Source organism: Rana temporaria, chromosome 1 (genome assembly GCF_905171775.1).
Source record: "Rana temporaria chromosome 1, aRanTem1.1, whole genome shotgun sequence".
NCBI classification, from domain to species: Eukaryota; Metazoa; Chordata; class Amphibia; order Anura; family Ranidae; genus Rana; species Rana temporaria.
The window spans coordinates 332,275,947-332,530,894 of record NC_053489.1 but is presented as its reverse complement, the minus strand read 5'-3'; the positions used below and the strand labels follow the sequence as shown (position 1 = coordinate 332,530,894).

The following is a 254,948-nucleotide window of genomic DNA, read 5'->3' as shown; positions in this document are numbered from 1 at the left end:
CCCTGTACAGTCCCCCCGCCCTGAAAATACTCCCTCCCCTGCACAGTCCCCCCCCCTGAAAATACTCCCTCCCCTGCACAGTCTCCCCCCCCTGAAAATACTCCCTCCCCTGCACAGACCCCCCCCCCGTGAAGATCCCCCAGTTGGCCGTGGCCGTCCCCGTGGCCGTCCCCGTGCCCGTGGGCAGCCCAGAAGGAGCACTCGGCAACATCGCTAATTTGCAGGGGTACTTTTTTTTTTTTTTTTACACTGTACTTATGATTTGGTATATGTGTGTGAATGATGTGTGAATGTGGGGGGATGGCATTCCTGAAAACATAAGGGTGTCACCCTCAGTTTTGGTGGAGTAGGGATCCCCAGGACCAGGGAGAAGTCATCCTAGGTTCCTGAATGGTGTATGAATGCACAGTGACATAATTGGAGCCGTGGCGGGGCGTTACTGCTCCCAAGTACCAAAGGGGGGGGGGGGGGGGGTACTTGGATCTAATCCAATTCGATGTGCATGTGATGTGTCTGTGCTAGGGACCACAGTGACGTGCATTCATGCATTCTCATTGTGAGATAATTAATGTGCGTTTTGTAAATAAAAATAAACATTCTCTTTGGCATATAAGTAATGTGCATTTATTTACCAAAATAAAGATTTAAAGGTCACATAATCTCTGTGATTTGGTCTTGGCAAATCAAAAACAAAAATAGTATTAGGATGCATTTACTGGGCAAAGATGCCTTCAGACAGTTGTCTCCTGATTGCCTGGCCCTCAGCAGACCGGGTAGAGGGGTTTGGGGGGGGGGGGTTGCCTGGGTGGGGGGTTAGGTCAGGAGATATCTCCACATGCATGCCCCTTCTTAATGCAAAATTGTGCAGTATGCAACATGCACCAATAATTTTGCATACAAAGTCTGGGGAATACAATAGTGTACCCCCAGTCTTGTCCAGGCATCTGAATCGTGACTTTAGCATGCCAAAAGTCCGCTCTACTATAGCCCGGGTCTGGCTGTGCACCTCATTGTATTTTCGTTCTCCGGGTGTTTGGGGGTTCCTAAAGGGGGTCATCAGGTGGGGTCCCAATGCATATCCTGAGTCACCTGTAAGGGAAAAGACAGGAGGATATTAGTCATGCATGTGCCCCTTGTGATGTCTCCATCATGGGGGGGGCATACCTGACACCAATGTCACTCACCAATCAGCCAGCTGTCTCCATACACGTTCATCTCAAAGTCTCTGTAGATCTTGGTCTGCCTTAGTATGAAACTATCATGGCACGAGCCGGGAAACTTGGCACAAACGTGCCAGATGAGGCCATGTGCATCTACGATCATCTGGACATTGATTGAATGCCAGCCTTTCCTGTTTCTGAACAGGTGTTCAGTATCATGGGGGGGCTGGAGTGCCACATGGGTGCAGTCAATCGCCCCGATGATCTTAGGAAAGCCAGCAATATTGTAAAAGTCTGTCATTGCTTGCACACGCTGGTCCTCCTGGGTGGGCATGACAAACTGGTGGCTCATGCGCCGCAGTATGGCAGGGACCACCTGATGTAGGCATTTACTCATGGTTGACTGCACCATCCCAGCCACACCTCCAGATGCTCGCTGGAATGAGCCACTCGATAGAAAATGGAGGGTTGCCATAACTTTTTCAAGAGGTGTCAGGGCATGGGAACGTAGGGTTGGGGCGATTAGATCCTCATGAAGGAGTTGGGTGATCTCCAGGATGGCCTCCCTATCAAATCGGTAGTTGCCAATGACCTCATAAACTGGCATTTGCCAAATATCACGGCGTGGCCGATAAACACGCGCCTGTGCCCTCATCCTCCTCCTCTGTGCCCTCCTCCTCCTTTGTGCCTGTAAGGCAGCAAGTGCCGTCAAAATCATTGCTGGTCCTGGCATTTTTCAACAACAACCTTCACAACTAGAGCTGTAACCTCTAGTCACTTCCTTCTGCAAACCCTTCCACAGCATGTGTAAAATTAGGGCTGGTTTTATAATGTGGAAATTTAGTCAGAAAAACTAACAGGTGCGCACAGGGCGGAAAATACGGCACACACACTTAATTCTGAGAATCGCCCTAACTCCCTCATTTGCATCTTTGCCTATCAAAAACAGCGGCGAGCCTAGCGTAATTTGCGCCCGGGAATGCGCAGGTGTAACTAATTTAAGTACGGCTGAAAATACGGAAATCTTTGCTTAAGTCGTTTTGACGATCGCGCGCAGATATACGCGCCGTGTAAAATTAGAAAAATGGAGTTAAGTCTGCGTATCTCTTTTGAGAATTTGGCCCGCTTTTTCTAAAGTTAGGCAGAAAATCTGACATGTGTAAGACACTTACACGGTCAGATTTTAGGATGCAGTACCGCATCCGCCACTGTGGGCATTTCTCATTGAAATGCAGCTTTGCGTATGCAAATGAGGACTTAAGCAGATTTTCAAAGCATTTCATCACTGTGATTTCTGCCTAAGTTCCGAATTTGCCTGCGCAAAACTAGGGCTGGTTTTATAATGTGGAAAGTTAGTCACACATTGTAAAGGCCCATTCCAGCGACGGCATTTGGTATGCATTCCCGAGGGAGAACTCCACGGCAATTTTAAAATTCAAAACCGGCATGGGTTCCCCCCCAGGAGCATACCAGGCCCTTAGGTCTGGTATGGGTTGTAAGGAGACCCCCCCACGCCGAAAAATTGACGTAGGGAGTCCCCCTACAATCCATACCAGACCCGTATCCAAAGCACGCTACCCGGCCGGTCAGGAAGGGAGTGGGGACGAGCGAGCACCCCCCCCCTCCTGAGCCGTGCCAGGCCGCATGCCCTCAACATGGGGGGGTTGGGTGCTCTGGGGCAGGGGGGCGCACTGCGGGCCCACCCACCCCAGAGCACCCTGTCCCCATGTTGATGAGGACAGGACCTCTTCCCGACAACCCTTGCCGTTGGTTGTCGGGGTCTGCGGGAGGGGGCTTATCGGAATCTGGGAGTCCCCTTTAATAAGGGGGCCCCCAGATACCGGCCCCCCACCCTAAGTGAATGGATATGGGGTACATCGTACCCCTATCCATTCACCTGGAGGCAAAAAGTAAAAGTTAGTAAACACACAACACAAGGCTTTTTAAAATAATTTATTATTCTGCTCCGGATGCCCCCCCTGTCTTCGTTATTAGCTCAATTACCAGGGGGGGCTTCTTCTTCCACTCTCCGGGGGTCTTCTTCCACTCTCCGGGGGTCTTCTCCGCTCTCCGGGGGGGGTTTCTTCTTCCGCTCTCCGGGGGGGGGGCTTCTCCGGACTCCGGGGGGCTTCTTCCATCTTCTCCCCTCTTCCGCTGTTGACTCGGCGAACCCCGGTTCTTCTGCAGCTGTCCGGTGCCTTCTTCTTCAGCGCTGGCTGCCTGCTATGTTTGTGTGTTAGCTCAATTTCTAACAGGCAGCCGGCGCGGTCTTCTGTGACGTCAGGGTCTTCTGTTCTTCTCCCCTCTTCCGATGTTGACTCGTCGCCTGTTGTCGCTGTAATGATGGAAGCGCGCCTTGCATCCCATTTATATAGGCATCACCGTCCCATCATGCTCCGGCAGGTATCCACATTGCTGTGAAGTGCGGGTACCTACAAGTCCCTGCACATATGTGCAGGTGCCTCCCCAACCCATTGTTGGAGCCAAATGTCAGAAGAGTCAGTGCTTTGCTTTTTAGAACTGGAAAGGACTCTGCCCTGATAGGTTTGTTTGGGAGGCTGATGCAAAAATGTGCAGGCATTTCCTAAGTGCCTGAACTGTATATCTGCAGTAGTTTAATTCAATTATATATATATATATATATATATATATATATATATATATATATATATATATATATATATATATATATATATATAAAAAATCTGTATTTAAAGGTTTTCAGGAGCATACAGATACAGTACATAATTCTCAAGAGAAGCATTCAGCAGTACGCCGATAGTATTAGACAGATTATCTATGAAAAAGTACACTGGCATTGCCATACTCAATGGTGCATAGATCAAATGCCATGTGGAAAAAAATTAAATAATGTTATGAAAATACAATGTGGAAAAAAAACAATGAAGTCACTAAGTTATAATAATTTACAATGTCGTTCCGGGACATTCTCGATTATTATTCATTAAAGAAAATGAAACTCAGTAGTACAAAACAAAGGGAAAAGGGATTACCCCGCAAAAGGTTAGGGAGTGCCAAGGTCAGAAGGGGGCAGAATTACAAATACCAATGAAATATGAGAGAGGGGAAGTCTAATTGCAAGAACACATCATCGTAAGGCGTTACCGACTCAAAGCATTAACAACAGAGAAATACAGTATACAGTAAACAAATCCAAAAATAACAAACTTACAGAACAGGGACCCTTTAGAGGGGAACAGAATGCAGCATGATACAATTCCCCTTCAGGTTGCAAATTTTATAATCCATATAGAGGAAAAACAGATTCTTACAAAGTGGGTTGACAAGTGTCTTCCAACTGCAATGGGGGTCACAGTACCAGATTGGAGTGGCATGGTTAGAGAGGTTGCAATGTAATGAGGCCATGTGGCCCAAACCTTAGTTAAGTTAGTGAGGCTATCCTTACAAATATCTAGCCATTCCTTGAAATCCATGATGTCCACAACCCTTTTGATCCAGTCCCACCGACTAAGAACCCATGGTGTTTTCCAATAAAGTTGTATAAAGCGTTTTGTGTCATTAAGTTGATGTTGTAAAACACAACGCTTGTAATGGCTTATTAAGGTGAGTGAAGACATGGAGCAAAAAGTGCAGCCGAGAAAGAGGCAAATCAACATCAAGAATGGTTTTGATGTGTATCCTAATATCAGCGCAAAAGGCATATATTTCAGGACATTCCTACAAAATGTAAAGGAACATGCTGCTTTTGCCACACCCCTCCCAACCAAGGTTGAGGAAAAGTCTGTGTTAGTTTAGTAGGTACTTGATACCACCTAGTCAATATCTTATATTTATACTCTTGCATTTTAGATTGAATGGAGCTCAAGTGGGTAAAGATGGGTCAATTGTGAGTCTGAAAAAATCATGGCTATTTGTAGGCTGATGTTATTCCAGAAAAAAATAAATAAACAAGCTCTGGAGGTGAGAATTATTGATCCAATTTTGAAATTGGAGATCTGTCTGAACTCTCTCAATCCTACTAGGATATTTGGTAAGGAAATAGGGGGGTCCGTGACATGGAATAGGATATCATCTGCGCAAGCCAAGAGTTTGTGTTTGACAGTAAATGGATAGAAGACAATTCGCAACTTCATACATGCTCTTCAATAAGTTCAAATTTATTGTAACTCGATAAAAGATACTGTAAATATGTACAGCAGAAGTTAACCCGTTTCAGCCATAATGGCCTTGTTCACAACAGCTTTGTACAAAAAGAGCACAACATATATAGTGTAAAAACACCCTTCTCCTCCTTCATGGATCATTATCGCTGAAACGCGTTAACTTCTGCCATACATTTTATCTTTTATGGCGTTACAATAAATTTGGATTTATTGAAGAGCATGTATAAAGTTGCGAATTGTCGTCTATTCATTTACTTTGTTAGCAGCTGAGTGACTGCACATCCTGCACCCGACAGCTTAGGGGGATCGTTACATATTCTGGGGTAGTAGCACCTTTTTCTTCTATTGACTTTGTGCTCAACGGTACCTATGGTAACTCAATGGATGTTAGGGTTCACTCTAATCCTACAAAGTAAGGTTTCGAAGGTGAGCGCAGGTGTGTACCCAATGTACAGGCTGTACTGCTGTAATGAAATTATCCCTCGCGGCCCACTCTTTAATTGTTTTTATTTTATTTAAGTCTTTGTAATTTCAGTAATACATTTTTTTTCTTGCTCTTATCATATGCAAACATCCTTTATGTGCACTTCTTCCCCTTAAAACTAGGAAATGGTACAGCAGGTGAAGGGCAAAATGACTGTTAGTTCTTCCTCTACACCCCAGTCTGGCAGGACAATGAAGGGGCAGCAACAAACTGATAAGGTTATTCTTCTGACCCCCCACGCAGGCATGTGCAGTGCTCATAGCAGTAAAGCCCTGATTGGGTCAAAGTGCTTCACCTTTCTCTCCTATTCTGATGCTGGAAGTTACAGAAAGGCTGTGAGTTTGGGGTGCTCTCATTTGCATTTGCATGTTCCAGCACTTTTTGTTGCAAGCCCTAAAATGTCAAAAAAACTGACAAAGAGAGCTGTAACCCCTTATAACAGTCACATCAGGTGTACAGATCCAGGGCAAACAAGAATGCCATGAAAATGTACAATTCAAATATCCCTAAAAATGCTGAACAGTATGTTTGCGTATGATGAACTCAAAGCATGTAGTGGTAAAAGCTTGCAGCACAATAGATTAAATACTTCTCTCATCAGATGAATCTAGAGCAGCTGTGCCTTTCATGTATGATAAAATTATACCGTTTATAATATCTCTATCGTTTTTGATATTAGAAAGAGAAAACACAATTTAAGAGCAAACTGTAAATAATAAATGGTGCAAAAAGCATAAAACAATGGATTAGTATTGATAGAAAAATAAGTATTTTTCCTGCTTTATGTGTTGGATTTTTTTATAATAACAACTTTGTGCCCGAGGGGCACTTATATAGAATCAAACACAAGTCTGAGACACGCAGAATGAACCAGACAACATATGAAATCCAAGAAAACAGATGAATTCTTTCCAGCTGCTACATCACAGATAAATAATTGATGCTGGGTATTTATTTCCTTTCACAGGGGCTTAAATGATGTCACATATGCGAACAGTCTATATATATATATATATATATATATATATATATATATATATATATATATATATATATATATTTATACACAGCGCCTTGAAAAAGTATTCATACCCCTTGAAATTTTCCACATTTTATCATGTTTCAACCAAAAACATAAATGTATTTTATTGGGATTTTATGTGATAGACCAACACAAAGTGGCACATAATTGTGAAGTGGAAGAAAAATGATAAATGGTTTTCATTTTTTTTACAAATAAATATCTGAAAAGCGTGGTGTGCATTTGTATACAGCCCCCTTTACTCTGATACTCCTAAGGGCCCTTTCACACTCACAGATCCCGTGAGGATCCATTCCTTTATTATCTGCTTGCTCAGCGGGGATTGCTCCGTTGATTCATACTGAGCCGGCAGATGACAGGGTGGTCCCTGCACAGTCAGATCTCTGTTCTCTATGGGGGGATCGGATGAACACAGACCCTCTGTCCGTATTCACCCGATCTTCAGAGGGATGGAAAAATAGGATTTTCCTCCATCTGCAGAATCGGACCATAGCAGGGACCGATGAGATCGGGTGTCAGCGGATGTTCATCCAAAAACGGACGGATGAAATACGGACAAACTGTCTGCATGTGTGAAAGGGGCCTAACTAAAATCTAGTGGAAAATAATTGCCTTTCAGAAGTCACCTAATTAGTAAATAAAGTCCCTTTAAGTCCCTACGACGGCGTATCTCCGGATACGCCGTTGTATCTATGCGACTGATTCATAGAATCAGTTACGCATAGATTTCCCTAAGATCCGACCGGCGTAAGTGTCTTACACCGTCGTATCTTAGGCTGCATATTTACGCTGGACGCTAGGTGGCACTTCCGTATATTTACGCGAGGAATATGCTAATTAGGTAGATACGCCGATTCAGAAACGTACGTCCGGCCGGCGCATTTTTTTTTACGTCGTTTATGTTAGGCTTTTTCCGGCGTAAAGTTACCCCTGTTATATGAGGCATAGCCAATGTTAAAGCGGGAGTTCACCCATGTATTCAAATTTTTTTTTCCTCCCCTTAGATTCCTGCTCGTTCGGTCTAGGGGAATCGGCTATTTGTATTAAAATATGAGCAGTACTTACCCATTTTCGAGCTGCATCTTCTTCCGTCGCTTCCGGGTATGGGTCTTCGGGAGCGGGCGTTCCTTCTTGATTTACAGGCTTCCGAGAGGCTTCCGACGGTCGCATCTATCGCGTCACTCGTAGCCGAAAGAAGCCGAACGTCGGTGCGGCTCTATACTGCGCCTGCGCACTGACCTTCGGCTTCTTTCGGAAAATCGTGACGCGATGGATGCGACCGTCGGAAGCCTCTCGGAAGACTGTCAATCAAGAAGGAACGCCCATTCCCGCAGCCCATACCCGGAAGCAACGGAGAGGATGCATCTCGTAAACGGGTAAGTACTGCACATATTTTAAAACAAATAGCCGATTCCCCTAGAGAAAACGAGCAGGAATCTAAGGGGAAAAAGTGCCCTCTAAGGGTGAACCCCCGCTTTAAGTATGGACGTCGTTCCCGCGTCGAGTTTTGGAAATTTTAGGGGAAAATTTTAGGGCTGTACGTAAGTTACGTTCACGTCTAAAGCATTGATGATTTGCGGCGTAATTTCGAGCATGCGCACTGGGATTTTTTTCACGAACGGCGCTTGCGCCGTTCGTAAAAAACATCAAATACGCGGGGTCACATGTAATTGAAATAAAACACGCCCACATCATCCACATTTGAATTAGGCCGGCTTACGCCGACACAGATATGTTACGCTGCCGTAACTAAGGGCGCAAGTTCTTTCTGAATACGGAACTTGCGCCCTAATTTACGGCGGCGTACCGTATCTGAGATACGTTACGCCACCCGGAAAGATACACCATTGTATCTGAATCCGGCCCCAAGTGTATAATTTAATCTCAGTATAAACACAGCTGTTCTGAGGTTTGTTAGACAATCTTAGTAAACAAAACAGCAGCATGAAGGCCAAGAAACACACCAGACAGGTCAGGGATAAAGTTGTGGAAAAGTTTAAAGCAGGGTTAGCACTGTTTAATACAACATCAAAATTTTTTAAAGCGTATGGCACAACTGCAAACCTGCCAAGACATGGCCGTCCATCAGGGGCGTTGCTAGGTGGCAAAAAGACCAGAGGCTTCAGCCCGAAGCCGGCACCGGGGGGGGGAGGGGTGCAACTTACCTGACACACATACCCTGACCTGCGCTCGCGCGTGTGTGTCAGTACACACACACAGACGTGTAAGTCAGTGTGTATGTATGTCAGTTACACATTCCATGAGATCAGCATGTAAGGAAGCTCTTAGGCACACTAGCATGTATTTCAGGGTTGTTTCTGACACCTGACCTACATACACCACTGACCAGACCTACTGACACTGACCTGTCCTACATACACTGACACTGACCTGTCCTACATACACTGACCTGTCCTACATACACTGACCTGTCCTACATACACTGACACTGACCTGTCCTACATACACTGACACTGACCTGTCCTATATACACTGACCTACATACACTGACCTGACCTACATACACTAACCTGACCTGTCCTACATACACTGACCTGACCTACATACACTGACCTGACCTGTCCTAACCTACATACACTAACCTGACCTGTCCTACATACACTGACCTGACCTGACCTGTCCTACATACACTGACCTGACCCACATACACTGACCTGACCTGTCCTACATACAATGACCTGTCCTAACCTACATACACTGACCTGACCTACATACACTGACCTGTCCTACATAAACTGACCTGACCTGTCCTACATACACTGACCTGACCTGTCCTACATACACTGACCTGACCTACATACACTGACCTGTCCTACATACACATACCTGACCTGTCCTACATACACTGACCTGTCCTACATACACTGACCTGACCTGTCCTACATACACTGACCTGTCCTACATACACTGACCTGTCCTACATACACTGACCTGACCTGTCCTAAATACACTGACCTGTCCTGTCCTACATACACTGACCTGACCTGTCCTACATACACTGACCTGTCCTACATACACTGACCTGTCCTACATACACTGACCTGTCCTACATACACTGACCTGACCTGTCCTACATACACTGTCCTGTCCTACATACACTGACCTGTCCTACATACACTGACCTGTCCTGTCCTACATACACTGACCTGTCCTGACCAACATACACTAACACTGACCTGCCCTACATACACTGTGACTGACCTGCCCTACATACACTGTGACTGACCTGGTAGGCATACACAATCACTGACCTACCTCAGCCGTGGGTGGTGTGCGGCGCCGGCATGCCCAATGTGCCCGTCATAGATGTTGCCAGCCAGGGAGGCTTAGAAGACCGAGGAGAGCCGCCGAGCAGTGAGCGGGGATGCGGCGGGCAGCTGCGGTGTGCGGCGCTGGTGCGCCCAGTGTCCCCGCATACATATGCAGCCAGTCAGCCAGAGGAGGCTCAGGACAGGAGCCGAGTCGTGCCGTGGAGAGCCGCCGAATCAAGCAGGAAGCCGGGATGGCGCGCCGGGCGGCATTGTAATTCCCGCCTTCTGAGCTTGCGGCGCCTATGATGGACGTCACACGTCCCACGGTCCCGGAATGGACGAGTGGGACGTCTATCATAGGCACTGCAGGCTCCAGAAGGCGGGACCTGCTGTGTCACTCGGCTAAAGAATGTTCCCTGCTCGGCGGCACTCGGGGCTCATAATTGAACACTGAATACCTGAGACTCTGGGCTATTCGGCGGCCCATTCGGGGCTCCAGCCTCCTTAGCCCACCCCTAGCGACGCCCCTGCCGTCCATCTAAACTGACAAGCCGGGCAAGAAGATCATTAATCAGAGAAGCAGCCAAGAGGCCCATGGTAACTCTGGAGGAGCTTCAGAGATCAACAGCATAGGTGGGGGAATCTGTCCACAGGACAACTATTAGTCGTGCACTCCACAAATCTGGCCTTTATGGAAGAGTGGCAAGAAGAAAGCCATTGTTGAAAGAAAGCCATAAGAAGTCCTGTTTGTAGTTTGTGAGAAGCCTTGTGGGAGACACAGCAAACATGTGGAAGAAGGTGCTCTGGTCAGATGAGACCACAATTTTAGCTTTAAAGAAAAATGCTATTAGCCAGATTCAGGTAGCGATACGACGGTGTATCAGTAGATACGCTGTCGTAACTCCGAATCTGCGCTGTCGTATATTTAAGCGTATTCTCAAACTGAGATACGCTTAAATGTTGCTAAGATACGAGCGGCGTAAGTCTTCCTACGCCGTCGTATATTAGCTGTCTATTTGCGCTGGCCGCTAGGGGCGTGTAAGCTGATTTACGCCTAGAATATGTAAATTAGCGAGATACGCCTATTCACGAACGTACGCACGGCTGTCGCAGTAAAGATACGCCATTTACGTAAGGCGTTTTCAGGCGTAAAGATAAACCACCAAAAAGATGGCGCAGCCAATGTTAAGTATGGACGTCGGAACCGCGTCCAATTTTTCAATTTTTACGTCGTTTGCGTAAGTTGTCCGTGAATGGGGCTGGGCGTAATTTACGTTCACGTCGAAACCAATGAGTCTTTGTGGCGTAATTTGGAGCATGCGCACTGGGATACGTCCACGGACAGCGCATGCGCCATTCGTCTCAAAACGTAATTTACGTGGGGTCATGCTTTATTTGCATAAAACACGCCCACCTCTTCACAATTTGAATTAGGCGCGCTTACGCCGGCACATTTACGCTACGCCGCCGTAACTTAGGACGCAAGTGCTTTGTGAATACAGCACTTGTCTCTCTAACTTGCGGCGGTGTAACGTAAATTACATACGCTACGCCCGCATAACTTTAAGCCACCGTACATGAATCTGGCTATATGTGTGGAGGAAAATGAACACTGCAAATCACCGTTAACACACCATCGCCATTTTGAAACATGGTGGGGGCAGCATCATGTTGTGGGGATGCTTTTCTTTAGTACAGACAGGGAAGCTGGTCAGAGTTGATGGGAAGATGGATGGAGTCAAATGCAGTGCAATCTTAGAAGAAAATCTGTTATGCCGCGTACACACGATCGGAAATTCCGACAACAAATGTTCGATGTCAGAAAAAAAAAACGGTTTTGTGGTCGGAATTTACGATTGTGTACGCGGCATTAGGGTCTGTAAAAGACTGAGGTGGAGGTTCACTTTCCCGCAGGACACCAACTGTAACATACAGCCAGAGCTACAATGGAGTGGTTTAGATCATAGCATATTCATGTGTTAGAATGACCCAGTCAAAGTCCAGACCTAAATCCAATTGAGAATCTGTGTCAAGACTTGAAAATTGCTGTTCACCTATGCATTTTACAATGTAAAATCTTACAATATATCTGGGGCAAAACAAAACTTTGAATACATAAAAATGCCTGATATGCTCCCAAAATTCAAGGTGGATTGAGTGTTCCAGATTTTACAAAATATTACTATGCAGCCCAATTATCACAACTATCTAAATACCATGCTAAGACAGAAACCCCACTATGGGTGGTTAAAGAATCTGGTGACTGTGACCCTCTTTCCATAGCCAATCTTTTGTGGCTAAATCCAACACAACGTCGGACAGTAACGAATGCCATTACCAAACACAGCTTATCCATTTGGGACAGATTAAAAACACGATTTGGTGTACAATCTAGACATAATCCGCTTCTCTCCTTCCTCCATAATCCCTCATTCTACCCGGCATGGTCCTCCCCAAACTCATTTTCAGCATGGTCAAGAGCCGGATTAACATGTGCTCATTATTTCTATAAATCCTCTACCATAACATAATTTCCAACTCTTCATGAAATTTATGATCTTTTCTCAGTTCCTCAGCAGTCACATGGGGACTTTTCTCCACTCTACGCTTCAGGTAGCGCACAGCAGTCGAAGTCAGCATCTTCTTTCTGCCACGACTAGGTAGCGTTTCAACAGTGCCCTTTGCCTTGAATTTGCGAATAATGCTTCCTATGGTGTCTCTTGGTATGTTTAACATCTTTGCAATCTTCTTATAGCCATTGCCCTTCCTGTGAAGAGTAATCACCATGTTTGTAACCACACCAGAAAATGTCTAGAAGGAGCTGAGTATCACAGTCATTTTAAAGCTGCCTAATTGGTGCTTATTAGGCTTTATTGCTGCTCCCTGACATCCACAGGTGTTTTCAATACCTGATTGAAAACACTTTAATGAACCTCTGTTCTTCAGAGTGGTAGTCTTTAAGGGGTTGAATAATTGTGTAAATAAAGAATTCACAAAATAAACATTTACTACTGTATTACAAAACCAATTGATGTCATTTTAGTTGCATATGGTTCTTTAAGAAGTCCTTGTAGGATTTCATTCTGAATACAATTACAAATGTACACTAAATTCCCTAAAACCCTTTACAGCATTGGGGGGGTTGAATAATTTTGAACAAAACGGTATATATATATAAATATATACACACACATATATATATGTGTGTCTCTTAACAATCCACAAGTCACCTGGCTTTAGTTTCAGATCCTTCCAAACTGTTAGGATCTGGAATTGGGGAGAAAACACAAGTTTGTCAAAAATCTTAAAAGATCAGCAACATTCTCTGTGAGAGCCAAATGGAGGACTTCAGCTGCTGCAAGTGAATAACACACTCCCAAACCAAATCCCATAGGGAGAGAGTCCAACATCCCCTTAAGGGCTTGATATTCATAAGAAAACATTCAGGCAAAGGTTTTCTAGTTTATTGCTCTACTTTTCTGCTACTTTTTACCTTTTTCTGTAGACGGGGGGGAGGGTTTAAAATAAAAAGTAAAACCTCAAAACTTCTAAAAAGGACTCTCCTATAAAAATAATTTCCTCTGTTACTTTCTGTAGATTCTGTCACTCTGTACTTACAAACTACTTCTGATAACACTTTTTACTGTGGCCTTTGCAGTAGCATTTGCCACTGGACATCCAGAAAACATGTCCACACAGACAAAATGCATACTCGTAAGATCCTGACTTGGGCATCTGGATTTAGCTTTTGGTAACACCTTTAGTAACAGGTAAAACAAGAAGTGGCATATTAAAAAAACAACTGTGGTGAACCCTGTTTCTATCCCATGTTCATTTACTAGGGCAGCCATAACTGCTTGTGACTGAAGACACGTTCCATGTGTCAAGCTGGAGGGGAAAGGAGTGGCTGGCAGACATAAAAGATGACATTTTTCCAAAGTCCTGTTTCATAAGAGGTTGCCCCCTGTGGACAACTTGTTCTTCTCGTTCTGGGGTCCTTAAAGTTGAATTATTAATCCCAGCTATACTGGGCCATAAATAGGGTGGAATCTGTGAGTTGCACAGACCCATCAAGTGACCGGAGCTGTAATGCAGCATCCTTAGTCGCCTGGTCTGCTTCCATATGTGAGTTTTAATGTTAGTATGGCTACCTTAGCAAGAACCTGAAGGGCTGAAAACAGCCAATCAATTTAACTTAGCATTCTTTGATTGGTTTACCTGCGAAAGTAAAAAAAAATTCTGGACCTTCCAATGGAACCAAAAGCCCTCTATATCTATACAAATATACTCTTTGTATAGCTTGAGCTGGGGAAGAGGATCCAATGACTCTCAATACAGAGGGGCTGATTTACCAAGCCTTTGCTCCATGACTCATGGAGCAAAGACAGGAGTAACAGCCTTTTTCTCATTCACTAAAGAAATACGCCGGCAGAGCAGTGTATTTCTTTAGTTACTATAATGCCTAGTGTGCCCAGGAGAGGGCGCATGGTGCGCCTCTATAGAGCTGACACGCGGCATTTAGAAATGTAAATAGAACGGTTTTGGGTGGGAGTTTATTAGGGGGGGGGGGTGCTGTGGGGAAGTGTAGTGACATGTGTTTGTTGACGTTTTACGGGCCGAATTGAAAGTGAAAGTGTTTTTGTGAAAACACCGCCGCACGCCGCAAGTACGCCTAAAACCTCGGGAGGATTATTTGCATACTGCGCATGCGTACACAGCAATTTCGTCCTTTCACGCACGCCGTCTCACTACGCCGGGAAAATCTTGGTAAATTCCAAGCGGCGTAGCTGCATTTGCGCGGCTTGAGTCGGTGCACATGAATGGCCGAACTGTTTTCAGCTTGCGCTGACCATGAAGGGGAACTCCGCGACAAATTACAAATAAAAAAACGGTGTGGGTTCCCCTGCATTGGCACATCAGGCCCTTCGGCTTTGTCTGGATCATAAGGGTGAAACCTACGCTGAAAAAAACAGTGTGGGGTTCCCCCAAGATCCAGACCAAACCCTTATCCGAGCACGCAGTCTAGCCAGACAGGAATGGGGGTGGGGACGAGCGAGCGCCCCCCATCCTTAACCGTACCAGACCGCATGCCCTCAACATGGGGGAGTGTGTGCTTTGGCGCAGGGGGGCACTGCCCCCCCACCCCAAAGCACTCTTGTCCCCATGTCGATAGGGACAAGGGCCTCTTCCCGACAACCCTTGCCGTTGGTTGTCGGGGTATGCGGGCGGGGACTTATCGGAATCTGGGAGACCCCTTTTTTTTTTTTTTCAAGTAATCTTTATTCGTTTTCTTCCGTACAAAACAAAAGGTAAACATTAAAAATCATTTTACATATTGTATATCCTTATATATTGCACTTCTATGTTTACAATTTATATTACTCCTTTTACCTTTCCCCCTTCCCATCCCCCTACTTATTTGAATGTTTCTTTGTACCCACCTTGGCCGTTTTAAGTTCTACTTTACTCTTAGCACTTTTTAACATGTAACGCATTTACGTCCCCTGGGAGTTCCTAACCCGCACTCTTTTACCTCTTTATTTTTGACTCCCCCTGGTCTGCCCCGTTGACCTCTCTTATTTCCCCAGCTCTCCTCATGGTGGACATCCCATTCTACTCAGCCAGGGCTCCCACATTGTTTTAAATTTGTTAAAGTTGCCTTGTCTGGTTAGGATTACTTTTTCTTTCCATACTGTGGCGTTTATCACGTTTTCCCATTCAGTTGACGTTGGCGCTTTCTCTGACTGCCACTTTTGTGCAATCAGCTTTCTGGCTTGGAACAGACACCTTATAGCTGCTACCCTTCTGCCTTTTGACTCGAGTCTCTCCTCTTTACATCCCAGCAGACAGACCAATGCCTCCAGTTCCAAGTTTATCCCAAAAGTAGTGTTTATGATCTCTATTACTCTACCCCAATACTTGTGCAATTTTGGGCACCTCCACAGCATATGTATTAAGTCCCCTGTCTTTTGGCATCTGGGGCATTTGTCGTCTTCTTTCCTACCAAACTCATACAGCCTCTTTGGCGTGTAAAAGACTCTCTAAAACAAAAAAAAGATTAGAGACTCTCTGCGATGGTGCAAGAGACACCAAATTCCCTGCCGCAAGGATCTGTTCCCATTGTGCTGTTGTAATTTGGCCTACATCCTCCTCCCACCTCTGCTTGTTTTTTTCCAGTCTTACTCCCTCGAGGAACCCCTCACTGATCTTTGCATAGAGGTCTGAAATGGTTCCCTTGGGGCCCTCATCTTTAACTAGGCGTTGAAGCTGGGGAATTTTTTGCCCCCTTGTCCGGCCCAACTTAAATTGCGCCTGGAGGGCATGTCTAACCTGTAAGTATGTATAGAATAGGGAGTTTGGTATGCCATATTCTTCTTTTAATGCAGCAAATGATTTCAATGTCTCATCTAAATATAGTTGATCAACTCTGGTTATACCCAACCTTTCCCACTCTTTCAATTTTCCCATTTTTACAATCTCCTGCAAGTTTTTATTATCCCAGAGTGGGGAGTACTCTGTTAACCCCTTGTACCCCAGTGCTATCTTACTTGCCTGCCAAGTTTTTTTAATCAGTCTCAGTGTAGGGTTCATAACTGGGAAGGAGTCCCCCTCTAATGTTTCTATCAGTGACCTGTGGGGGGACCCCATTAGCATCATCTTCCCGCTAGCGCTCCCTCCTCCTTCTATTCCACACCCCCCCAGATGTTGTAATTGAGCCGCTAAAAAGTAGCTGTGGGGGCTGTAACGGACACAGGCATTCTGCCGAGACAGTTATAATCTTCGTGCAGGGGGACTACAAGGAACTGCATGGCTTGTCACAAGTGGAGGTACCGCATTGTATTCTGAGCTCAAAGGGTTAATTGGACAAGTTTCTTTTCATTGTTGAATGCTAATGTACTCTTCGCATAGATAATGAACTCTTCTTTTGTGTGCAGGTAAACAGCCCCCTGTGAGGTGTATGCTGATGGGGATTATGTGTGAGTGATAATTGTTTTAAAGGTTAATTGAATTCTATGTGCCTGGCCAGGAAATGTTAAGTGGGGTGAGGTGCCGAAGCATCTAGAAACTGGTCAAGTGATTAATTCAAGGAGATGTCATTGTTTCAGGGGGTCTGTGTTGAAGCCCCCTACTGGGAAAAGGGGAGGGCGGAAACTGTCATTGTTCTTGTAACAGTTGTAACCAGATATAAGCAGGTGAAATATGCCAAATAAAGTCAGTCTACTTGACCCTTCAAACGTAGCACGTCTCGTTTCTTGGAAGGGCGTTCGATGGGATATACCGGCGGTACCTGCATATCGCAGCTTGCCAGGGAAAAGGACGTCTCCAACGGCCGATACCCCTCACTACCAGTGGGTAGCCGTTACATTGGTTGGCAGTAGTGGGATGGTCCTTTTATCCAAAGAGCAAGTTCTGAATGGAGTCGCAGTACGCCAGGCTGAAAAGATCCACACTGAAAGATCTATTGGAGATTCGTGGTAGGAGCGCCAGCAACAGACCACGGAGGGAGCTGATAGCTGAACTGCTGGAGCTGGACGAAATGGATGGATCCATGGAAGGAACGGAGCCCCTTGCACCGGTCAGCAAAGAAGATGTAATTACTGGGATTGTACAGCGGAGATTATCCTTGTATCCAGAAACGTCCGTGGAACTAATCAACCAGCTGTTCCGGGAAGCAAGGGAAGAAATACAAACGAAGAGGGGACAAGAACTGGAACTGGTAAGAGCGAGACAGCCCATTACACCTGCAGTTCCTACCCCCCCACCTGCTGCTACAGGAAAGAAAATACCGTTCACTGCATTTAAAGCTTTTGTAGAAAGTGAGGAGGAAATCGATGGATATTTGGCGGACTTTGAGAGGCAGTGCTCACTACACCAGGTACCACCAGACCAATGGGTCACTATTTTGTCGGGGAAATTGTCGGGCAAAGCCAATGAAGCCTTTCGGGCTCTCGCTCCAGAGGATATTTTACAATACAAAAAGGCGCTGCTAACCCGATACGCCGTAACTCCAGAAGCCTACCGCCGGCGCTTCCGGGAGTCCAAGAAGATGGCTGTGGACTCCCACATGGAATGGGCCAACCAGTTACAAAGGGTGGCATCCCTTTGGGTCCAAGGGTGCAAGGCCAACACCGGGGAGGAAGTATTGCAGCTGTTCCTAATGGAACATTTCTTCCAAGACCTGGCCGCAAACATACAAGACTGGGTACGAGATCGCCGTCCCGCTAACTTAAGCGAGGCGGCTCGGCTAGCAGATGAGTACGCGGAAACAAGGAAAGTAAGCCAGGGTACTACACGGCTGGCTCATAGGGTAGGACCGCGTACTCCAACCGCCACCCCACGCCCAGAGTTTCCGGCTCCAGTTCCACCACATCCTCAGGGGCCTAGCAACTACCCTCGGGATTCGCCTAGGGTGACGTGCCATCACTGCAGCGACACGGGACATATTGCTCGTTATTGCCCTTTGAGAGCTACAAATAACAATTGGAGACGCACAACACCCAACACAGAGGTCACTCCATCACGTCCCTCTGCGGCCCACTGCCTGGAGACCGAGGGGGGCCCTGAGGAATGTCTGGGAATTTGGTATGAGGCAGACCCAATACAAGCTGCCTCTCCGGATAACCGTCAGCATCACCGTCAGGAGGTACGGGTGAATGGACAAGTAGCACAAGGCTTAAGAGATTCCGGGACTACTATCACTCTGATTCAAAAACATCTGGTAAAGCCAGAGAACGTGTCCACTCGCACAGTTGCCGTCCGGGTCGCAGGGGGTGCTGTATTTCGCGTACCCACCACCCGGGTGCACTTAGACTGGGGAGCCGGGTCAGGAAAGACCACAGTTGGTATCATGGACAACCTACCTGCCGAGGTGGTGCTGGGCAACGACATTGGCCCTCTGACTTCGGCTTATTTACCTACACCTGCTGCTGCTTGTCCCGTGACCACCCGCGTTGCTGGAATCAACCCGCTTGCTGCTGAGAACCGGGTAAGACTACCTTCCCCGACATGTACTGTAGATCCGGCACAATATCACAGTCTAAAATGGGAATGTGACAAGTTGGCCAGTGAGAAATCAGAGATGCAACGACACTATGTCATGTATTATGAGATGTCCCGTGGCTTGAACATTGAAATGCACAAACAGGCGGAAATTGTCAAAAGATTAAATGGGATTTGCATCCAGGTGGTGCCGTATCTGTCCCAAGAGCATCAGCAACAGGTTTTGGGAGCCATTGAGAGAGCAAAGCAAGTGACTGTTCCAGAATTGAATTCTATTCTTCATCGTCACCATCAGCTACCGACCTGGTAAGCCAATGAGAAGGCCGACGGACTGTCCAGGCAAACGGAACTTTTACCCTAACAGCAGACCGGACATCCCCAAGTTGATCCGAAAAGGATCAATCCGGGTCTGCCGGAGTGTTCCACAAAGGGGGAGTAGTGTAACGGACACAGGCATGCTGCCGAGACAGTTATAATCTTCGTGCAGGGGGACTACAAGGAACTGCATGGCTTGTCACAAGTGGAGGTACCGCATTGTATTCTGAGCTCAAAGGGTTAATTGGACAAGTTTCTTTTCATTGTTGAATGCTAATGTACTCTTCGCATAGATAATGAACTCTTATTTTGTGTGCAGGTAAACAGCCCCCTGTGAGGTGTATGCTGATGGGGATTATGTGTGAGTGATAATTGTTTTAAAGGTTAATTGAATTCTATGTGCCTGGCCAGGAAATGTTAAGTGGGGTGAGGTGCCGAAGCGTCTAGAAACTGGTCAAGTGATTAATTCAAGGAGATGTCATTGTTTCAGGGGGTCTGTGTTGAAGCCCCCTACTGGGAAAAGGGGAGGGCGGAAACTGTCATTGTTCTTGTAACAGTTGTAACCAGATATAAGCAGGTGAAATATGCCCAATAAAGTCAGTCTACTTGACCCTTCAAACGTAGCACGTCTCGTTTCTTGGAAGGGCGTTCGATGGGATATACCGGCGGTACCTGCATATCGCAGCTTGCCAGGGAAAAGGACGTCTCCAACGGCCGATACCCCTCACTACCAGTGGGTAGCCGTTACAGGGGCTATTGGGGTCTGTAGTGTCTGGAGACTGATCCTGGCTATCCCCCTCTTCCAGATCAGTTCCCTGAAAAGGGTCTCGATTTTTTTAAACCAGGCCTTTCCTATCCACACAGGTGAATTATGGAGTACGTACAGTAGTTGTGGCATCCAAATAATTTTTATAAGATTGCTTCTTCCGGCTATCGAAAGGGGGAGTCTTCCCCAGATCTCCGCTTTCTGCTTGAATTTTTTCAAGAGAGGTTCTAAGTTATTGGCGATATACTGTTCTGGGTCCCGCGTTACAACTACACCTAAGTATTCAATTTTTTCGACTATTTTTAATTGTGGAATTGCTCCACCTGTCCTGTTTCCTGCTGGTTTTATTGGCAAAAGTGCAGACTTTTCCCAATTGATCCCTAGCCCCGAAATTAGCCCAAATGCCTCCACTGTTTCTAATGCCGAGTTTAGGGACTTAGTACAGTCCCCCAGGAAAAGAAGGATGTCGTCGGCGTATAATGCAGTTTTTTCCTCTCCTGAGTTTCTTTGGAAGCCCAGTATATCCTGATTTCTTCTGATCGCGATAGCCAGTGGCTCAATTGCCAACGCGAAGAGGAGAGGAGACAGGGGGCGCTCTCGAGTATTCATTATTGATTTTGATTTTTGCGCTTGGGGCGTTAAATAACATTTTTATCCATCCAGTGAAGGTGGGACCAAATCCAAACTTTCCCAGGACATGCCAGAGGTAGTCCCACTCAAGGCTATCAAACGCCTTGGTGGCATCCAAGGCTAGTATGGCTTCATCTCCCACATTCACAGTTGATGTTTGAAGGTTTAGATAAAGTCTTCTAATATTGACACTGGTTGATCTGTTCGGTATAAAACCGGATTGGTCTGGGTGGATAACTTGCTGTATGTACTTATTTACCCTGGCTGCGAGTACCCTAGCCAGTAACTTAACATCGGAACATAATAAGGATATTTGGGAGACCCCTTTAATAAGGTGGCCCCCAGATGTCGGGCCCCCCACCCAGATGCCAGGCCCCCCACCCTCCGGGCTTCTCCGCTGCCTTCCGCCGGGGCCCCGGGCTTCGCCGTTTTCTGCCGGGGTGTGGGCTTCTCTCCGCTGTGTTCTCTGTTCCCTCTTCTGCCTGGCTCCTCCGTGGGAGCTAGGGCTTCTCTCCGCTGTCTTCTTCCTTCTTCTCTTCCAGCGATGTTGACATGACGAGTTCTCCCACTGCAATGCCGTCTGAGCGGTGTGCATCGACTTATATAGGCATGATGGGAATGTGATGTCACAATGTTTGGGGCTGCAGGGTGGCATCACCCGGTGACCACGCCCTATGCCTATATAAGTCGATGCGCACCGCTCAGACGCCATTACAGCGGGAGAGCTCGTCATGTCAACATCGAATGGAACAGAAGAAGGAAGAAGATAGCGGAGAGAAGGCCTTGCCCCTGCGGAGGAGCCAGGCAGAAGAGGGAACAGAGAAGAAAGCGGAGAGAAGCCCGGAGGGGTGGCGCCCCCCGGCAGAAAACGGTGAAGCCCGGATGCCCCCCCCCGAATCCAAAAGAGCTTAAAGGAGTGGGGGGCCCCGGCAGAAGGCAGCGGAGAGAAGCCCGGGGGGTGGCGCCCCCCCCAGCAGAAACGTCGAAGCCTGGATGCCCCCCCCCCCGAATGTAAAAGAGCTTAAAGGGGGTAAGGGGGTGGGGCCCCGGCGGAAGGCAGTGGAGAAACCCAGGGGGGTGGCGCCCCCCGGCAGAAAACGTTGAAGCCCAGATGCCCCCCCATGTAAAAGAGCTTAAAGGGGGTGGGGGGCCCCGGCGGAAGCCAGCGGAGAAGCCCGGGGGGGTGGCGCCCCCCGGCAGAAAACATCGAAGCCCGAATGCCCCCCCCAAATGTGAAAGAGCCTAAAGGGGGTGGGGGGCCCCGGCGGAAGGCAGCGGAGAAGCCTGAGGGGGTGGCGCCCCCCCCCCCCGGCAGAAAACGACGAAGCCCGGATGCCCCCCCCAATGTAAAAGAGCTTAAAGGGGGTGGGGGGCCCCGGCGGAAGGCAGCGGAGAAGCCCGAGGGGGTGGCGCCCCCCGACAGAAAACTACGAAGCCCGGGTGCCCCCCGAATGTAAAAGAGATTAAAGGGGGTGGGGGGCCCCGGCAGAAGACCCCCCAGCTGACTAATAAATGAATTTAAAAATCTGTGTGGTGTGTTTTTTTTTTCACTTTTCCCCCAGGTGAATGGGTAGGGGTACGATTTACCCCATACTCATTCACATAGGGTGGGGGGCCGGCATCTGGGGGCCCCCTTATTAAATTAATGTTTCATTCCTGTGTCTGTGGCTCTATTGTGTTATTTCCAAGGCATAAACATATGCTGTTTACTGTCTCAACTGAACTATGTTTATTTATTTATTTTATATTTATTTCTTTTTTTTTTGCTTTACTTGTTTTGTTGACCAATAAAACTACTTTCAAATTTTGAAGTTTGTTTTTTGTTACTTTTTCATGCTACAGATTTTGACAGCTGCAGCTGAGTTAGGGCTGATTGATTAGGCTGATTGGTGATTGGTCTCAAAGCTCCTTTCCTGGTGTGTATGCATGAAATGTTTGCTGCCATGTTTAGCCACCATGTGTAAAAAATGTGGTAAAAAAAAACTGCGCTGTCAAGTGGACAAAAAAAGTGAAAGATTGCTGCAGCTTTAAATGTGAGACACACACAAATTGGATCAATAAAATATAAATTAAGCCGCGCAAAAAGCGTGATACTTCAAAACATAAAACCAATGAGCATGCATATTGCTATTCATTGTGCTATGGATATGTTGAAAACACTATAACGAATAGGTTACCCTATCCGCAATGTATTCCAATAAGTCCCAGTGAAATTTTTTTGCTATAAATAAACAAATCAATGTCCTATTTCGAAAGATGGAGGCATCGGATGATGGTTTCGTTGCTGAAAATACACAGCTCTCCTTCACATAAATTGGTGACATCAAACAAAAGGAAACCATAAAACAGTAATAAGATAGAAAGGAAATCCTCCACCTTCCAAAAAGACTGCCTCTTACCGAAAGGGAAGATCCCAACCAGAGATCTTCTGTTGGCGTGTGGCTTTCTACCCAGCCTAGGGGTCTATGCAGCAGGATATCCTTTGACCAGTATCCGATAGATCTCTCACAGATGATCATTAATGATTATAGCCAAGGTGAGGAAGGAAAGAAGGCTGACATAGCTTAATCCAGTAAAAAAAAATTAATAAAAAATTTTTTAAATCGCACTTACAATAAGTAGATAAAAATTTGCATGTGAAAGTATGTAGCCGGCCGGCTAACACAGCCCGTTCACTCCAATTGAGTGCCCCAGGACAAAGTCAATTGTGACGAAACGGCGTAGGGTAGCGGCTTGCTGACGTCATCACTACATACAGTGTCCCGGAGTGAGCGGGCTGTGTTAGCCGGCCGGCTACATACTTTCACATGCAAATTTGTATCTACTTATTGTAAGTGCGATTTTAAATATTTTTTATTAAATTGTTTTTACTGGATTACGCTATGTCAGCCTTCTTTCCTTCCTCACCTTGGCTATAATCATTAATGATCATCTGTGAGCTGTGAGAGATCTATCGGATACTGGTCCAAGGATATTCTGCTGCATAGACCCCTAGGCTGGGTAGAAAGCCACACGCCAAAAGAAGATCTCTGGTTGGGATCTTCCCTTTCGGTAAGAGGCAGTCTGTTTCCTTTTACTGCAGTGATTCTCAGCCTCAGTCCTCAAGTACCCTCGACAGGACATGTTTTGTGGATTTATCTTATCAAGAATTGCTGTCCAAACTGTCTTTTAAAGCACATGTGCAAGATGAAGGAAAACCTGCAAACATGGCCTGTTGTGGGGGGGGGGGGGGGGTTTATTGGCGGACAGGCTTGAAGTGCTGATTTACAGCACAGTGCTTAAATCAAGTGCAAGGCAATCCTATTCTAATTGTGGGTGTTTGAGGGAAGCCAAGTGAGTGTTAGAACCCCTGCTTGTGTTTTTTGGGTTGGGCTTTGTGTCACTTTTCTTAAAATTGGCTTCACTTCCTGTTACACAGCTGAACAGGAAGTGAGGTTAAAACCCTACCAATGTCTTTTCTTGGGGACACAGGTCAATCTAACTGGTGTCCCCATTAAGCAAATTGCACTGCTGTGTACACCCCAAATGATTAGTTAGTTTGGGGTTTAGTAAAGGCAAAGCCACTCTGCAGTATAAGCATAGTCGCTGAAAATCAGAGGGGAAGCACTGATGGTTTTAACATCCAATCCTGTAGAAGAAAAGTTTTTTTTTTTTTGTTCTTTCCTTCCTTGCTTGTCCACTTGTAGTGCAAAGTGGATTTGCCTTTAGTAAATGGACCCCAAAGTCCAAGATCCCTAATAATTTAGGGTGTACACAGCAAAATGCTAGAGTGCAATTTACATAATGGGAAACTATTTAGATTGATCTCTGTGTCCCCAAGAAAAGACATTAGTAAGGTTTTACCCTCACTTCCTGTTTGGCTATGTGACAGGAAGTGAATGAATTTGAAGTAGAAAGTGACAACATTTGTGAGGTGTCTTCACCCTATCAGGGGTGCAGAAATACCCAACAAATTAGCAGATGATACTTATTTGCAAATTAAGAAAATTGTTTATTTAACATTGGGTGGTGTTTGTGGGGGTTCCTAACACACACATTCATACATATTAGCAACGCTGTATCCTGGCCTATTGGCATGGTTATATTTTCTTAGTCCTCTCAATAAAATTATCAGAAATTTGTGCTTAAAATAGAACTATAATCAACACTTTTTTTCTTTCATTTTGGATAGAGTGAGGGAGGGAGGGTTATAGGCCCTGTCAGTTTATTTTGTACCATCCCTGTCCAATTGGGGAGATTTGCCTTCACTTCCTGCCCCATAGCCAAACAGGAAGTGAGAGAAAAACTATGCAAATTAAGGGAATCCAGTGCCCCCCCTCCCCCCCAGAACTAGTGTGTGTGTGTGTGTGTGTACCCCCCCTGAAAATTTCTGGGCGGGTCCTAAAAAAACAGGGTGTGGCCTTGACAGGAAGGGGTGTGTAATGTTTCTATTAGGAGGTGCAGAAGTTTAGTCAGGCCTAGGGCAGCACAAAACCTAAATATACTACTGAATATTAGGGCTTATTTGGACAGGATCCGATTTACAGCATGTTTTTAGATTGTGGATGGAAACCCACGCAGGCACAGGGAAAACATGCAAACTCCAGGCAGATGGTGTCACGGGCGGGATTCAAACCAGTGACCCTTTTTGCTGCTGGGTGAAAGTACTATCCAAAACACCACTGTGCTGAACGAACATGATCGCGGCTGAAAGGATGAGATCAGTGTTTTTTTTTCCAATCTCATGCTTTCCAGCCTGGAGGACAGATGTGGGGTCTTATTGACCCCGCCTCTCTCCATAAAGAGGACCTGTCACACACTAGTCCTATTAAAAGGGATGTTTACATTCCTTGTAATAGGAATAAAAGTGATCCAAAAAAAAGGGACAAAAAAGTGCAAAAAGAAAAATATTACGTTAAAAAAAAAATTAAAACGCCCCTGTCCCTAGTAGCTCGCACTCAGAAGCGAACACGCATGTAAGTCCCGCCCACATATGTAAACACCGTCCAAACCACACATGTGAGGTATTGACGCGTGCGTAAGAGCAATAATTTTAGCACTAGATCTCCTCTGTTACTCTGAACTGGTAACCTGAAAAAAAACTTCAAGCGTCGCCTATGGAGATTTTTAAGTCCCAAAGTTTGGCGCCATTCCATGAGTGTGTGCAATATTAAAGCATGACAAGTTAGGTATCTATTTACTCGGTGTAACATCATCTTTCACATTATCCCTAAAATTTGGGCTAACTTTACTGCTTTGTTATTTTTTATTTCATGAAACCTTTTTTTTTGGGCAAAAAAAAAAAAGGCATTTGAAAAATGATTGCGCAAACACCGTTGGAAATCAAAAAAATATAATGACCGCCACTTTATTCCCTAGGGTGTCTGCTAAAAAAATACATATAATGTTTGGGGGTCCTGAGTAATTTTCCAGGAACAAAATATAATTTTTACATGAAGGAGAGAAGTGCCAGAATAGGTGCGGTATTGAAGTGGTTAAAGTGAAACAATAAAAGTGAAATATTCCTTTAAATTTCATACAGGGGGGGAGGGGGGGTATAACATGCCTGTGAAGTAGTGCATGTTTCCCGTGCTTAGAACTGTCCCTGTACAAGATGTCATTTCTGAAGTGAAAAAAAAAAAATTAAAAGTACTCATGGCTATAAAGAATACAGTCATTGCTCATAAAAAAAAAAAAAAAAAGTGTGGGGTCCCCCCAAATTCTATTACCAGGCCCTTCAGGTCTGGTATGGATATTAAGGGTAACCCCGCCGTAAAAAAAAAAATGACGTGGGGTTCCCCCCAAATATCCATACCAGACCCTTCAGGTCTGGTGTGGATTTTAAGGGGAACTCCACCCCAAATTTAAAAAAAAATGGCGTGGAGTTCCCCCAAAAATCCACACCAGACCCTTATCCGAGCACGTTAACCTGGCCAGCCGCAGAAAAGAGGGGGGACAGAGTGCGGCCCCCCCCTCTCCTGAACCGTACCAGGCCACATGCCCTCAACATGGGGAGGATGTCCCCATGTTGATGGGGACAAGGGCCTCATCCCCACAACCCTTGCCCAGTGGTTGTGGGGGTCTGCGGGCGGGGGGCTTATCAGAATCTGGAAGACCCCTTTAACAAAGGGGACCCCCAGATCCTGCCCCCCTATGTGAATTGGTAATGGGGTACACTGTACCTCTACCATTTCACGAAGGAAGTGTAAATAGTTAAAAAAAACACACAGACACCGTAGAAAAAATTCCTTTATTAATAATAAAAAAAAAATCCAGCGGTGGTAATCCACTCTCGATGCGGCTCCCTGCTCCAACGTTGTCTTCTATCCATCGACGGATGATCTCTCCAGCGACGGGTGATCAGCGGTCCGGTCCAGTGATGAGAAGATCCATCCATCCAGAGCGCAGCAGGCGAGCTCCACTCTCCGCTGGACACAGCCCAGCGGAATGACGCGCTGGAGCTTTGACATTTCTTATATAGGGGAAGCGGTCACCCGTCACGTGACCCCGCCCCCTCTGACGCACCCTCGTACGTCACTGGGAAAGCCCGGTCTTAAATAAAGATGTTTACATTCCTTGTAATAGGAATAAAAGTGACACATTTTTTTTTTAAAGAACAGTGAAAATGTTTTAAATAAAAGGTAAAATAAATAAGAAAAAAAAAATAAAAAAATGTAAATGCGCCCCGTCCCGCTGAGCTCACGTGCAGAAGCGAACGCATACGTGAGTAGCTCCCGCATATGAAAATGGTGTTCAAACCTCACATGTGAGGTATCGCCGCAATCGGTAGAGCGAGAGCAATAATTCTAGCCCTAGACCTCCTCTGTAACTCAAAACATGTAACCTGTAGAATTTTTTAAACGTCGCCTATGGAGATTTTAAAGGGTAAAAGTTTGTCCCCATTCCACGAGTGGGCGCAATTTTGAAGCGTGACTTGTTGGGTATCAATTTACTTGGCGTAACATTATCTTTCATAATATAAAAAAAATTGGGCTAACTTTACTTTTGTTTAATTTTTTTATTAAAAAAAGTGTATTTTTTCCAAACAAAGTGCGCTTTTAAGAGCGCTGTGCAAATACGGTTTGACAGAAAGTATTGCAACAACCACCATTTTATTCTCTAGGGTGTTAGAAAAAAACATATTTATAATGTTTGGGGGTTCTAAGTAATCTTCTAGCCAAAAAAAAAAAAAAAACAGTTCTTAACTTGTAAACACCAAATCTCAGAAATAGGCTCAGTAATAGGGTAACCACATTTCCAAACTACCATTCAGGGATGCCCCCCTTCCCAAAAATCAGCTTGTGCTGTAACGAATCACGGCAAAGTGATTTGACACAAGAGACGGGATTTATGATTTCTCCAATCACAAGCAGGAGGCGGGATTGTGCTTTTCCAGGCCTTTCCGACCAGGACAAGTACTGTCAGTGAGTAACGCGGTAATGTGACGTCCTTTTTTGGGGGAATCAGATTGGCCCGGGGGGGGGGGGGGGTGGCTGTGTCAGTTTCATTCCGGGACACTGTATTGTCCTGGAATGAATGGGCTCGGGATAGACCTGCAAAATGCGGGACTGTCCCGGGCAATCCGGGACACAAGGTCACCCTACTCAGTAATGTAGTGGTTAAATGCCACCAAAAAATAGCTGTCTCAAAGAAAATTATAAAAATTTAAATTGGCGACAGTGTTATATGACTGCACAATTGTCATTCAAAGTGCGTCAGCTCTGAAAGCTGAAAATTGGCTTTGGCAGGAACAGGGTTGCCAACTTTCAGTAAATTTACAAACAGTTGCAACAATTATGGATTTTACAAACTGTTTGTAAATTTACTGAAAGTTGGCAAACCTGGGCAGGAGTGGAAAGTGCCCTGTATTAAAGTGTATAATGTGAGTGCATTTATCACATGTTTGTATATATATATATATAATCCTGCACACAACACAAAGGGGCACCTGAGCCAGAGCTTTATAGACAGCTCTGTACTTCCTCCAGCCCTGTGAGCCCACGTGCTTCCTGTCTCCTGTACACAATGACCCCACGTGATTCCAGTCCTCTCCCAACCACTCTTACCACTTCCGGGTCGTCTCCCCCAGCATGGCTACCTTGGCAGTCAGGGATGCGGTGGGTCAGGTGGTGTTACCCGGAGATGTGCTCGTTCTGCCGGCACAGATAGGGGACGGCTCGCTGTCTCTAACATCTTTGTCTCCTTCCTCCGGTCGGGTGCGGGTGGTGTGCGGCCCGGGGCTCGCTCGGCATGGAGACAACCTACAGGTCACTAAGTGTGGAGTGGTGAAGCAGAGGGATCCGGCGGTGTACTGGGTGGACTCCCAGCAGAAGAGGGTGAGGGCTGCTCTGTGTGCTTATGTCTACTATGAGGAGATGTAATAAGAAGCAGTCAGCGTTTTTCTTTTATTCATGCTGTGTATGACTGGAAAACGAAACCAAGTTTGTGATTGGTCGCTGTACAAAAAGCGGGTCTGTACTTTTTAGTGTTATATTCTGGGCTTGTTTTAGACTTGCAGAAGGGGGGTGGTAAAATCAGGAAGTCCAGCCAAGTTTATACAGCCTCACTCCTTAAGCTGCAAACATTGCTGGATGGGGTTTAACTGGACGTATGCCAGTGCTGGGATGCTTTGCTTCATACCACAGCTAAAATGAACCCCCCCTCCCATATAGTACCACCACCGGACACAACCCTTTCAAGTGACTGGAGCCGCGGTGGCGGGGCATGTACAGGGTTTAAATGGGCGGTGAGGAGGCAATACATCACCTCACTGTCTATCAAAAGTCTTTGAAAAGCAATCTATCTCAAATCACTTTGCTGAGCGGTGACACTAGCAGCTACATGTGTATTCACTTGTCTACCAAGGTAGCAAACATGGTAGACAAGTGGTTGCATCAAGCCCATAGCTGTTGCTGATACCAATGAAAGTGATTGGGCTGCTTTAGAGCCTCCTGACCCCTGTTATGGGGCATCTGTTGTTACACAGAAGCTACTGCATCCATTCCAGCACAATCTGGGTTAGAGTTACATTGGAGACATTAGGGATCTAAGAGACCCTTAATGTTTCTATGAAGAGGACCTGTCATCTGATCAGATTATGACATAGGGGACTAATAAGCCCCCTATGTGATGGCAGTAAAGTAATAAAAAAAAATGTAGAAAAAATAATTGTAAACATTTTTTAAATAGAGGATACATTAATTGTATTTAGGGTGTAACATCTTACAATACAGCACCCCCCAAACCCCTATTGTGACAGCAAGCAGGGGTCTTCTTCCCACAATTTAAATATAACACCCACACGGCCAGTTCTATGAATGAATAAACTACAGTAAAAAAGTATTTGATCCCCTGCTGATTTTGTACGTTTGCTCACCGACAAATGATCAGTCTTTAATTTTAATGGTAGGTTTATTTTAACAGTGAGAGACAGAATAACAAACAAAAACATCCAGAAAAACTCATTTCAAAAAAGTTATAAATTGATTTACATTTTAATGGGAGAAATAAGTATTTGACCCCCTATCAATCGGCAAGATTTCTGGCTCCCAGGTATCTTCTATACAGATAACAAGCTGAGATTAGGAGGACTCTAAGGCTCGGTTCACACTGGTGTGCTGTGTGAGACCTTGCATGTGATTTGCACTGCAGTGCAAATCACATGCGATGTCTGAGCAATGCGATTTCAGCCATACAGATAGTATGGCTGAATTCACATCGCATTTGGACCAAACTCGCACAGGATCCTTTTTTTCTGGTCCGCACCAGAATCGGATACCCATGTAATGTGATTCCTGTCCGACCTGTCGTTTCGCATGGCGAGGTGCGAACTGAAATGGGGGTGTCATAACATTGTATTAACACCCCCAGCAGTTTGCATATGGCAGTCTGTTGCGATGCGGGACCTTGCAGTGGATTCACAGTGTTCCCACATTGTACATATGTACCTATGTACTTAGCCCAGGTTCACACTGGGCCGTGGGAGTGAAGCTGTGTGAGTTGAGCTGAACTCGCACAATTTCACTCCCGCTGGCAGTCCCGATTTCGGCTGCGATTTCAGAGACATCTGTGCAGGTTTCTACACAGATGTCAATGTAAATCGCGTCCCGAAATCGCAAAAAGTAGTACAGGAACTACTTTTTGAAATCGGTGCAGCGCTGCAGATGCGGCGTCGCACCGATTAGGACGGTGCCATTGCCAGCAAATGCCGCTGATTTGAGGTGCGATTTGACATCTCAAATCGTACCAGTGCGAACCAGGCCTTAAAGGGGGTGCTCCTAATCTCAGCTTGTTGCCTGTATCGAAGACACCTGTCCACAGAAGCAATCAATCAGGTTCCAATCTCTCCACCATGGCCAACACCAAAGAGATGTCCAAGGATGTCAGCGACAAGATTGTAGACACAAGGCTGGAATGGGCTACAAGACCATCGCCAAGTAGCTTGGTGAGAGGATGACAACATTTGGTGCGATTATTTGCAAATGGAAGAAACACAAAATTGCTGTTAATCTCCCTTGGTCTGGGGCTCCATGGAAGATCTCCCCTCGTGGAGTTTGAATGATCATGAGAATGGTGAGGAATCGGCTCACTGTACAAGTACTGTATTTCACTACAGCCAATGACTTGTAGTTCTCAAATGAACGAGTGGCGAGTCTGTGACAGCTAGCTTTACAGTTGGGTGCTAAAAAGTGCTTTTGGCCACTACACTTGCTTACCAAACCGCTGCATTGCTTAATTGTAAACACAAGAAGTCAGAACACTTTAATTTTCACAATGAATGCAAAGAGTTCTCTGGACAAGATGGGGTGGTGACATGATCTCCACCTCGTCCAATCGGAGAACTTTTAGCATTTTCTCATGAATACTGAGAAAATGTGAAGTATTCTCTGAATGGCGCCCATGCAGGGCAGACAGCTTCCATGGGGATCCTGGAGATATGGCATGTAAGCGGGACCAATATAAAAATTGCCATACCTAAACTTTAAAGCGTTACTAAACCCACTGCAGTAATGACTGCTGTATATGCAGTAACGTGTGCTTTATACACTCATTGTGGAACCTAAGGGGTTAATCCTTTGCATTGTGTAAAAAGGCTGATTTATCCTGTTTTTTTCTGATTTCCCCCCCCCCCCCCCCTTCTTCCACTGTCTCAAAAAGATATAACCTGATGTTTACAGAGCCAGTGGATGGGCTGCACATGCTCCGTTTGGTGTGTATTGCTAGAGTTTTCTTTTTTTTTTTTTTTTCTTGGGAGGGTGCATGTGATCAGAAGATCAGTGCAGTATGAAAACTCCTCCAAGGTTTACTAGGAACTTGAAGAAGTCAAGACTACTAGTATGCTGCTGATGAGAAAAGGTATTTAGTAGTTTATATTTACTAAAATATTTGCATCAGTTCTGTGTACTGTGGGAGATCAGATATAGTGAATGCAGGGTCCTGGGTTTAGTAACACTTTAAACTTTGATCTCCTTCCTGCCAAGTGTTGTGAAATTCAGAGTCTGTTGGACTGTAGCACCCGAAGCATGTTTTGTCATCTAAAACAATCTTCTCTTTTGTGATCACTTGTTGTTGTTCTTATTCTAGTATGTGCCTGTTAAAGGGGATCATGTGATTGGAATTGTCACCACCAAGGCTGGAGATATTTTTAAGCTTGATGTTGGAGGAAGTGACCAAGCTTCTTTATCATTCTTGGCCTTTGAAGGTGCAACGAAAAAAAACAGACCCAATATAAAGGTAGGTTTTACTTGCTTATTGCGTGTTTTTGCAACAATACCTTTGTGCAGATTAAAAATTCTGCCATAACATACATTTAAAGCAGTTTGCTAGGGTAGATGCTCTTTAGGTAGCCAAAGATCAGTTTTTGGTAGTCTTGACCCTATAAATGTTAACATGATGCATAACTACAGTAGAATGTTTTCATACCTCCAAAATATGAATCTAATCTTGTTTATACTTATTGAAAGGTTGGAGAAATCATTTATGGACAGTTCATCGTGGCAAATAAAGACATGGAACCAGAGTTGGCATGTATTGACAGTTCCGGAAAAGCGAATGGGAAGGGTGTCATTGGAGAAGATGGCCTTATGTTTAAAGTATCCTTGGGACTAGTAAGAAAGTAAGAACTTATTTTAACTATGTCATGAAATATTTGAAGTAATTTATAATATGTAAATAAGTGAATGAATAGAGAACTCTGCGCTATGGTAATAAATATATTTAAAGAAGCTGCTCCCCTAAAGTGGTGTGAAAACAACTTTGGCAATGTGGGGGGTGTATAATAAGGGGGCGCTAATAGTAAGTGATTCAAAATTCTAGCTAGAAACAATATATTTACTATAAGGTCAACAATATAATAGTGATTTAAAGTGCAAGTGCTTATATAATGACAACATCAAAAAATAGGTGCAAACAGGTCCAAAAAATGCAGCAATGGTCACTAAATGATAAGCATTGGTAAGTCCATGCATCAAATGGTTGACTTGAGAGTAGACACCATCACCACGGAACAGATATCAAACTGGAGACACCCGGTGAAAGATAGAGGTAAGTGCCTACTTACCAGACCACCATGACCCTTCGTATGAAAAAAGGATCAGGTGGAGCTTTAGTACAGTTGGTGGCCTAAGGTCTGTACTGGTACCTGGATGGGACTGGCCAAGAATGGACTCCAACAGAAGAAATTATCATGGATAAAATGAAGAAAAAAGGGCCATAGTGAAGTTCTGCGATTTATTGTAAAACAGATTAAAAACAAAAGCCAAATGGCCGCTTACTTGTGCAAGCGCCGAGACCTTGGCAATAAGGAATCAAGCGTACTGCAGCTAGATGTGACGACGTAGCCACGCCACATCTAGCTGCAATACACTTGATTCCTGGGAAATGAGTGATCGAACATCGCCGATGGCTCGTTTCTCACAACTCCCCAAGCAGAGAGCTGCTGACTGTCAATCACTAGGGCAAACTGGTTTTTACCTTAATGTAGGGAATGCATTAACCACTTTCACCCCACCATATAGCAATATGACACGTGGGCAAAGTGGTTTAGTTATCCTGACCCGATGTGATCAGGGTAACGTGCCGGCACGCAGTGGGACGATCAGTGGTGCCGCCCGTCAGTCTGACACACGCAACTCCGATCTAGGCAAAGAGTCTGACAGAGACCCTTTACCACGTGTCCAATCACAGCTGATCATGGTGTAAATGGGAAAAGCTGTGTATCGGCTTTTCTTCACTCGCGTCTGGCTCTCCTCTACTTGTGTCTGACAATCGGGTGCTCCTCTGACGGGGGGGGTCAGCACAACACTGCCCACCCAGGACCACCAGGAGGGATGCCCACCACTTGTGGCCACCAGGTATGCCAATCAGTGCCCATCACTAGTGCCTCCTTATCAGTGATGCCCATCAGTGCCACCTCATTGACACCTTATCAGTGAAGGAGAAAACATACTTATTTACAAAGTTTTGTAACAAACGATGAAGAACTTTTTTTTTTTTTTTTTTTGCAGAAAATAAAAATCCCAGAGGTGATCAAATACCACCAAAAGAAAGCTCTATTTTGCGTGAACAAAATTATAAATAAATTGTTTGGGTACAGCGTAGCATGATCGCGTATTTTGTCATTTTAAAAAGCCACAGCGCTGAAAGCTGAAAATTGTCTTGGGCAGGAAGAGGGGAAAGTGCCCTGTATTGAAGTGGTTAAATTGGAATTTTAGTCAGAAAAATTAAGTCCTGGTCTTTTTAGTCTGACCTTTTTTTTTTTTTTTTTGCAGGTATAACTATGTAAACATGAGAAATAAGTGCCTATACTGTTTAACCACTTACCGCCCGGCCTATAGCAGAATGACAGCCGGACGGTGGTTGCGTTATCCTGACTGGACGTCATATGACCTCCAGCAGGATAACTGCCACTGCGTGCCCGTGGGGGTGTGAATCACGTTGATCAGTGGTGCGGTGTGTCAGTCTGACACACCGATCTCGGTAAAGAGCCTCTGTCGGAGGCTCTTTACCACATGATCAGCCATGTCCAATCACGGCTGATCACGATGTAAACAGGAAGAGCCGTTGATCAACTTTTCCTCACTCGTGTCTGACAGAGTAAAGCCGATCGGCTGCTCTCCTGATGGGGGGGGGGGGGGATGTGCTGATTGTTTATCAGCACAGCTCCCCCTCGGATGCCCACCCAGGACCACCAGAATGCCGAAATAGACCACCAGGGAAATGCCAATCTGTGCCCACCCACAATTCCTGCCAGTGCCACAAGGGATGCCTATCGGTGCCATCTATCAGTGCAGCCTTTTAGTGCCCAGCAGTGCCGCCTATAATTGCTCGTCAGTGCCACCTTATCTGTGTCCATCAGTGAAGCAGAAAAAGTACTTATTTACAAAATTTTATAACGAAAACAAAAGAAAAATATTATTTTTATATTTTTCAAAACTTTTGGGGTGGTCAAATACTACCAAAAGAAAGCTCTTTGTGGGAACAACATTATAACAATTCTGTTTGGGTACAATGTCGCATGACTGCACAATTGTCATTTAAACAGTGCTGAAAATTGGCTTGGGCAGGGGGGTAAGTGTCTGGTATTGAAGTAGTTAAAATCCAGTGATGGACACCTTCGGCCTGCTCTTCACATGCTTAGTTGCTCTTTATTCTCAGCACTGTGTCTAAAATCGGAGCCCCTAGAGGCTGATCAGTTGACAGTTTTAAGATCTACTGTTGCTGAAGGGAGACTAAAGCAACCGGAATGACAGACTGTGTTGAGGAAAAAAGGACAACATTGCAAGAATAGTGTCTTATCTGAATTTCTCCCTCGTTGTTAGCCTGTGAACTGCAGCCCTGTAAAGCTCCCGTCAGCCTCCCTGTCTAAGACAAACAATCAAAGCTGGAAATGTATAGTGTATATATTAGGGATGCACCGATGTATCGGAGACCGATACATATCGGCCGAAAATAGCTTTTGGGGAAATGCCGAAACAACAAAAAATTTGCCGATAATGACACCTCCACTGCCCGCCCACCAGGGGTGGGCTGGTCAGGGGGGAAAAGGTGGAGATTTCCCCCCAGGCCCGGCTACCTTATATTCAAAACGGCCACGCTGCCTTTCTGCTATATTTTTTCCTTTTAGATCGTAAAAGTCGGCCGCGGCAGCCGCCGATTGGCTGGCTGCTGCATTGTGGGAGTTGTAGTCTGCACTGCTGCACCGTTCCTGGTGGCGATGGGTGGAACTGCAGCAAACTACAACTGCCAGGCGTCTCGGAGGCAGGGCATGGCAGGGGACGCATCCTGTGACTGGCTTAGCCTGGGGGCTGGCTGGACTGTGAAATTTTCGGCCGCACCGTGAAAAAGGTCCCGCCCTCCTCCTAGTGCAGCTTGTGTGATAGACGGAAAACACTGCGTCTATCACACAAGCTGGTCTAGGAGGAGGGCGAACACTTCCATCACAACGCGGCCGGACATTTCAGACAGCTCTGTGGGAGATGCGTAGTCCACGCACTGACTGGCAAAGTAAGTGTGATTATGGTGATTTACAATGATGATGGTGAGGCTGCAATGAGGGCACAGTAAGGCCGTGATGGGCACTGGTGAGGCGGCAATGATGGGCACCGGTGAGGCTGCATTGAAAAACCAGGTGGGCATGAATGGTGAGCTGATTCTGTGGTTCAATGGGCCACTTGACTGGACTTGCCCCCCAGGCCTAAGGCTGCCAGCCCTCCCCTGCCGCCCACAGTACAAACTCCAAACACTGCCCAGTGCCCACAAATCTGAAGCCCCTGCCACCTGCTGTGACTCTGCCCAGACCCCACTCAGACTGACCTGTGCGAGCGGCAGAAATTCTCCGGTACAGTGCAGGTATATATCAATAGATGGCCACATTGAAAATGAGGGAGGGAGTGGGGGGGATCAGCACAGCTAAAGTCTAGAGCTGCTGTTTGAGTTTATTACTGGATTTGTTCCCGTTTTGCAACAATAAGTTTTATATATTAATATACTATGTATTTGTGTCCAATTTTTAAATAAACGTTTGGTTATTTTATTATATTGACTTGGAGCTTTTCAATTATGGTTATTTTAAATCAGTGAAGCTAATTAACCACTTGTGATCCGCGCTATGGACGAAAGACGTCCACAGCGCGGCTCTCAAGTGCCGAGTGGACGTCCTTTTGTTGTCATTCCCCGTGCGCACCGCTGGGAGCGCGCAGCCAGGAAACACTGTGCCCGGCGCATCGCTAGGAAGCCGATGCGTGTGCCTGGCGGCCGCGATGTCTGCCAGGTACCCGCGGTCGGCGGTGACAGCAGGGACGTGGAGCTCTGTGTGAAACAGAGCTCCACGTCCTGTCAGGGAGAGAGGAGACCGATCTGTGTCCCTTGTCCCCCAGTCAGTCACCTCCCCCCACACAGAACACACCCAGGATACACATTTAACCCCTTCCTCGCCCCCTAGTGTTGACCCCTACCCTTCCAGTCACATTTATACAGTAATTAGTGCATTTTCATAGCACTGATCGCTATGTTAATGGTCCCAAAATTGTGTCAAAAGTGTTCAATATGTCCGCCGCAATATCGCAGGCTTGACATAAAAATCGCAGATCGCCGCCATTACTAGTAAAAAAAAAAATCAAATCTATACCCTATTTTGTAGGCGCTATAACTTTTGCGCAAACCAATCAATATACACTTATTGAGATTTTTTTTTTTTTTTTTTTTTACCAAAGATAGGTAGAAGAATACGTATCGGCCTAAACCAAGGGAAATTTTTGTGCGACAGGCTGAAAGCTGAAAATTGGTCTGGGCACGAAGGGGGTTTAAGTGCCCAGTAATGAAGTGGTTAAAATGTCTCATGTAATACATACAATTATTTGAGACCACAGAGAGGGTCAGAGTTTCCAATATGTGACTGTTTTGGGCTTCAACAAAATGGCGTCATCCAGCAAGAAAACAGGAGCCATGCTGGAGGCACTTTACAGCACACGCTAATATTGGTAACAATTATTTATGTGAAATGTATCTTTTTTTTTTGGTGAAGAACAAATACCATCAGACTGTTATGGGTGTAGTTCAACTTTAAGGTAAACATTTAACTTTTTTAGAATTCCTTTTAAAATGAAAAGGTACTTACTTTTGTGTTCTGTTTTTTTTTTTTTTTTTTTTTTTTTTTTTTACTTTTAGGCTTTTAACACCCCAGAATGATATTGTCCAGGAATTGAAGAATGTATTTCCGTTTGAAATGGTCATTGGACTGAATGGAAGAATATGGATTAAGGCTAAAACTATCCAACAAACTTTAATTGTAGCCAATTTACTGGAAGCCTGTGAATTTTTGACTGCTGCCCAGAGGAAGCAGGTTTTTGCAAAGTTCTCAGACAGCATGTATTGATCATCCATCCAGATGTAAATGAACCACATAGGATTTGTTTTATGGTATTGAGATACAAATTTTATTTTTTGGTTACATAACGTGTTTGTGTGGATTATTTTTTTTTTTATATATATATAATGGTATTGGCTATATCTTGTACTTCAAAAAAAAAATCCACCTTGGTTCATGTGCAGTTTAAAAAAAAAAAAAGTACCCTTCTTTGTTCTGTACAGGGGTTTATGGATTGCCAGTGGTCAGACTGCTGTAAAATGTGTGCATGGCTTTTGGGGGAAATTAGAAATGGTACCCAGCTATCCATTTAAATTATATCCTACGAAAACCTAAAGAGATAAACCTAAAGAGATAAACATGCAGAGGGCAGCTGGTGAATATATACACTAAATTAGAGAGAAAAAAAAGATGGTGGGGGGAAATATATATAATTTTTTTTCTCACTTAAGGGACCGTCTCCTGCTGCAGATATACATCGGCAGAATGGCACGGCTGGGCACAAGCACGTACCTATATGGCCTCTTTAAGTGCCCAGCTGTGGGTCGCCCGCGACCGGTCCGAAACTCCGTGGACCCGATCGCCGCCGGAAGTCCCGCGATCGGTCCCCGGAGCTGAAGAACGGGGAGAGCTGTGTGTAAACACAGCTTCCCCAGTCTTCACAGTGGCAGCTTCATTGATCGTGTGTTCCCTAATGTAGGGAAACGCATAACCCCTACAGCGCCCCTAGTGGTTAACTCCCAAACTGCAATTGTCATTTTCACAGTAAACAATGCATTTTTATAGCATTTTTTGCTGTGAAAATGACAATTGTCCCAAAAATGTGTCAAAATTGTCCGATGTGTCCGCCATAATGCCGCAGTCACGAAAAAAAAATCGCTGATCGCTGCCATTAGTAGTAAAAAAAAAAAAAAAAATATTAAAAATGCAATAAAACTATCTCCTATTTTGTAAACGCTTTAAATTTTGCGCAAACCAATCGATAAACGCTTATTGAGATTTTATTTTTTAACCAAAGATGGGTAGAAGAATACGTATCGGCCTAAACTGAGGAAGAATTTTTTTTTTTATATATCTTTTTGGGGGATATTTATTACAGCAAAAAGTAAAAAATATTGCATTTTTTTCAAAATTGGCGCTCTGTTTTTCTTTATAGCGCAAAAAATTAAAAACCGCAGAGGTGATCAAATACCACCAAAAGAAAGCTATTTGTGGGGAAAAAAATGGCGCCAATTTTGTTTGGAAACCACATTGCACGACTGCGCAATTGTCAAAGCGACGCAGTGCCGAATCGCAAAAACTGGCCAGGTCCTTTACCTGCATAAAGGTCCGGGTCTTAAGTGGTTAAAAATAAGCATTGTACCCCTGATCAGCAGATCGCAGGTGCCATGCCGGACTTAACTTTCCAGTGTATCTGTCTGCCTGGCCACCATACATGCAGGCAGATACTCTGTGAATGAATGACGCTGGCAGAGCCCCACCCGGCTGGGTGGTGTGTGTGTGTGTGTTTGTTTTTTTGTTTTGTTTTTTAATATGGTGACATTGAGCGGGGGTAGATGATTTCTCTCTTGCTGTCACTAAATGCAGAAGATCAGGGTGAATAATGCAGGAGAGGGAACATGTTCCCAAAGGTGAACTTATCCTTTAAACTACTAAAGGAGTTTTCTAAAGTGTGACACAGCACATAACTGTGGTATAATACAACTACAGCACAGCGATATAGGCTTCCAAAAGGAGCTTGCACGTAATTTTAAACACATTCACTCATAGCCTTGGTGCCCAAATTCTGGGCTGCAGTACTAGCATTTTTACCAGAGCCTGTACATTACTTTTGGATCATTAGTCTGATGGAAACTTTGCTGAGCAATGCAAACAGGGAAGGGCTGGTCCAACACTACCAGAAAGTGACAAAACACAGCTGCAGAAACAATGCCACTGAGGCTCCATTTAGCTAGCCGACACATACTACAGTATGATGCAACTCTTAAAGCTGAATAACCTAGTAATGAATAAGGATGAGCTCCAGTGTGTTCGCATAGTACACGTGCAGAGCCCGCCAGGAAGTCTGCACGGCGCTGTGCTAATCACAGCCAGGGAGACATTGCCGATGCTCGGCTGCAGAGATCGGGAAATGTCTCCCTGGCTGTGATTAGCTCAGTGCCGTGCAGACTTCTGGTGGGCTCTGCACGTGTACTATGCGAACACGCTGGAGCTCATCCTTAGTAATGAACATAGTTTGTTTGGGTCAGGTTTAGCCTAGATCAGGGGTCTTAATTCTTTCTAAACAAGCCAGTTTATTGTGTTTCAAAATTTGGCGAGGCAGGACTGGCCCTTTGGAGTAGAAACTGTCCTAGTGGCAATAAAGAATGCTGCTTTGGTATCAGAGGGAGGAATAGTGCCCATCATTGGTGTAAATGGTACCCTGCCCAAGGGCCGGATAAAGGCAAGCAATATCTCAAGATTGTCACTGCTGAGAGACTTTGGGCGCACTTTGTGTGTATCGAGCAGCGATCAATGCAGGTAATCGATGGCTGTATTGACAGCAGCGAATAGCTGCGGCCACCAGCGACCTGTCATTATAGTGAAGGGGGGGGGTGATGGCCGCAGCAGGGACCTCCTGATTCCTGCCTCTACAATTCACCATGTCCTCAATCGCCAGTGTAAATGTAGCCGAACTATAAGAAAGGCGCTTGGTAATGAAAGCTGGGGTTCCCAGCAATAAAACGATGGGTCACTCAAAGATAAGACCCTTACAATAAAAACCAACATTAACCAACAAAGCCCATACAATAAAATCACAATGAGCTGCTAGGAGAAGGTCCTGATTAGGGATGAGCCGAACATACCCGGGTTTGGTTCGCACCAGAACGTTCGAACAGACGGCGGGTTCGCGCGAACATTTAGAACCCCATTGAAGTCTATGGGACTCGAACGTTCGAATTCAAAAACGCTAATTTTAAAGACCAATATTCAATTTAATGTTGGAAAACGTCGTTCAGAACCCGGGTCTTGCCCCAGGGAACGTGTATCAATTGAAATTTTTTTTTTTTTTTAAACGGCCGTTTTTCCGGAGCAGCGATTTTAATAATGCTTAAAGTGAAAAAATGAAAAATTCCTTCAAATATCACACCTGCTGTGTGTCCATAGTAGTGGCACGTGTTCAGAAATGTCCCTGCACAACATGAAATTATTATAAGAACAACGTAATTTAATACTGCTTGCGCACGTGCTGTGTGGCAACAATATCTCGATTATTTTAGGGGTGGTGGGGGGGGGGCATTATTTTTTTGTGAAAGCAAAATTGTAGAATAAAGGGCACCCCTCAAACATACTGTAATTGGAGCGCAACAAAAAGCCACGTGCAAAATATTGCATCAAAAATTGTTATTAGACGCCCCTGTTACACGGGCACAAAAATTGTGCCTTAGGCCACGTGCAAATTATTGCATCAAACATTTTTATTAGACGCCCCTGTTACACAGGGGAACAAAAGTTTGTCTGTAGGCACAACACAACACTGCAACCCCTCCCAATATCTGTAATTGGAGCGCAACAAGGAGCCACGTGCAAAGTATTGCATCAAAAATTGTTATTAGACGCCCCTATTACACAGGGGCAGAAAAATTAGGCCTTAGGCACTGGTGGCGGAGCACAGAAAAACAACATTTCTTACTAGCTATCAGCAAGAAAAGTGAGGAGGAGAAGGATATTCCATCAGCAGCATAACAGGACAGTCACTCAGCATCAGCAGTCTCAAAGGGATCTGACATTTCAACAAAAAATTATTATTCAGTAACATCAGCATCAGGTGCTTGGTAGCTGGTGTTGATCCAAGCCTGATTCATTTTGATGAAGGTCAGTCGATCAACAGAGTCGGTGGAGAGGCGCACCCTGTGATCGGTCACAAAGCCTCCAGCAGCACTGAATGTGCGTTCTGAAAGAACACTGGATGCAGGGCAAGCCAGTAGCTCAATTGCGTACTGTGCAAGCTCTGGCCAGTGATCCATCCTCAAGACCCAGTAAGCCAGAGGATTTTCGATGGGGAAGGTGTCCAAGTCGGATCTTGCCGCTAGGTATTCCCGGACCATGTAAACCAGACGCTGGCGATGGTTGCTGGAACCGGTCAGACCTTGGGGCTGCGGACTAAAAAATTGTTTGAACGCATCGGTCAGACGGCCACCTTCTCCACCGCTCCTTCTCTGACTCATCAAAGCCTCAGCAAGACGTTGTCCAGGGCCAGGTTTTGGTAATCCCCCTAGTTCTGGGAACGCATTGCACAGACCCTTCTGCAAGGCCTCCAGCAGAAGTTTCATCTTCTGCTCCCTCTGCGATGGCAACAAAAGGTCCGCTACCTTACTCTTGTAACGTGGATCAAGGAGAGTTGCCAGCCAGTAATGATCCCTCTCCTTGATAGCACGTACACAAGGATCCTTACGCAGGCTTTGCAGGATCAGGGAGGCCATGCAGCGTAGGTTTGCAGAGGCATTCGGGGCACAGTCCTCTGGGTCACTGAGGACGACAGGATTCGCAGCCACCTGAACCCAGCCACGTAAAAGTCCACGAGTTCCTTGGGACTGTAAATGATCCCTTGAAGACTGCTGCTGTTGATGCTGAGTGCTAGGCTCCACCTCCATGCTGCTGATACAATCCTCCTCCTGTGTTCTAGGTGGGCAAGCAGGAACAGTGTCTGGATAAAGGGGGCCTTGAGAGGTAAGGAAGTCCTCCTCTTCCTCCCTCTGTTCTGTCTCAAGGGCCCTGTCTATTATTCCACGTAGGGTGTGCTCCAACATGTGAATAAGCGGGACAGTCTCACTGATGCATGCACTGTCACTGCTCACCATCCTCGTGGCCTCCTCAAATGGTGACAGGACAGTGCATGCATCCCTGATCAAGGCCCACTGGCGTGGTGAAAAAAACCCAAGCTCCCCTGAGCCAGTTCTGCTGCCATATTGGCACAGGTACTCATTGATGGCCCTCTGCTGCGTGTGCAGCCGCTGCAGCATGGCCAACGTAGAGTTCCATCTGGTGGGCATGTCACAGATTAGGCGGTTCTTGGGCAGGTTGTATTCCCTCTGGAGGTCTGTCAGCCGAGCAGTGTCATTATATGACCTCCGGAAATGCACACAGACTTTCCTGGCCTGCTTCAGGACATCCTGTAAGCCCGGGTACCTGCCCAAGAACCGCTGCACCACCAAATTGAGAACATGCGCAAAACAGGGCACATGGGTGAGTTTTCCCTGTCGCAGGGCAGAGAGGAGGTTGGTGCCATTATTGCTGACCACCATTCCAGGCTTCAGCTGGCGTGGCGTCAACCACCTCTGAGCCTGCCCCTGCAGAGCTGAAAGAAACTCTTCCCCAGTGTGGCTCCTGTCTCCCAAGCACACCAGCTCTGGCACCGCATGGCATCTCTTGGCCTGCATTCCTGCGTAGCCCTCACATCACCACAGGAAGAGGCCACAGAGGAAGAAGAGGAGGGGGTGGAGGAGAGAGGTGTGTCACAAGCAGTAGTAGTGTTTTGGAGGCGTGATGGCGGAACAACCTCCAAAACGACTGTACCTTGCCCTGCGTCCTTCCCAGCTGCCAGCAGAGTCACCCAATGGGCCGTAAAAGACAGGTAACGTCCCTGTCCATGCCTGCTGGACCATGAGTCAGCGGTAAGATGCACCTTACCACTGACCGTCCTGTCCAGCGAGGCATGGACGTTGTCTTCCACATGCCGGTAGAGAGCCGGAATCGCCTTCCGTGAGAAAAAGTGGCGTTTGGGTACTTGCCACTGAGGTACTGCACATTCCACAAACTCACGGAAGGGGGCAGAATCTACCAACTGAAAAGGTAGCAGTTAAAGTGCTAGCAATTTTGCTAAGCTAGCATTCAACCGCTGGGCATGTGGATGGCTGGGAGCGTACTTCTTTCAGCGCTGCAGCAGCTGGGGCAGGGAAATTTGTCTGGTACTATCGGTAGATTGCCCGCATGTACTACCACTACTAGGTTGTGACACACCTATTTCTACACCTTCGGTGCAGGCTTCAGAGAGGACTGGGGGTCTAGTGGGGTTGGAGGTCACAGAAGGGCAAGGGGAGGTCCGCTTCGGTCTTTGGTGTGGGTCTTTCTGGTATGCTTGCCAACGAGCTGCATGGCAGCTCGACATATGTCTGAACAACATGTGGTGCCCAAGCGGGTGATGTTTTGGCCATGCGAGATACGCTTGAGACATATGTTGCAAACAGCAAAGGTACGATCTGATGGACATGTTTCAAAAAAGGCCCACACCAAAGAACCTTTGCTGTACCGTTAAACCACAGCAGTGCCACGTAATGCAGTTGGTGTGCTGCCCTTAAGCTGACCCCTGGAGGGCATCCTGCCTCTTTGGAGATGTGCCTGTGTCTCGTCCTCCTCCTCCTCCTCTTCCTCCTCTCTCCTATCAGGCACCCAGGTAGAGTCAATGACCTCATCATCCCCTCCCTCCTCATCATCACTGTCGAAAACCTGGCAGTATGCTCCAGCTGGGGGAACATCACTCCCAGATTGTTGTCCCTTTCGGCCACCCCCTCTCCCTGGGCTCACATTAATGCCTTCCTCTATCTGTGTTCCGTCATCGGAGTCTTCAAAACGCTGCGCATCTTCATGTAGCATGTACCCAACACTGTGTTGAAACAGTTCGGGGGACTCCTCAGGAGGACACGGTGGGACTAGGGAAGGATTGTGTGATGCCATTGTGCAGAGGGTAGAGGACGCCTTGGCAGCTGCTTTGCCAGACGAACTATGATCAGTCTGTGTGAGAGAGGATGAGGAGGATGAGGACGGCTTGGTCATCCACTCAACTAATTTCTCTGCATGTTGAGGCTCAACACGGCCAGCTCCCGAAAAGGACGAGCGGCCACGGCCACGTGCTGAAGAGGATGCACCACATCCACCACCAGCGTTACCTCTAGATGCAGAGCCTGGTTGCCCTCGTGACTCTCTGCCTCTCTTTGTCCTTCCAGCCATATTTATGCGTTCAGGTGCTATGTAACAAAACAGACGCAGTCACACCAACTGCGTTCAGGTGTTAGTAAACTGCACACACGCAGTAAGAGCGACTGTATTCAGGTGCTATGTAACAAAACAGGCGCAGTCACACCGACTGCGTTCAGGTGTTAGTAAACTGCACACACGCAGTAAGAGCGACTGCGTTCAGGTGCTATGTAACAAAACAGGCGCAGTCACACCGACTGCGTTCAGGTGTTAGTAAACTGCACACACGCAGTAAGAGCGACTGTGTTCAGGTGCTATGTAACAAAATAGTCGCAGTCACACCAACTGCGTTCAGGTGGTATTAAACAGCACCCGCACAGTAAGAGCGACTGCGCTCAAGTTCTATGTAACAGCACACACGCAGTCACACCAACTGCGTTTAGGTGGTATTAAACAGCACTCGCACAGTAAGAGCGACTGCACTCAAGTGCTATGTAACAGCACACACGCAGTGACACCAACTGCGTTTAGGTGGTATTAAACAGCACCCGCGCAGTAAGAGCGACTGCGTTCAGGTGCTATGTAACAAAATAGTCGCAGTCACACCAACTGCGTTCAGGTGGTATTAAACAGCACCCGCACAGTAAGAGCGACTGCGTTCAGGTGCTATGTAACAAAATAGTCGCAGTCACACCAACTGCGTTCAGGTTGTATTAAACAACACCCGCACAGTAAGAGCGACTGCGCTCAAGTGCTATGTAACAGCACACACGCAGTGACACCAACTGCGTTTAGGTGGTATTAAACAGCACCCGCACAGTAAGAGCGACTGCGTTCAGGTGCTATGTAACAAAATTGTTGCAGTCACACCAACTGCGTTCAGGTGGTATTAAACAGCACCCGCACAGTAAGAGCGACTGCGTTCAGGTGCTATGTAACAAAATAGTCGCAGTCACACCAGCTGCGTTCAGGTGGTATTAAAAAGCACCCGCACAGTAAGAGCGACTGCGTTCAAGTGCTATGTAACAGCACACACGCAGTGACACCAACTGCGTTTAGGTGGTATTAAACAGCACACACACAGTAAGAATGACTGCGTTTCTGTGCAATTCAATAGCCCAGTTGCATTAACAGCGACTGCGTTTCTGTGCAAATAAATTGCACACGTGCAGTAACAGGTAATGCGTGTAGGAAGGCTGCCGCTCCAGGTGAGCACACTAGAACAATCAATGTCCACTCAGAAACCAATGGGTGCAGGCAATGCACGGGATATGCAAAAGAGGAAACATATGGACAGCCGCACTCCAATTTCTTAAAAAGACGTGCTCAATGCTATGACTAAGCATTGATATCCAATGCGAAACGCGTCAGCTGTTTTTCCCACTGTGTGCTGATACCTGTAGTGCATTTTTCCTTTACCCAATAAAGGGCACGTCTTTTTAAGAAATTGGAGTGCGGCTGTCCATATCTTTCCTCTTTTGCATAACAGGTAATGCGTGTATGTGCAATTAACTAGCACACGTTGACTAACACGGAGTACTAAGTTTAAGCTAATCCCTAATGCAGGCAATACAACACGTTAGAGCGCTGCATGTAGAACAATCTCCTGCCTGACAGATACTAATAGTAGATCTAGCTGAGCTATACAGTTTATAAATATATTGACAACTCCTAGGGATGTGAATATATTCTCTACAAACTGTAGATTTAACTATACTGACTAGCGTTCCTGCTCTATCTATCTATCTATCTGGTAGAAAAGACACTGTGTCTCTATCTATCTCTCTCTCTCTAACTGACTGTCTGTCTGACTTGTCTGTAACAAAGCCGGAACACACTACACGAGGCTGCCTTTTATAGTGTGGGGCGTGTACTAAACCCCCTGAGCCATAATTGGCCAAAGCCACCCTGGCTTTGGCAAATTATGGCTCTTCGTTTTTTGAGCGCTGTGATTGGCCAAGCATGCGGGACATACAGCATGCTTGGCCAATCATCAGCGCTCAACGCCGCAGTGATTTATGGGACGTTTAGCGTCACTCGAATTTGGCGCTTTGTTCGAGTTTCGATGAACGATCGAACGCAAAGCTCATCCCTAGTCCTGATCACTATATACACTGTGCATGCTTATTTGGAGTGGACTACCTCTTAGAATCAGTAGTAAGTGCTCCTTCTACACCCCAAATGAAGTGTGTGCTTGCCAGATAAATGTGGCTGGCAAAGCAGCCTAAACGCTGTGAACGGAAATCTTGTATTACTGCCTGTCATAATATTTTTTTATTTAAAAAGCATGCAAATGTTTTAGTTGTATGCAACCCCCCCCAATAAACCAGTGGATTAAAAAAATTTTAACTCTGTTTTAAAAAAAATATATAAGAACAGATCAATGGATTTAAAGTTTATAACAGTTTATTTTATAGTTCATCATTATGAAGTACAAAGCCCTTTCCTTGGGAGACACCAGCTTTTAATGCTTTTGGCCAGCTTCTAGTTTCATGGTATGCGCATAAGACGTCAAACACTAAAGAAAAGCGTAAACAAAGGTCATGGTTATACATTTAAAATAGACAAAATCAAAACAGGAGCTTCATTGACCATAAATGCAGACTATGTATGAAAATGCAAGCTTTGCTTATTAGCTAGTCCACCCTTGACGATACAAAAAATACTAGTTTAAAGCAATAAAAAAGGAAAAACATCCAAATTGGCTATATACATACAGTGTGTGTGTGTACGACTGTATGTTCCAAGCGTGTCGAGATCCTACGGGGTAAATGACCGCACCAGTCAGGAAGACACTGGCTGCAAAAAGTGCCTAGAGGTGATTTCAGTTTGCATGTGTAGCGCTATACGAGTCACTCATTCATTCATCATTAAAGATGGTCAGACATACCTTTTTATAGTTGTTGCCCGTGGGGAGGGTGATGTCACTGGGCCTGCTGCTGGGACCCCAAATCCATCAAGAATGTGCTCCAAGCAGACATTCAATTTAAAATTTACCGTATCGTCTTTCAGAACAGCAACCTATGAGAGACCTCGGCTCCTCCCTTCTTAGGAAACACCGCCCAGCCTAGACTTAAAAGGCCTGCTTCCCCTCCGGATCCTCAGTTTCGGTGTTTCCTCCGGCAATGAGACACTGCAAGGAACCGTGGCTAAAGACAGCCAGGGAGGCTCAAGCCTGTATGCCCAGGAAGGGGACAGAGGTCTCTGGGGACTAGTGGCGGTGCGATGCCTTGGAGAGAGGTTACCTGGCAACCACATTATTTTTCTGTTGCCCCCCCAGCTCTCCGAAAGTGTGTAGTGGGATGCTTAGGGGGCTCGCTTTCAGGTTCTCAGGGGAGATGCCGTTCCCCCACCCCGCAGTTTTGTTTGCGAATCGCATTGGAGCTCACAGCGGGGGCGGGTGACGTCACTTCCGGTGGGGGGTGTGCACCTCTCCTTGATCTGCGGCTTTCGGTTCTAGCCGGGGATGCTGAAAGCGGGCCGGGCTTTGGCTGATGGGGAGCCGGAAAGTCGCACAGGCGGCTGGAGGCTCCAGAGGCAAGACCATGCTTTTTCTCGGCGGGAGCATGTCGGAGGCAGGAGCCATCCTGGCGCGTCCAACATCAGCCACCATAAGGTAAGGAGGACCAGTGGATTACATACTTAACCTGTCTGTCACCTGTAGCTCCACAGGTGGGGGTTCCCTCTTGGTGGTCGGAGGGGGTACATGGGACCCAGGGGCTGGTGGTGCTATGTGCTCTCCTGAGGGTGGTCCCTACGGGTCTGGCTGGTGAAGGGGGGAAGGTCCCAGGATTTAATTTGCCTCATAGATAACAGGGGGCGGGTGGTAAAATCCCACAGCCCCAGACTGTACCTCACCAGCGGTAGTAGGGTACCGTATCCCTTTCTTCTGGTCACCCCCTCCTGGGGGAAAGGGGGACCGGACATTTCCATGTTTAGTTGCCCCATTTAGCACGATCGCATAGGCGACATGGCGGCGTCCGTTTTTTTTCTGACAGCATGGCTGTTATGTCTAGGGAAAAGAAGGAAGCCGCAGCGCGAGTGGGCGGAGCTATTGCGCTCCAAGCTGGCCCACAGGAAGCATCCAGTGGGGTCCGTTCCGGGGCATATGTCATCATCAGCAGGCGGCGGAAAGGCTGGTTAGTCTCCATATGACGCAAACAGGCTCTGATTGGTTGCTGGGACCTGAGTTCAAATCCCAATAAGGAAAGCCGTTAGTAGCCTAGGTACTGCACAGCTCCTACACCTTCTGCGGGGACATGTTAAAGCTCTGTGGCCTAGAGGTGAGAACTTTAGCTTGGCATCACTGCTGGTCTGGTTTTAAAAAAAGGGGAAGACCCAGCACTGACTGCGGACCACCAAAGGGGAAGGATGAACTTTTCTGCGACACCTGCACAGGCAGCGGAAGCAGACCCCAGCACCTCACAGGTAAGCCTGAAGTGTTACTACTTTCCATGCACATCCTTTGAGTGATTTGTTTTCCACTTGTAACCAGTACACAAATAAGGGGCAGCCCTGGGACTTTCAATGAGGTTTAGCCAATGTTCACAACGAACAATGAGACAAAATCTATTTATTAATTCCAAAGCGTTATGTAACGAAGCGGCAACAACAATGATTGAGTTACCCGGCATAATAGCCAATGTACACAGAACAAATGAAAGTAAATATATAAAGATTTATTACAATTGTTATACATCAATGAGCAACAATAAAACTTGAAAGTTGCAGGGCCAGTGGATGCACATATACAATAAACAAATAAAATGTACATACATATAAACAGAAATATGTAGACATAATATGCAGACATCAATAATATCCAGCATGTGCAGGCATAAAACAAGCATCAATAAAGCCCTACTAGTTTCGCGAGACCCTGCTCGCTTCTTCAGGGGCAGATGCATGAATTTTGTATCTGCAAGGTAAGTGATAAAATCAATAGATGTATGTTATTAGATGGGCAGGCGGAATGATTGGCAAGAGAGGTCTGAAGAGGGACCTCATACTTACCAATGGGCTGAAATGAATTTCCAAACGCTGGATATCAGGATGGCGGCCGTGAAGTGCATCCAGCTCGGGAGCTGAGGAGACGGAGCAAGCAAAAGCCACAACAGGGGAACACCAGGAGGATCGGCATGGTCTGGATGGAGGTATTTCTCACTGCAGTCTCCACCAGGCCCCTTGTGATTATGTCTAGAAAATATCTGCAAGGATGCATATGTATCAGAAGGCATCATGGTTGCAAAATGAGCTTAAAGGAGTTGTAAAGGAAAAACATTTTTTGCCTAAAATTAATGTCTGCAAGGTAGACAGACAGAATAGTGTAATGATTCTGTTAAAAAAACGAGTAAATACTTATAAATTCCTTCATCTATATCACCTCCGGCATTCTAGTTTCTGTTCTCTCATTCACTTCCTGGTTTGCATCGTTCATTCATGTAAGAACTACATTTCCCAGTATGAATTGCGGCACGCCCAGTAATTCACACCTCCTTGAGGTCTCTAACACGTAAAGAGCGTCCTGCCGCACAGATGTAGTTCCCAGGAGGGGGTGAGCATATTACTGACCACCGCAGTAAACCCTCCAGTCACGGTGGTCAGTAAAATCAGACAAGCATGAAGTGAACAGAACAGAGAAGAAATATAGCAACTTCTGAGCAAAAACGAACAATGAGGAAGTGAAAAGAGGATTGTCTGCAGGTAAAGGATGCTTATTATTAAAAAAAAAAAAATCCTTTACAACCCCTTTAATGTGTAAGGTTATACTAAATAAGAGTATAATCTATATCAGACCTCAAATTTTCCACTCGCATTTTGCGAGTAGAAAATGAGGTCTGGCGAGGAGCTGGGCTGCCTGAGAGAGGGGGGGGGGGGCGAGCACCGCTGGTGGCCGTTGTTAATCGGGAGCTGTTCTCCCAGCGATTGTCTATGGCAGAGAGCATTGGGGTAAAGGAGGACTGCGGTATCGCCGAGCAGTATAGCCCGATGTAATAGCATAACATTTAACTTTTTTCTGCTTTCCTCGTTCTCTCACACAGCCCCGCCTTCTCCTAACCCTGCACCTGTATGACAGAACACATCCCAGCATTGGACTCGCATTCCGTCTATTACAGGCGCGGGGTTAGGAGGAGGCGGGGCTGTGTGAGAGAATGAGCAAAGCAGAAAAAAGTTAAATGTTATGCTATTACAGTGGCTATACCCTTTCCCACAAACCAAGCTGTAAGTGCCTAAACGGTGTTTCAAGTGGCAATACTATTCCTTTTAAAGGTGAGCAGAGAGTATGACCCGAGGCCGATCACTGACCACTTGTCTCCACCCACTCTCCGTCCGGGGCTCAGCAATGCCAGCTGCTGTGACATCTTCCCTATGATCATGGAATGAAAATTATAGCGACTTTGCCTCCCTGCATCCCGGACACTGCAGCAAATTATCCAATCAGCCTCCTGCAACGTGAGTGTTCTACTGTGTCTTCCCAATGCCTTAAAGTGATACTAAAGTCTCAGTTTTTTTTCAGTTTAAGTTTAATTTTTTTTTCACTTAAAAATAAAAAACATATTATACTTACCTGCTCTGTGCAGGGGTTTTGCACAGTGCAGCTCAAATCCCTCTCTTCTTGGGTCCCTCGCCGGCTCTTCTGGCCCATCCCTCCGGTCAAATGTGCCCCCACAGCAGGCAGCTTGCCCATACACACGATCAAACTTTTTGACAACAATCATGCAATGAAGCGGTGAGGCGCATTTAATATTTAAGGTTGTCAGGTAAAGGGTGGCTAATTACCTGCTCTTCCATTTAAAGGGAAATGTGTATGTGTTATTTGACAGTGGGTTATACCGCTCAGTGAGGTACCGCAGGTCTCCTCTTTCTCCTGTCATGATCTGGCCACCAATGGGGGCACGGTGAGTCCGCAGTGAGGGCACAATGAGTCCGCAGTGAGGCACGATGAGGCTGCAATGTGGGGCACGGTGAGGTTGCAATGGTGGGCACGGTGAGGTTGCAATGGTGGGCACGGTGAGGCTGCAATGGTGGGCACAGGTGAGGCTGCAATGATGGGCACAGGTGATGCTGTACTGAGGGGAACTGATAAAGTTGTTAATATTTATTTTTGTAACTTAATTCTGCATAAAACATTTAAGTGTCATTTCAGGAGATAATATATGAGGGCGTGATTAGCGGTAGAATTAGGGGCGGGGCATGGTAGGGGTTGGGCGGGGAAACTGGTGGCGAGTAACCCTTGAGGCCTGGCTAGTGGCTCAAGACTTGAAATTTTGAGCCCTGTATATATAAGGATGTAAGTAAATGAATTAGTCTTTCATGCTAACATACTCTAGTAAGCTAATCTGAGATTTGGTATATACATGAATGCAAACCAACATGGTTACAAAGTTGGTATGGGCAGGGAGACTATGGGACAATGTAGAAATGATATAGGTATTACATGTGTAAAAGAACAATGTAACAGACCCAATAAAGGTAAAGAAAGTATATAAGTTGTACCTCAGTTTGTTCTTAAAGATCTGACTGCTCTATCCAACCATCAAGTTGTGAAACGAAGTTCCAGCCGTGCTGAACGTCCAAGATATGCCCACAAGGGCCCGAAGGCTCCGCCCCCAGCATCATGTACGGACGGTGACGCATAAGCGTCAGTAAGACGTCCACCGCCAGAGAGGGTGCGCAACTGCAGCAACCACCCAACCGTCCGGGATGACCCACACAGCCCACACCTAAGTGACATCGGAGAGACGTCTGTGTGTGGGCGTGGAAAACATGGCACCGATGTGCAGGTGGCCACCCCTGTCAACAGACAGGGGAGGACAGCAAGAGATCAGGCCTGTGCCTTAAATACTTAGGTCATCAGTTTGAATCCTAACCAAGCTAGCACCCTGCATGTTTCACTAATGTTTTGATGATGCAGGGCTGCCGACTGGATGATGCCTGATGACCACATCTCCTGTATGCACCTTGTATAGAAAAACTAAACAGGGGATTTCTGGTGACCAGGGCCCGATATCAGGGGGTGGCCCCCTGTATGGCATCACAGAGGGTTAAAGGATTTCAGGTGACCAGACCCTAGTAAGATGAATAGCTTTTTAGAACACTTGTTAAGAAGTGGGAGAAGGCCTGGAAGGTGAATCCAGTAGATTCCCTTGTTACAAAATTTCTCTGGAGGAGGTGGTTGCAGGACAAGAAAAACACTCCTGCACCATGACCAGGGATAGAGCAGTGGAAAAGGGGCGTTCCTGTTCATTAGGTCCGATGGAAGCCGGAGAAGTCTAAGGTCCAGATTCTCAAAAGGCTTTGGCTCAGTACCCTCTGCTCCCTCCAGACGCAGTTTTTTTCCACAGATCCAGACTTATCGGCCTAGTCCTGGGAGATGGAGGGGTATTGTTGGATTCCATGCTCAAGTGAATGAACTCTCTTCTGAAGGGGGTGTCGCATCTCAGAATATTGTCTGACACAATTGCAGATACATTGGGCCATATCCTCAAAAGGGATACCCCGGCGTAACTGCTGTTACGCCGTCATATCCCTGTTTCTAACTATGGAACTGATCCACAGAATCAGTTTTCCATAGTTAGGCAGAAGATCCGGCATGTGTAAGGGACTTACACTGCCGGATCTTAGGATGCAGTACCGCATCCGCCGCTGGGGGCATTTCGTGTGAAAATGCCGCCTCGGGTATGCAAATTAGCACTTACGGAGATCCACGAAGCTTTTCAGCTTCGTTTTTTCTCCGTAAGTTTTAGTTTGCAAACGCAAAATTAGGGCTGCTTTTACAAAGTGTAAACTGTTTACACCATGTAAAAACAGACCCTTCTGTCCAGCGACGCAATTTTTTTTTTGTTTTGAATTTTTTTTTCGCGCCGTATCTTTTTTTTTTTCCGACGCAACTTTATTTATTTATTTTTTATAAATTCTTTATTTTCTTAACTGCATTAGTGTTATACAGCATCACACATGTGTACATTAACAATTCTCGACTACCTATACAATAGAATCATCTTTCAGCATTTAACAGACCATGCCTTCTCACCTTAGCATTATTACTTTGTTTTAACATAGCATATTCCTGTTCATCCTACTCTATTTTCTCATATTCTAGTACACTTATGTTAATATTTCTTAACACCAATGCAATATATTTTTCTTACCTAGGGTAATACCCCCTTACCCTCCTCCCCAAATCTACATAAACAGATTAACCAACCAAAATATAACAAACTCAAGAGCAAAAAAAAAAAAAAAACACACACACATCTTGAACATTTGGCTCCCCCCTACCCACCCAGTCCCCAACATATCCGCCTACGCACTTTGTTCCCTATATTTGATATATGGTGCCCATACTTCGCAATATTTTCCTTCTTGCTCTCTCAATATCATCGTTAAACTTTCCATTTGCTGGATCTCCGCTATTCTCCCCATCCATTGTAATTTAGTTGGCGCTATCGCACTTTTCCAAAGGGCCGGGATACATGCTTTTGCTGCCGTAATCAAGTGCCTCACCAAGGAATTTTTATATCTTTCATTAGACAGAGGGATATCGTGAAGCAAAAAAGCTGATGGATTTTCTCCCAGAGATACATCTGTGATTTCTAGGACCGTTTCTGACACCATTGTCCAGAATTCTTTTAATCTGGGACATTCCCAAAAAATATGAAACAAAGTGCCCTCTGCGTTCTGACAGCGCCAGCATTGATTGGATACTTGCGGATATATCTTATTCAGTACTACCGGAGTTCTGTACCACCTGGTCAAAATTTTATACCCTCCTTCCTGATACTTCGTTGCCATAGATGCTTTATGTGCAAATAGCAGTATCTTCTTTTTCTGTGTCTCTGTAAAGATAATGCCCAGATCTCTTTCCCAAGCTTGCAAGAAGGCCAATTCTGGAGGGGCTTCTAAATCTATCAGCAAGGCATACATAACTGAAAGTGCATGTCTAAGTGGTTCTCCTTTTAAGCATATCTGCTCAAACCCAGAAGGGGTACAAATTCCTTCAATGCGTTGCCTAAGTGACTGTAAAAAAGCATTAAGCTGTATTCTCCTAAACGGATCGAGGGTCTCCGAAAAAGCTCTTTCTATCTCTTCCCTAGTCATTACCCGGTTTTCTCTAGAAAAATGCGTCAGCCTACTAGTTCCCTGCCGCCTTAATTCTCTAAAGTTCTGATCTATCAACCCCGGCTCGAAACTTGGATTCCCCAGGATTGGGATCATGGGACTTGGATGTATCGATATCTTTTTTTTCTTAAATATTTTTTTTGTCGTCTGAATAGTAGCCCCAATCGTGGGGTGTCTCTTCACCTCCTGTGGTATCTCAGCTTCTGGGAGCCACACTATACCTTCTAAGGGTATAACAGTTATAGATTGTTCCAACTGTATCCATGGTTTTGCCTCTTTTACTGTACACCAGTCCACTACCCGTGTTAAATGTGATGCTTCATAATAGCTCACCGGATCTGGGAGGCCTACCCCTCCTCGATCTTTGGGTAGAGTCAGAATAGCTCTACGTACCCTCGGGGGTTTTCCTGCCCAGATAAATCTTACAAATCTTGCCCTTAGATCTTTCAAAAAGCCAGCCGATAACTTAACGGGTAGGGTCTGGAACAAATACAATATTCTCGGCATTATGTTCATTTTGATGATATTTATTTTTCCAAACCAAGTAAAAATTTCTTTCTCCCATCTCTGGAAATCCACTTTAATTTGCCTAATCAGTGGTGCATAATTGAGTTCAAATATACGATTAAGGTTATTTGGTATTTTAGTCCCCAAATAACTTAGATGTGATTCAGTCCATTTAAAACTAAAATTGTCTGCCAGTTGTTGCTTTAACATTCCATTCATTTCCACTCCCATTGCTTCGGACTTACTGTAATTTACTTTAAAATTGGACATCTCCCCATACCTCCGTAACTCCGACAACAATGGCGGCAGAGATATCACTGGTGAAGTTATAAAGAACAGTAAGTCGTCGGCATATGCTGCCACCTTGTGTTCCCTCTCTTTTGCTCTAATTCCCCTAATATCTGTATTAGCCCGTATTGTTCTTAGAAAGGGTTCAACTGTGAGAATAAATATGATGGGTGAGAGTGGACATCCCTGACGCGTTCCATTACCTATCGGAAAGGATTCAGACATAACGTCGTTCACTTTCACTCTCGCTCTTGGGCATGAATATAAACTTGTGATCCAATTTAACATTCCTTTTTTTAATCCTATGTGTTGTAAAACTGCTCTCAGGAATGTCCACTCTACCCGATCAAATGCTTTCTCCGCATCCGCAGATACAACCACTAGTGGTTTCTGCTGTGAGTGTGCTAGTTGAATGGCACTAAGGACCCTTTGTGTGTTTTCCCTCCCCTCTCTACCCGGGGTAAATCCCACCTGATCCGGATGTATGAGGTCCGGGATAAATCCCAATAACCTATTTGCAAGTATCTTCGTTAAAATCTTGAGATCCACATTCAACAATGAAATGGGGCGGTAACTGGCACACTGAGTTGGGTCTTTACCTGCTTTCGGAATTAAAGTTACATGAGCCATCAATGTCTCTCCTCTCATCTCCTGTCCTTCTCGTATAGAATTAAAGGCGGCAAGGAATCTCGGTGCCAGCCTTTCTGAAAAAGTTTTATAGTATAGAAGCGTATAGCCATCTGGACCTGGTGATTTTCCTGGTTTTAATACTTTCAATGCTTCTAGGAATTCTTCTAGTTTAATTGGACCGTCCATATTTTGCCTCCTCTTCCGAGAGCCCCGGCATCCCTGATGTTACTATATAATCATTTACCTGTTGTTCCCTGCTTAGAGCCGGATGTTGGCTTTTTATATTGTATAGTTTCAAATAGTACTCCCTAAACGTCCTTGCGATTTCCTGTGACGATTTAACTAGGGTATCTCCCTGCGTTTTTATATGCTCAATATGATTCCTCGCCCTTGTTTCTCTCAGCGCATTAGCCAACATTCTACCCGGTTTATTTCCAAATTCATAGTATGCACGCTTACATCTAGTTCGTTTTGCCCTCGCTCTCTCCGTTAATAAAACATTTAGTTCCTCCCGTAGTCTCATAAGTTTCTCCTCCTTCCCCATAGTTTGAAGTTTCTTATGCGACCGCTCAACTCCTTTGATCTCCTCAATCAGCGCGTCTAGTTCTGCCCCATAAATTCGTTTCCTACGTGCGCCGAGTGAGACAAGGATCCCCCTTATATAACACTTGTGTGCTTCCCATACGCATAGAGGACTTATTTCTTCTGATGTGTTGATTTCAAAATAAGATTCGATTTCCTTTGCTATTTGATTTTCATACTCTGGATCCTTCAGGAGCATCTCATTCATTCTCCAATGCCATTCACGGGGAGTTAACTCTCCCAGTTCCAGGGTACAGTTGGTGGGTGAGTGATCTGATATCGTAAATGAACCTATAGAGGCCCCCACTACGCACGACAGGGCATTCTGTGATACAAAAACATAGTCAATTCTGGTATACGTCTTATGTCTCGCTGAAAAAAAAGTATAATCTCTGTCGTGCGCATGGAGAACCCTCCATGTGTCCATCAACTGCAGATCCTGTAATAGTCCCTTTACTCTTCGTATTTTTCTAAATGATAGATGAGATACTCCCTTCGAAACATCCAGAGCCGGATCCAATACCAGATTCAAGTCGCCCCCCATTATCACCATCCCCTCCTTATTCTGATGGACCATATTAAGATATGTTTCCAGTGCACTAACTTGATTTTCATTTGGCAAATACAAGTTTACCAGTGTAACCTTTTGATCACATAATAGTCCTATCACAATAAGGAGGCGCCCCGTCTCATCTTTCACTGTCTTACACTCTTTCCAGGGCACTTGATTAGACACCAAGATAGATACCCCATTTGTTTTTGTAGACTGAGATGCGCTATGATATACCGTAGGGAATTTACGATTACCCAGTTTCGGGATTTTATCGTTTTTAAAATGTGTCTCCTGTACAAATATTATTTGGGATTTTAATCTGCTTAGTTCCGCTAGGAGTTTTGAGCGTTTCTCTGGGTTGTTTAGCCCCTTTACATTATATGAGGTGACATTAAACTTCGTCATCTTACTATTTTACTTCTGGCTAATCCTGTTGGGGACTAGTAGGTTGTCCAAGGAGAGCCCAATATACAAGACAAAACAGCAAAACACAAAAAAAAAAAAAAAAAATTCAAATTAAATAGAGACAAACCGCACACTCCGGTTCTGGCAATAATTCCAACCCCACGGATATTGTATTTTTTAAATAGTCACAGGTCTTGTGCCACCGCAAATTGACCTGCAACCTGCAGTATCTCAAAGACAAAAAAGAAAAAAAATAAAAAAAAATTTCCACACACAAAAATGTAAACGTCTCTGACTTCCCCCCCACTTGGAGGAGAGACGTTAAGATTAGGAGAAGTGAATAAGCACAGCCTTGATCTGAGCCTTTTTGTCTATACCCCCCGTGCACCCCACAATTAATCCTGTATTTCTTATATATATATCACATCACCTTTCGATACCCCTCTCACAACATTCCTGTATGACACATTGCTTATCCAGTAGTATACTCTTTCTTCTGACCTTTCCTATATTCCCCCCTTTCCCCCCCCCCATCCCTTTACCCCCCCTCCACCCTCGCTCCACCCTCGCTTCCTCGTTCATTATATAGTAGATCTATTATCTATCTACTGCGATAGGTGAGGGAGACCAAACACAAAAAAAAAAAAAAAAGAAAATAAATAAATATGGGAAAAAGACCACTATGGGAAAAAGACCACTTCTTCCACCTACGCTCCGGGGGCCTATCCTCCCTCCCTCCCTGAAAAAAAAAAAAAAAAAAAAAAAAAAAAAACCCTCACCCCCACATGTGACTTCCCAAACTATTATATTAATTCGTGCTCAATTAGTTAGTGATTAAATATATAATTTTAATCACTATTATCAGTGATTGTTGAATAGGTAAATATCTATTCTACCCGTGCATTATTTAGTGTTCATTACTTACAAAACATGTTGTATCTGGGGTGTCATTTCCCTAATGCCTTCCCCCCACTCAAAAAACAAACAAAAAAAAAATAAAAAAAAAGGTGTTATACCTCTATTCCGTGATTCTTGTGAATTCTCGTGAATCCCCTATTTCATCCACCTCCCCCTTTCCCCCCCCCCTCCCCCCCCCCCCCCCCCCCCCTCGTTCCCACATCAATTTCTCTTTCCCTTTTTTCCCTTTCCCCTTTTCCTTAAAGAACACCACTCATACCTGTGACGGTATCGGTATGATATCCCCGTCAAGCATTCCCTCCTCTCCATACAAGAACATCACAGGATTCCCCACACATGAGTCAAGACTGGATGCTGGAACCAAGACACTTTATTGACACAAAAACTCAGCTTATATGTGGTTACAGCCTGTTAGGAACGCCCCCCTCACACAGTGGGGTTTCCCATACAGATTATAGGAGACAAGTCGGAGCCGACCATGCAGACACGTTTCTTTAGATAAAGACATCACTGGAGTTAATTACTACACTGAAGCAATCAGAATAATTAACATACTACTTCTCTAATCATTTAGCCTGATGATACAATACACATCTTTTAAGGGTAAACACAGATCTTCTTTACACAACACAATAGATCAATTAACGTTTAGAATAGTGAGGGGACATTAGCACGTCAATAACCTGTCAGAGGAATGGATCACACATGAAATTCCTTTCTACCTCTACCCATGGCTAGCAGGGAGCAGTACACTGAGACATATAGGCAAATGTATCACAATGGCCCCCCTTTTGCTCCCTGCTCCGGCAAACCCGGTTGGACCTTCCCTGGTCCAGTAGGGTTGACGGGTTCAGAGCTTTTAGTCCGAGGTTAACTCCGTTTGGCATGACTAACCTCCCTTGACAACTGCTTCAGACTCAGGTATGTCACCGGGTCGTCAGATCACACGCCGGTCAGTCCCCAAGTCTTTGTGCGATCTGCAAAGTCACCAGAAGTCAGTGTGAAGACAGCGAATGGGTCTGTGCGCCGCCGTCTAGGTGTCCCGCTATGGGAGGGGGCAGGTTATGGCTCTGAAGTGACAATCACAGGAGATTCATAAAAAGGAAAAGTTATATTTGTTGTAGCACTGGTGCTCAGAGTCCGGGGGGGGGGGAAGAGAGGGGACTCAGAGCCCCATAAGGTCAGCCACCCCCTGCTCCCTCCGCAGCCGCCGGTTCTCCTCTTGGAGCTTCTCCAGCTCCATCTCCAGTTCATGGAGCCTGGGGGGGTCAGCCCGCTGTGACCTCAGGTGGTTGTTCTCCTCCTCCATGCGGCTTATGCACTCCTCCAGCTCCATGTACTCACGGATCAGCTCCTGCTTGCTCATGTCCTGCAGGCTCTCCACGTGGTCCTTCATCATCAGGAACTGGGTGGTGGTGTAAGGGGCCACCGGTGGGCCCTTGGCGAACATCTCGGCCCGCATCTGGGACGCCCGCTGCGACTCCCTCTCCTCCAGTCGCTTCTTCTCCTCCCAGGTCAGCTTGTTATACGGCTTCCAGGACCTCTTCTTCTTGAAGGGTGGCCGGCGGTGCCTCTTTCTGCCCAGCTCCCTCCAGGGCCCCTCCGGCTCAGGGCTGGAGCCCATCACCAGCTGACAATGGTGTTCCCTGTTGTCCGTAATAGCAGATTGTACCATGAGGGCTTCGTAAGGGGTGCCCAATGGTTCTTCCCGACCCCGCTCCTGGGGATCCCAAGCCGAGTCTACACAATGGGCTGCTGCTGGTGGGCGGTACCCAGGTTGAGACCAATTTGACCTGGTGTTGTCATTCATGGGGCAATTCTGCTTGAAGTGACCCAACTGTTTGCACCGGAAGCAGCATTGTTCGTTGCCCTCCTGGCGTGGATAGCGAGGGCTAGATGTCACCGGTCTGTTAGGAGGTTGGTATCTAGCGGCTGGTGGGTGGGAGGGCACCGTTTGTGGTGGAGGTTGTTCCTGTGGTGTGATCTGGTTCGTCTTGCGAGTATCCGCATATTCATCCGCCAACTTAGCGGCCTCTGGTAGAGTCATGGGCCTGCGATCTCTCACCCAATCTTTGACATCCGTCTGGATGTGATTGTAAAATTGCTCCAGGAGCATTAGTTGCAAAATGTCCTCTGCGGTGGTGGCCTGGCTGCTGTTAACCCAGTTAGAGGCCGACAGGGACAGCTGGCATGCCCATTCTGCGTAAGAGTCTTTCGTGGTTTTGCGTGAGTCCCTGAACTTCTGTCGGTGGGACTCTGGGGTTACTGCATAACGAGCCAGGAGCACTTCTTTAACCCGGGCGTAGCTATGGATATCCTGATCTGGCACGGTCCGGAAAGCATCAGAAGCTTTGCCTGACAGTTTGCCTGACAATATTGCAACCCACTCTCTTCTAGCTATTCGGTGCAGGTTACATTGTCGCTCAAAATCCGCCAGGTAGTTATCAATTTCACAGTCCTTTTCATCAAAAGCTTTAAAAGCGCTAAACGGAATCTTCCTTGCGTCTGCTGTGCTGTACTCACTGTTCGGAGAAGGTGCGGCTGCTTGTTGGACTGCTGCCAGTTTTAACTGTAGTTCTGCGTCCCTTATTTGTTTATCCTTCTGTAGTTCTGCGTCCCTTATTTGTTTAGCCTTCTGTAGCTCTGCGTCTCTTATTTGTTTATCCTCCTGTAGCTCTGCGTCTCTTATTTGTTTAGCCTTCTGTAGTTCTGCGTCCCTTATTTGTTTAGCCTCCTCCGCTAACAGGTCCATCACTTTCAGCACCACATCCGGCGTTGGGTTCGGGCCGAACCACGCTAGCTTCTCTCTCATTAGCTTGTTGGCTGGCGATTCCTCCTCCTGAATCACTGGTGTTTCCATCTCTTGTACTGCTGGCGTTGCTGCAATCCCGTCCTCCTGGTCTATCTCCATTGATTCCGCTATGATGACCCGCTTGGTTTTGTTGCTAGCAATCCTTCCAGTAGTTCTTCCAGTGTCTGCTTGGAATCCGGGTGTGAAGGAGAGTAGAAGGGAAGATCCCGCTGCTGCCAACCAATTTGTGACGGTATCGGTATGATATCCCCGTCAAGCATTCCCTCCTCTCCATACAAGAACATCACAGGATTCCCCACACATGAGTCAAGACTGGATGCTGGAACCAAGACACTTTATTGACACAAAAACTCAGCTTATATGTGGTTACAGCCTGTTAGGAACGCCCCCCTCACACAGTGGGGTTTCCCATACAGATTATAGGAGACAAGTCGGAGCCGACCATGCAGACACGTTTCTTTAGATAAAGACATCACTGGAGTTAATTACTACACTGAAGCAATCAGAATAATTAACATACTACTTCTCTAATCATTTAGCCTGATGATACAATACACATCTTTTAAGGGTAAACACAGATCTTCTTTACACAACACAATAGATCAATTAACGTTTAGAATAGTGAGGGGACATTAGCACGTCAATAACCTGTCAGAGGAATGGATCACACATGAAATTCCTTTCTACCTCTACCCATGGCTAGCAGGGAGCAGTACACTGAGACATATAGGCAAATGTATCACAATACCAAAAAAAAAAAAAACACAACACCATAATGTTGATAAGCCCCCTTCTATCTTAACCTACCCTCCCCCTCCTTCTCCTATTCACACTTTATATATATAGATGCTCCAGGAGTCCACACTCAAGCCCCTCTTATTTGGAGAGGGTGTCCACCGATGTATATTTTCCCCAAAAAAAAAAAAAAGAGATAGGGAAGGTACTCCAAAAATAAGTCCTATAACAAAAAAAAAAAAAAAAAAAACCTGGAGAGAAAGTTCATTTTCTGTCCTGCCATCTGTCTCTTGATGCTCCTATTTATTTATTCTAACTGGCATATTCAGTCATTGTTGGTAATTCTATCCAGTTGGGGACCTCTATCGGATCGGATTCCAAAAAATTAAAAAGATCTGGTAATTGAGACGGTTCTTTCAAAATAAGGGTATGTCCCCCCTTTTTAACGATTACCGCGAATGGGTATCCCCATTTGTATGTCGCTCCCCTCGATAGCATGTGTTCCAGCAACGGTTTCAGCATACGTCGCCGGGTTTTAGTTTGCCTGCTGAGATCTGGATATAATTGTATCTCCCCCCCCAAATACTTCACTAATCCTTCTTTCCATGCAGCCCTGAGAATGTCTTCTTTTACTTTAAAAAAATGGACTCTGCACAGAATATCTCTGGGATTACTCTGCCCCGGGATACGTGTAGCCGGGACCCTATGTACCCTATCTAATTCGATGGCAGTATCTGGGGTTTTTTTTAATAATTGATTGAAAATGTCCGTAACTGCTCCTCTAAGTGCTGGACCTTCCATTTCCTCTGTGACCCCCTTAATCCGGATATTGTTTCTCCTAGATTTATTTTCGAACTCTTCAGATTGCAACTGTAGAGCAATTATATGCTGTTGTTGTTTATTTAATCTTTTCTCTGCAGTTTCAAGCCGCTTTTCCATTAAATTTTGCATTTGCTCCATAGACGCTGTTTTTACTTCCACCACGTCTATTTTGTTGTTTACTGCTATAATCTCCTCTCTCATAGGTCCCGTTATACTAAGAATTAACTGCTGGATATCCTCCTTAGTGGGGAGAGCTTGGATGAGATATTTAAGCTGGGTGAACTCCTGTTCTATCCCCTTCTCTGTTGTTTGCAGTCTAGATATATTATCGGAGCTAGCAGATAAATCTTCAGAGATTCCTAAAGGCATTGTGGGGCCCCTTTCCGCTGCCTCCTTAGCCGATCCAATGTCTATTTGTTGTGCTACCACCGTCGGGGTGTTTGCCTGCTGTATGCCCTGTAATACCGCCTCTGGGAATGGTTCCTGTGTCACAGCCATATTTATAGCCGTATCTGCCACCTGTTTCATATCTCTTTTTACCGTCAGGTACCTGGTAATGTATGAGTGTGTTGGTGTGGGTGGCACTCCTGTATTCCTCCCCCGCCTCGACATATATATCTGAGATTTTACATATAGCGTCCCCGCTTCCACAAATATGTAGGGGCACCCAGCTGTGAATTAACTGTACACTCTGTAAGTCTCCTAATCCCGGGAGCGTATGTCTCTGTTTTATGTCCTGTACACAATAATACAATTCTTCACAGTCTTATTAACCACTATCTGTTAACCAGGTTTACGATGATAGCTGTAACTGATACCTTTTTTGCAGCAACAATTGAGGGTGTCCACAGGTTATGCTGCTCACTGACCTTGCAGTCTTCTGCCCAGCCTGTGAATCCGTTCCCACATCTAATCCGGAATAAACTATTCCTGATAGACCTGTAGCTCCAGGCTCCCAGCAATGCTCCACGCTCTCACCAGCTGGTCTGCTTCAGCTGTTGCTCCGTTCTATGAAGCTGCCAACGCCGGACACATTTGTCACGTATCTTGCGAGCCTCTCTTCCCGGTCTCCGGTGCTTTGTTCTGCTCTCCGTTCTCTTGTTGGCCCCTCAGCTGTGGGCTCCTGTTTGAATTCAGCGCCGCCACCAGCTGATCTGCCCCACGTGTCCTGCAAAACCGCCGGTGATCAACCTAGATCTCGTGTGTCTTGTGCTTCTGTTCCCGGGAAGGTAAGCGCTCATAGCACTGCACCGCCGTGCTTCGGAACTAGCAGGGTCCCCGCACACTTGTGTCCACAGGATTTCACGTCCTTCTAGCCAGTCTCCTACGGGGGTGTCCGGGGCTAGCTCTTGGCTCCGATCACCTCGGCTCTCACACCGCCATGCTTAGACCACTCCCCCTACAAACGGAAGTCGAAGATTATCCAGCCACTGCTCTTGTGCAGATTGCTCGACGCAACTTTATTGACCCGTCGCAATCCACAAAGCTTGGCGTAACGTAATTTCGTGCTATGCACGTCGGGAAAATGACGTCACGAGCATGCGCAGTACGGCCGGCGCGGGAGCGCGCCTAATTTAAATGGGAATCGCCCCCATGAAAAGAGGAACGCCTTGCGCCGGCGGAATTGAAGTTACACAGCCAAAAACTTCTAGGTAAGTGCTTTGTGGATCGGGAACTTAGGTAGAAATTTTAAGGCAGTGTAACTTAAATGGGAAAAATTAAGTTACGCCGGATCTTTGTGGATTACCCCCATTGATTCACTGTCAGTAAGAGGACTGGCAGCCCCCCAGGTGGTGGGTGGCAAACGGCATGTCCAAGACTGTGCGATATCGCTCCCACAGGGGATCTGTTCTTTATCCTGGGAGGCGATTTCTTGAATCGCATAGCAGACAGGAGCAAGAGCCCTTCCTGTGAAATTAAAGGGTGACCCAGGTAGGAAGGCTGGGCTATGGCCACAGCACCCTGAATGCACCTGATCTCATCTGGTGATGGAAGTTATGACTAAACTCAGTGGAGTTCTCTTCTTGCAATTGCAGGAACTTCCATAGGAACCAACTATAGGGTGGTTAACTGTGGAATCTCTAGTTTCCTCTGGGAACTCTGGTTTACTCCCCATAAAAACCTCTTTGGGCCTAAACCAGTAAAGGGTTTGCGCTCGTAGGTAGATGCCATCACTCAGAGCTGACATTTTCCCCCGGATGCTAGGCCACCTTGCCCACCAACAGTCTCATTGTACCACACTGGCTTAAAGGTCCACAGTTCTCTGTCCTGAAAGCTCTGGGAACCGGGTGGTCTGGCTACTAAGAGGGATCCCTTAAGATTATATTTTATGCTCCACTTACCTGAGATTTGGAGGCACCACGGCAGCTTGACCAGTGTTAGGTCTGCAGTTTCCCAAGTAGACATGGGCGTAGGAACCGGGGGGGATGGGGGGGACGCATCCCCCCCAGGAAATAATGCGGAGGGGACAGGTATTGTAAAATCCCCCCCAGGTAAAACGGCCGCGGCGCTGTCAGCCTGTTTTTTTTTTTTTTTTGTCTGTGCAGCGCGGAGGCCCAGCCCTCTACATTGCCGCCCCCTCCTACTATTCTCCTCACGAATGCTAATACCGCCCCGCCTTTCCAGCCCTCTGCTTTGCCGATATACTCACAAATGCTGAGGATAGTAGGAGGGAGCAGCAATGTAGAGGGCTGGAGAGGCAGAGTTCAATGTAGAGGGCTGGAGGGCGGGGGATAGTACTGAGCAGCCGATGACTAATGGATTACAAACTTTAATGGTGGAGGGCGGAGCCTAAAGCTCCGCCCACCCCCTCCGTGCGGCTGTTGTTCACTGGGTCCTCTCTTGGAAGGGGGAGGCTGTCTGATGACAGGAGGAGGAGGAGAGAGAGAAGCACGAGGGGAACCCCCTGCAAAGGACAGCAGGTACAATTGAACAAAATACTCTTATCATGATATACAGATCATGATTTTTCAATAAAGTGATCCATGCTGCAAACTCAACAGTCTCCCTTCAGCGACAGTTCAAGTTTTGCAAACTTTGCAGTACATGAACTTTCACTGAAGGTGTAGACTGTTTAATGAGTTTGCAGCATGGATCACTTTATTGCAAAATCATGATCTGTATATTAATCAACTTTCAATGAATGTGGTCTGTTTAACGAGTTTGTATTGATTTCAGCATGTGCAAAGTGTTCCATGCAATGCATGCTGAAATCAATGCAAACTCATTAAGGAGGTTGAGGCTGCACTCATTGCCACTGATTAGGCGGCACTCTAAGGGCCCTTTCACACGGAGCGGATCAGTACTGATCCGCTCCGTGTGTCCGTACAGCTCAGCGGGGATCCTCTGTAAAATCCCTGCTGAGCTGGCAGCTGACAGGGCGGTCCCCGCACACTGTGCAGGGACCGCCCTGTGTTTCCTCCGCTCTCCCCTATGGGGGATCGGACGAACACGGACCGTATGTCCGTGTTCATCCGATCCGGCAGACGGAAGAAAAATAGGATTTTCTTCCGTCTGCAAATGCGGATCTTTGCGGAGGCGGACAAATTACGGGTGTCAGCGGATGTTCATCCGCTGACACCCGTAATCACATAGGGACCCATGTATGTCCCGTTTTCATCTGCAAACGGACGGATGAAAATGCGGACATACGGTCCGATAGTGTGAAAGGGCCCTAAGGCTACTTTCACACTGAGGCATCAGCAGTAAAGTGCTGCTATTTTAAGCGGCACTTTACTGTCGTTTTGCAGCGCTATTCGGCCGCTAGCAACTCCCAGTTTACTGGATAAGAATATACCTGGCGAGTAAAAATGCTGTCCCCCCCAGATTTGTAAGGGTTCCTACACCCATGCAAGTAGAGCCAAACTTTACTCATTGTAGGCCCTCGTAGGATTTTCTTTTGAACTTTGGTTCATGTGTCAATAAGGGGTTTCTTTCCTAAAAAGTAAGGGTTATAATCTCCAGCAGTACCTGGGCAAGATGACATTGGCTAACAATCGGACAAGCCTATATGTAGGGAGATCTGAGAGAAGCTGAGGCTACTCTGCGCCAGATCTGTGCAGCGGCAGCGTGATTCAGCTCTCCTACCTTTTACCTGACACTAGAGGCTGATCTTGTTGTCAGCAAAGGGATCAGGCTCTTTGGACGCAGTCCTATAAGCCGTAGTCCCACCCTAAGTGTAAGTGCTCGCTTATCCTCTCATAGGTTGCTGTCCTGAAAGACGATATGGGAAAATGAGTTGCTTACTGGTAACGTCTTTTCCGGTAGTCTTTCCGGACAGCACCGTGTACCCACCCTTGTTGGTTTTTCCTTTTGGGTTCCTGACTCAGGAACCATAAAAAAAGCAATTTATGTGTATGATGTGTTCTAGTGTCTCCCCAGCTGGCCGTATTTGTAGCTTGTGACTTTATTTTTTATTTTTTACAGACTGGAACTCCTTTTTTAAGATTTCCTGGCTGTCGCTTGGTAACTTGAAGTTTCAGCTCCCTCCATACATTTTGTTTTCTATAGGATTAAGGTCTGGGAATCATTTAGATGTTTTAGGGCAAACATGAGGGAGACCTTGCAGGAGCTGCAGGATTTCAATCCAAGATTGAACACATATTGTGTTACCAGTGATTTGTTTAGTGACTGTGGTCCCAACTGCCTTTGAGATCCTTCACAAGCTCCTCCCGTGTAGTTCTGGGCTGATCCCTTACTTTTCTTGTGATCATCCTTAACTTGTGAGGCTAAATTTTGCATGGAGCTCCAGACTGAGGGCGATTGATTATTTTTGGTAAATCTGAAGACAAAAATCTTTAGAAAATCTAAAGCCTTGTACACGTGATCAGGTTATTGGAAGAATTTTCATCAGTTTTTTTGTTGGATGCTAGTCTCAAATCGAAAGTGAAGAGGGTACTCTCCATCAGAAAATTTTCTGACTATATAAGTGATGAAATGTGTTGAATTGTTTTGTATGTGTTATTTCCCCCCTCACCTTCCAGGACAGCTACTTGAGAGATGATTGGCTCTGCCCTCTACAGGAAACACAAATCGGATACAATGTAAAAGGCCCCTCCCTTTCCTCTGACCCTCAGTTGTTTTGTGTTTCCAGACCCTCCAGGAGCACCGACGCGTTTTTTATTTTTTTTCCTGGGTCTGGTAACTGTGGTTGTCAAGTCCTGGGTGTTTTTTAGTCATGAACTCCCAGGAGGAGTTCTGTCCAGAAGGGTTCCCTATTCGGAGGTACTTGCTTACCTGGCTGAGGAAATGGTGGCAACTTCCTTCAGATTTTTTTCTCCCCCAGCTCTGCTATGTGGAAACTTGTCCTCCTCGTGCTTCGCCGAGGTGTACCAAGATGGCGTTGGAGGACTTCTGGTGACGCGGCAAGATGGCGCTGGAACCGAAAGTCACGTAACGCACTTCCGGGCGACGTTTTTTTTAAGGAGCACGGCGCAATACACTGAGGACATGCTGCCTAGGGAACAGTCTGCTGAACGCCAGACAGGTGCATTTCTAGCAGGACAACAGCAGCCTATTTCTCTGGCCGATATCAGCTCGCCCCATGGAGCTTGAGGACAGGTCTAAGGATGGAGCATTTGCTCGGATTGAACCAGCAGCAGCCTCCGGGTCCCATACTGCCCCAAGGTAAGCCCTTGTCTGTAGTTCTACAGCAAGGGATCTTTTTTGTTGTATAGACCGTTTTTTGTTCATGGTTCCTTTTTCTGCTTTTTTTCTAGGCCAAACCAGTGAAGACATGCGGTAACTGTAGGGCCAGGCTCTCTGATAGTTATAAAAAACAATTTTGTGAGGATTGTATTCCATCCAGAGCTAGTTCAGAGACTGCATCTTTAAAAGAGTCAATGTCTTCCTTGAAGGAGGTTGTGGCCTCCTTCCGGTCCTTTAATGATACAGTAGCAGGGCTGGGACCTTCCTCATCTAGTTCCATAGCTCAAAAGCCTTCAGCCTTGGCTAGACCCCTTCCTCTGGTAATGTCCGAGACCATTAGTTCTCACAATGCTTCTGATCTGGAAGAAGGGGAGAACCCAAGCTCTAAGTATCTTTTTCCAGTGGAAGATATTGACAAACTTTTAAAGTCGATATGTATAACTCAGAACAGATTGAGATGCCTGTATAGGGGTCTACAGGGGCAGAAATTGAGAGCTTTTCCCATGCACCAGTCACTTAAGGATATGATTCTTGCAGAGTGGAAGGAACCTGAGAGGAAGTTAGGGCACAAAAGGAGATTTCCTTTTCAGTCTGAATTCGAGGAGACTTTCTTTAAATGTCCTAGACTGGATGCCCCTATGGCCGGGTACTAACGAGCAAACATGTATGATGAAACCGGTCCGTCGGACCGTTTTCACCGTACATGTCTGCCAGAGGGCTTCTGTACGATGGCTGTACTAACCATCGTACAGAAGTCCGCGCGTAAATAATACGCGGGGCGTGTCCGCATCGTCGCCGCGACGAGGCGATGACGCGGCGACGTGGGCGGGCCTGCCATTTAAAGGCTTCCACGCATGCGTCGAAGTCATTTGACTCATGCGAGGGACGGCGGGCGCTCGGACATGTACGGTAGGTCTGTACTGACGACCGTACATGTCCAAGCGGGCAGGATTCCAGCGGACGGTTTTAAAACACGTCCAGGAATATTTGTCTGCTGGGAAAAGGCCCGGCGGGCAAATGTTTGCTGGAATTCGGCCCGCTCGCGCCTACACACGACCAAACATGTATGCTGAAACTGGTCCGCGGACCAGTTTCAGCATACATGTTTGGTCGTGTGTACGGGGCCTATGTCACAGGTGTCCAAAAGGTCAGACCTGTCCTTTGAAGACTCAGGGGTCCTAAAAAATCAAACAAACAGGAAGGCCGGTTCCTTGCTGCGTAAGGCCTGGGATGCTTCAGCGTTCTCCTTGGGTCCAGCTGTAGCATCCACCTGTGTGGCTAGGAATTCGGACGTATGGGTTCAGCGTCTGGATGATCTTCTTTCATCCGACACCCCCAAAGAGGAGATTAGAGAGTCTCTCCCACTTATTGCCAAGTTAGTTGCCTTCTTGGCTAATGCAGCTGCAGATTCTGTAAAGGCTGCAGCCAGATCCTCTGCTCTCATTAATTCAGCCAGACAAGCTATCTGGCTCAAATCTTGGGAGGGTGATCTTACCTCCAAAAACAAACTTTGCGGCATCCCCTTTGAAGGCAAGCTCCTATTCGGTTCCTCCTTGGTTGGAGGTCCTAGCTCGTTCCTCTGAGAAGAGTAAGCGGTTCCTTTCTTCTCAAAGAAATAAGCCACAGAATAAGAAGCCTTATCGTGGTTTCCAGAACAAGGTTAATTTCAAAACCAACAGGCGAAGAAAAATGGGTCTTTTAACACAGAAAAGAAAAAAGGGGGGACTCCTTTTGCTCCTTCAGCCCCTTCCAAAAATCCCCAGTGATGCCAGAAAAGGGGTAGGGGGAAGGTTGTCCCATTTCATCAAGGAATGGGCGGAGATTTCCGACAATTCCTTTATTCTTCAAACATTAGAAAGGGGTCACAGGTTCGAATTCAAGAGTCTTCCTCCCACCCAGAGATTTTTTTCTTACCCATCTGCCGAGAGACCAAGAGAGACAGCAAGCCATGTTGAGTCTGATTTCAGTGTGGGGAAACAGAAGGAGTTATTTCTCCTGTTCCGGAAACTCAAAAATTCCCACGTCTTTTTGGTTCAAAAAGCCTCCGGCGGTTTCCGTATGGTCATAAATTTAAGCGTCCGGAACAAATTTATTCTCTACAGATATTATACACAGAAATCTGTTGTGGCCAGAGGTTTTCATGGTAACCCTGGATCTTCAGGACACTTATCTTCATGTACCAATCTGCCAGAGCCACCAAAGGTTCCTCAGATTTGCGATTCTCATGGAAAATGGGCCAAGTCATTGGCAGTTCAAGGCCCTTCCTTTTGGTCTCTCTGCAGCACCCAAAATTTTTACAAAGATCATGGCCTTTTCACGGATGCAAGGTGTATCGATCGTCCCATATCTAGACGATTTTTTATTCTTTGCTTGAGACAAAGAGTCCCTTTTTCGGGATCTGCAGTTGGTTTTGCGGACTTTTCAGAAGTTGGGGTGGAAAGTCAACCGGCAGAAGTCCTATCTGGTGCCCTCCCAGAGCATATTCTTCCTGGGTTATCTAATAGACTCTGTTGCCCAAAAGATTTTTCTTCCAAGGAAATAATTTATAAACGTCTCTCCGTACAGGCCTTCAAGTTGCACCTGCAGTCCTCCCTTTGGCGTATCATGCAGTTATTGGAGTTAATGACTGCAGCCATCCCAGGGGTGCCGTGGGCCCAGTTACACTCCAGACCCCTTCAGACGTTCCTCTTGCGCCATTGAGATTGCAGGAAGAATTCTCTAGATCAGCTGGTGCAGCTGCCAAGAGAAGATTTTCTCAATCTCTCCTGGTGGAAGCAGTGGGAACACCTGCAGGGAGGAAAGAACTGGGCACAACATGCTCCAGTGAAAGTTACCACAGACACCAGTCTGTGGGGCTGGGGTGCACACACTCGGAGCTGGCAGGCCCAGGGAGCCTGGTTGCCAGAAGAGGCAGGCCGTTACTACTAGCTGTGGGGAAAGCTCTTCTTGCTCTGCAAGAACGGGTCTATTCAAGAGACCTATTATTTTTCTCAGACAATGCCACAACGGTGGCGTACCTGAACAAGCAAGGGGGCACTCGTTCGGAGTCACTTCTAATGCTAACACGACAGATTCTGTCCTGGGCAGAGATCAATGTTACTTCATTTAGGGCAGTCCACATCAGAGGATCAGAGAATGCACTGGCGGACTATCTGAGCAGAGTGAGCATCAGTTCCAGCTGTTGGGAGCTACATCAAGGCACCTTTCCGGGAAATTGTGCTAAGATGGGGTCTTCCCACAGTGGATCTTTTTGCCTTCAGTCTCAACAGAAAACTGCCGGCGTTCTTCTCTCTGGAGGGGATGGATGCTCTCTCCTTCCCGTGTGATTTCACTCTGGCCTACGCTTTCCCTCCGTTTCCCCTCTTGCCTCTGGTAATTCAGAAGATTATTCAAGACCGGGCAGAAGTTGTTCTGATTACCCACTGGTGGCCTAGGAGGAGTTGGTTTTCCTCTCTGAAGACTCTCTCTGTGGATCTTCCCTGGTCCCTTTCAGATCGGAAGGATCTACTCCATCAGGGACCAGTGTTGCATCCAAACCCTCAGACCTTCCATTTGACAGCCTGGAGGCTGAGCGGAGCATCTTACAGTTGAGGGGGTGTTCAGAGAAGGTCATTCAAACTATCCTGAGCAGCCATAAGTTGGTCACAAGAAGAATCTATGGGAAAGTTTGGAAAACTTATTTCCTGTCAAAGGAAATCCGGTTTAGATTCTTTTTCCACTCCCTGTATATTGGACTTTTTGCACAGGGGAGTGGAGAAAGGACTCTCTGTCAGCAACCTTAGGGTTCAGGTTACGGCCCTGTCTTTGTTTTCCGAATTTCAGATAGGAGACTAGTGGAAGATCCCTTTGTCAGGAGCTCCCTTTCAGCCAGATCTGGGCTCCTTTTGAGCCTTTGCATGAGGCTTCCCTGAAATGAATTTCCTTAAAGATTTCCTTCCTTTTGGCCATTACGTCAGAAAGAAGAATTTCTGATCTGCAGTCTCTTTCCTGTAAAGACACCTTCCTGAGGATTCAAGAGGACAGGGTAGTGATTAGGCCTGATCCTTTCTATTTGTCCAAAGTATCTTCAAACTTTCATAGGTCCCAGGAGGTAGTCCTGCCTAGTTTCTGTACCTCTCCCAAGAATGTGGAGGAGGAAAGATTTAGTCTTTTAGACGTGAAGAGATGTCTTCTGCTTTACCTAGAGTAATCCAGTGGTTTTTAGGAGTTCCTCCTAGCTGTTGGTGTTATTCAGTGGCCCCAAGAAGAGGTCCAAAGCATCTAAAAACTCTATTGCTAGGTGGATTAGGGAAGCTATTTGTGAAGCATACAAAGGGTCAGGTCGCATCCCTCCTTCAACGAGATACATGGCCACATCATGGGCAGAAAGAGCGGCGGCATCATGGGAAGAAATTTCTAAAGCTGCCGTCTGGTCCTCCTCTCATGCATTTATAAAACATTATAGAGTTCTGATGCTTTCCAGCCAGGACCTCTCCTTTGGTAGGAAAGTGCTTCAGGCTGTTGTCCCTCCCTAAGGTATAGAATCTTGCTTATCCCCTCAAGTAGCTGTCCTGGAAGGTGAGGGAGGAAAACCCCTGTTAGACTTAACGGTAACGGTATTTCCAGGACAGCGTCTATATTCCCACCCTATTCTACTTTTCACTGGTCGACCTTGTTTACCTGGTGGTGGTGTTTTTTTGTGTATGTTTTTTTTTCCCTCTGCCGAGTGCACATTTGGTGGAGGTTTACTTGATCTTCTAATTGTATCTGATTTGTGTTTCCTTTAAAGGGCAGAGCCAATCATCTCTCAAGTAGCTGTCCTGGAAGGTTCCTGGAAATACCGTAGCCTAAAAGGGTTTTTTATTTCTGATCATGTCTAAAAATTTTGGAGCCTGCACATCCAGTTTTTGTCTGACAAAAATTTGTAAACGGCTGTTAAAAGCAGCATACTAACGATCAGAAAATCATCTGACAAAATTTTACTTCAGATTTTCTGACTGTGTGTATGGGCCTTAACAGTTGTCTCCTCGCCAAGCTTCTTGCTGATGATCTTTGTAGCCCATATCAGCCTTGTGCAGGTCTACAATCTTGTCCCTGATGTCCTTTGACACCTCTATGGTCTTGGCCATGATGGTGAGGTTTGAATGGAAGAAAGATTCTGAGGACAGGCGTATTTTTTTTTTTAATATACATACATACATACATACATACATACATACATATAAAGAGTTGTCGTTAGAAGCACCTTCTTAAATTGACAGGACTAATATGTGTACCAAATGAGAAGATACTGTAGCCAGTCTGTGGGAGCGGGAATTGTTGGTTGGTAGGGGGGGGGGATCAAATATTTATTTTACTCATTGAACTGCAAATCAATTTGTTTTATGTCAGTTTTTTTCTGGATTTTTGGTTGATATTCTGTCCTTATCATTTAAAATACACCTATAATAAAAACTATGCATCCTTAATTTTTTTGTAAGTGGGCAAACTTACAAAATCTGCAGGGGATCAAATAATAAATTTCCCCTCTGTACATCAAGATGGGCATGGCAACCAATCCGCTTCAATGTTTAAATATTAACTGAACAAACTGAGGCCAGAAGTTGATTGGTTACTATGCACAGCTGCTCCAGCATTAGCAAATTCTCCCCATTGTATCAATACTAATAGCATAATAAAAACCCACCTTGATTAATGGCCAGTATCTCAGAGTGAAAATTTTTCTCATTTTCTCTCTTAACCATATACTCTTGAATTGGCAGTCGTGCAGTCTGCAGGCCATTTTCTTTAGCTTTGTGATATGTTACTTTCTAAGCCACAAGAATAGAAAAAATAAATAAAAATCATAGCGTTAATAATGATTAGTATACTATGTTTAGCAGGTTTGCAAATAGTTTCTCAAATTCAGAAATGTGAACAATTTCTATTAGGGTTGCACTAATACTGGTGCCGATACAAGGCATTTGCACAGGTATCTCATGAAAATGTACCGAAACCAATACCTTCTGGCTTAGTTCTTTCAGCAGGATTTCCCCGCTAACAGCTGAAATGTAAAGAAAAGAATGCTAGCAATTATTGGTTAGGGGAGCGGAGCGGCCGCATCTTTAACCAATGTCAGTTCAGCTGTCAACGGGGGCGTGTCTGGCCAGCGAGGAAGAGGCTGCTTAGCTCCTGCCTTCCTGAGGTGTTCAGCGGTGAACACAGCAACTTTAGAGGAGCGTATTCTGGCATTCAAGCTGCCGCCCAGGATCCTCCAAGCCTCCCCAGTGGCTTACCGATTTCTAGCCCTCTGCCGGTCGGCTGGGCAGGCAAGATGGCACCTGCTGCATGTCTTCTTAGGACACTGGTGAGTTCTCTACCCCCACAACAAGAAAGCCAGCCAAATCTAGGCAGAGGACGACGCACAATCAGCTATGCATGCAGCCTCAGGCTGATATTGGAGGAAACCCGCAGAGAACACAGTCTACCTATTGATTCATTCTCTGCTGCTGATAACTCTATCTCAGAGCACACCATGAAAATGGTGCTGCTCCCTCTAAGAAGTTCTCTGTTCACAATTTTGTGTACCAACAATCTAATCCCCCTGCTGTACATCTATTCCCCCCCAACTCCGTCCTCACTTACCCCGTTACTCTTCCTAGGCGATGGGTATCGGCGAGTACTTAAAAATAAAAAGTATTGGTATTCTATGTTAAAAAAAAAAAAATGGTATTGGTGCATCCCTAATTTCTATGTATGATCTAGAAGGCAAATGCAACATTTTTATACAGACCTTTTGAATACTTTCATCAACCAGTCCTCCCAGAACATATACTTTATATGGATCAATATCTTCAAGTACTTAGAATAAAGCAAAGGCAAGTTAAAAAAACAAAAGCAACTTCTTTTTTTGCCTCTATACATTACAAAACAAAAAGTACAACTACTCATCCATGCATTGAAACAAGATGTGTAAATAGTAGACTATCGCAAATGTGTTTTTTTTATTTACTGAAATATTTTTTTATTTTTTTTTATTATATAGGACACCATGCTTTACAAAGTTGTCTTTGTATGACAATGAGGCTTTACATATATTCGCAAACGTATGCAACAAAAACTTCTGTTTTTAACCTAATAGCTACTAACAGCTTTTCATTATGTTTTATGTGTCGGCTATCTGGATCCAGTGCTAGGTAATGTTTGTATTGTTTTATAGTATACTAGCTGAATACCCGGCGTTGCCCGGTCTTCCTATCTTAACCTTTTGGGGAGGAAATTCATAGTAATATAAATATACCCATCTTTTATATAAGGGTGTAGGTAAGGGTTAATTTAACTGTCATATATTTTTATTTGGCATATAAGTAATATGTGTACCAGGTATTATTGAAATATCTCCAGGCGTACAGAAGTTATGTGGGAACATACATTTCCCATTGATTTGCATGGGACTTTAAACAAAAACCCAGACCCTCACAAATGGGGGTAGTTAAGGGATAAATTAACTATCCTATAGTTTAAGTGGACATATAAGTAACATGTGACCAAGTGTTATCGAAATATCTACAGCCGTTTGGAAGTTATGAAGTAACATGTATTTCCCATAGAGTTGAATGGGACTTTAAAGGAAAACCCCGACCATGGCAAATGGGGGTGGGTAAGGGTTAAACCACCTATCCTATGTTTGTTGCTGACATATAAGTAACATGTGTGCCAAGTTTCATGTTAATATCTTTAGCCGTTTGGACGTGATGCTGGAACATGAAGTAACATGTATTTCCCATAGAATTGAATGGGACTTTAAAGAAAAACCCCGACCATGGCAAATGGGGGTGGGTAAGGGTTAAACCACCTATCCTATGTTTGTTGCTGACATATAAGTAACATGTGTGCCAAGTTTCATGTTAATATCTTTAGCCGTTTGGACGTGATGCTGGAACATACATACATACACACACACACACACACGTTGAGTTTTATATATATAGATAGATAAATCCTGCACCCAGTATAGGGATGGTACCAACTTCAGAGAGCGCTAACGAGCTGGTCCTGTAATTCAGTGGCCAGCTTTTACTGAAGTTGGCTGCAATAGCACACTGCGATTTCAAACCCAGACAGAAAGAAAGCAGAGTACAAAAAAAATCTCTACCTACATATACAGTAGATAAGTGGTTATAAAGCTAAAACATTTTTTATCTTAATTTATTCCCTACATTAAGGTAAAAAATTAATGTTTTAGTACTTGCTGTACCCCCCCTCCTCTTCTAAGCACTTACCTGACTCCTAGATCGATCCACCACTGGGACTGATGGAGACAGCAGGGGGAGTCATTGAGCTGGATTCAGGTAGGGGCGCACATAGTTACGGCGGCACAGCATATCGTATTTACGCTACGCCGCCGTAAGTTAGAGAGGCAAGTGCTGTATTCACAAAGCACTTGCCTTCTAAGTTACGGCAGCGTAGCGTAAATGGGGCCGGCGTAAGTGCGCGTAATTCAAATGCGGATGAGGGGGCGTGTTTTATGTAAATTCTTGGTGACCCGACGTGATTGACGTTTTTTACGAACGGCGCATGCGCCGTCCGTGTACATATCCCAGTGTGCATTGCTCCAAAGTATGCCGCAAGGACGTATTGGTTTCGACGTGAACGTAAATTACGTCCAGCCCTATTTGCGAACGACTTAGGCAAACGACGTAAAAAATTAAAATTTCGACGCGGGAACGACGGCCGTACTTAACATTGCGTGCACCACCTAATAGCAGGAGCAACCTTACGCCGAAAAAGCCTAACGTAAACGACGTAAAAAAATAGCGACGGGCGTACGTAAATTTGTAAATCGGCGTATATAGGGCATTTGCATATTCTACGCCGAAAGCGACGGAAACGCCACCTAGCGGCCAGCGTAAATATGCACCCTAAGATACGACGGTGTAAGAGACTTACGCCAGTCGCATCTTAGGCTAATGTCGGCGTATCTTGCTTTCTGAATACAGAAAAAAGATACGCCGGCGCAGCTTTGAATTTACGCGGCGTATCTATAGATACGCCAGCGTAATTCATTGCTGAATCTAGCCCATTGGCTCCTGCTGCTGTCAGTAAAATCCAGTGAAGAGAGAGGGGGCAAGGCCTAGCTGCGCTGTGTGTCAGTAGCCTAGAGAACCGGTGGGGGACTCCAGAAGAGATTTGGGCCAAAAATCATTGCTCAGAGCACTTGTTATTTAAAAAAAGGCTCTCTCATTAAACAAGGGGAGACAAGTGGGTAAAGGCTTATTTATTTAGTTTTAATTAAAATAATGGTAAAGTGGTTATAAAACCTCTCCTACACCCAGAGAAGTGAATAGCCTCAGATTAACACAGAGATGAAACAAATCTCCCTACATAGGTTTTACTTCTATACCTGTCTTTCCCTTTCTACACTCTTTGTAAAGTGCAGATCTTTTCACAGATCTTTGTTCCCCTTTCAGCACTGGGTTTGAAGTCTGGGCTTACACTGTGTGAGAGCTGATTGGAGGAAAGGCACACACCCCCACTCCACATAGGCAGAGGAACAAAGGGCCAGATCCACAAAAACCTGGCGTAACTTAAAAAATCCCATTTAAGTTACACTGCCTTAAAATTTCTACCTAAGTGCCCGATCCACAAAGCACTTATCTAGAAATTTCAGGCCGTGTAACTAAAATTCCGCCGGCGCAAGGCGTTCCTATTCAAATGGGGCGAGTCCCATTTAAATGAGGCGCGCTCCCGCGCCGGCCGTACTGCGCATGCGCGAAGTTACGTTACGCCGAGTTTTGAGGATCGCGCCGGCTTAAAAAAGTTGCGTCGGGAAAAAAAAAAAAATGACAGCGTCGCTCGGCATGCATTCCTGAGGGAGAACTCCATGCCAATTTTCAAAGAAAAAACCGGCATGGGTTCACCCCCCAGGAGCATACCAGGCCCTTAGGTCTGGTATGGGTTGTAAGGAGACCCCCCTACGCCGAAAAATCGACGTAGGGGGTCCCCCTACAATCCATACCAGACCCGTATCCAAAGCACGCTACCCGGCCGGTCAGGAAAGGAGTGGGGATGAGCGAGCGTCCCCCCCCCTCCTGAGCCGTGCCAGGCCGCATGCCCTCAACATGGGGGGGTTGGGTGCTCTGGGGCAGGGGGGCGCACTGCGGGCCCCCCCACCTCAGAGCACCCTGTCCCCATGTTGATGAGGACAGGACCTCTTCCCGACAACCCTTGCCGTTGGTTGTCGGGGTCTGCGGGCGGGGGCTTATAGGAATCTGGGAGTCCCCTCAAATAAGGGGGCCCCCAGATACCGGCCCCCCAACCTAAGTGAATGGATATGGGGTACATCGTACCCCTATCCATTCACCTGTAGGCAAAAAGTTAAAGTTAGTAAACACACAACACAAGGGTTTTTAAAATAATTTATTATTCTGCTCCGGAGGCCCCCCCTGTCTTCTTTATTAGCTCTATTACCAGGGGGGGCTTCTTCTTCCACTCTCCGGGGGTCTTCTTCCACTCTCCGGGGGGGGTTTCTTCTTCCGCTCTCCGGGGGGGGGGCTTCTCCGCTCTCCGGGGGTCTTCTTCTATCTTCTCCCCTCTTCCGCTGTTGACTCGGCGAACCCCGGTTCTTCTCCAGCTGTCCGGTGCCTTCTTCTTCAGCGCTGGCTGCCTGCTATCTTTGTGTGTTAGCTCAATTTCTAACAGGCAGCCGGCGCGGTCTTCTGTGACGTCAGGGTCTTCTCTTCTGTTCTTCTCCCCTCTTCCGATGTTGCCTCGTCGCCTCTTGTCGCTGTAATGATGGAAGCGCGCCTTGCATCCCATTTATATAGGCATCACCGTCCCATCATGCTCCGGTAGGTACCCACGTGGTGGGTGCACGTGGGTAGGCACCCACCACGTGGGTACCTGCCGGAGCATGATGGGACGGTGATGCCTATATAAATGGGATGCAAGGCGCGTTTCCATCATTACAGCGACAAGAGGCGACGAGGCAACATCGGAAGAGGGGAGAAGAACAGAAGAGAAGACACTGACGTCACAGAAGACCGCGCCGGCTGCCTGTTAGAAATTGAGCTAACACACAAAGATAGCAGGCAGCCAGCGCTGAAGAAGAAGGCACCGGACAGCTGGAGAAGAACCGGGGTTCGCCGAGTCAACAGCGGAAGAGGGGAGAAGATAGAAGAAGACCCCCGGAGAGCGGAGAAGCCCCCCCCGGAGAGCGGAAGAAGAAACCCCCCCCGGAGAGTGGAAGAAGACCCCCGGAGAGTGGAAGAAGAAGCCCCCCCTGGTAATAGAGCTAATAAAGAAGACAGGGGGGGCCTCCGGAGCAGAATAATAAATTATTTTAAAAACCCTTGTGTTGTGTGTTTACTAACTTTAACTTTTTGCCTACAGGTGAATGGATAGGGGTACGATGTACCCCATATCCATTCACTTAGGGTGGGGGGCCGGTATCTGGGGGCCCCCTTATTTGAGGGGACTCCCAGATTCCTATAAGCCCCCGCCCGCAGACCCCGACAACCAACGGCAAGGGTTGTCGGGAAGAGGTCCTGTCCTCATCAACATGGGGACAGGGTGCTCTGAGGTGGGGGGGCCCGCAGTGCGCCCCCCTGCCCCAGAGCACCCAACCCCCCCATGTTGAGGGCATGCGGCCTGGCACGGCTCAGGAGGGGGGGGGGGGACGCTCGCTCGTCCCCACTCCTTTCCTGACCGGCCGGGTAGCGTGCTTTGGATACAGGTCTGGTATGGATTGTAGGGGGACCCCCTACGTCGATTTTTCGGCGTAGGGGGGTCTCCTTACAACCCATACCAGACCTAAGGGCCTGGTATGCTCCTGGGGGGGAACCCATGCCGGTTTTGTTTTTAAAAATTGCTGTGGAGTTCTCCCTCGGGAATGCATACCAAATGCCGTCGCTGGAATGGGCTTTTACATGGTGTGACTAGTTTACACTTTGTAACACCAGCCCTAGTTTTACACTTGCAAACTAAAACTTACGGCGAAAAAACGAAGTTGGAAAGCTTTGTGGATCGCCTTAAGTGCTAATTTGCATACTAGAAAAGGCATTTCGACTCGAAATGCCCCCAGCGGCGGATGCGGTACTGCATCCTAAGATTCGGCAGTGTAATTCAATTACACATGCCGGATCTTCTGCCTAACTTTGGAAAACTGCTTCTGTGGATCAGTTCCAAAGTTAGGACAAGGGATACGATGGAGTAACAGCAGTTACTCCGTCGTATCTCTTTTGTGGATCTGGCCCAAAGGAACTTACAGAGCTGTGCTGTGAATAGACAAGTTGTCTGCTTATCTACCTTTAAGCTCCTTCCTGGACACAGCATTTTCAGCTGCTTTTATCTCCTGTGTGAGAGAACTTGTCAGAAGTGACTCTGCTGATAACAGCATCAGAAACACACGGCAATTTGAGCTTTGAAGAGATATAAGTAAATACTATAAATATGCGCTTAGGTAAATATAGAGCAGCTCTTTACTGGCTTGGTCTACTCCTCCTTCCAGTGGAAGAGAGCAGCAGCCCTGCAGATGGGCACAGCGTCAGATTGAGAGAGGGACTTTCAGAGGTTAGGGAGGGAGGTGGAGGGAATAAGTATTGGAAGGTTTTTTACCTTATTGCAGAGATCTCATTAAGATGAAAAACCTTTTGTGTTTATAACTACTTTAATACCAGAGGATTTCCCTCAATCCCTTAGCAACACATCAAGTTCCAAGTAAGGTAGAGAAGAGGTTTTCTAGAGGTGACTGCTGTAACGCATGTCTTAATTTTGAAAGCTTAAGGATCCATTCACATGAACTTTGGACATGAAAAGTTGCAGCGAATAATTTCAATGGCACCTGTGCAGATTGGTGCAACTTAGTCGCAGCAATTTTGAAAAGGTGCCTGCACTACTTTGGTGCGACTTTGATCCACTGAGTGTAAAGTTGGCGCAAAGTCGCATTGGAAATCGCGTGACTTTGGCGTTGCGCTAGTGTGAATGGAGCATAAAACAATCTTAAGTTTTGGAGCAAAGCAACATGCTTTTCATACTTAGAAAAGACAAATTATTTATGTCCCACAAACGTACCATGGTCCGAGTCTGGAGTAAGATATATGATCGATTCTAATGGAAACATGTCAAGAAAGTTGCTTTCTGTTGAGTCAACCTGGAGAAGTATGCAAATACAAGCTTTACCACATTGTATGTATTAAAAGAGATTTGTGCGGCCTCACTTTGGCTACTTTCCAAGGTTTAAATGCAGGCTAGCCATCTGTATGTTATTTATGCAATGTATAGTTCTGGAAAAAGACAAATATATATTAAAGTTTACATAGCCAACATTAATATGTAGCACTCAATGCATGGTACTATAAACAGTCAAAATTGCAGAAATAAACTTACAAGATAATTGACAAATCCGTCATTCATTCGCAAACATTCATCATATAACAGACTGTGTTGTACAAAGCCTGTCAGATACAGCCAGAATGGTTTTGCAGCTTTCTTGTTTGACCCATAAAGCCTCCTGATCTGAGCTGCCAGACGACCCAATTCCTAAAAGACGAAAAATATATTTGGAAATTATGACTTAAAGGGTCACTAAATGATTTTTTTTTTTAGCTAAATAGCTTCCTTTACCTTACTGCCGTCCTGGTTTCATGTCCTCATTGTTCGTTTTTGCTCTGATGTTGCTGTAATTCTGCTCTGTTCTGGACACTTCCTGGTTGCCTGTTTCCTGATCACCACAGTACTGGGAGATTCTAGTTTTGTTTTCCTAACCATCACTCTCTATGGCTCTATACAGCACAGAGGCATTAAAATTACATGCAAAAACTAAGCTAGCTGCAAAAACGAAAGTGAAACTAGAGGCACATTATATGATTGATTTTTATCTATTTTTAATCGTTTTTAAAAGGAATCAGTTAACTATTATGTCTCTATACCCTGTAAACAGTCATTTCAGCAAAATATTTTTTTTCCTTTAGTGACCCTTTAATGAATTCTGTTTTATATGCAGTCTGCCTGTAAGGACATCTGACACTACCACTACACTTTTATTCAAATTTTAAACTCCAGTGGATTGTTTTGTCAGCTTGCAACTCAGGAGATTTCTCATTTCCTGTCCTGGTGATAAGGAGTCAAATTAATTGTAAAGCCTCGTACACACGATCGGATTTCCAATCGGACAAATCTGTGGAATTTTGTGCGAAGGGCGTCGGCCGTGAACTTGGTATGCATACAGACGGCAGAACTTTTTCAGCTACCATACACAAAACGACGTGGTTTTTCAGCTCTTTACCGCCACCCTTTGGGCAACTTCTGCTAATGGTGTGCTATGGTTAGCATTGGTTTGGAGCATGCATGTTTGTACTTAGGATTTTATTCCGACAGACTTGTGTACACACGATTGAATATTCCGACAACACACATTAGTTGTCGGAAAATTTAAGAGCATGCTATCCAACATTTGTTGTCGGAAATTCCGACAATTGTCCGATGGAGCATACAAACGGTCGGATTATCCAACAAAAACACTGCCATCACACAATTGTTGTCAGAAAATCCGGTCGTGTGTGGCCTCATGTGTTGAAACATTTTTACAATCCCTGGCGTCACTGATTGGGTCACAGGCATCAAGAAAACCTGAATGATTTTCAAGTGGCTGGAGTTGTGCTCCAACTTTAATAATTGGGGCACTTACATAGAAAATAATGCAGACTAGTAGCAGCGGTGGCAGTACACATTTCCCAGGCACGGATCCCTGTTGTCACTATCAGGAAATCTGTACTGGAAATGGTGTGCAACTATTACTGGTGCATTCAACAAACAGTATGCAATTAATTAAAAAATATTACCTTTTTGCTCATGTGATCTGTCATGCTTAAGTCAATACAAAGTCTTGGACCAGAATCCTTTGCTTCTAAAAGACGCTCTTTGGTTAAAGCTTTTAAAAATCTTTTACTGTGCAACTGTTGGCTAGTACCTAGAAAGAAAGACCACAAGAAAGTGACATTTTTTTTTAAATAAGTAAGACAACAGTGATTGAAATATGTACTCTTAACAAATTCCAGAACTTTAGGAGTTTTTTCAGGAATTCTACTACAGCATAAGATGTCTGTTCATACTGTGTCCCCACTACCATGTCCTGATCTTCCATTACAATCCCCTACAAAACCCAGTAGACTTCTGGGTATGGGTCTCTCTTTTAATTCAGTGCTTGGTGTACATTCACTAGGACAAAACACTGTCACAAAAAAAAAACTTAAGACCCATCTTTTCTGAAGCTTGGTTGGACGATCGTATTGGCTACAGCGCCTTGAGGCGATTAAGTTCCCATTTGTAGCGCTATACAAGTTTCTCACTCACTCACATACGGGTTACCTGGTTTCAAGCTCCATTTTTTATACAGATTTCTTTATGCACAAATATCACAAATTCTCTATTTCCCCATTTAGAAAAAGGTACATCTGGCATCCCACCTAAACTTCATTTGTTGTCTTTGGTGTGAAAGTAGAAAATGACTGACAAAGGCCTGTCATGGCATGAGAATGCCATTTTATCAGACATCCCCAATTCCTATAGATAAAGGTATAACTGTCAAGACACTAATGTTGACTCACATTTCTTCTACATTACTTCTACAGCAGTACATTTAACTCCTGACACTTTTTGTGGTGGAAAAATAGGATTTTTCTACTCACCGTAAAATCAATTTCTCTGAGTTCATGGACGGACACACCAGCATTGACCTTAGGGTTATATACCTTTCTTTCAGGAGAGACTAGGCAGAAAATACAGCACTTTAAGTGTTAAAAATACGTCTCTCAGTACAGCACCTCCCAGGGGGCGTGTCCCCCAGGTACATCCCACTCTCTGGAACATCCAGCCCCAGTTCGTAGACAAGCAGTACAAACAAAGGAGGGGTGGGTGCTGTGTCCGTCCATGAACTCAGAGAAATGGATTTTATGGTGAGTACAAAAATCCTATTTTCTCTTCCGTTCATGGACGGACACAGCAGCATTGACCTTAGGGACATCCCCAAGCAGTGTCAAAAAATTTCGAGGGGTGGGAAAAACACAGCAAACTAAGCTTCACCCCAAACAAACCAGAGTTCCTCAACGGAGGAACTTCAACCTTAAACTGCCGCCTGTAAAACCTTGCGGCCAAAGGAGGCATCCGAAGATGCACTCACATCCACCTTGTAAAAATTTGAGAAGGTGTGGATTGACGACCAGGTCGCTGCCTTACATACCTGTAAGACAGACGCTTGATGGCGGAGAGCCCAAGAGGCACCAATCGCCCTAGTCGAATGCGCCATAACCTGAAAGGGAGGTGCCCGCCCCTTTAGGGCCTAGGCCTGGAGCACGACCTGTCTGATCCAAGCCCATTTGTGGGTCGCCAACCGCTGCACCGCAGATTGCAGAGTCTGCAGTTTTTCCGTTGGGAGAAAAACTCTCGCCTCTGAGGAATCCAGGACCAACCCCAGATATTCCAGCCGCTGAGACGGTACCAGTACTGACTTCTGGATATTCAGCAGCCAACCGAATTCTGGGAGGGTCTGACAGGTGATAGACACGTCCTCTTCTAACTCTGAGCCTGAGGAAGCTCTCAGAAGAAGGTTGTCTAGGTATCCCACGATAGCGATCCCGCGCTGCCGCAGCAGGGCCAAAATCGGGGCGAGCACCTTGGTGAAAACCCGCGGTGCTGAGGCCAGGCCGGGCCGAATGGGAGGGCCACAAATTGAAAGTGGTCCTCCCCAACCGCAAAGCGCAGAAACCTCTGGTGTTTTGCGCATATAGGGATATGCAGGTACGCGTCCTTGATATCCAAGAATGCTAGGAAATCCCCCTGATGGAGCGCTGCTTTTACTGAGCGAATCGACTCCATCCTGAATTTTTGCACTTTTACAAAGCAATTGAGGGCCTTGAGGTCCAGGATTGGACGGACCCCATCCTTCTTGGGGACTACAAACAGATTGGAGTAAAACTCCCGAAACCGTTCCGTTGAGGGAACCGGCACAATCACTCCCCTGACCAGCAGATCCTGGACAGCCCCTGACAGATCCTTCAGGCGATCCGGAGGAAGCCGGAGGTTGGAGGGAAAAAAATCTGTTTGGTGGACAAGAGAGAAACTCCATCTTGGACCCCGAGGAAACTACTTCGCAAACCAACGATCGGAAAGAAGAGACCTCCACCGAGCCTCGAATTTGCGAAGCCGGCCCCCCACCCAAGATGTGGGCGGGGGCAGACCTTCATGCGGAGGCAGGCTTGTTGGGCTTGCGGTACCAGGGGCGCTTTTGCCCTTCAGTGGACGCCTTAGCACCCTAGAAACGTTTTCCTGCCGCACTTAGCGGGCAAAAAAAACGCTTGGGGGTAGTAAATGAGGGCCCTTGCTTACGGCGAGGCTCCTTACCCTTCCCAGATTGCGGGAGCAGAGTGCTCGTACCGCCTGTGGCATCTTTTATGATGTCATTCAGGGACGCCTCAAAAAGCCGTTCAGGACTGGTCCGCAGACCAACACTTTAGCCTCACAAGGCGGCGTAATACCACCGCATAGGCGGAGGCCCTGGAGAGCAAGGGGAGCGTATCCAGGGCCGACTCGCAGGCAAATTTTAGGCCTTGCACCAACTGGTCGGCCAGGTCCACGCAGGTTTCAGAAGCATTCTTCGCCTCCAGCTCCTGCACCAGGGACTTCGCCTGTTCGGTAAGTGTCTGCGACACCAGAGCCCCGGGCAAAACCGGTCTCACCGCCGACCCCACCACTGTGAATATGGAGCGGGCCACAGCCTCAGCTCTCCTATCTGCTGGGTCCTTAAATGCAGGAGCCCCTTCCACAGGCAACGTGGCCTTGTTCAGCCTGGACACCGGAGGGTCCACTGACGGAGGAGATACCCTTTTGGAGGAGGATTTCCTAAAAAAGTGGGTAACGGACCGCAAAGTATTTTGGTACTGCAAAAACTTTCTGTGGCCGTTCCCATTCCTTGTATAACAGTTTGTTTAGATATGGAACACAAGGAAACACTTTTGCGGTGCGGGGTGGCTTGCGGAAATCAAAAGGGACCGGCATGTCTGATGCCTCCGCCAAATCTTCACGTTTGAGTGTCCCGCCCTGCAGTGATAAGAAATCCAACAAATTCCTTATCATGCTTTGACCCTGAAGCAGAGTCATCCTCACTGTCCATGTGGGCTAAGTCTGCATCATCTGACATGACAGAACCAGAGCCAGAAGCAGTAGCACGGCCTGATTCTGCGTCAGAGACATCCCCAGAAGCAGGCGCAGGGAGGGGGTGCTTTTTACCCCCCTTCTGGCCACTTGCCGCTTCAATCCTGGCAACAAACGCCTCAAGGACTGCCATCATAGCATCCACCGACGTCGCAGGGGCATTAAGGGTTAACTCTGGCATGGTTGGGGTAGAAGCCTCTGGTTCAGACTCCATGCTGACCCACCTATAAATTGCTGCCTTAGTACTGCAGAAACAGGACCCACAGGCCACCCTCCCGGCTGTCACAGAGAGCAGGGGACTCACCACCCAAAAACAGGCTGTACTACTGTGCAGAGCTGAGAGCGCTGTTGTGCTGTGCCTTAGAGAAACTGTCCAATTAATGGACTTAATGCAACTCAAGGCCAAAATGCTTGATCTATGTCTTTGTTATTTCCATACAAAAGGGGACCTTCAAAAGCAGATTCCAGAAGTAAGCCAAGTACTTTCTGGAAGCCAATACTGTCTTAGCTTTATGAGGTAGTGCCTTAATAAAATAAACAAGAATTGCAGTATCTTTTTGCCATGAATTCTGCAGATCCTGTTCATTTATTTTGTCATCCTGCCTGTAACAGTGTTTAACCACTTCAGCCCCGGACCATTTTGTAACTAAAGGAACAGGCCCCTTTTTGCGTTTCGGCACTGCATCGCTTTAACTGACAATTGCACAGTCGTGCGACGTGGCTCCCAAACAAAATGTAAGTCCTATTTCCCACAAATAGAGCTTTCATTTGATGGTATTTGATCACCTCTGCGTTTTTTATTTTTGGCGCTATAAACAAAAGAGAGCGACAATTTTGAAAGAAATTCAATATTTTTTACTTTTTGCTATAATAAATATCCCCAAAAATGTAAAAAAAAAAAAAAAAATACTCAGTTTAGGCCGATACGTATTCTTCTACATATTTTTGGTAAATAAAAAAAAAAAAAATCGCAATAAGCCTTTATTGATTGATTTGTGCAAAATGTATAGCGTCTACAAAATAGGGGATAGTTTTATGGCATTTTTATTCATAATTGTTTTTTTTATTAGTAATGGCGGCGACCAGCGATTTTTATCGTGACTGCGACATTATGGCGGACACATCGGACACTTTTGACACTATTTTAGGGCCATTGTCTTTTTTTACAGCGATCGGTGCTTTAAAAATGCACTGATTATTACTGTGAAAATGACACTGGCGATGAAGGGGGTAACCTGTAGGGGGCACTGAAGGGGTTAAGTGTTTCCTAGGGAGTGATTACTACTGTGTGGGGGCGTGGCTTGGCATGTGACGTCACTGATCGTCGTTCCCTATGACAGGGAACAGACGATCAGTGACACTCACACTAGGAAGAAATGGAAAAAGTTTGTTTACACTTACCGCTCTCTGTTCTTCAGCTCTGTGACCCAATCGCGGGACACCGGCGGCGATCAGGTCCGCGGGTCCCGTGGGCGCGGTCACGGAGCTTAGGACCGGGTGGCGAGCGCGACCCACGCCTGGGCTCTAAAAGAGCAACGTGCTTATGCCCAGCCGTGCCGCTCTGCCGTGCTTATGCCCAGCCGTCCCGCTCTGCCGACATATATCGGCGTGAGGCGGTCCTTAAGTGATTAAAGGAGAAGTGTGGGATATAACAAAAAAAAATCCTCTCCTATGTGACGGTAGCACCATGTGATGCTGTAGCTGTCCCCAGCTGGCTCTAAGACTGAGAACTGAGTGATCACATCATGCTGATCACTGAGCGGAAAGCCAGGCACGGCTCTAAGCTCAGTGATCAGCGTCAGTCACCGGCTCTCTGCTCTGTCCCTCCAGCGCTCACTAGAGCGCTAGTTTGTGGAGGGGGCAGGAGCGGCTGGCTCTCGCACTGGGAGAATGAGCCAGCTAGCGGTCAGGTATCTGGGTGGATCACGACATTATTATCAGGAACTCTGGCTGCATTTGTGGGTTTTTTTTTCTGCTTTCTTCCATTTTCTTCTGATGATCCAACCAGCAAGTATGTTTTTCAAAAGAATATGCTCTTTTGCAGTTGCAGGGATGAGACAAACCCCTTTACCATTGGCAGGGGTTCTCCAGCTTTTATTTATGTAAAACCCTTATCCTAAGAGAAGAAAAACTGTTTGCTATAACTGCTTATACAATTTTACCTAGAGCTTGGCTTCAATTTGTTAGTGTATTTAAACCTGCTAGTACATCCAACACTGAATGAATATTCTCTTTCCTAACACTGAACCGCCTCTCAGCTCGGGTGTGTGGGTCTATTACCCGTCACCTGATAGGCTTCCAATCATAGCACCTATCGTTTCAGCCAATCGGGAGGAGGGGAGGAGACACACAGAGGACACAGGATCCGCTGTCAGACCCGCTGCAAGGTCCCACCGCTTGCCACTATCAAGACAGGGTAAGTGCCGGGCAGACGATGAGCGTGCGGTGGGGGAGGGGTCACAGTGGCACTATTTGATGGGCACAGTGACAGCATTTGATGTGGCACAGTGGCAGCGTTACCTGTAAAATCCTTTTCTTGGAGTAGATCACGGGACACAGAGAAGCATAGTAATTACTATGTGGGTTATAGAGTCTACCTTCAGGTGATGGACCCTGGCACGCCCTTAAGGCAGGAAGTTCCCTCCCCTATATAACCCCTCCCATGCCCGGAGTACCTCAGTTTTGTAGCAAGCAATAAGTGTCCCAATTTCCCCATCAAGAGGGGCGGGAGCTCTGTGTCCCGTGATGTACTCCAAGAAAAGGATTTTACAGGTAAGCCGTTATAAAAATCCTATTTTCTTTCTCGTACATCACGGGACACAGAGAAGCATAGTAATTACTATGTGGGACGTCCCAAAGCAATGCTAATGAGGGGAGGGAGAGCCCAAAAAATAAGTCGGCGCCATCAGATATGAGAAATCAAACTGCAGCCTGCAGCACACAGCGCCCAAAGGCGACTTCCTTGTTTTTCCTTATGTCCAATTGGTAAAATTTAGTGAACGTATGGACTGACGACCAAGTCGCGGCCTTGCAGACCTGAGCCATGGAGGCTTGATGATGCACTGCCCAGGAAGTACCCACTGCTCTAGTGGAATGTGCTTTAACCTTAAACGGAGGAACCTTTCCCTTCAAGCCATAGACTTGAGTAATGATTTGTCGAATCCATTTGGAGTGGACTTAGACGCTGCCTGTCCACATCTGGGACCTTCTGGCAGAATAAACAAAATGTCTGTTTTCCGAACCTGAGCAGTAGCCCTAAGATAGATCTTAACTGCTCTTAGTACGTCCAGAGTATGCAATGACTTCTCTTTTGCAGAACTAGGCTCTGGGAAAAAAGAAGGGAGAACCAGATCCTGGTTCAAATAAAAGTTTGAAACAACCTTAGAAAGGAAGGCCGGATGAGGCCGTAGGACTACTCTATCCTTGTGAAGAATTAGGTATGGCTTCTTACATGATAAGGCCGCCAACTCCGATACCCTCCTAGCAGAGGTTATGGCCACCAAAAAAAACACCTTCCTGGTCAGGAGGACCAATGGAATGTGAGCCATAGGCTCAAAGGGTTGCTTCTGCAAGGCAGAAAGGACCAGATTCAGATCCCACGGACGCAAGGGGGTCTTGATTGGAGGATTAACACGGATCACCCCTTGTAAAAAGGTCCTAACCAGAGAATGTGTAGCCAGTGGCCTTTGAAAAAAATATTGATAAGGCCGAGATCTGGCCTTTAATGGTGCTTAAAGGCCAACTTCATGTCGGCCCCCATCTGCAGAAAATCTAGAATTCTGCCAATGAGATACCTCTGGGGATGCCACCCTTTGGCTTCGCACCAGGCCACATAAGACTTCCAAACTCTGTAATAAATAAGCCTGGACGCTGGCTTTCTAGCATTAATTAAAGTAGATACTACTGAATTAGAGAGACCCCTCCTCTTTAGGATATGGGATTCAACAGCCAGACCGTTAAATTTAGAGACTGTAAGGAAGGGTGGAATATTGGCCCCTGAGAAAGCAGGTCGGGACAAGGCGGAAGGGTCCACAATTTCTGCGTACCAGGCCCTTCTGGGCCAAGCTGGAGCGACCAGAATTACTGGTTTCTCTTCCGACTTTATCCTGCGAAAGAGGCGGGGTAATAATTGCAGTGGAGGAAACGCATAAATTAGGGAAAATTGATCCCATGGAAACACCAGCGCATCCATTCCGCAAGCAAGTGGATCCCTTGTCCGGGACAGAAAGTTGCCCACCTTCGCATTGTACCTCGATGCAAAGAGATCCACATCTGGTATTCCCCACCTCTGACAAATGCCCTGGAAGATGTCAGGGTGAAGTGTCCACTCTCCTGGGAGCAACTGTTGATGACTTAGAAAGTGTGCCTGCCAATTGTCTATCCCCGGAATAAAAACCGCAGCTATGCACGGGACATACTTTTCCGCCCAGATCAGGATTTGATCCACTTCTCTTTGGGCTGCACGACTCCTTGTGCCCCCCTGGTGATTTATGTATGCCACAGCTGTGGCATTGTCGGACTGAATCCTGACTGGGTGACCCCGCAACCTGTCCGTCCAAGCTGATAGGGCTAGACGAGCTGCCCGAATCTCTAGCAGATTGATGGGTAGAGATTTCTCGGCGATCGACCACTTTCCCTGGAGAGACAGCCCCTCCAGAACTGCACCCCAGCCCAGAAGACTGGCATCTGTGGTCACAACCCACCAAGATATGGGAACAAAAGACTTCCCTCTTAGTAAATTCTGGGGAACTAAGGCTTGGGTTTTCTTGTTCCAAGCGGATAAAATGGCGTGTTGAAGTCCCTTGAGTGGAACTGAGCAAATGGGACGGCCTCGAAAGAGGCTACCATTTTCCCCAACAGCCGCATACAAAGGCGAATGGAGGGCTGACGCTTTGACTTGACCAACTGAACTAGCTCCCTTAAAGAATCGATCTTTATCTGGGGCAGAAAGATCTTTCTTTGATCTGTGTCTATGAGTAGACCTAAATACTCGAGTCTTTTCACAGGCACCAAGGCTGACTTGTCCAGGTTAAGAACCCAACCCATGGATTCCAGGTATCTCACGGTTCTGTGTACCACTGAGTTTAGATCGGCAACTGAACGATCTACCAACAACATATCATCCAGATAGGCTACTATAGATATGCCTTGAGATCTTAGATTGGCTAATAGGGGGGCCAGTACCTTCGTGAATACACAGGGTGCGGTGGCCAGACCGAAAGGTAAGGCCACAAACTGAAAATGGCGTTGATTTACTGTGAAGCGTAACAGCCTCTGATGGTTGAGGAAGATAGGAATGTGTAAGTATACGTCCTTTATATCGATGGACGCCAAAAATTCCCCTCCTTGTAAGGAGGCAACAACCAACCGGATCGATCCCATTCGGAAAGATCGGACCTTTAGCAACTGGTTTAAGGCCTACATCTCCGTTTGGTTTGGGGACGGTGAAAAGATTTGAATAAAACCCCAAACCTTGTTCTTCCAGCGGCAGTTTCCTGATCACCCCCTGGGATAATAGATGATCCAAGGCCAATGTTAGAGATTTTCTTTTTCCCGGGTCTTTCGGGACGCTTGAGGCCAAGAAGCGGGGTGGAGGAAATTCGCGCAACTCCAGCCTGTAGCCCTCGGAGACCGTAGAGAGGACCCAATTGTCTTGGATCCTCCCTTGCCAAGCTTCCGCAAACAGCTGAAGTCTTCCCCCCACCCAGCTGAGTGGGGGTGAACCTTCATAATTCCGACTTAGATGCCGGCTTGGCCGGCTTACGGTTCCAAGGTTTTTTGGAGGCTTGAGGCTGGCCTTGCGGTTTTCCACCCGCATTAAACCATCAGGGGGGCCGTCGGAACTGCCTCGCAGTGGAAGTGCTAGGAATAGGAGAGGAAGACTTTTTAAAGGAGGGGGTACCCCTAAACCTTTTCTTCACTGGTAAAAGTGTGCTTTTGCCACTGGAAGTTTTCTGAATATATCTATCCAGATCTTCCCCAAATAAACGCTCCCCGTGGAAAGGAAACCCTGCCAGTAGTTTCTTACAAGGGGTTTCAGCTGACCAGTTCTTCAACCAGAGTAATCTGCGCATATGAACTAAAGAGAGTGTGGGACGGGAGGACTGTTGTATGGAGTCCTTGATAGCATCTACTGCAAAGCATAATGCCTTGGGAAAGTCAGCCAATTCCCGAGCCTGTTGAGTCGGGATATCCTTCAAAACCACTTTTAACTGGTCTTTTAAGGCTTGGCAAATACCAACAGCCGCTACTGCAGGTTGGGTTACTCCTCTGGCTGTAGCGAACAAAGTTTTCAACAGCGTCTTTAATCTCTTGTCTGTCGGGTCTTTGAACATTTGAACGTTGTCCACCGGACAGGTCAAAGTCTTGTTTACGCAGGATATAGCTGCGTCCACCGTGGGGACACCCCTCTTCTAAGTGAACTTCTCCTCCATGGGGTATAAAACCGAAAACTTTTTAGGAGGAAGAAAAGATCTATCCGGATGTTCCCAATTCTTATAGATAAGACCTTCCAGTAGGGGATGAACTGGGAAGGAATAGTTAGCTTGAGGAGCTTTTAAAGAGCCTAAGGAAGAGACTGAACTCGATGCTGGCTCTAAAAGAGGCAACTTGAAGGCCGAACGGACCATCTCAGTGAGGGACTGCACCAACAGTCTCTCGGACTGAGACGCCGAAAATGGTTACCCCAGGGTAGAATCCTCAGAGTCTGAGACCTCTGAGCGACCCTCTGCCTGATCCCCTGAGGGTAAATCAACCTCTTCTGAGGACAGTTATTCCGCCATGAAGAACTCTGCAGAGGGAGAGGGGGACCTTGTGCAGAGAGAGAGAGGACGCAATCAAGGTCGCCAATCTTTGCTCCAGTCCACCCATAGCTGAGGCCAGAGCCTCCTGTGTTACAAAAACTGGAGCAGGCGGGACAAGGGCAGATGAGGCACCTGGCAGCCCTGATGGTTCACCCTGGGCCTCCTCTAATTTATCAGGAGAGGAAATAGCCACAGGAGCATGCCCGTTATCCTCCGAGCCTGATGGCGATCCCTTCGATTTTTTCATACTTCTAGTCCCTGAGCCTTTAGCCATAATAAAGCAGAGGTACTCACAAAAGTTGCATCCACTTGCAGACCTATAGACCTGCACTGACGCTGCTATTTGATGGTCAGCAAGATGCAGAGCCCACTATGCGCCTTAAGCAAATGTCACTGTCCACCATTCAGTAGTATAATACTGAAAACTTGTGCAAAAATACTCTCTGTGTCCACCGTCAGCCAGGATGGGTGAGGTGGACTGAGCTTTTATGGACTAGGTGCAAGTCACCTGACCTGCTCTGTCCTGCAATCTCTAGCCTCAAAGAGAACAGCTGAGATAGACCTCTTGCGTGCATGCGCACGCACGTGGCCGCTGCGTAGGCGCATAAATTATCCACACTTGCACGCGTGCGCACATGACGCGCCCATGCACAAGGTTTGGAGCTACCGCAGCTACCATGTGAGGACCAGGTAAGACAATTTGCAGCCAAAACATTTTGGACAACTTTTCCCTGCTATTACCTGCACAGGAGGGGCTAAATGACTGAGCATAGACCCCCTCCTCCCCACAGCATTACCAGGACAAGTGATAGGAGAGGCACAGACAGACAGCTTAGGCAAAGCATAATGGCTCAAAAAGAAGGAAACTTTCAGAACTAAGTTCTGAAAGCACCTTCACTTACCTGATCCAACGCCGCAGGACTCTGCACACACAGACAGCCCAATCTTGGCCCATCACGGAGAGCAAAGTCTGCAGACCTTCAGGGACCGGGGTCCATGGACAGGAACACCACACCCCTGGACCCATATCGCACCCCGTCAGTAAGCTTTTGGTATTGGGAAATTGACCAAAGCATGCACTGAATACCCAGGATCCAGCCCTCAAAAGAGGAGCGTTACAGGCCAAACCCCGTTCTTCTCAACCGGGGCCCGGTTACCGTCCACTTTGGCTAAGAAGCCAGATCCGGATTTTATGGAGGCTTTTTAAATCCAGCATGGATCCCTCCAGTGGAGCTCCTCAGAGCACATGTTCACTCGTGACCAACACCTTAGACACTGGCGAAAAAACTGAGGTACTCCCGGTATGGGAGGGGTTATATAGGGGAGGGAACTCCCTGCCTTAAGGGCATGCCAGTGTCCATCACCTGAAGGTAGACTCTATAACCTTCTTGATCCCATTCAGTCTGGATTTCGTCCTCAACATTCCACAGAAACTGCTCTCCTAAAACTAACAAACGATATACTAACGGCCAAAACTAAGGGACACTATTCTGTGCTCCTACTCCTGGACGTCTCTGCCGCCTTCGATACGGTTGACCACCCACTGCTCCTTGGTTTTCCGTGACTGTACTCTTCGCTGGTTCTCTACCTAATTATCCAACCGCACCTTCAGCGTTACTTACAACTCTACTTCCTCCTCTCCTCTTCCATTCTCTGTTGGGGTCCCCCAAGGTTCTGTTCTTGGACCTCTCCTATTTTCAATCTACACCTCCTCCCTGGGTCAGCTGATAGCCTCCCACGGCTTCCAATACCACCTCTACGTTGACGACACTCAAATCTATTTCTCTGCCCCTCAACTCACGCCTTAATTTTCCTCACGTATCACTATCAGATATATCACTTTGGATGTCACACCACTTCCTCAAACTCAATCTATCCAAAACGGAACTTATAATTTTCCCTCCCCCACGTGCCTCTTCCCCTGATCTCTCTGTTAAAATTGATGGCACAACTATCAGCCCATCCCCACATGGCAAGGTCCTAGGAGTAGTCCTGGACTCTGAACTGTCCTTTAAGCCTCACGTTCAATCACTGTCCAAATCTTGCCGCCTCAACCTTCGCAACATCTCCAAAATACACCCCTTTCTAACCAATGACACCACAAAGCTCCCAATTCACTCCCTGGTCATCTCTCGCCTTGATTACTGCAACTCCCTCCTCATTGGCTTACCTCTGTATACTCTAACCCCCCTTCAGTCCATCATGAATGCTGCGGCCAGACTCATCCACCTTACCAACCGCTCTGTCTCTGCTACTCCTCTCTGTCAATCCCTCCACTGGCTTCCGCTCACCCAACAAATTAAATTTAAACTACTAACAATTACCTACAAAGCCATCCACAACTCTGCCCCTAGCTACATCACTGACCTAGTCTCTAAATACCAACCTAATCGTTCTCTTCGTTCTTCTCAAGACCTCCTACTCTCTAGCTCTCTCATCACCTGCTCCCATGCTCGTCTCCAGGACTTTTCCAGAGCCTCTCCCAGCCTATTTAACTCCTTACCCCAATCTATCCGCCTATCTCCTTCTCTATTAGCTTTTAGAGGATCCCTGAAAAACCTCCTCTTTAGAGAAGCCTACCCTTCCCACACCTAACAACTGTATTTTCATTTGCGTCCATCTGATCATTTCCCACAGCTACTACCCTTTGTTCCACTTGACCCTCCCTTCTAGATTGTAAGCTCTAACGAGCAGGGCCCTCTGATCCCTCCTGTATTGATTTGTATTGTGACTGTACTGTCTTCCCTGATGTAAAGCGCTGCGCAAACTGTTGGCGCTATATAAATCCTGTATAATAATAATAATAACCCACATAGTAATTACTATGCTTCTCTGTGTCCCGTGATGTACTAGAAAGAAAAGTAATATCCTGCATTCTGATCAAATTCTCTGCCAAACTAACATAAAAAAAAATTGATGTCAAAACAAAATTTAGGAAAAAAAAACATTTGGTAAATGGGGAAGGGTGGCCATGTCCCTGGGAATAATGCAGTAGGGACTGGAATGAATGACCAGTAGAACTTGGAAAGGCATTGGTCAGGTAAGAATAGTTGGTAGAAAGCAGGGGGACCTGTAAAAGCTGAAATTGGTAGATAAGCAGGGGGACCTGGATGAGCTGTACTTGTTGGATAGGAAGCAGTTGGAATAACCTGAATCATTGGTAGTGGAAGACCACTGCATTTAGCAAATCTACAGGCCACAAGATAAGTGTACATATCATCCTTTGCCTGCATTTCAAGCTCCCCACTGAGGTCTTGCAGCATTGGCAGGATACTGCAGCAGAAGGTAACCCCTGTATTGCTGTGCCCTGCAAAGGGATCTCTGGCTGAAAGCATGCTTTGCTGCTGACGGCCTTCATTTGGTAGCTGTGAAGTGCGTATGATGTCACCAATTTCACAACATCCTCTCATGCTTTTCAGAATGTGGTCCATATATTTTGGTTTGGAAAGGTCCCACATTTAAGATGCAGGTAACCTGCTGTTATCTGCTATGGTTACAATCCTTTGCCATGAAGACACTGAAGAGTACACAGCTGGAGGTAAACACTGCAGCTGAAAAGTATGCACCCCATAACAGTCCCCCAAAATATATGTATTGGGGGTTTTGTGAAATCTTCTTCAGGCCTAAAAGTATTTTTTTAAATGCATGCAAAAACAGCTCTGGCAGCAGATGGGTTAATAGGTTCTTAAAGCTGGGTGTCAGAAAGTGGCTTCTTGATCATGTGATCACTGTAATTGACTGTCACAGTAATCATGTGATTCTGAGCCTGCCCCCAGCTCTGAATAGTGAGCATGCTGTGTGAGCGCAGCATTGGCTGTGCACATGGTAGCCCAGCATTAAAGCCCTCCGCCATGGTGCCACATATATGCATACAGACAGTGGAAAGAGGTTAATAATGGCGATAGGACAAAATACCTGTATCAGTGTTTCCCGACAGCTTTATTTTTCTTCTTTCCTTTTCCTGTTTTCTTTTACTCTTTCTAGCCATGATAATGTTTTCCCAGTGCCTCTGCTTTCTTAAAACATTTCTCTATTGATAAAAATAGAAAGCAATTGGAAAGAAAATAAATATTTTGTATATTTTTTAAAGTTGCCTATACAGACTAAAACGATATTTCCATTTTAGGTAGGTTCACGATTGGTAAATAACACACCCTTACATTTTTATAGCTTTACACGATTCCAGCAGCATGATCTCTGCATTTAGGTTCCCAAGTCCTACAAGTTGCCGGGGACTTGCTCAACTGTACTATATTTTATATAGTAGTACATTGAATACCCCTACTGCAGAAGAAGGGAGACTCCATGGTGGAATGGGTAGTCCTGTGGACTCAAAAGCTGAAACCTCCCCTCTGAAACCACAAAGAGAAATAATATGCCAGTAGGTGGTTCAACCCTTAAAGGAGATGTAAACACAGAAGGTTTTTTATCTTGATAAAAAACCTTGTGTGTAGCATCCCCCCCAGCACCCCCTAATTACTTACCTGAGCCCCATCTCTCTCCAATTATGTCCACGAGTGTCTTAGCCGTTCGGGACTCTCTTCTCGATTGGCTGAGACACAGCAGTGGCACCATTGGCTAACTGACTTTGACAACCGTGAGAGCCAATCAGAAGAGAGGGGGACGTGGCTGAATCAGGGCTCTGTGTCTGAATGGACACAGGGAGATGTGACTTGGCTTGGGTGCCCCCATAGCAAGCTGCTTGCTTTGGAAGCACTCAACGGAAAGGAGGGGCCAGGAGCACAGAAGAGGTTCTTGGCTACTCTGCAAAACCAACTGCACAGAGCAGATAAGTATAATATGTTTGTTTTTGTAAAACAAGACAATTACTTTAACTGAAACATCCAGTTTTAGTTTACTGACCCACTAAAAAGACCTGGTATGACAGAAATACAAGTGAGATCATTTCCAACACCTTTTAAAAGCTACAAGTTCCCTTATGATTATGCAGATCTTTTTTCTTCACCACTCAGTAAGGCCTAGTACACACAAGAGGATTATCCACTGGAAATGGTCCTCCGGACCGTTTCCGCGGATAAATCCTCTGGCGGATTTGGATCTGATGGTTGTACTAACCATCAGATCGAAATCTGCGCGGAATACATCCGCGGTGACGTGGCCGCGCCGCGATGATGAATGAATGAATGAAAAACTTATATAGCGCGGCACATGCGAACTGAATCGCCTCTGGGCGCTGGTTGTAGTGTCTCATGCCATCAGAAGAGCAGGGTTTTGATCTGCTTTCTGAAAGACAGGTGGTTTTGCTCCAACCAAATGCTGGTTGGTAAAGCATTCCAAAGCCTGGGGCCCTGGAAAGCAAACCTTCTTTCTCCTTTAGATTTGTATTTGGTTTTAGGAACCATGACCAATTTTTGGTCGGTGGAACGCAGAATGCGGTTGCAATTGTGCGGTTTGATCTTGTCGCATAGATATCTAGGAGCCTTCCCATGGATGCACTTATGTGTCAGGCCGAGTGCTTTGAATGCAATTCTGTCTTTCACTGGCAACCAGTGAAGGGATCTCAGTGAAGGTGAGATTGATTCCCAAGATTTTTTCCCAGTCACAAGTCTTGCGGCCGTATTCTGTACGACTTGAAGACGAGCGATTTGGTACTTGGGGAGCCCGAGGTAAAGGGCATTTGCATAGTCCAGTCTGGAATTCACGATTGTTCCCACCACGACTGCTACGTCTTCTTTGGGGATAAATGGAATAAGTCTGCGTAGTAGGCGCATCAAATGGTGGGCCCCGCTGACTACTGACCCTATTTGTGCGTCCATTGTCATGAAGGTGTCAAACGTGACTCCTAGACTTTTGACTTTGGAGCTAGGGGCGATGATTTGTCCCAGAATGGGCGATGGCGTCCAGTTTGTTACTGGTAGTCTCTTCCGACTGGCATCGAAGATAAACAGTTCTGTTTTAGCGCTATTGAGTTTGAGATAACTCTTAGTCATCCAGTTTTCTATTGAAGAGAGACATTTCTCTAATCTGAGATGATGATCCTTTTTGTGGCAGATGCGAAAATACAATTGCGTGTCGTCTGCATAAGAGTGATAAAGTAGTTCTTGGCTACTGATAATATCAAAGAGAGGACGAAGATAGATATTAAACAGCACCGGTGATAGGGGGGATCCTTGGGGGACCCCACATGGCACCGTGCGTTTTTCTGACGTGAAAGATCCCAGTTTCACTGTTTGTGATCGGTTTCCGAGAAAAGAGGAGAACCATGGTAAGGCGTCTTCTGTGACTCCGGCGACTTCTGTGAGTCGTCTCAGTAGCAATTTATGGTCTACTGTGTCGAAGGCTGCGCTTAGGTCCAGCAGAACCAGGAGACACGATTCTCCTTCGTCTGCGGCCTCGAGCGCATCGTCCCATATTTTCAGTAAGGCCGTTTCTGTCCCGTGTCCGGGGCGGAACCCGGACTGAAATGGATCAAGTAGGTTGTGGGTATCCAGATGCTGTTGCAGCTGATTTACCACCACTTTCTCCATTATCTTGGACAGAGCATTTAGACCTGTTATGGGACGGCGGTGAGTTGGGTCCATAGGATCCAAATTAGGTTTTTTCAAGATCGGCAGGATTGTGCCCTCTTTCAGCAGGGAAGGCACTATGCCTTCCTTGAATGACTGATTTATAAGCTGTGTGATTGGAGGCGCCAGGATGTCGGCACATTCCTTTAGTAGCTTGGTGGGAATGATGTCGTTGGGTGCAGTGCTGTTCCGCAATGCACCAATGAATTTTTTGGTGGTATCGATGGAGATGGGTTCCAAAGTGAACTTAGTTGATTGTAGAGGCTTTCTGTCGGTGTTTTGATTGAAGAGGGGACTGAGTGGAGTATTGTTTTGCCGAATACTTACCCGAATTTTTTCAATTTTGTTGATGAAGAAATCCGATAGTTCATTGCAGAACTCTTGGGAGTCTGAAGTGGGGACTTCAAGACATCCCGGATTCATGGTCTGGGTGACCATCCTGAAGAGTTCGCGTGGGCGATTCATTGCGCTGTTAATCACCATGGAAAAGTAAAGTTTTTTGGCTTTAAAAATTTCCTTGTGATATCGTGTTGTTACTGCTTTGTAGAAGTTGAGGCGGTCATCTGAAGGACTTCTTTTCCAGGCGGCTTCCGCCCTTCTGCGCTCTTGCTTCAGTAGCGACAGCTGGTTATTGAACCAGCTGGACTTTTTTGCCCGGCCGCGGACTTTGCGCTTTGGTGCTGCTAAGTCGGCTGACTGTAGCAGAGCTGTATTTATGGCATCCAGTGTATCTGAGGCTGCTAGCTGAGGAGGAATACCCTCAATTCGGTTTCCCAGGGTGGATCTGAAAAGTTCCGAGTGGAGCCTTTTCTGAGATCTAGCCCAGTGTATTGTGACCGGCTTGGGAACCTTCATAGCTAGTGGAATTCTGGGAATTATGAAGCTAATTGCATGGTGGTCTGTCCATGGCAAAGGTTCATTGCCCACAATGTTTATTTTCAGATTTTGTCTGAAAATTAGGTCGAGTGTGTGACCTGAAGCATGCGTGGGTCCGCATATGAGTTGCTGAAGTCCTATCCCTTCCAGGTGGTCGATGCAGGCCTCCGCGATGGGATCCTGTGAGGAGTTGGCCCACAGATTGAAATCCCCGAGCAGCAAAAGATGATTGCTGTTAAGGGCGTAAGTGGATAAGAACTCAGTTAATGCTGGAAGCAACTGCGATTTGGGCCCAGGGGGCCTATAGCAGAGGAGAATGTGAACGGTCTCCTGAGAGTGAGCTTGAAGTTGAAGCGTAAGGGTTTCCATAAAAGGTAGAGGATTTTGAAGGACCGGTTTAGTGATTGCAATATGAGACTTATGAATCACCGCCAGGCCTCCTCCTCTTTGCCCTATTCTATTTTCCGTTAAGATGCGGTAGTTTGCTGGTACCAGTTCTCCGAGAATGGTGTTGCAATCGTCCGACAGCCAACTTTCTGTAATAAAGAGGCAGTCTAGATCGTTTTGTAGTAAGAAATCATGGATTTCTGATCGGTGTTTAACTGCCGATCTAGTGTTAAGCAACGCACATGATATGTGCTTGAGCTGTGTTGAATGGTTGAAATTTTTGATGATCGATCGATGATCGAATCTCAAAAGTTGATCTGATTTTAAGGCTATTGTGGTGACGGCAGGTAATATAGTTGCGAATTGTCTCAGACCCCAAATGGTTTCTGCAGAGTATCGCAATTTAACCATTGTTGCCAGTCACCGTGGGCGGGAGTGCGGGTGTTGGGTGAGAGAGGATTCGCAGAATCCTTGCTCAAGGGGAATAATGTTTGGTCCAGAGGAAGGCAAAAAAACCCTGGGCAAGCTGGCCAATGTGCTGCGGTAGGGAAAAAAATTCCTTCCTGATCCCTGAAGGCGATCGGATCAAAACCCTGGATCAAAAGACTGACGGCTATGGAGGGGAAAAGGGGGGGGGATGCTGGGTGTCACTGCTGCTGGGGTGTACCAAAAAATGGCCGCCAGGCAAAGCACAGGACCCAGGCTGGGGGGGGGCTGTCAGCTTGGTAAAAACAATAATTTACCGATGAGGTTGCTGAACAGGGGACCTCTGGGGGTGTGGGGGTGAAAATCCAGAGCAATCTGTGCTTTTGGAAGTTAGTGCAGGGAGAAACGAACGGCGCGCCGGTAGGCCGCGGCTGAAGCCGCGGACTTTCCTAAGGTGCGGCGGCCGCGAAAAGGAGCAGGCTGGCGCGGGCGTGAAGGAACGCCAAAAAACGCCGAAAATACACCCAGGGGGGGTGACTTGGGACCACCACAAACGAGGGTGGCCGTGCGGGCGGTGATGCCGGCGAAAGATAGTGCAGAGAGCCGCAGTGTGGGGTCTGTGTGACGGCTGCCCTGATAAGGACGGCCGTCAGTGGTTCCCCAGGATGTCAGGCCCTGAGAGGCAGGGTCTTACCTGCGGAAGAAAGAGGAGTCCTCGAGGAGAGAGAGGTGCTGGTTCCTGGTTCCAGGGAGCTGTTTCTGTGTAGCGCCGGTATGGAGAGTCTGCCTAGCGTCTGCCTAGCATCTGACTGCCAGGTCTGGGTGAGAGCAGGCTCGTAAGCGGAAGGTCCGAAGCGCCCTACTCCACCGCTGACACTGACTGACTGACTGACTGACTGGTTGGATTGAGATACTGACACACCAAGGTTCCATATAGAAGGACAACGACAGTGACGCGGCGACGTGCGCGACGCTGTAAGATAAAGACTTCCACGCATGCGTCGAATCATTACGACGCATGCGAGGGAGGTAATCGGACGGATTGATCCGGTGAGTCTGTACAGACCACCGGATCAATCCGATGGACAGGATTCCAGCGGATGGATTTCTTAGCATGCTAAGAAATTTTTATCCGCTGGAAATCCATCGTCCCGAAAAAAATCCGCGGATAAATATCCGCTGGGCCGTACACACCACAGGATCTATCCGCTGGAACTGATCTGCGGATAAATACCAGCGGATAGATCCTCTCGTGTGTACGGGGCCTAAGACTCCATTCACACTTGTGTGTCTTGTCATGCAAAATTGGACAAAGTCGCATGACAAGTTGCAGCCCATTCTTTTTAATGGTACCCGTTCAAATTGGTGAGACTTAAAGTCGCAGTGACTTTGCAAAGGTGCCTGCACTACTTTGGTGCAACTTTTGATGTGACTTTGGCCCAGAGAATGCAAAGTCGGATCAGTCGCACCAAAAGTCGCACTGAGACTTTGGAGACGCACTAATGTAAACAGAGCCTAAAGCCTCGTACACACGATCAGATTATCCGATGGGAATTGTGTGATGATAGGCTGTTTGTATGCTCCATCAGACAATTGTTGTTGGATTTTCCGCGGACAAATGTGGGATAGCATGCTTAAAAATTGTCCAACAAATGTGTGTTGTCCGATTATCCGAGCACGTGTACACAAGCCCATCAGACAATACTCCAAAGTACAAACACGCATGCTCGGAACCAATGCTAACCATAACACTATTAGCAGAAGTTGCCCAACGGGTGGTGCTAAAGAGCTGAAAAAACATGTTCTTTGCCGTTTGTAAGCAATACCAGTTCCTGGCCAACACCCTTCGGACAGAAGTCCTACGCTTTGTCCGATGAAAATCCGATCGTGTGTACAAGGCTTAAGTCACTGACCCAGAACAAGTATGCAGCTGGTGATCTTTGATCTCTTGCATGTAAGGGGTGAGCTAACCACTAACTGGTGCAGCCTAAGTTTAAGCATAAAAAATGTTATTGAGAATGTTGGCAAAGGTGTTTAACATTTCATCTTTCATATCTAAAAAACACTTACCGAACAGGACACAATTTCAGACGGTGAACCAGTTGAGGCAGTTTCCAGATCAATTTGAATTAGTGTAAGATGTTCCATTAAGGAGTCCACACCATCGAGTTTTGTATCCCTTTCTTCTAGTTCCAATGTATTGTTATAATCTAAATCATCCATTAGTCTTTCCCAGTAAGTTTTATCAGATCTTTTTCACCTGACTCCTATGCAAACAAAAAACAAACGACCATTATCTGAACCATAATAAAGCTGTGCTATCTGAAACATGGCTGGATAAAACGATATAGTTAATAAACTAGAGAGAAGGCAGTTCCATAGTAGCAGTCCAACCGAGTCACCTTTCTTTTGCCATGCTCCCTCTACCAGCTCTTTTTGGAAATGTCTTGCCTTATAACAGTCTATGAAAACTTTGGCTTGTGTGCCATTGTCTGCATCTAGGAAGAAATTTATCTTTAAACTCTTGAAATGTCCAAAAATTTGGGATGGCAGCCTCTAAAATCGAAATAGCTGTTACGGTTGATGTTGACCTTCTTAAAATAATTTTTAGGGACCACTTTGCCATCTTTATTCTCTATTCATCTTTATTCACAGTGCCACATCTAAGTACTGAATAGTAGTTGCCTTTCTAATAAAGCAAACCCTATAAAGAAAACTAAACTGTTTAGGGGCTAAAAGAGCCTTGGCATAATGTGGCTCCATAAAGGCATTTATAAACCTTCCTACCTGCATAAATGTCGGTTGATCACGTGCTTTTATGGAGTCATTTGTTGGCCTGTATGCCAAGTCTAGAGTTGAGTAAATCTTATTCCGGTATCAGAAGTTTCTGTTTAAACATGAAGCATGCTGCAGCAATGCATGACCTCTGTCTGTAGTATAAGAACTGACACTTTCTGTGAAGAAACTCAATATCCCACAATCCCTGGGTCTCTTAATCCAATGTACTGCAGGTGAAAGCAAGTAACTAGATCTAACACAAATAAAGCAATTGACAGAGAGATTACTATTTCATCACTAGAGATGGGCTTGGACGTGTTCAGGATCTTAGTCCCAACCCACCTGCCCGATCCCACCAGGAAGCTGACACTGCACACGGCTAATCACTGGCAGTGGGACATTTCCCGATCTGTGCAGCTGCGAACCAGGAAATGTCTCACTGCTTGTGATTAGCCGTGTGCAGTGTTGGCTTGCTGGCGGGATCGGGCACGTGGGATCCCAAACACACCTGAGCCCATTCCTATTCATCACATTAACACTTGTGATGCAACACAGGAAATGGCAAGGCATGTACTGGACACTAATAGCCGGATTCAGGTAGAGCGGTGTATCTTAGATCGGCGTAGCGCATCTCATTTGCGCTACGCTGACGTAACATAGAGAGGCAAGTACAGTATTCTCAAAGCACTTGCTCCGTAAGTTACGTCGGCGTAGCGTAAATGGGCCGGCGTATACCCGCCTAATTCAAATTAGGAAGGTAGTGGGCGTGTTGTATTAAAATTAGCCGTGACCCCATGTAAATGAATTCCCGAACGAACGGCGCATGCGCGCGCATGCTCAGAATCACGTCGAATTTCCGCCCTAAGATACGACGGCTCAATGGCAACGACGTGAACGTAACCTACGCCCAGCCTCATTCACGTACGACTTACGTAAACGACGTAAAATACGACTGCAGTTCCGATGTCCATACCCTAACATGACTTAGACCAGCTATTTGGTGGTTTATCTTTACGCCGGACGTACGCCTTACGTAAACGGCGTAGCTTACTGCGACAGGCGCAAGTATGTTCGTGAATCGGCGTATCTCGCTCATTTACATATTCAACACGTAAATCAATGGAAGCGCCCCTAGCGGCCAGCGTAAATATGCACCCAAGATACAACGGCGTAGGAGACTTACGTCGGCCGTAGGAAGCCAGAATTCAGGCGTATCTAGTATTGAGAATAAAGCGCATAGATTCGACGGCGCATCTGTACACTTACGCTGCGTATCTGTAGATACGCCAGCGTAAGTCTTTCTGAATCTGGCCCTAAGTAACCCAGAACAAGTTGCCTGTCCCTTTGACCACTAGGGACAGATTAGCTGTAGCAAACCATGGAGACAGAGGGATAAGTCAGCCATGAAACTACAAACTGCAGCCACAACATGTGAGCCAATCATTATAACAGGGAACAAACTACACTAATACCTAGTTAAAATAACAAAAACATTTGAAAGTGTGCAATGTCTTTAACATCACAGACTTGCCTCCTACAGAGCTGACAGGTCCGCGCTCTCAACTATGTCTTCCACACCCAACATCTTTAATCCATTAATCATTAACTAATAATGTAACTAGTAGCATTCATCCTGGAGTTAAATTATTCTAACTCTCTACCCCTACTCCAGGCATCATACAGGTACCAAGAATATACACTGCACGTCACAGGCAATGATTACAAAAAAAAATCTAGGAGTAATAGAAAGGAGGGTTTTACTTTTAAGCACATTTAAATTCATATATGTTGTTTTAAATAAACAAATGGGCCTCCAGGTTTATACCATATTGTGCCAGTATGCACAGCATATTAGCAATTTTTTGCAGACATACCTGTCAAACAAAGCCCTCCAGCTGGTCACAGGTGCCTCTATCTTCTCCTGCTCTTCCTTCCGGGTTCGTTCTGTGTGCCCGCTTGAATGGCTGGACTGTGATTGTCACTTCATCACACGGAGAGGTGCTGTTAGCATAAAACGAGCATCTGTGGGATGAAGGCCCCACCCCGCAATTTACAGGACTAATGCTGGCCATACACTATATGAAAAATCGGCCAAACCCATTTTTCGAAAAACGAAAATTCGGACGTTTTTTACATATACCTAGTGCAGACAGTTTGGACAGGAAACACATTAACCTTTCAATTTATCATTCGTTTCGGCAGAACATTTCCAAACTTGTCCTTCGTTTTTTGGCTCAAAAACATCCCCACCTTTATCGATTTTGTGCCCAATAACTGTCCGAAAAACAAACAAACTGTCTAAATGACTGAATTTCGTCCGATTTTTCGTATAGTGTATGGCCAGCGTTGCCCTAGATTGACATCTATGCGGTTGTGGTTTTCCGGCACGTTTTGCTTTTTAGAACACACAATTTTTATGTGTTTTTGCATGCAGTTTTTATACATTTTGCATGCACCACCCATGTTGAGGGCATGTGTCCCGTTATGGTTTAGGAGGGGGCGCTCGCTCGTCCCCAGCCTTTCCTGACCTGCCGGGCTGCATGCTCAGGTAAAGGTCTGGTATGGATTTTGGGGTAATTTGGGCGTGGGGCTCCCCTCCAAATCCATACCAGACCCGAAGGGCCTGGTATTGATTGGGGTGGTTGGATTTCCCAGATTTTTTAACAATTTTTGTTTTTAACTTCAGCTGTCAGCAGGGAACACCGCTGACAGCTGATGACTTATTGGTTGTTAAGGACACAGCGGCCGGTATGTTTTCACATTCTGCTCCCTATCGCAGATTGCTCCGGAAGTCACGTTCCGTCGCCGCCATCTTGCTACACCCCAGACTCCTGCACAGTAATGATAGAGTGAGGAGGGGGCAAGCGGACATCTTGTTACACCCATCTGAGTTTTAGATTTCACACTTATTTTCAACACAAAACTGAGCTTATATGCTTAAATACAGTGGGGCAGATCCACGTACATCGGCGCATATATAGGCCGGTGTAGCGCATCTCATTTCCGCTACACCAGCTCAACTTAGAGAGGAAAGTACTGTGTTCCATTGAAATGAGCCGTGACCCCATGCAAATGAAGGGCCGAACGAACGGCACATGCGCCGCGACGCTGACTATGTTCAGCGCCTCTCTGCGCATGCTCAGAACTAGGCCCGGCGTAATCAGTGAAATACGAACTAGGCCCGGCGTAATCAGTGAGATACGCCCAGGGCATAAATACGCCCAGACATGTGCCCGTCAGTGGCGGCTGGTGCTCAAAATTTTTGGGGGGGCGCAAAGGAAAAAAAAATTGCAGTCTCACTGTGCCCAAACGCAGCCACTGTTACATGCCATCAAACGCAGCCACTGTTACATGCCATCAAACGCAGCCACTGTGCCATCAATTTGCACCACTGTGCCATGCCATCAAATGCAGTCACTGTGCCATCAATTTGCACCACTGTGCCATGCCATCAATTCGCACCACTGTGCCATGCCATTAAACGCAGTCACTGTGCCATGCCATCAAATGCAGTCACTGTGCCATCAATTCGCACCACTGTGCCATGCCATTAAACGCAGTCACTGTGCCATGCCATCAAATGCAGTCACTGTGCCATCAATTTGCACCACTGTGCCATGCCATTAAACGCAGTCACTGTGCCATCCATTGTCACCACTGTGCCATGCCATTAAACGCAGCCACTGTGCCATACATTGTCACCACTGTGCCATGCCATTAAACGCAGTCACTGTGCCATCCATTGTCACCACTGTGCCATGCCATTAAACGCAGCCACTGTACCATACATTGTCACCACTGTGTCATGCCATTAAACGCAGCCACTGTGCCATCCATTGTCACCACTGTGCCATCCATTGTCACCACTGTGCCATGCCATTAAACACAGCCACTGTGCCATCCATTGTCACCACTGTGCCATGCATTGTCACCACTGTGCCATGCCATTAAACGCAGCCACTGTGCCATACATTGTCACCACTGTGCCATACATTGTCACCACTGTGCCATGCCATTAAACGCAGCCACTGTGCCATACATTGTCACCACTGTGCCATACATTGTCACCACTGTGCCATGCCATTAAACGCAGCCACTGTGCCCTTTAATGGTCGCCGCTGTGCCAATTGTCCCCACTGTGCCCTGTAAATTGCTTTCTTCCCCCCCGCCCGGCACTTACCTTTACTGGTTTTAGGCATCCACGTCCCACGATGTCTTCTCCCGCCCTCGATGACTGACAGGCGTCTCAGCCAATCAGGTTACTGGTAGCCAGAACCGGCCAACCTGATTGGCTGAGACGCCTGTCATCTTATTCAAGGGGCGTACAGTCTGTGCGCTCCGAGAATAAGCTTCCGGGACCCGAGGGCTGTATTGGGAAAGCCTATCAGAGCTGTTGGCTTTGATAGACATTTCCGTACAGCCAACCAGCTGGCGTTATTCAGATGGCCGGACATTGAGCGTCGACCATCTGAATAACAGCGGCAGCGGCAAAAATAACATAAATTCGTGCAATGCATGAATCTATGTTATTTGACTCAGTGGCAGTGAGAGCCAGAGGGGGCGGCGCTCCAGCGCCCTCTATGGACGAACCGCCACTGGTGCCCGTCCAGTGCAAAAGTACATCCGCTTGTTTCCCCCCCTGAAGCAAGGTACTTTTGTTGTTTTCTTTGCAGCTGTTTGATTTTGAGCCATGTCTGCTCCAGCAGCTTAGAAGAAGAGGAAGCTAAATTATTCCCCACAGGAGAAGGTGATCATTATCAGAGCCATGGCCCAGTATGATACGTTTCTTCATGGGGCAGAGAGTGCCAATACCACCCAGGCCAGGAGGAAGGAGATCCTGACGCTGATTGTCACAGATGTCAATGCTTTGGGGAGTGAGGTCAGGACCCCCAATGACATTTTAAAAAAAATCAATTACCTGCGTCGCCTGGTGAAAGGTAAGCTGGCCAGGATGAGCACTCATGCCAGGGGCACTGGAGGGGGACCAGCAACTACCCTGTCGTTGACTCCTGAGGAGCAGGTTATTGCCCAGTGCCTCCACAGGCATCAAGTGGAGGGAGTTGAGGGCTTTGACTCCATTGCGGATGCCTTGAGGACAGGTAAGTGTGTTTTATCTCCTATCTGGTGTGTAGCATGTGTGTGGGTGGAAGGGAACATGTGACAAGTGTGTGGATCCTCCAACATGTGAATGTTTTGTGTCATCCACAGATGTGCAGGAGGGTGCTGGGCCATCTGGCCAGTCCACAACATCCCCCGGACATCATTCTGAGGCAGACCCCCTGGCAAGCCAGGAGTCCTCTGTGGAAGGGAGTGGCCACACCTCTCCTCTGGAGGTGGTTGAGGAGGAGGAGGTGACCAGTGGGAATGAGGTCAGGCTCCATTTGGAGGAGTCTTCCCCTGTGGCTGGGACCAGTCAACCCACCATCAGGGGTAGCCCCTCCCGCTCCTCCCCCAACAGGGCTTCCCCCACAAGGGTCTCCCCTTCTCCACTGCCCACTTCTGGACACAGGAAGGTGTCTAGGAAGACAAGGGGGGTGTCTGATGTTTTCCCGGAACACCTCAGGAGGGACCAGGCCCGCCATCTGGGTGAGGTTGCCATGAACATTGACCACATGGCACACAGCATGGCCACCCTGAAGGAAGCTGTGCAGGATGTGGGCTCCAATTTGGCAGCTGGGGTCACCTGCCTGGTTGAACTGCAGGCCACCACAGCAGGCCTTAATGATGAGGTCCACGCCCTGACAGAGGCTGTCAGGGACAACACAGCAGCCATCCAGGCGGGGGTGAGGCTGCAGGAGGACACAAATTCGGTCCTCACCCGCATCGCCCTGGCGTTGGAGGGCAGGCCGCCAGCCGTGGAGAGACCAGGGGATGCTCCTCCTCCTGATCCCCCCCCATGAGTCTCCCATGAGGAGCCGGGGCCGTGGGGCACATCAGCGCCGTTGATTTTTTTTCGTATATACTCAGGTTATGAGTTTTTTATGTTTATTTTTTGTATATACTCAGGTTATGAGTTTTTTATGTTTATTTTTTGTATATACTCAGGTTATGAGTTTTTTGATTTTTGTTTGCCCAAGCACACGGTCAGTAGTGCAGGCTACAGTGTGACTGGTGTTTGAATGTGGGGGTGACATTCCTGCCAGAAAAGGGGTGTCACCCTTGGTCGTCGGGGAGAAGTGATCCCCAGGACCAGGGAGAAGTGATCCCCAGGTCTGTGTGAATGTGGTATGAATGTACAGCAACATAATTGGAGCCTTGACGGGGCATTGCTGCTCCCAAGTCCTGCATTGTGGACTTGGGCTAATCCAATTTGATGAGGATGTGGGGTGTCTGTGCTAGGGACCACAGTGGTGTGCATGCGTGCATTCTCCTTGTGCCATGAAGAATGTGTGGGTTTAACGTGCAAAGATGCCTACTGTGGGGCATCTCCTGACTGGTCTTCCCTCAGCAGACGGGGTACCCTCGGTTAGGGGGGGAATGTGTGGTTCGGGGGTCAGGTCATCACGTATGTCTATCTCCAGGCCCTTTCTCACGGTGAAGTTGTGCAGCATGCAACATGCACCGATGATCTGGCACACAAAGTTTGGGGAATACAACAGGGCCCCCCCCGGACGTGTCCAGGCATCGGAAACGGGACTTCAGGAGGCCAAATGTGCGTTCCACCACTGCACGGGTACGTGTGTGTGCATCATTGTATCTTCTCTCTCCTGGGGTTTGGGGATCCCGGAATGGAGTCATGAGATGGGGCCCAAGTGCATATGCAGAGTCACCTGGAAGGGAAAAGTCAGGAGGATGTTAGTCGTGCATGTGCCCCTCGTGATGTCTGCATCATGGGGGCGGACAGTCATGCCTGACACCCATGTCACTGAGCAACCAGCCAGTTGTCCCCGTACACGTTCTGTTCAAATTCTGTTGGGATGGAGCTTTGACGGAATATGTAGCTGTCGTGGCTGGATCCAGGGTGTTTGGCACGGACGTGCCATATGAGGCATTGGGCATCGGCTATCACCTGTACGTTGATGGAATGCCAGTGCTTCCGATTGCGGTATATGTGCTCTGTGTGCACATGGGTGCAATCAATGGCCCCCACGGTGCGTGGGAATCAGGCAATTCTGTAGAAATCACGCATTGCCTTCACGCGCAGATGCTCCTGGGTGGGTCTGATGATTTGGTGGGCCATGCGTCTGAGGATTGCGGGGACAACCTGGTGCACACATCTGCTAATGGAGGATTGTGCCATCCCAGCCACAACTCCACTTGTACGCTGGAACGAGCCACTGGCAATGAAATGGAGTGTTGCCAGTACCTTGACCAGTGGCTCCACTGCATGTGAGCGGTGTGTCTGGCTGGTGATGTCATCTTTCAGGGTTGTGGCTAATTCCAGGATGGCAGAATCTGAAGATGCGATACACCTCCGATTCCCCCATGCCAAAGACGTTTAGGCGCGGTCGGTATATCCGCTCCCGTGCCCTCCTCCTTCTACGCGCATGTAAAGCCAGTAGTATAGCTATGACCATGGATGCCCCTGGCATGTTGGCATACAGATTGATGTCCTGCAAGTGTGGATGCTCAGCTCGTCCCTAACGGTGCTGCTGAAGCTGCTCTCCAGATGACCTGCACACGTCTGGTGCAAAGTTACCCCTGCTTTTATGAGGGGTAACTTTAAGCCGGACGTATACCTTATGTGCGGCGCGCGTAGCCCGCGTCGGGCGCCCGTACGTTCGTGGATCGCCGTATCTCCCTCATTTGCATATTTGAATAGCAAAACAATGGTGCATCCAGCGTATATATGCGCCCACGATGCGCCGGCGCAGAAAAATTACGTCGGTCGGAAAAATTCTATTTTCAGGCGTATCTCAATCTGTGGATACGGCGCATAGTTACACTGGCGTGTATATACACTTACGCCGCGCATCTCGAGATACGCCGGCGTAAGTGCTTTGTGGATCTGGCCCATTGTTTTTAAATCCGACGGACTGTTTAGATGTTAAATGTGAAAATCAGAGATGTTTTGTCACATGAGCAAACATGTAGGCTGCATTCACACCTGAGCGTAGCGTTTTGCGTCATTTTTTAACCGCGACAAAACGCAGAGTTTTTTACAGCGATTTGCCGCGACAAAACGCGGCGTTTTTTACCGTTTATGTAAAACGCCCAAACGCCCAAATTCGAGCGACAAAAAAGGGTCCAAAACTTGTTTGGGCTTCAGGCGTTCTGCGTCAGGCGTTTTGTAGTGGAGATGTAAACCATCTCCATAGAGAATAATGTATTTTTTCCTCTCTAGCGTTTTGGGGCGTCGCGCTTCAGGCGACAAAACGCTTAGGTGTGAATGCAGCCGTAAGGTCATCAGGTTTGCTGCTGCTTTCAACATTTAACATTTAAACAGTCGTCGGATTTCCAAATACTGGGGTAGATTCAGGAACAATTTCCGCCGGTGTAGACTGAGATGCGCGGCGTAAATGCCAATTTGCGCCGGCGTATCTCCGCGCCGTATTCAGCAAACAATATTACGCCGTAACGTAGATTTTTTTTTTTCGTTTGGACCTTTCCACGCCGGTGCGGCGTGGGCGCCCATTTACGCTGGTCTGAACTAGCGCGGCCCTGGTTTTTCTATTTTAAATATGCAAATGAGGGAGTTGGTCCGATTCAGCAAATTACGAATTGCCGGCGCAGGCTACTCCCGGTGCGTGTAACTCTGGTTTGCAGCGGAAAGTTACCCTTTATAAAGCAGGGGTAACTTTACACCACACTTGCACAGGTCATTTGGAGAGCAGATAAAACCACATCGCTACAGACGAACTGAGCTGCAAGTACACTTGCTGGACAACACCTGTGTGCCATCATGCCAGGGGCAGCCGTGGTCCTTGCACTTCTGCGTCGACGGGCACGTAGGAGGGAACAGGAGATAATCTTCCGCACACGCATTAATGTTTTTGGCATGGGGGACGCAGAGGTGTATCGCACCTACAGGTTCAGCCGTGAAGCCATACTGGAAATCACCAGATTCCTGCAGGATGACCTCACAAGCCCCACACTCCGCACACATGCAGTGCAGCCACTGGTGAAGGTATTAGCCACACTTCATTTCTTGGCCACTGGTTCTTTTCAAAGGACAAGTGCACTGTCGGCTGGGATGTCACAACCCACCGTGAGCAGGTGTGTTCACCAGGTGATACCAGCAATATTGAGACACATGTCCCACCTCTTCATAAAACCCTCCCAGGAGGTCCAGCGGATGAAGACAATGCAAGATTTTTATGCAATTGATAGATTTCCTGGCACAGTGGGTGCAATTGATTGTACACATGTGGCACTTCAGCCCCCCCGTGACATCGAGCACATTTATTGTAATCGAAAGCACTGGCATTCGATTAATGTGCAGATTATAGTAGATGCCCAAGGACTAATATGGTACGTCCGTGCCAAACACCCCGGCTCGTGCCATGATAGCTTTATTTATCGTCATAGCAACATCCCAGATGAATTTGACCAGAACGTCTACGGGGACAGCTGGCTGGTTGGTGAGTGACATGGGTGTCAGGTATGACTGTCCCCCCCCATGATATAGACATCACGAGGGGCACATGCATGAGTAACATCCTCCTGTCTTTTCCCTTACAGGTGATGCAGCATATGCACTTGGACCACATATGATGACCCCATTCCGGAACCCCCAAACCCCAGGAGAGAAGAGATACAACCTAGCCCATGCACGGACCCGTGGAGCGAACATTTGGTCTGCTGAAATCTCGTTTTCGCTGCCTGGATAAGTCTGGGGGGACCCTGTTATATTCCCCTGAATTTGTTTGCAAAATTATCGGGGCTTGTTGCATTCTCCATAACTTTGCAGTGAGAAGGGGCCTGGAGATTGAGCTACGTGAGGACCTGACCCCCCAACCACATAATCCCCCCCTGCCAGAGGCTAACCCGTCTGCTGAAGGAAGAGCAGTCAGGAGTCGCCTCGTCGAACGTTATTTTTCACGATTAAATTAATGTTAATGGATGCATGCACATCACTGTGGTCCCTAACACATACACCCCACATTCACACAGAATTGGATTAGACCGAAGTACCACCCATGGTACTAGGGAGCAGCAACGCCGCGCCAAGGCTCCAATTATGTTGCTGTCCATTCATACATCTTTATGAATAAATCATGCACTAACTCCCGTGTGCATATAAAATAATAAATAATTCTCATAACTTGAGAAAATAAAAATAAATTTTTGCAATACATGAGTAAAATGGAAAAAATATTCTCATAACCTGAGTAGAAAAATAAAAAATTTAAAATAACATGACTATAAAAAAAAAAAAAAACCTGAGTATAATTAAATTTAACCAAAATCAACGGCCCTGTCGTGGGCTCTTTCTTGGCCCTCGGCTCCTGGGGCGCAGTTGCCTGCGGCGAGCCGGGGCTGGTGGGGCCGGGGCTGGTGGAGCCGGGGCTGGTGGAGCCGGGGCTGGTGGGGCCGGGGCTGGTGGGGCCGGGGCTGGTGGAGCCGGGGCTGGTGGGGCCGGGGCTGGTGGGGCAGGGGCTGGTGGAGCCGGGGCTGGTGGGGCAGGGGGTGGTGGGGCCGGGGCTGGTGGGGCAGGGGGTGGTGGTACCTCCCCCAGTCTCTCCCTAGCTGCATCCCTGCCCTCCATTGCCACGGCTAACCTATTAAGGTAGATATTAGTTGCAGCCTGCATCCGCAGCCGGCGGGTCACATTGCTGCGCGGCTGGCGCCGTGTCAGCCTCCCCTCCTCTCTTACTGCACCTGCCAGGCTGCGGACCTCTGCCACCAGCTCGCTTGTGGTGGCCTGAAGCTCACCCAGAGACGTGAGAAGGGCTGCCCCGTTACCCACCACGTCCTGGAGGCTGTCGTTTATTAGTAAACTCTGGCCAGCCTGCTGAGTAATGGCCTCCTTCATTGCCAGAGTGCAGGCAGCCTGGCTCTCTGCAGAGGACTCCAGGCTAGCAGCCACCCGTGAGAGATCCCCCGCAAGAGACCCCATATAGCGGGTCTGTTTAGTTTGGTCCCTTGCCAGAGACACCTCCAGCTCGTCATGGACTCTCCTCCTTTTTTGACGAGCCATCCTTGGGGCAGGAGTAGATTGAGGACGGCTGGAGGGGCTTGGGTCCTGTGAGGGCCCGGCCTGGGAGGGGCTTGGGTCCTGTGAGGGCCCGGCCTGGGAGGGGCTTGGGTCCTGTGAGGGCCCGGCCTGGGAGGGGCTTGGGTCCTGTGAGGGCCCGGCCTGGGAGGGGCTTGGGTCCCTAGGTGGGGAATCCCTGATAGGGCTAGAGAGCCCTGAGGGGGTAAATGTCATGAGGGGGGAGGTGGGGGAGGGGTCAGGAATGGGGGTCTCCAAAAATAAAATAAACGTTTCCTCCTCCTCTTCTACGGGCTGCTCCTCCACCACTTCCTCCACCACAGAGGTAGGGGCAGTCTCCACCCTGGATGTGGTGGGTCGGTCGGCAGCCGATGATGGCCCAGCTCCATCCTGCACATCTGTGGAGGACACAAAACATTCAGATGTTGGTGGACCCACACAATTGTCACTTGTTCCCTCCCCCCCACACACACATGCAACACACCAGAAAGAAGAGAAAACACACTTACCTGTCCTCAAGGGCTGCTCTCCAGAATCAAACCCATCCAGGCCCTCCACCACCGAACGATCTAGGAACCTGGCCACCACAAGGTCCTCTGATGTCAATGTAATTTTTTTTGCTGGCCCACCACCTGTTCCCCTGGCATGTTTACGCATTGCCACCAACTTGTCTTTAACCAGTTTGCGCAAATCATTAATTTTTTTTCTGATATGTTTGGGCTGCCTCTCCGCAACCCCCAAAGCATTGACCTGGTTAGTAATGATGGCAAAAATTCGCTCTTTATCAGATTTGCCAGTGTGCCCACTCTGTGGCCCATAGAGGCGGTCCCCATGTTGGGAGAGCCCCTCAATAATTACTGCCCTCTCCTCAGGGCTAAAGTTGGTCATCCGGCCACCTGTTGCTTCTTCAGCAGACATAATAATGCACAGACAATAGCAAGAGCAATAGCAAATTACCTAGCAGTTGATAAAATTGCTTGGGAACATTTGCACCTGTAGGGCGGAACTCTGGTCTGATTTATGGCCTGGGCGTAGGCAGTGGGCCGGCGTAGCGCAGGTGTCACGCCGGGGGGCAGTTCTGAGCATGGGCAGATTGGGGCATTTGCCCCAGGGAGCACACTGCGCATGCGCGGCCGACTCTGCGCCCCGCCGTGACCCCTGCGCCACGCTCCCCGCTTCATTAGCATAGGGAGCCACCCATTTTATTCTACCCCGCCTTACGCCGCGCTACGCCGCCTTACGCCGTGTAAAATCCGCCACGCCGGGGCAAGAGACAGGAAAAAAGTTTCCTGAATCACTAGATGCACTGTGCCGGACCAAAGATCCGCTGATGTTCCTGAATCTGGCCCACTGTCTTTAAGCATAAAAGCTCTGTTTTGTGTTGAAAATAAGTCTCAAATCTAAAACTCCGGTGGATGTCCGCTTGCCCCCTTCTCACTCTATCTTTACTGTCCAGGGGCTAGATTCAGATAGATCAGCGGATCTTTAGATCCGCGTAATCTATTTTATTTACGATCCGCCAGCGCAATTTTTTGAGGCAAGTGCAATATTCAGAAAGCACTTACCTCGAAATTTGCGCCGGCGGATCGGAACTCCCCCGGCGGAATTCAAATTCCGCGGCTAGGGGGAGTGTATTATTTAAATCAGGCGCGTCCCCGTGCCGATCGTACTGCGCCTGCGACGGCCGCGATTTTTCCCAGTGCGCATGCTCCAAATGATGTCGCTAGAACGTCATTGGTTTCGGGGTGAACGTAAATTACGTCCATCCGTATTCGCGACCAACTTACGCAAACGACGTAAAAATTCAAAACTCGGCGCGGGAACGACGGCCATAATTAACATTGGATACGCCGCATATAGCAGGGGTAAGTATACGCCGGAAAAAGCCGAACGCAAACAACGTAAAAAAAAAGCGACGGGCGGGCATTCGTTTCTGAATCGGCGGAAATCGGAATTTGCATATTCGTCGCGTAAAAAACCGAAGTGTCACCTAGCGGCCGGCGGGAGATTACAGCCTAAGATCCGACGGTGTAAGTCACTTACACCTGTCGGATCTAAGGGAGATCTATCCATAACCGACCGTCGGATCTCAGAGATACGAGGGCGTATCAGGAGATACGCCGTCGTATCTCTTTCTGAATCTCCCCCCAGGAGTGTGGGGTGTAGCAAGATGGCGGCGAAAAAACTTCACTTCCGCAGCATTCTGTGATAGGGAGCGGAATTTGACACTGCACCGGCATCCCAGCCCACTACTTAACAAGCAGCTATTCACAGTTTGTTATTGGAAAAAAAAAAAACACATCAAAAACGCAACACTTGCATTTTTTGGTGCGTGTCCATTAAGCCTGGGTTCATAGTAGTGCAATCTCAGAAATTGCATGTGATTTACACCCGCACCGCAGGTGACGATCAAATGCGATCTCTGAGCAATGCCAGTTCAGCCATACAGTTGTATGGCTGAACTGGCATTGGATTCGCAAAGAAAATAGTGCAGGGACGTAATTTTTCTCTGCACTAGAATCAGATCGCATGGGTGTTCTCACCAATGCGATCCGATTCCTGCGCGAGTTCGCACTGTGATCTGTTAACAAATCTGGGGGTGTCATTAAGGCCGTGTTCACACTAGTGTGATGTGAGAACCCTGCAAATCCACTGCGGGTTCCCGCATCGCACAGCAGTTCACACTGCTACAGTATATGGGAAGTGTCATACAACAATAATGACACCCCCTTTTCAGCTCGCACTGCGAACTGACAGTTCAGACATGAATTGGATAGCATAGGTGTGAACACCCATGCGATCCGATTCTGGTGCAGACCAAAAAAAAGGGTCCTGTGCGTGTTTGGTCCGTATGCGGTGCGATATCAGCCATACTATCTGTATGGCTGAAATCACATTGCACAAACAGGTAGTGTGGTGCGAATCACATGCGATATCACACAGTGCACAAGTGTGATCCGTTTCCTTTATAATGCAATGACACCCGCATCGGTTCGCAGAGGGCAGTGTGAACTGCCTGCGGGAGAGGAGCGTTACGGGAATCGGTGCTGGTTTCCGCATCGCATCAGTGTGAACCTAGGCTGAAGTCTATTACATAAAAAAACGCAATCTACTGTGGGGGAAAAAAAGTCCCTGACCCTTTCCAAAAACGCATTGATGTCAACGTGTATTATAGGAAACCATGTTAAATGCAATGTAGTGCATTTCTGCGAAATGCAAAACACCAAAAAAAATGCAAATAGGTGTGAACCAAGTGTTAAAGGATCTGCTACTGACAGCGTGGTGCCAGAAGTCTGAAGTCTAGTGGAGTGCATGTCTCAACAGGTTGGCGAGTGGTCATAATGTTATGGCTGATCAGTGTAAGGTCAACACCTCCCAACTTTCTGAAGGATACCTTTTAATTAGGGTTGTCCCGATACCGATACCAAGCATTTCCCCGAGTACTTGTACTCGGGAAAATGCTCCGATACTTTACCCGATACCTGACTTTCCCTGTTTCCATCTCCAGTTCCCCCATCCGTTCTGCTCTCTTCCTCCATGCTCCTGTGTCCCCCCCCTCCATGCCGCTGCCATTCTGCTTACTCCCTCCATGCTCCGTGTCCCCCCTCCGTGCCGCTGCCCGTCTGCTCTCTTCCTCCATGCTCCTGTGTCCCCCCCTCCATGCCGCTGCCATTCTGCTTACTCCCTCCATGCTCCGTGTCCCCCCTCCGTGCCGCTGCCCGTCTGCTCTCTTCCTCCATGCTCCTGTGTCCCCCCCCTCCATGCCGCTGCCATTCTGCTTACTCCCTCCATGCTCCGTGTCCCCCCTCCGTGCCGCTGCCTGTCTGCTCTCTTCCTCCATGCTCCTGTGTCCCCCCCTCCGTGCCGCTGCCATTCTGCTTACTCCCTCCATGCTCCGTGTCCCCCCTCCGTGCCGCTGCCAGTCTGCTCTCTTCCTCCATGCTCCTGTGTCCCCCCCTCCGTGCTGCTGCCATTCTGCTTACTCCCTCCATGCTCCGTGTCCCCCCTCCGTGCCGCTGCCTGTCTGCTCTCTTCCTCCATGCTCCTGTGTCCCCCCCTCCGTGCCGCTGCCATTCTGCTAACTCCCTCCATGCTCCGTGTCCCCCCTCCGTGCCGCTGCCCGTCTGCTCTTTTCCTCCATGCTCCTGTGTCCCCCCCTGCGTGCCGCTGCTATTCTGCTTACCCCCTCCGTGCCGTGCCGCAGCTGTCCTCCGTTCTGTTCTCCCCCTCTGTGCCGTGCCGCAGCTGTCCTCCGTTCTGTTCTCCCCCTCCATGCCGTGTTCCGTGTCCCCCCTCCGTGCTGCTGCTTCCCCCTCCGTGCTCTGTGTCCCCCTTCATGTCCTCCTCTGCCCCCTCTGTCAGGATGGAGAGCGGCGGTAGGAGCCGCTAAACCTGGCTCCTACCTTTTCTGAATGAACTGAGTCAGTGATCACTGACTCTGTCCATTCATATAACTGAGCATCGCAAACTGTGTTTACAATGCTTCAGTTTATGAATGGATAGGAGCCTCTGTCTCCTGTCCATTCATTTCCAGTGCAGCTGAGAAAGGGACTGGGGAATCTGTGTCCTTAGTCCCTTTCTCTGTCTTAAAGGGGAGATGTCAGAGGCCTGTTAAGACCCCTGATATCTCACCAAAGACCCCCAACAGGGCTGATTAAAAAAAAAAAAAAAATTGCAATAAATATTTAAAAAATAAACATAAAATGTAAATAATAATAATAAAAAAAACACACGGACAATCCACCCTCCCCCCTAAAAAAAAAAAAAAAAAACTGTCACATGACATAAAAAAAAGAGTATCGGTATCGGCGAGTACTTGAAAAAAAGTATCGGTATCGGCGAGTACTTGAAAAAAAGTATCGGTACTTGTACTCGGTCTCAAAAAAGTGGTATCGGGACAACCCTACTTTTAATACATAATAATAGATCAATGACCACATTTCTTCAAACTAGAAAGGCTGCATATGATCTATTACATTGTGTCTGAAATGAAATAAGTCCATGATTCTGAAGGTGTGATTAAATACTGAGAGCAGCAATGGCATTCTTTAGCTGTTGTGGGTTGTAATGTAGTGTACACATAATGCCCGCAGTTCCACTAACGTCCAGTGACCCATAAGGGTGCCCTCTCCCTATTACCACTGTGTATTACGAGGTCAGGATAAGGATCCCCACCTGATCTCTATTACTCACAGCTTTATCCTCCGAGTACATTGCACACAGACACACAAAGCAACCCGGAAATAGAAACACCGGCATGGGTACAGAAGGAACCGGAAGTGGTGGGAGGAGCAAACACACAGTAAAGAGACAGTTCAGAGAAGCTCGGATTTCACTGTCTCTTTTCTATAAGAGCGTGCTGGATGTGAGAGAGGACAACGTGTCACATAGGGGATCAATGTGCAGTGACAATATAGGGGTGCCGGTTGGATATATGTTGTTGAGGAGTGGGTGCTCTGTGATTTATAAAGAGACGCAGAGTTGTTAGATAGTGGGAGCAGTGTCGGTGCTGCAGGGTTATATGGTACAATGGCATGCAGGGGGAGAGGGATGGAGTGAAAGGCAACCCGGATGTTTTTTTTTTTCTTTCATTCAAGCACAGGGTTGAATGAAAAGAATGACTTGGCTCCCCATACACACACCTGATGTGGATGGGGGAATCCTCCCCGCTGAGCCTTTGCATTCTGACAGTTGGGAGACTTCCCTGCCATCAGAATACACTGATCAGGTTTGCCAGATATAGCATTGCAGTGCTGATTGAGCTGGTAGATCGGCTTCTGTACAACACCCCTGGCCATACAAGGATCAAAATTTGTCCGCACCCTGTTGAGCGAATGCTGGACGAATTCCGATCCATGGATGGCCAGCAGAGTGACATGAGGTTGTTGGGTGAAGATGCAGGTTTGGGAGTTGGGTGACATGCCAATGCTGGGTGACATGCCCATGCTGGGACAGTGTTACTGGGTGACTTGAATATGCTGGGACAGTGTTACAGGGTGACATGCCCATGCCATGCTATACATATATTGTTGCATTTTTTAGCACGGTAATATTTCCTTGTTTATATTACAGGGTGACATGCCCATGCTGGGACAGTGTTACAGGGTGACATGCCCATGCTGGGACAGTGTTACAGGGTGACATGCCCATGCTGGGACAGTGTTACAGGATGACATGCCCGTGCTGGGACAGTGTTACAGGGTGACATGACGATGCTGGGACAGTGTTACAGGGTGACATGTCCATGCTGGGACAGTGTTACAGGGTGACATGTCCATGCTGGGACAGTGTTACTGGGTGACATGCCCATGCTGGGACAGTGTTACAGGGTGACATGCCCATGCTGGGACAGTGTTACAGGATGACATGCCCGTGCTGGGACAGTGTTAGAGGGTGACATGACGATGCTGGGACAGTGTTACAGGGTGACATGACGATGCTGGGACAGTGTTACAGGGTGACATGACGATGCTGGGACAGTGTTACAGGGTGACATGTCCATGCTGGGACAGTGTTACAGGGTGACATGTCCATGCTGGGACAGTGTTACTGGGTGACATGTCCATGCTGGGACAGTGTTACTGGGTGACATGCCCATGCTGGGACAGTGTTACAGGGTGACATGCCCATGCAGGGACAGTGTTACAGGGTGACATGCCCATGCAGGGACAGTGTTACAGGGTGACATGCCCATGCTGGGACCGTGTTACAGGGTGACATGCCCATGCCATGCTATACATATATTGTTGCATTTTTTAGCACGGTAATATTTCCTTGTTTATATTACAGGGTGACATGCCCATGCTGGGACAGTGTTACAGGGTGACATGCCCATGCTGGGACAGTGTTACAGGGTGACATGCCCATGCAGGGACAGTGTTACAGGGTGACATGCCCATGCAGGGACCGTGTTACAGGGTGACATGCCCATGCTGGGACCGTGTTACAGGGTGACATGCCCATGCTGGGACTGTGTTACAGGGTGACATGCCCATGCTGGGACAGGGTGACATGACAATGCTGGGAAAGTGTTACAGGATGACATGCCAATGCTGGGACAGTGTTACAGGGTGACATGCCCATGCTGGGACAGTGTTACAGGGTGACATGCCCATGCTGGGACAGTGTTACAGGGTGACATGCCCATGCTGGGACAGTGTTACAGGGTGACATGCCCATGCTGGGACAGTGTTACAGGGTGACATGCCCATGCTGGGACAGGGTGACATGCCAATGCTGAAACAGTGTTACAGGGTGACATGCCCATGCTGGGACAGTGTTACAGGGTGACATGCCCATGCTGGGACAGTGTTACAGGGTGACATGCCCATGCTGGGACAGTGTTACAGGGTGACATGCCCATGCAGGGACAGGGTGACATGACAATACTGGGACAGTGTTACAGGGTGACATGCCCATGCAGGGACAATGTTACAGGGTGACATGCCCATGCTGGGACAGGGTGGACATGTCCATGCTGGGACAGGGTGGACATGTCCATGCTGGGACAGTGTTACAGGGTGACATGCCCATGCTGGGACAGGGTGATATGCCCATGCTGGGACAGTGTTACAGGGTGACCTGCCCATGCTGGGACAGTGTTACAGGGTGACATGCCCATGCAGGGACAGGGTGGACATGTCCATGCTGGGACAGTGTTACAGGGTGACATGCCCATGCTGGGACAGGGTGATATGCCCATGCTGGGACAGGGTGGACATGTCCATGCTGGGACAGTGTTACAGGGTGACCTGCCCATGCTGGGACAGTGTTACAGGGTGACCTGCCCATGCTGGGACAGTGTTACAGGGTGACCTGCCCATGCTGGGACAGGGTGACATGCCAATGCTGGGACAGTGTTACAGGATGACATGTCCATGCTGGGACAGTGTTACAGGGTGACATGCCCATGCTGGGACAGTGTTACAGGGTGACATGCCCATGCTGGGACAGTGTTACAGGGTGACATGCCCATGCTGGGACAGTGTTACAGGGTGACATGCCCATGCTGGGACAGTGTTTCAGGGGGACATGCCTATGCAGGGACAGTGTTTCAGGGTGACCTGCCCATGCTGGGACAGTGTTACAGGGTGACCTGCCCATGCTGGGACAGTGTTACAGGGTGACCTGCCCATGCTGGGACAGTGTTACAGGGTGACCTGCCCATGCTGGGACAGTGTTACAGGGTGACCTGCCCATGCAGGGACAGGGTGACATGCCAATGCTGGGACAGTGTTACAGGGTGACATGCCCATGCTGGGACAGGGTGACATGTCCATGCTGGGACAGTGTTACAGGGTGACATGCCCATGCAGGGACAGGGTGACATGCCAATGCTGGGACAGTGTTACAGGGTGACATGCCCATGCTGGGACAGGGTGACATGTCCATGCTGGGACAGCGTTACAGGGTGACATGTCCATGCTGGGACAGCGTTACAGGGTGACATGCCCATGCTGGGACAGCGTTACAGGGTGACATGCCCATGCTGGGACAGCGTTACAGGGTGACATGCCCATGCTGGGACAGTGTTACAGGGTGACATGCCCATGCTGGGACAGTGTTACAGGGTGACATGCCCATGCTGGGACAGTGTTACAGGGTGACATGCCCATGCTGGGACAGTGTTACAGGGTGACATGCCCATGCTGGGACAGTGTAACAGGGTGACATGCCCATGCTGGGACAGTGTTACAGGGTGACATGCCCATGCTGGGACAGTGTTACAGGGTGACATGCCCATGCTGGGACAGTGTTACAGGGTGACATGCCCATGCTGGGACAGGGTGACATGCCAATGCTGGGACAGTGTTACAGGGTGACATGCCCATGCTGGGACAGTGTTACAGGGTGACTTACCCATGCTGGACAGGGTGACCTGCCCATGCTGGGACAGTGTTACAGGGTGACATGCCCATGCAGGGACAGGGTGACATGACAATGCTGGGACAGTGTTACAGGGTGACATGCCCATGCAGGGACAATGTTACAGGGTGACATGCCCATGCTGGGACAGGGTGGACATGTCCATGCTGGGACAGTGTTACAGGGTGATATGCCCATGCTGGGACAGGGTGATATGCCCATGCTGGGACAGGGTGATATGCCCATGCTGGGACAGGGTGACATGCCCATGCTGGGACAGTGTTACAGGGTGACATGCCCATGCTGGGACAGTGTTACAGGGTGACATGCCCATGCTGGGACAGTGTTACAGGGTGACATGCCCATGCTGGGACAGTGTTACAGGGTGACATGCCCATGCTGGGACAGGGTGACATGCCCATGCTGGGACAGGGTGACATGCCCATGCTGGGACAGGGTGACATGCCCATGCTGGGACAGGGTGACATGCCCATGCTGGGACAGGGTGACATGCCCATGCTGGGACAGTGTTACAGGGTGACATGCCCATGCTGGGACAGTGTGACATGCCCATGCTGGGACAGGGTGACATGCCCATGCTGGGACAGGGTGACATGCCCATGCTGGGACAGGGTGACATGCCCATGCTGGGACAGGGTGACATGCCCATGCCGGGACAGTGTTACAGGGTGACATGCCCATGCCTGGACAGTGTTACAGGGTGACATGCCCATGCCTGGACAGTGTTACAGGGTGACATGCCCATGCCGGGACAGTGTTACAGGGTGACATGCCCATGCCGGGACAGTGTTACAGGGTGACATGCCCATGCCGGGACAGTGTTACAGGGTGACATGCCCATGCCTGGACAGTGTTACAGGGTGACATGCCCATGCCTGGACATTGTTACAGGGTGACATGCCCATGCCTGGACAGTGTTACAGGGTGACATGCCCATGCCTGGACAGTGTTACAGGGTGACATGCCCATGCCGGGACAGTGTTACAGGGTGACATGCCCATGCCGGGACAGTGTTACAGGGTGACATGCCCATGCCGGGACAGTGTTACAGGGTGACATGCCCATGCCTGGACAGTGTTACAAGCCTTAGCCCTAATCATGTCTGGTATTGGGAGAAAAATACAGTAGTCTAGAACCCCAGACAGCTTTTTTTTTTTTCCTGTTTATGTGTACCTGTAAGGCTGGGTTCACACTACGGTTTTCCCGTCCGTCAGCCGCATACGATTTATATGAAAAAACGTATGCGGCTGAAACGGACGGGAACGTATGGCACCGCACATATGTGCGTTTTCCATTAACATTAATGTTAAAGGAAAACGTATGCGGTTGCCATACTGTTTTAAAAACGACCGCAAAACCGTGGTTGAACACGGTTTTGCGTACGTTTAAAAAACGTTTTGCCAGCAAATCGTACGCACCCGGATGCATCTGAGTGCATACGATTTGCAATGCATTCTCTATCTATACGTTTTCCCGTCCGGGCCCGTACGTTTTCGATACTGAAATCGTATGCGGCTGACGGACGGGAAAACCGTAGTGTGAACCCAGCCTAACATATTTTCCTTACTTTTGTCTCTTAAAAAAAAAAAAAAAAGCTGATGCTTGAGAGATGCATCGGAACACCTTTGGATACTGCTGAACTCTGAAAAGATAAATATAGTATTAGTTATACAATAGAACATTACACTTTTTTTTCTAAATTGATTTGGGGTCTGAGAAAACCTAAAGAGGGCATCTGTGTAGGGTGCTTTGAAGGGGTAGACCCTTCCAATCTTTAGGGGGAACCCTTCTCAAAGCAACGCCCATGCTTAAGGGCATGCGGGAAGTGTGTTCAAATAGAAAGGAAGCGGCATGCTTGCCGCCTCTTTTTCTTTGGGGATGTAAGTCAGCATGCCTGGTGTGTTGCTTATCTCTGGGAGAGAGGGGGACACAAATTTATGTGCTTTCAGCATTCACTATACATGGTTTAGACACTGTTTCAGCACCATGGATAGCAATCGTCGGCATGTGAATAATTGGGCTCGAGTTCATTTTTTAAAGAAGTCCAGCCTGAGCTTTTTAGGCTGGGATTCTCCTATGGGTCACAGGAGTGCAATTAGTTTTGCACTCCTGTGACCCATTTTCAGCGGAGAGCGGTCTAAAGTCTGCTCTCCGCTGACATCACAGGAATCAGTCCAGGCAGCGTGTCATTCTGACTCTGGAAGTCCGCCTCCGCCAGCTGCCTGGACTGATGGCCGTCTCAGCCTCTCAGTGAGCCACTCCCCGCCCCTCCACAGCTCGGTGCTCCAGTGAGCATGGAGGAGCAGAGCAGGAGAGCTGCTGATTGACTGACACTCGGGGAGGGGAGAGAACCGAGCCATTAGCGATGTTCGGTGGCTCAGTTCTCAGTGAAGAGGCAGCAGGGGACAGATGCAGCATTGGTCTGATGCTGCATCCACCTAGGTAAGTATAAATAGGCAAAAATACAACCCATACTTCTCTCAACAAAATTCCACCAAAAGATTCACCCAATAGTTAAATATGGCCGCTGCTATGCTATCAAGAATTGTCCTGGCAAGATTCAAGAGGAGGACGTCCCCCTCCCGCCACCCTCTGGTCTTGCCGGAGAATGAATCAGTTGCCGCCGGAAGTTAGTCATAGAGATTTCTGTTGACTGGATGGTCCCCAGACATCTCTATGACCCTTGGAGACCGGAAGCTTCCAGAAGCACATCTCAAATGTGCTTCTGGAAGAACGGTCAAACATAGACACACTCCTAAACCTTGTGGACAGACTTCCCAGAAGAGTTGAAGCTGTTATAGCTGCAAAGGGTGGGCCAACTCAATATTGAACCCTACGGACTAAGGCTGGGATGCCATTAACCACTTCAATACCAGGCACTTACGCACCTTCCTGCCCAAGCCAATTTTCAGCTTTCAGCGCTGTCGCACTTTGAATGACAATTGCACGGTCATGCTACACTTTACCCAATCAATTTTTTTATAATTTTGTTTCCACAAATAGAGCTTTCTTTTGGTGGTATTTGATCACCTCTGTGTTTTTTTTTTTTTTTTTTTGCGCAACAACTAAAAAAAGACCTAAAATGTTGAAAAAAATAACGTTTTTATTTTTTGCTGTTAATTTTTTTGTAAATAAGTAAGTTTTCTTTTTCAATTATGGGCACTGATGAGGTGCCACTGATGGGCACTGATGATGGCCACTCATAGGCGGCACTGATGGCCACTCATAGGCGGCACTGATGGCCACTCATAGGCGGCAATGATGGGTACTTATAGGTGGGCACTGAGGGGTGGCACTGATGCTGGCATTGCTGGGCATCACTTGTTTATTTACTCATTTTTGCCAGTCAGTGCCCATGTTGCCAGTCAGTGCCCATTTGTGGGCACTGATTGGCATCCATTGTGCTTATTTTTTTTACATGTGGATGGCCATGGGGTATGTATATGGCCATCCACATGTTGCCCCCTTCCCTGGGGGTCCTGGCGGCTTCCCTGGTGGTCCAGTGTGGGAATGCGAGGGGGGGCTGCGCTGATAAACCCCTGTCAGGAGAGCCGCCGATCGGCTCTCCTCTACTCGCATCTGTCAGAGAATCAACGGCTCATCCTGTTTACATCGTGATTGGACACGGCTGATCACATGGTAAAGAGCCTCCGCCGGAGGCTCTTTACCGAGATCGGAAATGCAGGGTGTCAGAGTGACACCCCGCACCACCGATCGCTGCGCGCCCCCACGGGCACGCGCCGGCATGTTATCCTGCTGGACGTCAATAGACATCCAGTCAGGATAACAGAACCACTTCCCGGATGTCAATTGTCTATTTACAGGGCGGGAAGTGGTTAAAGTTCATGTGTGTAAAGGTAGGTGTCCCAATACTTTTGGTCATATAGTGTGTATACATATACAGTATCTCACAAAAGTGAGTACACCCCTCAAATTTTTGTAAATATTTTATTATATTTTTTCATGTGACAACACTGAAGAGATGTCATTTTGCTACAATGTAAAGTAGTGCATGTACAGCTTGTATAACTGTAACTGTTTAATGTCCCCTAAAAATAACTCAACACACATGCATTAATGTCTAAACTGCTGGCAACAAACGTGAGTACACCCCAATGTGAAAATTTCCAAATTGGGCCCAATTATACATTTCCCCTCCCCAGTGTCATGTGACTCATTAGTGTTACAAGGTCTCAGGTGTGAATGGGGGAGCAGGTGTGTTACATTTGGTGTTATCGCTCTCATATTGGTCACTGAAAGTTTAACATGGCACCTCATGGTAAAGAACACTCAGAAAATCTGAAAAAGCAAAAACAAATGTTTGCTACATAAAGATAGCATAGGCCAGTGATGGCAAATTTGGCACTCCAGGTGTTTTGGAACTACATTTCCCATGATGCTACACTACAGTGCATGAGCATCATGGGAAATATAGTTCCAAAACATTTGGGGTGCCAAGGTTTGCCATCACTGGCCTAGGCTATAAGAAGAATGCCAAGACCCTGAAACTGAGCTGCAGCATGGTGGCCAAGACCATACAGCAGTTTAACAGGACAGGTTCCACTCAGAACAGGCCTCGCCATGGTCGACCAAAAAAGTTGAGTGCATGTGCTTAGCGTCATATCCAGATGTTGCCTTTGGATTACTGGAACAATGTCCTGTGATAAGACCAAGATAAACTTATTTGGTTCAGGTGGTGGCAACCAGGTAAGGAATACAAAGACAAGTGTGTCTTGCCTACAGCCAAGCATGGTGGTGGGAGTGTCATGGTCTGGGGCTGCATGAGTGCTGCTGGCACTGGGGAGCTACAGTTCATTGAGGGAACCATGAATAACAACATGTACTGTGACATACTGAATCAGAGCATGATCCCCTTCCCTTCAGAGATTCGGTCACAGGGCAGTATTCCAACATAACGACCCTAAACACACCTCCAAGATGACCACTTCCTTGGTAAAGGTGATGGACTGGCCAAGCATGTCTCCAGACCTAAACCCTATTGAGCATCTGCGGGGCATCCTCAAATGGAAGGTGGAGAAGCGCAAGGTCTCTAACATTCACCAGCTCCGTGATGTTGTCATGGAGGCGTGAAAGGTGACTCCAGTGGCAACCTTTGAAGCTCTGGTGAACTCCATGCCCAAAAGGGTTAAGGCAGTGCTGGAAAATAATGGTGGCCACACAAACTATTGACACTTTAGGCCCAACTTGGACATTTTCACTAAGGGCTAGTTTACACTTGCTTCAAAATATAGCTTAGGACACAATTTGTTAAAGCTCTCTGAATGCCAGTCAAAGCACCACTCACTAAATAAAATGGTTAGCTCACAGTCCTGTTTACACATTACTTTTGCTTGAGGCTTCAGTGGGGCTTCAAGTGAGCTTTGCCCATAGACCTCTATGGAGGCTTTGAAGGGCCCCTAAGGGCTCATTTACACTTGCTTCGGGTTCAACACACGTTAAAGGGCCTACTGCTTCAACACGCTTTTATTATGTGTTTTTGATGCTTCGATGAAGCTTTGGTGATGCTTCGGTGAAGGTTTAGTGAGGCTTCAGTGATGCTTTTTTGAAGCTTTGTTGAACCTTGGGCGATGCCCTGTGTGTGTGTGGATATCTCTTGCCTGCAATTTCTCCAAAGCTAAGCTAAAGCTGAATTAAGGCCTCATTTACACTTGACGGACTCTGTCGCTACGGAGTCCGCCTGCTCCCGTCGGCTCAGCGGGAGATCGGTCCGCAGATCTCCGCTGAGCCGACGGATGACAAGCTTCTCTCTGCTCACTGAGCGGGGAGGGGCTTGTCGGGCACCGCTGTCTCCTATGGAGCGATCTGATGAAAACGGACAGCATGTCCGTTTTCATCAGATCTTACCCGATCCGATCCGCATGGACGGATGGGGACATGGCCCCCATACGTCTGTTTTTAGCGGGTCGGATGTCAGCGGACATGTCTCCGCTGACATCCGACGCTCCATAGCGATGCATGGAGCGGCCGTTCAGGTCCGTGACAGACGGACCCGAACGGCCAAGTGTGAATGAGGCCTTAAGCCTCTCAAAAGCTGCAGGTGCTTCAAGGGAGCTTTGCCATAGAGTACTTTGGAGGCTTTGAAGATGCTTTCAAGCACCACGGGGTATAATTTTTGAAGCAAAGCTAAAGCAAGGTGTAAACAGGACTGTAAGCTAACAATTTTATTTAGTGACAGAAGCTTTGACTGGCGATCAGAGAGCTTTAACAAATCCTGTCCGTAGCCTTGTGTTGAAGCCAAATCAAGTGTGAATGAGCCCTTAGCGGTGTACTCATTTTTGTTGCCAGCGGTTTAGACATTAATAGCTGTGTGTTGCATTATTTTGAGGGGACAGCAAATTTACACTGTTATACAAGCTGTACACTCGCTACATCACATTGTAGCAAAGTGAAATTTTTGTCAGTGTTGTCACATGGAAAGATATATCAAAATATTTACAAAAATGTAAGGGGTGTACTCACTTTTGTGAGATACTGTATACACACACACACACACGCATCCATGTGTGTTTGAGCACACCTATGGTTCTGCCATCCTATGAACAGCACGATGTGCTTTTGACCACGAAACGCGTCGGGAGGACTCCACTGTCGCCCCATTTACATGCAAGAGCTCTTTTACTTCCAGCCAAATGTAAGTTTGTTAGCTGTGAATAAACACGTATTTTTTCTTTTATACGGAGTTACGCTATGTGGCCACTTCTCTTTATTTTTCTCTATGCACCACTAACACACTGAGCCAATTGGTTTTGGGATACCAACATCAGTATAGCTTCCGGCTTACTCCTGGGGACCTATTCCATATAAGGACCTACCCACCAGTTGGACCTACGCTTCCTGCCAAGGATTGCTGTTTGACAACCGTCATATAAAGCCTTGACTGACCTCTTTTGGCATATGCCACCAGTGGTCAACAAGTTCCGGTAAGCCTGCACTTTTTCCGGTGATGGGATTGTCACGTTAAAGGAGTCACGCTTTTTCTATTTATTCACCTTTTCACTTGAATGACTTGTGGATGTTGATGAACTTTGCTACATACCTCGGATCATCACACTTAGGAGTTTTTGTTGGACTTTGTTTTTATGTTTGATACCACCTTAGGTGCATCAGTTCACGTGCCAGTTGGCACTGTTGTCACCCCTCGCTACAGAGGAATCTCACATGTTTCACAATTTGTGTCTAACATTTATTAATGTTATATGTGTTTTTATTTTTTACTATACACATTTTTTTTGGTATTTTGATATTCATTTATTAATTTTAGCGCTACACATACGTATTTTTTTGGTTGTTTTGCTTTTTTGAATAAGCCGTGTCAGCAGCTACCATTTATGCACACCTGGCAGCGCAGGGTATCCACTCTCTTTATGAACAGCAATCCACCGCAGATTGCTTTTCAGAGGGGCAACAAGGGCTGACGCAGGTGTGAGCCCTAAGATGTGCATACTGTTCCATTCTTGGCACTGTGGTGTATATTCCTAACTGCACTCTGCTTCACATGCTAAAATATGCTGTATGCTTAGATGCTACACAGCTCAATATTCTATTTTCTGCTGTATACTGTATACCCCATATTTCTACTTTATAGACTGTTTATATCCTACCACTGTGTGTTGTCACTCATCAGGCTCACCAGTTTCCATTCCTGGTTATGGACCCTTCTCTGCTCAAATGGACACACTTTTGCTATTTAGTTAGAATTTGACCAAATGAGAGAACTTTTGCTAAATACTAAGGGCCAGATTCACATACATTTAGATAGGCGCAGCGTATCGGAGATACGCTACGCCGCTGTAACTTACTTTTTAATTCTTTGAATCCACAAAGAATTTGCGCCGTAAGTTACGGCTGCGTAGTGTATCTCTCGGCGCGTAATTCAAATCGGCGGGTAGGGGGCGTGATTCATTTAAATGAAGCGCGTCCCCGCGCTGAATGAACTGCGCATGCTCTGTTTCTAAATTTCCCGCCGTGCATTGCGCTAAATGATGTTGTAACAACGGAATTTTTTTAACTTAGACGTGAATTACGTCCATCCCTATTCACGAACGACTTACGCAAAAAAAAATTCAAATTTCGACGCGGGAACGACGGCCATACTTAACATGGCAAGTCTATCTATACGCCGCAAAATATCAGCTTTAACTATACGCCGGAAAAAGCCGACTAGAGACGACGTAAGAGAATGCAACGGCCGCGCGTACGTTCGTGGATCGCCGGAAATAGCTAATTGGCATACCCGAGGCGGAAAACTTCGCGAACTCCACCCAACGGACGCCGAAGTATTGCATCTACGATCCGAAGGCGTACAAAGCCGTACGCCTGTCGGATCAAACCCAGATGCCGTCGTATCTTGGTTTGAGGATTCAAACTAAAGATACGACGCGGGAAATTTGAAAGTACACCGGCGTATCAGTAGATACGCCGGCGTACTCTCACTGTGGATCTGGCCCTTAGAATCAAAATTAGATAACATGTATTAAAATAAAACAAAAAATATGTGCTGAGGTACTTGCAAACACCAAATTAAAGCTGCCGCCTAGCAATTGTGGTACCAAAAGCTAATAAACATAAACTAAAAGTATTATTTCCAATGCAAAGGTTCATTTGAAAGATTTACATACAGTGTCTGAATAACATAATCTGTGACATGTTAAAACATTTGTTTTCGCTTGTGCCTTTCCAATTTAATGAAACGCTGCAAACAAGAAAATCTTCCATTGTTGCCACTGGATGGCAGTAGAGATTGCAGTTTCTTAGAAATTCTTGTCTACTCAGGTTGCATTGTGAACCCAAAAAATGTAATAAACAATAAGCCGTTGTATAAGGGTGATAACAGCAAAACATATCGTTACATATTTGAGGCGAAAGGCAAGCAGAGGACAGTTTTACATGCAGTGCTGCAAAATGTATCCTGTTTTCCCAGAGTCAGAATTCAGCTAGTATCATTTATCACAAATGTGTTTTTTTAGGCCTCATGCACATGGGTATATGAGGCTGTAAGTATAAATTGCAGGCATATTTCTATGCCTGAGAGCCACAGCTGCAGTGTAAAGCTGCCCATATCAATAAATGGCTGTACGCAGGTATACAGTGGGGACAATTAATATTTGATCTCCTGCAGATTTTGTAAGTTTGCCCACTTACAAAGAAATGAAGGGTCCATCGTTTTTATTATAGGTGTATTTTAAATGATAGAGACAGAATATCAACCAAAAAAAACACATAATACAAATGCTATAAATTGAGATGCAGTTCAGTGAGTAAAATAAGTATTTGATCCCCAAGCAAAACATGACTGACATTACTTACTTGTTGGAGAAACCCTTGTTGGCAAGCACGGAGGTCAGACATTTCTTGTAGTTGGTTACCAGGTTTAAACACATCTCAGGAGGGATTTTGGTTCACTCTTCTTTACAGATCTTCTCTAAACCCTTAGGCTGGGTTCACACTACTACACTACTTTCATCCTACTTTGCTCTGCTACATTGGTCCTACATTTATCCTACATTGGTCCTACATCCATCCTACTTTCATGAACAGGATACTACTTTGGTCCGACTTCAATGATATTCAATGGGCCTGAAGTAGGATCAATGTAGGACCAAAAGTAGTACAGGGAGCATTTTCAAAGTCGGACCGACTTGTGTAGGACGCTACAAGACGCTCTCATAGGGAAACATTGAACACAGAGCAAAGTAGGATGAAAGTAGTGTAGTAGTGTGAACCCAGCCTCAAAGAGAAGCTCCAGGCAGAAAAAAATAAGTCAGCAGCTACAAATACTGCAGCTGCTAACTGTTAAAATTACAGCACTTACCTGTCCAGGGATCCAGCGATGTCCGCTTCCAAGCTGATTTTTTTTAATCGGCTCTCAGGTGCGGCCACCATCATCTCCACTAAGGGAAAACACCAATGAAACCTTGCGGGTTCTGTACTGGGAATACACATAGAGCGCTGCACTCTGCAGGGGAAGGAGGAGGTGAGCTGAACTTTCAGCCTAATTCGCCGTGGTCAAAACCAGGTACCCGCTCCCCCCCCCAAAAGGTACTATCAGAAGGTAACAGAAGTACACTTACCAAGGCCAAGATGCTGAGGGCGGCTCCCTTTGCGACCTGGCGCGATCCGCCCCCTGGAGTGAGGACAGGGGGAAAGATGCACCAGGAGGCACCGGTACCGACAGGAAGGTGAAGGCCAGGTGCGTGAGACAGGGCCAATCAGGAAGCAGTCCACTGGAGGTAGCCGAGCAGCACACCGGGATGATCCTGGAGGTCCGGGAACTAGGAACGGAAGAAGCAGAAGGTAATCTGGGAGACAAGCTGTGGTCAAAGGAGCACGGATAGCAGGATAGTTCAGAGTTCAAGCCAAGAGGTCTGGGGCAGGTAAGATCAACAGTCCAGTAAACAAGCCGAGGTCCAAGGTGAGGAGAAAGCAGTAATCCGGGAAACAAAGCCAAGGTCAGGTAATCAGGAATCAAACAGGTAGATTTTCACAATCAGGAAGTACACTACAATTGCTGTGACAAGCCAGCAACCAGCCAGGAGAAAGGAGGTGGTTTAAATAGCCCGCTTCAGGGCTCTGATTGGTCGGACGGACCACGGGTCCGTGCGCGCCCGTGTATGCGCGCGCCAATGCCACGCACGCGTGCGCCAACAGTTTGCACGCGCGCGGCGCTAACAGCCGCAATTGCGCTGTTCTGAAGACCTGAGCAGAATTGGTGCCCTGATAGGTACCAACTGTGGCAGCAGAGGGGTGGAGTTCCGCTTTAAGGTTTCTTGGCAACTTGAAGTTTCAGCTCCCTCCATAAATTGTCTATAGGATTAAGATCTGGAGACTGGCTAGGCCACTCCATGACCTTAATGTGCTGTTTCTTGAGCCACTCCTTTGGCATTGCCTTGGGGGTATGTTTTGGGTCATTGTCATGCCAGAAGACTTATCCACGACCCATGTTCAGTGTTCTGGTTGAGGGAAGAAGGTTCTCATGCAAGATTTTACAATACGTGGTCTTGTCCATTGTCCCCTCAATGTAACAAATTCGGCCTGTACCTTTAGCAGAGAAACAGCCTCAAATGTTTCCACCCCCGTCCTTGACTGTAGGGATGATCTTAGGGTCATAGTCCGCACGACGAGTCGAGTTAATGCTAAAGAGCAAAGTTTGGACCCTTAGAACCGCCGATGGCTCGGTTCTCTCACCTTCCCAAGCAGAGAGCTGCTGCCTGTAAATCAGCAGCTCTCCTGTTCTGCTCCTCCACGGAGCGCTGAGAGGCTGAGATGGCCTTCAGTTCGGGCACCTGGCGGATCCAGACTCAGAGTCCTGTGATGGAGCGGTCATAGAACGTCCACCCAGAATGAGAGCCGCACCGCCCAGCCGTCATTTGACGGTGGGCGGGTGGCAAGTGGTTAATCTATTCTACTGCTGCTACATGTGCTCTTGGAAATGTATAGAGTTACGAACAAAATTAGTGGAAGTTTCCCATAAGGGTGACGTACACTACATCACTTTCGCTGCCAAGGGACGTCACATCCTGCTAGTAAGGCACATGCCGCAGTGGTGCTTCCGGCATATATTTATATATTACTATTTATAAAGAGATTGTCCCCTGCAACAGCAGCCGTCCCAGAGGAAAATTTGATGTTCTTTATTATTTAACACATTTATGATATTTACTAGAGTGACCACAGAACAGGCATATAATACAGTGGACCCTCAGATTGCGAGTAACGCGGTTAACGAGCGTTTCGCAATACAAGCAATTTTTTTTAAATCCTGACTGTTTGCGCGTGTTCTCTCACAAAACGAGCAGGATTCAAGCATCCACAGTGTGCAGTACTGCATTTGGCCAGAGATGCGGGGGCGCCGGAACCGTTTGGAAATACTCGCACACATTCGGAAATACTCAGTTCCCGAGGGTTTCCCAATGCAGCCAAATGGTTTACGAGTCTCTCCGGCGCCCCCCCCCCCACCTCTGGCCACATGCGGTATTGCATGCCATAAAAGTCAATGTGGAAAAATAGTTTTAGTTTCCATTGACTTCTATGGGGAAGCTCGCTTTGATATGCAAGTGCTTTGAATTACGAGCATTCTCCTGCAACAGATTATGCTCTTAATCCAAGGTTCCACTGTAATAATTAAACATATTTCATACCTCACTAACTAAAGATGCCACAGATCAGTGAAATCTGGAGTTTCACAACAGTTAGTGAATATGGAGACATTTTCAATCGTATGCTAGGAAAAAAAATGCATTTTTGCTTGCACATGATTGGAAGTTGGAAGTTAGCAGAGCTTTACCTCATTCACTAAGCTCTGGGAAAAAATGCCCTTGCAAAGTGAACAGGCTTCCGCAAATCAACTCCTTTACTTGCATCAAAGAAATCAAGCTTGTGTTCGGTTAGGGTTACCTTCATTGCAACAGTGTTTTTTTTTTTTTTTTTTTTTACTTTCTCTTCCTTTTTACTAATTCTGTTTTTTTTTTTTTTTGTTTTTTGTTTTTTTATCAGTATGGGATGGAACTTCCTTGGGTGCCCTTATCACTGGCTGGTTTAAGCTAACACTTTCTATTACCTGTCCAGCAGTCAGGTTCTTTTAGGTCCAGAAGACCTCAGGGTCACAGCAAGGTCCCAGTGAGGGTATAGATCAGTGATGGCAAACCTATGGCACGAGTGCCACAGCTGGCACGCCAAGCCCTCTCTGTTGGCACGCAAGGGAAATCCCCCAGCCAGGCAGTCACTTGCACTGATGGTGCAGGCACGGAGGAGCCGGCTTCCTTCCTTGTATCAGTGCCAGTGACGTTGGTAGTCAGTCATCTTGTTCCATGTGCGCTGTTTAGAGGGGGGGGGGGGGGGTTAAAATTCTTCCTCCACTGTCCGGACTCTGTTCTGCCCCCTGGACCCCTACGCCTATGGTAAGGCATTCGGGCACTCCTTTCTGCAGGCGCCCTATTCCAGCTCCCCCTGCTCCAGGACGACTTTGGTTCAGTCTGTTCTCCTAGTAAAGCCTGTGAAAAAGTGGAGTAGGAGGGGCAGTGCTCGGAGCATATCATCCATGGGGAGAGGTGCAGTGGCTGCTAGCTGACCTCCCGGTGGCTGGGATATCGAGGAGTGGCTGAATGGCGGGGATTCCTTCAATACTGCCCGGGGAGAGCTGGACGATGAGGCCATGGAAAGGTAGGGAGGATGGATCCTCCGATCTACATTGTACTGTGTGTGGGGGGATGGGGGTGTGAGTAGTGCAGAAAGAATGTGTCAGGTAGGTGAGTGCAATGGTCAGGTAGGTGAGTGCATGCATCAGGTAGGTCAGTGTATGTTGCACAGTGCATTCTGAGCACAACACATTCCTAATCCCTGCATTCTGAGCAAATCTGGCAGAATCGTACGTTTTTGGTCTCTTAGGGCTCATTCAGAGGAATGATCAGTCGCGTCATCTGTGCAGAGCCGCTGGTAGGTTTAATTCTGTGTTGGCACTTTAAAAGTAATAAGTTAGTTTTGCGTCGCAGTTTGGGCACTCGGGCTCATAAAGGTTCACCATCACTGGTATAGATCGTATAGTGCTGAATCTCTGTTCCTGGAAGAGGCCCAGCAACAGACACTGACCCAAAACAAACAAAAATACTCAAATTCAGAGTGAAGTAAAATTCAGATCTGCATCCTTGTTCTAGGCCAGTGGATTTAATTGAAATTGAAACCTTTGGTAAACTTATTATTATGAACTTCATAAAATCTTTTGACAAGAAATTGAAACTGTTGGAAAAGCATGACAACTGGATGACTAGCATTTATAAAAGAGGAGGTTAACGGGGCAAATTTTCAGTCTTAACCACTAGCCACCCGGCGGCCGACTATTTACGGCCGCAAGGTGGCTCTAATCTGCCGGGAGGCTGTCTATATACAGCCTCCGGCCGCGTGCCACTGGGGGGGGGCCACACAGGTGCCGATGCGCGTGCCTGGCGGCGGTGATGTCTGCCAAGCACCCATGATCGGCAGTCACAGAGCCAGGGACGTGGATCTCTGTGTGTAAACACAGAGATCCACGTCCTGTTAGGGAGAGTAGACCGATGCTGTGTCCCTTGTACATAGGGAAAACCATCGGTCTGCTCCCCCCACAGTAAGAATCACTCCCAGGGTACACGTTTAACCCCTTCCTCACCCCCTAGTGTTAACCCCTTCCCTGCCAGTCACATTTATACAGTAATCAGTGCATATTTATAGCGCTGTTCGCTGTATAAATGTGAATGGTCCCAAAAATGTGTCCGCAGTAATATCGCAGTCGTGACAAAAATCACAGATCACCGCCATTACTAGTAAAAAATAATTTAAAAAAGTAATAATTCTATCCCCTATTTTGTAGGCGTTATAACGCTTGCGCAAACCAATTACTATACGCTTATTGCGATTTTTTTATTTTTTACCAAAAATATGTAGAAGAATACTTATCGGACTAAACTGAAAAAAAAAAAAAAAATGTTTAAATGGGATATTTATTATAGCAAAAAGTTAAAAATAGTGTTTTTTTTTTTTAATTGTTGCTCTATTTTTGTTTATAGCGCAAAAAATAAAAACCGCACAGGTGATCAACTACCACCAAAAGAAAGCTCTATTTGTGGGAAAAAAAGGTTTTCAAATTTGGTTGGGAGCCACGTCGCACGACCACGCAATTGTCATTTAAAGCGTGACAGTGCCGAAAGCTAAAATTTCGCCTGGGCAGGAAGGGGGTATATGTGCCCAGTAAGCAAGTGGTTAAATAACAAACATGTTATACTTGATCAATACAATAGTTTTGCACAGAGCAGCCCAGATCCCTTTCTTCTCTGGTCCCCTGCTGGCGTTTCTTGCCCCACCCCACTTTTGAGTGCCACATAGCAGGCCGCTTGCTATGGAGGCACTGGAGCAGGCTCGATCCCCAGTTGTGTTTAGTTTATCCATTGAAACACAGTGCTTCTTGCCCCCTGCCATCTCCTCACTGGCTGTGATTGACAGCAGTAGCAGCCAATAGCCCCCACTGCTGCCTTTGAGCTAATGCGAAGGGAGAGAGAAGAGAGCCACTGCTCTTGTGCACAACGCTGGATTGAGATCAGGCTCAAGTAAGTATTAGGTGTGGGGGGGGGGGGTAGCTGCATGCATACGTTTTTTTTTGAGGCATCATATTAGGCCAAATTATCTTTTACATTTTGTTACACTGTTTTTTTGTTTTCATTAATAACGTTTTCAAACCAGCGCCTGGATAAAAAAAATTACTTTTGGAGACAGATATGCAACTGAAAGATTTTTTCCTTAATGTGAAAAGAAGATCCAAATGACAGGAGTTGCCTACATTGATTATTTTTTCAGCTGCACATCACCTACACAGCACTATGTGACAGCAGCTGACAAATCAAGAGCGCTTTGTAATCCAACGATTTGCTGGCATCAACTCCCATTATCTTCTAGGAAGCTAAGTATATGGTAGAGCCAAGGCTCTACGTGAAAAGTACTGTAACACTGTAGGTAATTGTTCTTTGAAACACATGAAGCAGAATAACACAAGTATTTTTAACAGCTCGCTTTACTTTGCTCATTGGATCAACTTGTTAAAGAAAGAATGAATGAATAATGTTGGAGAAGGATAATAAATATTTGGTATCAATTAAAGTGGTACTAAACACAAAAACAAAAAATGTAATATATTGCAGCTTAGCAATGCTTAGATATGGTGGCTGCATTCGTTTTAATTTTAAGGCTGTTTTCCTTTATTTTCCCCAGGTGATCTTGCAAGTAACACACCTCTTGTATTAGAGTTCCCCCACCCTGGAGAAAGAAGCAAAGGGGCACCATTTGACTGCAGCATTGTCAATCTGGGAAATGTTCTTCCAACAGATGGAATTGACTAAGGCCTAGTACACACGAGAGGATTTATCCGCGGATACGGTCCAACGGACTCACCATCGGATCGAAATCCGCGCCGAAATCCCATCGCGATGACGTGTCGCGCCGTCGCTGCGATGATGACGCGGCGACGTGCGCGACGCTGTCATATAAGGAATTCCACACATGCGTCGAATCATTACGACGCATGCGGGGGATCCATTCGGACGGATTGATCCGGTGAGTCTGTACAGACCAGCGGATCTATCCGTTGGGATGGATTCAAGCGGATAGATTTTAAAGCATGTCTTCAAATTTTTATCCGCTTGAAATCCATCCCAGGGGATAAAAATCCCCGGAAACAGATCCGCTGGATTGTACACACCAGGGGATCTATCCGCTGGAGCCGGTCCGCGGATCAATTCCAGCGGATGGATCCTCTCGTGTGTACGGGGCCTAAGGCCCCTTTCTCACAGACGTGTCCGTTTACGACCTCTGCTTTGCTCAACAGGGATCGCTCTGTTGATCCCCGCTGAGCTGGCAGATGACAGCTCCATCTCTGCACACTGTGCAGGGATGGACCTGTGAGAGCTCCGCTCTCCCCTGTCCGTTTTCATCCGATCGCCAGACGGCTGGAAAATAGGGTTTCCATTCATCTGAATTTAGCGTATTGGAGCGGATGTCAGCGGACACGTCACCGCTGACATCTGTCGCTCCATAGACCTGCATGGAGTGTCCGTTCAGGTCCGCCTAAAAAACTGACAGGCTTAACGGTCCACCCGTATGAAAGGGGCCAAACAAATTGAAGCCAAACTCCAGCTAACACTTTATAATCAGTTACAGCAGTTTTTTTGTTTGGGATAAAAGTTTTATATAAATAAAAGCTGACCATTCTTTATAAATTGCATATGTGCTTAAACCACTTCAAATTGCAGTAACTGTACTTTGGTACTTTGACGCTAAAATCCGTTGTTAAGGCAGCAGCTATCTGCCATAACCCTAGTATTTTTAGCAACGGCGTGCGGTTCTTTTTCAGATAAAAGTGGTCCCTGCGGTGGATTCGCTGCAAGATCACTTTTATCGGGGGCCCGCCGGACCATTATGCAGGTTAAGGACCTTGCCCCTTCTTGCGATTCGGCACTGCGTCGCTTTAACTGACGCGTGGTCGTATGACGTGGCTCCCAAACAAAATTGGCATCCTTTTTTTCCCACAAATAGAGCTTTCTTTTGGTGGTATTTGATCACCTCTGCAGGGTTTTTTTTTTTTTTGCGCTATAAACAAAAATATAGCGACAATTTTGAAAAAAATGCAATATTTTTTACTTTTTGCTATAATAAATATCCCCCAAAAATATATAAAAAAAACGTTTTTTTCCCTCAGTTTAGGCCGATACGTATTCTTCTACATATTTTTGGTAAAAAAAAAACAAAAAAAAAACGCAATAAGCGTTTATCGATTGGTTTGCGCAAAATTTATAGCGTTTACAAAATAGGGGATAGTTTTATTTATTTTATTTTTTTTACTACTAATGGCGGTGAGCAGCGATTATTTTCGTGACTGCAACATTATGGCGGACACATCGGACAATTTTGACACATTTTTGGGACCATTGTCATTTTCACGGTGTGAGGGGTTAGCTCGGTAGCGGGGTGTGTGACCCCTTGGATGGGTTCACCACACACTGAATTTACACCAACTGGCAGTCAAAGACGGTTGAAAACAAAGTTTCTGGTTTATTTTTCCATCTTGCTGGAAAACAATTGCAAGCATCCAAACAGCATAAACAAAATCAAAACATAAAATAAACTCTAGCCACTCTGGGCGTCTACCTTCCACACAGGAACCTATCTATGAAGTCTAACACAGCCTACTGCTGGGTAGACAGTGCTGGTCAAGTCATACAGCACAAAACAATAGTCTTTTGATTTTTATCACACAGAAAAATCAATCCTCTTCTCACCTTCACACAAGGCTTTGTTGTTGGCACTGCTCTCCTGTTCACACAGCCTTAGGAGTGATGCAGCCCATTAGTGGTAACCCTCTGGCCTTCTTATAGAGGCTTAATTGCCTCATTCTGAACAGCTGGAGTCTTCCAACTCCCTTAGACCTTGTCTGGCTATTTCTGGCAGCCGACGCCTAATAATGATTGGTGTATTGTCTAACCAGGCAGAAATGTATGTTTTGTCTGTGACAACACCCACAGATTTACCTGACTTCCTGTCACAACGGCAAAAAATGCTATAAAAATGCATTGTTTACTGTGAAAATGACAATTGCAGTTTGGGAGTTAACCACTAGGGGGCGCTGAAGGGGTTAAGTGTGACCTCATATGTGTTTCCAACTGTAGGGGGTGGGGCTAGACCTGTGACGTCATTGATCGCCTTTCCCTATATCAGGGAACAGAGGATCAATGACAGCGCCAGAGTGAAGAACGGGGAAGCTGTGTTTACACACAGCTCTCCCCGTTCTTCAGCTCCGGGGATCAATCGCGGGACTCCGGTGGCGATCGGGGCCGCGGTCACGGAGCTTCAGACCGGGTCGCGACCCACGGCTGGGCACTTAAAGAGGACGTACAGGTAAGTGCTTTTGCCCAGCCGTGCCATTCTTCCGACGTATATGTGCAGGAGGCGGTCCTTAAGTGGTTAATGTCTAAACTACTGGCAACAAAAGTAAGTACACCCCTAAGGGCTCATTCACACTTGATTTGGCTTCAACACAAGGCTACGGACAGGATTTGTTAAAGCTCTCTGATCGCCAGTCAAAGCTTCTGTCACTAAATACAATTTTGACACATTTTTGGGACCATTGTCATTTTCACAGCAAAAAGTGCTATAAAAAAGCACTGTTTACTGTGAAAATGACAATTGCAGTTTAGGAGTTAACCACTAGGGGGCACTGTAGGGGTTAAGTGTGACCTCATATGTGTTTTATTACTGTTAGGGGGGCGGGGCTGGATGTCTGACGTCAGTGTTCGTCTTTCCCTATATGAGGGAACAGACGATTACTGACACTGCCACAATGAAGAACAGGGAAGGTGTGTTTACACACCTCTCCCAGTTCTTCAGCTGCGGTGACCGATCACGGGACACCAGCGGCGATCAGGGGCACGGTCACGGAGCTTCGAACTGGGTCGCGAGCGCGCCCTGCTGGCGCCGCGCTCACGACCCTACGGCTGGACCTTAAAGAGACAGGTACGTGATTGTGCCCAGCTGTGCCATTCTGCCGACGTATATCGTCGGTAGGGGGTCCTTAAGTGGTTAAAAAGTAAAATACATAAGAAAAAAAATTAATAAAAATATAAAGCGTCCCGTCCTGCCCAGCTCGCACGCAGAAGTGAATGCATACGTAAGTCTTGCCCGCATATGAAAACGGTGTTCAAACCACACATGTGAGGTATTGCCACGATTGTTAGAGCAAGAGAAATAATTCTAGCACTAGACCTCCTCTGTAACTCAAAACTGGTAACCTGTAGACATTTTTAAACAATGAAGATTTTTAAGTGCCAAAGTTTGTCGCCATTCCACAAGCGTGACACGTTGGGTATTAATTTACTCGGCGTAACATTATTTCACAATATATAAAAAAATTGGCTAACTTTACTGTTGTCTTATTTTTTAATACATTTTCCCCCCCCCCCAAAAAAATGTGCTTCTAAGACCGCTGCGGAAATACGGTGTGACATAAAGTATTGCGACTGCCATTTTATTCTCTAGGGTGTCTGAAAAAAAAAAGATATAATGTTTGGGGGTTCTAATTAATTTTCTAGCAAAAAAAAGTATTTTAACTTGTAAACAACAAGTCTCATAAAGAGGCTCGGTCCTTAAGTGGCTAATAAAATACTAACTAAATACAAACAACAATTCTATAAAAAAAAAAAAAAATCATCCAGTTGCTATCAAGTTGAGCCCTGGTTCACACTGGGTACGATTTGGAACGATTTGAGATGCGATTTGACATGTCAAATCGCATCTCAAATCGGCGGCAATTGTCGGCAATGGCACTGTCCTAATCAGTGCGACGCCGCATCTGCGATTTCAAAAAGTAGTTCCTGTACTACTTTTTGCGATTTCGGGCCGCGATTTACATTAAATTGCGGCCCAAATCGCGGCAAAATCGCGGCAAAATTGCGGCCGCGAAATCGCGGTAAAATCGCGCATTTTACCGCGATTTGGAATTCGCAGCAGTGTGAACCTAGGCTGAAACAAAAAAAGTGCAAAATCCAAAGGGAAGAGAATAATTAAAAGTTCCACATATGATTATTTGAAAGTGGTGCTCAACACATGCACATTCCTATTTCTGTCAGGTTTGTATTTCTGTTCATCTCCTCATTGGGGAAAGATTTTATCTTATGCTGGCCATACACTAGACGAAAAATTGTCTGAAAATCGCTCATGGAGACACTTCGTTCGTTTTTCGTCAAGTTAATGGGGCCAAATCGTTAATCGTTTGTGACGCTTTCGCGGAAAAAAACGATCGGCTAGTTTGGAAATCTTTTGACGGGCGAACGATAAATCGTAAGGTTAATGCGTTTTTCGTCCGAAAAAAATTTAATGCTTGCTACTGCGCATGTATGAAAACACAAACCCAGAAGGTAAATATTCGTGTCAAAGAACGTTCATGGCAGAAGGTCATGATACAGTTCACCAACTACCTGCAATCTCATCAAATGTGATATACCTTCATGTTTATTTAAAGAATGCACTAAGAACACAAAATATGCAATATTACAACTTTATTGCAAAATATATTTAGAAACAAAAATAAAGTAATCCTGTTCAATACTTGTCCGTAATTGTTTTTCTTTTATTCTTTTTTTCTTTATTCTTTTTATTCTTTTTTCTAAATTCTTTTATTGTATACAAGATATAATAGTAATAAACATTATTGCAGGATTTGTATTACGCAACAGAGCATAATATTTTTATTACACATAGAAGAGCATAATTTTGGATATTACACTTTTTCTCATAAATACACAGGGGAGGATATTTTTTTTTTTAAAGAGAAGTATAATTTTTGAGATTACACAGGGGAACATACCGTAATTGTTATTTCTTAACAAGGAGAACATAATTATTTTGGTAAAACTATTTTTTAAATTACCTCTCTTTTTTTTTAGAAAATTCAAGTGTTTGCTAGCAAAAATATGTCTAGTTTTTGGCCTGCAGAATAAACATGGTTTGAGATTCTATTTGAGATGTCAGTCACCAATACTATAATGTATGTCGACAGATAAAGTGACTGTCCTATAGTAAAAGTGATTGTCAGCTCAAATCTCAGTGATAGATTTGCTCTAACCATGTTTTTTCATGCCAGGCTTGACCTTTAAATGTGCAACGGACTCACAATGTAAAGAAAGTGCTTGTTTTACCAAGTAAAATATTAGAAATGTAGTGCAAACTTCAGCAAACAAATAACTAAATAACTAAAAAACAAAAAGGAAATAGACATAGGTCAAAAAAACACCTCCTAAATTTCAGTTAGGGTGTCAATAACAATCGTGAATTGCTTCTGGACAGAGGTTACAAGATCTTTAATTTTTTCCAATTCGGATGAGCATTTCTCCAACTGTGAGGAGCACTTCAAAAGATCAGATATCAATCTTTGGCCAGTGACGGTATTTAATTCCTGTTCCACAGGCAGATGATGTGCTGTTGAAGATAGCAAAAAAAAATCAGGGGAATGTGTTTCCAATTCAGTTCAAGTTACAGTGTATATTGTATATTGTATACTGGCTAACCTGTGGTGCTTGTGATGCTTCCACAGGAATCCTGTGCCTGGTCTGCTTCAACATCTATCATACTTTGGCCCGGTTCAGCATCATCCTCATCAGTTGCTTTTTCAGTGACTGGAGAGGTGTCATCAACCGTGATAATATTCAGTTCTGTTGTCACAGTGCTGGTTTTTACTGTTTTTTTGTTTTTTCCTGTGTTTAAAAGAAAACAAAGTAAAATGCCAGAAATTAGTATCCATGCTGAAAGAATTTTTTCCATACATGAACACATTGCAGGCAGACTAAAGGGATTACATAGCTAGTTAAGAGAACAAAAAGGACAATTCTTTTAATTTACCTTTTTTGATAAGCTGGTGTATGTTACACAACTGTGCTTCTTCTCTGTGTTTTAAGTCGGACCATCTCTTCCTCAGCTGGTCTTTTGATCTTACCACACCATACTTCTTTCCAAGCACATGGATAACCTTCTCCATGATGTCCTCTTTTGTCCTATTAGGCCTAGGGTAGTTTTTGTGTCTCCCATCGTAATCATTTCTCTCCAAAATCTTCACCATAGTTGTCATTTCTTCCAGGGACATAGGTGTTGCCTTTTTATTTTAATTTTCCTGCTTAATCCCTTTGGAAAGGGCATGCTCCTTCTCTTCAGACATCGTTCTGAGGGGTAAAGATGGCACTGAAAGAAGAAGGGTGGAGCATGTAAACTCACATAATAACTCCCATAGTGCAATGCGTTGCACTCTGACCCAACACAGAACATTGGCAAGATTCTTCTGCGGAGAGAACGAATCAACGAACAATCACACGGACTAAAATCATAATTTTTTTTACTTTTGAAGGTAAGCAAGACCAGTTAAATATTATATATCAGTAATAAGATATAACTGTAGAATGTCCATTAACCCATGATGTATTGTTTTTTATTACAGAAGCAATGGTGGACAAATTTACATCCCCACATTTCCTCCCCCAATTCATTGATATGTACAGGGAACTGTCTTGTTTGTGGAAGGTGCACTCTAAAGAGTACTCTGACAGGCAGAAGCGCAATGAGGCGTACACTAAATTGGCTGAACTGTGCACTGTGGTTTATTCCAAAGCAGATATGGCCTATGTGAAGCAAAAAATCTCAAACTTGAGAACCATTTTTAAAAAGGAATTGAATAAAATTCACGATTCCAAGAAATCTGGTGCTGGAGCAGACCAAGTTTATGTGCCACGCCTGTGGTATTTTGAGAGTCTGAGATTCCTGACTGAACAAGAGGAACCCAGAGCCTCGGTATCTAGCCTGGACAGTAGTGTGAGTGCTACTAATTCTGGAGATGAGGAAGATGGAAGAATTGAAGAACTTGATAACAGTCAGGTAATTTAACCACAAATTAATTTATTATTCACATTTCTATAAACATAACAATAATCTTTATTCAATAGTTATACAGAACACAATCACACCACCAATGTTTTTAGGGACCAATGCTATTATCTATACTTTTATTGATTTAAAAAAAACGAATTTTCTGAAAAAGTAGTATATCATTCCAGCCACTGATATTATTGTTGGACATTTAGAGATTGTATTGCCAATCTACTGCGCCCGGACCAAGGAAGTAGTGCATGTAGTCCAGCCGATTCTGATGGGCTATTTGAGTAGCAAGACGTGGCGGGGCACGGCCAATATCTGAAAGTCCTTCAGTATCATTTCGCCACTCGCCAGGCATGACATCCCCAGACAGTGTATCTTCCCGATCCATCATATTTTGGGATATGTAGGTGGAGCTGGTACGTCTCAGGAAATGATGGTGCACACAGCAACAATGGACCATGAGGTCAATTTTTGGTGGTGTTACATTGATTGCTGTATGAAAGATCCTAAAGCGGTTGGCCATAATCCCGAAGGCATTTTTGACCACTCGTCGAGCACGAGATAACCGATAGTTAAAGATTTTCTGATCTGGGGTCAGGTTTTTCCAGTGCGAAGGGTTTCAAAACATGTTCGGATAATCCGAATGCGTCATCTGCAACGAAGAAATTGAGGCCTTCCACTGTTTCATGTTTGGGTGGTAAATTGAGTAGTCCATTCTTTAAACGTTGGGAAAAAACTGTCTTGTCAATCACTCCGCCATCAGAATTTCTACCGTTTTTCCCTATGTCAACAAACATGAATTCATATTTAGCATTGACTATTGCCATCAGTACAATGCTAAAGTATCCTTTGTAGTTATAGTAGAATGAGCCTGATTTTGCTGGGGGATTTATGCGCACATTTTCAATAATCTTGAAATTGTTTGGCAGTAGCTTTCCACTCCTGCACAGATGATGGGAGCTGTAAAAGGTACAAAAAAAGATTTTCAGTATGCAATTATTTAAACATTGTTTTATTTACTATTAATCTACAGGATCTGTTTGGGAATGAGACGCAGACCGTGTCATCACCGGCAGTGAATAGACCAAAAAAAAGAAAAACGACACACGAGGCTACAGGGAACTTTCTATTACAAGCAACTGCAGCCCTCAACCAGAAAAAAGATGAGTGCGATGACCTAGGTGGCTTGACGGCTAAAAAGATACGTCGCATGACAGAGGAACAGAAACAATTGGTGGAACCCTTACGTCTGCAGCTTTTGAATAAAGGGTTAAGAGGGGAGCTGACTACCAACACCCATTTAGCAGAGCATAAACCCACCAACAACCAATCATCCCAACAACATCACCCAAATAATCTGTGGCCTGGTCCATATCAAACACAACAGGATCATCCCCAAGGCCACTGGGGCCATGGATTTCACTACACAAACCTGTGAAACGCATACTAGATTTGTTAATTTTTATTGATACTCATTACTTTACAGTTACGTTTGCATGTTTAAATGTTAATGGAAACAGTGTTTGTCAGACTTTCAAATAAAAGCAATCAGTTCTTACCTTTAAATATTCGTCTTGTAACATTCGTATGATGGCTTGGCAGGTCTCTGGTATAATGCGGCCGAGGGACTGGGCAGAGATTCCAGTAGTGAATTTCAAATCTTCAAAACTTCAAGGAAAGTGCAAGGAAACTTAATGTTGCTACCAGTCTCTGCTCTGCTGTGATGCTGGCTCTTAGGACAGTGTCTTTTTTGGTGATTATAGGTGACACAATACTGAGTAGCAGCTGAAAGGCCTCATCAGGCATCCTGAGATAATTACGGTAATCTTCAGGATTGTTCTCCTTTAATTCTCTCACCAATCTCATATGTGAGAATTGGTCCCGGTTCTTCAGCCACTCTTTGCTCCATGCCCTTTGCCTTTTTTGAGGGGGCTGCTCATCTTGCTCAATAGCCATCATTCCCAGCATCACTATGCCAATGGTCCTCTCATCAACATCCATAGTGGTGCTGTAGATGATGCTGTATAGATGCAGGTGATGTAGAGATACAGGTGATGGTGAAGAGATGCTACGCTCAAGGATCGTTCTGACGAACGTCCGTTGCTTCTCTGGGCGTATACGTGAGCACAGGAAGTCAGGGAGCAGAGGTCAAAAATGTTTAGTCACTTCCTTTTTCAATGCAAAGATCGGACGAAAAACGCAGATTAATGTACTCGAATATCGGAATTACATGATGGTGCGATCGCTTGCTCTCACGAACGTATGTTCGTTTTTCGATAGCGCAATCGGACGATTTTTCGTCTAGTGTATGGCCAGCATAACTTTCTTCCCCTGTGAAATCTGTACAATAAAAACAGATGACACAGACAGTAAAAGTTGTAAATAAAAAAAATTCCATCACTCCCTGTCCTGACAAAAAGTTAGATTTCAACAATAAAGGGCAAGGGTTGCAATGCTTTTGGATGGAGTCAGGCTTTAAAGTTAAATGATTAAAGTGGAGGTTCACCCGGAAATGTTAATTTTTAACATTAGATTGAGGCTCATTTTGTGAAGGGGAATCGGGTAGTATTTTTAAAATCGATGCCTACTTACCGTTTTAGAGATAGATCTTCTCCGCCGCTTCCGGGTATGGGCTGCGGGACTGGGCGTTCCTATTTGATTGACAGGCTTCCGACGGTCGCATCTATCGCGTCACGATTTTCAGAAAGTAGCCGAACGTCGGTGCGCAGGCGCCGTATAGAGCCGCGCCGACGTTCGACTTCTTTCGGCTACTCGTGACGCGATAGATGCGACTGTCGGAAGACTGTCAATCAAATAGGAACGCCCAGTCCCGAAGACCATACCCGGAAGCAGGGGAGAAGCGGCTCTCTAAAACGGTAAGTACGGCTTCGATTTTAAAAATACTACCCGATTCCCCTTCACAAAATGAGCATCAATCTAATGTTAAATTTTTTTTTTTAGAGTGAACTCCCGCTTTAACACGCATGCATTCCATTCATGGCAACGTAACAGCTTGGAAAAGTCTATAAATGACGGGCTGCTAAGCAATATATAGCTATTCCTCTTTCTAGAAGAAAACGTAATGAAAACTAAACTTTAGGTAGTTTTTGTTGCATAGTTACATTGGTCCAACTTGGACCAATGTAAGTATGCATATCCCAAACCTGAGTAAGCTGCAAATCACTATAGTGGTCATCTCTTCTACAGTGACAGCAGCAGTCTTCCAGGTCCAGAGTAAACCTTGTATTTATTTTTCAATGAATACAAGGCATTCTCTGATTGGATGGAGTGGAGAGGTGACATTGTGATGTCACAGACTCTACCTTATCCAATCAGAGAATACCCTGTATTCATTGTACGAAATACAAAGCTTTAGATTGGTGGCAGTGCTAAGTGCAGCAACTCCCCTGTGGTTACTATGCAAAATTACAGGCACTCAGCACTGGACTCGGAACCATTCTAATTAGCATAAAAAAAATGTATTACTTTAAGTATTTTGTTTAGCACTTATGTGCAGATCAAAGACTTGTTCTTGCCACAAAAGTGAACTTTGATAATCCTTCAGCAGGTATCCAGGATCATTTGTCCAAGATTGCCTGCAGTGAAATCGCTGTCAAATATTTAAAATCTTCAGAGTACCCGCCCGTTGCCAGAAATCACAGTTTAACGTCAAGTTTCTGTCTGGAAGAAATTGCCTTAAGCATTACTATAGTCTTCTTTTATATGTGAAGTAGCATGGCTGCTAGTAATAATTCAAATCTTTTTTTTTATTAGACATTGTCACAAATTAGTTTTCTTCTTAACTACCGAAGTAACAATCTAAAAGGCGCAAGGGCTGAGTGTAGTGAAAATCATACTCTGCCAACATCCCAAATATCTGACACAACAATTATGCACAATAGTGCAGGAAAAACACCCCTCTGGGACTTTAGAGACAGGACCACACACAGGAGGTTAGTCTGGATGCCTCGTACACATGACCGGGATTCCCGACGGGAAAAGATCTGTCGGAAATCCTGGGGGGAAAACCGAGATAACTCAGTAACTTTTCCCCGTACACACAAGAGGTTTTCCCGTCGGGAAAACTCAGATGAGAGCTTTGGTCGAGAATCCCGACCGTGTGTATGCTCCATCACAGTTTTTCCCATAGGAAAACTGCTAAAAACTGCTAGGAAAAAGTCCGCCGGGAATCCCGGCGGGAAGAAAGAGAGCAGGTTCTCTTTTTTTGTCCGGCGGTTTTAGGGCAGTTTTCCCGTCGGAGAAACTGGGAGGAGCATACACACGCCCGGTATTCCCGGCCAAAAGCTCTCCTCGCAGTTTTCCCGTCGGGAAACCCGACCGTGTGTACGAGGCTTGAGACTCATCAAAGGATTTTACCCAGGCTAACCAAGCGTATTTTGTTGGCAGTTTTTTTTTTTGGGGGGGGACACCTTGATGTAATTGGGTGTTGATAACAATATGTGCATTGCTCTTTATATACAACCATGTCTGTCTAATGTGATGGTATTTTACTATGACCATTGGTCCTTTTTACTTGATGTTTAAAAAAATGAATTGTCATTCTCCTTTTAGACAAACCTCCTGTGTGGTCCTGCCTCTAAAGTCCCAGAGGGGTGTGTTTCCTCCACTGTTGTGCATAATGTTTGTGAAGTAACTATCTATGTATTTTCCTTCTAGTTTAACTGTATGTATTAATGTTTTGAAGAAAATATTACAAAGATCGTCTGTAGAAATGCATCTACATGTGCTCTTCATGGTTAAGTCTCAAAATGCAAGGCACATACAGTGAGGGATTACCAGGTTAAAAAACTGTTTTATGGTTAGAAAAAAAAAAACAACAACAATAAGAGGTTACAAAATGAGAAAAGAACATTTACAACTGTACATTTTATGGTTATATATAGCTTCCCTGCTTTCTTTAACCACTTCAGCCCCGGAAGAATTTACCCCACTTCCTGACCAGAGCACTTTTTGCGATTCGGCATTACGTCGGTTTAACTGACAATTGCGCGGTCATGCGACATTGCATCCAAACAAAATTGACGTCCTTTTTTTCCCACAAATAGAGCTTTCTTTTAGTGGTATTTATTACCTCTGTGGTTTTATTTTTTGTGCTATAAACAAAAAAAAGCGATAATTTTTAAAAAAAGGCAATATTTTTTACTTTTTGCTATAATAAATATCCCCCAAAAATATATATAAAAAACGTTTGTTTCCCCCTCTGTTCAGGCCGATATGTATTCTTCTACATATTTTTGGTAAAAAAAAATCGCAATAAGCGTTTATTGTTTGGTTTGTGCAAAAGTTATAGCATCTACAAAATAGGGGATAGATTTATGGTATTTTGTTAATTGATTTATTTTTTTAGTAGTAATGGTGGTGATCTGCGATTTTTATCGTGACTGTGACATTGTGGCGGACACTTTTGACACTATTTTGGGACTATTGTTATTAATACAGTGATCAGTGCTATAAAAATGCACTGATTACTGTGTAAATGACACTGGCAGGGAAGGGGTTAAACACTGAGGCCCCATACACACGAGAGGATTTATCCGCGAATACGGTCCAGCGGACCATTTCCGCGAAAATAAATCCTCTCGAGGATTTCAGCGGATTTCCATGCGATGGAGTGTACCATCGCATTGAAATCCGCGCCGAAATCCTCTGGCGATGACGTGTCGCGCGGTCGCCGCGATTATGACGCGGCGACGTGCGCGACGCTATCAAATAAGGAATTCCACGCATGCGTCGAATCATTACGACGCATGCGGGGGATCCCTTCGGACGGATGGATCCGGTGAGTCTATACAGACCAGCGGATCCATCCGTTGGGATGGATTCCATCAGATAGATTTGTTTAGCATGTCAGCAAATATTCGATCTGCTGGAATCCATCCCAGGGGAGAAATATCCGCGGAAACAGATCCGCTGGAGTGTACACACCATAGGATCTATCCGCTGAAACCCATTTGCTGGGATTTTTCAGCGGATGGATTCTATCGTGTGTATGGGGCCTAAGGGGCTTTGAAGGGGTTAAGTGTGTCCTAAAGAGTGATTCTAACTGTGTGGGGGCTGGGTTTACCGTGACATGACACTGATCACTGCTCCCGATGACAGGGGCAGTAGATCACTGTACTGTCACTAGGCAGAACAGGGAAATGCCTTGTTTACCCAACATCGAGTCCACGGGACCCACGGTCGCACTCACAGAGCTTTAAAGGGGACGTACAGCTACGTCCCTTTGCGCAGCCGTGCCATTCTGCTGACGTAAATTGTCATTTAGCGGTCGGCAAGCAGTTCATCACATTTAAAAAACACATTGAGGGAACTTGAACTGTGTCTGGTTTGTGACTTGACAATTGACACATTTTCTCTAATCTGCACAGTAAAACAATAGATTTGCTAAAAAAGGTGTCAAATCAATGTGTTTGGACTGCATAAGATATACAGTATATTTTCAAGTGGTTGTAAAGGCTCAAGTTTTTTTATGAGGGATAAAAAAAACTTCAGTGAGCAGCTCGCTCCAATTGTGGTATATGTGTGTGTGTGTGTGTGTGTGTATATATATATATATAGCACCAACGCTACGTGCGTGAGCCAATAGAGGGGAGGCATCCACACCTGAATTAAATGGTCAGCGAAATGTCGCCATGACTGGCATCATGTGCGTGACGTGATGAGTGTGGCGCCGATGCACGATGTGCATTCAAAGTCCCAAAATCCCCCCCTTTAGTGCTTTATGCTCAGGGATGGAAGCAATTGGTAAGTTGGTTTGGCAGTGTTCCCCTGCCATCCACGTGTGAGGTTTGCCCCCAATGTTATCGTGAAGTCTCTATCAGTTTTGCACATCGAGAGACTGAATTTTTTGCCCATTCCTCCTTGCAAAACTGCTTGAGCTCAGTGAGGTTGGATGGAGAGCGTTTGTGAACAGCAGTTTTCAGTTCTTTCCACAGATTCTCGATTGGATTCAGGTCTGGACTTTGACTTGGCCATTCTAACACCTGGATATGTTTATTTGTGAACTATTCCATTGTAGATTTTGCTTTATGTTTTGGATCATTGTCTTGTTGGAAGACAAATCTCTGTCCCAGTCTCAGGTCTTTTGCAGACTCCATTAGGTTTTCTTCCAGTAAGGTCCTGTATTTGGCTCCATCCATCTTCCCATCAATTTTAACCATCTTCCCTGTCCCTGCTGAAGAAAAGCAAGCCCAAACTATGATTCTGCCACCACCATGTTTGACAGTGAGGATGGTGTGTTCAGGGTGATGAGCTGTGTTGCTTTTACGCCAAACATAACGTTTTGCATTGTTGCCAAAAAGTTCGATTTTGGTTTCATCTGACCAGAGCAACTTCTTCCACATGTTTGGTGTGTCTCCCAGGTGGCTTGTGGCAAACTTTAAACAACACTTTTTATGGATATCTTTAAGAAATGGCTTTCTTCTTGCCACTCTTCCATAAAGGCCAGATTTGTGCAGTATACGACTGATTGTTGTCCTATGGACAGAGTCTCCCACCTCAGCTGTAGATCTCTGCAGTTTATCCAGAGTGATCATGGGCCTCTTGGCTGCATCTCTGATCAGTCTTCTCCTTGTATGAGCTGAAAGTTTAGATGGAAGGCCAGGTCTTCGTAGATTTGCAGTGGTCTGATACTCCTTCCATTTCAATATTATTGCTTGCACAGTGCTCCTTGGGATGTTTAAAGCTTGGGAAATCTTTTTGTATCCAAATCCGGCTTTAAACTTCTCCACAACAGTATCTCGGACCTGCCTGGTGTGTTCCTTGTTCTTCATTATGCTCTCTGCACTTTAACCCTCCTCTTTTGTTAGCTTTCTGTTACTATCCATGATGTTAACTGGTCGGTTTTGACCCGTGTCTTAAATCAGCCATAAAATACCCTCTGAACAATTATTTATCATCCAATTTGTTTCTTACCTCTTGGTTACCTTGTTAGGCTTCTTTATCCTTGAAAAGATTGGTTTTAATATTTTTGGTGTGACCCCTTAGACCTTTCTTTTGATAGCATACCTCTCATTTTCAAATAAAAAAAATGGTAAAATAGACCTCAATAGAATATTATAAATTGGTCCTATGTTTCTTTACTTTATTTAGAGAAGCAGACAAGCAGGCAAAGAGATAGGCCCCTTCCTAACTACAGCTCACAGGGTTGAGAGGTGATTGGCTGTCAGTGTTACTAAGCAGAGAGAGTGTTTATGATTTCAGTTTTGGCACTTATTAGTGTCCTAGAATCCTATATTATAACTGGGTCAGAATTGACCCTAACACCATAAACGTCTTAATTTTCACCACAGTATTTTATAATTTAGTGAAAAGGATTATTTTTCTATTACATTGTTTAAATAGAGGTTCCTGACAAAGTAAAAAAATCTTGATGCAATAAACAAATTTATGTGATACTTATAGACATTAAAAACCTGAAAACGGGTCGGTTCTGACCCTAACACAAGAGGAGTGTTAAACGGACCTCTGATGCCGCGTACACACCATCACTTTATGTGATGAAAAAAAACGACATTTTTAAAAACGTCAATTTAAATGACCGTGTGTGGGGGAAAACGTCGTTTTATGTCTTGTGAAAAACGACAACAAAAAATTGAAGCATGCTTCAATTTTATGTGTCGTTTTTAAAAACGTCGTTTTTTGTTTCACAAAAATTGACCATATGTAGCAAAAAACTATGTTTAAACTGACGTTTTTAAACCCGCGCATGCCCAGAAGCTAGTTATGAAGCGAGCTTCAATGGAAAAAAGTGGTGAACGTAACCGCGCTTTGCTAGAGCATTGTGAAAAAACTATGGTGTGTAGGCAACTTCATCTTTGAAAATTGAAGTTTGCAAAAACGTCGTTTTTTACTTCACAGAAAATGTCGTTTTTTTTCATCACATAAAGTGATGGTGTGTATGCGGCATAATACTATTACAGTGCAGGTGCATTTATACGGAGACTTGATTACACACAGGTGGATTCTATTTATCATCATTAGTCATTTAGGTCAACATTGGATCATTCAGAGATCCTCACTGAACTTCTGGAGAGAGTTTGCTGCACTGAAAGTAAAGGGGCTGAATAATTTTGCACGCCCAATTTTTCAGTTTTTTATTTGTTAAAAAAGTTAGAAATATCCAATAAATTGCGTTCCACTTCATGATTGTGTCCCACTTGTTGTTGATTCTTCAAAAAAAATTACAGTTTTATATCTTTATGTTTGAAGCCTGAAATGTGGCAAATGGTCGCAAAGTTCAAGGGGGCCGAATACTTTCGCAAGGCACTGTGTGTGTGTATATATATATATATATATATATATATATATATATATATATATATATACAGTAGGGCAAAAAAGTATTTAGTCAGCCACCAATTGTGCAAGTTCTCCCACTGATGATGAGAGAGGCCTGTAATTGTCATCATAGGTATACCTTAACTATGAGAGACAAAATGTGGAAAAAAATCCAGACAATCGCATTGTCTGATTTGCAAAGAATTTATTTGCAAATTATGGTGGAAAATATGTATTTGGTCAATCTCAAAAGTTCATCTCAATACTTTGTTATATATCCTTTGTTGGCAATGACAGAGGTCAAACATTTTCTGTAAGTCTTTACAAGGTTGCTGGTATGTTGGCCCATTCCTCCATGCAGATCTCCTCTAGAGCAGTGATGTTTTGGGGCTGTCACTGGGCAACACAGACTTTCAACTCCCTTCCTATGCTTCCTATGAAGCCACTCCTTCGTTGCCCTGGCGGTGTTTTTGGGATCATTGTCATGCTGAAAGACCCAGCCACGTTTCATCTTCAATGCCCTTGCTGATGGGAGGAGGTTTGCACTCAAAATCTCACGATACATGGCCCCATTCATTCTTTCATGTACATGGATTAGTTGTCCTGTTCCCTTTTGCAAAGAAACAGCCCCAAAGCATGATGTTGCCACCCCCATGCTTCACAGTATGTATGGTGTTCTTTGGTTGCAACTCGGCATTGTCTCTCCTCCAAACACGATGAGTTGTGTTTCTACTGAACAGTTCTACTTTGGTTTCATCTGACCATATGACATTCTCCCAATCCTCTTCTGGATCATCCAAATGCTCTCTAGCAAACCTCAGACAGGCCCAGACATGTACTGGCTTAAGCAGGGGGACACGTCTGGCACTGCAGGATCTGAGTCCCTGGCGGCGTAGTGTGTTACTGATGGTAGCCTTTGTTACGTTGGTCCCAGCTCTCTGCAGGTCATTCACTAGGTCCCCCCGTGTGGTTCTGGGATTTCTGCTCACCGTTCTTGGGATAAGTTTGACCCCACGAGGTGAGATCTTGCATGGAGCCCCAGATAGAGGGAGATTATCAGTGGTCTTGTATGTCTTCCATTTTCTAATTATTGCTCCCACAGTTGATTTCTTCACACCAAGCTGCTTGCCTATTGCAGGTTCAGTCTTCCCAGCCTGGTGCATGTCTACAATTTTGTTTCTGGTGTCTTTCTACAGCTCTTTGGTCTTCACCATAGTGGAGTTTGGAGTGTGACTGTTTGAGGTTGTGGACAGGTGTCTTTTATACTGATAACAAGTTCAAGCAGGTGCCATTAATACAGGTAATGAGTGGAGGACAGAGGAGCCTCTTAGGCTCCATTCACACCTAGGCGTTTTCACGCCCGCCGCTATTGCAGCCTGCAATACGCTGGAGGGGTGATTTAACATTGTCGGCTATGGAGATGGTTCACATCTCCACACCGAACGCCGAAACGCCTGAAGCTCAAAACAAGTCCCTGACCCTTTTTTTCAGGCGTCTTCGGCGTTCGGCCATATTACACAATGTGTAATCACCCCTCCAGCGAAAATCGCGGTAAAAAACGGCAAATCGCGGTAAAAAACGCCGCAAATCGCCTACGCCTAGGTGTGAATGCAGCCTTAAAGAAGAAGATACAGGTCTGTGAGAGACAGAAATCTTGCCTGTTTGTAGGTCAACAAATACTTATTTTCCACCATAATTTGCAAATAAATTCTTTCCAAATCAGACAAAGTGATTGTCTGGATTTGTTTCCACATTTTGTCTCTCATAGTTGAGGTATACCTATGATGACAATTACAGGCCTCGCTCATATTTTTAAGTGGGAGAACTTGCACAATTGGTGGCTGACTAAATACTTTTTTGTCCCACTGTATATATATGAAATTATATTTTTTACTGGAATTAAATATTTTTAACTATTCTTACCTCCGCATTCTAATTGCTCCATTTAAAGTCCCAAATTCTCTTTCCTTATCTGCACGTACTGGGGAAGGAAAGGACATGAATTTGGCACAAGCATTGGCACTTTTGGTGTTACGGCCCAATGGAATTCTAAAGGGTGACTACGACATCCTTCATAAATTCCCACATGTATGTTTTGCGGGTGTTGCCATAGATGTAAATGGGAAGTGCAACATTCTCTGAAAACAATAGAATGAGCACCTACAGTACCTGCATTAAGTCGTTCAATTTAATACAATGCACAGGCCCCAGAATGCACATTTTTGTCACACCTGTGATTGGCACAGATGAAAAATAAAATATTTAAAATTTACCAGATTACAATATGTATTCATGACATGGAATAAAAAATATTATGCAGGAATGCCGCTTTTGTTGTTGGAATAACAGGTCATGAATAAATCATATCTTGTTTCAAAGGCACCTGCCAGTGTAAAATCCATGACTCACCGCAGCCATGCATTTGCATACAGCATTTAATGACAATAGGTTCACAATGCTTCCAGCCCAGCCAGTATTGGATTTACACATATTATTTGCTTATCTAATACCTATGTGCACTGACAGACAGCATAACTCATGCAGAACACGAGCAGGGAAAACCCCAAACGTTTCTGGTTCAGAAATTGCTTTGTTATGACTTGCTGCAGCCATTTTATATATCACACTGTGATTGGCTAAATATCAATATTATATATACTATATCATTAAAAAATATGTAGAACTGATTGCAGAATTATCTGCACAGATAATTTTTTCCAGGTGTGTGTGTGTATACACACACAAATGTGTATATACATTTTACAGTGCGAATCCATGCATACAAAGAAGTTCAGAAATTAAGTTATGTGTAATAAAATGGAATGACACAGGGAAGAATTATTGAACACGCTAACTGAATTTTTTTTTTAACCTCTTGGTGTTCGCGCTATAGCCGAATAACGGCTACAGCGCAGACCTAAATTGCCGGGAGGATGTCAACAGACATTCTTCCATGCTCGAGAGGCCTGCACACCCCCCCTGCACGCCCGCGGCTCGCTCTGTGAACAGCAAGTCTATGAGACTCACTGGATCACAGATCGGAGTAAGGGGTCGGCCAATGACATCTGATCATGTGATGTAAACAGAGCCGGTAATCGCAATTTTTTCTCCTCGCGCTGATAGCGTGAGGAGAAAAAAAAAGCCGATCACCAGCAGAAGACAGCAGGACATCGGTCCCGATCAGGGAGAGCTGCAGACAGCTCATCTGTGCCAATGTGTGCCACCTGTCAGTGCCACCTACAAGTGCCCACCAGTGCTGCCTATCAGTGCCCATCATTGTCACCTACCAGTGCCCATCATTGTCATCTACCAGTGCCCATCAGTGCCATCTATTTGTGCCCATCAGTAACATCTATCTGTGCCACCCATCAGTGCCGCCTTATCTGTGCCTATCAGTACCGTACCGCCTTATCAGTCCCTGTCAGTGCCACCTTATCTTTGCCTATCAGTGCCAACCAGTGCAGCCTATCAGTGCCCACCAGTGCAGCCTATCAGTGCTGCCTCATCAGCGCATATCAATGAAGGAGAACAATTACCTGTTTGCAATTATTTTTTCAAAATATAAAACATGATTTTTTTCTAAAAAAAAATCCATCTTTTTTTGTTTGTTTAGCAAAAAATAAAAATCCCAGAGGTGATCAAATACCACCAAAAGAAAGCTCTATTTGTGTGAATTTTTTTTAATAAAAATGTCATTTGGGTACAGCGTTGTATGACTGCGCAATTGTCATTCAAAGTGCATCAGTGCTGAAAGCTGAAAATTGGTCTGGGCAGGAGGGGTTTTAAGTGCCCAGTAAGCAAGTGGTTAATACTTGGTACAAAATCCTTTGTTGGCAATGACATCTTCAAGACGCTTCCTGTATGGCGAAACTAGTTGCATGCATTGCTCAGGTGTGATTTTGGCCCATTCTTCCACACAGTCTTCAAATCTTGAAGGTTCCTTGAGAACTCTGAACTTTAGTTCTTTAAATAGATTTTCTATTGGATTGAAGTCAGATGATTGGCTGGGCCATTCTAGCAGCTTTCTTTACTTTGAAACCAATTTAGAGTTTCCTTGGCATCAAATGTCCACCATAACTTTATCTTCATCCTCCTGGTAGATGGCAGCAGATTTTTATCAAGAATGTCTTGGTACATTTTTCCATTAATCATTCCTTCAGTGATATGAAGTTTGCCAGTACCGTATGCTGAGAAACAGACCCACACCATGATGTTCCCACCTCCAAACTTCACTGCTGGTATGGTGTTTTTGGGGTGACCTCCAAACATGGTGTGTAATATGGCATCCAAAAAGTTCAGTTTTGGTCTCATCTGATCAGACTATATTCTCCCAGTAATTCACAGGCTTGTCTAAATGTTGTGCAGCAAACTTTAAACGAGCTTGAACATGCTTTTTCTTCAGCAATGGAGTCTTGCATTGTGAGTGTGCATACAGGCCATGGCAGTTGAGTGCATTACTTATTATTTTCTTTGAAACAATTGTACCTGCTAATTCCAGATCTTTCTGAAGCACTCCACAAGTGGTTCTTGGCTCTTGGACAACTCTTCGGATAATTCTTTTCACTTCCCTGTCAGAAATCTTGCGAGGAGTACCTGGTCGTGGCCGGTTTATGGTGAAATTATGTTTTTTCCACCTCCAGATTATGGCCCCGACAGTGCTCAATGGAACATTCAAAAGTTTAGAAATCCTTCTGTAAACAATGCCATCAGTATGTTTTGTAACAATAAGATTGCAAAGGTCTTGAGAGAGCTCTTTGCTTTTACCCATCATGAGATGTTTCTGTGTGACACCTTGGTAATGATACACCTTTTTATAGGCCATCAGTTAAGACTGAACCAGCTGATTAATTAATACAACACTGTACCCATATGAAATTTTTGTCCTTTTTTTCACACAAATAGAGCTTTCTTTTGGTGGTATTTAATCACCATTGTTTTTTTTTTTTGTTTTTTTTTTTTTTGTGCTATAAAAGAAAAAAGACTGAAAAAAAAATGAAAAATGATTTTTTCTCGTTTCTGTTATAAAATGTAGAAAATTAGTAATTTTTCTTCATACATTTTGGCCAAAATGTATACTGCTACATATCTTTGGTAAAAAATAACCCACATTGGTGTATATTATTTGGTCTTTGTGAAAATTATAGAGTCCACAAGCTATGGTGCCAATATCTGAAAATTGATCACACCTGAAGTACTGACGATAACAACAAAACCTGGGGAATGCCCAAGGAAAAACCAAGCCTCCTTACCGACCAGTCTGCAGAACAACCAAATTAACCTGTCTAACAGTATACGTTAAAAACAGGGGTTTTGTCTGCACGCATTTGCAAACTCATGCGTGAGCCACAGAGCCGCGCCAAGGCACCCTGTAATCTGTGGTCCTAACACTAAACAATGAGCGTCTCCACAGTAGAGGCACATGCATTCTAATGGTAAGTCAGGAGCACACCAAACACCCAGTATATAGCCCAATGGCTGCAAAGGTGTTGGTGGACTGCTGGACCAAAATAAACACCACAGGTGAAACAAAAACGTGTCCACCGCCCCCATCTATTGCTGGCAATCGCAGTAAGTGGCATAGGAAGGCTAACACTGACGGCCTATCTCATTTCTTGAGACCCTAACATGCCAGAAAAGTACAAATATCCCCCAAATGACCCCTTTTTGGAAATAGGACATTCCAAGGTATTTAGAAAAAGGCATGGTGAGTTTTTTGAAGTTGTCATTTTTTTTCCACAATTCTTTGCAAAATCGAGATTTTTTTTTTTCCACAAAATATTCATATTAGCAGGTTATTTCTCAGACACAGCACATGCATACTACAAATTACACCCCAAAACACATTCTGCTATTCCTCCCGAGTATGGCGATGCCACATGTGTAAGACTTTTACACAGCATGGCCACATACAGAGGCCCAACATGCAGGGAGCACATTCAGGCGTTCTGGAGAACCCAGGCCAATTCTGACATTTCTCTCCTACATGTAAAAATCATAATTTATTTGCTAGAAAATTACATAGAACCCCAAAACATTATATATGTTTTTATTTAGCAAAGACCCTAGAGAATACAATGGCGGTCATTACACCTTTTTATCTCGCACGGTATTTGCGCAGCAATTTTCCGAACGCGTTTAAAAAAAAAAGAAAAAAGTTGTGTGCTTAAAAAAACAAACAAACAGTAAAGTTAGCCCAATGTTTTTGCATAATATGAAAGATGAAGTTACGCCGAGTAAATAGATACCTAACATGTCACCCTTCAAAATTGCACATGCTCGTGGAATGGCGCCAAACTTCGCTACTTAAAAATCCTCATAGGCGACGCTTTAAATATTTTTACTGGTTACATGTTTTGAGTTACGGAGGAGGTCTAGGGCCAAAATGATTGCTCTCGCTCTAACGTTCACAGCGATACCTCACATGTGTAGCTTGAACACCGTTTTCATATGTCGGCGCCGGCGGGAATTACGTATGCGTTTGCTTTTGCATGCGAGCACACGGGGACAGGGGTGATTTATAAAAAAAATGTATTGTTCATTTTACTTTATTTATTTTAGTTTGACACTTTTTTCCCCAAAAATACATTTTTTGATCACTTTTATTCCTATTATAAGAAATGTAAACATCCCTTGTAATAGGAATATAGCATGACAGGTCCTCTTTACAGTGAGATCTGGGGTCAATAAAACCCCACATCTCACCTCTAGGCTGGGAAGTCTTAAATAAAAATAAATTAAAAATTATCCTGGCTTTGATCGTAGCGGTGAGTCAGTAGAAGCACCGGAGGGTGGCGGGAAGGGGGGGACGTATTGTGGGGTATTGCAGAGTATTGGCAGGGTATTGCGGAGTATTGCACAGGGTATTGCAGTGTATTGCCCAGGGTATTGCGGAGTATTGCACAAGGTATTGCGGAGTATTACACAATGGGGGTTATTTACGAAAGGCAAATCTACTTTGCACTTGAAATTGCGCTGAAAGTGCACTTGGAAGTCGCTGTAGATCCGAGGGGGACATGCAAGGAAAATTTTAAAACAGCTGCACATGATTGGATAATAAAATCAGCAGAGCTCCCCCTCATTTCAGATCTACTCCTCAGATTTACAGCGACTGCTCTTCTAAGTGCACTTTGCACTTGTAGTTTGCACTGGTAGTGCAAAGTGAATTTGCCTTTCGTAAATAACCCCCAGGGTATTGCCGGGTATTGCACAGAGTATTGCAGAGTATTGCACAGGTATGGCTGAGCATGGAGGGATGGATGGCTGGATCTGTGACTGCAATTGTCACAGATCCAGCCCACAGCACTGCTGCTGCTTCCGCTCTCTCCCCCTCCCCTCTCACACTGTATCGATCGGTACAGAGAGGGGAGGGAGGAACCGGCGTCATCACATGACGCCGGTTTGTTTACAAGTGATCGCTCCGTCATCTGACGGAACGATCACGTGGTAAACGGCTGCTATCAGCGTCAATTTACAGCAATCCGCGATGCGCCGAGTCTTCTAGACCCGGCGGTCACGGATGATGTCCTCCCAGAATAACTTGACCGCGCTGTAGCCATCTTTCGGCTATGGCATGGTCGTCAAGAGGTTAAACCCTGCACTCTGTACATAGAGCACCCCTAAACCCTGCACTCTTGATATAGCGCACCCCTGAACTCTGGACATAGCGCACCCCTGAACTCTGCACTCTGTGCATAAGGCAACCCTGGAAATGCACTCTGTACACAGCACACTCCTGAACCCTGCACTCTGTACATAACAGACTCCTGAACTCTGCACACTGGTAGCGTAAATCTGAACTCTGCGCTCGTACATAGCGCATCCCAAATACATCCGGCCTTTTGAGGGCAACCCTACTGCTAATGCAGTCTGTGATGAAATTGAATTTGACACCCCTGGTTTAAAGAAAAAGAATGTAACTAAACCTCGGAGTCTGCAAGGTGGGATAAGGCAATATGTAAGAAATCCTGTTTTTTTGTGTAGTGGTGTAAGAACCTTTTTGCATAAAACACTTTTACTTTAAATGGTTGGTGGAGTGAAACAGATAAATATAGTTTATAGCTTTGCTTCTCACATACTCTGTCAGGTGAAAATTACACCACCCTTTATTGCTATACTTAGCAACTGAAATCCAATTCAGTAAAAAAATGTTTTTTAATTTTTTTTTAAAATAGCTGCTTAGCAATATAGATATATAATAATAATATATAATGTTGATTACATGTACTTCAGGTATTTACAGCTCAGTCATGCTTTTCATGCACAATTCCCCCTGGACAACCCCTCTGTAGGGACTAATCCCCTGATGGGGGCTGTAAAATACCCAGACCCTAAGAAGCTCATCTCAAACTTCTACACTATGCTGACGCTTCCAACGGCAACTGTGGAGGCGTATGCCCTGAAATCTAGATGGGAAGGAGACATGGGCCCCATAGCAGATGATGAATGGAGTGACACCTTAGAAACATGCAAACTGGTCTCCCCTAAACTATCTGATCGGCTGACTCAGATATTTATAACGCACAGAGCGTATCTTACGCCGTAAAGGTTATCAAAATACAAAAGTGACTCCTCGGATGCATGTCCGATGTGTGGTCGAGAGACGGGTACTTTCTTCCACCTCCTATGGAGCTGCCCTAAGATACAGGTCTTCTGGTCCCAGGTTGTAAAGTTCCTCCACGACACCATGGAACCAAAATCGTGTCTTCTGGGAATCTTCCCTAACCCCGACATTAATAAATTCTCTAAAATATTTCTACACAAAACGCTTTTTTCTGCACGTAAGGTGGTTGCTAGAGTGTGGATAAGGCCTGATCACCCCGCTGTTTCGCACTGGATTGCGGAGGTTAATGTAGCCTTACCATACAAAAAATTAATATACTCTCACAGAGGTTGCCCTTCTAAATACAGGAAAGTATGGGATAAGTGGCTCAAGGCTGCCGACACCTGTGTATAGACAGATGGGCCGTGGCCTAATCTGTTTGTTCCATGGGGGGTATATATGATTGGAGGGGACAGGACCCCGAGCAGCACGTGATGTCTATACTGTAATAAAAAACCTACGAGAAGGGGACAAAGGGGAGGGAAGAAATCCAGGAAGAGAACTGAAGAAGTAGAAAATCACTCTACTATTAAAATATTCAATTTGTCAAAATGTGTCCTCACTGAGGATGAATTGAAACTGTTGAGAAGAGGTCTTAATTTTGCACCAGAGCGTGCCCCAAACCTTTTTGAACTATTTATTGATCTCAACAAATTCATACGAAACCTTACGGTGAAGCGGTTCTTTAGGCTCAAAGAAATCAATGGTATACCCAGTGAGCTTTTGGATGACACTAGTACATCATGTGAGGAAGAGCCACTGGAGGAAGATATATTAGAAATATTGGAAGAACTGTACAATGAAGGAACGGGGGGGGTCTCAAAACGAACCTCTTGTTACAACAGGAGAAGAGCCTATAATTGATACAAACTTTAGGGCCAAGTCAAGCTTCTATCCCTACTGGAACAAGGGCAACTTCATATCCACTTTCTATGAGGTTGTCCTGAAAGAATTAAAAAAAGTCTGTGGAAAAAGTAGCCAGAAAGGCAAAAAGAACTCTACCATAGACCTCGAAGCACCACTAAATAGCCTGAAAAACAACTCAGACATTATAATAAGAAAGGCCGATAAGGGTGGTGGCCTTGTTATACAAGATAGAGAACAATATCTGGAAGAAGCTTATAGATTGATTGAAGATAACACCACCTATGAGAGACTGTTATGGGACCCGACAACACTATACAATAAGGATCTTAAGAAACTTTTAGAAAGAGCTATACTAGATAAGATCCTGACAAAAAGTGAATTCAAATTCCTGTATTCCAAACACCCAGTAGTCCCACATTTTTATCATATACCAAAGATTCATAAGAGCTTAGAGAGACCACCAGGTCGACCGATTGTTGCAGGAATCGATAGTCTATCGAGCAATTTGGGATGTTATCTAGACTTCTTCTTGCAAAGTCTAGTGACCAATCTACCATCCTTCATCAAGGATTCAGGACACGCCTTGGAAATCCTCACCTCATACAAGTGGGAAAGAGGATACAGGTGGTTATCACTGGATGTGGTTTCTCTGTACACATGTATACAACATGAGTTTGGGCTAAGAGCCATAGAATATTACCTGGCAGAAGCACATCAATTCAACCCACGTCAAGCACAATTTATTCGGGACTGCATTGAGTTCACCCTCACCCACAACTATTTTTCTTTCCTAGATTGCTTTTACAGACAGATAAGAGGTACTGCTATGGGGGCTAGGTTTGCTCCCAGTTACGCAAACCTATTTATGGGGTACTGGGAGTCCAAATACATATGGGCCAATAACCCATTTGCAAAGAACCTGATATTATACTCCCGCTACATAGATGACATCCTAATTATATGGAATGGCAGCGACAAAGAGTTGGATGGTTTCCTGACACATTGTGATAACAACCCGTTCGGAATTTCATTCACATATGTAGTGGACCAAGAGTCACTGATATTTCTAGACCTAGAGCTAAGGGCAGAAGAGAACGGTAAGATACTCTCTAAGACCCATTTTAAACCAAGCGCAGGAAATTCATATCTACACGCCTCAAGTCAGCACCATCCAAGATGGATCAAAAATGTACCATTCGGACAGTTCTGTCGTCTTAAACGAACTTGCACTCAAAAGGAAGATTACGAAGCACAAAGCATCATTCTAAGAGAAAAATTCAGGGAAAAAGGGTACGGTGAATCACATATTAAGCAAGCATTCCAAAAATATTTCCAGCTCTATGAGAAAGATGGGACAACAGGTGAAAAAACCGTAAAATACATGGAGAACGAAACCCAGACAGTACGGTTTTGCACTAGATATAATAACAGAGCCCCAACTATTCAAAAAATCTTCAAAAGAAACTGGAAAATCCTGGCAGCTGATCCATTTCTAAAGACCTGTATCCCTCCCCATCCCAATTTGGTATTCAGAAGACCTAAGGATCTAAGAAGTATGGTTGCCCCAAGTAGGGTGAAGAAAAAGAAAAACATCAACATCAACAAAAACAAAGGATTGGAAAGTCCCTGGACCACAATCTTTGATCAAAAAGGAAGCTACAAATGTGGTATAAACTCCTGTGGCAATTGCACACATATGCAACACAGGAAAAAAGATGTCATCGGGGTGGATGGAAGATGCCACATGATTAAACAGTTCATCAATTGCGGAATTGCCTTTGTGATATACGGCATTATATGTCCATGTGGCCTACTATATGTGGGACGTACATCACGTCAATTAAGAACTAGGATGAACGAGCACAGGAGTAGTATTCTAACTGAAAAAGACAAAGGCTCTATACCAAAACACTTTAAAGAAGCCCATGGTAGCGAAGTGAAGGGCCTAAAAGTGTTTGGCATAGAAGCCATCCAAAACGGTTTGGACAGTGGGAAGAAATACCAGATCCTCTGTAAAAGAGAGGCCTACTGGATCTTCACCCTGGGCAGTATGGTCCCGAATGGGTTAAATGAAGAGATCGAACTGCACACTGTGACATGATTATCTGTACACCATTGTGTTAATAACGAAAGAGGTCGACCTGATTCAAGTACACCATTGTGAAAATAACGAAAGAGGTCGACCTGATTCAAGTCCACCTATTATCACACTACATCCTTCCTGCCTTTTTTGTCCCCCTCCCCCATCACTAGGGCTTCTTCCCCCTTTCGTTTCTGATGCATATGATTATACATCGTAAACTTAATTTAACATTAATATATTAGTATGAGTAGATAGATACATTAAGTTATATAACACCATAGTATGTAAAATAATTTCAATTATAGTAGCTATAGATACAAAATAGCAAACACCATGTTGGGCACTAATGTAACATCATTGAGGGATTTTTGTCACTATTTATTTGTATGTTGCATCTTGTTAATATGTAAATGTCTCGATGGTCTGCAGTCCCCCCTATGTTAGCCACTTTGTGAGATGTGGGTGTCTATACATGGGTACAGTTATGCACATCACTATTGATACAGTGCTATAACTGTATTTCCCTTTGCACGCAACCCCATCCAATTTTCTGTGGAGTTAGGCTAAAAGCACTCACCTGGAAAATTAATGTGTTTTTAATGTTACTTTTCCACCCTCCAACCACTAGAGGGTGGACATCGAGGTAATTTCCCTTCAGGATCTCACTATCATGGAGTTTAAGTGTCCTTTGCACCCTCCACCACTAGAGGGCAGACATCGAGGTCCATCTTCCATGGTAAAATGCTACCATAGAGTCGCGGTGACGTCACAGTCCCTGTACTGCAGAGCTTGGAGCAGTCAGTCTCCGCTCTGCTTATAGGGAGACGATTCACCGACACAGTGCGCGGCGCGCGGTACATCGCGATTGCGGCGCGCGCAGTACGGCGCGCGCACGCGCGCCGCGAACAGTACGGCGCGCGCGCGCGCATCAATTGCTGGAACGCACTGCTGTCCTATATGGCTGGCGTGCGTTCCAGCAGACTCACGTGGAGCATGTATATTGATCCAGTGGAGATAAGCACAAAGGGACAGTCAGGTAAGACCCTATCGTTCCTCCACACAGGGGTAAAGCATATGAGCACTCCTTCCTCCACACACTCGGCCTGTAATTTAGTAACTAACTAAACAAATAAATATGCACTGTTAGCTAAAGATGGGAGCCAGTATACATTTGCAATGATAGTTCCAAAAAACACAATATATACTGTATTACTGCTCTGAGACCACCCTCATTTAAGGGACTGGTACTCTGAGGATATAGAGGTGTGGTCCTTGAAAAAACGCCCCCCTCCTACCTGGGAGGATTACACCCTGACATGAACCTATCAACATAGGTCTGCCTGGCCACTTATGTGGGCGTGTATTTCTGTGCATATGAGTGTGTGTGTGTGTGTGTGTATATATAGCCCCATAATCACCACGGCGAGGGAGCACTGCAGACCACGTTAGCTCTGAGGAAAGGGGTACGCCCCCGAAACGCGTCAGCTTTTGCATCTACCGATTGGTTCAAACGATTATTCGTGTTCCACTGACGGTGCTGGACATCTGCTGTACTCACTTTTAAAGCCTGTTTTTAACTCCAATTTTGTGAGTATAACCATTGATTTTATTATTGGAATAAATATATTTTTTATCAGTATCACACGAGGTCGGTGCGCCCTCCGCTCTCTTTCTTCTCTTTTATAGTTTCATGAATACCCACGATTCTGAGGAGGGCTGCAAGACTTTAGATGATAACTTTTAATTGAACCGCACCACCCCATAGCACTCCCTACAAAATATCAGAGCGCAGGAGACTTGTTCTTGTATATATACTGTAATAATGGACTGTTATTGGCACCGATTGTGTGGTTTTGACTTATGTTTCTATCATTATGGAATGAAGTCATATTTAAATGTTAAGAGATACTGTCAGATACACTTGCTGGTTGTTATGACATCCTTTTGTATGTACTGTATCTTTTTCTTTTGCTTAATAAAAGATTTTGATTAAAAAAATAATAATATATAATGTTGTAAAGATTACATTTTTTGCCGAAATTTTAAAAGTCAGTTATATAGAAACGAGGAAAATATTTGATAGTAGGTCATTGGTGATTGGCTTATGACTGTGTACAGTGCACACTGCTTGCCCATCCCTAACATCAGTTTGTTGTACTGGGGAGCTATAACTCAACGCATATGCACAAGATATAGCGCAAGTGATATTAATTGACTGGCTTTGTGGACCTTTTAGAACTCAATAAAAATGTTTGAAAAGTACAACCAGTTACCCAAACCAAGAGTATATGCCAAAACTAGGATTCCAAAATAACTCCATTATCAACAAATAAAGGTTGAAACTGCATGCACAATAACACACAATGGAGAACAAATAATACAGCTGGCTCCAACAGCAATTCACTGCACTATAATAAATGTTATTTATCAGAGTGACCCTTATTTTTAGCAATAGGAGCTCACAATAACAAGTAGAAAAATAAGGATTGCTACAGCAAATAATGTTATAGCATTTAGCATTAAAGGGGTTGTAAACCCTCATGTTTTTTCACCTTACTGCATCCTATGCTGTAAGGTGAAAAAAACTTCTGATGCTAAGCAGCCCCCCAGTCAAACCCCCCCCCCCCTGTTTTACTCCCCTGAGCCCGTTTGTTCCCTCAGCAGAGATGCGGTCTACCTCTCTGCCCGTTGTCTCGGCTCTTGATTGGATAGATTGATAGCAGCACAGCCAGTGTTTTCCGCTGTCAATCAAATCCAATGACGCGGGCACCGGGGTGTTGGGGCTAAGTCCAGCATTCTGTGTCTATGGATGCTTGACTCGGGAGCGCACCCGAACAGTAGCCCCCAGGGAGAGTGCTTCTCCCAGGGGGTTTACTGATGCGGGGAGGAACTGATAGCGCCACGGGGGACCCCGGAAGTCGAGAATCGGGGCCACTCTGTGCAAAACAAACTGCACAGTGCCCAGGCCAGGTTTTGCGATTCGGCACTGCGTCGCTTTAACAGACAATTGCGCGGTCGTGCGACGTGGCTCCCAAACAAAATTGGCGTCCTTTTTTCCCCACAAATAGAGATTTCTTTTGGTGGTATTTGATCACCTCTGCGGTTTTTATTTTTTGAGCTATAAACAAAAATAGAGCAACAATTTTGAAAAAAATTCAATATTTTTTACTTTTTGCTGTAATAAATATCCCCCAAAAACATATATATAAAAAATTGTTTTTTCCTCAGTTTAGGCCGATACGTATTCTTCTACCTATTTTTGGTAAAAAAAAAAAAAATCGCAATAAGCGTTTATCGATTGGTTTGCGCAAAATTTATAACGTTTACAAAATAGGGGATATTTTTATTGCATTTTTATTAATTTTTTTTTTTTTTACTACTAATGGCGGTGAACAGCGATTTTTTTCGTGACTGTGACATTATGGCGGACACTTCATACAATTTTGACACATTTTTGGGACCATTGTCATTTTCACAGCAAAAAATGCATTTAAATGACATTCTTTATTGTGAAAATGACAGTTGCAGTTTGGGAGTTGACCACAGGTGGAGCTGTAGGAGTTAGTGTTCACCTAGTGTGTGTTTACAACAGTAGGGGGGTGTGGCTGTAGGTCTGATGTCATCGATTGTGTCTCCCCTATAAAGGGGATGACACGATCGATGCGCCGCCACAGTGAAGCACGGGGAAGCCGTGTTTACATACGGCTCTCCCCGTTCTTCAGCTCCGGGGAATGATTGCGACGGAGCGGCTATAAACGAATAGCCGCGCCGTCGTCCCGGATCGCTCCCCGAGGGGATCTGCCTGCCGCACGCAGCGGGGGGGGGGGGGCCCGATCGGACGTCTCTGAAATCGCAGCCGAAATCGTGACTGACATGCACAAGTGAAATCATGACAGTTCAGCTGAACTCGCACGGGTTTATTCCTGCAGCTCAGTGTGAACCTGGGCTGAGGGGTTTATTTACTAAAGGCAAATGGACTGTGAGGGAGGGGACTGACTGGGGGAGGTGACCGATCTGCGTCCCTATGTACAAGGGACTAGATGCACCGAAGAAGGACCCAAGAAAAGAAGGATTGGGGCTGACCTGTGCAAAACCATTGCATAGAGCAGGTAAGTATAACATGTTTATTATTTTTATAGAAAAAAAACAGAGGGCCATATTCTCAGAGAAGTTACGATGGAGTATCTCAGGATACTCCATCGTAACTCCCTTTTTTGGCCAGTGTATCTATGCTCCTGATTCTCAGAATCATTTTTGCATAGATACACTTAAGATCCGCCATCTGTAAGTCACTTACACTGGCGGATCTTAAATGCAATGACGCCGGCCGCCGCTAGATGGCATTTACATGAAGGAGTCATTTGCATATGCAAATGATCCTTCTACGCCGATTCACGAACGAGTTCGCGTCGCGTAACCGTCGCTAACGTCGTTTGCGTAAGCGGAAACTTACCCCTGCTATATGAGGGGTAAGTTTCCGCAAGTCTCGCGTAGGCCATGTTACGGATGGCGTCGGGTCCCCTTAGTGTTTTTTCGTCGGATACGTCGTTTACGTAAGTCGTTCTTGAATACGACTTTACGTCAATGACGCACACGTCGGCGTCATTGACGTTTTCCGCCGAGAACTGGAGCATGCGCACTGGGCTTTTTGCAGCCCGGCGCATGCCCAGTTCTTTTGCATCGGGGGCGCGCTTCATTTGAATAGAAGCCACCCCCTTGGAGATCCGCCAGGCTACGCCGGGACACTTACACTCCGCTGTCCCAAGTTATGGAGCAAGTGGTTGGGGAATACAACACCTGCTCCAGTAAGTTGGGACAGCGGAGTGTAAGTGCCCTAAGCGCAGCAGGCGGATATTTAGAGAGAATATGGCCCAGAGACTTTACAATCACTTTAAGGAGTCATATAGGGACATAAGGATTTTAACTGGCCTAATGCTGTAGGAATGTAATTACAAACTGTCCACATGGCCAAGCCCACTGAGTCCTTTCAGGATTGTGAGCTATCCTCCTTAAAAGTTAAAGCAGAGTTCCGGCCACAATTTCACTTTTTAAATATAAATACCCCTGTAATACACAAGCTTAATGTATTCTAGTAAAGTTAGTCTGTAAACTAAGGTCCGTTTTGTTAGGTTGTTACAGCATTTAGACACTTTATAAAATAGAAATTGACTGGGGCCATCTTAAGTGTGTGCATCATAAAGCCAGACTGTATGACTTCCTGGATTTCAGCCTTGCAGATCTCGCACATGCTCAGTGCTGCACAAGCAGTGTAATAGGTTTCAGCACCTGTACTGTCCAAGTCACATGATTCTTTGAGACTGGGGAGTGCACAGACTCCTGGAAAGTTACACCCACTACATTCCCAGGAGTGTGTGCGGTGTTGGTTAGGAAGCTTAAAGGAACACCAAAGGTTCGTTTTTTATTAGATCAATTGAGTGCTGTAAGCTAGAGCATTTAAATATCACTTACCTCGTTTTTCCTTTTGACCTCCAAAATACAGTAATCCAGGTTTGAAAATGCCATTTCCTGTCTCTCCCCTTCTTGCTTTCCACCAGCATCTGAGCCGTTTTGCATGGTGGAAAGCAGAATGTGCTCACCCCCTCCCTAAGACTACAGCCCTGCGTGAAGATGCTCTCTTATCCCTCACAGGCATGGAGGCTAAGCCTAATGGGAACTGTAGTTCCCATTAGGCCGTGATGTAGCAAGAATGAATGCGCACCGCAAACCAGGAAGTCAGTGAGAATAATGATTCAGGAGTGACGGAAGTGAATAAAACAGCTCGATTTCAACAGGTATCAAACTAGTTATAATGCAAAACATTACTTTTTACTTTGTCAGCTACTGTCAGACTTTAATTTAAGAGGAGAAAATTTTTGTCTTTACAACCCCTTTAAGCACCTAGGTGCAGGAAGAGGGAAGATTAACTATTCTGCCTAGCAACAACACTTTGAAGGCATCTAAAAAAAAAAAAAAAAAAATTCTTAAAGGACTAATGACATTTTTTTAAAACTACTGATGTAATGTTATATTTATGGGTGGAACTCCACTTTAATACTACTTTTGCTGAGTTACAATTGGTTATTACTTACCCACTAGTCATGTATAGAAATGCCACAGCCAAAATTGGAATAAACCAGTCCCGACAGAACTGTGATAAGTATGTGTCTGTCCTGATCATCTGCCAAGCCGTGGTAATAATAGGGGCAGGGACTCCTTGAAAGAGCATCTATAATCTGCCTACAGCTACGTTTCTTTATGTATTCATTTGAAGTTATTACATTTGTTACTTCTGTCACTATATGTGTCATTACCCAATTAAATATTATACAATGTATATCTACAAGTGTTTGTGACCTCTGTTTGCACATCTCTCTCTCTCAAAAAAAAAAAACTTAAACTATCACGTAACAAGTATAGAGATACATCAGAAATTAGATACAGTGAAACCTCGGATTGCGAGTAACGCGGTTAAGGAGCATTTTGCAATAAAGGCATTTAAAAAAAAAAAATGATTCGGTTAACGAGTGTTGTCTCGCAAAACTAGCAGGATTCAAGCCACATCGGTGTGCAGTACCGCATTTGGCCAGAGGTGCGGGGGCGCCGGAGCAGATCGGAGCCTTTGCGAGGGTTTACGAGTTCAGCCGAGCTGTCCCCAAGTATTTCCGAGGCTCTCTGGCGCCCCCCCCACCTCTGGCCACATGTGGTATTGCATGCCGTAGAAGTCAATGCAGAACAAATTATTTTCGTTTCCATTGACTTCTATGGGGAAACGCTTTGATATGCGAGTGCTTTGGGTTATGAGAATTCTCCTGGAACGGATTATGCTCGTAATCCAAGGTTCCACTGTACATAATAAATATTCAGAATAGCAATGGAAATAATATCTAAGGTATGAATCAGACACAGAACCACAGTGATAAAACATAAGCGCCGGCAGAACAACTAAATCACTTTCAGTGCCTTGCCATATTTTTTTTTCTCTCTCTTTCGAGTACAAAATATTATTGAAATACATGAAAACAAAGGTGCCTCTCGATGCTTACTGTACTCAATTGCTTTTCAAGTAGCGAAATAGCTAAGAAGCATAAAAAATTCTGGGCTGGAGAGGTAGCACTATCAGTAGAAATTGTTGTCATGGCAACTACAAAGGGAGATGACTAAAGGAATTACTAATACAGCTGTACAAATGCGCCTGACATTGAATAATGCAGCAGGATTCCATTCCAATCCACATGACAGCTGCACAAGTAAAACCAACCACACTGGGAAAACGGCGTGAGCATTTGTAGTTGTAAGCTACATGTACTATAATTTATTTGCTCGAAAATACCTACAAATTAGTGATGTTATAGAATATAGATGAACTCATTAGAGCGCTTTGAAGTTTCAGCACACTGGCAAATCAGCAGCTCTTTACCATTGCTAATAATTGATCTATTTATAGCTGTGAATAATTGTCTTCCTCATTAAGCCTTATGATACTCACCTTCAAAAGATCTGTTCCAGTACAGTTATAATAGAGACAAGCTTTTTTTTTTTTTCTTTTGGAATAACAATAAGACAAGCTATTATTTTAACACTGTCAACATTCTAAACAATATAGGGCCAGATTCACATAGAATTGCGGCCGTGTAACGTAACCCGTTTACGTTACACCGCCGCAAGTTTTCAGTGTAAGTGCCCGATCCACAAAGCACTTACCTGTAAACTTGCGGCGGTGTATCGCAAACACATCCGGCGCAAGCCTGCCCAATTCAAATAGGCCGGGTAACATTTAAGTTAGGCGCGCTCCCGCGCCGGACGTACTGCGCATGCTCCGTTTGCTATTTTCCCGACGTGCTTTGTGCGAAATTACGGCGGCGCGACGTGTTTTGTGAATCGCGACGTGCATAACATACTTACGCCGAAAAAAAAAAATTCAAAAGCGACGCGGAAACGACGGGCATACTTTAACATGGTGGAGTAATTTTACACCATGTTAAAGTACCCCTAACTTTGCAACGGGAAACTAAGACTTGCGCCGACGTAACGACGGGAAAAACCTTCGTGGATCGGCGTAACTGCTAATTTGCATACCCAACGCTGGAATACGACGCAAACTCCACCCAGCGGCGGCCGAGTTACTGCATCCTAAGATCCGACGGTGTAAGACAATTTCACCTGTCGGATCTTAGGGCTATCTATGCGGAACTGATTCTATGAATCAGCCGCATAGATAGAACAAGAGATACGGCGGTGTATCAGGAGATACGCCGTTGTATCTGTTCTGTGAATCTGGCCTGGAGTTCTTATTAAACATGCACTCTAGTGATCCTTGATTTTTTTTTCAATAACGTTTTATTGAAAAAAAAAAGCAAAATGTAACTTACAGCAGTTTTGTAACAGCAGTAAGACAGAAGGATAATAATTGTGATTCAAGAAGACACTTTTACAGAATACGTCTATACAAATGGTGGACTAGTCCAAGTGGTTAATAGGAAAAGTATGTAATTAGTAATGTAGCACTACCCCCGGAGGAGCTGCTGGATTGTTTTGGGCGGCACGTCTAGGGTATCAGATGAGAGTTGAGAAAATAGTTCAATGTCTACACTTTAGACTTCCTTTTCTTTGCCCTATTTGCTGAACTTGGTGAAGGAATAAAATAAGTAGTTGAAGAGGTGGAAGGTTAAAAGGTAATAGGTTCAGGTGCATAACTTCTGTCCGGAAACACTCCTGCTTCCAGCAATGCAGCTTTCGTCGCCACTCTAGCCAGAGTGGGTATTGCGCACCCGGATAGGCCTCTCTCACTAGCCTAACAGCCGAGATGGCGCACAAAAATGTTGGTAAAGTCTCTGCCACAGGTGGAGGTATGTTCGGTCCAAAATCCTCTCAATATAGGATTAAGCACCCGGATCTCTCCCGATTAACTTCTTGTGAACTTAGAACTGACAGGCGACCATCATTCAGCCTCTCAGTAGTAGTGCGTCCTTCGATGAAGTTCAAGGCCTCTCCTGAGATACCAGTCTCGTGCTCGGTGCTCTCCAAGATAGGTTCTTCATCAAGTGGCTTCCTCCCTCAGGACGGACAGCACAGGACCACTCTGCAAACGTAGACCCAGTCTGTCTACCGGGCCTACTTAGTAGATTACAACCCCTGACCAATTTGTTCCCGCAGCCAGGAACTATTGAACACGCACCCCCGGCCAGGAGGGCCACACATGGGGGGTGGTGGGACGACAGACCAGTGCTCGACGACCCCGGTCCAATGGCATCTGTCCCTTAAGTACTCTTTCCCAGCATGCACAGCGGGACAATCAACTCCCACTGATTGGCTGCCGAAGGGGAACACCCAAAACACCTTGACCTAACTGCTGCCACCCTTGGCCTGGGGTGGTAACGGCACCCCAGACAACAATAGTGGTCACTCACAGTACAGCCATGGCTGGAACAGAGACCCAAATTTGGAAAAAAATCATACAGTCTGAGTAAACTAACTCTCAGACTACCCTCTAAATTTAAAGCAGCGCTGGGTAAAAAGTAGCAGGCCTCTACAGTAACAATAATATATAAAGTATCAATAAATATATAAAGTCCCAATAAAGTAATCAAACCTACAAGAGGCTCACTTAAACAGTGTTAGAGACAGTGAGATATCTGGAGCCTCATGTTTAGAAGAAAATAAATAAATGTGTAGTGGGTGTCGCTCAGCCACTCAGCCCGCACCACCACAAAAGAGTGAGGCGGATCAGGACTGCCGCCTGCTCTATTCTTTTTCTCATTGAGAAGCAGAGCCAGAGCAGCAGATGATCTTGGGACATATAGTTCCGAAGGGGAGTGGTCCAATAATAGTTGGCTGGACAGTGGACTACAGCCCCCAGCAAGCCCAGGGAGAGCTGGAACAAGTCCAGAGGGGAAGGAGGAGAGTGGAGAACACCACACATTCGCCAGAGAAGGCTGGGGGAGAGAAGACCACAAGGCAGAAGGATTGGATGCAGGGGAAGGGGACTCTTCCTCCAGAATGGTGCGACTAACTGTTTCCCCGCCAACATCTCCACAGCTGGATGCAGACCCATTGCCTCAGGCACCCTATTAGCAGTGTGGGTGCTCATACAGACGTTGCTGGATGCTCCGGTCGCCAGGTAGCCAGTCGGGCAACCCGCAAGAGCCTGCTCCAGGACATCTTTCATCTTGAGCTTTGGTGTCAGTAGATTGGTTAGCAGGCATTGGTCAATCTTGTGCAAATTCCTTAAAAAGAGGAGACTGCATGCAGACACCATTATTTTTCTCACTTTATCAAACCCTGTGAGGAGGCCCCTTTGCACTAATTGTTTCATCCTGATGAAAGTTTTCTTTTGACACACTTGCCAGGACATATTGGGCTCTTTTCTAATATAAAAGAATATCCTCCATTACAAGGGATAAAAACTTCTGTGTTTGTTCAGACATGCAGTGACTCAGGGACACACACTTATTCTCATTAAAGAAGAACTCCAATCTTTGCAGTAAGTTGATATTGCATATTGTTGCGTGTTGTAGCACACATTTAAAATCCAGGGCCGGGAATTTATTGTTTTAGGGAAAAAGACTGACCTGCAACAAATCTATTTAATTTCCCTTTATGCCTGAGCACAAAGGTCACATTTGAGTCATTTAAAGTGGAGTTCCACCCTGAAAAAAAAATTGCAGGAAAATACTGCTGCAAAAAAATAAAATTGAAAAAAAAAAGAATTGTTATACTCGCCTAAAAATACCTGTTGCAATGTGGATGTTCCTAATCTGCCTCTTCCTTATCCACGGCAGGTCTTCTTCTGCATCCTCCTTGTGAATGGGGCGCACTGCCTTCTGGGAACTGTGTGTATCCCAGAAAGCAGCCGCCCATTCACAAAGCGGTGCGAACCTCGCGCATGCGCAGTAGGAAACGGGCAGTGAAGCCGCAAGTTTCCCCTCCTGAGGATGTTGGCGCAGGACCCGCAATCAGATCAGCATTTAAAGCGGAGTACCACCCAAAATTGGAACTTCTGCTTAAACCACTCCTCGCCCCCTTACATGCCACATTTGGCATGTAATTTTTTTGGGGGGGATTGGGGGCTTTAGTAGGAGTGGGACTTCCTGTCCCACTTCCTCCTTCCGCCCAGGGACCGCTTAGGCGATACGTCATATCGCCTTTTGGCGGCCCCTCCCTGTAGGCAATCACCTGGGACACGTGACATGTCCCAGGCGATCGCCTATCCACTCAGGTAGCGCTGCGCCGCTCACACATGCGCAGTGAGTGCCGGGCCGTGAAGCCGAAAGCTGTCACGGCTGGGTGCTCACAGTTGGAATGGAGGCGCCTGAGGAGAGGGGGGAGAGGAGCGGAGCTCCGGGCGTTGCGTCGCTGGACAGTGGAGCAGGTAAGTATATGTTTATTAAAAGTCAGCAGCTATGCTTTTTGTAGCTGCTGACTTTTAATAAACATAAATAAAGTCTGGAACTCCGCTTTATGTTGTTTGAAACTGTGCTATTTATAGTTTGCATGTGTTTTTGTGCTATACTGCTCAACAACAGAGTTGGCTATATTTACTACTACTTGGTTCTGTTATAACTGTTGCTTTATGATAAAAGTCTTTCAGTTTCAGTAAAAGTACTCATTGGTTCACTACAGCTTGTGTCCATCTACTATTGTGTCTTCAGTAACATTTATTTACCAGGTGTGCCAGAGGAGCCGAGACTGTTCTTGAGGTGGAGAGGCAGAACAATGAACCTAACATTCTCAAACGGCTCCTTCGGCGCTACAATAAATAAATAAATAGGGGGTGACTGGGCTCAAGAGCGTCTCCAGGAAGACATTGTGCTCTAGTAGGGAAGGGCTGACCCTTCCTAGCTGACTGTATTGGTGGTGAAGTAGGGGTGTAGTTGACATGGTCTCAGTTTAGGAGGAGGGAATAGTTAATTAGGGGATTATATTTAATCACTAGCACATAGAATAGGGTCTATTCATTATTTTTTTTCAATAAAATAAAAGTATATTTGGATTGTTTTTAATCCTTTGTTTACATGGAATTATCACATATGTGTTAGCACCTTGCTTTTCATTGGTTTTATAAAATAAACCTACCGGCCTGCTCGCAGTCTTCTTTGGAATATACACTAAACTAACACAGCTCAGTTTACATTCCGGCACAGATCCTGTGTGTCGGGATGACTAAACTACTATGCATGCACAGGAGGATGTCATTCTGTGCCAGCCAAAGAAAATGGCTCCTGGAATACACTGGGTAGAAAATGCTGGTGAGGGACATCAGATCATTGAAGGAAAGGAAAATATTGCAGACTTTACTTTTGCTTTAACTCCCATTAGTCTTAATGTAACTAAAGATTGTGTCCCATAGTAGCAATGAAAAATATACTCCCTCTACTGATGTCTTAATTGTTTTCTTCTCAGGGCTATTGGGGTATGGGGTTGAAATATCCATGTGAAAGACAAAAGACAGGGAGCAATAAGCCTCATAGAGTTTACATGGGGACAAGCCAAATCTCAATTCATGTGTGGCCATTGCGGTCGAACAGAAGTCAGAAGTCAGATAAAAGAAGCTCGATCAGTGCCACATCACACAGTTTGCTCTCAATCTCGACCCTGATGCAACTGGATGGACGATTCGCCTTAGATTTTTGGAAGGCGCTTCAACTTCACCACTTTCTCAGTTCACCAACCCAATTTGAGTTTCATTGCATGGAAAGTGGTACACTTCCTCACACCCTCTCCATGATGTACTCTTAATTGATATCCCCGCCTGAAGACTTAGGTTGCCTTACCTCACAAAATGGGAAACAGTTAGGACGGACATTTACTCCTGATCAAGTTAGACAAATCATCCAGCTTGCACTTAAATCTTCCATGTGCACACACATTCAGGAATACAACTATAAGTTGCTTACCAGATGGTATCATACCCTGTCAGTCTTAAGCCACTTCTTCCTAGAGGCCTCAGACCATTTCTGGAGATGCCGGGGAGAACGGGGGACACTTTTACACATATTTTGGGCGTACCCGGGCTTGGAGACTTTCTGTCCTCAGTAACGTTGAGGACATCAATAAAATGGAGGATCTAGTGCTTTCAGCACTAAACAAGCATGAACGTTATAAGAAAATGTGGCTTCCATGGAATAGCTTTCTATACTCAGATTAAGGTAGATCTTTGCTATATAGCACTCCTCAATCGACCTAAATATTCCATCAAGGCCAGCATGCTTGTTTGCTTGAAGTAATATATATATATTTTCTTTTCTTCCCCTCCTTGCTCAGTCCTTTTCCTTCTTTTCCCTCCTCTTCTTTCCTCCTTCCCAATGTGTTGACAAAACCCAGGTATCCAACCTTGTTTTCATTGCGTAGTCTTACATTAGCTAATATAGGAGTACTATTCACTTTTTGTACACTATGGGGGTCATTTACTACAGGTGCAAACTACAAGTGCAAAGTGCATTTGAAATTGCACTTGGAAGTGCATTCACTGTAAATCTGAGTGGTAGATCTGAAATGAGGGGAGCTCTGCTGATTTTATCATCCAATCATGTGCAAGCAAAAATGCTGTTTTTTATGTTCCTTGCATGTCCCCTTCTGATCTACAGCGACTGCATTTCCAGGTGCACTTTCAGTTCACTTTCAAGTGCACTTGCAGTGCACTTGTTAGGCAAAGTGGATTTGCCTTTCGTAAATAACCCCTCTATGTGATCTGAGGTATTATGTTATTCATGCACTCATTTTGTTGGACTACATTTTCACAGTTCAGATTTTGATACATTCTATTGGTTGCCCTTGTAAAAAATAGACTCCATTTGTGCATCATCAGAAATTGTACAAACAGTTTTATTCCTATGGCCATAGGCGTGCGCACAGGGTGTGCCAGGTGTGCCTGGGCACACGCTAATCAACCCGTGTGGCACAGATTCGCCCTGTTTGGACCCATGGTATTTCACTGAAGTCCTCTAATGATGCTCCTAAAAAAAAATTATGTAAAAAAAATAAAAAATGTAAATGAAAAAATGATACCATCCACTGCTCTACCAACACCAACCTCTACCTTACTGAACCCAATCTCTACCCTACTGACACCGTCCACTGCTCTACTTACACCCTCAATATACATACACATGCACACACACGCATATGTGTTTGAGCTTTGGGGTGCACACCCTAATGCAATAGGCTGTGCACACCTATGCCTATTGACAAATCAGCAGTTCTCTAGGTAAATTGATTAGAATGGTAGTGGGAAAAAAAACAAGAAAAAAACAAGATTTTACAAAAAGCAGATGATTCATATGCATCTCAGTTCTGAGAGTTGTGATGAATGTTTGTGTTTAGTTTATCCTGTATTGGGTTTGGGTTGTCAGAACTACACAATTATAATTTCTTCATTGATAGATCACGTGTTATGTTTTAGTTGCCACAATCAAATGTTTTTTTATAAATAATATCAACTAAGAATTTTCTACTATTAATATTAGGCCCCTTTCACATGGGTATTGGTTTTCTTCATCTGTTCAGTCACTTTTTTTGTTAGAAGATTGGATAAAAAAAGTATCCATACTTCAGTTTTTACATACTGTACGTTGTGTACATTTGATTTTTACATCTGTTTTCTAACAAATTTCAAAAGTTTGGAATGATTAGATTTCAAATTGGTCAAAAATTGATCGATCGATCCAAAGTTTATTTGAAGAATAGCTGGTTGCTAAGGAGTTGGTCGGAAAGCTGGCCGCTGCATCCTTATCAACAGATGACTCATCAGCCATTGACAGCTGAATGTAAAAACAATTGCAATTGAAAATTTGGGGAAAAACAGCATGGGGATCCCTTCCATTCATTCTGTACCAGGTCCTTCAGATCTGGTATGGATTTTAAAGGGAACCCCACGTCAAAATGTAAAAAAGAAAATCAAATGGGGTCCCCCCAAAATCCATACCAGATTATTTTCCGAGCATGCAGCCCGGCAGGCTGAATCATACCAGGCCACATGCCCTCAACATGGGGAGGGTGCTTTGGGGCAGGGGGGCTCACATTGCTGGGGACAAGGGTCTTTTCCCTACAAACTTGGCCGGTCTGTGAGCAGGGGGCTTTTTGGAATCTGGAAGCCCCCTTTAACAAAATTCCAGATCCCCCCGTGAGCACTTAATAAACCTGTTGTTGTTTTATACTACTCATTTACATGGAGAGAGAATGTTTTGGTTGCTTGTTAAAACAAACTTTCAGATTCTGATAAGCAGTCCCGCAAACCCCCACAACTACCACCTACAGTTGTGGGGAGGAGGCCCGTGTCCTCCTGCCCCAAAGCACCCTCACCATGTTGAGGGAATGTGGTCTAGTATGGTTCAGGAGGGGGGGTGCTCGCTCGCTCCCCCCCCCCATTTAGTGGCTTGCCAGGCTGCATGCTAGGATAAGTGTCTGGTATAGATTTTTTTTTTCAAATTTTGACCTGGGGTTCCCCTTTAAATCAAAACCAGATCTGAAGGGCCTGATATGGGTGGGGGGACCCCATGCAGTTTTTTTTTCCGAATTTTCAATTGCCGGTAATTTTTACATTCAGCTGTCAGTGGTAGCAGGTGCCAGCTCCTAACAACGCAAAAACGGATCATTGTCCGTTGACATCCAGTTAGGTTCACTTCAGTTTTTTTTTACGGAAGAAAAATAAGGCTTTCTTCCTCTTCAAAAAACGGATGTTAATGAAGGTGGATGTCAGCGGATGTCAACTGATGATAGAATATGTAGATATAAAATCTTCTGTTGAAATATTGAAACTACATAAGGAATTGCAAACAGTAATATTACACGTGTCTGCTCTCTCAAGGTAGATATTAATAATGTGAATAATATTGCATCACTGAGGAATTTGATGACATTTGCACAAAAGATATCACTGGACACACTGATTTTGTTCTGGAATGGACACTATTATATGAAAAGTCACCAAATTGTATTGTTTTTCTCACTGTATTGATTAATGTTTAACCTATTTTTGCCTATTTGCAAAGTTTTGCACAATGTTGCATTATTTTCAGCACTGATGTTTTTGGTTATAATACCCAATATTATTTTATTGTTGGATTGTAATAAGACATAAGAATATACATTTTATTTGCGTTATTTTGCACATCTTGATGAGAAGTTTGTTGCAGCACTGGCACTTTGGGCCAGATCCACAAAAGGGATAAGACGGCGTATCTGCTGATACGCCGTCGTATCCCTGTTTCTATCTATGCGACTGATCCACAGAATCAGTTACGCATAGATAGGCAGAAGATCCGACAGGTGTAATAGTTTTACACTGTCGGATCTTAGGATGCAGTACCGCGGCCGCCACTGGGGGCATTTCTCGTCATAATCCAGCGTCGGGTATGCAAATTAGCACTTACGGAGATCCACGAAGCTTTTTCCCTTCGTTAAGTCGCCGTAAGTGTTAGTTTGCCGTCGCAAAATTAGGGCTGCTTTTACAAAGTGTAAACTTAGTACACCATGTAAAAGTATACCCTTCTTTCCCGCGTCGCTGTCAAATTTTTTTTTACATTTTTTTTTTCCCGCCGCATCTCTTTTTTACACGTCGCGATTCACGAAAAAAGGCGCAACGTAACGTAACGCAAAGCACGTCGGGAAAATAGCGTCGGGAGCATGCGCAGTACGTCCGGCGCCGGAGCGCGCCTAATTTAAATGGGACTCGCCCCATTTGAATTGGCCCGCCTTGCGCCGGACGGATTTAGGATACACCGCCGCAAATTTCAAGGTAAGTGCTTTGTGGATCGGGCACTTTGCCCGAAAATTTGCGGCGGTGTAACCTAAATAGGTTACGTTCCGCTGCGCCGCCTGGCTGTGGATCTGGCCCTTTGAGTACAAACTCAGTAGATCAAATATTATTTAGTATTATTCACATTATTCAATATCTACATTGAGAGATCAGACACATGTAATATTACTGTTTGCAATTCTTTATATAGTTTCAATATTCTAGGCATAGCACCACTTCATATTTGTAAACAACTGATGATAACAACTGCTTGCCCATAGAAATACATGGGTGTCCATTTTTCATCCGTCAACGGATGGAGGAAAAACAGACACATGAAACTCCTGTGTGAAAGGGGCCTTATAGTTGCAAGCTCCTGACATTTTTTTTTCACATTTTTCGGAATGACACCCCAATGTACCTTTACCAATGCATCTGGGATGCAGCACATTGCAATCCATGGTCATGCACGACCATGCATTGTGGCAATGTGTAAACAAACACTAATAATTCCAGAAGTCTTTTTTATTTTTTAACAGCTCTATTTTCTGCAGCAAGAGTTAAAATAGACAGAAAGTCAGACTGCTGCTCAACAAAGAGCAAAGCAGGCTAACGGGCTAACGCATACACTGTCAAGTGCATCAATCAACAGTGTTCACACTCCTTAAAGAGGGGGAATGTCAGGCCACTAGAGACCAAGACTGCTGCAGAAGTCAAACTCTCTAGCGTGCTACAGCACATGGCATTTTAACCATTGGTACAGCAAATAGGCTTGTGTAAAAATGAATATAAAACCCTCTATCATTACTGTTTTGTCAGACAGGCTGCATTACAGTACTAATTGACCTTAACTAGTTGTTCAGCTTTCAATAAAAGAACACCTGGTGATTCTGCAAAGAAGTTTCTTGTTCAGTAACATTCTGTTATAGTGTGACAACTGTCTTCCAATTATGTCCCTGTGCTGTCATCCTGCCACATGTGTCCCTGGTGTCCATATCATCACACATTGTGCAGGCATCATCACTTTATATCCTCAACCCCCGTCCCAATTATGGGCTTTACCTTCCATCATCACCACACTTTCTCAACATCTAATCTCTTTACACACATAACTTCTCACCCTACCTTAACCCTTGGCTACAATTATGGTAGCATCTTATTCACTTATCATCCTTGCACATGTACTCGGGTCTAGGGCTAAGAGGCGCCCCCAATTGGTGGCCTCCTGATACCCCATCACCCCAGATTGATTTTATGTATTTAATTAATTAATTATCTTACTCTTAATCCCCCCCACGTCACTTCATTGTTTCTATTATCACTCATATATGTTTTCCCATATATTTGCTTTTCTTCTCTGCCCTGCTGAGTAGAAATACCTACTCTTGCCGTTTTTTGTTTTGCCACAATCAGCAAGATGCCAATATTCTAGGACACCATCACTAGCATTCTCCCTTGTGGGAATTATACCCCCACCTCTACTTTTTATCATAATTTATTATACCATTATTATTTAATTTAATTTCCCTTGTATTTAATTACCATCTGAGTCATTTTGATGAGGTTCGGCTGCCTGCACCTCCCAATCGCGGCGGACTTGTGTCTCCCCTGGCGGGGGTGACACTATGTCTCACCCCCTCTTGCTTCCTCTCGGCTCGGGGCTCCCCGCCCCTTTGCTCGAGTTGATCGCACACGCATAGTAGCACTAACCGCGCACTTGCGTTGTGTGGGGAGACTGACCCGGTGACGTCATGAAGCGGCCGTCAGGCGGCACCTACGGCGTCTCCGGGTTGGGATGGCTTACTTAATGGTCGACCGGCCATCAGGTAAGTAATGTGGATCTGTCCATCGGCGGTCCGATGGCATGGCCGTGACTATAGCAGGATGTGTTTGGCAGTATATTGGGGTTCTTCTTCGGCGCAGTTCACTTTACCTCTCAGTCCATGCATTACCATGCAATTGTCATTTACATGGATATATTCCTCTTATGACACAATACTGGTTTCACCAGCAATTTTGGACCTTTTTGTACTCACTGCGCCTCCTTAGTCTCCCCACCTTGCTGCCTTGCCCACACCCCTTGCCCGGCATATCTGGTTGATATCACCAGGCTCTTGTTTCTTTATGGCCTGGCTGTATTCCTCACAAGTTTTTACTGTGGTAAGTTTTATTAATTTCAAACCCCCCCCCTTTTTTATAAATTCGTGGACCCCCTCTTTTCCCATTTCCCCCTCCCCTCTTCTCCTACCCTCCTTTTCCTCCTCCCTCGTTTCCCTGTCCCTCTTTTCCTCTTCCTCATCCCACCCTCATTCTCATGCCCCTCCCCCCTTTCTCGCCCCCCCCCCTTTTCCTCCCTTTCATCCCCCTCTGCCTCCCCTTCTGTTTTTTCTCTCTTTCCCCTCTTCTTCCTTCCACCTTTTCCCCCCTTCCTCCCTTTTCCCATTCCCTTCCCACACACCCTCCCCTGCCCTCATCCTGCCCAGTCCACTAATTCTATGAGGCTCAATACATATATGTATATACATATTACTTTTATCTACACCCAGATCTCCACAACCAACCATCCCCTTGTCCGCCGTGGGGGGAACCCCCTGGGCTGCCTGTTTTCCGCATATTATCAACTGACTCATTTGGTAAGCGATTATCAATGTTTTTTATTATTTGTTTATTGTATAGCTGATGTTTGTTACATATTTTTATTGCATTACTCTATAGATTGGCAGTCCTGACGAAGCGGCAACCCCGCAAAACTAGTCGACGTTTGACCAATCATTGAAGTGTTTTTATCTGTTCTGCAATTTGTATACATCAATAATTTTTTTTTTTACATTATCATGTTTTATGCAATTTCATCAGTACGGAGATAGTCCCTCCCAAACCATTGAATGGGTGGCGCCGGGTCCAACTTCAGCTACTGGTCCCTCGCCCCCACTCGCCCCTTTTTATTCATAATCGGGATGAAAAGGTACTATTTTTAATTTATACTTGAGGCAATACTCCCCGTTTTGTTCATTGTGCAGGCATTGTCTAAAGTCCATAGCAATGATGTGTAGACAAATCTGGAGTGTGCATATAGATGAAAAGTGGCTAATAGTGAATGAGGAAGCTCAGGAGAACTTACATTAGAAAAAAAAAAAGGTGAAAATTGTATTTTATTAGAGCAACATAGCAATCGTTTATGGTACACAGTGCTTTAGTAAACTATGGTAAATATTGTCTAGTTAGGGTTTAGATACATGAGAAGGAAGGATAATAATGAGAGCCCAACATACATCAGCAATAGTAACAAGCCCCTAATACTGTTCCATTGGACGAAACATATAGAACGGAGCTTGCTGCACTGAAGTCACCCACTTCTGTCTCCTGAGCTGAGCAGCGGTGTTTATGTGAGTTTCTCTATGCCAGCTTTTTATTGATTTTGTGTATGCTTTAGTTTTAATAATTATTATACCATGTGGTGAAGTGAGTGCCTACTTGGAGTAATACTGGGTGATCTTTTCCTTGGATTGAAGAAACTAGGGTGACCACATTTCCAAACTACCATTCAGGGACACCCTCCCTTCCCAAAATCCACTTCTGCTGTAACGAATCACAGCACAGTGATTGGACACAAGAGGCAGGATTTATGATTTCTCCAATCACAAGCAGGGGGCGGGATTGTGCTCCTCCAGGCATTCCCGGCCAGGACAAGTACTGTCAGTGAGTAAAGCGGTGCTGTGGTGGCCTTTTTTGGGGGCATCAGATTGGCCCGGGGGGGTTGCTGTGTTAGTTTCATTCCGGCACACGTGGTCACCCTAGAAGCAACCAACTTCCTGTGGTGGAGTGGGTGTCTGAGCAGAGGAGATTAGTCCTGTGGCTGCTTGCAATGGAGACTTCACAATCCTGGATTTATAAAGAACATATATGTCGATTTATAGAGGATTATCTTTTGGTAAGTTTGCATTTTACTTACCTTGGTGTCAGGATCCACATTAGACAATTTTTTTCACTGGATGAATTATCTTCTCATTTGTTAGTTTGGAGATCAATCATATGCATAAGTTTGAATTTAGGACTATTTTTTGGTTTCTGTTGAACTGGTCACAGAATTTCACATAATCTTTACACATGGTATATTTAGTTGTGTCATTAGGTATAGTATTTACTATTTGGCGCTGCAATTTTTGTTTTACAGTGGTAGCAACAATGTTTACCAAGTTTACCTATATCTTGCATGTTCCAGGCCCTCTCCACAACCCCCCAAAGCTGCAGCAGTTCCCCCTCTACAGCTCTTAAATCTCTGCAGTGCCCCCTTAGCTTTTTTTTTTTTTTTTACAATCAGGAGTGCTTTATTGAAGGAAAAAATACAGTACAATACAGTATAGAGTCATCATATGGAACAGATATGGTATATTACAATGAACTCGATACATCATATATTGTATATTCGTTGTCCAATCAACAGTAGGAAAAGTGAGGCAGTACAACAATTGTGCAATGAAAAAGTGCTGTATGTAGGGGTTAGACCCAGGAAAGGGTGGGGGGTGAGGAGAGGGAGGGGTGAAGGGGGGGGGGAGAGGCGGGGAGGGAGAGGGGAGGAGAAGGATCACGTACAACTACATCAAGTCAGGTCACATCTGTCAGGCAGGAAAGGTAAGTATGCAGAGTGGCCGTGACAGCCCTAGAAAGTTGTTCAGGGCAGTCATACCTCATCAAACTTCCAGGGGCAGCCACGACTAATGTATGTTAGCTTGTGTAGCGCTACCCCCTCAGGAGCCGCTGGTTGATTTGGGATCTACTCTCTTTTGTTTGACTCACCCCTATTTAACTGTCTCGAACCCTCCCTTGACACATCAGAAGTCTGGTGGGAATATTATGACCCCTGCTGGGCTGGGGTCACAATAGCAGGCATATATTATTCAATGACAATGTAACAGCAATATTACCTGCTTTACGGATGGTCCCTCCAGACGAGAAAATACACTTTACACAGTAGTATATTTAAACCAAAATAATGAGTTTACTTTATGTGAACTCGAAGAAGACAAGCATAAGTTTAAATCATAAATGAGCAACTGTCACTCATTAACACAATATGATTTCGCAAGGGCCCAGCAAAGGAATCAGCAAATGACATTAATAAAAGGAAAGATCGAGGCTAAAGAATGGTACCATTCGGCTAAACTAAAGTAAACAGTCTGTGCTCGCGAGCTCCCGCTAGCGGGCTATCCTGCAAACAGTTATAACCAGATTCAGTAAGACGGGCGCATCTTTAGTTCGGCGTAGCACATCCCATTTGCACTACGCCGACGTAACATAGTGAGGCAAGTACTGTATTCACAAAGCACTTGCCTCCTAAGTTACGTTGGCGTAGCGCAAATGGCCCGGCGTAACCCCGCCTAATTCAAATTAGGCATGTAGGGGGCGTGCTTCATGTAAATTACCCGTGACCCCATGTAAATGAGGGCCGTTAGTATGGCGCATGCTCAAGCATGCTCAGAATCACGTCGCAAATACTCCTTGCTTTCGATGTGAACGTAACCTACGCCCAGCCCCATTCACGTACGCTTACGCAAACAACGTAAAATACGATGGCTGTTCCGTCGTCTATACGTCTGCGCCATCTTTTTGGTGGTTTACGTAAGGCGTTTTTCCGGCTTAAAGATAAACAGCGTATCTGGCTCAAGTACGTTCGTGAATAGGCGTATCTTGCTCATTTGCATATTCTAGGCGTAAATCCACGTACACGCCCCTAGCGGCCAGCGTAAATATGCAGCTAAGATACGACGGCCTAGGAGACTTACACCGGTCGTATCTTAGCAACATTTAAGCGTATCTCAGTTTGAGAATACGCTTAAAGATACGACGGCGCAGATTCGGACTTACGACGGCGTATCTACTGATAAGCCGTCGTAAGTCTTACTGAATCTGGCTATTAAAGTCCACGTTGCGGCCGGTCGGTGCACATTAGATTTATAATCCACTAGTGGTTAATGATAAGGGGAAGTTGATCAAACAACGTATCCTGAACAGCAACGTTGGTGAGCTGATCACTAGCCAGCGTCAGTCACTTCTGTATAATAACTATGAACAGTAAAGAGGGCCTCTAAGCTTCAACTGGAGGCCAAACACGTGTCTCCGGCCTGTGGGGTGGCACTAGGTTAATTGTCTAAAGGGAAAGTTTTAAGTTGAGCATGTGCTCTCTCACCCGACAAGCACGATCCGCCTGAGTTCTTCTCAGAAGGCGCGTTGATAAATTGCTGCTCCACAGCACAAGGATCCCGGACGAGAGTTCTCCACTGTTTCAGTTGTCAGCTGGGTTGCCTCTCCGATCTCCGGGAACATGGGCTGGATACTGGAGTCTTGCTTCCTTCCGGATGGCTGGTCTCTCTGTGAATTTAGACCCAGGCTTCAGGCCTAGCAGCACGGCTGTGCTGACCTCGGCAGCTCCGCAGAGGAGAAGATGCTGGTCCCGAGAGAGAGAGAGCAGCCACTCCCTTTCCTTAAGTAACCTCCCCCATAAGTCTGTGCGAAGGTGTCACATGTTCAAAAGTTGCAGGGCATTGTGGGAAGTGTAGTCTGTTTCTCCTAAAAGTCAATGGAGTCCATATTCTCCTGCTACTTGAAGTCCCACAATGCATAGCTTTCTTAAGGTATCTTGCATATCTACAAACTTGAATAAATTTCCGGCGGGGATGGCCTGTCATTAGACTCTGACAGGATGACCCTGCTACACACTCCCCCCACTTCAAATCTTTGATCCCCAAAGAGGGCAACAGTATGTATCATGATACATGCTTTTCAAAATACAAGCGGAGAAAAGTTTGTTAGAATATGCAAGGTAGGGGGCGTGGCCTGGACATGGCTGAGTGAAGCTGCGTTTCTCTTGAGCTCCCGGCCTTGTCCTCCCCTATACCGGCTAAAAACGCAGGAAAGTCGGCATGCAATCAGCCAGAAAGCGCAGCATTAAAGCCAACACCCGGGTGACCAGATCCAACACACCGGCGAGGGATTTACACCGATATTTCAAGCCACAGCAGCAGCCCTCACCTGGAGCCAGGGCGACGACACCACGAGGCACAGCTCGGGCAGCCCTGGCCGCCGCGCGTGAGAACGAGGAGTGGGCCCTGTCCCCTACTGATCCAGAACCCTCATCCGGACGGGTGGGGATACCGAGACCCCCGGACCTACACATGGATTCCCCATCCTCCTCCCGCTCGTTGGCGGAGCGGGAGATCAGGGACTTACTGCAGGCCCTACCCACGCGGTCTGACATAGAGGCCCTGATCCTGAAGTTGGAGGAGACTCACCGACGGGATTTCCAGGAGGTCAGAGCAGAGGTGTCCTCCTTGACGGAAAGGGTGACGTCGGGCGAAGTGTCGTTCACGACCCTGGAGCAGCGGGTATCGAGTCTGGAACAGGCGAGAGACCACCACAGAGACGCGGCGATCGCCCTTCAGCTCCACCTGGAAGATGTGGAAGACCGGAGACGACGAAACAACCTGCGGCTCCGGGGAATACCCGAGACGGTCGGAGCAGAAGACCTAGACGGAAGGCTCCAGGAACTGTTCCGCGAGGTTCTGGAGGAACCGCTGGCAACGGTGGAAATAGACAGAGCGCATCGCGCCATGGGCCCCAGAGCGGAGGATCAAGATAGGCCCCGTGATGTGATTTGCAGGCTGCTGAGATATGCCCAGAAAGACCGCATCGTCCGAGGAGCATGGGAGCACGGCGCGGTGTCGGTAGATGGGGCCCCGGTCACGATTCTGCCAGACCTTTCCAGAGCAACACTCCGCCGCAGAGCAATGTTGAAACCAGTGCTGGAGCTCGCCAAACAACTGGGCTTCACCTACAGATGGGGCTACCCGCTCGCGGTGACATTCAGAAAGGACGGATCGGCCTACACGCTACAGTCCCCTGCGGATTTGCCTGGACTGTTCCGGTTCCTGGGAGCGGGACCGGTGCCGATACCGGACTGGCTGCAGATCCTGCCACGCGCACCAGGGAGATCCGGACCCTCCAACTACAGAGTGGCAGCGCAACCTCGCCAGAGAAGACAAGGCGGACGAAGACAGCGGGCACCATCGGGAGACGCTCAACAGGGGTAACGTGAGTAGGCCTTGAGCCGCAGCCCGCCGTTCACTTCCCATCCACATACCCCCGCACACGAGACACATTGCCCCTGACTCTCCCGGGGGACGCCCGGTCCCCCCCATATATATGTTGGCAGTATTGCCCGTTGTGCCGCCTGACTGTAACGTCCCCCCCGGTCCGTGATTACATGGCACCCCTACACCAATTCGACCGCGGATGGAGGGGAAGACCCGCAGGTACTGTAGGTGCTAGACTCACCCTAAATCACGAGAACACACTTGGCCTGAGGCGGAGGGAGGGGGGAGGAGGTTGGCAACTACCCATGTTGAGTACCCCTGTAGGCCCAGACTAGGCCGGGCCCTTGCACACTTGAAACGAGCACTGCCTACGGAGGTGAGCAGTAGCCGCGTTACAGGGGCACGCAGGTTGAAGCCCGTACATGCTGGAGCTGATATCCCCCTGTGACATGCCCCTGGGTGCATCGAAACTCACCGCCACCAGACAAGAGGGAGATTTGGGTGCCAAACTGAGGGGTGACACGGAGATGCCCCCCCCAGCCCCTCTAGCTTACAACCGCGCCGAGACACCCCTTGTGACTGCGGGGAAGACACGGGCGGCTCGCCCACAAGGACTCAAAAGGCAACGTACTTTGTCGCTTTGGAAGCTGGGGCCTAGACTCTGAGTTGGGGGGAGGGGGGGGGGGGCGATGGCATCCTGAACGGAGGTTGAGCACCGGCACTAAAAATCACAAGGGGGATGATGATTACAGGATATTGTTATACAGAGTATTGCATAAATGTTGGGGACGGTGATGCATGGGGTTCGGAGGGGGGAGGGGGATGGGTGGCGCGGCTGCTTGTTTAAATGTTCTCACCCACTAGAGATGTTAATGACTCCGTGATGTCCTATGTCAGTTCTTCCCCCAGTAAGAGGGAGCTACTAAGCAACCCTTGCTGGGAGACATGTTGGGCCGCTTCACAAGTTTTGGTTGGATAAATGCCTTAAGGCCCTCTGCTTACTTACTTTATTGTCTTATTTCCCTGTGGATGCCTCTCTAAAATTGATATGTTTACCTGGGCATGTGTATTGTATATGATTGCATTGCAGACTAGGGCCCCAACAGCATCAGCAGCCGAGGGCGGGGGGGACGGGGACCAGAGAGCTCGCTTTACTGGTCCTGTTTACCCACCTACCCACCTAGGCCTGCGCTCGATAACCAGTGTTTCACTGGTGAGTGCCTTTAGCTGTTTGAGCTAAACTAGATTAGTCTCTCCGGCCACACGCACTTGTGTAGGCCTCCTAACCTAGATATCTTTCTATCTTAACTCGCCCTTAATCCTCCTATCCCTCCTAACCCCCCAGTCACACGCGGACGCGAAGACTGACCCTCCCCCCCTATCCACCCACACCAAGGGACATACCCCATACTGACTCGCCGTCATGGACAAACTAACCGTCATATCGCTAAACGCAAAGGGTTTAAACATCCCGGAAAAAAGGAGAATGCTCCTACACGATATGCGACGCCTGGGGGCGGACGTGATTATGATCCAAGAAACACACTTTCGGGAACGAAATCTGCCCCTGTTGAAAAACAGACAGTACCCCACGGTCTACCACTCCACCTATGCGAAAGCAAAGTCACGAGGGGTTTCTATACTCCTATCAGCCAGGGTTCCATGGCACCATGGGGAAGTTGAGCTGGACACAGAAGGGCGCTACATATTTTTGAAGGGCAAAATTGGCCAAACACAAGTAACCCTAGCAAACCCCTATGCCCCAAATGACCATCAAGACTCATTTATAACTAGACACCTGAACAAACTACTACGCTTCGCGGAAGGCCAGTTGATCGTGGGAGGAGACATTAACATCCCCCTGATCCCGACGGAGGACACGTCGACGGGTACCTCGTCTAGTTCCAGAGAAACGCGGAAACGCATTCATGCGGCGTTGCATTCGGCCCAACTCGTGGACGCTTGGCGTCTATTTCATCCCGGGGAAAGGGACTATACCTTCTACTCCAGGCCCCATGGGTCCTACTCGCGAATAGACTACCTTTTTGTACCCCACAGACACCTAGACGCGATTACGGAAGTAGAGATAGGTTCTATTACTTGGTCAGACCACGCCCCAATTAAGCTGGTTTATGCCCTGGCAGCGACCCAATCAGCCCAGAGACGGACTTGGCGACTCAATGAGAGTCTACTGCAAGACTCAGACACCATGACTGAAGTGATTAGGGAAATAGGACATTATTTCGACACCAACGGTACTCCTGACAGTGATGCAGGGGTGGTGTGGGAGGCCCACAAGGCGGTCGTGCGGGGTCTCCTCATCAAGCATGGGACTAGACTGAAGAAACATAGGACTGAACAGCTGGACGCGCTACTAGCTAAACTGCAGCTACTGGAGGCCCAACACAAACAAGCCCCGACACCCCAAGTAGGCTCGGATCTGAACACCACCCGTCGACAGATCACTGACTTACTACACTATAAGGCCAAGGCAGCAATGCAAATTAGTAGGCGTATTGTCTACGAGTCAGGAAACAAATGCGGAAGGATGCTCGCCCAAGCGATCCGCGCACAAAACATGGCATCATACATTCCACACATAGTCACACGAGAGGGGAAGAAAGTCTCAGTGCCACAACAGATCTCACAAGAATTTAAGTCCTTCTACTCTAACCTTTACAATCTTCCCTCTACACAAGAGAACCCAGACCCGGACTTGACATCTACATACCTAGAAGCCTCCCGCATGCCGACGCTAACGACGGACATGAGAGAGTCACTGGAGGAGCCAATTACCTTGGCAGAAATCCAAGCAGCACTGAAATCCGCCAAGCCAGGCAAAGCTCCTGGCCCGGATGGCCTTACCACCGCGTACTATAAGTCCCTACTCCCGACACTGGGGAGCCAGTTAGTGAGCCTATTTAACACGGTGGGTTCAGAGAGCGCGTTTCACATGGACACCCTGCAGGCGCAGATAACGGTAATACATAAAGAAGGGAAAGACCCTAGCCAGTGCGGCAGCTACCGCCCCATCTCGTTGCTAAATACCGACATAAAATTGTTTACAAAAATAATTGCCACCAGACTCCAGCGGTATCTCCCTGACCTCATCCATCTGGACCAAGTGGGCTTTGTCCCAACCAGAGAGGCCAGGGACAATACGACCAAGGTGCTGAACCTGATACATGTAGCCAACAAGACAGGGAAACCATGTGTCTTTGTAGGAACGGACGCCGAAAAGGCGTTCGATCGGGTGAGTTGGCAATTCATGTTTCGCACCTTGAAGCATGTAGGAGTGGGACGGAGGATGCTTAGCTGGATAACAGCGGCATACACGAACCCAACGGCCAGGGTGAGGGCGAATAGCACGCTCTCTGACACATTCCCGATTAACAACGGTACCAGACAGGGCTGCCCACTGTCGCCTCTCCTGTTCGCGCTAACCCTGGAACCCTTCCTACAACATGTGAGACAGAACCCGAACATCACCGGGGTAAAGGTAGGGGAGGGACATTACAAAATCTCGGCCTACGCCGATGATATGCTATTCTCCTTGACCAGCCCTTTGGTGTCTCTCCCGAACCTGATGCAGGAATTTGACTCATACGGTAAATTAGCCAACCTGAAAATTAACTTGACGAAATCCGAGGCGATGGGGGTAGGGATCCCCCAACAGCAGTTGATGCGACTTAAACGAGATTTTAAACTAAAATGGACAGACGTAGCTCTGACATACTTGGGGACACGCATCTCACCAAAACTCTCGGACATATACAGGCTTAATTTCCCCCCCTACTTAAGAAGGTACAGCAGCTACTGAATGGGTGGACTACGGGACTACATTCGTGGTTCGGAAGGAACAGTATCTTAAAGATGACCATCCTCCCGAAATTTGTATACTTACTGCAGGCACTCCCCATTCATATTCCGACGTCATACTTTAAGCAAACGCAGACAGCATTTGGACGGTTTCTGTGGGCAGGGAGACGCCCCCGGGTACATAGGACCGTGCTTTCCCTACCTAAATTGAGTGGAGGGCTCGCTATGCCAAACATAAAAACGTACTACCAAGCAGCACACTTAAATCGACTTATTGATTGGTGCCGCCACGGTCTACTTAAACTCTGGCCGCGACTGGAACAGGCGCAGAGCGAGGTCCTACTGAAGCGTGCCCCGTGGTGCCATAACATACAACAAAAGGACGTTCAGTGCCACCCGCTCATAGGGAACACTATTGGGGTATGTGCTAGGCTACTGGCGAAGGATCGTTTTGCGTCGGAGGCCTCGCCCATGCGCCCAGTCTTGGGAGCCCCCAGCTTCACGCCAGGACTTGGGGATGCCAGATTCGTAGCCTTGCGCGAGTCGGGGCACTTTCAGGCCTCGCATTTCAGTGAATCGGGCAGGTGGAAGACGTCAGCTCAGCTGATGGACCACTCGGGAACATACCAGCTCGACTTTATGAGAACATGCCAACTGAGCCATTTCCTACGAACCATGACTCCCCCACCCGCGGACCAGCCCCTTACATATTTGGAAGAGTTGTGCGAGGAGACGGGAGCGCTGCCACATGCGCTCTCGCTACTACACACGTTGCTTGTCGAGCCACCGGAGGGCCACCAGATCCCGAGCCTTGGGAAATGGGAGCGAGATCTGGGAAACAAATTCACATCCAATAGGAGACAGCATATCCTCAGGTTCACGCACAAGTCCTCGATTTGTACCAGGGTCCAAGAGACCAATTATAAACTTCTGACGAGGTGGTACAGAACCCCGACTGTACTAAATAAGCTGTTTCCAGACACATCAGATTTATGCTGGAGGTGCCAGACGGAAAGGGGCACCTTGATTCACATATTCTGGTCCTGCCCACGCATTAGACCATACTGGGGAGAGGTCAGGCGAGTTACTCAAAAATTCACGGACCGCAAGGTACCGGATGACCCGGCATACTTCCTCCTCCATGCGACGGACACCCCGGCGCGGATCTATAAAAAGTCCATTGTTAGACATCTGTTGGACGCAGCTAGAGCCTGCGTCCCGCTCTGCTGGAAATCAGTACACCCACCGACATTAGCCATGTGGCTGAAGAAGGTGGATGAGATTGGCTGGCTGGAGGATTTGGTACTATCCAAACAGGATAGGAACGAGCAATACTCCCAAACATGGCAAATGTGGAAAATGTTCAAGTACTCAGAGGAGGGCCAGGCCCTCAGAGGTGAATCACCGAACCCCCAGGCAGATTGAACAAATCGCACTCACCCCCAGAACTCTCCGGACCGATCTGGAGAGCCCGTACCGGGAAACACTGCCAACCGACGGCGGATGTCCATGATCGCGAGCCCCCCCCCCACTCCCCCCCCTACCCCATTCCCTCTTCAACTCTATACTCTTACTCCCTCTCTCTCTTTTTCCAGCTGGACTGCTCACTGAGCAGAGCCCGCAATCTTTCCTCTGTTCTCTAGACTCATTTCGCTCCTAGAAAACGAGAAAAAGCGGGTGGCTGAGCCACGAATCCATGATATAATGTTGTAAAAAGCATCACAAGAATACTGTTGAGATGCATATTTACTTTATGCTGTTAATGTTATATGCGCCTGTTAGCATCAGCAGATGCACTGTTTGTATTGTGGTCCGTGTGGACCGGCCTCATGTGGTATATAAATAAACAATTTAAAAAAAAGAATATGCAAGGTAATAAACTCTGTGCATCACTTCTTACTTTGCTCAAAGCTAAACAGCCCATGGTCTCACATAGAGTGAACAGAGAATCCCCCCACCAATCGTCAGGTATGGGCAGACTACTCTGTCCACTGTTTACCAACACTAAGGTATCAGATTCAGATGTGTCAGGGGGTGAGCAGGGGTTACCCTCCATTAAATTTGCAGTTGGAGGGTCACACAAGACATTGGACCTTTTTGAGGTGAGGATAGCTTCTTCAGAACACTCTCCCAATTGGCTATAGGTCAGTCTCTTTGGTGGATGGATGACTCTTTTTTCTTTGGGTTCTTCCGGCATTGAAGGGTTAGGAAAAACAGTGTCTATTCCAGTATTTTGAAGAGCAGCATCATCCTCTGTTTCTGACACAACAGATTCCTCATCTTCTGAAGCGTTGAAGTCTCTATTTGGTGGGCTTGAGGCCTCCATTAATTCTTCTGTAGAGTACAAATCAACATCGCCCTCCAATCCTTCATTAAGCACAATCTGTGGTATGAATTCAGGGGCTTCTGGCAAAAGTGTCCCACTACTTGTCACTTCAGATGAGGGCAGAAACGAAGTACTAGGCTCTGGCTGTTGAGAAGACCATAACCACTCTGACCCTATCCATTCATCTGTGGACTCTTCATCTTCTGAATCCGGTTGTATTATTTGAGACCTAGTAACTGGTCCAGAGGGTCTGGAAGTAGAAGGTAGACCCAGGGAGTCAGGGACCAAGGGTAGTCAGCTTCAGTGAGAGGCAGTAAATGATTTCTGTGCCAGGTCTTTAAAGGGCCCACACTTCCTTCAGGTCTGACCTGGTACACAGGAAGGTCAGGTAGCTTTTTACATATGATGTAAGGCTGAGACTTCCAGCGGTCAGCCAATTTGTGTTTTCCTGGAATACCTAGGTTTCTTAGCAGAACTCGGTCTCCTGGTGGCAGATCCTGAATCCGGACTTTCAAGTCAAAGTTCCTTTTATTTCTTTGTTCCCATTTTTCGGAGCTAACCTGTGCCTTCTCATAAGCCGTCTTTAGGCTCCTTCTCAAATGGTCCACATAGCCTTTGTGGGAGGCTGCGGAAGTATGATCCAAGGATATTCCGAAAGCCAAATCAACTGGCAATCAAGCCTCTCTTCCAAACATTAAACGGTATGGCGAGTACCCGGTTGCGTCGCTCTTAGTGCAGTTGTATGCAAGCACAATGGCAGCCACATGCTTGCTCCAGTGTTGCTTATTTTCTGAACTCCATGTCCCCAGCATATTCAAAAGAGTCCTGTTAAATCGTTCAGGCTGGGCATCCCCCTGGGGATGGTAGGGAGTGGTTCTGGTTTTATCTATGTTCAGCAGACCCAACAGTTTTTGTATCAATTTGCTTTCAAAGTCTCTCTCTTGGTCAGAGTGGATTCGTTGTGGTAATCCATAATGAACAAAAAACTTCTCCACCAAGACTTTGGCTACTGTTGAGCCTTTCTGATCCTTGGTCGGGTATGCTTGGGCATACCTGGTGAAGTGGTCAGTCACTACCAGAACATTTCCTATTCCACTCAGATCAGGCTCCACACAAAGAAAGTCTATGCACACTAATTCCAATGGACCCTGGCTTTGAAGATGGCCCATTGGGGCAGCTTGACAGGGTAAAGTTTTCCTTTGGATACACCGGATGCAAGAATGGCAATATCCTTTGACTTCAGCCCTCATACCAGGCCAGTAAAACCTGTCTCTGACTAACTGGAAAGTCCTCTCAGGGCCCAGATGGCCATGCTGGTCATGAAGCGCAGCTAGTACGGTCTCTCTGTGCTTACTGGGCAGGAACATCTGCCATTTCTCTTCGGGACTATCAGAAGGGCCCCTTCGGTAGACCACCCCTTGATGGAGCAGCAGCCTGTCCCACTCTTTATGCACCAGCCGTGCTTCTTTTGAAGGGCTGGCAAGGAGCATACCTGGATTTCGATTCTCCAAAGCCTCTAAAACCAGTTTACCAAGGGAATCTTCTTCTTGATCTTGCCTTAGTTCTTTCTTTGATAGCTGAGGCAAATCTCCACTCTTCATTTGGGTTACATCACAATAGAACTTGAGCACTCCTGCTGTCAGAATTCCTATCTCCTCAGCTCGGGACCCTCCTTTTGTCTGTAGCTAAGTCCCTTGGCACAGTGCCTTGAGAGGATATTTGAGTCCATTCCGTCTCTGGGGAAACTGACCCATGGGGTCTCCTGGAGAGGGCATCAGCATCCTTGTTTCCCGCTCCTGGGCGGTATTTCAGGCTGAAATTGAACCCCTATAGGGCTGCCAGCCATCAATGTCTCGTTGCATCCAGCTTTGCGGTGGTAAATAGGTAGGTGAGTGGATTGTTGTCGGTTCTCACCTCAAATTCGGCTCCGTATAAGTAATCTCTCAGCTTATCTACGCCAGCCCACTTTAAAGCCAGGAATTCGAGTTTATGAGTGGGGTAATTCTTCTCTGATGAGGTTAAACTCCTACTCACATAAGCCACTGGGCTTAGACAACCGCTGTGCTCTTGATACAATACTCCTCCTAGCCCCTCTCTACTGGCATCCACATGTAACTCATAGGGTTTTGATGTATCTGCATAGGCCAGAACGGGGGCAGTGGTCAGGTTCTTCTTAAGTTGAACAAACGTCTCCTCACATTCAGGAGTCCATTGATCACAAATGGATTCTTTGAGTTTCCGGGGGCCTATGTGAAGCTTCACCGGTTTTGCAGACTCAGAAGCGTCATTTTCATCTTCTGTTTTAAGTAACTCGTTTAAGGGTCTGGTAATTTTTGCGAATCCCTCCACGAATCTCCTGTAGTAAGAGCAGAACCCCAGGAATGACCGCAACTCCGTCACATTGGTGGGTCTAGGCCAGGAGGTAACTGCCTCCAATTTTTCTGGGTCTGTTGATATCCCTTCTGCAGATACTATGTGGCCCAAGTAGTGAACAGACGATTGATAGAACTGGCATTTCTCTCTAGACAGCTTCAGGCCTTCATCATGCAGCCGCTTCAGCACCTTTTCCAATCTCTGTTCATGTTCTTCCAGGGTCTTCCCAAACACTATTACATCATCCAGGTACACCAACACTTCGATCAGGTTCATTTCACCTACAGTTTTCTCCATCAATCTCTAGAAGGTTGCTGGGGTGCCCGATAGCCCCTGGGGCATACGATTAAACTCAAAGAAACCCACTGGGGTGATGAAAGCCATCTTCTCTCTATCTTCTGGGTGCATGGGTATTTGATAATAACCACTCTTCGGGTCCATAACACTGAACCACTTAGCTCCTGACAGACTCTGTAGTGCATCCTCAATCCGAGGGGTAGTGTACTGGTCGGGAATAGTCCGCTTGTTGAGGGTTCTGTAGTCGATGCACAACCTCAGAGAGCCATTTTTTTTTCTTACTACCACTATGGGGGAAGCATAAGGGCTCCTGGATTCTCGGATAGTTCCGGTCCTTTTCAATTCTGCAAGCTGCTCCCTGAGATCTTCCAAATCCGTCAGGGGAACTCTTCGGACCCGTTCCCTGAAAGGCTTGTCCTCTCTGTCGAATCCTGTGGGTGGCGCTTTTTGCACATCCGACATCAAACTCAGTCTTCGAGAATATCTTCTGCCACCTACTAAGTTGAGCTTCCATCCTCTCCTTCCATCCTGGTGGAAGTTCAGCGCTATCAGGCTGGTGACTCTTCTTTGAGTCTTCTATCTTTTTGCCATCCGCCAGATCAGACGGGCTAACAGGGGTGGCTTGATGGACCTGGCCCAGTAGCACTCTGGCTGGCACTTTCACAGGGTTGGTGGTGGGGTTCCGAATGTTAACGGATACCCATCCACGATTTTTCTCCAGTACCTTCAATGGGATCACTTCAGGCTCCAATCCTTCTGAGGGTACACCCGGGTCAGGTTCAAGGACAAGAAACAGGCCCGGCTGAGACCAGGTAAGTTTGACTGAGGCCCTGAGGCAGGTTACTTCTTCAGGCTGCAGGACCCTCAAGGTTTTTCCTAACCGCCAGATCCTACCCACTCCTTCTTCAGGAGAATTCTTCTCCATCATCAGCTGGTGGAACACCCTCCTTAGCATTGGATGGACCCTTTGAACTGAGACCCCTGCTGCTTCGGTTAAGGGGGTCAGGAGTCTCCGAACCAAAGACGTGTTTGTCCCTATGATGAGGGAGCTCTTATGGGCCTCTGGGGGCTGAGGGCAGACTATCGCCAGGGTGTCAAAAGTTATAACAAATAATGATAATAAAATGATGAAGTCCATATGTGAAAACCAAATATCACAGTGTGTGATACAGAAAAAATAATGATACACTATATGTGAAAATAGTCTGTGAACAAACAAATGTATGACTCTCCAATCGCTGATATGGACTGACGAATGACTAATTGTCTGCAGGGATCATGAAAGCATCTAACATGTAAGGTAGGGTACTCTTACCAGCTGCTTTACAGCAGTGAGTCTAAAGCGCTTGTAGGCCTCCTTTTAGGACCTTGGTCGCTGCAACCAGGATTCCCCGAATGTTGGTGCGCTTCTCAATCCTTAGGGCGGAACCAGGAACAGTAAGAACGGCAGGAACCAAACAAATCGGTCTTCAAATGCAGGGACCCAGGGAACAAATTGTTCCAATAGACTCAGAAATGGAAAAAAGAAGAAGAGTGCTCCAATGGTGCAGGTCAAAACAAACCCTGACAGGTAGTATTTAAAAAGTCATAAAAAATGACAATATATCAAAAAGTAAAAATGAAAGTGATCACATGAATAAAAGCAGTATGGGCTGCTGTAATGCAAAACCCGACGCGTTTCGGCAAAACCCGACTATTTTCACATATAGTGTATCATTATTTTTTCTGTATCACACACTGTGATATTTGGTTTTCACATATGGACTTCATCATTTTATTATCATTATTTGTTATAACTTGTATGTTATCACCATCACTGTGTTGAGTTTCACATATAAGCGCCGCACTTATTATTTATATGTATGATGCACATTCCCTGGGGTTCCTGCCGGGTTTGGAGATCAGGACAATAATTGCCTCCTCCATAAACTCGGCTAAAACATCCGACTCCGTGAGTCCAGAGAAGAGGGTTGTGAGTTTAGGGGTAAGGAGATCTACATTTTGGGAGTAGAACTCTGTAGGCAGACCATCTGCACCCGGGGTCTTACCACTCTGTAGACCCCCGATTGCAGCCTGAACCTCCTCCAGGGAGATTTCTTCATCACGTTAAAGCATCTGACAAAGCAGGGAAGGGGATATTTCCCAAGTATTTCTGCAGTTCAGAAGGGGAAAATTGAGTCCTAGGCCCCATACACACGATAGAATCCATCCGCAGATAAATCCCAGCAAATGGGTTTCTGCGGATAGATCCTATGGTGTGTACACGCCAGCGGATCTGTTTCCCCCGGAGAAATCTCCTCTGGGATGGATTCCAGCAGATCGGATATTTGCTGACATGCACAACAAATCCATCTGCTGGAATCCATTCCAACGGATGGATCCGCTCGTCTGTACAGACTCACCGGATCCATCCGTCCAAAGGGATTCCCCGCACGCGTCGTAATGATTTGACGCATGCGTGGAATTCCTTATATGACAGCGTCGCGCCCGTCGCCGCGTCATAATCGCGGCGACGGCGCGACACGTCATCGCCAGAGGATTTCCGCGCGGATTTCAATGCGATGGTGTGTACACTCCTTGAGAGGATTTGAGAGGATTTATCCGTGGAAACGCTGGACCGTATCCGCGGATAAATTCTCTCGTGTGTATGGGGCCCTAGAGGTGTAAACCTCCTGAAAGAATTCAAGGAATCTGGAGCTGATGTCCTCAGGAGAGGACAACAGTCACCCCTGAGCATCCTGAATGCTTGCTATGTGTGTAGAGGCTGTCTGCCCCCTTGCCAGCCATGCCAGGAGTCTTCCATTTTTGTTATCATGTTTAAACATTCTCGTGTATGATCACAAATCTGCCCCCAGGGTCTGTTCGTACATCTAATATCTGGAAAGAGAGGGAGCTACAGATCAAGATGCTTACCCCCCTGGCATAAGTTGAATAGGTGGAATGATAATGGGCTCCCACCCATGCCCTCCGGAGACCAAGGATCCTGGAACCTATCAAATGAGTCTCTTGGAGGATGCATATATGTGGGTGATATTTCTGTAGGAATTTGAACACCAGGGATCTTTTGGTAGCTGAGTTTAGACCCCTAAAATTCCATGAGGTGATCGATATATTAGACATCAGTTACTGATTGTAGATAAATGGCCATAATCCTTATGTCCCCACCCCAGCCAGCCGAGACCCAAGGGGCAGAAAAAACATCCAAACTGCTCCACCCTTCAATCGGATGAAACTTGTTGAGAGCAATACCAAATCATGTAATACAGTACCACAAAAATATTGCACATGTGAGACAACGGGTCTCCAATAGTAAAAAAGCAACTCCAGAAATAAAAATTTAACGATTTCCCCCAATATCTGCAACAGCAGAAAACCTTACCTCCCGCCCCACATCCCCTGTAGTAACTGGCGATGCATTTTATCCCCTATGGCCGAACAATTACAATATGTAGAGAGGCGTGAACTTAGAGTGAACTTAGAGTCTTCCATTTTTGTTATCATGTTCAAACATTCTCTGCGTGGAATGTAGCATTGATTTTTTTGTTTGTTCAGCATTATACAGGGAGAGGTCCCGTAGGGCCCTCTGCCATGTCAGGTACATGGTGGCAGTTGGAGATTCAATGTATATTGCCTCACACCTTGCAGCCTCCCCCTCTAGTGCCTCTCCCTGCCGAAAAAGGGATGAGGAAGATATATTCCCCCCCTTATCCAGGATTTAAACGTGTCCCATAGGGTCGTGGCATTAGCAGAATCCCCATTTAGTACCCAGAAATTACAGATGGCCACCAACATTGACTCCTGTGTCTTTTCAGCTAGTGCCCAGAACCTGGACAGACGCCATCATTTTAGACCAGGGGACCTGGCTAGGGAGATAGTAAGATTGAGGGGGCATGGTCTGAGATCCCACGGGGCAAATGCTGTGCCTCCCTTGTCCAGCGTAAAGCACCAGGGGAAGCATACGCCAAATTTATACGGGACAGGGCTCGATAAGAGGAAGAGTGACTGGTGTACTCCTTGTCCTGCGGGTGAAAGTGCTGCCTTATGTCTGTCACAGCAAACGTGGTTGCCCAATGTTGAAAACCTACTGAAGGGCAGGCCACAGGGTGCAGTCTGTCCAGGTCATGTGAGGGCACCAAGTTAAAGTCCCCAAACAAAAAACTTCCTGAGTATTATACCCCATCACAATCTGCATAATATCATATAGAAGTTGTACATTAGCCGGAGGGGGTAGGTATAGTCCCACCAACACTAGCTGTTTATCGTACATCAGGGCGTGTATTATCACAAATCTGCCCCCAGGGTCTGTTCGTACATCTAATATCTGGAAAGGGAGGGACCTACGGATCAAGATGCTTACCCCCCCTGGCATAAGTTGAATAGGTGGAATGATAATGGGCTCCCACCCATGCCCTCCGGAGACCAAGGATCCTGGAACCTATCAAATGAGTCTCTTGGAGGATGCATATATGTGGGTGATATTTCTGTAGAAATTTGAACACCAGGGATCTTTTGGTAGCTGAGTTTAGACCCCTAACATTCCATGAGGTGATGGATATATAAGACATCAGTTACTGATTGTAGATAAATGGCTTTGATCCGCATGTCCCCACCCCAGAAAGAGAGAAAACTCAAAAAGAAAAAAAGGGGGGGGATTTCACAGCACCGATCCTGACCTCCATGGGGCCCTAAGCAAAATGACATGTCACATTAAAGTTGAGAAGCGAGGGGGGGGGGGGCTTGTTATGTCACATTAATGTTGAGAAGCGGAGGGGTGGGGGGCGCTGCCGAAAGTGATATGTCACATTAAAGATTTAAAAAGTTGAGAAGCGGGGGGAGGGGGTGTTCTGCTGTCGGAAATTACTACATCTTACATTAAAGTGAGAAGCGGTGGGATGCTGACTTCTCACTTCTTCTCCCATGAAGCCAGCGAGTTTAGGAGCAGGGTGAGGGGCTGAAAATGACTTCTCACCAGGCAGGGCCTATAGTAATTTGGGGGGCCCTCTGCAGCTTTGCGGGGCCCTAAACGGCTTGCATGGTGAGCCTATAGGGCGGATTGGCTCTGGGATTTCAAAGCAGGCTTGAGACATCTGCTGCATAAGATACTTGAGGTTAAATTTGGCTGTTATGCAGCTGCAAAGGGTGCACCCGACAGAAGAACAGGAAGTGAGGATTTCTCAAAAGAAATAAGGACATTTAAAAGCAAAATCGAAGGATGAGGTAAGTGAAGGAGGACTGCACTAAGGTAAAGGAAGCTATTTAGGGAATTTTTTACCTTTACAACCCCTTTAAGAGCTTGGCGATCCAGGGACAGTTAAAATCCGGTGGCCGCGCTCTACTGTAAAATATGGAGAAAACTGAGCAGCCGGTAGCAAGGCTCTCAGGAGCTCTTCCACGAACACTGTTGGGTTCCTCCACTCCTTCAGGCATATACCCGATCTGGAGGTTGTTCCTCCTGTTCCTATTCTCGATGTCATCCACCTTGTATTCTAGGGCTTGGACCCTGGTCTAGAGGGTGTGGATAGAAGCCGTGTGGTCCACAATGGTGTCCTCAGTCTGCCCGACACGCTGCTCCACCTCCGACACTCTCGAGCGGAGCTTGTCAAAATCTGGCCGGATGAGACCGACATCCAGCTGCACTGCCTCTATTTTGGTAGTCAGGGCTGCCTGGCAGGATGCGATCAGCACCATTACCTCCTGGCAACCAAGCCGAATCTCAGCCGTCTGGTCCTCCATGTCAGTCTGCAACGCCATATTGTGTACTCTCCTAGGGGAGTCCACCACATGGGGAGTCGCTCTCAGGGTTGTATCCTCTGCATACTGTGGGAAATTAAGCTTATTCCCCCTGTGTCATGTTCTGTAGGACATCTGGAGCAAGTCAGGGTATTTTGGTGGCAGAAGATCAGGCAAGGGTAAGGTTAAATTTCAAGTAACCAGCAGAGCTCTGGATTCTGCGTCCTTTCAGGCTACCATCTTGGACACGCCCCCCACCCCTCAGCTTTCTAACGTTGTCCCCAGCTTTTTCAGGTGTCTCCAGCCTCCACTGTATTCTAGCTCACTTCTGCCCTATGACTCATTGGACCCTATTGGGGAGGCAACATAAGGAACCTTGCCTAGGGGAGAAAAAAGTATAAGCACTCATGCACATTGGGCATTTAGCCCTGGTGCATGAGGCTCCAGCATTTGGCTGCATATGGAAGACACAGGCACACCTCCCAGCTCGGCTGCCGGCAGCCTGTCAAACTCTATGAGAGCCTGACAGATGCTGTGCCTGGACATGGCTGGGAGTTGCACCTAGTGATATGTACATTTAGGGGAGTATGCACCCAGGGATGAATGTCTGGAATGCAAGCAGTCTGCATTCCAGGTGTTTATACCTGGGTGGATACTCCCCTCCATATGCAGCTAAATCCTGAAGCCTTTTTTGCACTAAATGTCCAATGTGCATGAGGCCTTATATTTTTTTTCTCTCCTAGGCAAGCTACCTTGCATTGCTACCCTAACACACACCAATTGGCTAAACTCCCAATGTGTAGGAGGCTGAAATAGGGTTCTTTTTTTCACTAGTGTTCGTAAGTTCAGTCAGGACTTTTGCCAAGAAAAAGCAGCACAGGACTGCGCTTGCACATTCCTCTGCAATTCTCACGTGGTTCAGTGCGGTGCCATTGGAGTCCATTCATTTTAAAAGCCACTGCAAACGGTTTGTGACCTATGTTTTGGTGTGTAGCTAACTTAATATTGACACCCGCTGCAGATTGCACACAGTTTACTTCACCTTGTACGTCAGTGTACAACATCTGTCTTCAGTTCAGTTCAGTTTACTTAAATTTCCATCAGTTTCCATTCATTTACATCCGCTTATATTTACAAAAATAGAAAATGATGCAGACCTTTTCCTTTTTTTTTTGCAGACATAAGGCTAGGCTCTAGTCTATGCAATTGGTGCAGCTTGAGTTTGAATTTGAATAGATTGCTTTACCTGTGAGAAACAAAGAAAAAAGGTCCTTGCACTTTTTTTAAATCACAGCTGCTTGGATCTATTACGCAATGCGTTTTCAGATTCGTGGGGGGTGCCATTAAGAAATACTGGCAGCCCCACATGCCTGCTTATAGCAGCAGGGTTTGCCTGCGGGTACTTGCAGGTGTGAGGATGTGTGCAATTTACACGCATTACCACAATCTGCATATACAGTGCCGGGTCTAAACTGACTCAGACGTAAGGACTGATGTATGCCTGTTAACATCCGCCCGCCCATAGACATACATTGTAGTTCTGTCTGGAATGGATCCATCTGAAAAACAGAGAAACTGATTCAGACTGAAAGTACTGTACATGTGAAAGGGCCCTGATTCTAGCTCTTGTTCTTGCAAAAGTTTACCTACCATGGACCACAAGAATTTTCACACAATATCACACATCAAAACATAAAAATACAGGCATTTCATTAACACACTAATACTACAAAAAAGATAAAAATTTTAAAACGTTTACACAGTAAAAATAAAGAAACTAGCTACTTGAGGTCAATAAGGGGTTAATGAGAAGATAAAAATTAATGTGTTTATTTGTTTACAAATGGTTTATTGAAAAAATAAGTCTCAATACAGTTTAAACTCAAATTGGCAAGAAGTACAAAAATACATACATGAGCAGTGAACGTCTGTGAGGAATATGCCTCTCGAATAACTGCTAGTGTGTTTATTTGGGCACACTTCTGCTTAACATGTTGGAATTTTTTTTTTTACATTGCAATTAGTTACTCCTGACAGTGGTAGCTAACTACTAGAAACTGAAACATGTTTCTTCTTTAGAAATTGTGTGCTAAATTGTGTTCCTTGTATTTCTTTCTGTAATTCAAATATGTTCTGCATCTTTGGGCTCTCCTCACACCTTCTGCTTTCATGCATATTCAGTGTGCATTACCTTGAATTAGGTACTTTAACCACTTCAATACCGGCCCATTGTAAAATGACGTCCACAAAGGACCTCTACCGCTCAGAGTGGACGTCATATGACGTCCTGGGCTTTGTGGGGGGATATCTGAATGATGTCTGCAGCTAGAGTCATCATTCAGATATCCTTCTCTTCTGCCAGCGATTCTGCACAACGTAAGAACGATCATAGCGGCGGTTCCGCCGCTAGATTGTTCTTACAGGCGACGGGAGGGGACATCCCCCCTCCTGCCGCCATCCGGTGCTTCTCCGGGCTCTCCCGTGCCATCGGAGAACGAATCGTCTGACGCTGGCAGGAAGCATAGACATGACTGGTGACCAGATGGTCACCAGTCATCTCTATGACCGTCGGAGGACCCGGGCGCGATGTGATGACGTCACGCCCGGGTCCCCGTAAGTAAACAAAGCCGCAATTGCGGCTGCTAAGCAACTGTAATCATGAGATCGGTGAATTTTTTTTCACCGATTTCATGCTTTCAGGCCTAGAGGAGAGATGCGGGGTCTTATTGACCCCGCATCTCTCCATAAAGAGTACCTGTCACACACATTCCTATTACAAGGGATGTTTACATTCCTTGTAATAGGAATAAAAGTGATAATAAAAAAAATAAAAAAAAATAAAAAAGTGTAAATAAATCTGTAAAAAAAAAAAAAATTTTTTTTTTTTAACGCCCCTGTCCCCAGTAGCTTGCGCGCAGAAGCGAACGCACACGCAAGTCCCGGCGACATATGTAAACGCCGTTTAAACCACATATGTGAGGTATCGCCGCGTGCGTTAGAGTGCCAGCAACAATTCTAGCACTAGATCTTCTCTGTAAATCTAAACTGGTAACCTGTAAAAATTTTCAAAGCGTTGCCTATGGAGATTTTTAAGTACCGAAGCTTGGCGCCATTCCATGAGTGTGTGCAATTTTAAAGCGTGACATGTTAGGTATCTATTTACTCTGTGTAACATCATCTTTCATATTTTACAAAATAATTGGGCTAACTTTACTGTTTTGTTATTTTTTTAATTCATGAAACAATTTTTTTCCCAAAAAAAGGCGTTTGAAAAATTATTGCGCAAATACCGTGCAAGATAAAACGTTTCAATGACCGTCGTTTTATTCCCTAGGGTGTCTGCTAAAAAAAACATATATAATGTTTGGGGGTTCTGCGTAATTTTCTAGCAAAAAAATTATGATTTGTACATGTAGGAGAGAAGTGCCAGAATAGGCCCGGTATGGAGGTGTGTATAAAAGTCCTGTATGGAAGTGGTTAAGGAGAAGTGTGGGAATAAAAATAAAATAAAAATCATACTCTATGGCTGCAGCATTGCTGCCCCCTGTCGGCTCTGAGCCCAAGAACTGAGCGATTACATCACTGGTTATCGGTCAGTTCTTAGTTGCTGCTCTCTGCTCAGAGCAGACCAAGAACTGAGCGATTACATCACTGGTTATCGGTCAGTTCTTGGTCTGCTCTGAGCAGAGGGCAACAACTATCAGTTGCCTCTCTGTGCTCTGCCCCTCCAGCGCTCACTGGCACTTCGAGCTGTGGAGGGGGTTAGAATGGCAGGCTCTCAGCAGCACGCTGACCGGTTGAGCAAGCTGCCTGTTAGGCATCTGGGTGGATCTTGGCATTACTGTCGGGATCCTTTCACAGCCTGGAGCGTCTTTCTGACATCAGCCAACTGTGGGCTATAGCGTGCTGCCGGCTGATTCTGGGTCACACTAGTGTAAAAGTAAGTGCACTCCTCTGACCAAGAAGAGAAGTATGACCAAAAAAGCTTTGACCATACTTCTCTTTTATCATCTAAGTAAGTGTGAAAAGAGCCTACTATCTTACAAATGGTAGGGTGTTTGAATTATTTTTTTTATAATGTGTGGGGGTTCTAAGTAATTTTCGAGCAAAAAATAACAGTTTTTAACTTGTAAACAAAAAATCTCAGAAAGAGGTTCGGTCCTTAAGTGGTTAAAGTGACAATCAGCACTCCCATTAAGATCTGTGTATACAATTTCCCAAAAAAGAGCTGGAGAGCCCCTTAAAGGCTTAGAGAAAGCTGCTTGAAGCTTGCCAAAAGCTTACGTAAAGTTTCATTTAATTTGCTGTTCACACTGCTGTTATAGGAAACAGACCTAAGGCTAGGTTTCCACTATTCCAAACCCAAAGTCACACGATTTTCCCACGATTTTGATGTAACTTGAAGCAATGTCTGTGTATTCTTGAAGTCTATGGACCTCAAGTTGCATCAAAGTGGGACCAAAGTAGTACAGGGACTACTTTGAAGTAGGGATGAGCTTCGTATTCGAGTCGAACTCATGTTCGACTCGAACATCGTATGTTCGATCGTTCGTCGAATTACGAAAGTTTTGGGCCGTTTGCTCCAAATTCGAGTGGCGTTTTTACGGCCCATAATTCACTGCGGCATCGAAGTGCATTGCTGGCTGATGATTGATCAAGCATGCACTATGACCTGCATGCTTGGCCAATCACAGCTTGCAAAAAACGGAGAGCCATAATTAGCCAAAGCAGGGTGGCTTTGGCCAATTATGGCTCAGGGGGTTTAGTACACGTCCCACACTATAAAAGGCCGCCTGCAGGTCGGCCTTGTGTAGTGTGTTGTAGTGGTTAAGAGAGAGAAGACAGAGAGAGAGAGAGAGAGAGAGAGAGAGAGAGAGAGTGTCATTTTTAGTAGGTAGATAGAGCAGGCAGGCAGGCAGGCTAATCAGTTAAAGTTACAGTGTATAGAGGATATATGTGCATCCCAGGTGTTGTATATATATTTATACACTGTATAGTTTAGCTAGATCCGCACTTCCTAATTTACTGTCAGGCAGGTGATTTTGCTAGATGCAGTATTCTCACGTGGTGTACTGCCTGTGTCCTCTGCAGTGTGCACCTAAAGCTACGTGGTGTGTGTACTGCCTGTGTCCTCTGCAGTGTGCACCTAAAGCTACGTGGTGTGTACTGCCTGTGTCCTCTGCAGTGTGCACCTAAAGCTACGTGGTGTGTGTACTGCCTGTGTCCTCTGCAGTGTGTACCTAAAGCTACGTGGTGTGTGTACTGCCTGTGTCCTCTGCAGTGTGCACCTAAAGCTACGTGGTGTGTACTGCCTGGGTCCTCTGCAGTGTTCACCTAAAGCTATGTGGTGTGTACTGCCTGTGTCCTCTGCAGTGTGCACCTAAAGCTAAGTGGTGTGTGTACTGCCTGTGTCCTCTGCAGTGTGTACCTAAAGCTACATGGTGTGTGTACTGCCTGTTTCCTCTGCAGTGTGCACCTAAAGCTACGTGGTGTGTACTGCCTGTGTCCTCTGCAGTGTTCACCTAAAGCTACGTGGTGTGTACTGCCTGTGTCCTCTGCAGTGTGCACCTAAAGCTACGTGGTGTGTACTGCCTGTGTCCTCTGCAGTGTGTACCTAAAGCTACGTGGTGTGTACTGCCCGTGTCCGCTGCAGTGTGCACCTAAAGCTACGTGGTGTGTGTACTGTCCGTGTCCTCTGCAGTGTGCACCTAAAGCTACGAATGATTTTCATCCATATTGCAGGGACCAGACATTACATTAAAGCGAGGGTTCACCCCAAAAAAAAAATTAACATTACACTCAGGCGAGTTTTTAGAATGACAATCGGGTGTTTTTTTTAAAATCGTTGCTGTACATACAGTTTTATAGATATATGTTCACCGCGGCTTCTGGGTATAATCTGCGGACTGGGCGTTCCTAATTGATTGACATGCTTCCAAACCGTCGCATACAGCGCGTCACGAGTTGCCGAAAGAAGCCGGACTGTGAGTCGGCTCTATAAGGCGCCTGCGCACCGACGTTCGGCTTCTTTCGGTGCAGCTTGCGTTTGAATTTGAATAGATTGCTTTACCTGTGAGAAACAAAGAAAAAAGGTCCTTGCACTTTTTTTAAATCACAGCTGCTTGGATCTATTACGCAATGCGTTTTCAGATTCGTGGGGGGTGCCATTAAGAAATACTGGCAGCCCCACATGCCTGCTTATAGCAGCAGGGTTTGCCTGCGGGTACCTGCAGGTGTGAGGATGTGTGCAATTTACACGCATTACCACAATCTGCATATACAGTGCCGGGTCTAAACTGACTCAGACGTAAGGACTGATGTATGCCTGTTAACATCCGCCCGCCCATAGACATACATTGTAGTTCTGTCTGGAATGGATCCATCTGAAAAACAGAGAAACTGATTCAGACTGAAAGTACTGTACATGTGAAAGGGCCCTGATTCTAGCTCTTGTTCTTGCAAAAGTTTACCTACCATGGACCACAAGAATTTTCACACAATATCACACATCAAAACATAAAAATACAGGCATTTCATTAACACACTAATACTACAAAAAAGATAAAAATTTTAAAACGTTTACACAGTAAAAATAAAGAAACTAGCTACTTGAGGTCAATAAGGGGTTAATGAGAAGATAAAAATTTATGTGTTTATTTGTTTACAAATGGTTTATTGAAAAAATAAGTCTCAATACAGTTTAAACTCAAATTGGCAAGAAGTACAAAAATACATACATGAGCAGTGAACGTCTGTGAGGAATATGCCTCTCGAATAACTGCTAGTGTGTTTATTTGGGCACACTTCTGCTTAACATGTTGGAATTTTTTTTTTTACATTGCAATTAGTTACTCCTGACAGTGGTAGCTAACTACTAGAAACTGAAACATGTTTCTTCTTTAGAAATTGTGTGCTAAATTGTGTTCCTTGTATTTCTTTCTGTAATTCAAATATGTTCTGCATCTTTGGGCTCTCCTCACACCTTCTGCTTTCATGCATATTCAGTGTGCATTACCTTGAATTAGGTACTTTAACCACTTCAATACCGGCCCATTGTAAAATGACGTCCACAAAGGACCTCTACCGCTCAGAGTGGACGTCATATGACGTCCTGGGCTTTGTGGGGGGATATCTGAATGATGTCTGCAGCTAGAGTCATCATTCAGATATCCTTCTCTTCTGCCAGCGATTCTGCACAACGTAAGAACGATCATAGCGGCGGTTCCGCCGCTAGATTGTTCTTACAGGCGACGGGAGGGGACATCCCCCCTCCTGCCGCCATCCGGTGCTTCTCCGGGCTCTCCCGTGCCATCGGAGAACGAATCGTCTGACGCTGGCAGGAAGCATAGACATGACTGGTGACCAGATGGTCACCAGTCATCTCTATGACCGTCGGAGGACCCGGGCGCGATGTGATGACGTCACGCCCGGGTCCCCGTAAGTAAACAAAGCCGCAATTGCGGCTGCTAAGCAACTGTAATCATGAGATTGGTGAATTTTTTTTCACCGATTTCATGCTTTCAGGCCTAGAGGAGAGATGCGGGGTCTTATTGACCCCGCATCTCTCCATAAAGAGTACCTGTCACACACATTCCTATTACAAGGGATGTTTACATTCCTTGTAATAGGAATAAAAGTGATAATAAAAAAAATAAAAAAAATAAAAAAGTGTAAATAAATCTGTAAAAAAAAAAAAAATTTTTTTTTTTAACGCCCCTGTCCCCAGTAGCTTGCGCGCAGAAGCGAACGCACACGCAAGTCCCAGCGACATATGTAAACGCCGTTTAAACCACATATGTGAGGTATCGCCGCGTGCGTTAGAGTGCCAGCAACAATTCTAGCACTAGATCTTCTCTGTAAATCTAAACTGGTAACCTGTAAAAATTTTCAAAGCGTTGCCTATGGAGATTTTTAAGTACCGAAGCTTGACGCCATTCCATGAGTGTGTGCAATTTTAAAGCGTGACATGTTAGGTATCTATTTACTCGGTGTAACATCATCTTTCATATTTTACAAAATAATTGGGCTAACTTTACTGTTTTGTTATTTTTTTAATTCATGAAACAATTTTTTTCCCAAAAAAAGGCGTTTGAAAAATTATTGCGCAAATACCGTGCAAGATAAAACGTTTCAATGACCGTCGTTTTATTCCCTAGGGTGTCTGCTAAAAAAAACATATATAATGTTTGGGGGTTCTGCGTAATTTTCTAGCAAAAAAATTATGATTTGTACATGTAGGAGAGAAGTGCCAGAATAGGCCCGGTATGGAGGTGTGTATAAAAGTCCTGTATGGAAGTGGTTAAGGAGAAGTGTGGGAATAAAAATAAAATAAAAATCATACTCTATGGCTGCAGCATTGCTGCCCCCTGTCGGCTCTGAGCCCAAGAACTGAGCGATTACATCACTGGTTATCGGTCAGTTCTTAGTTGCTGCTCTCTGCTCAGAGCAGACCAAGAACTGAGCGATTACATCACTGGTTATCGGTCAGTTCTTGGTCTGCTCTGAGCAGAGGGCAACAACTATCAGTTGCCTCTCTGTGCTCTGCCCCTCCAGCGCTCACTGGCACTTCGAGCTGTGGAGGGGGTTAGAATGGCAGGCTCTCAGCAGCACGCTGACCGGTTGAGCAAGCTGCCTGTTAGGCATCTGGGTGGATCTTGGCATTACTGTCGGGATCCTTTCACAGCCTGGAGCGTCTTTCTGACATCAGCCAACTGTGGGCTATAGCGTGCTGCCGGCTGATTCTGGGTCACACTAGTGTAAAAGTAAGTGCACTCCTCTGACCAAGAAGAGAAGTATGACCAAAAAAGCTTTGACCATACTTCTCTTTTATCATCTAAGTAAGTGTGAAAAGAGCCTACTATCTTACAAATGGTAGGGTGTTTGAATTATTTTTTTATAATGTGTGGGGGTTCTAAGTAATTTTCGAGCAAAAAATAACAGTTTTTAACTTGTAAACAAAAAATCTCAGAAAGAGGTTCGGTCCTTAAGTGGTTAAAGTGACAATCAGCACTCCCATTAAGATCTGTGTATACAATTTCCCAAAAAAGAGCTGGAGAGCCCCTTAAAGGCTTAGAGAAAGCTGCTTGAAGCTTGCCAAAAGCTTACGTAAAGTTTCATTTAATTTGCTGTTCACACTGCTGTTATAGGAAACAGACCTAAGGCTAGGTTTCCACTATTCCAAACCCAAAGTCACACGATTTTCCCACGATTTTGATGTAACTTGAAGCAATGTCTGTGTATTCTTGAAGTCTATGGACCTCAAGTTGCATCAAAGTGGGACCAAAGTAGTACAGGGACTACTTTGAAGTAGGGATGAGCTTCGTATTCGAGTCGAACTCATGTTCGACTCGAACATCGTATGTTCGATCGTTCGTCGAATTACAAAAGTTTTGGGCCGTTTGCTCCAAATTCGAGTGGCGTTTTTACGGCCCATAATTCACTGCGGCATCGAAGTGCATTGCTGGCTGATGATTGATCAAGCATGCACTATGACCTGCATGCTTGGCCAATCACAGCTTGCAAAAAACGGAGAGCCATAATTAGCCAAAGCAGGGTGGCTTTGGCCAATTATGGCTCAGGGGGTTTAGTACACGTCCCACACTATAAAAGGCCGCCTGCAGGTCGGCCTTGTGTAGTGTGTTGCAGTGGTTAAGAGAGAGAAGACAGAGAGAGAGAGAGAGAGAGAGAGAGAGAGTGTCATTTTTAGTAGGTAGATAGAGCAGGCAGGCAGGCAGGCTAATCAGTTAAAGTTACAGTGTATAGAGGATATATGTGCATCCCAGGTGTTGTATATATATTTATACACTGTATAGTTTAGCTAGATCCGCACTTCCTAATTTACTGTCAGGCAGGTGATTTTGCTAGATGCAGTATTCTCACGTGGTGTACTGCCTGTGTCCTCTGCAGTGTGCACCTAAAGCTACGTGGTGTGTGTACTGCCTGTGTCCTCTGCAGTGTGCACCTAAAGCTACGTGGTGTGTACTGCCTGTGTCCTCTGCAGTGTGCACCTAAAGCTACGTGGTGTGTGTACTGCCTGTGTCCTCTGCAGTGTGTACCTAAAGCTACATGGTGTGTGTACTGCCTGTGTCCTCTGCAGTGTGCACCTAAAGCTACGTGGTGTGTACTGCCTGGGTCCTCTGCAGTGTTCACCTAAAGCTATGTGGTGTGTACTGCCTGTGTCCTCTGCAGTGTGCACCTAAAGCTAAGTGGTGTGTGTACTGCCTGTGTCCTCTGCAGTGTGTACCTAAAGCTACATGGTGTGTGTACTGCCTGTTTCCTCTGCAGTGTGCACCTAAAGCTACGTGGTGTGTACTGCCTGTGTCCTCTGCAGTGTTCACCTAAAGCTACGTGGTGTGTACTGCCTGTGTCCTCTGCAGTGTGTACCTAAAGCTACGTGGTGTGTACTGCCCGTGTCCGCTGCAGTGTGCACCTAAAGCTACGTGGTGTGTGTACTGTCCGTGTCCTCTGCAGTGTGCACCTAAAGCTACGAATGATTTTCATCCATATTGCAGGGACCAGACATTACATTAAAGCGAGGGTTCACCCCAAAAAAAAAATTAACATTACACTCAGGCGAGTTTTTAGAATGACAATCGGGTGTTTTTTTTAAAATCGTTGCTGTACATACAGTTTTATAGATATATGTTCACCGCGGCTTCTGGGTATAATCTGCGGACTGGGCGTTCCTAATTGATTGACATGCTTCCAAACCGTCGCATACAGCGCGTCACGAGTTGCCGAAAGAAGCCGGACTGTGAGTCGGCTCTATAAGGCGCCTGCGCACCGACGTTCGGCTTCTTTCGGCAACTCGTGACGCGCTGTATGCGACGGTCGGAAGCATGTCAATCAATTAGGAATGCCCAGTCCCGCAGATTATACCCGGAAGCCGCGGTGAACATATATCTATAAAACGGTATGTACGGCAACGATTTAAAAAAAAACACCCGATTGTCATTCTAAAAACTCGCCTGAATGTAATGTTAAATTTTTTTTTTTTTGGGTGAACCCCCGCTTTAAAGCGGAAGCAGTTTTAAATTACTTTTTTCTTATAGTAATCTCATTTTGTGCAGGGACAGTTCTAAACATGTGCCACTTCACAGGCATACTATAGACACCCAGCATATTTAAAGGAATTTTGCATTTTTATTTTTTTCACTTTAAGCATCATTAAAATCACTACTCCCGAAAAAACGACCGTTTTTAAAACTTTTTTTTCCATTGATACTGTACATGTTCCCTGGGGCAAGACCCGGGTTCTCAAACCCGTTTTCCGACAATAACTTGCATATTAGGCTTTAAAATTAGCACTTTTGAATTTGAATGTTCGAGTCCCATAGACGTCAATGGGGTTCTAAATGTTCGCGCGAACGGTCGGTCCGTTCAAAGGTTCTGGTGCGAACCAAACGGGGGGGTGTTCAGCTCATCCCTACTTTGAAGTCGCTGAGACTTGAAGTCACACAGACATGAACGGTACTCATTGGAAATCATGGGGTACCACTTGTCATGCAACTTTGCAGTCCCAAGTCGCATGACAAGTTGCACTAGTGGAAACCGAGCCTTAAGCCCTGTACACACGATTGGATATCTGATAGAATCAAATCCGATGGATTTTTTCGTTGGATATTCGATGAAGCTGACTTTCATCAGTCTTGCCTACACACCATCGGTCAAAAATCCGACCGTGTCCAAACGCGGTGACGTAAAACACTATGATGTGCTGAGAAAAATTAAGTTCAATGCTTCCGAGCATGCGTCGACTTGATTCTGAGCATGCGTGGATTTTTGACCGATGGACTTCCACACAGACGATCGTCTTTTTCTATCGTTTTTTTATCCATAGGAAAATTTTAAAACATGTGCTATTTTTTTTCACAAACAAACCGATGGAGCCCACACACGATCGTTTTTTTCCAATGAAAACGGTCCAGTTTCATCAGACAAACCGATCGTGTGTACAGGGCTTTAGAGTTCATGATCTGGTGCCGGCGGTGGATCTCAATAACCAAGCGTTTGCAGCACATGAATAGATACGTATTGTGTATTTTCATATGGTAACATTGAGCACATTGCTGGAGACAAAACACACCTACATTTTTTCAAGAATTTAACACATATTGCTTTTAGACATAATGTTCTAGTATGCACAGCATATTAGCACATTATGGAAGATTTACCTTACAAAATATTCCCACCAGCGCTGCCCTGTTAGCACCTCCTTAGGACATGGCACTTACATCTACTCCTGGCATTGCTTTCAGGTTCCAAACCTCTGTCAACCTGGTTGGCTGGGCCACTATGATGTCACCGCTCCTACACATGGGAGTCACATCATCACAGCACAAAGCGTTGGTGCAAATGTACACTCAGCTGCACATTCTATTTATACTGAGCTTGACACGTAAACACGTAAAAACTGCAGCATTTGATTTTCTCCCACTCTTTTATATATTTGTGGCAATTTGAATGGAGTCAACAAAAGTAAACATTTTGTATAGAGGACATGCTGTCTTTGTACTGTTCTAGCACTCTGTGCGTGTTTTCCATTTGTCCAGTACAGTATTTTTTTAATGTGACTGGATGACACATGGATGAAGAATTACAACCAGCAAAACAAAAGCATATAGTAACCTCTTAGAGACTCTACCTTTCTCTATGGCAAGAATCCAAACTACACTGCCAAATCCTATGTCCTCTAAGCTTGTGCATCTCAACTCCATTGGAGGCTGCACACTTTAAGAGACAATGGGGGTTATTTACCTAAGGCAAATCCACTTTGCAATACAAGTGCAAACTACAAGTGCAAAGTGCACTTGAAATTGCACTGAAAGTGCATTTGGAAGTGCAGTCGCTGTGGACCCGAGGGGGACATGCAAGGAAAATAAAAAACAGCATTTTAGCTTGCACATGATTGGATAATAAGATCAGCAGAGCTTCCCCTCTTTTCAGATCTACCCCTCAGATTTATAGCGACTGCACTTTCGAAGTGCACTTTCAGTGCAATTTCAAGTCCACATTGCACTTGTAGTTTGCACTTGTAGTGCAAAGTGGATTTGCCTTTTCGTAAATAACCCCCACTGTTACCTTGCCCATGCAGGGCAAATGGCAGTGTCTCTGCAAAGATCCCCCTTTCACCTCCTTATATTTGCTTGAGCTTTCTTGCTGCCCATTCCTCCCATCACAACTAGCACTGAAATTAGAGGCCTTGGCCACCGGGGAAGGAGGCCAAATGCTCCCCCATACTCCCCAGCACTAGATAGTGTCACCAGCTGTGACAGAGAAAAGAGTTGCAGGGGAGTTCTGGTAATGTGTGTATAAGTGCTTTGAGCTTGAGCTACTGTACTTTGCCCTGCCATGCAAGTGGGGTTCAGCAGATGGAACCAGTGAGAGCTGCGGGGGCCCAGGATCACTTCTGGAAATTGCCTTCCAAGCACACTTTGTATGTGGTTTCTCATAAACAGAGTTAGGAGGCTTGGACAGAAGAAGCTTTTACGGGCTATGTCCATTGGAAAATTTCACTATAGTAATAGGTTTCCTTAAAATATGAAATATTTATGTGAGTATAATGTCTGCTTCTGATCCCAGCACTACCTATACTATGAATAAGCCCCCTGGTGCCAGGTGTGAGGTGTTTTGCCACCCAACAAATATGTTAGCAGATCTTAGTCTTTGTGCAGCGCTGTCATTTTTAATAAGCAGTCATATAAACGAACCATTGTAAATGTTGCTACATAAATGATTTATTCTATAGTTTTGTTTTTCATTTTTAATAACTCACTGCACATAATAGTATTCATCTGTACGGTGGTGGTATCATCTTCCTGTTGCAAGAAAGAAATCGGATAATGAAATGGGGTTTAACGATGTGGTAATGAAGACTTTTCATCTGAGTTATCTATGTCTGTATCCTAATCCATTTAGGGATAAGAGTAAGCGATATTGATTTTCAACATAAGGGCTATATTACAGATTAAACAGGCTGTTTCCCAAGGATGAAGAATGAATAGCTTCATGCTGTTGGCAAGAAAGCCTGTTCAATGGCTGCATTGCCATGTGATCTCCTTGCGCTTGCCAGAGTCTTCTCAGCGAAAGTAGATGTGACATGCCTGAGTGTAGAGGTGGAGGTGGAGGGATGCTGAAATTGTTTCCTAATGGACTGTGCTACGATTGTAAAGTGCAGGTGCAATCATTTTTTTGACATCTTTATAAATTGGATATATTTACCATGACCATCAATCACCTTTGTTGAATCGTGCTAACTTCTTTATCAGTGAAGATGAAATTTATGGTAAGAGAGATCTATCACCATAGGAAAACATTGAAAAATAGACCAGTTTTTAAAATATTTCAAATAATACTGAATTTATACATAAGCTGGAGGCTAGCTTTCATTATTGGAAAATATTGATCATCTGGTAACTGCTTATTAGGCAACCATAGAGGAATTAGCAGAGGGGAGGAGAGTGTACCATTCAGAAATCTCACATCCTTTGGCTATATATATATATATATATATATATATGTATCATTTTTGTATTCTGAATCCAATTGTTGTGATAGGGACAATCCCTTTCTGAGTCCCCTATGCCTGGCTTGAATGTGGCAGAGAAAATTACTACAGGCAATCTATATTAGATACAGTAGCTGAACCAAACACTTAAAATCCACATATTTCTTTATTGTTTATTGCATGTAGAATGCAGAGGCAATACAAAAAGATGTTGTAGACTTAATATAGGAGTGTTTAAGGGAGTCAAAAAGGAGTATTGACTTTCCTAGTCCCAGTTCCAGTGAAACCCACACAGAGGAAAAGGAAATTACCTCAAAGGAAAAGGAAACAATTAACCTGAGAAAAACATAGACTACTCATTTAAATCAGGGGTCTTGAATTAAATTTAATGGAAGTCCAGTCAGTAGAATGTTCTTCCGGTCTAAATCCCATGTTTGCACTATAACACATCACAGCCCCCTTTACATCACACAGTTTACAAACGGCACCATTTTTTTACTGGCAAAAAATGATGAAATGTACTGACAGAGCCGCATTCTTTACTAACACAGACAACCCCTGAAATGGTAGTTGTCAGTGCTAAACAGTGCAAATAAAAATATTTAAACTATAAACATATAGCTAGTACTCAAGCAAATAGTGAAAAAAATGGCCTAATTCCACTATCTCGGCGCTATGGGGCTCAAGGTATTCACAACAGTGCAGATATAAACAATATATAGCAGCATATTGTATGGCCCTATTAAATGTATAGTGAAGCGCTGTGGATCTGAGCATAGAACTGAAATTGCAAGCATGTCCCCAGTGAAGAAATTCCCTATGTGTCCTCTCGGGTGTCCGTGAGAGATTATAGGGATACGAGGGGTTAATGCAGGAGTCACGGCTCACACAGATCGCTCACAATATAAACTGTGTTGTCCTGTCGGGAGGCCACGCCCTCAGAGGAAGTCGGAAGGACGAAACGTTAGGGCGTGACCTCACGACACACAGGAAGCAACACTCTCAGCGCTGCGTTCCATGTGCGCTCCAGTGTGTGGAGACAGAGCGGTGTGCTGGCGGTGGACGCTGACTAGCACCAGTGAAGTAACCCCACTGTTAGCCCTGGACTAGCCCGAGTGTTGGCTTGTAATTTTATTATTTTAAATCAAGTGAATGCTTTTTTTTTTAAGTGCACTGGATCAGCCTGTGTAATAAAGCTTTAAAAACGATATCACACTATCGAGTCCTTTTGTGTATCCTGACACCTGGTGGTCATTAGGAACACAACACGCTGGTCAGATTGCAGTTCCCAGGAGTTGGAGACGATCGAATGGTGTTATTGTTCAGAGCCTAATGAATTCTACTTTCTGGTGAGTAAATCCCCTTGGGGGGAGACTGGCACGGGAGACGTTTGGCGGGTGTATCATTCACGTGTGATGTCACCAGCTGCGGACAGCTGAACATTTGTTTAGGAACACCTTTCCCACTGAACTTTGGCTCACCATCTGACTTTTGGAGAACTTTCTTGCTTTATGTATTATTACACATGCAAAAGAGTGGTCACATTCAGGATTTAAGTGACTGTTGTATCACTGTTGTATCACTTGATAAAGTTTTATGTGATTTTATAAATTTTATATATAATCTAGCTAGTACTATTAGCAATATGTTTTAGTCACAAGCGAAGAAATCTCTAGTAAAGATAAGATGAAACAAAAAAAGGCATCTCTAAGCAATGATTGAAGAAGGACCCAACAGACGTTCCGAAACATGTCCGCCCCTTTTCTTCCTTTCGTGTCCATGTGTTCCACGCTGGTTCTGGTCCCTTTCCGTTGAAGTCATCTCCAGGTCCTGTGTTCCATGCTGATCCCGGCAGCGCGGCTGATCCTTCTGGTGCCTCCTTCCACTGCGACTTCCCTTAGCTGGTCAGCTTGAACCCATGCTGCACACTGGACCACCTCCAGGCCTACCCAATCCGGACCACCTTGGCACTGGATGCTAAACCACCATCCATGTTTTTAACCCATTTTTGGCTATTAGGGCTAGTTTACACTTGCTTCAAAACATGGCTTCAGAAAAAGCTTTGTTAAAGCTCTCTGAACACCAGTCAAAACCCCTGTCACTAAATAAAATGGTTAGCTTACAGTCCTGTTTACACCTTGCTTTTGCTTGGTGCTTTGATAAGGCTTTGATGGAGTTTTGGTGGGGCTTTGGTGAGGCTTTGTGGGGCTTCGATCAGACTTCAGTGGGGCTTAAAGCAAGCTTTGCCATAGACTTCTATGGAGGCTTTGAAGATGCTTTGAAGCTCCACTAAAGCTACATGGGGTATAATTTTTGAAGCAAAGCAAAAGCAGGTGTAAACAGGTCTCTAAGCTAACCATTTTATTTAGTGACAGGAGCTTTGACTTGCGTTCAGATAGCTCTAACAAAGCCTGTCCATAGCCATGTTTTGAACGAAGTGTAATCTAGCCATTAATGTGTGTTGAAGCCAAAGCAAGTGTAAATGAGCTAACAAAGTCCTGCACTGCTGAACTTAGAGGCGCCTTTTTTTGTTTTGTCTTACCATTTATTGTGTGAAATATGATTTAAGGGGTGATAAACTCTCAAGGTAAAAAACCTTCTGTGGTGCTGCAGCCCCTCCGAGCCCCCGTATTACTTACCTGACCCCGATCTTTCTCTGGCTGGGAATGAGCACACCAGCTCTAGCTTGCTTGTGAGCACATGTTTTTTTTTAACAAGGTCGGTGCACCTTTCTTGTCTTGTTGTACAGTAAGTAGGAACCATAGAGCCAACAAATATTTGTAGAATTTGGACTAGCTGCAGCTTTTGTTTTGTTTGTCTGCACACATTGGGGTCTGTGTGATCTTTTGCTCATGTGCAATGATGGGTGAGCTTTGTTTCCTCCCAGTTTTTCTATATTGTAAACACATTATATAATGAGGTTTTTATGTATACATATACAACCCCTTTCCTTTACTGGTGCTTCCAGGGACAACTTAGATAGACAAGAAGAAAAGTTTAGTTGATTTTTTAATGCAGTGGGCAGCTCCACCAACCAATAGGATGGCTCAGGAGGTTAGAGAGGTGAGAACAAAATCAAAAGTGAGAAGATTAGAGCTATATAAATTCAGCGGTCTATTGCTCTACATTTGCTGTTTGGTTGGCATGCATTCATAAAGAAAATTAACCTCCAATTATAACTTTTTAATCAAATTCACAATTTAATTGCATTATTAATTTTAATTGATACATTTCAGTTTTAGTTAACTTGTATGTAGCACTGCTCCTGAAGGAGCTGCTGGTTTGATTTGGGTGGCACGTTACCTCTATCTTTCCGCTGTCTAGGGTACTGGATGAGAGCTGTAATAAAGTTAATGTCCACACTGTCAATGTCTTTTCTGTGCTTTATTACCCAGCCCAGGTAAAACGGTAAAAGTAGTAATAGGTAAATGGATAGAAGAAATGAAAAATGGCGAATTCAGGGTTAACTGGTTACTGGAAACAGTCCTGCTTCCAACGACAACTTTCTTCGCCACTCCAGCCAGAGTGGGTATAGTGCCCCTGGATAGGCCTCTCTCACCAGCCTAGCAGCCAAAGTGTCACTCGGAAACTTTAGGGTGAAGTCTCTGCCACAGACCCTCCTAAAGGTGGAGATAGTTTCGGTCCAAAATTGTTCTCAACTGGATTCAGCAACCGGATCTCCTTCAAAAAGCTTTATTTATGTCAGGAACTGATAGGTGACCATTGTCCAGCCTCTCAGATACGAAGTGTCCTTCGATGAGCAAGTAGGCCTCTCCTGAGACACCAGCTCGGTATCCCCCAGACAGGTTCCTCATCGGTCGGCTTCCTCCCACGGGACGGACAGCCCAGGACCACTTCCAAATTGCAGACACAGTCTACCCAGTAGCTCCAGACCAACGTGGTCCCGGAGCCAGGAACACTGCAACATACACCCCGGCCAGGAGGGCCACACACGGGGGTGGTGGGACGACTGCCCAGGCGGATGGCGCGGGAACGACGACGCAAACCAATGGCATGTGCCCCCTAAATACCTCCTCCCAGAAAGCTCAGCGAGGCGATCAACCCTCCTGATTGGCTGCCGGAGAGAAGCATCCACATGACCCTGACCTCACTGCTGCCACCTGCCGTCTGGGGGAGAGAGAGCTGGAACAGAGGCCCCTAAATTTAGCCAAATAAACATGGTCAGAGGCAACTAACTCTCTGACCCCCCTCTAAATTTACAGCAGCACCTGCTATGAAAGTAGCCAGGCGCTACATGTATGCTATTGTTTTAGCCACTAAAATGTTCTATTTGGTATATTTACCCGGTGCAGTTAAAAGTTGCATTTCTTTTCCCAGATTTGTATAAAGTCTACAATTTATAAATAATTATGTTACAATTTCCTATTGTTTTAGATTAATCTAGTACTATTATATTGTTGCTTTTTTTTACAGATGGAAAAATTGAGAATGCCTTAGAAAGAAATTGGAAAAAATTGCTCCGAAAATTGAATACAGGTTTGTGAGAAATTGGACTCATTCTATTAAGTTTTTATCATTCTGTTCTTGCTCTTGTATTGATTGCTTTCATTGCAGAGCTCTTCTTTGTAATAAATGAAACTGAAATGGAATACAATTTAATTTAGTGTCCTGAAAATGAATATTTGATTTTTCTGTAATATTTTCTGTTTTGAAAAAACTTCAACGGTTGATCACATAATGAAATTATATTTTAGTGTATGTATAGCCCATTTGGAGAAAACATATAAACTCCTGCTCATTTATTTTTTGTTGTCTGCAAATTGGAAAATTTCCCTTTATTTCCTGCCCAAGAAAAACAACAGGAAGTGTTACCTCCTATTCTGGGGAAAGCTCCAAATGTTTGAATTTCCCTTGACTTTCTTTCTCATTGACAATTAATAATTAATCCCCAATGGGGACACGGACAGCAATAAAAACAGACAGAGGGTCAAACATGGCCACCCCCTAGTAGATTTCCAAATTAACATTCATATGAACATTCATATGAACATTCTGATCAAGACATTTGATGACTTGACAATGTATTTTAAATGCATTTCAAAACTTCTTTTACCTTAAGGCCACATTCACACCTGTGAATGGGCTTGATTTTGGTTGCGTGTAAGAACCCTAGCGGGGTTTCCCAGCGATTAGATGTGGAAGGAAGACCCATTGAAATCATTGAGAGGCTTCTGGCTCCCATACATAATCACGGTCATTTGCATGTAATCACTTACGGAACAATCACCATGCTGTCTGCCATAGGGCCAATCATTATAGGGGTTCATGCATGTAATCAGAACTAGTCCCATTCGCAGGAGTGAATATGGCCTTAACATTTAATTTTGGAACAAATGGACTGATTCCTGATTAAAAACCACATTAACTATTAAAAATAAATTCATTAGAGAAAATGTTTTAATTCTGTGCTTTCAAATTTTTATTGTGACTACATTCTAAAATGATTATCAGTTTGATCCCACTAATGGTTAGAAAATGAAACAAAAGGTTTCTAGCAAAATGATACTAGTTTATGGGGCAGCTTGTGGTCAGTGCACAGACGTAATTACAGAAAATGATACATGCTCCATACTTTTTGCTAGTAAAAGTGTGTCAGTTTCTTGATTTGTATTGAGTTTCTTGTAAACTTGCTGGTAGTACGAATGTACAATTTGGAGCCCAGAGTTCAGCAACCCAGAAAATGTAATACATGTGTAGTGTAGTATGTACAGTGTACAGTGGTATGTAGTGTATGATTACATTGGGAACAGTATGTGAAAAAGAAATAGAGAATTATATTGTGTGGGCTGTTACTGTGGTAGTCAGCGAAAAAGTGCATGTTGGTATAGGGTGGTCAGTGCAGATTTAGAGAAGTGCATGACTGCAGTAGCAATGTACATGGGTGATGTGGCTGATTAGTAAATATGTACCATAGATTACTATTGTCTGTATGGATATGTGGCTGTTTCCTTTTTTTAATGTAACTGTAGCACTACCCCCAGAGGAGCTGCTGGTTTGTTTTGGGTGGCACATTTACCTTGTGGTTCTTCCGAATTCCTTGGGGTGAATGGTGCATATAGCAATGGTAAAGGAATGTCCGCAACATATGTCTTTTGCTGTGCTCTTTATTACCCAGCCGGCTAAAAACAATAAAACTTGTGGTGAGGAAGGTAGAGTTGAAGGAAGAAGGAGAATAGCAGATTTAGGCGTAGCAATAGGGAAACAGTCCTGTTTCCATGTGTAACACTTCTCTGCGCCACTCCTGCTTCAGTGGGAATAGCGTACCTGGACAGGCCTCTCTCACTGACCTGGCAGCCAGAGTATCACTCAAACCTTTGAGGAAAAGTTTCTGCCACAGACCCTCCTTGGAATGAACTTCAGGATTTGAGGAAAAGTCTCTGCCACAGACCCTCCTGGAATGAACTTCAGGGAGACACCTCTGCCACAAGCCCTCTCTGATTGCAAATGCGGAGGCACTCCTCCTTGGAAGAATTACGCCTGGACCTCCTTCTTAATATTGCCCAGGTACCGACTGACAGGTGATCAATCCTTCAGTGTCCGACTACCTTGATCCCCGGTGGATTGTCGAGAGCCTATTTGATCGCCAGCCTCTCATTGGCTCTCCTCAGATGGACTCCCCACCGAACAGCAATACCACTTGGGATCTTCAAAAGTGGGAACCCAGTCGATCACTGGGTCCCCGCCGCTGCTCAAATGCTCCGGACCAACATGGTCCCGGAACCAGGAACACCGCGTTGCATGCACACCCCGGCCAGGTAAGCCATAGCGCCGGGGAGCCGTGATGTGGTCACCCTAAAGGTGGGTGCCACACTGGCTGAAGAAGACCCAGAACCAATGGCGTCTGCCCCATAAAAACCACCCAAACCTTGACTCCACTGCTGCCACCTACTGCACTGGGGTGGGAAAAACACCCCAGTACAACAGAATGAGCCCACAGCACAGGCAAGCTGAAACAGAGACCCAATTTGAACATTTTAACCAGATCAGAGTTTAACTACACACTGATCTCCCTCTAAATTTAAATAGCACTGATATTTTGAAGTAACCAGGCGCTACACAACACTAAAATGAACCCAACACAAAATCCCACCTCCATTGAATGATTTGGACTAGTGCACAAAGCAAGGTCCATGGAGACATGGGTGAGCTAGTTTGGGGTGGAGAAACTTGACTGGCCTGCACGGAGTCCTGACCTCAACCAGATTAGAACGTCTTTGGAGCGAAGACTCCAAGCCTTCTTGTAAAACATCAGCGCCTGACCTCACACATGCGTTTCTGGAAGAATGGTCAAACATTCCCATAGACACACTCCTAAACCTTGTGGACAGCCTTCCCAGCTGTTATAGCTGCAAATACTTTTGATAATATAGTGTAGTTATATAGTAGATAATGTTGAAAAAAACACAGGTCCATTAAGTTCAACCTTTGTGCGTATGTGTGTTATGTTTTTGATCTAAAAGGCAAAAATAGGTAGTCAGCATGTTAGTATAGTGGTGGTCAGTGCAGATCATGGGTGATGTGGCTGATTAGTAAATATGTAGATTACTATTGTCTGTATGGATATGTAGCTGTTTCCTTTTTTTTTTTAATGCAACACTAAAAATAAAGTAATGAACAATGTAAATGACAACACAATATTTACTGTAAATGTTAACTGAAAAAAAAAAATGAAATAAAAATCAGCAAAAAAAATGTAAGCTAAAGAGACAAATGGGAGGAGCTTCTTTGGGCTGATTAGAGTTAACTAAGATTTAATATAACAAAAACCTAACCCAATAAAAATAAAAACCTAACAAAACTTACAAAAACAGAAACTTATGTAGAAATGTAATTTTATAGCCACTCATGTGACGCACAGAATATCTTTGCTTTAAAAATTACACAGTGAGTGTCAGTGGGGGAAGAAGAGCAGAGGCATATGGAAAAAATGTGTATACCCCAAAAAAACGTGATTGAAGTATCTTCACAATAAGATAATACAATCAAGTTTTTTTTTGAATGGTTGTCCAGTCTAAAACTATGTTTTTTGTTATTTGGTTCTAAACCGTAAATCTAAACCTGAACTTCTAACTGATTGACACATTGAGAGTGCCCCATAGCATGAGTTCCACGAGTGTGAAAGCCACATGCTGTGCTAATGTCAACTTGTATAGCTATCAGCTTGGGCTAGTATAAGGAATCCAGTGAATAGTATCTGTCTCATGCCGCGTACACACCATCACTTTATGTGATGAAAAAAAACGACATTTTTAAAAACGTCAATTAAAATGACCGTGTGTAGGGGAAAACGTTGTTTTATGTCTTGTTAAAAACAACAAAAAAAAAATTGAAGCATGCTTCAATTTTATGTGTCGTTTTTCAAAACGTTATTTTTTGTTTCACAGAAATTGACCGTGTGTATCAAAAAACAAAGTTTTTAAACCCATGCATGCCCAAAAGCTAGTTATGAAGCGAGCTTCAATGGAAAACAGTGGTGAACGTAACCTCGCTTTGCTAGAGCATTGTGAAAAAACGATGGTGTGTAGGCAACTTCGTTTTTGAAAATTGAAGTTTCAAAAACATCGTTTTTTACTTCACAGAAAATGTCGTTTTTTCCATCACATAAAGTGATGGTGTGTACGCGGCATCAGTGTCCACAATGGCAGAAATAGTTGGGCTTAGCTCTCTGGGGTAGAGGGTTAAGCCCAGGAATAACATGTCTGCATATCAGTAATGCCTCATCCAGCAAATTGAATCCCTGTGAGGCCTCGTACACACGGCCGAGGAACTCGACGTGCCAAACACGTCGAGTTCCTCGGCCAGTTCAGCCCTGAAGCCGCCGAGGACCTCGGCGGGAGGAGAGCTCCCATAGAGCAACAAGGAAATAGAGAACATGTTCTCTATTTCCTCGCCGAACTCCTCGTCGGCTTCCTCGGCCAAAAGTGTACACACGGCCGGGTTTCTCGGCAGAATTCAGCCAGAAACTCGGTCGGAAGCTGAATTCTGCCGAGGAAACTGGTCGTGTGTACGGGGCCTTACACTTTAAAACCAAGCAATTATGAACTTGCATAGAAGCAGAATTGCTTGCAAGTCACTTGAGTTAAAGAAAGTCTAATGACTTCTTTATGAGGAATATAAAGTAGAATGAACAAAGGACTGTTTTCTCATCTAGTGTTCTTTAGGGACACATGTGACCCATTCTGCACTTGGTGAAAGTGATGGCTCCCAATTGTTAGGAGCTGGGACCGCAATATGGTGTAGAAAAGGTTGCTATGGGTGGAGCGTACAAAACAGGCAGGCAGCCTTTGTTAGCATAAGGATACAGAACACACAATACCCCAAAGCCCTGCCATCCTCATTGTGTTCCTTAGTCTGAAAATATAAAATATAATATCACTCAAACAGCTATTCTATGTATGATATACTATATCAGCATTACCTTTTCCTGATGCTCCTCTTCTCTTCAAACAATCTGAAATAATTAGTGGAATTCTTCTGCCAAGTTACAAATTATCATTATCTGTGCTGCTAGCTGGAAGTCTGGAGACTTGTTCCCTCTAAAGCTCTGTACACACGATCGGATATCTGATATAATCTAATCCGATGGATTTTTTCGTCGGATATCCGATGAAGCTGACTTTCATCAGTCTTGCCTACACACCATTGGTCAAAAATCAGACCGTGTCCAAACGCGGTGACATAAAACAACACGACGTGCTGAGAAAAATTAAGTTCAATGCTTCCGAGCATGTGTCGACTTGATTCTGAGCATGTGTGGATTTTTGACCGATGGACTTCCACACAGACGATGTTTTTTTTCTATTGGTTTTTTATCCATAGGAAAATTTTAAAACATGTTCTATTTTTTTTCACCGATGGAAAACAAACCGATGGAACCCACACACGATCAGTTTGTCCAATGAAAACGGTCCATCGGTCCGTTTTCATCAGACAAACCGATCGTGTGTACAGGGCTTAAGAATTACTTTTCACAATGCATTTTCTTAAATGCATTTCTAGAAGTAGTATTACCAAATGGTCAACTAAGTAAGTAATGCCATTCCGAAAATGCATAGTGATAAAATAAGGACAAAAATAAGTTAAAACAACTCTCATAAAATTGTTTAATCACGATGATGGTAGTGTATTGTGTTATTAATAGAAGTGCCATGTTCATTAAATAATTACAAAGCCCCAAATTTTTCAGAAAAGAGCATTTTCTTCAGTCGGTAATTGCTGTGCTTCACTAAAGCTGTCCAACAGTTAAATACACCCTTGAGATTTACTTACAAAACAAACCAATTAATGCAAACTTGGAATGCAGATGAATTTGCATAATTCATTCAGTAAAAATGATAATTCACGCAAACTGTTTAAGTTGATGGTGACAGAAGGGATTAAATAATACAAGAAATGTGTAGTAAATAGATTAACATATAGTAGGTCTAACTATTTTAAACATAAAATGGAATGTGTTTTTAGTAAAATGTTCTGTTATGTACTCGACCAAGACATATTCAATATACTTTGAAACTTTCTTTTTTTAGTAAGATCTTTGCATTTAGTGCCCTAGTCTAATTTTTACCCATGTCTATTTTAAAACTAAGGCCCCTTTCACATTGAGGCAGGAGCCGCGGTGGCGGTATAACGCCGCTAAAAAGAGCGGCGCTATACCGCCGGGATTGCCGTGGGATTCGGCCGCTAGCGGTGCGGTATTAACCCCCGCTTGCGGCCGATAAAGGGTTAATACCGCCCGCAATGCGCCTCTATAGAGGCGCATTGCGGGCGGTATTGCCGCGGTTCCCATTGTTTTCAATGGGAAGGAGCGGTGAAGGAGCGGTATACATGCCGCTCCTCTCACCGCTCCAAAGATGCTGCTGACAGGAGATTTTTTTGTCTCCCGCCAGCGCATCGCCTCAGTGTGAAAGCCCTCGGGCTTTCACATTGAGTCTGCAGTGCAGGAGTTTTTCAGGCGGGATAGCAGCGCTATTTTTAGCGCTTTACCGCCTGAAAAACTCCTCAATGTGAAAGGGGCCTTAAACTACTCTGGTGCAATAACACCATATGGGAGTATTAAAGTCACATTGATTACTTAAAGTAATAATAAAGAACATTAATCATAGACTCAAAACACTGTCTTAGTATTGTTGACATTTTTTTTCTTACTTCGAAAATAGTGCATTAATCCCTGCTTATGTAATATATATATATATATATATATATATATATATATATATATATATATAGTTACTACCATCTCTTATAAGATTTCACATACACTATATTTTCAAAAGTATTGGGACGCCTGCCTTTACACGCACATGAACTTTAATGACATCCCATTCTTAGTCCCTAGGGTTCAATATTGAGTTGGCCCACCCTTTTCAGCTATATCAGCTTCAACTCCTCTTTAAAGTCTCTCCACAAAGTTTAGAAGTGCGTCTATGGGAATGTTTGACCATTCTTCCAGAATTGCATTTGTGGGGTCAGGCACTGATGTGTATGAGAAGGCTTCGCTCGCCTTCTCCACTTTAATTCATTCCAAAGGTGTTCTATCAGGTTGAGGCCAGGACTCTGTGCAGGCCAGTCAAGTTTCTCCACCCCAAACTTACTCATCCATGTCTTTATGGACCTTGCTTTGTGCACTGGTGTGCAGTCATGTTGTAACAGGAAGGGGCCAAAACCAAACTGTTCTCACAATGTTGGGAGCATGAAATTGTCCAAAATGTCTTGGTATGCTGACACCTCAAGAGTTCCCTTCACTAGAACTAAAGAACATCTAGTTATATGCAGCAGTGGTCTGATGCTGCATCTGTCCCATGTTGTAGCTAAGACTTGGTCTTCAGTGAAGAGACAGTGGTGGTTTTCAGTCACCAGCTCTCTGCTGTGCCTCTCCAGTGCTCACTGGAGCTCTGGGTTTGCGCAGGGGTTGGGAGAAGCTGGTGCAGGCTTTCAGCAGCATGCTGAGAGGTTGTGTTGGCTGCTGGTCAGACATTTGGGTGTATCCCGACATTAAAGTCGTGATCCCTCCAGAGTCTGGACTGACTGAGTGACGTCAGCTGACAGCAGACTTTAGCCCGCTGTCAGCTGAATACCGGTAACAAAAGGCAGAAATAAGTGCACTGCTGTAACCCACAGGAGAAGTAGGGGCACAAAAGCTGTGGCTTTTGTCTGTATTGCCGGGACCCGACAATTCATTAATAGCACGAGTAGTTTTAAATGACTTTTCCTTCAAAAATGACTTTTTTTTGTGCAAAAAAACACGTCATTGGGAAAGCCCAGTGACGGGTGGCCCCGCCCTCAGCTACATAAAAGCTGACAGGCTGGCGCCGCGTCATTCCCGGGTCATTCGTCAGGATCGTGTGCGTGTTCCTCGCTGGATACCATCGCTGGAGAGTGGAGATCACCCATCGGTGGATACCAAGAATGGATTCCATCGCTGAAGTGGAGATCAAGAGTAGGTTGCGTCGCTGGAATCTTTTTTTTCTTTTTAATTTTTGTTCTTTTTATTAAAGGACGTATAAAGCTGTGTCTGTGTGGTTTTTAACAATTAGACTTTTTTTGTGAAATGATAAGGGTACAATGAACCCGTATCAATTCACATGGGGGGGGCCGGATCTGGGGGTCCCCTTTGTTAAAGGGGGCTTCCAGATTCTGATAAACCCCCTGCCCACAGACCCCCACAACCATTGTGCAAGGATTGTGGGGATGAGGCTCTTGTCCCCATCAACATGGGGACATACTCCCCATGTTGAGGGCATGTGGCCTGGTACGGTTCAGGAGGGGGGCGCTCTTTTCCTGCGGCCTGCCAGATTGCATGCTCGGATAAAGTGTCTGGTATTGATTTTTTGGTGGAACCCCATGTCATTTTTTTTAATAACAATACCAGGCCTGAAGGGCCTGATATGGAATTTGGGGGGACCCCCACACATTTTTTTTTTAATCTTGGTTCCCTGCACAAAATGTCATTTTTGAAGGAAAAGGTAATTTAAAACTACTCGCGCTATTAATGAATTGTCGGGTCCTGGCAATACAGATAAATTGACCTTTCTTTTGACTTTAAAATATTTTTTTGTTTGTATAAAATGATTAAAACATGTATTTATTATATCTGCCTTTTCCTTATTACTTGTGACCAGCTCACTCATATTAAACTTTCTTGATAATCAGTCCATTACTATACTGATTACCAAACCCTTTTTTTTTGTTTGTATAACCTGAAGAGAAAATGTATGTGATTATCTGCTTTCTCCTCCATACCACTGTCACACATAATCAACTGTCCATATTCATCTAATATACCTGTTTACTTTTTGATATATTTTTTTAATTATTTGTTTTACTAAATGTAGCACTATGTTTTCCATATTCTATTTTAGCTGTCCTGATTGGTCTTTTTTAGTTCTTGTTGCATTCCTTGTAGCTCTGAAATGACAACGATGTCCCTTATATATATATATATATATATATATATATATATATATATATATATATATATATATATATATATATAATTTTAAAGTAGATTGTTCTCATACATTTTAATTTTTTTTTTGCTAGAATACTTTTATATTTACTTCCCATTGAAATACCCTGGCAATTGCAGTTGTTTAAAATGTAATTAAAACACTCCCACTTGTCATCTGTGTTCTTTGTTAAGAATTTTTGATCCCATAAAATATTATGCAGTAAAGCATACAGCTAAAAGAAGTTAGTCATACCAATATTCCTCCCTTCCCTTCCCAATCATTTTTTACATTATGATCACAATTTCAGAGATTGTCTCTATTTTGTACATTTGTATAGAGATGTGTATGTGTTATTTGAAATTAATAGATCCAGCAGAGCATTTTTTTTTCTAGTTTGGGCTTTCACAACCCTTGAAATTATCCTGCAGTAAGAAATTACAAGCTTTTGTGGAATGTGCGTTTCTATTAGACCAATCAATATCAGGGTAATTGAAATCCCCAAATAATAGGAACGTTGTCCTGTTTCCTAACCATTTCAGTCTGTGAAAGGAGGGGGGCTTATAACATGCTTTCACAATTACTTTAGCATTTAATAAACTCATTTAAAGCTGCAGCCATAATGACTCCACACCATCAGAATTCTCATTAATATTATTATCTCTCATACTCACTTTCAAATTGCTCCTGACATACAGGCATACCCCACCACCTTTTCCATCAATCCTGTCCCTCCAAAGCAGAGTTTACCTCCTGGATAATAACACCAACAGTCATGTGAGTTGTCTATCCGAGTTCCTTTTTTTTTTTTTTTTTTCACTTCAGACTGCAACCTCATAGAGTATGCGTTTATACGCTCATGTTCCGTTTGCCAGCCCTTTGCGTCTCTAATCAGGTTTCGCATCATTAGTGTAGTTATTTTTCTTACATTGCTTTTATCTTTCCAAGATGTGTAGATGTATATATATATAAGTTTTTTTTTTTTTTTTTTATAAAGGTATTTACTCCTTCATTTTTTAACTTGATTAAGGTCTCATATAGGAAAGACAATCTATCGATTCCTTTACCTTATCCCCATTCCTCCCTCCCCCCCTCTCCCTCCCCACCCTCCCCCTATCTCACCATAAACAATCCGAAGTGCCTCCTGATGCCTTCATCTCTGTTTTTAATTTATCTTTAGGTCTCAGCCCTAAGTTTTTCTGCATAGCTCCAGGATCTCTTAAAACCCCTCCAGTTGTCCCACTTCTTATCTTGAACTATACTATTTCCTTCCACTTCTTCTCTCAGTTCTTCCATTCTATAAATCTCTTCCACGGAGTCTATCCATTCCCAGATATGGGGGCTATCTATCTCCTGCCATCTTCTCGGTATTATCCTTTTGGCGGCATTTAATAGGTGTGGGATTAAGGTTTTCTTATATTTTTTGATTTTTTCCTCACCCCCATGGAACAATACCACCCAAGGATCCAGCTTAATTTTTTCTTTTGTAATCTCTTCTATACATCCCAGTATTTTTTTCCAGAACTCCTCGACCTTAGGGCATTTCCACCACAAATGAGCCATGGTACCCGGGGACCCACATCCCCTCCAGCACTCTCCCGTTTGTCCTTCGTTAAATTTAGATAGTTTGTCCGGTGTCATGTACCATCCAGTCAAACATTTGTAGCTCATCTCAGCTGTACGACTATCTATTGCCGAGGAATGGGCCAGTGTCAGTATTTTTTCGATTGTGACCCTATCTAGCTTTGATCCCAGTTCCCTTTCCCATTTTTTGATGAAAGGAGGAACCATCCGTTCGTCCACCTTTAGCAAAATCTTATATAATTTTGAGATAGTTCCCTTGACCTTTTCCGATGTGCATATTTTTTCCAATTCGGATAGCTGCTCCCCTGATCTTAGTGGGTGCGGTAGTCTTTGTATAAAGTGGGCCAGCTGATGGTATCTCCATTCATCAATTTCCAAAAAACAATCTTTTTTTTCTTTTAATTCTTGTAGTGTTACAATGTGCCCATCTTTTATTACATCCCTTAATTGGGTAGTGTCTTTTTTTATCCAATTTCCTCCAATCTGTGTTTTACCCGGTGCAAAATAATCATTATTTTTCAGTGCCAGTAATGGTGAGTTAAATTCCTTTTCTATTTTTTTGTACCTAGAATCCCAAATTTTTAGTGCATTTTTAGTTATCTCATGTGTATTCTTATCAAGTGTCCTATATTTAGGTGGGTTCCAAATAATCTTGTCTAAACTTGCCTTTGACATTTCGTTTTCAATGTTAACCCATCTCTTTTCCTTACTGGCCCTAACCCACTCCACCACCCTTGACAAAACCACAGCCTCGTAGTATGTTTTAACGTCTGGTACTGCTAGTCCCCCCTTATTTTTAGGTTGTCTTAATGTTTGGAAGGATATTCTGTGTTTCTTATTTCTCCAGATAAAGTTCATGATCTGTTTTTTAAGAGCTGAGAAGAGTATTCCGGGCAAACTTATAGGTATCATCTGGAACTTATAAGTAATCTTTGGTAAAATTACCATTTTACAGAAGTTTATTCGTCCTATCCAGGATATCGGTCTACTTTTTACCCTCCCGATTTCTTCCCTAATTTCGTTTAACAAGGGGATAAAATTTTTCGCGTACATTTTTTTCATTGATTTAACTAGGAAGATACCGAGGTACTTAAGTGCTTTTACCCAGGAGAAGCAAAATTTCTGTTTTAAATCTCTTTCCTCTCGTCCAGTAATATTGATACTTAGGATCTCAGTTTTAGCTACGTTGATTTTAAAATTTGATATTTCTCCGTATATCATGCATAGGTCTAATAATTTTGGAATTGAGATTTTAGGGTCTGACAAATAGAAGAGTACGTCATCTGCAAATGCTGAGAGTTTGTGTTCGTCCTCTCCTATTTTAACTCCTCTTATGTCGGGGTTCTTGCGTATCCTGGCTAATAATGGCTCCAGGGAGAGCACAAACAGGAGTGGGGAAAGGGGGCACCCCTGTCTGGTTCCGTTTTTCATTATCAGGTCTTGGGATAGGCTGCCATTTATTTTTATTTTTGCCCTCGGTTCCTGGTAGAGAGTTGTTATCCACTCCCTCATCCTTTGTCCGAACCCCATTTCATCCAGGGTGCATAGCATGAATCCCCAGTCTACCCTGTCGAATGCCTTCTCTGCATCTATCGACAGGAGTAGACTGGGGGTTCCGTTCGTTTTCATTTTTTGCATTATCAATAGTGCTCTAACTCCATTGTCCCTCCCCTCTCTTCCCTGGATGAACCCTGTCTGGTCAGGATGTACCATCTTTGCCATTTCCCGTTTTACTCTCTCGGCCAATACCTTTGCGAATAGTTTTACATCTGTATTTAGCAGAGATATTGGTCGGTACCCTGAACAATCTCCTTTATCCTTACCTTCCTTGGGGATAACTGTTATAATGGCCTCTGAGGCCTCCCGGCTCAGACCGAAGTCTTTGCCCAATCCATTAAAATATTGGCATAATTTTGGTAACAGGATCTCCCTACACTTTTTATAATACAGAGTAGTGAAACCGTCGGGTCCCGGACTTTTACCTACTGCTGTATCGGCTAATGCAAAATTGATCTCTTTTTCTGATATTGGTCTGTCCATGACTAATGCCTCGCTCCTATTTATTTTTGGGAGCCCAGCTTCCCTTAGGAATTTTGCAGTTTTATTTATTTTTTCTCCCTCCTGCCCATTCTTTTGTTCTACTGAGTAAAGTCTCTCATAGTATAGCCTAAAAGTCTCCGCAATTTCCTTTGTTGTTTGCATCATCTCTCCTTTTTCGTTTTTGATTTTATCTATATAATTTTTTGATTTCTTTTTCTGCACCATTCTTGCTAGATGTTTATTAGTTTTATTCCCCCACATGTATCTTTCCCTAGCGATTAATTTAAATTCCTTTCGGGTTTCTTGGTCCATAATTTCTTTTAATTCGTTTCGTTTTTTGACCAGTTTCGAGTATAGATCTCGTTGCTTCCCTGTTTTTTTATGTTCCTGTTCTAAGAGGAAGATTTCTTCAATTAACTCTTCCTTTTTCCTATTTTTTTCTTTTTTTTTCCTTGCTCCTTCCGAAATCAATGTTCCTCTTATCACTGCCTTGTGGGCATCCCACAGTGTTGCCATCGAGACTTCCTCCATCTCGTTTAACCTAAAATACTCTTCCAGCTCTTTTTTTACCCTTGTTAAACTGGTCTCTTCTATCAATAAGTGTTCGTCTAACCTCCAATTTTGTTTAGGCCTTATATTACCTGAGATATCTATTATAATACTAACTGGTGCATGGTCGGAGATTGTCATAGTTTCTATTTTTGTCTCAACCACAATATCTAAGGTCCTGTGATCGACCAGAATATGATCGATCCTTGAATAAGTCCCATGGACCGGGGAGTAAAATGTATAGTCTCGTTGGTCCGGGTTAAAGACTCTCCAGGCATCGATCAGTTGACTCCTAAATAAGGCGTCCCTGAGCTTTCTCAACTGTACGTCCCGAACGCTCGATGTCTGAGATGTTTTATCTATTTTTGGGTTTATGCATAAGTTGAGATCTCCTCCTATGATTACTCTTCCCCTCCTGAAATCTGTCAGTTTCCCTAGTATTCCCAGGAGAAATTTTATCGGTGATACATTTGGGGCATAGACGTTTACCAGAGTACATTCTAATCCTTCCACTTTTCCTCTCAAGAAGAGGAATCTCCCCTCTGGGTCTGTCAATCTGTCGGCTAGCTCAAACCGTATCCTTTTTGAGATTCCAATTGCTATTCCTCTAGCTCTTTTGGAGATAGTATCTCCATAATACCACGTGGGGAGATCTGGGGCATATAATCTGATATTCGATCCTTGGGTGATATGAGTTTCCTGTAGGAAGGAGATGTCTGCTTTATATCCCTTTAGTTCCTTGAGCACCTTATGTCTCTTGGTTGGGCTATTGAGACCTTTCACATTATAAGATATACATTTGATTTGTGGCATCTTTGATCTTCCCTTTTTTTCTGATTATCTTGGTGAGATAGATCCTTTCCTCCCCCCTCCCTCCCTACCCCCCTCCCCTCCCTCCTCCTCCCCACTCCCCCCTCCCTTCCCCTTCGACCAATTTTTGGCCTCTGAACCATCCTCAATGTCAGGTCCAGCTTCCTCTAGGTGGGGTCCTGGAGTTGCCTCTCCTCCGCTCCGCTCATAGAGCGGGGGGGAGGGGGGGATGGGTTGTTCCCCCAGCTCACCAGTCACCGTATGGAACCAGACAAGAAAAAGAAAAGAAAAAGAGAGAGAGGAGAAAAGAAGAGACCCACAGACAAATTTTCTGGGGAGTAGATCATTATAGATTGACTCTTCCCTCTCCTCTCCCATCTCCCGTTCCTCTAATCCCATCCTGGTAGGTCTGGCATCTGGATATCCAATTTTTTACAGAATTCCTCTAGTTCCTCAGGGAATCTAAGTATTGCCGATCTTCCGTCTTTTGTGCCAATTAGACATGCCGGGTGTCCCCAAGTATATCTAATGTTTAGGTCTATCATCTGCTTTAAAAGTGGTTTCAGTGCTCGTCTCCTTGCCAGGGTTTCAGCCGAAAGATCCGAGAATATCTGTAACTCTATCCCATCCAGGACTATCGGGGGTTGACCCCTCAATTTCTTCCACACTATTTCTTTGTCCTCATAGAGTCGGAACCTGATTATGACGTCTCTTGTTCGCTCTGAGCTGGCTCTTTGTGGGTTCCCCACTCTATGTACCCTTTCGATCCTGATGGGATCTTCTATGGGTTTTTCCAGGAGAGGATTAAATATCTTCCGCATTATTTTCCTGAGGTCTTCTCCCCTTTCCTCTGGGATTGACCTTATCCTCAGGTTTTGTCTGCGGTTTCTATTTTCTTGATCCTCTATTTTGTAGAGGATAAGTCTCTGTTGTCGTTGTGTCTGGTCAATTTGGTCCTTCGTTACTCTTACTTCTTGTTCTACCGTCTCTATTCGTTCTTCTATTGTTTCAATTCTGGACATAAAGTGTCCTAGGTCTGTGCGTAGGTTCTGTATTTCCCCTTTAATTTCCTCCTTAATCGCTGTTTCCATCCTTTGCAGCATATCTGCGATTTCTTCGTTTAAGGGGGGCTGCATGTCTAATCGGTGTCCCTTGTCCCCATTGCCTTCAGGCCCATGCTCTACATTAATTTCTTCTCTTGACTCTATTGATGTTTCACTGGTGTTGCCTCCCTGGGGTTTCTTTTTGACAGCCTTTTGGTCTTTGTTAGGTTGTTGTTGTTTTGTTCCTCCCTGGGCTCCTTGTGTTTGTGGGCTTACACCTTTGGTCATAAAAGGTCTAATGGAGCTTGAGATATTACTCGGGGTTGTCGGGGGTCCCCCCCTTGTAGACCTACTTGTCATTCTACTCATATTATTCTCCCTCTTCCTAATTCTTTTCCCCAGTTTGTCCTTCAACTACCTCCTCTCCTCTCTCAATTCTCCGCTAAGTCCCCCCTTCCTTCCCAATGGCGAGGGGGGGTATACTAGGTGGAGTTCCTGTTCCCTTTTAATATACTTCCTAATTTTCAATATTTTCCAGATGCCCAACAGCTGCTATGGGAAAAAACAAAGAAGGGAAGCGGGAGAAATAACAGACAAACATATACTCTAAGTACTCTAGGTACTGATATAAAAGAGGTCACGCCCAATAAGAGAGCCCCTCTATTTCCAGGGGGGGCAGAGGTTGTTGTATCTATGTTTGTCTACCTCAGCTCTGGAAAATTAGGGGGGTCCTCTGGCTATTTGGGCTCTTGTCCTATAATTGACCAGTTTCTGCAGATTCCTACGTATACACTATGAGAGGAGGTCGGTATATCACGTAGGGGATCTCCTAATTCAGAGTTATAGGGCTGGTTATACACGAGAAAAAGAGAGATATCACAAGAGACGGAGATACCACAGGAGAAAAGGGAGCGGACAAGTCTTTAACAGCCGTATAACTTTCCCCTTCGTGTCGCGCCACTTTCAGACCCAGGGCAGTTCCTCCAGCTACGGTTTTACCGTGGCCCTCTTGGGGTTTCTTCTACCCAACTTCCGCAAGTCTCTCTTCCCAAAAAAGAAAAATAAAAAGAAAAAAAAAAATACTTCTGTGGGAATGGGGGACTGCGCAGCAAGGTCCGATCCTAACTCCTGATAAGATGGCTTTAGATTTATGCGGTAATATGCTGTAATCTATAATCCAATCAAGTTCAAAGTCCTGACGTGCAGTCCGCTTTCCCCTTCCCCTTTCAATTTACAGCTCTTCAATTGCTATGGGGCCCGGTCAGGACAAGCATAGCATGTAACAGCCAGGGATGGGGGGATATCTAAGGCGTTCCTGTATTTGACCCGCTTCTTTTGAGTCTCCTTATCTATGTCATAGGAGGTACTCCCATATGCATATGAGGGGAACAATGTGGTCCCCTTAATCCGACTTTTGCAGTGTCCCTTAGCTAATACAGTCTCTCTTGATTAAATGGCAGATTGTTTAATTGAAGCTTACCATGTACACCATGTGCACCGGAAACATTATGTGAAGATATTACTTCTCCTAGTATATTAAACAGCAGCTATGGAACATCATTTTTACCGCATTGACCATATATCCTTACTCCCTTGAGAGTCCCTTTCTTTACCTCCTCATCAAGTGTTTGTTAGGGCAGAGATAGACATAAACCATCAATAACAATAAAAGATCCGACCTTGGTTCTGGTGGTAGTGGGTCAGCTTAGTTTTTCCTGGGGATACTTAGCCTCCAGCTGTATTCTCCTCTCTTCCTCCTCCGTCCGTCTCCACCGCTCACCGCTCACCTGCTGTGTCCTTCTGACACCGTCATCCGTCCTGGCGTGGCATCCGTTGTATGGCCGGGTAGGCTGCGGTTGCTTCTATGCTGATCCAGCTAATCCACGGACGCGATGTACGGCGTACGGCGGGCAGACAGGGGCCGGTCCAGCTGGTCCATAGACGCGGCGTGTAGCGTGCGGCGGGTAGACGGGGGCTGTCAGCTCCTCTCACTCGCTAAGCGCAGTCCAACCTCATCTCCCCACAGGCTCCGAGCTCTTCACTCCCCCCCCACCTACGAGCGCGCGTCCTCACGTGTACGTGCACGTGAGCGCCATCTGTGTGAGAACCAGTTCTAAACGAAAGAGGAGGCAGGGGGAACTGCAAGCCCGTCTATCCGAGTTCCAAGTTCAAGCTCTGACATTTTATCTCTGAGGTTTTTTGCATTTTATAAAAAATGTCTTACATTCCAGAAAGGGTGAAACCAAATTGTTACATTAATAACGTAATAAATGTTGTGAACTTCAACCACGTAGTTTACAACATACCAAGTAAATAGACAATAACTGATGAGCTGAAATCTCATGTAGGTATCAAAACATGTAGGTATCAAAACATTTACAAACGTGTAACTACTGAGAAAGGAATGAGGCTGCCCAATTCCATTTTCCATTTTAAAAGAGCGGGAGTGAAGAAAGTAGGTAGTTCAGGAAGAAGAAAATGAGAGAGTAGAAGTAAAAATAAAAAAGAAGAGAAGAGGGGAGCAGAGGGGGAAAAACATGAGGTGGCGATGGTAAAGGATAACAAAGCCAATCAGCCAGCTTGATTTGTTGTAGAATTTAAGATACGAAAATGGCCTTACCGTCTTCAGAAAGGACAAACAGGTTCCATAGCCCCCAGGTTTTAGAGTATTTCTCACATTTATTTTGTGCTGAAAGTATCAAGTCCTCCATCTTATTTACGTCTTCCACTTTTCGGTGCCAACTCGCAATGATCGGCAGGAGTTGTTTCCAATGAAGAGGAATACAGGCCTTTAGCGACATTTAAGAGGTGACACACAATACTGTATGTTTTATCATTTTTAGCAGGAATATTTGAAACGTAGTAAGAAGAAGGCTGGATCATCAGATATCTTTTACAGTTGTGCTCAAAAGTTTATAGTATAGGTATGTAAACTTTTGATCAGGGTCATTTGGGTAGTTTCTATTGCCATTATGATTTAAAAAGTGTAAACACAGTTGATTCGTAATAAATGCCTTCAGCCAAACACTAACCAATTATTAAAATTAACTTTTTGTGCTATCATTCATATTCTCTGAAAAATGGCCAATAAATCATAAATTCTGCCATGGTATGTAAAATTATGAGCACAACTGTATTCCATACATTTTGGAGTAATTGTTAGAATTGTTGCCCAAATGTATGCCAACTTAGGGCAGGACCAGAATATGTGGAACATTGTTCCTCTGCTCTCCTGGCATCTACAGCAATGGTCAAAAGTTTCAGGATAGCATTTGTGTAATCTAATAGGGGTAAGATACCACCTTGTCATCACTTTGAAGTTAGTCTCTTGAATCTTTGTACATATCAACGATTTGAGAGAAAAGTTCATAATGTGTTTGTGGGCCTGCGTGAAAGTGCGGTCCAGCTTTGTTTCCCATTTTTCTATACAAGGTAAATGTGGCTGGTTAGAGGAGTGTTCAGTAAAGAGTAAGTCTGAAGCCTCGTACACACGTCCGAGGAACTCAACGGGCGAAACACATCGTTTTGCTCGTCGAGTTCCTTGTGAAGCCACCGAGGATCTCGGCAAGCCAAATTTTCCCATTCCAGTCGAGGAAAAAGAAGACATGTTTTCTTTTTGGCCCGACGAGATCCTCGTCGACAAGTGTACACACGACCGGTTTCCTCAGCCAAAAAAAAAAAAGCAAGCTTCTTGCTGGTTTTTGCCGAGAAACTCGGTCGTGTGTACGAGGCCTTAGAAAGAACTTGGGGGAGAGTTCATATATCTGAGCAGTAGTCCACAAAGGCTGCTAAGTGGTGGTTAACACCCTGAGGGTTTGGTAGGGAGCATAGGAAGTGATGTAATTGCAGAGTATTTCAGAAGGGGAGCTTAAAGGGGCCTGTAGTACTCATCAACATTGCTATTGAAGGCCATTTTTCCGTCACTAAAAAAGTGAACATGTGTTTGAATTTTGAAAAATTAATTTGAGACATACTGCATGGCATCACATCCAAATATATTGAGCACAAAAAAAGGGGGAAAAAGAAAAATAGAAAACAGACTTTTAAGGTTGCCACTATAATCCCAATAGAAAGGGTCTCACATTTTAGTAAAATATCAAAATGTATTATAACACATTAAAAACATGTAGACATAGACATGTCTGATTGGTGCAATGTCATATATATATATATATATATATATATATATCTATATATATATATATATATATGATAAGCTGAACATAAGAAACCGTGCAGATGGCCTATAAAAGTATTGTAGTCTAAGAAGATCCCTTCTGACTTGGAGGCCGAACTACCGGATTTACAGTAACAGCGCCAATGGATCACTAAAGTGATCTATTACAGAAACCGCATCGAGATTGCGGTTTCTGCCCATAAGATCTCCTTATTTGCAGATGATATTTTGTTGACTCTGACAACACCTAGAGTTTCTCTGCCTAACTTACTACCCCTTTTAGAAATTTTTGCATCCCTTTTTGGGCTTGCACGTTAACCTTATAAAATCTAAAACAATGTCAGTTAATCTCTCATCCCTTGAACTTGCTTCTTTGAAAGTGGCCTTTTCCTTCTAATGGCTTTCTTCCTTGCCCTACTTGGGAATCTGGCTCACCCCCAAGTATGAAGGGTTGCTTCTTTGAAAGTGGCCTTTTCGTTCCAATGGCTTTCTTCCTTGCCCTACTTGGGAATCCGGCTCACCCCCAAGTATGAAGGGTTATACCAGGCCAACTTCCTCACTCTGTTCAGAAAGCTGACTGATTCCTCTTGGTCTCATTTCCAGTTATCTTGGTTTGGCAGGATCACCGCAGTTCATTTGTCTTATCTTTCAAAACTGCTATACTTCTTTTGAGTATTGCTAGGCCCGATCCCTTTGCACATCTTGCATATCCATCAATGCAAACTCTTGAAATTCATCTGGGGTTCCACATGTCCCCGAATCAATAAACAGGTTTTATACTCTCAGAGGATCAATGGGAGTTTTTCGGTCCCTAATCTGCAAGCATTATATACGGCAGCCACTATCTCATCTTCAAGGAACATACCAATTGCCACTGTGGGCCACTATAGATGTGGTGGACTTCCATCCTACCCCTGTATCCTTCCTACCCTGGCTCCCCCTTAAACATTGTCTAACCATGCTAGGACCTTGCTTAACTCATTCTCTCTGCCTGTGGGACTCTGTCAAATTTCGGCTGGTTTGATACCGTCCGACTTACCTTTACTTACCTTCACATTTTTGAAAATCCTAAGCAATTCCCTTGGTGGATTGATAATGGTTTTTCTAACATTCATTCTCTGTTCACTCCTACAAGAATACTAACTTCTGAAGCCCTCAGGTCTTCCCATGATATTCCCTTGTAGAAACATTAAGGTTATCTACAACTTAGACACTTCCTTCAACAACTCATAAAATCCAGACCTTCCCCATATACGTTAACTCCTTTTGAAAGCCTTTGCAGAGCTAACCCCATTCCCTGGGATAAATATCCTTAATTTACTTGTCAACCAAGTGCAGTCCTACCATCTACAATTGGAGAAAGATTTAGGAAGACAGATAGATCCAGAGGACTTGCAGATCATGACAATAGCTCTCCCAAAAAGCTCCAAAAATGCTCTGATATTGGAGAATGCCTAGAAGGTGTTATATAGATGGTACTATACACCAGCTAGACTGGCCCGATTCATTCCATCTTATTCCCCTCTTTGTTTCTGGGGCTGTTTTCAGGAAGGAACTATGGCTCACATTTGATGGGCATGTCCTAAGGCAGGGGTGACCAACCTTTTGAAGAGCGAGGGCCACTTAAGCAACTTGGTAACCAGTCGCGGGCCACAATAAGCGGAGTGGGCGGATTGGCAGGTCACGGCTACTTTTTAGGCCCTCCGATCCGCCCAAATGGAAGGGGACAAATTTCCTTCTGTTTTTTTCCTTAGCGGATTGGAGGTAAGCGGGCGTAAAACGGACAAAAGTCTGTTTACATCTGTCGCTCTGTAGAGGTGAATTGAGAGTTCCGTTTGGTCGGGCTGATTGTGTGAAAAGGGCCTAAGACTGCGTTTTACCCAGCGTAGTGGACCTGTGTCTATCCTGTGGGTTAGCTGAACTTTGCCATAGATTCTGCCTGTAGCAAAAGCTGGTGCTGTAGAGGAAGCATCGGCTTATGGGGATCTGCTCCGCAGTTGCTTTTTTCCTCTACCACTAGCTTCATTCAGAACATGGATGCTGTGGTATGGTGGGTCGGCAACCTGCGATCTGGGCTTGTAAACCTGCCATTCCAGAGAAGGAGGTCGTGGGCCACATCAGAGGGCTCCACAGGCCACTGGTTGGCCACCCCTGTCCTAAGGTATACAGATTATGGGTCAGGGTTTACACCCTTCTTTGTTTCATACTAACCTCAAAAGAGACCCTATGAGGCTTGCCTTTGAAAACCAATCCCAGACCTGCTTTGTCCTGAGCGCCAACATCTTTTTACTGCAACTAAGGTGACCATTGCGAGAACTTGGAAAACCCCTGTGCTTAGCTTTGAAGCAGTTAAGAACCGTATGAAAGATATCATGATAAACGTGAAATTGACACTTTGCCTCAGATACCCATAATACATTTCTCAAGGTCTGGCAGCTGTGGATAACATACAACCAACCATCCAGGTTCAATAAAAAGCTCCTTTCAATTTGAGTGATCTCCCGCTGCACACCCCATTGGACTCCTCTCCTTCCTTTTCCTCTTCTCTCGGCTCTTTTTCTCTTCCCTTTACTTTTTACATTATTTTCCAGCATTCGCTTTAGCTCTTTTCTTTTTATGTATAAATGCCTTTTTTACTCACCAGGCTGCAAAGCTTGGGTTTGGTGAGGTTGGTTACAGGTATTACATTTTATAATTTGTATATCTTATACTGATCTACATAGGCACTCATTCTCTACCATTTGTGCTGTTTTGTGTCTTTTATCAACAAGTTTGGGTGTCTAGGTTTTAGTCCACCGTGCACTACAGTTTGGAGTAAATATATATGTGTAGTGAAGTAGCACTAATTACTAAAAGCAATACCGTAGAAAATAAAGTGCTAGTGAACAAGGATACGTATATTTTCTTCCCCAAGTGTATCACATCATAATATCAAAATAAATAATAAAGTGCATCACATCATAATAACATCTAAATAAATAAATTAATTCTGTGGAAATAGTCCAAAAATAAAGTGCATCCAAAAGAATCTGATGATTCAGAGAGATAGTCAGTCTCTTATTCCGAATATTAATAAATTCCTGTGTCCAAATTGCAGATGTATAAAAATAACACATGAAAGTCCTTCTAGAATCCTCCCCCAGTAGTGCTAGCCTCTCACCCCATAGAAAGACCCCAACGGTTCTAGTAGTGCAGGCATGTCCAAAGTCAGGCCCGGGGGCCAAATGCGGCCCCCCTGTTGATTTAATATGGCCCCCCTGGGGATTTGAATGTATATATTGTTTGTGGCCCCCAGGGCCACAAAAGATATATACTGTATTTATTGGCGCAGCCTTGGAGGGGACAGGGAGGGGGCAGGACGAGCGCCGTCTGATTACATGAAAAGAATCTCCTGTTTACTCAGCAGCATCTGTATTGTAAGTCCCGTCTGCTGGGATGCCATTGGACGACTGTTCTGTCTATTAAAGAGGCCACAGGATAAACAAGGCATTCTCCTTTTTGTAATCTGTTGGCACTCGTCCCGCCCCCTCCCTCTGCCCTCCAAGGCTGCAGATGGGCATCGTTCAGGCTGCACTGATGGCAATGGTAAGGCTGCATTTATGGCACATGTGAGGCTGCATTTATGGCACATGTGAGGCTGCATTGGTTGCAATGGTAAGGCTGCATTCATGGCAATTGTAAGGCTGCATTCATGGCAATGGTGAGGCTGCATACATGGCAATGGTGAGGCTGTGAGTGTTATACGCCGATAAATACGGTATATCCAAATAACACGCCCAAGCTCATCCTTAGTCCTAAGCAGCGCTCTGGGATTCGTTGGGGCCACAAATAAAATATATACAGTAGATCCAAATAACACGCCCGAGCTCATCTCTTCACCACACACAGCCACAAAGGCAAGAGAATTCTTGTTGGGCCGTGTATTAGTGCTCAGACGAACACACTCAGGCAGAATTTTAATGGTTCAAAGAATGTCAGGCAAAATAGTCGGCCCTTCACGCATGTTCACTTAATCAAATCTGGCCCTCTTTGAAAAAAGTTTGGACACCCCTGTAGTAGTGCATCAATGAGTGTTGGACATCAAAACGGTTGCTTTTTCCTCCTTGGTGTAGCCAGGACAGGGAACCACTTCAGGTTTTCATCTGATGTCCACAGCCTTTCCCTTTAAAAATCTGTCTCCAGATCCATGAAATCAAAAGCAAAAAAGAAGAATGTCTATAGTGTAGTAGATTAAAAAAATTCCTTGCGTTTAAAAAAAAAATATCAGCACAGTTTAAAAATGGTATAAAACACCAGAGAAAACACACGTCAAATACAAGGACTTCCGGACACGGCCGTAACCAGAAGTGATGTCACCAAGCTCCTCCCGGCATGTTGCGTCACAACACATGTGACTTTATCAAGTCTGGAATAAGCTCTCTTCATCAAGGACTTAAAGTGTTACTAAACCCACAACAGTAAAGTCAGTCTGTATATGCAGCATAGCATGCTTGTTATACTCACTGTGGAACTTAAGGGGTTAATTCTCTGCATTGTGTAAAAATGCGGTTTTATCCTCTTTGCACAGATCCTTCCCTTCTTGCATTGTCTATCTTGGGAAGGCCAGCTAACACACAGGCAGTAGTCAACCTGCACATGCTCAATTGTGTCTGTTATGCTGGAGAGAACATTTTCTTGTTTTCAGAGCTAGCCAGGTCACATGATATTGGCATCACACATGTGGGCGTTATACAGGCCGCAGTAGAAATCTCCTCCTATCTGAACTCTCAACACTGGAGAAGCTGATCAGTTTATCACTGACCGTGGTATACAGATCAGCCAAAAAGGTATATAGTGGCAATATCTTTATATAAAAAGAAGATTTATAAGCTGTGGACACTGTGGGGGGGGGGGGGGTTGCAGATGAGCTATGATTGATCATATTAATGGGTTTAGTAAAATGTTAAAGACTTAAGTTAAAATCATATATCACATTTCAGAATTATGTATTGTTCTTTTTAGCGTCTGTTGGAATCTTTTTTGTTTTGCTATGTTTGATGTAACCAACTCTTTGTTAAACTAACATGATGATTTTCTTTCTTGTAATAAAATCATTTTGTAAAAGAAAATCTTCAAATGGTATGACGTTGAGGGGTGTATACCGCTCCTTCACCGCTCCTTCCCATTTAAAACAATGGGAAACCGCGGAAATACAGCCCGCAATGCGCCTCTGCAGAGGCGCATTGCGGGCGGTATTAACCTTTCATCGGCCGCTAGCGGGGGTTAATACCGCACTGCTAGCGGCCGAATCCCGCTGGAAATTCCGACGGTATAGCGCCGCTATTTTTAGCGGTGCTGAACCGCCACTGTGCCTCCCGCCCCAGCGTGAAAGGGGCCTAAGATGCAGCAAAGGATGAGAAAAGGTAAAAATTTGTATTTAGAGATGGAAAAAATGCAACTGTTTATGTCACAGAGCTTTTTAGCAATCTAAATGTCATCCAGCTAGGTTAGGTTTAATTTTAGTATTCACATGATTTACCATTCCCATGTAAAAAAATCCAAGACATGCCAAAATATTACAAATTAAACTCATGCAGCATGAAAAAATGTATATATAACCAGTGGCGTAAGCATGGGTTGTCAGCGCCCGGGGCAAGGCAAGAAATTTGCGCCCCCCCCGAATCTGCAGACTTTTTGCACTCCCTGAGTCCTTTCCCTTCCTACAATAGTACTGACCAGCCCGATTCCTATACTGACCACTACAATAGCCTCCACACAGACCAACATGATTCCTAGACTGACCATTACACTTACCTACCTGTCCACTGCACTGACCTACCCGATTCCTACATTGGCCACTAGACTACACCGCACACCACTACACTGACCACTACACACTGACCACTACACCACACACTGACCACTACACCACACACTGACCACTACACCACACACTGACCCCTACACACTGACCCCTACACTACACTACATACTGACCACTACACACTGACCACTACATCACACACTGACCACTACACACTGACCCCTACACACTGACCACTACACCACACACTGACCACTACACCACACACTGACCCCTACACCACACACTGACCCCTACACTACACTACATACTGACCACTACACACTGACTACTACATCACACACTGACCACTACACCACACACTGACCACTACACCGCACACTGACCACTACACCACACACTGACCACTACACCACACACTGACCCCTACACACTGACCCCTACACTACACTACATACTGACCACTACACACTGACTACTACATCACACACTGACTACTACACCACACACTGACCACTACACCACACACTGACCCCTACACACTGACCCCTACACTACACTACATACTGACCACTACACACTGACTACTACACCACACACTGACCACTACACACTGACCCCTACACACTGACCCCTACACTACACCGCACACCACTACACTACACACCGACCACTACACACCACCAGGGCTGCACCCTGACTCCACTTTACCCTGCAACACGTGACCTTCGAAAAAAAAGAAACCCTAAGCCTAACACTGCGCTAATTTAAGAAGATAATTTAAAAAAATTATGATAAAGTGTATAAGAAAGCAGCTGGCACTTAAGGTCAGTACAAAAAACTAAGGATAGATAGCAAAAAATGGAAACAGTGCAGCGCTATGTGGTTAAAACCATGTGTGAAATAACTGTTAAACCTTGAAATGTAAACAAATATGTGAAAAATTCATACATGAAAAATTAAAAAGAAAACTAATGCAGAGTCCAAAAAGAACACAACATAGTCCATGAAGAGTTAATTCCAAAAGCAAATCCATGAAGGGTTAACTCCCAAAAAAAGACAAATTGCTTGCCAAGAAAGTGAAGATAAAGTTTGGTGAATAATAAGTCCCAAAAATCACGCTGCTCTTGGGAAGATTTGTATCACTCACTACTTCTCTGGCAATACCCTGGTTTATTTTGGGACTTTTTATTCACCAAACTTTATCTTCACTTTCACTTTTGGGAGTTAACTTCACGGATTTGATTTTGGAATTAACTCTTCACGGACTGACTATGTTGTGTTCTTTTTGGACTCTGCATTAGTTTTCTTTTAAATTAATTTTTCATATATTAGTTTTTCACATATTTGTTTACATTTCAAGGTTTAACATTTATTTCACACATGGTTTTAACCACATAGCGCTGTACTCTTTCCATTTTTTGAACCCATGTGACCTATCTGACCCCCTGACACACACACTGATCCACCCGACTCCTAATTCCTGCACTACTCACATCACACTGACTATTACACTGACTGACACCCACACTGATCCCCGACACCTACACTGACCCCCGACACCTACACTGACCCATACACTGAGTCCCAACACCTACCTGGCACATACACTGACCCCCGACACCTACACTGACACATACACTGAGCCCCGACACCTACACTTACCCCCGACACCTACCTGACACATACACTGACCCCAGACACCTACACTGACCCCCGACACCTACCTGACACATACACTGACCCCCGACACCTACCCGACAACTACACTGAGTCCCAACACCTACCTGACACAAACACTGACCCCCGACTGGCACCTACACTCACCCCCGACTGGCACCTACACTCACCCCCGACACCTACCTGACACATACACTGACCCCCGACTGGCACCTACACTCACCCCCGACTGGCACCTACACTGACCCCCGACACCTACACTGACCCCCGACACATACACTGACCCCAGACACCTACACTCACCCCCGACACCTACACTCACCCCCGACAACTACACTCACCCCCGACACCTACACTCACCCCCGACTGGCACCTACAATCACCCCCAACTGGCACTTACACTCACCCCCGACTGGCACCTACACTCACCCTCGACACCTACCTGACACATACACTCACCCCCGACTGGCACCTACACTCACCCCCGACTGGCACCTACACTGACCCCCGACACCTACACTGACCCCCGACACCTACACTGACCCCTGACTGGCACCTACAATCACCCCCGACTGGCACCTACAATCACACCCGACTGGCACCTACAATCACACCCGACACCTACCTGACACATACACTGACCCCCGACTGGCACCTACACTGACCCCCGACTGGCACCTACACTCAACCTCGACTAGCACCTGTGAAGGATATGCTTCAGTTTAATTCTCCCTGCTAGTAATGCTGTGTGTGTGTTAGAGGTAAAAGGGTAATTGATCTAGTGTGTTGTGTGAAGAAGCCCTGTGTTTACTGTTTACTGTGATTAGATAAGTGGCTCATGTTAATTATTCTGATTGCTTCATTGTGGTAATTACCTCTTCTATATGCGGGGCCAAGCTGTCTAGATAACGTATTCTGTTACAACTAGTAATTACCTTCACTGATGTCATTATCTAAAGAAATGTGTCTTCAGAGTCGGCGCCGAAGTGTCTGCCTATAATCTGTATGGGAGCCCCCACTGTGTGAGGGGGGCGGAGATTGTCATTGTAACA

General features: G+C 45.5%; 2 protein-coding genes across 5 annotated transcripts; one reads left to right on the top strand and one right to left on the bottom strand.

The window, feature by feature from the left end:
* Positions 1-28,823: 28,823 nt before the first annotated feature.
* EXOSC3 (exosome component 3) lies at positions 28,824-38,237 on the top strand. The gene is made up of 4 exons (XM_040361020.1): positions 28,824-29,129; positions 32,377-32,526; positions 32,757-32,908; positions 37,960-38,237. Exons 1-4 carry the CDS (start codon positions 28,884-28,886, stop codon positions 38,165-38,167), a joined length of 756 nt encoding a protein of 251 aa, XP_040216954.1. The 5' UTR covers positions 28,824-28,883; the 3' UTR covers positions 38,168-38,237.
* A 9,263-nt stretch (positions 38,238-47,500) lies between these two features.
* On the bottom strand, positions 47,501-121,469 carry TRMT10B (tRNA methyltransferase 10B). Of its 4 annotated transcripts, none has more exons than XR_005750650.1 (10): positions 121,383-121,469; positions 104,387-104,583; positions 98,016-98,130; positions 83,931-84,058; positions 82,477-82,629; positions 82,162-82,240; positions 75,884-75,951; positions 74,798-74,921; positions 50,126-50,319; positions 47,551-47,630 (listed from the first exon to the last, which is right to left on the bottom strand). XR_005750650.1 is itself a non-coding variant. In XM_040361015.1 (9 exons), the coding sequence occupies exons 2-9, from the start codon at positions 104,537-104,539 to the stop codon at positions 47,524-47,526; spliced, it is 927 nt and encodes a 308-aa protein (XP_040216949.1). In that variant the 5' UTR covers positions 104,540-104,583; positions 121,383-121,469; the 3' UTR covers positions 47,501-47,523. The 4 variants fall into 4 exon arrangements, 2 of the variants coding, with proteins under 2 accessions (XP_040216949.1, XP_040216951.1); XR_005750649.1 differs by lacking the exon at positions 47,551-47,630 and adding an exon at positions 49,934-50,030; XM_040361015.1 differs by lacking the exon at positions 50,126-50,319 and having other exon boundaries at positions 47,501-47,630.
* Between the last annotated feature and the right edge of the window lie 133,479 nt (positions 121,470-254,948).

What these genes read in the sequence shown, in the direction of transcription:
- EXOSC3 (XM_040361020.1), top strand. Translation starts at nt 28,884, where the DNA reads ATGGCTACCTTGGCAGTCAGGGATGCGGTGGGTCAGGTGGTGTTACCC. An exon ending in TGGACTCCCAGCAGAAGAGG is followed by an intron (nt 29,130 to 32,376) that starts GTGAGGGCTGCT and finishes TTCTTATTCTAG; the next exon opens with TATGTGCCTGTTAAAGGGGA. An exon ending in TCCTTGGGACTAGTAAGAAA is followed by an intron (nt 32,909 to 37,959) that starts GTAAGAACTTAT and finishes TTTTACTTTTAG; the next exon opens with GCTTTTAACACCCCAGAATG.
- TRMT10B (XM_040361015.1), bottom strand. Translation starts at nt 104,539, where the DNA reads ATGGATGATTTAGATTATAACAATACATTGGAACTAGAAGAAAGGGAT. An exon ending in GTCGGGAAACACTGATACAG is followed by an intron (nt 84,059 to 98,015) that starts GTATTTTGTCCT and finishes CTTTCTTTCTAG; the next exon opens with GTACTAGCCAACAGTTGCAC. An exon ending in TTGATGAAAGTATTCAAAAG is followed by an intron (nt 74,922 to 75,883) that starts GTCTGTATAAAA and finishes CTTGTGGCTTAG; the next exon opens with AAAGTAACATATCACAAAGC.